At 39.9% G+C, this 274,469-nt stretch overlaps 1 protein-coding gene across 1 annotated transcript; it reads right to left on the bottom strand.

Moving 5' to 3' along the window:
- Nucleotides 1–58,290: 58,290 nt before the first annotated feature.
- Nucleotides 58,291–250,555, bottom strand: TAFA1 (TAFA chemokine like family member 1). The gene is made up of 5 exons (XM_088528312.1): nt 249,981–250,555; nt 247,866–247,986; nt 96,993–97,133; nt 62,221–62,345; nt 58,291–58,308 (listed from the first exon to the last, which is right to left on the bottom strand). Exons 2-5 carry the CDS (start codon nt 247,981–247,983, stop codon nt 58,291–58,293), a joined length of 402 nt encoding a protein of 133 aa, XP_088384438.1. The 5' UTR covers nt 247,984–247,986; nt 249,981–250,555.
- Nucleotides 250,556–274,469: the final 23,914 nt, after the last annotated feature.

The following is a 274,469-nucleotide window of genomic DNA, read 5'->3' as shown; positions in this document are numbered from 1 at the left end:
TGTATTCAACAATATCATTAGTGAAGTTCATTTTTGTTTTTTACTTTTGTAATGCTGACCCACATCTGATATCTATTCATTTATTTTGGTATGAAATGTACAAAGGCATAGTAAAACCCCTTTGCTGAGATGTTCTTATCTAGGCTGACAAAAAAATATAAATGATTTTAGAGAGAAGTTATCTTTTTCCTTTTTTTTTTTTTGAAAACAAGTATAAAGAAAATAAGCTATTTTGCCTGTGGCCACACACTGGAGTTGTGGCGGAGTTGAGAACCGAGGCAAAAATTTCTTAGATCTAATTAATTTTTTCCCACAGGTATTGTAAAAGTGGTACAGGATGTTACATGCCTTGCAGTAGCCATCTGGAAGGTACATTTGCAGTGTCAATTAGGAGAGGGGAAAGTACAACATAAGTCTGATAGCAGAGGATTATGAAATACAGCCCAAATGAATGACTTCCCTTCCTAGATCCTCAGCCCATGACAGTGATTTTATATTTCTAAAGAGCTTCATTTCAGAGGATCTCCAGTTGATTTACAGCCTTCCTAACTTATTGCACAAATGCTGTAATACATGACTGTCTCTGGAAGTTTGCCACTTTGTCTGTCATCTGACACCAGTATTGCTGTTCTGCTGAGCCGTGGCAATATTGAGAGCTATGCCAGCCGCTCGGTTAGGAGAGGAGATCAACATCCTGATTCTTGGTGTGTTCTCTGTGTAAATAGCTTAGTTCATGCACAGCTGCTTGCTCCAGAAGAGCAGGATTTTGGTAATCTCTTAAAAATCCAACTTTCTTCCCACTGTTAAGCTTCTATGCAACTGAAGCTCTTGGGTCATCATGTCCTGGCAGGATAGGACCTGCTACAATCCATAATAAGGATTCATAACGTGAACCTCTCTGTCTTAAGATTGCGATGCTTTGTCATACCATTTCTGACAGAAGAATCTTGGTGGGCACTCACTCTTCCAATGAAATATTATTGTGATTTCAAGGCTGAACTGGTTCATGTCCTGATTATACCTATCTCTTACTTCTTAACTTTGTTCTTTTCTCCCCTCATTAGTATGGCCCTGATGTATTTATAGAGAAAAGTCTTCCCTCACTCAGCTGACATTTCAGTAGGCAAAAAATAACCATGGCCTCTTCATCTCTTTTTTTCTTTACTTATCTGTGTAATGCTCTTTGCATCCATTGCAGCTTAGGTGAATCTTCCTTTGAACAACTATTGCCATACTTATGCACTTTGCTCAGCATAAGCTGTTGCCAGGTTTCTACAAAATCATTAGCACTTTCCCATCTCTTTGGAAATGCTTCATTTTCTACAGCCTGCATTGCTTTTGTCTTTTTCTTGAGTGTGTCATGCTAGCAATTCATAGTTGGCCAGCATTTGGCTAATATTCAAGGCTGGCTTCTTTTCAGCTCTTGCACTCCTTGTTTATAGCATATGCTCTTAGTAATCCTACCTCAGAGCATAGCCTTGAAGTTTGCTCTGCTGAATGTCACCCACTGTTACTGTCCCAGTCTGAGGTCATGAGATTCTGCTTCTCCTCTGTGCTGAGGTTTTCTCTCTGCTTCTGCAAGATGAGGAATGAATGACCCTGGGACTGTCAAGTGAGGAACTCCAGTCTCCGGTCTATTTCTTTTATAACATAAATTGCCGTTGTTCAGTCTTTAACTGGTTTCTTACCACTGTCCTTATCATCTCCAATTCAATAAGGATACTCTGTGGTATCAAAATAAATGTAGATCAAACAAGATTCTTTGCGTTTTCTTTATCTGGAAATTATCTTAATAGAAATACCTGCAAGGTTTTCTTTGCATCCTATAACTCCTTTAAATCCATGTTAGATTTTATTCCATTTTTAATTTACCGCTAAGTCTGTTATCTTCCAGGATTTGTATTACATTTTGGGCTAAATTCTTCCATCTGCAGAAATTTTTCTCAAATGGTTAGTGCATAACAAATGTGAAACAGTGGAAAAATTCCTTGAACAACTTTGAAGTTTGCTTGCAGACTGAGCAGTACTGAGTTATGAGAACAGTTGGAATTTCTGTCATAACAATGGACGCTTCTCTATTTATTTAAATATAGATGATCTTGTACGAAACTTTTAAGTATTTAGGGTAAATGAATGCCTATAAACTTTGGTAATCTCATTTAACAGGCAGTCTTTCACAGCAGGGTACCCCAAAGCACTGAATTGGGCAGTAATTCTGGGCAGACTCAGAATGCATCTGCTTACCTTGGAGTATGCTGGTTTTGTTGAGCTACTCTAAATTCATGAGGATGTTTTTTTTTAAGGTTATGGTTGTGGGGATTTTCATTGCATGGATGTTAAACTCCTGTACCTGAAAGTGTATGGTATGTAGTGGCTTTAATTATGCTAGTACTTAAGTCATAAACTAACACCCTTTGCAAAAGCAGAATTCTTTAGAAAATGATAAATGATGGGATCTTGCAAAATGACGATTTTGCCTTGATGACTAAACAGCACATCTCCCATTGGTTTTGTGTCTTTTGCTTGTTAAACATTTTTTTAAGGCCTAGACAGTATTTTCAGCCGGTCATTTAGAATCTTGCACATGTATGTACCAGCTATCAGCTTTTAGGCATTTGAATGGAAATTTACAAAGTTAATGGTTTAGAATAACAGTGTCTACCAACCTTCAAGAGACCTTTTGCTTTTTATAAATCACCATAGCTTTATTATTGTCATGAGGGCAAAGTCACCCACAAGGAGAAATTAATATTACAGTTAGAACACTTCAGGGCCCATTCTAGCCTCCTATGTGTGTGTGTGACATTCCCATTAATACTAATAGAAATTATATGCACTCAAAAGAAGAGCAGCTTTGGTAGTACAGATAAAAAGATTGCTCATTACAGTCATTTGCACAAAATGATAGTGAAATTTTGCCAGAGAAATCGCTACAAGCTATGCTGAGCCTTGAGGCTCACCTCTGTGAAATGTCACTGCTGCATTTTATTCAGCGCAGGATGAGTCCTGGAAGTGAACATGGCTTTCTGGGCCTTTGAAATATAATGTACTAGATCCCTGTAAAAGGTATAAACATGAGGGGGACTGGGTGGAAAGTCTTCAATTCCTACTTACCTCTTCTTGCCCAACCCATAGAGTGAAGAAGGGAGAACTGCATGTACAGTTTTGTGTAGCTTCCTAGGGCTGATGTTCAGAACTCGTGAACCTGTTTAGCCAATATAAGTTTTACATTTTGGAAGGTATCTAAAGGCACAGTCAAATCACCAATGATGAAGCAGTACATCTTATAAAGATGCTGTTACTCAGGTAAAATGCAGCTGATATGCGTCCTTGTGGTCTATAGTGGTTTGAAGGTCTATAGCTTAAACTACTATCATGGTTGCAATTGGTAGGCAGTAACTTTTAAAAACACACTAGCTCTCTCATTCATAGTTGTCTGCCTCAGCCCTGGCCTGTAATGTATGTACCAGTAGTTGTTTATTTAGGGACTTTGGATGATTTAGCACTAGCAATGCTTCTGTATTCAGGGTATAAAAGGGTTTTATCTTTGTAAGGGAGATTTTGCAGATCTAGCTCTTTCTGTTGAGGCCTTGGTACTTAGTCATTGATGATTTCAGCAGAGGAATAGAAACACAATTTTGTGTCTATTAGCTGGAGTTTTGTTTCATTTGTTTCATGGATTAATTTACATATAAACTTACCTATTGTAGGAATCTGGTATCCCTTCTGCTTTTGATGTAAGCACTGGTTAAAGGTTTTTTAATCTCGCTAATATGGCTCTTTGCTATACAGGCCTTACATGTGTTCTCTATAATTTAAGGTTGTGGGTGGATGTACTTTCTTTATACCCTTTTTTTTTCTTTCCTTTAAACCTTCAGAAATATTTTTCATATAAATGCCTTCTAGACAGAAAAATTCTTGTTCAGTCTTTTATCTGAGAAAAGGGAGAATTTGATTCCAGCATGAAAGGAAAGCTAAGAGGGACCAGCTTCATCCTATTGTACAAATAGTCCTTATATGGAACCATAAGGTAAAAAGGTAATATTGGTAAGTTGTTTACCTCAAGACACTCCGTATTATTTGTGTAGAAGTACTTTAATAGGCTTTTCAAGGACAGTTGATTACATGTAACCATCATATGCTTGAAACTGGAGAGAATAATTGGAAAAATAATTATCATGCACATTTCATCTACAATGCCATCCATCAGCCACCATGAGAAAGACAACATTGCAACAGTGGCAAAGTAACCAAAAAGAAAATATAAAAATAGGTACTGAATCTGTTTGTTTGCTTTATAGTAGTATAAGATCCATCCAAGTTCAAGCACTGAATGATTTTCCAATTTATAGAAACAAGATTTTTTTTTTCTTAAAAGCATTTTTTGATATATGGCTGATTGCTCAAAATTTGCCAGAACAAGTGATTTGCAAGCAAAACAGTCAGCTGGTTGCTTACCCTTTAAATTAAGTGGCCCTCAGAGTAATCTACTAGAGTGGTAAAATCAATGTGAAATGCATTTCTCTTAGTCCCTACAAAATAAAACAGGTGTTTTGTGAAACAACATTGGCATTCACAGGACTACATTTGGCCCTCACTTAGATTCATATGAACCTCCTGGAGTCGATGAGTTTGCACAAGTCCAAATGAATGCACAATGATATTCTGTAGCCTGTCCTTTGCAGATGTGCCCTCAGACAGTGTGATGCATTAGCAATTCTTTGGAGAATATTGCAAGAAAAGTAGAGGAATGGTGCTGCTCCTTCCAACACTTCACACGGGTTTTGGAAAGTAATCGAAAAACTACCCCTCTCTATTTTAGACCACTGCTGTGGCGAGTGGATTAGGCCCTCCCTGTGCAGAGAGCATGAGTCTGATGACTGTGGTTAGCAGTGAGCAGATAACTTGCTGGACCTGGTTAGCAAACATATATTTGACAGATTTTGAGTTGTAATGTGACACTCTGAGTGTCTAAATACATGTTTTAGGTCCTGCAAAGAAGAGGCCCTGAGGGTACTCTGTACCGTTAGCATATCAGATTGACAGCTATCTGTATGTGTGGAGGAACACTGCTATATTTTTGCATAGTGCTGTGTCCCAAAACATTTTCTCCATAAACGTGCTACGGATTCATTCTAATCTTATGACAGTAATAAAATACAAACAGTTGCAAATGGGATGTTAATTCTTGCATCAAGGTCTTAAAAGAACATTTTTTGTCACTTAAAGCAAAGCAGACAAGGTAGCATATCCCACAAGACATTAATGAGCCACCTGATAGCACCGAGTGTACACCCGACCTTTTGACATATGAAGCAAAGATGACAGATGTACTGTCAAAATACAAATCCATCAACTTCATCATGTTAATCTACCCACAGATGCTTTACAGTGCAGATCTGAGGGGAAACAAACATTTTAACTTATGGAGTAACCTTGTAAACAGGAACCTTTTACAAAAGACTTATCTTAATAATTTATGAATTGTAACAGTATCATGAGGAAAGGAAAGCATTGATTTTGGCAGTGAATGACAACCAAGCCAGTCTCTCAGTTTCCACAGTAATGATACACTTTCTAATGTAATGTTGGGATGTATTGGGATTCATAGGACATTTCCATAAAACTGCATCTCATCTTTCATGTTATTCATTCTGTGCTTTTCATCCCCTTCCCAACTGTGTTGCGTTATTCCCTTAAGCATGCAGACTTATTCCACAGGTGAAAAACATCTTGGAGTCACTTCAGGATACTGATTTTTGCTCTTTAAGTGGGATTGCACAGAGTTTTGTTCTTAGAGCAGGGTTTTTGTTTTGTTTTGTTTTTGACATGTGTACAAGCAATGTGGTATGGCCTCTCCAAATGATAGAAGTTACACTGTGTGAAGAGAGTTAATTTTCCAAGATGTGACAAGTGTAGTTTTTAATTAGATTAGGGGTAATCAAATCAAAAAAGAACTGCTCTTTTGTGAAGCACATAAATATTTGCATTCTCTTAGCAAAAACGTTTTTCATAATTTAAAATTAAGTGCAGCAATGTAAGCATTCTGGGGTGGTGCTGAAGTTTATACATGCAGAAAAATTTTGAGCTATTTGTAATATCTTTCACGGTTCTGTTTACAGATGTGCATTTGTGGTATGATATGTTTGATCTATAGTGAATGCCTCAGTGTTTTCACTTTCATTTTAAAAAGGTGCTATCCAAAAATATTTGGAGAGAAACTCTCAAAATGTGCATTGAGTGTAACTGATTGTCACTGTTGTGTCTTTCTTCTGTCCTGCCCTGGCCCCTTCTCCATTTACTCACCCATCAGTGGCCCTTTCCATCATAAGAGCTTGTCTTCCCTGAAGGTCATAAATGGTAAAAAGTGTTTTCTACCCTGAGCCCCTTTCCTGACAAGTAGTGGCGAAGCATGGAGAAAAGTGAATAAGCTTTACTCCTGCCCTTCACCTACCAGGCACATCACATATTGACAAGGGGAGAGGGGAGAATGGCAGAAATGTTTGGAAGAACAGGGAGGCAAAGGAGAAGCTGCAGAAATTGCTATGCTTGAACTGGGTGAAAACGGAAAGGTAGAGCTGCTGGTCTTGACTCAAGAAAGAGGCTTGGCTACATGAAAACTATGTCTACCACATCAGATGGGGGGCTTAGGTGATGTACGAAGTTCAGGCCATCTTTGACAACCTCCCTTTGGAAAAGGCCCTGATGGTCATGAATTAGCAGGTTGACCGGGGAGGGTGGGGTGTTGTGTTGACATCATTTCATGAATTAAATCTTGGTTTATCCATTCAAGAATCCCATTGGACTTCTACAGTCACGGTGTGTAAAAAAAGTAGGGCTTTTCAACACATCCAGGACCCCTGTAAGTGTCTTTGAGGAGGTTTTAATTAATAGCAATGATGAGGTTATTTCAGTATGTCAAACCGAATGAGACTTTGTTTCTTTTTTAGAGAGATGTTCATTTGTAGACTTATTGTTTAATGGACTGATGGTTATTTTAGAGATGATACAGTCTGTTGAATTGCTGCAGGTGCATTGATGGGTTAGACCCTATGGGCCTATTCGAAGCCGTTATGTCCACTGTGTCAAAAATATTTCAAGGCAGTTTTGTTCATAGGTCATTGATCTGGTGATCCACAGGTATTTAGGAAGCTATTCTGTCAGACAAACTCTGAAACTGAGGCAAGAAAATTATCAGTACTTTCCAACAAGCTTTTCCCCTTAGAGATTCTCAGTTCAAGGAGTGCTGTGGAGACTCCAGAAGGTTTTCTTGAAGAAATGTCAACCGTGATGTACAGAACATCACTGAGCCATCCAAAGATGTTCTCCATGCTGGATAGAAGCCAAATAAATGTATAAGTAGCATCTTAAATGGTAAACTAAATTCTTTCCTGTTTTAACTTCTTTCGGCCATAGCATATTTATGTTCTGGGGTGTGATCCATTATATCCTCAAATCTAGAAAAAAAAATCAATACTAAAAGAAAAAGACAAACACTCTATGGCTTTCTTTTTGATTTTTTTTAAGCCTCTCAAGTCCATGAATGTCCTGATATGTATTATGGAGAAATTGTTTATTAAATTTTCATCTTTATCATAAGCCACCCAAAGAAAATGGTCCAGATGCACTGACTTGCAGTGTATAAGCAGTGCTCTACTTTCAAACATAGAGACTTTCGAATTGATGGAATTCCTTTCTCATCACAATTTTGGAAAGCCCTATCTGAAAAAAGCTAATTTATAGTAAACCATTCCCCCTGCCTCACACACCCCAGCAAAATCAACTTATTTCCAAATCTTAAACTGTAACATGTAACTTCTATTTTAATAGTTCTTAATTGTTTATGGGGATTGGAATGCTGGAGGAGATGAACACTGGGTTTGGTTGTGCAGTTAACCAGAGTCCTGCATTTTAGTCTGATTTTGAGATCCATTTTTAGGCTATTATTGCTGTTATTTATGTTACAGCTTTCTGAGAATGACAAAATAAATAAGTGAAGGTAGTCTTTTAAATCCTATCGTTGTCTTAGTGTGCATGTTTATCACATAGAACTTTTTCATGGATGTTGGAGCCGATGGTTTTTCAATCAATATTTGAATGCAATTAGATCTCTCTCTCTGCTTTATTGCTGATGTCAGCAAGGGTTAAGGATCCTGTGCTGTCTTCATTCTGTCCCTGGAGCACAAGCTCAAGAGAAAAGCTAGGCTCTAATGTGTGGGTAGTTTGGATTCCTGTAGCCCGGCTGCCCCCGGCTCCCACTCTGCCTTGCGGTAGGTAGGTAATGTCAGATTTAAGAAGCCTCACTAATTCATCTATAAAATATTGCCATGTGAAACTACCATGAGGTATTATGGGATATGCCACGGAGGACTAAGGTGAGTGGTAAAAGCTATGTCTCTGCTCAGTCTACCTATGTTGTATTTCCTCCTTTCTCTGCAGTACTGCTGTTGCATGGAAGGTGTCAGGTAAGAACACTCTAGAGCTTCCTTCCAAAACAGCATCTCTTCAAGATGTTCTTCAAGAATGTAAATGTTCTAGAATGCAAATGTTCTTTAAGAACATTTACTGTATTGTAGAGTGGAGGGCAGCTCCTCATAACAGCCCTCAGTTCTTAGCGACAGGAGCTGCAGCATGAAGCACTGTTATCCATAAAGCATTGCCTGAAGTTTTGCCAACTGCTCAGCAGCTGCAGCCAGCTGCCATGCTGACAAACAGAGCTATCCTCAGAGCACATGGGAAGGAGCTGTTAGCTTGCTGATGCTGCTCTTGCTTATCTGTGATGGTAGAGATCTCATCAAAATATTGCATCCCTTAAAGGATTTCCTCTTACAAAGCTGAAAAGGCTTTTGTATTCTAATGTTGCAATGTGGTGGCACTTGCATTATCTGTTCTGCTGTTAGCCCTGGTCTAGTCCCTCCTGGGGAGAGACCTGGCCATGTGGTAAATGGATGCTGAAAGCAAACAGATTAACATTTAATGGTGAGCATGGTGTCGGAGGAGACAGATGGAAATTTACTGGTGAAAGAATGATTTGTCATTGACTTTTATCAATCTCTACCAGTGGCTTATCCAGTTGGATGTTGCAAAGGGATAAGGGTGTCCCATAGATATGCTTGTACTTTACTCATTTGCCTGTCAGGGAAGTATGGAATACACAATCTCATTCTTGTTTCCTTCCCTATCAACTCCCACTGCTGTATTTCTGAATTAGCTAGATCTTCAATGGTAAAGTACTATTAACTGAAGGCAAAATGTAACACATTGTTATGTATTCTGATGTCACAACCCTTTTATTTTCTTTCTTTTTTTTTTTTTTAGTAAATACAACGTGTTAGAATTGCAAGGGTATTACTTTAAGACATATTAGGGAAAAATCTGAAATTTTGATTTCAAAGGCCTACATGAACTTTGTTGTTGTTGTTGTTGCTGCAGCCCAAGGAGACTTTCCTCTATGGTCCTACAGATGGCTCTTCAAATCTTAATAAATCCTCAAACTTGAGTTAATGTCTTATGTATATTAGTCACGTGTGAATTTAATCACCATTATGAGAGCTTAGCATGGGTCATGGTCGCAAAAACCATTTCCCTTGCAAATAATTACCCTCAGCTGCAGTATGATGTGTTAATAGAATTGCTTTAAAGCAGGATAGCGGCCCTATTAACACTTGTCACTGCTCTGTGTATTTTCAGTCTGTCTTTCTCTTCTATTGTGTACCATTAGAATGGAAATGGCTGGGGTGCAGTAAATAGTCTGGTATGTACTGGCAGCTGTGAGTGATGAGCTCACAAGTGATTCCTTCCAAAGGAGACATCTAACACTCCAAAGACATACCTGGACTGGCACAGGGTCTAGCGCTGCATCTCCTCTGCTGACAATAAGCAGGTGAAGAGGTCTGTTTAACTGCTCTTTTCCTGGCTGATATTTCATGCTTGTAAGAGCTGCACATGCCAATAATGGTCTATACTGGATTTTTCTTAGTTAAAATGCCCTCTGGAAGCAGGAAATGGAGCAGAAATGTGAGTATACAACTGCAGCCCGCAGGGGAGTGTACAGATGTTTCTGTGTCTTATTTCTGCTCATGAGGACAGAGACATCTTCCCCAGAAATGTGGAACTGCTTCAGCTGTTTGGAGTGAGGATGTCCTTCCTATACCTGTACCAGGTGGCAAAGGCATGCAGTGAAAACTTTGTGTTTTTCTTCAGTTGGAAAGTCAACTGGCCAAGCAATGAGCAGCAGAGGTGAGAGAGGTGTAAGCAAAGAAAAGAATTTGAAAATCAGTAGGCTGTGTGATAGTTACACTCAGAAATACTGTTTGCTGTTGTTTGTTTGTTTTCATGCAGCATCAGCAATCTTCCTTCATAAAAATTTCTATTCATTACATTAAATTCAAAGCAATTGCAGAAAATATTGGACTATCCTTCAATACATTTTTGCGATTGTTTTGTTTTTGCAATTAACTTGTTGACATAAAAGTCATTATTGGATGACATCTGGAAATGAAAAAGAATACATTGTCTTGAGCAAGGGAACGCTGCCCATCTTGGAAGCAGCCATTAAGACAAACACTGTTTGGTTTCATGAGAACAACCCGATCATGGTTGGCATCCTCATAGTGCCTTGAATTCCATCCTAACTCCAAAGGTGGATAAGTAATAAATGCTCAAGTCAAACATGACCTAACACAAACCTCTCAGAGCTTGCAAAAAACCTCACAATATTTCAGCCACAGCAGGTGCTTTCTGTAATCCTTTATTAAAACCTCTTGCCACACACACCCCCAACACGGAATGGGGCCTTACACAGATTAAACCTGACATGCTATGAAATCCCTACAACCTTTCCCTCCTCCTAATTAAAGGAAAGGACGCCAAAAAAATAAGGATGAAGTACCTCTAAACAGCAATGTGAGGCAGGTGGGCAGAAATGATTTCGTTGTGTTTGGCAGTCTCTAGGCCTGAAGTTTACAAGATGGGGAAGGTGCCTGACCTACTGTTCTTGCTGTGTGTGTGTTTAAATTAAATCATAGGCTTTCTGTGAAAGGTAACTGACATTGTTTAATTAAAAGCCTCTCCTCTGCTCTACCTGGACTTCTAATTCCAGTGCAATGTGTGGGCACATGGTGCTTTGTCTTCTCAGGGTATAATTAGACTTGGTAATGCAGCTGTCCTGTTTACAGTGTAAATCCTTGTAATGATGAATGGAGTAGAGAATAGAGTAGGGAATAGAGAAGCCCTGACGGTACTTCAGACTGGGAGACTGGATGATCTTTGCAAATAGCTGGTGGGTAGAAAGTAAATCATTATCTGCTAATAAGCCACTGATTGCTGGGTGTTTTATATTGTAAAAGATTAGAAGACTTGACTTTGCTTTGTATTAGTCCTAGCTGCAGAGTTAGAGCATGAACAGGGAGCAAATTGTTTATGGGCAAGATTCTGACCTTGCTTCTTGGATATCTCTTTGACAGCTTGTACTATATCAGAACATTGTCAGGGGTGCTTTGCTGGTGACAAAAAAAAAAGTGTTTTAGAAATGGCTATTCACAGGAGATACAGGAAAATAGCATTAGTTATGTGTATTTTGAGAGCACCCATTTTCCCGAGTCAGATGTAAGGGCTCTGTAGCTGGAGAGCAGATCTCTGTGTCCTAATAAATTTAGAGCATCAGGAGAGGCAGTAGATCAAGGCTGGCAATGAGAACATGTTATTACCCTTGTTCGCAGGCATGGATTTGGGACATTAAAGGAATGAGATAGAGATGGGTCAGAATTCTGCTAAAGCCTGAAAACTGAACTGATTAAGCATGAGATCAGGAGTCTGTGAAGTAACTGGCCCTGGTTCCTGAGGAGAGCAGAGCATGTTGACTGCTCGTTGACTTCTGGTGAGGCAGAACAGGGGCTAAGGAGGAGAGGGAGGTCATTTCAGCTGTCATGTTTTAGATACCAAGGACTGCTCAACAGGGAAGACATAAGGAACATATGGCGTAGTGGGAGGAGGTGGCAGCAGTACAGAAGAGCAGGAACTATAATGAGAAGCAAACTTTTGGTAGGGTATGAAGTTAGGAAATGTTGTGGGAGAGGGCAGGAACTGCTGAGAGTGTGGCTGTATGGAAAGGAGAAATCAAATCGCATACTAATGGGAGCTGTGAAAATGGAAAAGCCTTGGGAGGGAAATTTGAGTGTTGAAATTAGCTTTCATATGCATGTATGTATATTTTTTGTGGTGTTAGTCAGCCTGGAAGCCAGTGAAATTATGATGTGAATTAGATCATGATTTTGAAAGGCAGATGATCTAACAGCACTCTTCTGTGAATTTATGCCAATATTTTACAATTATGATGGAATTATGTTAAACACAAGTCTTTTTTGGTAATGAAAATAATTTCAAAGTATTACAGAGAGGGAAATGCATATAGAGTTGCAAATTCACCAAAAGAAAAGAAAAGGAAAGGTGCACTGTAAGTAAAGCCATGCTCCACTTTCAGGTTTGGGTTGGTAATAAATTGAACATAGAGCATTACAGAGACAGTGTCAGATATAAAATATATTTATCTTGTCAGAGAGTATACTAACGTTCCTAGATTTATGATCAGGTGCAGGTAAGTGCTGGTCTTCTCATTAATCTTGATTTACAAACAGAAGCCTTCAGAACAAGGGGTCAGAAAAGGAAAAAGAATCATTGATGTGTCACTTGGATAACTCGCCTTACCAAGCTGCTCTCTACCTTTCAATGACACCTTTCTATAATTACTGAAAGGTCTTTAATTTTGTCTGTGTAAGGGCAGAATATGATGAATGAGAGGTGTTGCCTATGCCATTCCAATTGTGTTTTGAACAACTGATGCCGTGAACATTGAGAACAGCAAGATAATCCCTGCTACCATTGGCAGGACTTGATGCTGAGAAAGGACAGCAGGAGAGGGATGTTCTAGAAGGGGGAAAAACAGGAAGAGAATGTCTGAGGCCAGACACCTCCAAGGAATCCAAAATTTGGATTTGCCTCATCTCCACTAGAAAATTTTTCCACACCCACTGACAAAGAGGACTTTTATTATTGTTGTTCATAGCTCTCCTACATGCTTTGTTCTGAGTTTTAAGATCTCTCAAAGGAGCATAGCTGCCAGGAGAATTTGCAATTGAAAATTCAGTCTTTAGTGTAGCGGGGTCTTGAGACATTAATTGCTTTGAAAAAGAGGACAAGGGCCTTAAGTTGGCATCAGATGCTCACTGGGAGCTATGGGGAAGGCTTGAGCACAAACCAGTCATGCCCTTGGCAACCTGAACCATAGAAGAGGTAATTGTTCCCCATTCCCTACCAGCTGGAACTAGTGTATATTTCCCTCACTGAGTTCAGAACACATTGAGTTATTATAATCCAGCCCAGAGGTGACAAATTCATGGATTACTGATGCCACCTAAGCAGCCAGATTTAGCAAGGTGTCAGACCCAAGACACCGCTTTGACAACTGCGGGCAGCGTGTTTTTCCGCAGAGGGGGAAACGATGTCTCCATGAGCTGTTTAAAGAAATCTTTCCTCTCAACCTGCATGTTTGCTCTGCTAGGATTCATTCACTTCAGCCTTGCTTGGATTCAGTTCAAGCCATCTGCTCCTCTCCAAGAGCTAATTTCCTGGAGGTGTCCTGGCATGCTGTTAGTGTCAGTGGTTGTATCCGTGGAGAACGCGGATGCTGACTGCCTTCCGCAGACTGTTGGCAGCCAAGCCTGCAGCACCTCTCCGTCTCTCCCAATCATTTTGCATAATTAACGAAGAGAAGGAAGGATTATGTGAATGCCTATGGGCTGTTCCAAGTGAGGGAGAGCAGAGCCTGTCTCCTCTCTTAGATCTGCTGGACAGCAGTCATAGGAACTGTGTTAAGGCTCTGTGTTAAGTCTACTTCTATTGCATATGGGAAGGTGTATAAATTAGTAGTTTCTTATATCTTATGTCAAGGACTGCAAACTGGTTCAGCAGGGTAAGTATGGTGGTGGCCATGAAGACATTTTTTAGTGTCAGCAGAGCTTGTTTGTATTGTTTTATGGGCTATATCCTTTCTGTCGGATACCCAAGACTTCAGCTCACATGATGTTGTTAGTGGGTTGTAGGAAGGTGGTGAGAGGAGAATGAGTACAAGAATCTTTCAGGTTTAGGCTTAGCTTTTGAAGAGCCTGAGCAAACTTTATAGTTGAAAGATGTCCTGTTGAAAGAAAACTTGCTTTTTTTGAATGTTTATTTTGAACTTTTCTTCTTTTTTTTTTTTTTGAAAAGCAAAGATATAGTTTATTTTTGTTTAAAATGTGGCATTTTTGAATGACATCAATCTCTTTCATGTATAATGACTCTAATTTTTATTTATTTTTTAGAACTTCAAATGATGTGGCATTTGTGATGAGCTGAACTTGGCTATAGCAGAGAAACATAAAATTCAGTTTGGTCATAGATGACTTTTTTTTCCCTTCCCCCCCCAGGAATACCCATGTATATGTGGAAGTAAACTTGCAGTTCTCCACGGCTTTTGCTGATGGTTTTATTAATTTACCAACACATACAGTTTTTTGCCTATGACAATCTGAGACATCTTTGCAGGGAAAAACAGTTCTAACCATTCCCACCTTTGGTGGTATATAGATTAACCTCTGATCTCTGTTTTCAGTAGTTGGTAATTATTGCAATAGTGTCCACATGGAATCTGGAGGAGAACAGCTAATCTCTCCTCTTCATCTTTCTGGTAACTACTAATATGTATGCAGATGGTGAATTAAGACTTGTTGAGGAGAAAAAGAAAGGGTTTAAAGTATTATTTCTTCTAGAGTTGAAAGTATCATTGAACTATTTCTCAATGATGCAGTCAAGATTAAACACAACACCCAAACTGAAATCCTGGCTAGTTGACTGGTTTTATTGGCATATGGTTTTGCAGTCAGACTTTTAGACTTTATTTCCCTTCTCTTTTGTTTAATGGTGTTGCAGAATGAGCAACTGGCTGCAGAACTGATTAAACATATGGTGTATTTGGAAAATATCTTCTCTACAGATTTAGAAGGTCTCAGGCAATGCTGTTCTAGGAACTTCATCCTTCTGGTTTCCAGGTCATGAGCCCTGCAGGGTCTGGTTTGTCTCTTCCTTAATTTGCTCTGTATTAGGAGATTTGTATAATGTTTCTTAGCTGGACACAACTGGTTTAATGCATTGAAGGATATTTCAAAGTGCTGGATGCTTTTGTAAGGTAGCAGAGCCAAATACCTTAAGATCTTCCTCCTGCTGACATCATGGAGGCCAGAGCTGTGGTTTGGAAGGACGTGATCTTCTGTGGTTTAGAAAAAACTTATTCAGTGAAGCACCATCCCACGCTAGACTAGCAAACATTCATGATAAATTCAGATGCATCATCCTTGGTGCTTCAATTCATCAGTGCTTCTGTGTGTTGCAAGAGTGACACTTGTGACAAGATACAACAGCCTGTTTTCAAGTTGCGAGATTACTGTTCTTTTAAATATGTAAAGGATAATTTAACACATATAATGAAAAACAGTTTTTTTTTAAAAAAAAATCTCTGGGAGCCTCTGCACAGAATGTTTCTTTGTTTCATCATACTGGGAAGGTATCAAATTATTTTATTCATAATTTTCTCCATAGGATATTTTCCAAATTCATGTACAGTTTTCATTGTATATTCCAAAGTCTTTTTCAGAGCAGAAGACGCCATATGGATTCTCTTCATAGTGTGCAAAGACCAAACAAGGAAAATAAGAAAAACTCATGTCTAAATATGAGTGCAGCAGAATTCAATCCTGGAGATTCTCAGGATAGATTAAACAAATTCTTTCAGGAATAGTGTAAGTAGATATGGCCCTCTGTTGGGACTGGGGGGATAGGCTGGGTAATCCCTTTTAGTCCCCTTATGGCTCTGTCTTCTGTAATTCTATATTCTACTGCTTTAATATATTTCCAAATAAGGAAGGATTGTATTTATATAAAAAGCTTAGTACATTAAGGCTTACTTGGTTAGAGCAGCATAACGGCAGGATAAAAAGAAATAACTCTAGTACCAGAGGTTTCTTACAAGTTTCAGCAAGACTTGGGCTAAACTCAATATGGAGACAGAGCAATGGGATATGAAGTCTTAGCTGGATTTACAGGCACAGTTATATGATAGTAGGTTTGCCTCTCAAGGTCAACCTATAAAAAGTGTGTGTGTGTTATAGGGGTATTGTAGAGAAATAAGCTATAAGACTATAAAATGTACAGCAGACAGAGTGGATGTCAGGTGGATTATTACTTAGACAGACTCATGAGACCAAAGCACAGATGCAGTCTAACAGCATCCGATAAAATAAATGCTGACTGCTAACGAGGGCTCCCAAAGTGTAAAACTGGTAATACTCCAAGGAGACCACTCCTTGGGTAGGAGTGCTTGCTCCTTGCTACCTTCCAAAGCTAAGAATAGACTAAGACGCTTCTAAAGGGCAGATAATCCAGAAACTATGGACTCTTTCTATTCTTGCAAAGCTGTGCAATTTTTACTGGCACTACCTAGTCTCCAGTATGGATGAGCATATATTGTATAACACGGGAAAGTGCTGAGGTTCACATCCATACCATGGCAGTCTTGGTGATTCCTAATCACCAGTGAAAAAGAGAGTGTGGGAAATCCAGTGTTCCTGTGGCAGAAAGTGAAATCAGGAGAGGAGCAGGTGCAGTAGGTTTTCCATATGTTTCTATTCGTAAAGAAAATAAGTGAGCATAGAGAAGTCTCACCAAATGTTTGTGCACCTGAAAGTGGACTGGAGGAAGTAAAGCATTATTCTTTATTTGCGTGCCTAGTTAATATTTTGTCTTTTGATTTTATTTATTTATTTATTCATTTATTCCCGAGCAAGTTGTTCCTTCCCCTTGAAGGAAATAGTTGAGTTTGACAAATAGAAAATATTACACTGGGAGATGGCTTTATTTTCTTCGATAATTCCTCAGTATAGGTTTTACTGGCAGTGAAGGCACTGTGTACCTTGCTGCCTAATTTGATAGAATGAGCTTTGCAAAAACAGATTAAACTATTTTCCTTTCACCTAAGGAAGGGATAATTAGCTTGGAACAGAGCACACAGGAACAGGTCAGAAATACTGCTCTTTCAGGCATTGCCTTTGATTGCATTACTCCAAGGTCTGGTGTCATAAATTAGGGTGCTCTATATGTGGTGGATGGGGCTTCACACATATTGTACTCAGAACGGCATTTTTTCTTGATTTTTCTCTTCAAATGCTCTTTAAAACTGTGCCTGCTGCAGTGCTTTGCAGGCTATTCTGCACTCAAAGACACTGTGTTGTCTTCAAAAGGGCTTCATAGAGGAAAAAGGCACCTCTCCCAGTCTGCAGCAGCCCAAGATTTGCCTTCATTGAATTTAAAATTCAAAAGCTCGTCCTTTTTTTTTGTGCCTAATAGGAGTTATTTACTCAGAGCAAAAACCAGTTATTTAAGCGTCTGTATGCTGAGGCCTATCACTTTTCTATATATCAAATGTCTCTTCTAAATGGGTATGTGGCTAGTAAATATATGATAAAAATGTAAAACATAATCATGCTTAGCAAATTCAGCCCAGTTACCGTAACTGTGAATAGTGGGCTGCAGCTAGGAGTCCCGGTGGACCCCTGGGCCAGACAGATTTACAGGTGAATCTTGCATGTTTTGGTCACCCTCAAGTCCTTGTTCTGTGAGATCAGAGAATTCTCTGTTTCTGTCTCCTTCTGCTGTGTCTGGGGGTCCCTGCTCTCTCTGGAGAAGAAAGGTTTCTGCTCCTAGAGGAAGGTCCTCATGACAAAAGCGTTATGTCCAATAGAGAATAAAAAAAAAAAAAATCAAACTCCTTGTGTGTAAAGACAAATAGGAGGAAAGTGAATAATACGCTCTGGGTCTGCCTTATCCTAATGCTTTCCAATTCTGAAGGAAACACCTTTAAATGCCAGGATGGAGGAAAAAAACACCCCTGTTAAGTCACAGTCTGCAAGGCCAGGCAGTTCCTCTCTCATAGTCTCTTGCAAGTGAAAAATGTGATGTCTTGGTTCCCTGGTGAGGAACCTGGAGGCAATGAAGCAGTTTTCTTTGCAAAATCTCAAGGAAAACACAGTGGGGCTATTGCAAGGTGAAAAGCCCTACAGCCTTTGAGAAAACTCTCAAATAAATTATTCAAAAGCAAATTTCAAAGGAAATCAGACAGGGGGCCTTCAAATATCAAGAGGAGATATTGGAGAATCCTTGTAATGTAATCCCTGGAACTGCAGTCTGGTGAATGGAAAGCTTCCCTTTTGGACCTAGAGCAGAGAGTTCCTGACTGAGAAAACACCACTGTTGAGTTCAGCTCATGCTGGGGCCATTTTTGTTTCAGTTTTGGATGTCCTGTCTCGGTACTGGGAAGGTCAGCCGGGATGGTGACCATCATCCTTCCTGCAGAAACAAATGGACCTAGCAGAGAGAGTGAACGTGCCCCTAGCATTGATCGTTTCTATAGCCAGGTCCCACCTCACTTGTGGATATTTCCAAAAATGTTAATTTAATTCAAAATATAGGATACTTTATGTACAAAAACTCTAGATCCATTTCTATAAAACTGGAGCACTTAGGACTCAGTAACATAAAAATATCCCCTTTAGATAGAGGTTTAATAGAGGAAAGGAAGCCGCATTGTTATTCATGGAATTTTTTATTTTGTATTACTGATGGAAAACAAGGAAGGTTTCACTGAAATGGTAGTGAGATACTGGTGAAAGGGGATTTTGCTGAGGAAGGCTGTGTTCTATCTGGTGGGAATGAGAGAGACGTAGGTTGCAGCAGCAGGTATGGTGTGTGCAGCAGCTGTGGGTTGTTCATCGGTTGTGTCCATGGGGGAAGGAAGGAGCAGTGTGGCAGCTGTTGTTTGTCTTCTGAGCACAAATCCCAGTGCTCAGTGTCCAAGCTCTGTGCTAATAATACTGAAAGTCACTGATGCCCTCTGTATGCAAGACTTTTCACAATAATGTACACTTTCCCATATTATACCTGGCCTGTCTTATCTTTTATGATGGTACTTCTGTTGTTGCCAAACCTCCTAAAGGGAACAGGGCTAATGGGGAAGGAGGTTGACTTTGCACCATTTCCAATGCTTTGTGCCTCATTTCAATGACAAAGATTATATTAGAAGCCAAGCAGCTCATAAATTCTGAAAGTTATAGCTGTAGGCGGTACATAAAGGGGAAATTGGGACTGGGTAGGATTTGAAATTTGCATATATGCCCCACCCACTGCTATTTAATTTACATTTGATTTGCATACATCATAGTTAAAAAATATTCATGCGGCACTTCTAGGGGGTGGATATTGTATCAGTTTGTCTATGATTTATATCAGTTTTGCTTTAAGTGTAATTTTACGGAGTAGTTTGCAGAGCAAGCTTAAATTTAATTTTACTAAAATGATCAAATAACTTTTATCGGCCATAAATATCCAGTATTCTCTGAAAACAAATGTTGTGCTCATAAAGATGCTACATTAACAACATTGCAAGCTGAAATCTGCTGTTTATCAATTGAGGAATCACAGTACAATACAGGCAATTATGAATTTTCCCACACGTTGCAGGAGTAGTGACATCTGCCCTGAACCAAGAGGGTATTCAGAACTCATGCCTGTACAGAGACACCTTCTCTGGTAGGGATCGTGAGTTTGTGTTGTGGTTTAAGGGATGTTTCTTCCTTGCTAGCTGTGCTTCAATGGTCTTTGCAGATTGTGCACAGGAGCAGAGTAATGGTATCTGTCCATCCCAGGATGGCAAATGACTGTAATGTAATTCTTAGATCATTGCTGCTCCGGTCTCATGTGTGGAGAGAGAGATGACTGGTATTTCAAGATGTTTTTCATATATTTTTTCTTTTTTTTTTTTTTTAGTGGTACTTATGATGAATTCAGATTTGGAAAGTAAAATAACCTGCTATTGTTTGTTTTGTGACTGCTCTGACAGTTCAGAAATTGTAGCATTCTTATTTTTTGTTTATTTCTTAACTGTTATTTAGCACAAAGACCATTTCTACAAAGGCATTTCTACTTCTTTATTATGCAAGTAGGTGCACAATTTCCAAATGCACTGAAGCCACAGCAGTGCTGAGTTCCTGTCATTGCATTTTTCTTGCCTGGGAGAACTTGGAAATTCCACTGAGCACAACACAGAAAAAGCCATTTTTGTGCTTTCCTCCATAAGGATCTTGGTCCACATCATTTTTTGGCATTTTTAGTCTTCAAAACACCTTTTAGCCCTAAGCATACCTTTGGTCCTACATTAAAACACTTGGAGTACTAGGTAATACTGTCTCTTCCTCCTCTTCTCATACCTGGAAATCTCACATTGGAATGAAGGGAAGTAAACGTAGCCCTCCTCTGGCAGCACAGCAATAAATCTTGGTGCTAGGGAATATTTTTAAACAGTAAAGCAAAGACATCCTCATGCATTCCTTCAGGGAAAGCACGCTACAACTGTACAGTGTTCTCAGCTCTTGCTGGGCATAAAAATGAGCACCTGACATTGCTGTGTGTTGTGCTACCTGTAGGCTGCTGGGCCAGACAACTGCAAAGATGCCTTAAATGATCTCTGGGCTAACAAATAATAACATGTCACTCTGCGATACCTGAGCCTAAATTGGTTTGAGTCGGGAGGAAATGCTCTTGCTTTCACTCTAGCCTCTCTATACTCAAAATAACTCTGTTCTGAACGCGCAGATGGCAATAGCCATAAGCCTTCAAGCACATGTAAAACCACCTCTTAACCTGGCTGCCCTTTGCCCATGCGATAGGTATCAAGAAGGTCTGCTCTATTCTGATCAGTTTTGGAGTGCTTGGGGGTGTATCTGTAATCAGTGCCTCAGTGCTTCAGGAAAGCTTCAGAAATTGGTTGGTGATGTCTCACCTGTTATTTTCAATTCATAGGCGTTTGAAAAAACACTATCTGGAAGAGAAACTGAAGGACTATATTCCTATTTAAAATGTTTGCAGATACTGTAATTAGGAGAATGGGCCAAGAGTTGCCTTGTGTGCTTGAGATCCAAGAGTTTTTTTTTAAGAACTCTTTTTTGTTGCTTTTTAGCATTCAAAAGGAATTTCTTTTTAAAGTCCTAAGTATTAATTTGCCTCTGGTGGGCTGTTATCTTCTGATTCTTCTAAGAGTTCTCTAGTTTTGCTTCATTTCTGTGCTTATGAGTAGCATCAAAAATAGTGTGCTTGCAGTTTTCCTTTGTCTAAGTTGCTCAGACAGCCTCCAGCTCCCCTTTTAGGTTAGAAAGGGATGTCAGTCTTTTCTGCTTGCTTTTCGTGGTGGGGAAATAGGTATGCTCATGTAAGCTCAGAATCAAGCTCTTGAAATCTGTTTCCTGGTGATCCAGGTTTGCACTTGAATGGTTTCTATTAAATTCAAAACATGACTGAACAAAGATGTGGAAGCGTCGTAGTGTGGGTCTATCTGGCAGACTGCTGAGCAGGATTTCTGAATAAGCCTTAGTGATTTAGGAGCCCAAAAGCGTCTTTAAAGATCTGAGTCCTTAGAAACGACCGTGTGAAATATGCTGCAAACAGCGGCACAGCAATCCCTTGAATGCATCGCCCTGAGATTTTCTGCATTGCTGCAAAAGGCAATGCCAAAGCGGCCCATGAGGCTGGATGATGAACCAAGCAGCAGAGAGGCAGGTGCCCAACCTCTGCCTCGTCCTGCCCAATGTGCTGTGCTGGAGGGGCTGAGCGATGCAGACTGGACACCAGGGAACAGTGTGTGCCTGCAGTAGCTTGTGGCTTCCGTCAGAAGCAAGTGGGCTGTGTCCTGAGGGAGGATCTTCAGAAGTGAATTAAAATTTATGGCCAGGCCACTGCCGAAATATTCACCTTCTTTCCCTGCTCCTTTGGGTTATGCTAGGAGAGAACTGAAATAGGATGGGCTGTGTGTCCTCCCATAGCCCTGATCTGGCAGCACTCATGGATGCCGCTTGCTGGTCGGGGTGATCCTGAGCTTGCTCAAGCTACAGAGTGTTGCTACAACCTTAAAATTGCCCTGTTTACCTGCAAGAGTCCTTGCTGTCATCAGCTGCTGTTGAGTGCCCTGATGTGCTCGTGGGTCCACAGCGATGGGGCTCAGTTGCTCTCTGCCTGCACCTGCCCTAGCACATGTTTGAGCCTCTGGTTGCATATGGATGTGAGCGTGTGTGAATCTTGGAAACAATCTGAAAGAAAGCCAGTCACTGAGCGCTTGCAAAGCACCAGGGATGTGGTATAAACAAGTACCCTTCCAAGATTTGAATAAAATAGAGAAAGATACCAGGTCAAGCAAGAGACATGTTTAGAGAAAGAGGATGTGGGAAAGAAATCCATAAATATGCAATGAAGGAAGTGCGAAAACACATTCTGATTACAACTCTGGCTCTAATGTATGCAAATGTAATAGTTTCCTCCCCTACTAAGGAATCATGTACTACATACATTACATGATGTACTACTGTGTAGCAACATAGTTTATGACTCCTAGGAGAAGAAAATCATAATTCACAGCCATTAACAAAAATAATAGTGCCTTTACCCAGAGGAGCTTTCCTTAGAAAGCCTATTCAGAGTCTATCTAACCTAATTTAAGCAATGTCATGAGTTGGAACAGATCACTATCAAGTCTGTCATGCTTGTCATAACATGGCACTTGAATAGAAGACATCCCTTCCCAGGAGGAATTCCTGCTACAGAACTGTATTATTTAATGGAGTTTAAGATTTCTTTTAAATTTCAGAGCTTGTTTATTCGAAAATTGTTCTGGTAAAAAGCAACCATTAGCCAGGTTTCATTTAGGGAGAAATGAGTTTTCATGTACTTGATTATAGACTGCATTCTTCAAAGTTATAATTAGCCAGTGACTGCAAAGGGGCAAGTCACTGCAGAAGAACAGAGCACATATCAAATGTTTTGCACCTGGCCTATATTTTCTCAGTGAAGAGAATTTTGGAGCATGCGAATGGATATTTATGTAAAGAAACATTCCCCCATGACAATCACCTGTCTCTGTCACAGCTTCACTCATCTTTCTTCCATTTCATGCGAGCAACTGATTAACTTACAGCTTTTAGTGCATAGCTAAGTACATAGCCTAAGAAGGAAATGAATGACTTAATGGTTTCTCCCACCAAACTATATGGTGTCAGCTGGCATTTTAGGTGAACATGTTTATTCACACCCTTGGATGCTTTCAGGCTCACCCCAGTTGCTGATTTACCTTTGGGTTTAAAGTAGCATAATGACTGTCACAAGATTTAGAAGTTCATATTAGTTAACCTTCACATGAGACCGAGAACTGTTCCCTTTGCCAGAAATTTTCATATGCCATTTGTTCATTTATTTTTGGAGCCCCTTGCATGGGTGATATGAGAGCCAGATTGTGGGCTCTCTGCACTGTGTTTGATTCATTAGAAGCACGTGTGGGCTGTCCTCATTTATTGTGGCTGCTCAGGAACCTCCTGTTTGCAGAAACTTTGGCAGCTTGTCACAGCATGTCAAGATCTGCTCATCTCTGGATAGCATAGCTGATGCATAATGTAATAAACAGAGATGGGGAAATTGCATTACTTACATGAAGTTGATTTCAGAATATGTGAAACTGGAGTTAAACTAATGCCTTTCTGTCAAACTATAAAAACAGTTAATTGTATTTTTTGGTCATTTTCCTCAATCCCCTCATTTTTATTTGTTTGTTTTCACAAAATCTTTGGATTTTTTTTTCTTTCCATTAAGAAGGAGTTGATAAGCTTTCTCTTTCAGATCAGGAGGTGTCAGAAAATGCCTGAATAAGAAACATAATGAAAGCAATGCTCACAGAGGTATTTAAAAAGTGAAAATGGGAGTGGTGTGAGTCTTTATAATTCCTTCCTTGTCTCTCACCTATTTGCAGACATATGTGAAGGGACCACACTGGGATCTTTAAAAATTTGAGTTTTCTGCTAGCTCTGACAGTGCTTTCAAAGGAAGCTTTGCCCTGTCCTGTGACAGTACCATACAGCTGATCAAAAGCCAGCTGAAGTCAAAGGAAGGACTTCACTAAAGTCAATGGGCTTTGTCTCAGATGCTGAAGGCATTATGATCACTCTCTGACTGATCCTCTTGATACCAGTTCTTTCATCAGACCCTCTGACAGAAAAAGAGAGAAAATCCAGTCCCTTCTGGCTAAAATAGCAGCTAAACACAGAGTTTTGACAGACTAGGACTATGGAAAATCAGAGTTTTCTAACATGGAGGAATGGTAAACACACACTCCTCAAAAATCCCTTGTTCTTCAAAGTGGGCTGGACATCCTGATGTCCCCAACACAGTGTCTTTTGTAGCAAGGAGCCGTGGTAGAGTGGAAGGAGTATGTCCTGCATCTCAGCTGGACCATGGTAGGATCCTGAGGAGGATGGGCTTTCTCTTGGGTAGCTCTGAAGAGAGCTTGGTGCCATGCCATGGTCAGGGGACAGAGCTGTGAGGGGTACGTGGAATGTGGGGCAATAAAGAGAGAAATGAGGGCATCAGCTGGAGACTTATGATAGGAGTAGTGAAGAAAGATAGCTTGCAAGTGGCAAGGAAGCTGGGTTCCTAGCCTGAAAGAGATATTTAATGAATATTCAAGACAAAAATTGTATGAAGTTGCTTTTGCTTTTATTTCCATCTCTGGCATCTTGATACCAAAAATCTGTAGCAGAGACAACATGCATCCTGAGCTGTGTGTGTGTGTTTTTTTTTTTTTTCTCCTCCCTTTCTCTCCATTTTAACTGCAAATTCGCAATTCACAGATTCAGTCACTGGTAATCAAGAGCCAACGAGCTGGTGATAGATACAGGGCCATAAAGCCCAGCTAGAAATTTTAAGCCGCTTCTAACTTAAACAAGAACAGAGAGCTAAACAAATCCCTCTTGATTCAATCAAATACCTCTTCCCAGCCAGCGAGAGAGCCAGGCTTTGGGTGTTAGATGGCTGGCCTGAGTGGATTAATATCTTGCTTTATATTATCAGCTGAGTTTCATCTAGGAATAAATCCTGTCTGATCTCTGTGAACATGACACAAGATTATTCCAGCGAGTGTGGAGGCTGAGATTTTGGCATCGCAGCTGTGCGCTGAGCCAGGGCTGTGGAGCAGGCGGTGGAGAGGGGTCTGCACTCGCTCAGGGCTGGGGGACAGCGATGCTGGGTGCCAGGGCGCTTGCTGCTCCTGACCTGGGAGCCTAAGCCCAGCACGTACCCCTGGAACCAGCTGCCCTGTGGCTGCTGGCAGCCCTTTAATTGATGCCCATGTTTAGCCCCTGTTCATTCAGGGTAAATTTACTGTGGAGAGAAGTAATTCGTTCATATTTTTCCCCATCATGTGATTCCAGATTGCCTTTTAGTGGATTAAATCACTTCCTGTGCTTGCAGCCTTGCTTGGTGAAGTCCTTCACTTGGCTTGTTTGGGTTTCTGCTCTGGAATGGGCAGAGAGGTGGACGCTAAGTACAAAAAAGCGGGTGTGGGAAAGGACAGGGGAAAGAAATATGAGAGGGAATTTGTTCTCAGGTGAAGTGGTTACATCCTATTCCTCTCTGACTGAAGCCACAGGGCTCAATCTATTCTGCCAATTTCCACGATTCCTCCCATGGGAAATGCTGCACAGTGCTTTAATTAGCCATAGAAAGACATTTGCAAAAGCTCAAGGCTTTTTACTCCTTCCCTGTGCTTTACTCATCTAGTACATGCACCTCCCTTAGCCTTTCTTTCTTGGTCTGCTTCTGAAGTTTCTCCTGGTTAGAAAAAAAGAAATGTGAAGTGATATAAGCTTTGGTCAAGGAAAAGCATTGTAGTTTTCAGCTGATTTTTATGTTAACTATTCTTTGTATTTATGCTGTAATGGTGTCTAATTCTAGATGTTATGCTCTGTGTGATCCAAAGACAGAGCTTATTTGGAGCCTGCAGTGAAGGTAGATTGAGCCTATGCTCATCCTGTAGCCGTTCCTGGGATTTTGGAGGGCACTCGCTGGGCATCAGCAACAGCAGTTAGTGTGCAGGGCTGCAAGCTGGGACTGCATGAAACTACTTGTTTCCAGAGCTGAGGTGAATTATATGATTTTTTTTAACCTCTCCTCTACATACTCAAATCAATACTACACAAAAACACATAGAAATGTTGTCCTTTTTTCTTAAATCTAAAATTATTAATTATTACTATTAATTATAAAATTATTAAAAATCATTTTTTCCATGCTGAAACACTTTGGCCTCCCATAGCTATGAGTTGATCTCTCATTTGAAAGTGCTTTTGCAGCCATCAGTTAAGTAAACATTAGAGGTTTTTGATGCGATATGTGTCCTCTGGAAGATGCCCATGTTTATTTTTAAGCTGTCTCTCACCTTGTTCCCTTTTGTCTTGTTTTGTCTAGCCCTCCTGTGGAAGCGGGTTGAAAACTCTGCCTCTTGTTCTTTCATCTCATCTTGCTTGATGGTGTTTTTGGCCAGCAGAGCTTTGCCTCCAAACCCACCTCTCCTTGGCAGGTCTCAGAGCTAAATGTGAAGCCAGCAACGCTCTGATCCAGCTTCCTCCCTCCTCACAAAAGCGAGGAGGAGTAAAAGACCTTTGAAATCAGGGTGAAAGTGGAAGCAATCACTAATAACATTGTGAGAAAGAAGAAGGAAAGGGAGGGTGCTAAGGATGGGCAAGATAAAATGGAAAGGAAAAATAAATGGGTGACCCAGTCCAGCTCCACTGGGGTTGAACAGGTTATGGGAAGCACCTAGCCAGCCTTGGATAGGGCCTGTGGGCTCTTCACCAAGAGAAAAACACATCCCAAGGAGAAAGATATTAGTGCAAATGGCACTTGCAAACAGAACTCGGTAAGGTCTCCCAATAATGGGGATCCTCAGGCTGGCAAAACATCAATCTTTCCTAAATTTGTCTGGCAATCCTGATCAGGATTAAAAAACTGGTTATTATATTTTTCCCTTTCTTTCCAGATGGAAAAAAATATCATTTTCTCTCTGTCCAAAAGGAATGAGTCGTTTTCTTGCCAGTCTTTAAATTGGCCTCCTTGGGATCATGCTCTGAGATGGTGATGTCTCCATTACAGAATAGAGACAACTCTCACCTTGCCAAAAAGGAGAAGAAAGGAAACTGGTGGTTAATGTAATAAAAACTGTTCAGAGGACGTTTGTATAAAAAAAAAAATCCTACAGACAGATTGCTCTCAGACTGTGCCTTGTCTTAGGGTCTCAGCTATGGCTTCTTCAGGGATTCCTGAGCCCAGTTGAACCCTTAGGGCCCTAGGGAAATTTTTATATATGTATGTGTGTGTATATAAACATATATGCATACATTTGTATATATATATATAACACATTAGCCTATAAAAAAGCCCATAAGAATCTTTCTATTGACTTCAAAGGCCTTTCAATCCACTGTAGTAATACAACTATATATTTGTGGCTGATTTGAGGATTTAGGGAATCTCTCTTTGAAAAACTTATGGAGACTGCTTGAGATGATAGCATTACTCTAGGTAGCTCTATTAAATTACAAACCTTGGTCTGATAGCAGTTTTAGTCTGTGTTGCAGTTTTTTTATTTCTGACTTGGAATGAAAGCCCCAGACATAGTGATGGAAGATTAATAATGGATCATTCTGCTCCTGGAGGAAGACTTGTTTACTGCCCAAAGGAGTAAAGGTTGGGAAGTGACAGGTCATTTTGGGGGGAAGTAGCTTAAAGGCCATGCACTGAGGCTCATCACTTGTTCAAGGGAGCGGGAAGGTAACTGAATGTCTTGAGGATCATTTCTGACAGCAGAAAAGTGACGAGGCAGAGTATTGCAGGGGGAGATGTTTCTGCAGACGTGCAGAAGTGGCTTCCCCAGCCTGTGCTCAAGCAGCTGGAGAATCGGGGAGAGCTGTAGGACATCACCACATTCATTCAATTCCTTATATTTTAATTCTGCAAGTGAGCGCTGCAAAGACAATCTACCTGAACTTGTGCCTGGATTGTACCTTATCTTGTGTCACTGAGGCCAGCATAAGTTTTCCCTGAGCGGGGCCAGCTGCACTGTGTTCAAGGCATCCAAGGACCATGCCATATGATTGTGCCTTATTTGAAATGCAGGCTACAATTCTGAAACATCCCATATGCATCTGACCCTCATCAAACTAGCTGCAATACATAATAAATTTTCAAGCTGGGGAGAAGGTAATAGGAAAAGATGTATTAACTCATATTTTGAGTCTGCTGTAAATTGCACTCTATGAGGGAGAAGGAATAAAGGAGATTAGTGGAGCTACTTTGCTCGATGGTATGTGTGGGCAGATCTATGTTTGAAGGGTCTATTCGTGAGCCACGAATTTTAATAAAAACATTTCTAAGTACAGGATGGATATTAGCCGGTAGAAAGGGGTATGATGGAGCAATCAGAGGGTAGAAGAGAGGATGTGCTGTATGTAGTACCTTAGCAAGTGGTTGGCCTTGGCTGTATGTTAGTGGATTTTAAGACTAGTGAAGAGGATCTTCCAGGAAAAAAAGAAAAGCTCCAAGTCTCTAAGATAGCCCCTTCAGAGCACTATTTATTGGGCACTAACATGACCTTAAGGATCTGGGTCAGGATATTGAGTCTGGCCAAAAATAAGCCTGAAGGCAAGGAGTTTGTACATTTGCAGTAGCAGTATTTCTACCTTCAAAGTATAATGTCAATGCAACATTTGACATTCAAGGAAGATTGAAGTGTGATGATGCAGAAACCAGGAATTTGAATGGAATGGCCACAGCTAGTCAGGATCTTAAAAAAAAAAATAAAAAGCTTTTTCTCACTTATTTTCCCAAGTTCAATTAAAGCTTTGAGCTATTTAGCTGTGTAACAGCATGGTAGAGATAACAGGTAATTGAACAGCATCTAAAAACTTGGAACCAGTTCTGTGCTGGCACATATCCATGAAAGGTAGTGGCATCTCCTACCGTCCCATGCTATGCTGGAGGCAGATAACTGATGCTACAATGGCAGAATAGAAATGAACCCTGCGTTTATTTGTGCAAGTCTGAAGTTGCATCCATGTTTGTCCTATAAGCCATTGCTTTTTTCCATCAGTGAAAATATTAATAAGAGTTTGCTGGTATTAATGGTTCTGCCTTAGCATCTGTAAAATAGGCTCCAGAGGATGAAGGTAAGTTGACTCAAGGAATCATTAGGCTGGAAGGATGCACAGCAAAGTCTGGATCACCATTGCCCTGTTGTTCGGCAGGAAGGTTGCCCTATCTGTCTTTCTGAGCTTTATTTTAAATAGATTTTATAAAAGAGAGCAGGATCCTGAGCCTTTTTCAATCTCACCAAATTAGATTTTGAAGTATTGCTGAATCCTGTTATGCAATCGCAAGCAAAATAAAACCAAACAAAAAATGAATTTAAAACTAATGCAAAACAAACAAACAAAAACCAACCAAATAAACCAAACCAAAACCTTCCAGGGATTTCACCCACCTCCTTTGCTTCCAGAGTGCACATTGTGCTGTGGGGAGCTGGTACCAGCCCTTGTGCCACTGGAGACAGGGTGGTTAATGGAAGAAGGAATTCTTGTCTCGGAATGGCCAACCTAGGTGCTGACTGCTCATAGCCTAGAGAATACATCAAACCCAAATGACTAGAACTTGTTTTCTGTGGGATATTTTTTCCGTTCTACTGAGCCCTTATTTTTTTCCCCACTCCATTAGCTGATTTATGCCTCTCATCCTGAACTATATCAAAGCCAGCATTTAGTGCTGTTTATTTACTTTGGTGTGCATGTAATTTGCAGGTGCTATACTATATTTTTATGTACTTAATTTGTTCATTTCCATGTATAATGCATCCATGAACTTCCTGACTTCTGAGCTGAAAATATGATAAGTGGGTTATATTATGCAGTAAAGGGGTTTTAATACAAAAACACTTTGATATAATCAATTATGTACTAGCTTAATACAAAATGATATTAATGCATGAATCAATAAGGGAAGCAGTATAATAGGATCCTCATGAGAACATAAAGCTGGTATTTATTAAAGACGTAAGTTTTTCGTTAAGAAGAAATACTTTGTTTTATTCATTTATTTGATAAGCAGCTCAGCTACGCTGAATGGAACGATTTCATTGTATATTCACAAGGAACTCTCACATGTATTTCTCTCTGAGTCCAGAATTTTATTAAGTAATATAGATATCATAAAAAAACAATTGGCTTATGGTCAACAGCATAGTTTCCTTTGAGCAAAGAGGAACACAGAGACTTTGGAAATACACTTTTATATTAATTGGGCTCCACTTGTTGATACAGACTGGTGAATCTGGGTGAGATTATGCCCAGTTTCCACACAACAGGATCCAAGCAGCCCTCAGGATTATTTTTGTCAGATTGCTTTTGCAGTTTATTTCTTCTCTATGCCAAACTGTAAATGTTCAGCTCACTCCAAAATTGTTTGTTAAAGCAGGTAAAAAATCAGCCAGAGAGGACTTGGAGGTAACAGTGTCCTTGAAGGTGCATGTGGTGTACCTGGGTTGGGTGGTTAGGAGCCAGCTGTGGTGTTTTGTGGTGACAAAGTGGTGCCTCTCCTTTTCTACTTCAGTTTAGATAGGAGCCCAGATCAAACCTAAAACTGGATTCTGAACTTGGAGGAAAATATGGCCGTGATATTGGCTGGTTGTGGGGGGACACTAGCCTATGTTTAGCTTGAGCTGAGCTGCCCAACTGCATTGCCCAGCTTGGCCAGTGTTGGAGCCAGGAGTGCTATGAGCATCATCGCCGGAGCTGTCCTAAGGACAGTCCTCACATGGATGTGCAGAGCAGCTGAGCTGGTAAGAAATCTCACTTGTTTGTGCATTACTCTGAATTTCTTGTCCCCAGCACATCACAGTATGATGGATAACCACCCAAACCATAGAAAAACCTGAGACATGGGAGCCCTGCTATCACTAATGAAGACACATGGTCACTGGGCTTGATTCAAAGACCATTAAAGCTTGCGATTGGTTCCGGTGGGAAATGGAACAACTCTTTTCTTGAAGAAGTAGAGACATACATTAAACCGTAATTGGGAACAGCCTCCGCAAGGATTTTCCCTCTGAGGAGAAGGCACTTTTGCAGATATAATTGTTTTGGAGGGATTAATTATTGCTTGCAAGTTTCCCAGTGTGAATGATAGGGCTTTTTTCTTCCTCTCTCCGAGTGGAAGAGCTCTAACAGTCTTATCAAAGGGCTGGTGGCTTTACCTGGCATGCACTGGATAGGCTGCTGCTTTAACTTCAGGAAGAAGTTTTGTGCTGTTAGGCTGAATATTTCTCTATTATTCTTTACCCTGCAGCACAGCACAGTTTGCCGCAATTGATTGACTTAGCTGGACAGTGAGATAAAAAATTACAAATACAGCCAGTTGGAAGCTGCTCTTTTGCTGTGATTAGATTTAAAACAGCCACAACCACAGCCATGTCTTGCCTGCGGTCAGATTAACAGACCACAGATTTGGGGCTTTTTACATGTTAATTTTTACTCAATTTCAGGAGGGTTGGAAATCATCATCCCAAAAAACGCCTCAAGGGATGGAGCATGGGCGACAGTGTGAGCTACCGGATAATCATTTCCCCCCCCCTAATTGGGAAGACATTGCAGAGAGATGATGTGCAGGAGAGGGGAGCAAAGATAGGGAAGAAGAAGTGACATTAACCTGGGATGGGGCAGAAGGACACATAGCAGGGAGAATAGATCCCTGGAAAGAGAACCACCAGCTACAAGTGCCTTGGTGCTCCTCCTTGCTGTTCCAAGTAGCACGTGCAAATTTTGTGCAGCATGTGAAAACCAAGTTTTCTTTCAGCATTTTCCTCTTTTCTACTCAGGCCACCCTCTTTGTGTCATCAAATCGCAGCAGAGAGATTTGCACTGAATGGGAAGCTGCTGTTTAGTAACTGTGGCTCCATTAGTATAATAAAGCAATCTTAGTGCAATGAATTTTAAAGGCTATTTTGTCTGCCTGGAGAAATGTTGATTTATAACTTGAATTCATCAAGCTTTTTGCAATTAGCAGGACATTGTCTAAAAGTTATAGAGCATCTTAAGCAGAAATAAACAATCATCTGTTTTTCAAGTTATTTTGCTAAAACATCTCCTTTTATTTGCTTAGCCAATTAAATATTCTCGGTTAATAAAGAAGCTTCTGCAATCAGGCTAGGCAAATTTAACTATATATTTCTAGAGAGTTGATAGCATTGTCAAGAGCTGCTTCGTGGAAAAAATTATATACGTGGGTGAATGGGTTGGTTGGTTTGTGTTATCTGTACTATCTGTTTGGGCAAATTTATAATCTCATCCTAGAGCCTCGAGAAATTCAGTTGTATTACTTACTAATATAAGAACTACAAGAAAATAAAAAAAGGACTGTTGAACGCTATATTAGCATAATTCTGAATACTTATCTATATCACAAGGCATTATCAGATATGCTGTCAGAGAATGAGATTAGGTCGAGTGCCATACAATTCATTAAGCAAAATCATTTTTAACTCAAGGCATTCAAACCTGACACATTCCTTTTAATGAAACTCTGATTTTTTTTTAATAAAATTGCTTAGCAAAAATAGAATTCCAATCATGAATCTGATAATGTATTCAAACAGATATCAATTAAAATTTTCATTATATAGGACACTTTTTTCAATTTTTCATGAGATATTCAATTTTTAATCAGTAATTTCTGGGGAAAAAAGATATTTGGGGGAAAATAACTTAGAAAAGTTTAGGCAAAAGCTTTGCATAGACCCTGTTGCATGATAAAGAAAACCTGTTTATAAGATTTTTTGTAACCTAAATGGCACATGGTTAGACATATCTTTTTACCTGCCTTTTCCACATAATGAAAAGGTCACTTGTATCTTTTTTTTTTCTTTTTTCTTTTTAATGGAAGGGAGAAGAGTTGACCATTTAGCATAAATTGATAATGTAATGTTTTGAGAGCTTTTGTCTTCTTCTGGGTATGTGTGGATGTGTCCATCTGAACTTTGTGCTCCAGATGAAACACCTGGTCTTGCAGTTGATCAGCATCAAGCCTGAAGGACTTGCTGGCTGATTCCCTGGAAATACAATGTGGGTAATCACAGACACTGCCCCAGAATAGAGAGAAACTCCCATAAAACAGTGCAGTCCAAACTGAACTGTGAAAACCATGTGTCCTCTGTGCATTGGAGAAATGTAACCAGGCCAGGGATGCTACATTTGAGGAGACACAAAACGCCACCTCCCAGGAGGAGATGTGGCAGCTCGCGTGGGTATTGAACCAGCCTACTGTATTTTCTTCTGGACAAAATGTTGAAACTTTTTCCTCAAAAATTCAGTTTTTGAAGACCTCTTCCATTCATGGATAGCAAAGACAACAAAGTCTTGTTATTTCCCCAAGGACAGAAATTCTGAATTAGTATTGAGTTTTACTGAATGCCATAAAAAGAGAAAACCAAGGCTGCAACAGGCACTTGATATATTGTGAGCAAGCTGTACATTTACTGCTATCTACCAGAATCATTTAGCTCTGAATAAGGCTCTGTTCCTGTTACAGGCAAGTTTTCCTGTATTTGCTATTAAAACACTCCATTAGTGCTTCTTGCTTGCAATACAAGCAGATGCTACTGGAATTCAAGAGAGATTTAGATTGAAATACTAAGCAATGAAGAGGATGTTTGCCTCAAATGTAACCTTTGACAAATGGTGAGTATGGAGTAAGTGGGTCAGCTTTGGAAGGCTAATGCAAGCACCAAGTCATTTGCTTGTGCTCCATCTTAGTGTCAATTATTGCGGATGCATTTAAGAAAAAACTTCTGAGCCTCTTAAAGTCATAGAATGGAAATACTCCCCCATTATGGTATTTGAAATAACACATGATACTTTGCTTTCCTATATGGATTCACAGTTATTTATTATAGGAATCATTCATAGTTATTATAATAGTTTTTCTCCTTGCCACGTCCTCATTGGCTAAAATACCTTTTGGTTTACTATTAATGCACACTGCTGCAGTGAACAATTTTATAAGTTAGGAATAAATAAAAGCCTCGCGTTACACTAGTAACTGCATTCAAAAACATTTGGTTTATCAGGCCCCTGCAGTGCCTGCTATGTGCAGATCTTGCTGTAGGCAAGTGTAAAATGTGCAACATGCAAGTCTTAATGATGGTTTTGGCTCACTATTCACCATATTTATAGCAGCAAAAGGATTCCATTTTAAAAGCAAAATATGACCTCAGGAAATGCAAGGTTTAGATTCCTGCCAATTCCTATTGCACTTTCCCAGGGAGGTGTTAAACCCATCATCAGTCATCACGGATGAAATCAGTGCTTCTACCTTTCAATGTTGTTTGACTGAATGTGTGTAGTGAATGACAAGCTTGAAGTAAAATAAGGGTACTGTGCACTCCTGTCCATATGCACATGGACCCCATTGGGATGAAAGGCTCGACCAAAACTCCACATATTATTAATCATGCAGAATTGCTCATAAAACTGAATTTCCTTTGCTTCTCTGAAAGCCTCCAGTTGTGGCTTCTGCTCTTTTTTGCTGTGTCTTTAGTGCACCTAGAGAAAGACAAATTATGATGTTGAAAAGTGATAATTTACTGACTTTACCAACAATTGTGTGACAGGAATAAGCCAGCAAAATGTCAGAATCAAATATGGCTAGAGCAGGTAGCTATGGAGCAAGATCTCTAAGCATATCCAGATTACACATCCAGATTTTATCCTTCGGCCATTCTAATGATTCGGATTGCCCTCATCCTATTGTTTTTGTACAAATAGAACATTAGGCAGTAGATTGTTTTATTCTCTGTCAGAAAGAATTCACTGTTATGTTCAATTTCTAAACACCGATCTAATCAGGAGGTTATTTGAAATAAAACTTCAAGAGACTGGTGGTTTTCTAGCACAAGATACATTGTAGGATACAAGATACAGCAGGAGGCTGGTGCAGACTCTCTCTTACCACCTAGAGCACGTGTGGGTTGGGATAGGGGAAGTGTTTGCAGGGCCTAAAGAAGTCAGATGGTCGCCAGCATGACGGTCTGTTGGGACGCGGAGCTGATGAGCACGCACGTTGGTTTGCAGCAGAGTTCAGTGAGAGCATCCTTTGAGCACCGGCATTAAAGCATCTCCTCCAGGGAAGCGAAAGCCTGGAGGAGGCGTTGGTTGATAACACCAATCCATTGCTCTTTGAGGTAGGTAAGAAACATCCTGTTACCACCTGATATGCGGAGACATCGAAGTGCACTTACACACGCACTTTAAAGACTCTCTGCGAGCCAGAATGATACAAAGAAGTCTGAACATCAGAGAACTAAGCCCTGAGGCGCAAAGGCCATATCGGTGCTTGAAAAGACTCCTTTGTGCTGCTGTGCTGGCAAACCTTCCTAGGAGGAGCGGAGTGTGTGTAATACCATACAGTAAGAATATGGAGAGATACATACAGGTATGTCCAGGTTTGTTCACTTCTTGGGACTCCTGTAGGTAATAAAGAAATGTCACAAAAGACATTGCAGTCACTGAATAACCTGTCTACACAGGCAAAAAAGTTTGGAGTGGCTTCACAGCAGCAGGTCTGAGCCTGCACTGAGGAGGAGCATGAGGTTCTTATGAGGTTCTTATTCTTGCAGACGTGACCAGAAGACACTATTTTTTATATTCTCACCAGAGATACGAATCTTCTTGAGTCCTTTGCTGAACCTAAAGTTTTCCTCTGTTTTTTTTTTTTTTTCCTCCTGTTTACTCTTTCTTCTTTTATGTTCCAAGTGGCTGTCCTTTAGTCTTTTCCTACTAGGGTCAATTTTAAGTCTTTCCAATATTTAAAGCGATACCTCACATTAGTCTGCACAGGGGGTTGCTCATGCCTCCCTTTTCTCCTTGTGTAGTGGGAGCACTGAACAATTCTTGAGAAGAAAGTGGCTGGAAGGGTAGATTATTTTGATGAGAGCAAGGTGACTATGGCTACCTACTTTTGAATATTCATGCAAGTCTCTCTTTAGAACCATGAATCGCAGAGGCAAAGGGGAAGCCTGGCTGGTGACAAATGCAGTGTATGGCTGCTCATTTTATACAGAGCTCAGAGCTTTTGGCTCAAGTCACAGCATTTTAGAAAAGGTGATTTCTGAGACCAGTCCAAAGCTAATTGGTGCTGTTACTGATCTGCTTTAAAAGCCATGATTAAAAACAAGAACGGTCACAGTTCCTGCCAGCTGTGGGATGCTTTGTGAGTGCCTTGTCCAAATTACATATCATTCCCAGAAAAGATTATCATTTCCAGAGCCCTATGACTGTGTTGTGTCTTTTAAGTTCCTGATGAAGTTACCTTGTGTTTCAGGTTTCCCTGTTTCTTTTATTTTCCAGGAAATGGGAGAAGAAACAGCTGTTATAAATCCTGTAAACCCAAAGGTGCTAGTGTAAAACAGCGAGTAGTTTATTGACTTCTTCTTACCTGGAATTTCTTACAACTTCTCAGGTGCAATGACGATCAGCGCTGACTTCCTACCCAACAGGTCAGTAGAGGCTTCAGACTCTGATTCAGATGCTGGATGAGTCATCCATGAAACATCCATTAGGACACAGACCTCAGGTATGAAAAAGGACAACAAACAACTGCAGAGACTTTCTGGAGTAAAAGTAACTTAAGGCACAACCAACTGCTCGCTCAGAAATAGGTGGTGATATTGGTGGTATGACTTCTTTTTTGATGGCCTGTCTATTTGTTTCAGCAAGATGCAGCCTTGCAACATCTATTGCAACCATTCTGTGATTCAATATGATTAAATGAAGGAGGTAATGGCCCTGAATGGCCTGCTGTGCTATGTGCTATGGACCACGGAGGTTCAGAGTAACCGTGGAGTAAGATAACACCATACTGGGAAATCACTTTGCCTTCTGTCATATTTGCCTATTGTTTAAATCATCTATTATGTTTTTTGAACGTGATCTTTAGAATCCAGGCACAAAAGGGAGTAGGTTCTCCAGTGGTGTTTTGTGCAGAGGTATTTGAGGGTTTCAGTAAAGTAACTCTTTCTGGTTCTTTGTGAAAACCTCTGCTCCTATAATAAATCTTTCCAACTCTCTGGAAAATAATCTAATTATAGTTAACACTATTATGTTCTTTGGTGCTTTGAATAGAGCTGTGGGTAATATTATGATTACTCCAAAGCGAATAGCTGTGTGGTGCGATCTGACATTTCATATTGATAAAAGCATAAACATTTTATTAAAAACAACGGATAAAGGAAATTATTCATTTTCTAGGTAATATAACGAGAGAGAGGAAAATGCCTTTGTTTTCTGAACAATGGGAGAAATATGCTTTGCCAGACTCTGTTCTATAAATACATTTAATTAAAACATTGTATTCCTCTTCTCATGATGAACTCAAAGAGAAAGCAGTGGAAATCTAGCTTTCTCTTTCCTGAAATCTTCCCATATAACATCCAAAACAAATGAATACCTTCAGTGTAAGACATTCCAATCACTTGAAGGCTTATAACCACACCTGAAAAAAAGAATAAGATTAAACATCAAGGAATGGTATAAAGTCTGAAAATGTGCATTTAAATCTTCTAGTTTAATCTCAAACAGACAGTCCGCTTTTTTTTTTCCTCTCTCCTTTTTTTTTCCTTAATAAAATCCCAACTGGAAGCCAATCAAATTGAAAATGTATTGGCTTTGCTTCACTTCTGGTGTAATTAGTCACATACTGTTGGATGCTGACTTTAGATGGCACAACAGCCACCACCAGCCTCTCCACAAGAATGGAAATGCAATTGAAATTTGCTGCAGTCCCCTAAGCTGCTTCGGGTGAATCTGCTTTATTTTCACAGCAGTCCTGCTGCTAGATGCTCTTAGACCAGGAAGGTTCCTGCTGCAGGGGTAATTCAGGCCCATGCAGGCACAGTCAGTCTCTCTGAAGCTTCAAGTGATCAGCCAATGTCTTGGGTGGCTGTGATATAAGATGCACTGGGACTGGTGATATAAGATGGGCTAGGAATGGTCCAAGAGCAGCAGTAAGGGATGCTCTCTAGCAATCACCTCTTTTCCCTGTGGGACACAACACTGGAGCCCCTGTTTTAGTTGCAGCCCTTCCTGGTCAAACAGCACCACTAGCACCAGGCAGGTCTGCAAAGGGCTTTTTGGAGACGTCCCGACAGAGCCCAGGCTCACAAACCATGCAATGCGGAGCAGAATAAATCCAGGCTTTCCTGAAAACGTGTGTGAGCTGAAGAAAGTGCATCCGATATTTGACTAGATGACTGACACATTATATCTCCCCCCAGAGAAAGCAAATATTTTTTCTGTCAAAACGTCTGTAATACAAACCATTCCCACTCCTTCCTCAATGTGGAAGCAATAGCTTCTGATTTTAATCAGTGCTGGGTTTTGTGCTCCCACTAGTATTAGAAATCCAAGAACACACAACGCTGTACTCTGGAGGCAACCGGAGCTATTCTTTTTAAGGTCACAGCAAATGCAATAATGCCAGCAGCTCATAGCACTCTTCATTAGGCCGTGTAACTTCCCAGCACATCAATCACTCAGTGGAGGGTGTTTACTTACTTTTTTTTTTTCTTTATATAATTTTTATATATAGCAGTTTGACAGGGTTTTCTCTGTTTTTGTTGGTAACCTATTTTGAATTCTCATATTCAGATTCATCTGACCCAATCATTACTGGGGGTTCAGTGATGAGGAACACAAAGGTCGTGGTGAGATCTCACTACCTCGAGGAGATGCTGAACCTGTTCAAGATCTCCAAAGGTGGCCAGAAAGCTGCTCATCCCTGCATCCCAGCAGTCCACCACAACGCTTAGCCCTGTCCTGGCTGAGAATTTAATAGCTGGGATTCGCGCTAGGAAATGTCTTCTCTTCTTTCTGCAAGTCAGCCCTATACTGAGCCTCTGCCACCTCCCTAGAGTCCCCAAAACTTCGAAAAGGTGATTTTTGGTCCATCGTAATCCCAGCTAAGACATTGAGGTTAACTCAATTCCTGACACTGTAACATCAGCATAAGCAAAGCCAATTAGCAAGCCTAAATCACTACTCACTTGGCCTATTTTGCAGTCCCAGAGATTAAAAAAAAAATGCTGCAATGAAAAATGCCAGGATGCATTTGGCTGTTGTCTCTGAAGGCCATAGCTCAGGTGCTGGTCCAGCTCCTCCTGGCTATAGCTCTGGTCGCAGGTCTGGCTCCCCATGGCCATAGCTCAGGTGCCAGGTTTGGTTCCTCACGTCTATTTTACAGTGGTGGACAGAGCCTCAGGCCCTCCCTGCCTTTTGGAGGTTGCAGAGAGCAGCAGGGAGCCTTTAGCAAGGGCAAGGGCAGATGTTGGTTGTTGCCCCAGGCTCCATCATCCCCTCATGCAAAGCTCTCCTGGATTTGACTCTCTTCTCCTGCAGCCCCAGAGTACTAGAGACCTGTTCTGCCCTGAGACACCTTTCCTGCAGACCAGGAGAACTGAGGACATCACCTGAAAGCTCCTGAGCTCCAGCTCCAGGCTGTGGTGTTGCAGGATGGTGATGCAGGGGTGCAGTCACCATCCTCCTCACAGAGCATCCCTGCACAGATGCTCTGCCCACCTTCCAGTTGCATGCAGCCGCTTACACAGCAGGCCCTTTAGGGTTAATCGGGAATTTGGGCTCGGTTGGGTTGTTTTGGTTTTCCTTGCCCTTGTTTTATTAGTCCTGGCTCCTGGGAGCTTGTGCAGACAGCGGTGCTGACAGCTCTGGGGCTCAGTGCGGCAGCCAGTGCATCCCACTTACTGTTTCAGTAATTGCAGACGGCGTGAGGACAGAGCTTGGTTCACACTTCTCGGGAGCTCTCATGCTCAGGGAGCTATGCATGAGAAGAAGGCAAATCCAGTGGGCACCTGCCTGCAGTTTGGCTTCTTATCCCCAGCCTCCACATAGGAACTGGAGGAGATGTAAATGTGCTCTAGGAGAGTGCGCTGGGAGAGCCGGCAGCTCCCCGGCGCAGGGAGTAGGTATTAATACATCATCTGCTTTGGGTTACACAAAACACACATGCCGAGCAATAGAAAGGTTGTGGAAAACAGCAGTATCGAGCCCTTGGACATGCAGGAGCAGCGTGAGGGGAAGGAAGGTGCACACGCAGGAGATGCTCCTTTGCACCAGAGCTCTGCTCTTCGGGCTGGAAGCCCCTGTGGTCATAAGCAAATGCTTTAAGAGATGCTCTGCTATTGCTACAGCATGTTGCACTCTTACGTGGGCTCTCTGGGTGATTTAGCTCCCTCTAAGCAAGGGGAGAGCACAGCCAGCTGGTGCTAATGTTTCCAGAGCAGCTTTGTCTGGGTGGAAGCTGTCCAGTGCACGCGGCAAAATGTTCTCACGATATTCTCATCTGTTTCAGATAGATGGAGTGTCAGGAGAGTGTCCCATGGGCTATCACAGAGAGAGACCCAAAAGATGGATGGGCAGGACTGGGGTGTCCCCTTGGCCATGGCAGGGAGCGGTTATCCTCTGTAGTACTGGGGCTGGGAAGTTAATGCCTCCCTTCTCCTGCTTTGCACATCGCTGCTCACAGAGGAGAGAGAAAGGGGAGACTAAAAAGGCCATTAACAATAAAGAGAAGCTAAATGACTTGCTGGATGACATCTCTAGCAAAGCTCAAGAGATTTGCCCTGCCCCGTCCTGACTCACCCAACCCTCTGTCTCCTTTAGAGGCACCTCGGAGAGCTCACACGCCAGCCCAGGAATGCTCTCCCAGGAGCGCTGACCCTGTCTGTCCATCTCTCCATCCTCACATTCCTTGCTGCTCCAGGTTAGTGTCAGGTGGCACAGAATGGTTAAGATCCTCCAAACGCCAAGCATCAGTCCTAGACACCAGGGCTCCCATGGTTTATGGGTGAGCATACAGACAAGGGCACCAGGGGCCGGTGTAGATGCTGCTCTGCCTGCAGCAGCAACCTGTGCAAAATGGGGAAAAAGCAGGAATTTCCTGCACAAAAATAAGACCTCCCCGCATTGACACGCAGCCCCAGGGCAGCACGACCGCTCCAGACACTCAAGTGTAGAGCGGAGGGATTAGCCCCAACACCTCCAAAGGTTTGTGATCAGAGAAGCAGCAGTATTTCTGGCAGGGCTCGTCAAGCATCTCTTTGTGGCAGAAATCTTCTTTTGGGGAAGATTATGGCTGCTGGATCCCGGAGGGCAGCCTGGCGATCAGAGCCTCCTGCCTGCGCTGCCTGCTGTAAGCCCCTCGCTGCTCGCACAATTTCTGCTGCAAAATTCACGTCCCTCTCCTAAAACTGTTTGCTATTGGGAATTTGGCTCAGTACTTGCTGTTAATCAATTAAATAGTTTAGCAGTTTTTGTTGTTGTTGTTAAAAGCCTTTACAGCAAAGACTCATCAGGGAATATGAAGATAATTGTCTTAAAGACAAACCCAAAGAAACCTGGCTGTACCTCTCCAAAGAGGTCACCTGCTGGGTAGCATCCCCAAAAGTTGGATAGGTGCCTCCAAGATACCCTACAGGGTATTTATGGCTTTGCAGTTCAAATAAGAGAATCACTATGGGTGGCTGTGGGATCTTCATGTATGTGCCATGTTTTTCTTAAACCTATAGAGGAATAAGACAGAATATTTAGAATCAAGTAATTACAAGGGTTAAGGCTTAATAGGGAATTTATTTTGCAGTTCATGGATATGAGACTGAGTAATTTCATACTGGGACATAGTAATAAAAGGACTCATTGAGCAGGTAGGTGTAATGCTGCCTATAAATAATCAGTAAATGTCTATGGGAAAAAGGAAAGAAAGAAGATGTGCTTGAGCTGTATTTTATGACTACATCTAAACTACAGAGAAGGATGCTCAAAAATGTGTCTGCCTTGTTGGCAGCATGCTTTCAGGCCAGTAGAGCAAAAAAAAAAAAGTGATGGGGTGAAGGTTCCCTTTCCAAACCAGAGCAAGATTTTCCTTGAGTCTTTTAAATGGATTAGGGAAAAAAACATGTAGTTGAGAAAGTAACACATGCTTTAATGAAAAGGATTAAACGTTAGCAAAGCGCTTTCCTGAGGAAAGAGTATCAACTCTAAGGATGAGAACTGTCTTGCTAGAGCCGGGCATGAAACATGACTGAGTTGAAAAAGCAAATGGGATATTGCTTAAGCTCAGCTACAGCCGCAAAATAGAAAAAAACACATAGAACTCATGCTGTGCTCTCACTCTGCCATGGCCAATTTTAGGAGACCTTCTGCAAAGGTGTAACTGCTCTTTCAGACCTTCAGGTCAGTGCAAGGTGTTTTAGAGTAATAGTAAACATTTCTGCCAGCGCTGACCCGCAGGGCTGCATATTTGTGCCCTTTCCTTGAAACCCTGCTGAATGATTTTGCTCAAAACCCAGAGACAGGTGGTGTTCATTTCCCATTTAAATTCAAGGCTATTATGTTGATAAATGCAATCCTGGAAGTGGGAAGATGTCTTATAATCTGACTGGGACACCATCCTTGGGCTCTCTGTTATTCTTTCTGTAGGAAACCCACACTTCTAAGTCCTTTTAACTGTCAGCTGTGAAGAACACATCTAATTTATCTTTCAGAAAGCTGCAGTGGACCTGTTTGGGAAGAGAAAGCAGTATCTGGCAGTTAGGTCTTGCACTGAGATGTGCACAGCCTGGGTTCGGTTGCTATCTCTATTACAGGTGTCTTGCCATAGGGGCAAGAATCAAACCCAGGATTTAATTGTCAAGCTGAGAGTCCCTCCATTTTCCATGTCAGTCTGCAGAATAAGGAGAAAGGAGATTGTGGAGCTGAGAAAGCAAATTAATGGGTCAGGAAAAGGGAACAAGCAAGCTGATGGCAAGCTGAACATTCAGACCTTGTGATGGGACAGCCAGGACACACTTCCAATGGGAGAACTATAAACCATGGAGCTACAGTGCAAGGCAGCTCCATCTCCGGTCCCCATGGCTTCAGAAGCCATGTGTGCCAGCCAGGATCACTCCTGAGATATGCCTAATCCTGGGTACCTCCCAAACAGCTGGACCATTTGGTTGAACGTCAGCTCGGGCTGAAGTGGTCTGGGTTTCTCTCAGGGAGGTAAGAACCCCAGATGTAGTACCTGGACCCTGAAAATAACCATTATGCTGAAGGGAAAGTGTCATCTAACCAGAGTCATTTCTGGAACCCCCTCAACCCTGATAGACAATGACAGAACCACAAGGGCAATTTATGAAGTGACCCTGTAAACTACTGAGGATCCCTAAAACAGAAACCTCAACTGTATTAGTGGTAAAATGAGGAATCTTTATTAGAAACTGTCCATGAATTAGCAGGTCTGTTCTCTGGACAACCAAATCATCCTATTCTCTACTCTTACTCCTTTTGTCAGACTGAATACTTCAGCACTCAAGTAAATAAATATAATGAGAAAATAACACTGACATGCTCATTTATCTATCCTGTCAAGACTGATCTGTGTTTTTGAGGTTATCCTGAGATGAATGGCTGTGAGAAGCCCCTGATCTTGTTATGAAAAGCACAGGCTGTCCTTTTAAGCAAGATGATAGATTTATCTGAAGGTCTAGCATCCCTTGAGTATTAATTGCTAAAAACAGATATATAACTATGAGAGTCATTTCTGGCTACTTCATTGTGTCTCTACAAAGAGAAGATATATCTAGATTTCAGCAAGCTATCCCCTCGTTTTACATGTAATGCACTCCATGAGAGGTTTATATAGATGTCTTGGCACACAGCCTGAAAGAGAGAAGCTACATGGCCAAAGATCTGCATTTTGTTTGTTCTAGCCCTTTTTGGTCCTATAAATTGGCTTTAATACTGCTCTAAGGCTTCCCGGTATGGCTGCAATGTGAGCAGCACCTCTATGCACACGCAGATGCAGCACAGATGCATACACATACATGGGACATGGTCTGATGCAGCATGGACAGCTGTAGGTAGCCTGTGCACAGCTGTAGGTGGCCCACAAACAGCCATACGTTGGCTACAGACCAGTCCATTATGTGCGTTCAGCTTTTGAGAGTCTCATCTACTCACCATGTGTTGCAGCAGCTCAAAACCCCCTTTCAACACAGCCAAATTAAAATATTTCTCAAGCCCAGGCTCTGATTTTATTTTGTTTTATTTTATTTTTTTTCAGTTCTGTATGGAGAAACCAGTGGGCCTAGATGGGAATTAGAAAGGCAAAAATCTGAGTTTATGTTGCTGTGAATGGAGTGGAATTGGGTGTTTAGTACTTACTATGGCAATAGCATGTAACTCTGCCAGGCTTGGAATATGCACCAAGAGCAGTCACTCCTGTCCCTCATTTCCTTCCTTCTTTGACTAACTCTGGTGAGTATTAATCATTAGGCAATTATGTTCTTTAAGATAAATCACCACAAATTTCTCCTCTGTAAACAGACAAACAGCTTTTCTTTGTAACGATTGATTTAGTTGCCCTGCAATTTCCTGTTTAATTAAACAGGATCAGTCAGACAAATGCAGGTTTTTAAGCACTTTGTTTCTGGCTTTGTTTCCTTCTCCTAGGAATGTACTAGGAATGATCTTATTTTTAATGGCACTGAGAGGTTAGCTGGGTTAATACCAGTCACTTTGCCCTTGGGCATTGATTAATATCAGCTCTGTCAGATAATCTCATATAAGGGAACTGTCAGCACAATTCTCCACTGTCCTTTATAGCCCTTGGCTTGTACCAACAGTGTGTCAGGCCATCCCAAATCACAACATGTGTTTTGCCCCGATACGGGGCAACTTTGCTCACCTTTCTCCTCAGCTGCGCTGCGCCCTGCTCAAAGGGGCAGAAAGTCTCTTGGTCCCAGGCATAGAGCTACACGTGGGGAACATGCAGGGAGAAGATCAACGGCGGCATCTTCCTCAGGGAGGAAAGGGAAATCTGTGAGCCCAGAATGAGGACCATCCTCAGGCAAGCTTCATACCAATAGCCTAAAATAGATATATCCCAGGCATGGCACCAAAAGGGAGATCCAGGCTGAGGACCCTTGTTTTGTGTGTCTTTGTGATCATGGTGAGAGACAGCACACCGAATGACAGCAACTTGGGTCTGACCTGTAGGGCAATTTTGTATGATCTTCCTAAACTTCTCCAGAAGACCATCAGTCTCCAAAGTCGTGTTCTGACTCTGTGTGAGCTGCAGTGTGATGCAGATTGCTAATGCTTCAATGTGGGATGTGGTGGGTACCATATGCTTTAGCTGAGGGAGCTGCACCACAAATCAAGGGGAAGATGAGCGGGGCAGAAATGTCTGCAGAGACCATTTACTGTAATAGCAGTGCTGTTCTCCACACGCTGCAAAGGAGGATTCCCCTGCCACATAGATTATTGTCTTATCTCAAAATAGCCATCAAGATGAAGTCAAATTGCCTGGGACAACAGTTGACTGTCACATTTTTATTGGCTTTCAGATAAATGTTCCCTGATACTGGAACTGGCTGCAGATTCAGTCCTGCCACTTCTTTTATCCCTGTTTTTGTTTAAGCAATTTCTTAAAATGACAAATCCAAGGGATCGTTTATCTTCTTTCAATCTCTTCCTTTGTATCTGCCTGGGAATATCACTGATCATCTGATAAACAATTAGCACTCAAGCTCCTGCTGTACTTAATACAGCAATTGCATGACAGGCAAAATTCAGGTTCCTGCTGCTTGTGCTTGCAAATGGCAGCAAGAGCAGTTTTTTTTTTCCTAGCCGAGTTTTGTTTTAACTATTCTCTTTGGGGTCTTAAAATGATCTTACTTATCAGTTGTGACCTGAGCTAGCCCTAAATCAAGTTAAAAGCTGCTTGTCTTTTGTTATTCGTTCTCTCTAAGTATAAAGAGATTTAAATGCCCCACTGCTTTATCTTAATCCTGTTTGATGCTTGGCCTCTGGTTGTAAGGACCCCTGGAATACTTCCTGATGCACAGGCACATAAAGGATGTTTGGGGGCTCATCAGGAAAAGGTAGAAAAGTTTCTTGCAGAGGTGTAAGATGCACTCGTCCAGCTGCATCTCTTGCCCTTTTGCTGTGCAATGGTGAAAGACAAAATACATATGAATGTTCTTCAACCATATAGCAAAAGGGCTTCATCCAGACTGATGTGTATGTCCCACACCTGGAATTCCCACTTACCTTAGAGCATGCACAGCCATGGTTAAACACATGCCCATCAATTAAATACTGAGGTCTGATACCACTGTGTGTCCTCACTACACAAATAGCTAGAGCTCTTCACCTGCCTTCCACATTTAGACATTTTGATGTGTCTTGGGGATCTCTCGTGCAGCAGTCATATTCATCTGCATGAGGAAAATAGTTATAACCAGCAGACTAAAAAAGAGAGTGAAAGCACAGACAGAATAAGAATTTTGCTGTGTATATGCTCAGTCCACCACTGCACACTGTATGTGGACAGGAATTGAGTTCACTGGTGGCCCTAGGGAACAGGATGTGCTCTTTATTTTAGCTAAGTACATTCCTCTCTCAGTATTTGCTAGGTGCTAGCAGAATTCATATAAAACATGGTAAAAGACATCCATGAGTGACGATCCATGATGAACTGATGTAACTAATGCAAATAAGTTTTGTGCTGACAACAAAATACACTGCAATGTTTGTCCCTGGTTACTGTGATGTGTTATGTGAAGCACTGTGTGTAGAGTAGGCCTCTAGAGCACTATCGTGGGCTTGAGGCCAGGGTGGTGGCTTTGAGCTAGTGCTACTTGCCTTGGAGCCCTGTCTTTGGTTTCAAGAAGAGTCTTTAGAGACATTGCAGCCAGATGATTGAGCCTGGGAACATTTTCAAGCTTGAGGATAACAATATATTAAGGACGGACGTGATTCAGGTTCATGGGTGAATTTGTGCCCAGATGGGGAACACCTAGGCCTCCTAGTTTGACCTGTCTAGTTCCATTCCGGTAGTTAATAAAGAGCTGGACCTTCGACATCCACACCAGTTGACCCTGCTCAGCTTGGATGCTTGATAAGTAACAGCAGCAGGATGGGTACTGATGTTGACTAGCACTTCTGTGGAGTGGCTACCTCCCAGACACAGCTCTAGCGGGGCAAGATGTTATCATCCCAACAGTTTTTATGCCATCCCTTCACTTCTTACAAGGATCTTATCCCTACCAACATGTGAATACTCCCTAATTTGCTTCAGACAAAATAAGCCAGAGGGAAAGCCAGCGCGCTAGGGAGGCTGATGGTCTTTGACAGGGCGGGGGTGAAAAGCTCCCTGTATGGTGACATCTCCAGGCACAGCGAGATATTGAAGATGTCCATCCATAGAGTAATACTGACAAAAGCGACGCATCTCTTCCCAAGAGTTCAATCGGTCTGCAGGAGCACGAAGGTGAGGAGGTGCCGCAGCGGGAGCTATCGGATGTGCAGGGAATGTAGCGGGCTGTAGCCTTCACCGTTGAGCAGCTGGAGCTGGAAGGGAGCGTCCCCGTCCCTTTGAGGCTGTCCTCGCTGCTTACCCTGCTGAAACATCTTCTCCCTCAGGCTAAGTGGTTCATGGCTCTTGGCTCATTGCTGTTACAAGACATTTATGTTTCACGGCAGATGGCCTATTGCACAATTTGCTTTAAAAAAAAAAAAAAAATAGAGGTAGATCAGCAAGCAGTGGCTCAGTCTCAGGCAACTTTGGGTTGAAATTTTAGCATTTCTTTAAAGCAAATGAAACAACAACAAAAAAAGCTGTGTGGGAAGGAGAAAATATTATTATAGTCAGATTTTTAACTGGGTTTTATAAGATATGTGGTTTGTATTTTGTAAAGACCAAAACATAATGTCACAAGTACCGTTATAATATCTAGCTTTTTTCCTTCAAAATACAAAATAATGAGTGAAAATATCCACAAAACCGTCCTCTGCAGCTGAACACACGTGAGTGCACTGCCTTACACAGCTAAGCCACACAGACTTTAACCTTGGCAACAAGGCTGTGTTTCCTACACCTGATTTCTGATCCGTGCCTTTTCATACGATTCGTAGATTTAATTTACAATATATATCCATATACACAGGAAAAGTATTATGACTTTATCTGCCCATGGAGTCCCAGCAGTCTTGGCTCACCAGATGTTCCCTACTCATTTAAACTGTGCGTTGAGCTTTGTTCAATATGATAATTTTAAAATGTGAAGAGGATGGGGACGCATAAGGAAGTGCTGGAAGTAGTGGCTGTACTGATAACATGTTGTAGGAGAAGATCTATTGCAGCATGTCCAGCTGCATTACCATAACTGTGGGTAATAATTGCTGTGCAAAAACCTAATGGTCATTCTGAGCCACAAGCTGTGTTTTGATTTCTTAACTCCTGCCACCTGCCCGATAACCTTCATTTAAAAAGAGGACCTCGCTGCAAGTAATTATTTAGTTATTTTGACCTGAAGGCCAGTGATTACCAGGTCAGTTTTGCAGCAGCTGTGACCGTGGCTGGCTCCCTGCTGCTGCAGGTGCCCTGGATGTGCAGCACGGGGCTTGCATTGCTCCCTGGCACGTGCTGGCCAGGGCATGGTCAGATGCTGCTGTCCTCTGGCCAGACTGCATGGGCACAGGCTAGACCCAAAAAGGGATGGGTGGCAAAAAAGCCTTGCATGGCTTTCTTGAAAAAGGATAAGCAGAGTGTGGAAAAAAAATCCATTTTCACCAAGTCCACAAGTGAAAAATTCTGCTTTTTCACTGATTTAAAGGCAAACCCAGAGCTTCTGTTTCCTAAGTAAATTGAAATCTAAGAACTTTACATAGTAATATGAATATGTTCCCTTAAAGCAACGTTGCAAATCTTTATTGGAACGCAAGTTTAATATACATTAAATATGTTCCCCACCCCACTGATAATTTGCTAAAATAATAATAAAAAAACCCTCAGACTTAGTCAAATTTGCAGTAAATCTGTTTTGCTACATATTTACAGTGAGGTCATTTTTTTCTCCATGAAATTTCTTGCATATAATTCATTTGAATGGAGTGGCTTCTATGTCACCTTTAATCTTCTGAATGCATCTTAATCCAGACTATAAATCCTGGAAAGGAGTAACCTATAATGAGTGCTTAGCCACAACTTTATGGCTGAACAAATGCACTTCTCTAATATGTAAACTGTTAAATGTTTTCTTATCGTACTGTAACTGTGAATTAAATTATAATATGATGAAAAAGTAGCAGTTTGCAGTAATTCCAAATGTGGCAAATCTTCAGTAGTGCATAAAATTATTCACTGAACTGTGGAAAACATCAGAGCAATTCTAGCCTTAAAGCTTTTCTTCCAACAACCAAAAAGTGCCAAAAACAAGCAAGCATAGCTAAGCATTTCATCTTGGAAGCAGCTTATTGAATTAATAAGACAAGTCAATTAATGTAATGCTCTGTTGCTTCAGGATAAAACATGAAAAGGAAAAATATGGAGCTGTTTACTATAGTGAGATCAAGCAACCATGAAGTCTGTAAGTTAAAGTTGCTCATTTCTCTAAATATTCAGGAAATGGTCAGCAGAGCCTACATAGAGCATTGTATATACTTTTTATATATATATATATGCAAGTCATCTGTGTGGTATAGATCTTCAACTTCCCAGCTCAACATTGAGTTAAATACCCATTTATTCCTGAGGCTGTTTTACCTTAACATTTGTATTTTTTTCATAAACCTGAAGCTGAATAGCTAGTAGCATTCACACCTGTGGATGTCAGGGTGTCTGACACTATCACTTGTGCCTGAGTCAGGACCTCCGAGAGCTCCAGGTGAGTGAAGTTATCAGTGATGGGAGAAGGTATTTTAGGTGGGTAGCGGCTTGTTATTTGGTTGGCTTGTCTGGTGTAGATCAGTGGAGAAAGCTGAAGGCTGCAACTTCTGTATTTCAACATCAGGGTTGGTGTTTCAGTCATGGAAACTGGTAAACTGGAAATTAAGGTTAGTGATTTTTGCTTTCTGGACAGTTCTTCAATTTTCATTTAACTTAATGTTAAGCTTGGGTGTGTTCAGAAATCCTGATTCTGCTTCTCTGTGAAAAAGCATTTGAGAGGCATGTAGTTAATTAGCGTTGAGCAACTGATTTTCCTTGATAATAGACTTTATTTTCTTAGAAACGTTCATTATTCAACTTTGGTTTTTGCCTTGCAATAATAATAATAATAATCCCAATCAATAACTTTACCTGTTGTAAGCTTTAGTTTTTAAATTCTTAACTTCTATCCCAAATCACTGCCTTTGCTGGGGGCTAATCAAATCAGCTTAAATGGGACTGAAGTGGGTTAATAAGGACTGTAGCAAGCAACAGGCTGTTAGTGGAGATGAGCACCTTGATTATTCAGGCATAAAATGACTTTTGTGTCTTGCAGCAATGTGTGGAGATGAATTTACTATGGCTTTGGCTGAACTCTGTTGAGTGTGAGTGTGTGAAGATGGCCACAGAAAAGTTTTGAAGTTTCAAGGCTGCAGATGGTAGCAAAACAGACTGTGGCTATAGGAGGTGTTCAGATGTGTTGGTATTAAGGGACATTAAGGGACCACTTAGACTAGAAATCAGTGTGAACTCTGTGCCTTGTTGTTTGTAAAGCTCTGGGCCACTAACCCCTTGCCTGACCTCAGCTTTTGACTGCAAGAAGCTGTGCTGATGCCCTGTGGGCCTGCATAATTTTGCACTTTTCTTGAAACCTCTCTGAATGGTTTTCCTCAAAATGTCCATTTCTTGTTTAAGTTCAAGGGGATTAATTTGATAAATGCGATCCTGGATGAAGGGAGCTTCCTTATCTGACTGGGACACCATGGTAGTATCTGCAAGTCTGTAAAGAAAGAATTTGAAAATTAATTATGCTTTAGAAAATGTGTCAGTATAGAATGAGACTAATTCTCCCTCAGTCCCAACTCACCAGTTGTACCTCTGGATGTAATCAGAAAAGGATGTGGCAGTTTCCAGGCAATCCCTAGAGATTGCCCAGACAAACAGCCCATGTCTTTAAGTCTGCTCCTGTCTCCATCGCTCTTTGAAATTTGCTTGGCCCTGGGGAATTTTGATGTGTCCTTTAAGGTCAGGGACTAAAAGATAGATACGCCAAATATGAAACTGTTCAATCTGTCTTTAATTTGTAAAATTGGTAAATGCCTGTACTATGAAATCAGAGTTGGCTATTTCAGTCTCTAGTGCCTAAGGACAGGGTGGTAGTAACAAGACACTGCATAGAAGAGCATTGCTAGGCAGTAACCTCAGGTAATATCAGTAGCCACAATATCTACAGGAAGAAATGGTAGGATTAGGCCTGCCATTTTGATGTCTCCCATTCTATTCAGATTAGAGAATTAGGAAATACATACAGGAGCTAGGGTTTAGAGTTGTCTGACTTTAAGAAGTAAAAGGTGGGCTATAAAGCAGTGCTTTTTCAGTTACAGAGAGAAAGGGATACTGTTTATAATTCCATGATAAAGCAAGTGATGAGATTAGCTTTGCTGAACGAGCCCAATGTGCTCTTATTGTCTGCCTTTCTTTGTGTCCAGAGTTGAAGAAAAGGCTTTTGTGCAAGTAGGACATCGCTTAGGCTGCCTGTGACAAAGGCAGGGTGGAGAGGGGCTGAAAAGTAGAATAGGTTATAAAAACATTCAGGAAATGGCTACTGAGAGAATAGAAAAGCTAAACAAGAACATGACACACATAATAAACCTATTTTGCCATAGCTAGACAGGAAAGGCCACTTCAGGCTTGTAGCAGTTTTACGGCTTTGGATGCTTGCTGGACTTGATGTAAAAATGTAAATTTAAGAAAATGTCTTTGCTGCTTTTACTTCATTCTGCCCTGATACTTCTTAGGTTGACCAAAGCCTGGGATACTCAGCTAGTTGGGTAGGAACTGGAAAGAGAAAGGAATTCCTTTGCTTGGTCTTCACTTACATTCATTACTGAAACTTTAATGGGTCTCAGAGTGACACAATAGTTACTATTCCAGTAGAAAAACTAATGAAAGGTCTGACTTAAGGGCTTGAGTTCATAGGGGGCCAAGTGTACTTTGCCTTTAAGGATTTATAGTTGATCTTTACCATTAATTCAGTATTGATGGTCTTCAAGTTGCAGGACACTTTGAAAGTTTGTACTTTCTCTCATTATACTATAAGTTGTTTTTTTTTAAGCAGGGATAAGGCAGACTGTCTTCATCCTGTAACATTTCCAGACTGTTGCTCTGGTTTACATCAGTATATTTCAGGTGCTAACAGGGCTTTAGGGACTTGGTTCCTGTAGCACTCTGCACTGTCTCAGATGAGGTACTGTGTTCTCTATCAATTTGGCTAGCAGAGTCCTTCAGGGAAAAACGTAGCTTGAAGAACAGCAGCAGCAATCCCCTCAAAATACTGACATCTTTGCTCAGATCCCAGGTTATGCACTGAATAGTGATTTGACCTGTTCTTCATTCTGGTTAAAGTCTAGAAAAATGTTATCAAACAATTAGTCCTACATCATCTCTCATAAAGGTAAAAGATAATGGCAATTTCATGCTAATCAGTGTACAGGGTTTTTGCCTTTCTTCAAGACATGCAGGATTGCAGGAGATGCAAAAAAAGAGGGACAGGTTCAGGGGAAGTGAGGAGACAACAGCCAAATTCTTTGCTGCAAATCAAGCACCAGCAGCTGAGATAAATCCAGATAAACCGCATGGCCCTGGGCTGGGGATTGCTGGTGTGCACAGCAGAAGTACTGGGAGCTGCGGGCACAGCAGCTGCGGCAAGGTCAGGGTCTGGCCTTCTGGAGCAGGCAGAAAAAATAAAAGAATATCACATAAATCACTGCCTTTGGGGGGAGCTGCTCCCTGATTTGGGTTTTGACAGCACAGCTGCTTTTTCTTAGTCTATGGGTCAGCAGTGGTGATAAAGGACTAATAGAGATGGATGAAAATAATTACAGGGTGTGAAAGTGGGGATGAGACAATGAGAATGAAATGAAAGAAAAAAAAATGAAGAGGAATGGCAGGTGGGACAAAAATCTCATATTCCACTGAGCAATATTTTAGGCTATGGATGTTCTGCTTTAGCTCTACTTGAGCCTGTAGCCCAGGTTTCAGATGTGAATCAAGGACAACAGTTTTGAAAAGGAGCAGATTATTGTGTGCAAGAAATAGAAGGAAGAAGGTCAACAACCTGATGCTCAAATATATATTTGTTTTCGCTACTATGAAGTTGAGTGAATTGCAGCATAGTAGGAAAACAAAAAAAATCTGATAAGTAGTATTGGATGAAAATGTCATTTATAGGCTTGACATGGGAAAGGCTTCTGTACACTTCTGAGCTATACTCAAGAGCTAAAGGTACTTGTGAAGGAACAATAACATTTTACCAGCCAGACAGATGTGCCCACAAACTAATACTTGTCTAAAATGATGATTTATTTAATATCTGCAGTGGTGTCCACATTTTTCAGTCAGGTATAAGCTTTGTGCTTCTTGCTGCCTGCCTCTGGTGCAAGCGAATGTCCTATCTTTGCTCACATTAAACTTTACATAAAGCCCCCTTCTACTGGACGGGCATCTATAGGATATTACGACCTCCAAAAATAGCACTCTTGGCTGCAGCGTTTCTCAGCACTTTAAGTTTGGCAGAGTCAACCAAAGCCAATTCTGCATTTTTCCTGTCTGTTCTGATCCAAGAGCCTCAAAGCAGCCTCTGCCCAGGAGTTGTAGAGCTGAAATGGTGCAGGATTGCAGGCTCTGTGGTGGTCTTCCATGAGTCAGTGTCTTCCAATTCCAGCTGCAGGAGGTGAGTCAGCTCTGAGCAGCTGGTGCTTGCCCAGGACTGTCCACCTTGACCACAGCATCCTAATCGTGCTCCATGTTGAATTAAGGCCAAGTGGAAGTCTGCTGGTAATGAAACCTCATGGATGTGAGCTGCAGCTGAACCATCTGTGATGCTGGCCACACAGCCAGTTGGTCTCTGCCTTTGCCACTGCTGCTAGTGAAACCTGAAGTCTTCAGAGTCAGTTTTCCTACCTGTGAGACAGAGCAGTCCATTTCTTTGCCTCTGAGTGATGTTTTTTATAAAATATAAGTATTAGTGGTGTTAAGTGTTTTGACTGTGCAAGTATTGCATAGAAGGACCTATAAATGTCAGGTCTATGACCTGAGTTCAAACCAGTGAACTAGAAAGTGTTGACAGCCTTAAGCCAGCTTTTGTGTGCTCATTTCCCCTTCTGTCCATCTGAAAGATTACTTGTGCAATATTTTTATTTTTATCTGACAAAAGTAGCGGAATGTCAAGCAAAGAAGCATGACCCATTTCTTAGGCAAGATCTAAAACCTGCTCACCGGGCTGCTACTAAGGTATTGATATCAGGGAAGCTCATATTATGCCACGGTATTTATCCTGCCACCAAAAATGAAACAGGCTGCCACCTTCAGACAAAATGGATGTACTTTACAAGCCAATGCATGTCAATGTCCAGCACAACTTTTCTATCACCTCTATTTGTATTTGGACCATACAATGAAGCAGAAACATACTGTTCTCTTTCAAAGTGACCATGAGAAATGCAGCATCAGTGGCAAATGATGCAAGTTAGGAATCCAACTTATCATTTTGTAATAGGAAATTATATAAGCAAGACACCATCAAAGTATCTGTAATATCTGCTAATGGTCAAACAATACTTTTATAAGAGCATCACTCATCATAAACCACTTTTTGACAGGATTTTGTGTAATGCTAGATTTGGTGTGCACATCACGCTGTTCATGGTTGCTGGTCATAACATTAGCTTCTCCATGGATTTTTTTTTTTTTTTTTTTCAAATGTAGCAAACTCAAAGCAATTTCAAATTATACCACAGTTCTTTATTACTAGAGAGCTTTTGGACAAAGTACATAATCTAGGCTTTCTGAATCAATAGGCAGGTGGTAGCTACTGCATTCTCTTGTGCCACTTGTGCACTTTAAATTTACATAACTTTCACAGACCTGAAGAAACTTGGACATGAATCTAAGTTTCTTTAAATTTTTTACAAATATTTATTTTTTCCACTTTTTTTTTTTTTTTTTTTTTTTTCCTATCCTGCTCTCCCTTTGGAATCCAGTAGGATCTGGGCCTTGAACTTCCTCTTATGTTGATGTGAATGCTCATTTTGATGTTACGCAGAGAACAGCATGACTTGCACCCATGATGTGGGACCCACCATATTCATCATTGAAACACACTAGGGTTTCATTGACTCAGGTGAAAAACAACTGCGATCTTTACAGCATGGTGTGTTGGTGAACACATCACTGAAATACATGATCCTTGTGACTCCAGGCTGGTTGAATGTTTTTATTATTATTTTCAGTCTGGTGCACTGAAACAAGGAAGGTTAGCTGCATCAGGCTCTTAATTTGACTTCAAGTTTTATTAGTCATTATTTTTGCGAAGGCCTTAATTCCCCTCTAAAACATTTTAATTAAAACAGCAATTTCTCAGTGCCGCAATTCATGAGCAGATTTTGCAATAACTTCAAAGAGACACAGATGTTTACTGAATTTGGTGCCATGATATTTGAAACTGCCTACTGGCAACGAAAAATTCATAAACACCTCAAACTTTGCTGCAGTAATGACAACATTTCCTCTTTCTTATATTTTAGCAAGTCTAATATTTTCCCGTTTCAATAGACCCATTTCAGAGAGGTGTATAGAAGTGCATTTGAGCCATGTCTGATACACAGATACGGGGTAAATAGATCCTGTTGGAACACCTTTCAGCAAAGGGCACACAAAGCCATTAATCTGTGCACGAGACCTTGCAGAACCTCCCCAGATGTGAATGTGGAAACAGAGGTTCAGTATTGGCTGCCTTTGCACCACTCCACAGTGACTTTGAGTGGCTACGCAGCTCTGTATTTCTCAGTTCCTACCAGCAAAGGGTTGGAATGATGATGCTTCCTGGCTTTTGATCCCTTCATCTCTTGGCAGCAGGGCTGATCTCTTAGTTTGAGATGGTCATGGAGTTTTTAGAACGGCTAGTTTGTGTAAAATGAGAAATGTTAGAGATTTACTTGGGAGGAATTTCTCACTGTTGCTGGATGAGCCTGGAGCAGATCCAATGAGCTTGTTCTGGGAAGATTCTCCAAATGGAGATGGGGCTATGGACAAATCTTAAGTGCAACCCAGGGTCCAGATGCCTTTTGCAGTCTAGGCTGACACCCACTGCAAAATAGAAAATACACAACCCAGCCAGCTGATCCATGCTCTTGGCACAGTTGTCCTCAGCTCCAGCAGTGGGGCTCTTCTCCAAGCAGTGGGACCTGCAACTGATAGTAGGACTTATACTCCTCCCCTCCTTCTGTGCACAGAGGAGAAACAACTTTAAGACACTTTTCAGTCTAATAACTATTAAAAAAGACACAGTAGCACTACTTCTTGGAAGCAGTATATCCATTTTAGCTGTTGAGAATCAGGCAGGGACCAGCATAGAAAGCCTGCATGGAATATGGTGTGACATGTCATGTAGCTGCCTTAATATACAATGTAATTACAGTGACAAATTTCTACTTCCTGAAACATCAGGTGCTAAGTGGCTGCCCTGGAGGACAGAGAAAGTTAGCAGGAGAATTTTGACTGATTCTGGGTTGGCAACTGCAGTGCTTGCTCTGCACTGGATTAAAACTGATTAGCATGGCCAAAGGGGTCCTGTGAGATGGGAAAGTAGGATGAAAGGAAATTGGAAATATTAAAGAAATGAAGCTGGGCTGGTTACAAAAAAGTTCTACACTTCCATACTTCTTTCTAATGTGGCAGCATGAGGCATATTGAAGACTAGACTAAGCAGATCTTGTGTGACATCAAGACATTTTTCTGCATGAAGAAATGGGGCTGCTCCCAAGGGGGCTTGGGAGGTGGGCTGGGTTTGAGTGCTTGAGCCTGCAGATTCAGTATTCCTTCAGCAGTGAAAGGACTCAGCTGCGTGGGAAGATGGGGGAGCAAAGTACTCATGGGGAGCAGCTACGTGTCCCTGGGACATGTCCTAGCCCAGGAGCATCTCAGTTCAACTCACCTTAGTGAGTTAAACCAGAAGGAAACACTATCGACATAAAAGCAAGGCTCAGGCACAACTCAGATCAGGTTTGTGCGTTTGCTGTGCCATGAAGGTGTCTGCACTGTAGGAGGGTTGAATGTAGCTTGCTGTCATACACTTGCACATGGTCAGGCCAGTGCCCCCACAGCATGTGCCAACCAATGCTTGCACTGTGCACACAGACATTTATTAAACTTAAATGCTTGCTCACCAACTGCAAATAGGCTCATTAAGGAGAAAAACAAAACAAAAAAAACCTACCCAAACCATATGTATAGCCCATCCTGTGCAATGGAACAAAAAGGTATAGCTTTGTTTCAAAGAATTAGTGAGTGAACAATGCAAAGATTTGGAGTTGGTTACTGGGTTTTTACTATGGTCTCTAACAGCTATACAAAGTCTGAAGACATTGTATGTACAGTACATCATTAATAAGAAGGGAGCTCAGAGTCTACCAAACTCTGCCAAAGAAACTTTTAATACATACTGCACTTCACTCAGTAGTTGTCCTTCTCTTCTCCATGGAAATTCTAATAGCTCTAAAAATATTCTCTTGGAAGAGGATAGAATTATCATTTTTAGATATCAATTAAGTATCAAGTATGGTTACGTAAGCAAAGCCAGCATGCTAGTATTGCACAAGGGGAAAAGCCTCCAGGACAAGAGAAAGTGGAACAGCAAAATTCCCTTGATAACTCTGCCAAAGGGACTGGGAAATGTGGATGCTGTGGCAGTTTGGTTCACGTAGCTCTCGGCATCCTCAGAAGGCAGCAGGTTTGCTTTGCCTCTTCGCTGCCTGTTTGCTCTCTGAAGCAGGTAGGGATCTTCCAGACCATTACAAAAAAAAAAAAGAAAGTTACAGCAGCTGCAGCAAAGTGTTGTTGGATTCAATTTCTTGAAGAGTGAGGCTTTTATTTCAAAATATCATATATTAATATATATTAATATATATACTTTAAATGATATAAAGTAAATTGTAGATCCAAACTTAATACTGCTGATTGAATCTTGGAAACTTTACCAAAGAACCATTTTTCTTCGCTTTTCAGACGTCAAAAATCAGGGGCGTTATTTCCACAGAACACTCTTTTCACACAGTAAAGCCACTGTTGTTATCTAGTCACCAGCCAGAGTGCAAATAAGAAATCCATTTGGCTTGGAGATGCTGCGAGGCTTTCCCACCTCCGCTTCCATGTCCGCGTGTGCCAGCCAGGCTCTCGCCATATCCACGCAGGCATCTGTTAGGTTCTTGGGTGGATCTGCAGGAGGGAAAGTCAATTATGTAAAATATTTTATATGGAGAAAGACAGACCTGGGTATTCTGTGCAGTTACATTGTTGATTGTGTATCTAGCTGGAGTTCTCATCACCATCCCCTCCTCGGGCAGGTGGTAGTAGCCCAAGTAGTAGGACATACAAGTGGAACCACTTTCAGGTTAATTTGGGCTTCCTCCTCCAAAGCTCTTATATGAAGAGGGGTGTGAGAGACCTTATGATAAACCAGAAAGTCTGACCCATTTTTATTTATTCACCTTGGGTGAGATGATTCAGTCTGTGTAGCACAACAGCCTGTAAACCCTTAGCTCTTTCTGACAAACACCAGGATTGATCCAAGTGAGCATGCTAATGGCTTTAGGAGGAAGCACTGCTGCTGAGGAGGGTTTTAAGGATGCTCAAATAAGAATTGACCTAATGGGAGCCAAAACAGCTCTCCTGAGCAGAGCCTTTTGTTTCCTCTCCATGCCGATACAGGCAGATGAATGGTGTTGAGAGGGTCTAGCCCTTGGCCAGACAATTAAGTCAGCAAGGAAACTCAAGCTGACTTGAATGTGAGCAGGCTCAGGCTTTAAATTAGGACTACAAATTATTAGCTAAGCACTTGGTGATATGATGAAATGCAGCAATAACTCGTAGCAAGAGATATTTATTGCCTTGTGCTCTACTACTTCCAGCTGACCTCATGGTTTGCAGAGACTGTTATCACAAAAATGGGGCTTTTTCTTGCTGCTCCAGAGGAAAATTTTTACTGAAAACCATTTGACTTATTAACCTGGCCAGACAGTCAATAAATAAATAAAACTTGGGGCTCTTTTACTGTTTTCCTCCCTCCCCCAGCTGCTTTTTTCTGCTCTCCTGGTTTGCTGTTGACAAATGATGCTGCTGGGTCTTGTCTACTGGAAAGGGCAGGCAACCCTTCCTTTTGGATGTGCTGCTGTGGGTCTTCCCATGGGCCTTGAAGCAGCGGTGAGGAATGTGGGGCCATAGTACCATGGTCACTTTGGGGCTTCTTGCTCTCGTATGAGATATGTAGTGGCTGCTAAGAAATGCATGCTTTTCCCTCGAGGACAGCATAAAAGAAGAAAGAGCCTGTGCTTTTAAAGAAAAGCTTTGAGACTTGTGCTTTTTATAAGGGAGATGAAAACAAGTTTCAAACTGGACCAAAAATTGAATTGTCAATTATTCCTTCCCACTCTTTCAGTCACCTACTATGAGTATCAAGAGCAAACAAATAAATTCAGATGCTGTGAGCTTTACATCTTTGGTTTTAACAACTTCATTAGTGATCTATATTAAAGGGCAAAACCCAGGAATAAATTCATAAAAGGTAGGAAAGCAGGTCCTGCTGGCAAAGCATCTCCATCATCCCTGGATCTGATGTCCATCTACTGCTAATCAGTATTAATTCCTCTGGAGAACCACTGCAAGATTGCATGCCATGTGTATGCATTCATATTTATATACACATACATGCATGTGTGCTTGTGTATAATATATTGGGAGCTTGAAGGACAGATAAATATATATATCAAAAGGGATTTTAATCCTGTGATCTCTAAATGGATGCTTTCCTGGTCAGGGCAGCAGCTGTTCAACATAAATGTATTTTGTGGAAGAAAAAGCCTCTGTTAAAACTGCTTACAGCCTACGGTGATTTGCTCTAGTTTCTTGGCTAATCACCATAGATATATCTTGGATGTTGACTGATTTGTGTTGCTACTTCTGCTTTCTTAACTATATAAATTAAACACACATGGCCCAGTCTTGCAGCCTGGATTGAGGGCAGTACAGATTACAGTGTAATCTTTCCCTGATGCTATCTGAAATGACAAAACAAAGGGGAAAAAAATGCCCATTTCAGGATCTGATTGCCTGTATTACTTTATTTATGTTTCTAGGTTTGACACAGTAGTAGGGATTCAAGCAAAGTTTTGGGGATTATGAAGTAGGATTTTTACTTAGAAAATGCGAGAGACAGTTGCTAAGCACATCATGTCATGTTGCTTTTGCCAGTTGTGGTCTGTAATGATATTTTGAAGCAACAAAGCAAAATTCTACTGGAAGCAGCACCATAAGGTACTCCCTTCTCAAGCTAATTAAAATAACTCCTGTGGGTAAATGACAGAAACATTTTTCAGTTATGAGCACTCACTTCTGTAAGTATTTAATTTAAATGAAGTACAATTGTGCATACTGAATAGGTTGGACTATACATCTGAATATTAATGAAGCTATTAAATTTCCAGCAATCACCTCTAGATGTAGAAATGTTTTGGCTACTGCTGAAAACCAACTTACATGATCAGGGTTGGGAGGATTAAGTGCAATACAAGTTCACAGAAGAACATTCCTAAAGTATATAACCACAAGACTGACTTCAGGAATGCTGCATTAGTATTACTGGTTTTGTGCTACACTTATAATATACATGGTAAAAGTGGAGTGTACTTCTGCATGTTGCTTATCAGTTTTAAAGATGGCTTTATTCTTTTTCTTTTTTAATCCTAATTTGTTCAGAAAATAAGTTGCTAAACGGAACAGGACATGCATTTTTTTTTTCTCCTTTGCAGTAAGGAACACACAGGACAATCTTTGAAGGCTGTTTCAGCTCAGTGGAAAGCTGCTGAAGGCAGGGACCAATTTGCAGTTACAACATTGGTATTTTAAGTTAGTGAGGTACCTAGATGAGCTGTCCTGAGGAGAGCATTTGAGAATTGGAGCTAGTTTGCACTACAAATCATTCCTTCCAATTCAAAGTATTCTTGGCTTGGGATAAAATTATATTTGGGTGAGGACAAACATTCAGCAGTATTGGGAATCACCTGGGCTAAAATCTCCTTCTGCAACAAAAGGCTTAGGAGATTAAAAAAATTTTTTAAAAAATGCAGTTGGGAACATAAGAAAGAGAAGTAGGGAAATTGTAACATTAAATGACATTTCTGTGCATTTTTAGCCAGGTACCTGTGTGTAGAACTTGTTAATAAGCAGGAAAAAAAAAGTTTCTTGAACATCTTGCTTTTTTCTATTAGCAGATTTCAAAAGATATTCTCTGTTTTGCTGAAGATCAAAATCTTATTCGGCCATAAAAAACATGTTCTGAATTGAATTGTAATTTTCTTGAGGAGGAAATCAATCATGTAGCATGTAAACAATTTAATTAAAATGTCTGAATTCAGGTAAAAGTAGCAGTTCCACAAAGATGTCTGTGAAACATTTGCAGAACGTAGAAACAAAGCTAGAATCTGTTTTTGAAAGACTTTTTTTTTTTTTTTTTTTCCTCCTTCCCCAAGAAAATTTTGTGGTAGGAAAATTTTGGCCATTGCAACCTGTTGGTCCATGTTACCTGACATCTCCAAGGCATGTCCACAGGGTGAGGAAGGGGAATGGCAGGGTGGAATTTTAAATCCTGGTGGACAGTTGTGCATTTGCATTTTTGACTTTTTAGTTTGGCTCAGGGTGGAACCAAACTAAATGGTTCCCAGTTAGATCTGGGATCAAGTGGATCTCCCAGTTCTCCTTATTTGCTATGCTTTGAATCATGCTGTGGAGTACTACAGAATGGGAAAATTTGGGTCTTTCCAGGTGAAAGCCGAGTGGAAGTTGTAATGTGGGAAGGAGCTGAATGTCTTTTCCAGGGTAATTTAGCAGGACTGTGCTCAGGGCTGGAGCTAGCCTGAAGTAACACCCAGAATGCAAGTAATGGGTTGAGTTTCAGCTCAGCTGCAAAACACCAGTAAAGCTACTAATGTGGAGGCAGCTTGGAATAACTGTGCCAGCATGCAATGATTGAGATGGTAACTGCAAGAATGATACTGGAAAAGATACAGATCAGCTGGTGATAGTGATTCCTTTTCCTATGAGCACATACTGGGTACAGGCGGAAAGAGGACTTACTCTGGTAGTCTTGATTTTATTGCCAGTTGCACACATCCATCCAGAATTATCAGGCAATGTTTTGCATTCCTCTCCCTCTAGGCAAGGCTCCATCTCGCACCACCATTTCCCAATCACTATTGAAGCTAGATGAGGAAAGATAATGTTTACAGTGTAAAAATGAAAAATTTGATTAAATAACATGTCAAAGTGCTGACATTGTATTGAAGAGGCAGAGTGTCCATTCTAAACCCTCCATGTGAAACTAGCTGAGAGGGGTCAGTCTTGGATCTTTATGGATGTGTATGAGGTATCTCAAATCTAAAATTGTATTACCTTGGAGCATTCCCCAAGGCTTCCATGACTTGTGGCTGCCAGAACTCCCAGAATCAATTTTTGGTCCCCTTTTATACCTCCAAATGACTTTTTTACAGATGCCTGCATAATATTTTAACCCATGTAGGTTTTCAGCTTCCCCAATATCCCACGTTAAGGAGTTTCATAATGAGAAATAGAAAGTAAAGCTGAATAGCAGAAGTTCAGACTGTTAGTTGAAACACATCATCAATTTTATATCAAGCACATTGTGTCTATTAGTTACTTTTACTTTCCAAATGTTTAACATTATTAATAAATTACCATGTTTGACTCTTGCTGTTGGAATTTCATTCGCATATATGTTTACCATCTTGAGTGTATCTTCATGGAGCTTTTTTCCTTGGGAAATGGTATCTGTCTGTAACCTTAAATATATCTTAATGGCATTTTTGTCTGGAGATTTTGATAAACTTCTACTGACCTTGGAAATTGCAACCAGTGAGTGCATGAGCAGCTCTATCTGGTTTGTTTTCCCTGGTAAGAATTAATTTCATGGTTGCATTCATAAACCTTAACTGTCAAAGTTTCTCATGTGCCATAGAAAAAATTAACCCTTTTATGGTCTTGAAGCAGATATGCAGAGAGTTACAAGTTATATTTGAAGCATCAGTCAACCTTGTAGCATGGATTTCAGTCCTGGAAAAGAGCCTGTTGTGCATGCATTGACTTCAAAGGGCATTTCAGCCATGCTTAAGGTCTTGATTCATTTCTTATCTGGTTGCAATCTGTTTATGCCTAGAGACACCCAAAGACCCAGGTTGCTGCTGGTGACTGTATCTTGGCTGTTGTCCATCTTGCTGCCCTGCTAGACTCATTGTCTCACCTGAACTACTGAATGTGCTGCTCTAATCGTAACTGCTAGGAACGGTTCCCCTTTGATCTTAGCTCTGAAAAGAAAATTGCCTTTTTTTTCCCAGGAGTGTTCCAATTTAGTGTTTTGTCATTTTTTTTTTTTTCCAGTGGGGTGCATGAAAAATGCACTAGAGCCAGTGGGGTCAACCTTCAGCAGTTTTAGCCACTTCTGGTGGCTGCCCCTAATTCCCTCTCCTCCCAAATGCTTTCTTGGCCCCTTATCCAGCTTGCTTTGCTGCACGCTAATAAATAACACACCCCTGGACAAGATGCATGCCTGATATTATATATTCTATAAAGTGGAGGCATATACACCTAAGCTAAGCCAAAATACTACTTTTAGGTAGGAATATAGCGGAAGGGAAAGACATGTCCTGAAAATAATTGAGATTGATTAAACAAACACAATATTATGTCATGTGCCCAGTAAAGATGCTAATTTTTTGTATAAAGATGCTAGTGAGCTCTAAGAAATAATGATTAATTTAGACTGCAAAATCTTGCAAAAGAGGTCAACATATGCAGTCATTATATTCACTTCTCTTTAAAGTCTCTTTGACACTTCCTCTTAAGGTGATATAATGGTTCCTAAAACAAGCTGGCCAAATGATACCCTGCCCCCTTGTTGAGAAACGTGGTTGATCCAAATGGTATATGGCCAATACATTTGGTGGATGTGTTTAAGTATAGCACAAGCTAGTGCAAATTAGCACATGCTGGGGGAATGGTGTGAATATTCACACTAATAATACATTGTGCAGTGGGGAAACAGAAAAACCAAACCCTGTTAAAAACTGGCCTCCCTGTTAAAAACTGGCCTTCATAACAGTGAAGCATCTTCAGAGCATGATAGAGAACCCAAGATTTGGAATTGGAAAGCGATGGTCACAATCATTTATTAATAGCAGTGCTGTAGCATTAAATAACCATTGAAAAGCATCCTACAGTGCTTGGTGCTAAAAACACTAAACTAAATGCTCTGGCACAGGGGTTTTAAAATGCGAGACAGTAGATGAGCACAGACTGCCAGGGCAGTCTGGGGAAGCAATGCTGCTTATTGTGTTCAAAATGATGCAAGTATTTAAGGCTGTTCCTAAATGCAGCCCAAGTATTTGGTTGTTGACCTTGAAATAAAATCAAATGCAAAGTGACCACTAAACCTTAATGCCAACTGATTTGCCTCGTAGTGTTGAGCTTTTAGTTCTGTGTATATATTAACTCATGATCACAGCATAGTTCTAGTCACTGAGGCAGGCCAGCAAAGGCATTTGCATTTTTCTGATAGAGCAGTCACTAATTTTGCTACCAACAGAAACCAAGCTGGGCTTGCTGATACCTGCCTGATCTACCATGTGAATAAGCATGAGCCACCTTTACACATTAGTCTGGTTAGTACTATATGCACAAACACATCTCAGCAAGCCCTGACGTTATATCAGTTATCAGAACAGAGCTCATCCCTGCAAAATCTTCCACCAACTCAGATAGGAAAGATGCTGCCTAATCACTGGTCCTGCAGTAGCTTTCTGTGGGACCACGTACCCTGTAAGATATGACCAATTTAATATCAACCTCAACACTCTGCTTGGAAACAGTTTAGGGATGCAAAGTTAAATGGGAGAATCTGAAAACTCAGGTTGCTTATTTCTGTTTGTAAATTTGAATTGCTACAGAGCTTACTATGATTTAGTCCTTGGCACAGTGCTGTGACAAGGAGTGCCAAAACTGGATGAAAATTATTTTGAGTGTTGTTTGTGATTTTCCACTTCTAAGAAGAGCCCTTCAGTCTTTAGGACCAGTTGCCTTGCTTAGGCACTGCTGATCCTTGGGAGTCCACTTGCTTTCAAAGTTTTATGCCTCTAACTCTGTTTAGAGATGCAGGAAAAGGCCTTAAAATGAATCATGGTTTTGCGTGTTTGAGATTAGGTATCCCTGAAGAGAGAGAAGAAAAGCTTCCCTGGAGAATATGATTTAGTTTCACTCTCTCTAGGCTACCTGGTTCAAATGCTCTAACACAGTCATGTGAGAGCAAGGAGTGTTAAAAATTAAGACACTTTCCCTTGGGCATGGCTCCATCCCAGGTCTCCTGGACCTGAGGAACCTGAGTGGCTTTGCTACCCAAACTGCTAATTTTAGGGGAGAATTACAGGATCCTGTTAGGCAGCAGGCATCCCAGGCTGTGAATGCTCACATCGTGCTGAGTTAGATGCTCCTAATGCTTTGGAGTATTTTTTTTTTTTTTTTTATTGTGCTCTTTTTCACTATCTGGGGAATACATGAAGAGTTTTCTCATGAAAGGCTGGTTTTATGGAGGCAGATACCCTTGGCTATGTGCAGAGGAAAAGGATATGATATGAAAGGCTTGACTATTTTTTTTTAATCCCTTTTTTCTCCCAGCCCTTGCTAGTTTAAACAAGGGATTGGTTATATCACAGTTCTTCTCAAGGAAATGCATCTTTTATGGGAATATTAAACTCTAAGCATCCAGCAAATGGAGCTTTCTTCAAAAAAAAAGAGACTTTTAGCCCAATTCAGACTGGATATTTTCACCTTGCAAAACAATAGAAAAATAATTTCTGATTAGAATATTTAACTTAATGCATTTACACACACATGCACAAAGCATCTGGTTGAAATGATACTTTTTAGTCTTGTGTACCAAATAGAGAAATAGACATAGGAGACCTGGTGATCAAATATAGGGATGCATATAGGGCACAAGAAGAGCTTTTTTTGCTAGTGTTTATGAATCTATTGCATTTTAAGATGAAAGCATTTCCATACATACTTCCCAAAGCCTTAGATAGCTGCAGGGAACTTTCAAGCTGGGCTGAATTCAACTAGCTTCAGCCTGCAAAGTCCTTGAGTCTCTCATAAGGATTGCATAAAAGTTGAGGTTAGATTTTGGCTTGGTCTTGCATGTCACCTGGAGTTCAAGGGTCCGGTGCATGATGGTAGGTAGGGCAATTTCCCTTCGAATTTCAGGGGGAAATATTTCTATTACAGAGCTGCAGTAAAAATGTTCCAAGCATCCACACCTAACCTGAGATAAAATCAACATGAAAATATTAACAATTTATCTTTTCCCCCTGAATTAAGCAATATTTGGAGAAAAGCTGATGTGTGATTTATCTGATTAAAACTTTCCTGCTTGTTAATACTCCCAAATTTGTTGAGTTTCACATTTTTCATTCTTCTAAGTCTTGCATTAAACTGTAGCTACTCAGTTCTTCAGAAGAGTCCCTAACTGTCCTCTGATCTACGATTAACGGGAGATGGAAGAGGGAGGTCTGGGGGAGAAAATGTGCAAAGGCAGCCCAGAAAAGTATAGACTCTTGAATTGCATCATGTTTGCTACTCTAGCATGGATTAAAAAATGCAAACACTTTTTTTTTTTTTTTTTTTGCAGATGCACTTCTCCAACATCTCTGCATCTGTACTTAGGGACTTACTTTAACGACAGGACAAGCTACATATGACTATAAATAGAAATATACTGTATGTAACAAGGTAACAGTCTGATATTACTTAGAGTATAATATAATATACAATGTCATGTTTATGGAACACCCTCAGATATGAAGAGGTGCAAAGTACCATTGTTCTTCATGGTTTTGAGGGGAAACCTGCTATATCTTAAAAAGTTGCAAGATTGCTTCTGGATTTGCCATTATAAAGTTGTAGCTGCTCTCTGCCTATGAGCAAGTACACACCACAAATAGGATGCAACGAGATGGAGCTATTAGATCATGCTTCTCCCTAATCTTCCTAATCACAGGTATCACGTTAATCTATAGAATAACAGGGAGAGTTTTCCCACAAAAATGGTAGGACACTTGCTGCAGAATGGGCGAGTTTTTATGGTAAGTTGCAAGGCAGTCCATTTTAATCTAGTTCCCACCACAGAAGATTGATATAAATAAAATCTAAGTAGAGAACACATTTCACAGATGCCAGCAGTGAAAAGGACTTTGTCAGCCTAATGAAAAGATATCAATTTTCTCTACTTTATTCAATAAATTGTGAGTCATTTTCTAAATGGATTAGATTAAAGGAAAGTTCAAACTCCCTGTGAGTGACTAGTGCTGATGGAGGCTTTAGGCAATGGAAATAGCACAGAGGTAGGTAAAACCTTTTAGGTGGTTTTGTTTTTTGAAAAGACCAATCCAAAGTAGAATCAGAATAACTCTGTGCTCACCTATTCCTTTAGAAATGCAGTCATGGGTTGAATGAGGACTGTAGTTTCTCCTATTTTATTTGAATGCCATGGGGTGCAGAATGAATTCCGGGAGTGGGATCACACTTTGAGGAGGATAAAACGGCAGGGGAAGAGCATGTCATCCGCAGGATTATGTGTTTCATAAACAGACCAAGATATCACTTACTCTGGGAGTTGTAAAACAATAGCCTGATAAAGTTAAAGAATATAAACCTGAAACAAAAGATTTCAGATTGAATAATGTTGCCTCGGAGAAATACAGGATGTTTTCTACTGGGAGTCCATCAGGATATCTCCTTTAATTCAATCTTCTTCAATTTTAGAAGCATCAATCTAATGTTCACCTGGTGTGATACTTTGCAGACTTTGATAACAGACTTCTCAAAATGCTGGAAAAAACAAAATTTCTTTGTGTTTAAAATATGAGCATAGTGTAGTCATTCTGGAAAGTGATTTTTTGCATCTGCAAATTGCCTCAGATCCAGTTTTGCTGTGTGGATTTCATTTTTCATTGTAGTACGCATTTAAAGAGATATCATGTTGATATTTTTCTTCTAGAAGTTTTTTTATTAATTCACTGCTGCAGAGACTTTAATGAGAATTTAGAAGTTTTTCCCCCATCCAGAGTTCTTGCTCTTTCAGTAGTCAGGGTAGGATCTTTTTTGAAAGTGTAGCAAGTGTCTGGAAAAACTAGGGGCTGCATTAAAATACACATGTAAAATAGGAAAGGGCAAATTAGGTGCAAAGAATTTCTGAACAATTTCTTTTTAAGATTTGTATGAAAAGGCAAAAATGATGCTAATTCAACAGCATGAAAAGACTTGCTGGTGAAAAAAGCAGTTGCATTGCCATTTTCTAGCAGTTGGCATACTGCTAGGTAAATTGGAAAAATGACAGAAGCAAATTGTATACTTCTCTCCTAATAACATGCCTAATAAAGACAGTGTTGGCCTGAGAATCAAGCTCCTGAAGTTTGCTTAATCCTGCCTCAGCTTGTGACTTTCTCAAAGTAAATCCCCCTGTTGCTGTCCTGATTTTCCATCTGTAATTTTATTTATTGACTTGCTGATTATTTTTTCTACATTATATTGCAGAGGTTTGAGACTGACTTTTTTTGCTTATATGTTTGTGCAACAGCTAGAAGAATCATCTTACACTGGGCATCCTAGGTGCTATGATAATAAATAATGGGATCAAGATTTGCTACTCGTAAGTAACTGGAAAAGTGCAAAGGCCAAGAAGATTAATGTAGGGAAAAAAGCTGGCCTACAGCTCAACCTGTGAGTTCTTAAAAACCTCAGATTTTACGGTGATAAAAAGCGAAGGCACCAGATGTTGCAGGCTTGGAGGTAAGTGGGTTGTGTTGCTCCTTCCTGGAGACCTTCCCAGAGCCCAGCTCACCTGGAGCGTGTTTGACAGCTTGCTTGTGGCCCCTGTGTTTATTGATCCCTGATACTGTGATCAAACAGCATTTGTGGCTTTCAAAATTGCTCTGCAGTCTGCTGATCTCAAATGTGACCAGTGGTTGACACGTTTCTCAGATAGTTACAGATCTTATTTGTTATTTTAACCGATTCTTTGCCACATATATTTGTAAACTTGATTTGTATGGTAAAAGGCAGAGGATGCCTTGAAAATGTGTGGTGTTTTTTTTTTTTTTTTGAAAGACATGGAATTATAGAAAATAGTGTATATACTTGTCTCCACAGAGGTCACAGGGCTTTGTTGTGACTGTTGGTCACAGTCCTGGGACAGAGCCTTAACATAACATTTTGTAAATTCTTGAAGTAATGCACAACAGCAGGGAGCTGGGCCTCCTGCCTTTATTTAGAGTTTTCATACATGTGGGTTTGGTGGTTGATGTAATCTCTGCAAAGAGAATAGTTATTTGAAAGCAACCTGCCAGCACTAATGAGCATTAATGAGACTAATGTGAACCCAAAATGCTCACAAGCATGATGTTAATGTGAAAGCAGGTGACTTAAAACTCCTCTCCCAACCTATATGGGGAAAAATGATCTTTTGTAGGTCTAGGAGACTGCTTGCTGCTCTTCACTGACTGAAGTTTTGAAGTGAATCTGTCCCTCCCTGAAGAAAGCTGAGAGCAGGCTGATAAAATATTTGTGCACTTTAGCAGTGTTGTTTACCCCCATTTGAACTGCTGCTAGCCCAGTGAACACTTAATCTCATTGTTATATTTTAATGAAATGCCAAAGAGCTGCAGCATAATTATATGTTTTTGGAAAGGCAATAGAAAACTACTTATGAATATTCACATACATGTTTCAGGCCAGGTCTGAGGACTGGCAAGCCATCAAAGATGATGCCTCTACACAGCGCTAATTTTTTATTAATAATAATTCATAATAAAGTGAAGGGCTGAGGAAGCAGAGAGCAAGAACAGCCCAGCTGCAGGAAGGGGGTGAGGTTTGGGGCTGGCCTTGTAGCAATGCTCCTCTGGCTGCTGCAGGGAGCATCATTCAGAAATCTCTGGTAAGTTGTTGTGCTGATGCTGCTGTGGAATTGTTTGCACCACCACCTACATGGGAAGCAACTGTTGAAGCAAAGATGCAATTCCTTGTGAGGACAAAGCACCCATGAGGGACAACTGTTGCTCACTTATTCATTATAAACCAATGGGCTATGTTTAGGGTCTGATCCAACAATTAATGAAGAAAAGGGGGGAAAAATCCTATTGTGGGCTTAGGGCCAGATCTGGCATCTGTAACACTTGTCCTTTGCTCAAGCATGAGCACCTTGTGCCTCATAAGAGTGGCTGCAGTGAGGCAGGAGGGAAAAGCTGCAAGGAGGGCTCTGAAGTGGGAGTCTCTTAGGAAATTTTGCCTGAATTAAGTGCCAGAAGCCTAGCCTAGTAGCACAATGCTCTGTGAGACAAAACTGAAAATGAATAAATTATATAAATGTAATGCCTTCATAAGGCATAACAAAGCATGCATAATATATTGGGTAGTTATCAGTTCTGAAATTATGATGCCGCTTGTCTACAAATCCTGTAGCATTTGTTTCCAGTCCAATGAATATCCCTGTAAACAAATAAGGAAAATATTTCCTTTGAGACTGTTAAAATTTATACACAAAAATATTAGGTGTTATTAATCAATGAAAAGCACCTTTTTTTTAATTTTGTGCATGTTTTCCTATGGGAAAATGATTCCTAACATGCAAATTTTTGTATGATCCTTGTTTTTCCTGTAAAAAAAATGGAAGTCCTTTATGCTTTAAAGACTTAAAGCTGAACACTGTGATTTGAATTCCAAAGCTCTGAAAGTGCTGAAATTTGTGGCTGAGGATCCAGGGCTTTACCCAGAATAGTTAAAGGCAGTTAAGCGAGGTGCCTGCTGCTGAGGAAATTGTTGTGGGAAGGTGAGACAAGTGACAAAAAGCCTGAAAGCAGAAATGTCAAAGATCAATGTGAGCAGTAAAAGGGGCAAGGCTTGTCCTAAAACCTGAATTTCAAGGAATTTTGGAGAACAATGCAGAAGACGTGTGAAGTTCATTAAGCCACTTGCTATCTCCTTTTAAAAAGGATGGGAAGGATAACGAGTGCTAGAAAACTTTTCCAAGTCATAATTTGGAAGTTGTTACAATAACCTAGTGGCTTTAAAAGGACGTGAGTATCATAGTATCATTCTTGAACTGGCTTGACCAGTTTTGGCAAGTTTAGCACTAGCAATGTGTCCAGGGGCCTGCTTCTTTCCTGTGGGATTAAATACCCATTTATGGATGCTGGTGCTGGTCCATCAGGGCTATACTTAGCACACTCAGCGCACATGTGGCTTTTACTTTCTTAACAGGAGCTGAGCTGGTCCCCTGTTAGCGATTAAAATATTGCTCATGTTGCTGAATTCATTTTCGCTTGACCTAAGACCTCATAATGCATCCATGGTCTGTACTCTTTCCCCAAAATATCCTGCCTCTTGTGTCCTGTGGCCTAACAAAAAGGCACAAAGCTGGTGTTAGCCATGGACACTCATGCAGAGTGGTTGTCACTTGTATCCCAGGGATGCACTGCAGTTGGATTTGTGAGGCAGAGGGGTGTTCAGGTCAAAGTCCCCCCAATTTCACCCCAGGGATGGCCCAAGATGCCCTATGGAGGGACGGGAGCAGACCTTTGTGCCTGCCTTGTTGCTCTGGCTATTCATGATCCGTAATAACCAAAGGTAGGTTTATAATGCCCTGGGTTAGAGCTATTGGAGTGTTGTTTAACTCTAGCCCATGAGCTTGCATTGCAAATGTGGGTCAGACGCTCCAGGCTCTCCCACTCACAACTGAGAAACTATGAGAGACTTTCTGGTCCCAAGGATGGTGTTGCATGAAGAGTGCAACTTCATGCATGGCTCCATCCAAAAGGCAGAGCCTGCAGATATCATCAGGAGCTTTTATTTGTCTATCTATAACTTTACTTATTTGTAACTATATCTGTTCAGAAGAGAAGCAAAGGTCTACGCTCTCCATGCATGGGAGTTTGCTTCTGGGCCCTATAGCGTAAATAACACATAACTTAAACCTCCACAGTATCACAGAAAGACACTCTTTACAAGTCTTTTTGGAGGGAGCTGTTTTCGAAGGTTATATTAAACAAGCCAACTGCATCTCCACCAGGGAATTACTGATTTATTAGAAGTGTTATTTTCATTCCAATCTTTTTGTTCAGTAATGTAAGACAAGTTTATTTTTTTAAAGATTCAAGAATATTTTTTGGTAAACAAATCCCTAGCTATTACTATAAATTCCAGCATGCATAATCTTGACATGATAAATTAGGTGATATTCCAGTACAGTTATGCTAGTATAGTTGTATCCAGAACTGCAAGATTGAGCAAAAATTGATGAATTGAATATACAATGCTTTGTATTACATATCATAGCTTAATTACTGATTCAATATGCTTGGAATAATAGAAGTAGGCAAATACTAAATTATAAAAGCTTATCACCCAAACTTAAAAACAGTGTGACTCATGAGTGGATATTAAAATGACCTTAGCTGGTAAACTTTTCTTTGAAATTGTTTTCCTTCAGTGCTCATGATATTTATTTACTCTAAAGCATTTTACAGAGCTAGGAATTCTCTTAATGGGTATTTGAAATTTCATGGCAGCATTGGTACTGGCACAGGTCATTCCTTTCTGCCTCCATCCGATTTAACTCAGAGTTAAATTATTTTAAAAGTTGAAAATTCACTATCATTTACAGTGACTTTTTTTTTTTTTATCTCAGAAGAATCTTTGGATTGTACTTCTAAATCTTTACTACAAATAAATTATCTGATGATCTTACTCTGTGTTCTTCAAAGTGAATAATCCTGAATTTATATAACAAACAATATTTCTTATGTTTGTCATTCATAAGATGTGCTTTCCAGGAAAAAAAGATATTTCAGGAGTCTCCTGTGTTCTGTGGTTGGCTGATTCTTAGGGGTGAAGCTGCGCACACAGCCTCATCACTACAAGTAGTAGTTTAGCATTCGTTTTTTTGCAAACATCTGTCCTGTTCTACCTGATCTTATTAATGTTCATACAAAATGAATGTAAATGGAGCCCATGCATGCCCAGTGCAAATTCTTATCCAAATCTGTGCATGTAATTAGTGTAAAATGTTTTGTAGGTGTTCAGCTCTGCCAGTTGCAGGATGCATGCCAGTCGGAGCCCTCTGAAGATGCCTGTCTACATGAAGGTGCTGCAAATTGTTCTAGTAACTAACACACAGAACAGGAAGCTGTTTTAGATGGACTCTTATAATGCTTTTTGTTCATCTTTTTTTAAAGCACTTTACAAGCAGCTGCAAGGTTGAAATAGCTTTCTCACTGACTTTCACAGATGTTTCAAAGTTCAGAAGTAGATAAAACTGGAAAGATTATTGCCTGGATCCTACCTATTGCCTAGGTGTTGCCTTACCTAAACCTGGGTATTATGGAGCAGTCCTCAGGCTAGTAAATCCAACTTTCTGCTTTAGTAGTATTCACCAGCAGAAGAGAAGATGGATGGAGAAGAGAAACTGGGCACAGTGCAAATACTCTACAGGCTGAGTACATGGAGCTGGTCCTCCTGGAGGTGAATCTCTATAACCATTTTTTTTCCTCTCTCAGCATCTGGAGTTCAGTCTGAGGCTTTGTAGCATGGGTATTTTTCTGGACCACTCTGTATGACCATGAATTAACTTTACAAAGTGCTCAAGAAATCCCAGTGTGTACATCAAGATGCTCCTGTAGCACAGGGCTATAAAGAAGCCCATGGTGAAGAGGACATACATTGCATTTGCCATGTATGCATCTTTCTCTTGGATCAGCTTAATATTCCATTACGTGGACTTCACAGAGCTAACCCTGCTCCTGACTGGCATCTGCCATTTATGATGGGTAATACTGTGACAGCCCAATGTGATCATGTGCACCAAGACTAGCACTCAAAGGAAGGAAATATCTACCAAGTGAGTTTTAACCCATAACCTCACTACACAACTTTGCAAAGCCAGAGCTCCAGAGGTTTTGTTTCATGTAGAAAAGAATTTCACTGTTTTGGGCGGGGAACTTTTTGCTTTTTTTCCTGTCCTCTCAGATAACAAATCTCCTTGCTCTGTTCAGGTTTATCTGCCATAGAGTTGCAGGATTGATGTTCATCCCAGTACCACTTACAGTGTCTGACTTCTCATTCAATCAATCGATCTGTGTGAGTGATTTCTTGTTTCGCTTGCTACAGGCTTCTCTCCAATAACTTTATCTCCCCCTACTCCTCTGTAACTCTCTCCCCACCACTGTGAACCCAAAGCCAAGGCTGGAAACTTGTGACTCCTTCCACAAGGTAATGAGCAGGCATAATTATACCCACATCTAGACACCCTCCTAGAATAATGTCCTTGTCCTGGCCGTGGCAGGCAGCAGCCACGTTTTTGGTACACAAGGTATCTTCAGACTTCATAACTTTCAATAAAGATAGAATATGATAATTTATTATGAATGCTTTTTGCATGGGCTTACTCAAATATTTATAACCTCATTTAAATAATTTATTTTGCAGACTTAATAAACTGTTTATATTCACAAAAAGAATGTAATTTCCAGAGAATGCTCTTGAGGTACGAGGCACCACAGGTAGACCACATGAATTAAAAATAGTATATTGCACCTAAGGTTTATATGACCTTTTTTGAAGTTGCCTAAGGCTGTCCTCTTGGTGGGAAAATAAGAATTTCCACTGAACTAGTTGAGCTATGCACTGTGCAGAGACTTTTAGGAAGGAAAAGGAAATGGCCCTCTATTAGCCTGGGGATTGTCAAGAGTGTGATTTATCCAAAGAAACAAAATACATTGTATTAATTAAATATGTCAACATAAGCCCTTTTTGATTTTTTTTGAGCAATTGCAGCTTCTTGCTATTCTCGGGAAAGGGAAAACAAGATTTTCATTCACTGAGACAAGTTTTGCATTTATTACCACAGCAGGTCATTATTTATTCATACACAAGCTATCTAAGTGAGCCTGTGACCATCTTAATATGGTTAGTAACAATCAAATCCTATTAACAAATGCAATTATTCCATAGGAATCAAGCCAGACAGGGCTTTCCACAAGTCCTTTAATTTCCCTGCACAGTCCCACTGATTTCCTTCTCTGCCTGCTGAAGTTGGATCAAGCACGTGATTTTTGGAGGAGATCTGGAAAGGTATCGCATTCAGGCTACTGTGGAGCAAAGGGCAGTATCTTCTTTCAATGTCTCCTATGTCTTTGTGTGTCCCTTGCATATTTTGGAGGAAACCAAGACTTCTACTTGCTGGTTGGTATCATCTGTTATGTGTGGGGTGGAAGAGGGATTTAAGTTGCATGATGGTCAAACTCACTTTAACAGGCATGTTGTTTGCTTTTTTCCCCCCAGCAATATCATCAATCTGTGTCATGTTAAAAGCTCAGTTCTCCTACCTGCATCCTATATTGCTGCTGGCTTTTGGCATGAGCACTGCAAGAAAGGGGAGGTGGATTTGCTACTCTGAGCTGTATCAGCTGCAGGGCAACTCCCTCTGCAACACTTGTTTTGTGTTCTCTAGTCTTCAGAAACTGGCACAGACATACTTAACTTATACTCAGGTACATATAGCACTCAAGAAAGTATTTCCTGCCATCTTCTAGTCAATAAGTAGTAGCTATTGCTGGCTCAAGGCCTCAAAATGTGCATGAGACTTTCCACTGGTATCATTCATCCTCTTTGAGATTAACCTTAAACTTCCCAAGCCTCACCTTGGGGCAAGCAGGTGAGCACAGCTCTATCCAAAGGAGAATCACTAGGCAGGGTGAACTCGGTCATATCCAAAAGCCAAACTTCTTAACGCAGGAAGTGGAAAGAAGACAGATTCCCTTCGCATCCCATCACATTTTGCACAAACAAAATCCATCACATGTAGCATGGCGATTGTAGACATTTTAAATATCAAAAAAAGCTCTTATCTTATTAACTTGATCTGCTGTATTAGAACTCCAGGGTACCCTGCCCTGCATGCACCTTCTTTGCTGCGCCAGCATAACCCTCTGGCTATCACCAGCTTCAACCCTGGGGAGTGCTTAAGTGAGCAACCAGGGCTGATAGGGAAAGAATGGAAAAGCGACTGTGTGCAAATTTAACTAATTTTTAACTTAATTTTTTTATAGCACATGCTATAATTACTAATTCATAGCAGAACAGGTCACGCTTACCCCATGTAATTCAGTCACAGCAGTATTTGTTTTACTTTTAATTTTAATAGAATAATTACCTTTCTAAAGAAAAAAATAAACTATCCTTAGAGGGTCAGATCCTCAGGTGGTGATGCTATGGTGATTTATGCTGCTTTGACACATTTTGGAAGTTTCCTTTTTGTTCCCTTTGAGAAGGGATTCAGCAACTGGCTCATTGCTAGACATACCTCTGTACTTCATGTTAAATTAAGCAAAGAGAGGGAGCAAAGAAATGTAGAGTGGATGGTAGAATCCATGCATGTCTACTGTGTATGTATATGAGTAGGTGCACACACACGCATGCAAGTTCCTACCACTGCCTTCACCACCAGTGCCCAGTTTCTTCCGTAGCCTGTCTGGTGACAGTGATAGTCCCCATAGGGATGCACATTTCTGAATTTATACTGTTGTTTGGTTTCAGCTCCGCAAAATGGCAAGGAGTTTGGGATTCTGGTAAAATTCCATGCTGAGTAATAACTGAGAGCGTGCTTTAAACCATGAGTTATTTAAACAACCTACAAAATAAGGAACAGGCATACTGTATTACCATCTCAGGAAAACAGAAGGATATGTAAGCCACTCAAATTTTGCTCTTGGCCAACTTGGAATGTTTGACAGGCCTCATCACCTGCAGCTCTTGTGTTTCAGGTCTATCTGAGAATAAGCTCAGACCTTAAATGGCAGGTATGCTGCCCTCATGCCTGTTCTGCCTTGCTGCTGCTTTATTTTTTTAATGATGCTTTTTCCATTCTTCCATTTTCAGGCCTGGAAGAGCATCTGCAGCAGATCTACCTGATTGCCAGACTTAGGGTCATAGAGGGGGAGAAAGGACTGAAGGAAAGTCAAGAGCAGCTCCTAGGACCTGCTGGGCAACTGCTGGTACCTCCTCTTTTTTTCCTTGGCCTACAGGAACAGCACTGAAGGTCAGATGAGTTTTTTCCTTTTTCCTGGCTATGCTATTCTGTGAAGCAGGCAAAGATGGATTTGGGGCATCTACTGATGATTTTCCATCCAGTTAAGCAAAAAATCCCCAGCAGGGTACACATCTTCTTTCCTGAGGCTGAGAGTAACTCCAGTCACATGTGATACGTGGTTGTACAATTCTGGGGGAAATTTACATGAATCTAGTGCATGGATGTAATTAAGAAAGTCCTGAAGACTAGGGGATCTCTTCTTGAGATCCCAAGCACTCCAGAAGTTTCAAGCTCTTGAAGGGCCTCACTCAGCTCAACACCCAGTTCATGGCAGGTTTAGTGGTGTGCTAAGCTGCTAATAGTGGTCCAAAGTGAGGGTATAACAGCCACCAAAAGCCTCCTCTGCCATGATGTCTGTTAGTGTGCAGATGTGGGCCTGGGCTTCCAGCTGTTGTAATTCAGATGTGTCAAGATCCTGCTTTACATTAAATTCAATTACATAAGAAATTGCTGCTGTGATTAAATGAGTTTGTGGCCTTATCCGCATCTGTACCCTCTTTTTGTGTTTAAGATAATCTATCGCTAAAAAGCATAAGTTAAAACACACATCAGTGTTGTGAGTGCGTGGTGCTGCCATTGGAGTTTTTACTTCTCAAAAAAAATTTCAAGATAATTGTTTCTTTTATCTCTGTAAGGTTTCATATTCAACTATTTTATTTCAGAGTTCTTTTTAAATTGAAAACACTATAGCAATATATGCAAAGAGAAATCAATCTCAGAGGGGGAAAAAAGAAGTACCAAATATAGATTAAAAACCTGCCTCTCCAAAGATTTTGAAATATGAGAGGTCTGGCTCTGCATGTAAGATTAATGACAGCTACGTGTGTGATGAATAGTTCAGCTCAAATCAGGGGAAAGTTTCACTCTAAGTATCTGCTGTTCCCAGCATTGAAACTCTAATATCATCTAGTCATACAGCAGGTGCTCACAGTTTTCTTATTCTCCCAAACTGCACAATGAAATGAACAACAATGAGAAATAATATGTATATTATAATCAACCCGCATCACTTTATGACAGAAAGGTAATTTCTCTCTCTGGATATCTTTTTTCATTATTTTTTTTATATGGAAACACACGAGCTTTGTTCATTTCTTATTAAGAAATGTAGATATGGCACCTGTGACAGACTTGTCTCACGTAGAGACCAATGGATCTATTCTTGCACTTCAAATTGTAATTCCTCTTTTTTTGAAGAATGGACAAAATGAGTATTCAGCCTCTCTGCATTCACGGCTCAATCCATGACCACAGAGTGCTCAAAGGCTTTGATTTTTGCATTGGGACCTCGTGGGGAGACTCTTCAGCTCTTCATAGGAACAACAGTCTGGCCCAGGGAAGTGCAGAATCAAGCCAAAATGTCTTCTCTAGCAGCTGATGAGGTCCAAGATTTTGTATTTTAATAAAAATGAATTATTTAAACAGTATCATCTTTTTTTTTTTTCCATTAAAAGCAGGTAGAAAGAGTTGAATTAGGGCAGATTTTGGTCTCCAAAGGCGTTGGCAGGAAGCGGGAGGCTTTTGCTACAGCAAGGTCAGTGCATCTTTACCCAGCACTTTCCTGTGGCTTTTTAGCACCTCCTCTGCAAGGATCTCAGAGCAGTCTCCAAGCTCTGCCTTTACACAGTAAAGTCCTGCCAACATCGAAGGGAAAGCTGCTCCAAAGGACAAGGGCAGGCAGGATACAAATATGCTCTATCCTTTGGGGGAAAAAATAGGATATGTTTGTGTCACCTCTTATAGAAAGTGAGATTAGTGGCAAGTTCTCTTCCTCTTTCTGTGCATACAGGAATAAAAAGTACTCAATTTTTTTTAGAAATTACTGTGGTTTTTTTATACAGCTATAAAAAGAAGGTTTTTCTAATACTAAAAGAAATTGATCTGAGAGAATTCTAAATATATACTTTGGGTCTGGATAGAAATTCTTTGCAAGCTAAAGAGTTGCATAGACTTTTTAAAGCCATTGTATTCTCTACTGCTTTCACATGGAGTGAGCTGGAGAAAATGAAGTGTAACATCATTAATATTTTTGTTTTAAATTTCAACCCTTAATTTAGAAAATTGAGGGCAACTCATTTAAGTGGCCAAATATGGGATGCAGATGACTCATGTGAAGCACTCCCTGTTTGAAAGTAAGGTCCTAAATAGTTTGAGCCAAAAAGAGAGGGAGGAGCAGGCTTTGGCTGCATCTTCATCAGTGCAATCTAGTATGTCATGTACTCCAGGGATCCCTTCTGTAGACCACAACCCCTTAATGCATTACATTGCAAGCAGCACCTCTATCTATACCAGAGGGAAATGGGAGAAAAAAAAGTGTGCATGTGCACACACACAAAAACCCACACAATGTCTAGGAATGGCTGTGAAATGGCTTTTTCTTATTATTCTTTTTTTTCTTTTTCAGTGTTATTTTTTAATCTGGCTTAGCGCATTGAAAGAGATGGGTAATAGGCACATACCTGTGCAGTATCATCTCCTCAGCTAGAGAATGCTGGTTAATTCCCAGAGAGTTCTTAGTAAACCCTTGCTAAATTCTTGTGATATGAAGGGGAGTGGAGTCAAATCAGCTCTACTAAGCTAATGTAAGTAATGCAGCACTCCTAATGGGCTGTCCAGGACTGATCTTTTAGTGATGCATGCTGCGTTACGTTTTTGTTCTGCAAGGATAGAGGAACAAATGGGACTATGGAATAAAGGGCCACAGGTGCATCTTCTGTCATTTTTAAGAAAACCAGTTTCGTAGGAAGTCATCCATACTGTATGCAAAAGATAATGTCCTGGGATAAGATTGAAGGCTTGACATTTAAATTGCAAGGCTGAAATTTTTATGCATTTTTGCGTGCACGTTGTTATGACTATGTGGGAAGATGAAGGATGGCAACAGTGAAGTGGAGAAGTATTTGTGTTCTGATGATAGCTTACAAAAGTGAGAAGTTGATCTTTATATGGCTGTTGAGCTTTATAAAATGCATCTGCTTATCACTCAGGACAAAGAGATGGTTATCTCCTGAGTTAGCTGCAAATATTGGAAGATGTGTGCATATAGATTGAGGAGCTTCACATTCGTATTGTATTTCTAGGAACACCATGAAAACAATTTTCCATTTGCAGGTAGAACTTGTGGGTTCTACTCGCCATGAAATGAAAGGCAAAACTTCAGCTGTAGTTCAGTGTTTTAGCTGATATGGCCTGTCCTGCAAGCAGCAACATTTTGAGGAGCTCCCGCAGGGCACTACTAGGAAACTCTTCAGAATGAATAACAAGAGTTGAAAACATTTGTGTATTGTGTCAACAAATTGAGGTTGAACAATTATGCAAAGAACAGATTGCCTTTATCTGAAATGTCCATAACTGAGGTTCAAAGCTCTCAAAGAGTGTTTTTTTTGTTTGTTTTTGTTTTTGTTTTTGTTTTCTGTTTGGTTGGGTTATTTTATTTTTTGGCGGGGGGGCACTTAAAATTAATATGAGTGCCTGGTCTAATTTCACATATATGCATATACTCACACAGAACTGAGCTTTTCATACAGCTTGTCTGGCCATTTGTCAAGAAAGCAGAGGGTGACTTTCTAAGGATAGTTGGTGCAAATAAAGTTCTGGATTTGTGTAGTATGAGAAAAAACTTATGGCTCCAACCCTGAATCTTCCATAAACACAACCGCTTATACAGAATACAGCAAAAATTGTAGTTTCCAGCCTAACAGCAATGTGAATGTTGTACATTGCAATAGATGAACTTCTGCCTAATGCTATAACCTACAATTAAGTTTTTTTAAATAAATAAAGTAAAAACCTCATTTCCCTGATTCAGCTAGAAGGTGATGATTACAAATATGCTTTCAATGTGCATGACAAATAAAGGTAGAACTGAACATTAAATCTACCAGCATTTCATAATACAGGGCTTCTAACCAGAAATGCAATCTGTTATCTCTCTAATTTTGATTCTGTCTCTTTCTATCTTCTTCTATTTTGTGCTGACTAGTTTTGATTGAGAATTAGTTTGCTCCATTTAATACTAATTCATATGTGTGTCTGAGACCTTCTACCTTATTTCCCTTTCCGATGTATTTGCATATAATGCATAATCTATAGTTCAAAAGGTTTTTATGGTGACAGCAAACCAGGGAAGGCACTTCAAGTGTGCTACACTGAGCTTGTCAACAGTTTTAGCATTAATTCTATCTTAGCATATACATCTCACTTTAAAACACTGGGGAAGCAGTGCAAACATATCTAACAAAAAAAAAAAAAAAAAAAAAAGGGAGTTTATGTTTTCCTTGCTGTTACTCTTAATACATTGATATAGCTTAGCCCTGCAACTTCCCTGTTTAATATTTGATGGAAGGGTACCCATCCTGTCCTCCTCTACCCCAAGGAACCAGGTCAGCTGCTTAAAGCATGTCTTAAAATGAATCTTTGCTTGCTCAGTGAGTGATACGTGCCACTTTGTACCAGTCAGTCATGAAAGAAGACACTCAGATATGTTCTTGTCTAAACACATGTAAGTCATACTGTAGACAGACTAATCTGGTGCCTTGGCAACAATGGACTTCATTTGGATTAAAAAGGTGATTCTCCTCCACAGTTCAGAGAAAAAGCTGTTTTCATCCTTTTGTAGACAGAAGAGTGAAGCACGCTGTCGCTTACCTTGTGACAATGGTGAATACTCTTATAATTGCTGGCAGTGTCCTTGTCAGAGATAAAGGGAGATGGTTGTTGTGAGAATACCTGGGGTGTCTTCCCCAGGTCTTTAGGTGTCTTCTTGACCATTGGCTCCCTGTGTCCACAGGGGCTTTCAGCAACTTCACAATTTACTTCCCTAAATATACCATGGGCACAATACCAATTCTTTTTCCCTTCTGCTTAAAAGATGAGGATGGGTAGCCCATGGGCAGCAGTGTAACAACTAGAATGACCATCCAAGGAAACCCTGATGAGTTCACTAGGCAGTTGGTAGTTACAGCCCCTTGCTGTACATGGTACAGCTTCAGCACCCCCAATCTGCCTTCCTGCCTTCCCTTGGAAAAGCAATTAATTCCTTAAGAGCATTCAAGAGCCTTTCCTACCTTCTATCTTTTCTTTTTCTTTCTCTTTTTCCCTCTTCCCTGTGATGAATTGCCTGTTAACCAAGATAATGTGATATGGAATAATTGTCAGAGGTACATTCTTATCAGCTCTTTTGATGATTTGGAAGTTTTAAAATTTGTACAGGCAGCTTTTTATTTTCCAAAGATACTGACCTTAGAAATCAAATGTTCTTTTGGCATAGTACCTGCTAGCCGCACCTAGTAATGGAGAGAATCATGAACAGATATAGGTCAAGATTTCAGAGAAAGGCTTGCTAGATTTGTTGACATGATTCTGAGGGGAATAACTTGACTTTCAGAGGGAGTATAGGTCAGCTCTCTTAGAAAATGAGACTTCTATGAAAGCCTGTCCACTTGGTGCTCCATCATTACTCACCACTTTATAAAATCTCAAGCAGACTCTACGCTATATTCTATTTTTGCTATAAAACTGTGCAAAAGGGGGTATACTCATTTCTCACCACAAATCAGAATTAACACTCCTGGAAAACTCCCATTAGCTTGAAAGTAAATTGCCTCATGCCAATATAATGCTATAAATATGGAATAGGACCACTGGCGCAGAACTGACATTATTGTAAAATATGAGGCATGCTTATCTTGGCCCATTTTATTCTGTGTGCTGCTTCAGTAATTCAGCTTCCAAATCCCACCAAAGTTTACAATAATCTCCTAATTTGCATCAGATGTCTAGCTCACATTCAATGGCTTTTTAATGTCCTTGTGATTACAAAGCATAGTGATACTGAGCACACAGCTTTGGCAAGAGTCCACCTGAAACACTTCTTTCTCTTTGCAGTAGTCTATGAGGAAAAGACTACAGGTAATGAGTGTTCAAAGATATGTAGAAATAATAAAAGCAGTGATATATCGGTTTATGAGGAACTTGATTTTCATTTAAAATTCTACAGCAGGTTAAAAAAAGTATTTTAGATTAGTAATGCACAGGAGTACATGAGAAACTAAGAGCTACAGATGTTGGCTGGAGGTGAGAACAAGGTATCTCATCAGCAAGAAGGTGGAGTGCTAGAAGTGCCATCTAACACATCAACTTGATCTTAGAGAAGGCAATTATGCTGTGTGTTTTGCAGGCAGAGAAAATTTTGGAAGAGCTGCATGACTTGTCCAAAGAAGGTAGTAGAAAACTGAAGGCCAGAAGTCAAGAACAAGTCTAGGGTCTTCATTTCTAAGCCCTGTGCCCCCTCCATTGACTGACTGTAACATTGGGCTTCATTGGGAAAAAAAAATAGTAATAAAATATACTGTCCTGAGCATATCACCCCAAAGAAACTCCATGTGTGAATGGGTGGAAACAAGAGCACAAACTGGTGAGATCCTGAAGGGGAAAACATTGCTGCAACTCTTGTGCAAGTACAAAGACCAAAGCTAAGCCAAAATAGATTGCACCACTAAATCACACTTCTTTTTGGCAGGGAAAAAGATTAATCAAGACAGAACTGAAAGTGAGTCTTTGATAAAATGCTTAAGTGGCCACATTTGAGCTGCAAATTATTTGCATCAACTAGAGGATGAAACAGTAGTTTTCCATTATGCTGCAGGAAATAGAGGCTTGCTAAATAAGTCTTTTAACTTTCCTCTGGCACTTATTGATTATATCCAATAGAAATTAAGAGAAGAAGGCAATTAAGTTCAAAATTTAATGGTGTGCTGCTCCTGTTAATTTACTGCCTGACCTGATCAATACATTACACTGGATAACAATCTATTCGAGCAAGTCTTAGTACCTTGACTGCCCCTTTCATTAAAATTACAATGACAAACAACTATTTTTAAACAAACAAATAAAAAAAAATTAATTTTTGGATTATTCACTGTACTAGTGAAAAAAAGCAACACTGACTTTTACAACACAGAGCTTGAACTTTGTCAAAATATTAGCTAAGCTACCTCAAACTCACAGAGCCCTCAGCAAATCAAAATCACAAGCACATTTTAAACAGCTCACATATATACACAACAGTCCAAAGGGAGAAAAAAAAAAAAAAAAAAGCCCTTAATCTAGAGGGCAAAACTGAAGTGTGAAATGGTAATGAAAGTAACTATGCTGTGCTATAGTTGCTTTGTACATGTTAGTTGAGGTCCTGGGTGAAGCAAGGCAGCAGAGACTTAACATTTAATGTGTTCTAGCACGATTTAAGTGAAGGTCTGAGGTGATTAGCGTTGGGGTGAGGTCATATTTTGGATTACTACAAGACCCCGTACACCCCAGGTGGCCTTGATGGCCCTTGGGATGCTCTTGCCATCCTGTCCCTGTGGAAACAATCCTTTTGGAGGGCAACAGCGGTGCAGATAACGCGCACCCTGCGATGCAGCCAGCAAGTCAGCCTTTCCCTGGAAGGCATCGCCATCCAGAGTGGGACTCATCGAGCAGCTCTATGTGCATGTCTCCATGCACACATGGAGCTGGCTGAATTTCATCACCTTTTTTCTTTTTCTTTTTGTCTTCTTTTTCTTTTTCTTTTTCTTTTTCTTTTTTTTCTTTTTTCAAAAATTCAGCATGTCAGCAGAGAGTCAAAACAAAATACGATGCTTTTTCCTGAAAAATACCTTCTTTCTTGATGTGCTGTATCCCTACCAGCATTCGTTGTGTAACCAGCACACCATTAATCATAATGAAACATTTTCATTTATTTTGACACCAAAGAGAGATTAAACTGGAAGGAAGAATATTTTGGACTGGACTGAAAAACAGCCCATCAGAAGCTCTTCTATTGAGAATTATCCCCCGAAATGGCTGTAACACAAGACCCTCTCCCTGAACTGGTCTCTACTGCCCCAGCCGCTCTATATATTTTTAGCTCATCCTTCATGGATTCAGTAATGGATGCAGCAATAGAGAGCAAAACATTGTATGGGCTATTTCTTTTTAATCTACTTAGCTTCTCTGTTGTATTCTTGACAACCAAAAGAAAATACCAAACAAACAAAAAAAAATAATCTCTGATAATAATTACAAGGAAGTGCCAGCAACCCTCGTCTTAGCTGAAAATGTTGTGGGAAGCAGCCAGCATCTGCGCTCTTTGATGAATTGTCATACACCAAGAAGCTACATGTGAAGGTAGCCAGAGCCAAGCTATATTGTAAAAGTACATCTGATTTGTATTCTAGAGAAAGCCACATTTAGAAACACCTAATATTTCAGAAGAAGCTTGCAGAACAAGCTCCTGAGCTTCCTCCTGAGCACACGGATGCTGCAGGAAGCTGTGCTCGTAATTCTGCCTAAATCCTGCTGACTCAGCAGTGGCAGAAAGGACTCTGGCTGGTCCTGCTGCTTTTGCACCGCTAATGATCCTGGCCACACATTTTCCTTCATGTCCATGACTGCTGGCCGTATTTGCGATGAGACAGGTTAAAAAAAATGAAGATCCACAGGATAACAATCCTAAAAATCACTTATGATGGCCCCAAAACCAGAGCTGGCATCCACAGAATGACAATGATGAAGTGCAACAGGTCCTCATCATCCAGTAGGTTTTTATAGGGTTTTCACTAAGAATATGCTGTTGATCTCTCTCTGTTATATTTGCTTCTTATCTCATCCTACATAAAGCAAAGCCCTGCAAATGCTTCACAGTTAGCAATTTGTTTGATTTAGGAATATATTTTCCGGCCATGAACAATCTGCTTAGAGTGTGTTGATTGCAATTTAGTTATTTAGAATTACTGTGAGAGGAAAAAAAAAAAAAAAGAAATTAAAAGGCACAATTTACTCTTCAGCCACTGTGGTAACTTTTCAGGCATATGCTGCTGGGAGTTTATTAGCTGGGCTGAACCACAACAAATTTCTTCTTGTAATGTTACTTCCTTACTTACCATCTGTATGGAGTAGAGCTAAGACCTGAAGGTGTTTAAAAGCACAAATTGCTATTGCTGATGTCTCAGATAGGGTAGATGATTAATACTAATCTAAAAATAAATAATAATAATCCCCCCCTTCCTTTTTTTCTAAACTGTTAGTTTTTTATAAATATAGATAAAGAAGGGAGGGGGAAAAAAAAAAAAAAAAAAAAACAGAGTAAAGGTTAACTCAGCAGGTCAGAAATTTCTTAGAGAATTTAATACATAAAAGAGCTCATTTTTTCCATAGTCCGTATTTTTCATTTTTATAACTAGGCTGCAATATCATGGTGTTTCCATTGCAGGTGGCTCTGCGCTTTACGGAGCTGGCTTCCTTGGAGGAACAGCAATTCCTGCCTGGCTCCTGAGGGCTCCTTCAGCTGCCCAGGACCTGCTGAAACAGTCCAGGGGGATCCCAGATGCCAGCAGCACTCTAAGGACCAGGTCCATGAAGTTGTGCAATCCCAAACTGGAGGCTGCCTCCGAGGTTTGTTTGCCCCTGCTAATAGCTACTGATTTTGGAACCTCATAGGCAGCAGCGGGAGGCTGCCAATGCTAACTTCCTAAAGGTTAATACTTATAACTACATTTTGGCTGGTATTTTAAAAGCTGCCTAAAGGGAATAGATGCCCAGTCCCCATTAATTTTAATAGGAGCTGAGCTGGCACAGGGCCTTCTGAGGGTCTGCATCTTGCAGCCCATCACTGCTGGTGACATAAGGTTTGCTGCTGCCATGCAAGGAGTTAATGCAGCTCCTGTGCTTCGGCAAGGAAACTGAATATGCAAAATGCATGAAGAATATGGTTATGCTTATCATAAATAATGAGTTCACTGATCAATCATGCACTGATTCAATACAGGGCACGCTCGCTGTTGGTTTTCATTAAATGCCTTCACATAAGGAGCACTACATTCAGAGTGGAAGCTTCCAATGTAGTTTGACAATGTATTCCCTTTATTAAGGCAATGTATCGGATTTCAAAATGTGTTCATTGCTAAGCAACAGTATAACACAGATTTGGGTGGTATGTAATTGCTTTTCAATTTTACTATTTTAAAAACCTCCCCACATTCATTTTATTTAGCAATCCTGAGTACCTGCAATGAGTTTAGAATATGGTCATTGTAAGCATGGATCATTTCTGAATAGTTTTTATCCTGTCTTGTGCTGATGAGCAAAATCCTTGGGGAACTTTGCAAACTTGAATTAATACATTTTGATAGGGTCCCTATTTATGAGCACCAGTCATCACTTGAAGAACACAAGGCAAGTAGCAAGCCTGTTAATTTAACTAATGCATGTGTGGAAGCGCATTTTTTTTTTTTTTTTTTTTTCAATGGGCACCCACAACTTCTAAGCAACGTTTCAGAGGATTAGGAAAAATGGATACAGCAATACTCCCTCGTTACTGCTCATACAGGGAGGTACAGAACTGCCAGCTCTGACAGATTGAATAGATTAAAAAAACTCTAAGTCAATACTTACAATGGCAAATTAATCATCTCATTCACTGTTAAGACCGAATTATCAGAATGCTAGAGCAAGTATATAGATCAAAAAAGAGAGATCAGTGTTCGCTGACTGAACAATAAGATATTTCTGTATAAAATTAAGTCAAATTGTAATTAAAGATTCAAAACCAGGACAGACAGGATGCCATCTGCTTGGCAATTTTGCTCCTCTCACCCTTTCTATTGCTAAACTAGAATGATGACAAAACAAGATCTTGGGTTTTTAAATTGCACTTTAAAGACCATAGACTCCCCTGAACTGCACCATTTAGCTGGCCCAAAGCACAGCTGCCTGAAAACTAACTCATGGATTTCTTACAAGGCTTGTTTTTGCCAGAATGAATCAGTTCTTATTATATTAAAGACAAAAACGTATATATATGCAGTTGATTCCCCCTCTAAAACAAAGATGAGTTCTTATGATTTTTCTCTACAGCTCTTTTTCCTGACTTTTACCCAGCTGTGGCACATCCGTTGCTCACCAGCACGGTGAGTAGCTATTTTGTCAAACAATACCTATTCCTCTGATTTCACTTGTAGGGCAAAAGACTGTGTACGTCTGCAAAACTATCCAGTATTCCTGCTGGGAAGATGTTGCCAACCCTCCTCTAATGAGTAGGACTTTTCTTCTAGTATCTAACCCCTAGTTATTGATAGTGTACAGCTATTTAATTCTCCACGGCTTTTGCAGCCTGTCTCACGCTGGCAGATTCATATTCCCCCACCCTCTCCTTTGCTGGCCTGAGGCACTACAAGTGTTTTCTCTCAATAGAAGTCCTTATTCCTCCGAGCACCCGGGTCCTGGTGTTAATTCACCGGGCCAGGGCAGCACATCCCTCCCAGAAAGGGCCCCGGCACAGCAGGCAGAGATGCATTGAGCTCCCCGCCAGAATGGACCGAATCCATCACAATCTACAGCCAAGCAAGAGGAATGAACAGCAGCCAGGCAACAACAAAGCCAGGACTCTTCTACCAAGCGGAATCCCTTAGGAAACACAACCTGTCAAAAACCTCAGAGATTTTTTTTTTTTTTTTTCCTCCTTTAACACTTCTGTTTTGGTTCAAAGCAGCAGACACTCTCCTTTCCCTGGGTCTACTCCAAGCAACAGGTAGCTGTATCTCTGCATAATGATCTCGCTAATGTGAAATGCATTTTCATTATTCTAATGAGCCTTCTTTTTATTTTATTTAATATAGGAGTGCTTGTTTTAGACTGTGTTCATCCACTTGGCAATTTTCAAGAGGAGGAAAGGAAATGTCCAAAGGATATAGAGTTCATTTTGTATTTGCATAACTGTATTACATACAGGCACATTTGATGGTATTTCAGAGAAGGGTGTGAAGAAAAAAGGAGAGGGCATTTTGTAATAATAAAACCAATACAGAGATTTGTATTCTATTCCCATTTGAGTTAATGGGAGATTTGTCATTGTTGTCAGATAGGACAGTGTCATTTGCTTCTCAGTTTCCTCTGTGAGCAATGATTTGTGCTGATAGTTCACTGGTTACTGAGTTCTGACCACACTGGCAAGATAAAAACAAAACAAAAAAACCAACAACAACAAAGTGTAGTGACCAGGTACATGCATCTTGAAAACTCCGATGTACACTTACTGCCTAGGAGTAGTAATCAAGAGGGAATGATTACACGAGGACACATATTAAAAACAATCTATCTGCCTGCAGAACGGCTTTTCTTTGTTAACGATGCAGGGCAGACTGCTTGGATCCAAAGCCCCCGTCTCATTTGCACTCTTTTGCCTTTCACCTGTCAGACCCAAATGGGAGAGGCAGCACTTTCTAAATATTATCGAATTTTGCCATACTACAGCAGCACTTGTGCTTCTTTAACCTTGAGCAGTTACTGCACTGAATGGTCTAGAGTAACACTTGGCTTCCAAGGCAGAATAATGCTTAATTTGAGACACTGGATGAGCAAACCTCTTTCTGATTTGTAGGCATGGAGAGGTTTCAAAATCTGTGGATTGTGTGCTGGATAGCACATAGACACAGCACGAGACTTGAAATAAATCCCTTACTTGCAACGCACCTGGCTTCTAAATGCAAGGCAAGGTCAGCGCAGACCGCCCGGGGCTACCCCGCTGCATTGGCAAGGGATGAACGGGATGTGTATGCCATCGATTTTATGGGTAATCAATTCTCTGAAATCACTTAGACCGTGTTGGCTTGTCTGCCTCAAGCAGCAGCTGCCAGCTGAATTCTTGCAGCTCCACACTCAGACAACCTCAGAGTTAGTGAATCTCACCCAAGCTCGGTGCATCAATGAGAAGAATTAACAAAGCGCTCTCTTCTCGCAAACATGGATGTGTGGTCTCCTCGACATTGAGGTGCTTGATAACTTCACTTTCTTGTCTCTTCACCGAAAGAGAGGGCATGCTGGAGTGGCGTCTTACATTTTGACTTAATCACCCACTTCTTTTGTGCTTCAGTCCTCATCCTGCACCGCACTAGCTCCTTGCTTACAGACAAAAGGCAGCTGTGAGAAATAAAAGGCTTAATGCTCTGTAATACCCTGACTGTGTGTTTTCTTACAGATTCTAGAGAAACCTCTGGATGCTCCTGCATATGAGCAGCAGTTGTCTGCCTTGGTGCTCTGGAAAGATAGCCCCAGGTGCAGGAAACTCAAAATCTGTTTAGGGGCTGGTGAGAAGGGTTAAATCTGTTGTTAGGAGCTACCCCACACCCTGTTTTGCATGGATTTAGTAAATGGTAATAAAGCTCTTTTTCTCTAGCTGCCCTGCTGCTGCTGCACGTCAGCTGTGGGCTTGGATTCATACATAGAATAAAATTCACCCTGGATGCTAGAACATCAAAGGTCTTGCCACAAATCCCTCCTAGGGAGCAATATCGAACTCGGAGTTACCCCTCGTCCCAGAGCAAGGCTTTGGGGCTCTGATATGCTGCTGCTAACCCCAGGCCTTTGATCTCTTCTTCGATGGGCTTTTTTTGCATCTAGTTCCTCACATTTGGAAATCTCTCCCTCAGCATTGCTGGATGATTGCTGGGTCTGAGAAGCCTCCCTCTGCATTGCTGAAACAAAATCTGCCATCTGTAAATTTGCAGATATGTTCCTGGGGACTTCTACTTCAGGCTGGCCCAGGTAGATGTACATATTCAAAAGATAAAAAAGATGCAAAAGAAAACACTTCTCTCCATCATTCTCTAGGCTTGACGAGGCAGCAGGATCCATCTTGATGCTACATGAAATTGGAGGAACGGTCTTTTGTGTGGCTTTGACCCTGTAGGTGTGTTTTCTCTAATTTGGGCTCTTTTTCCCACCCTGCTTGTGCTGCTATTCCCCGCAGAGCCTGGCACATTGGTGTGGCTGGAGCCCTCCTTCCCCACACCTGCCTGCCTTCAACACCCCTTGCGAAGCACTTTGCAGGGCTGTGATTAACACTTAATGCTACCTATAAGGGGAGAAAACTCCCACTGTTTTCCCATTTAGCCTCTAGCTGGCTTATGACAAGGATTGCAGAGAAAGGTTATTTTCCTCTGTATGGAGGTGAAATAATTATACGTTCCTCCATGTCTTCACACTGCTACGTGGGCCTGCAGTTCTCTAATTCCAGCGGAGCTCTGCTGCTTGGGTATCGTGCCCGGCTTTGAGGGCTCCCTTCCCTCCGTGCCGGTGCTGAAGCCTAGCAGCTGGAGGGTGGAAAAAAGACCGCACATGGAGACAGTGCTGGGGCTTGGGTTTGTCTTTTCCTCAAAAAAAAAAAAAAAAAAAAAAAAAAAAAAAAAAAAAAAAAAAAAAGTGTAATTCCCCACAATTTCCCACAGGAAGAATTGCTGGGGTTTAAGTCCTCTGCCCCTTGCCAGCACTGGATTAGTTGGTTCTTCTATGGAATTGCTCTTAAAAAGCGGGGGTTGCAGGAGCACAGGTAAGTGTGTCCACATATACATCTATAGGATAAGTGCATGGGTGTCTATGCAAGGGATGCTCAGGGTGAAACTGCTCTCAACAGGTTGCCTTGGGTCTAGCACATACCTGCCCTCCACTGCAATCTCAGAGTGGTTGCAAGGGCATTTCAAGAAGAGTTTCTCTGGGCAAACACACGGCCTTAAAATATTCCAGTACACAGTGAGCCTTCTCCCCCCTTAATTTTTTTTATCAAGTGCACATGATATGGTGTGAATTTTCTGAGCTTGCTAAATGGGTATCAGTTGGGAACAGGATACATTTTTCCACTCTTTACAAATTAAGTTATCTGAATTCACCAAATCAGAAAAACACAAGTTTCCTGCTTGGTTCCAGTGGTGCAGTGGAAGGACAGGCTATAGATTTTCCCGGGAGTGTGAAATAATTCACCCAGCCTGCTCGTTATTCATACAGACAGTGCATTAATAACACGGGACCCTGCGATCTCTTCTTATCTAGGCCGAAGCACAGCTAGAGGGATGAGCAGCTGACTCCTTGGATTTTAAAAAACATTTTTTTCCCCCTGTTTTTTCAAGAAATAAGAATTGATTGAAAGTATTTTCAGACAGTGATGGGAAAAAAAGCTTTCTAGTGATACCGCCTAAAGTACACATTAGATAAATAGAAAACTAATGGCTTTGTGTCTGTGAGCCATTTTCGTTTGATCTAAGCGCTGATAGATACAGGATGATATCTAACAAAGTCTTTACCAAGGACCTGACCCAAAGTCAAGAGGAGTCTCTGGGTTGGCTCAGCAGAGCCTGGAGGTCACAGGCATTCAGGAGAGCCTTGTGCTGGGGCGAGCGGGGACAGCACAGGGACCGATGCCAACAGGGGGTCCAACCGCACGGTAGGGGATATTCTGCACCATTAGGTATTGCAGGGGCACAGTGCCCAGGGAGAGCAAGAATGCGACATTAAGATCAGGACGTTGAGAGCCAGGGCACTCACAAGAGTCTTCCTGGCTTGCGTTCAGTGTGCTAGTGCTCTGCTGTCAAAGCCTGGTGTAAACTCAGGGGCTAGTGATGGATAATCCTCAAACCAAATGGCATCTGAAGTGTGCACATGCATGTGGATGATTCATAGATTATGGAATGACTTGAAGCTTGATGTGATCCAAAGACAGTCTGTGAGAATGGGCTATAATGGATTCATTTCATTTTATAGTTCTGCATCATCAAGTGATTTGTCTTTCAGCTGGTATAAAACAGGGCAAGAACAGGCCACAGGAGAGCAACAACACTACTGATTGAGAGCTAATTGTTCAAATCCTGTCCTGCAAATATCAGGGAACTGAATGGTCTTATCCCTCTGCAGAGACTTTTCTTATGGGAAGAATTCAGGGGGAGAGATAGTGCAAAGAAACTGGGAACAGTTTTAATAATACTGTTCTTTTAATAATACCTTCATTTAGCCAATGTTAAAACACTAATTTATCAGCGCATTTGCGAAGTTGTAAATTCCTGTCAGAAAGTCCCTTTTCATCCGCTGTCAATAGCCAAACACAGCCCCTGCACACACGCCTTTTTGTGATACAATAACACCATGTTCACTTACACAGCATATATGGAAAATGCTTCTGGAAAAATGTAAAAAGACTAGCAGAAGATTGAATAGAAAGGAACAAAAATTCAACCACAACAGCAAAGTGTATCTGAGAGAATCATTAACCCTCACGGAAGGAAACTTCCATAGAGATGAACAAATTATGCATTATTCAAAGGCCTTGAAGGATACAGAGACATAACCAGCTACTGACTGTAGAGAATGGGTCAGCACCCTTGTAACAAGAGTACCAGGCACATTATTCACAGCAAAATAATGACAGTATGAAAATTACAAATAGCTGTTAGTGTTATTTAATGTCTATAGCTTATGAAGTATTAGAGCTCGGAGAATATTACTAGAGTTTTTTTTTTTTCTGTTAATATCTGCTTAGCAACCCCATGGGTTCACTTGGCCCCCATATCACTTTGTGGCGGGTGGTAAGGGGACGTGCTCCAGGCATTTGTGCCAATGTCTTGGTGCCCTAACTTGAGAAAGACAAGCTGCTTGTCAACATAGGGAAGAGGGAAGATGTGAATTCAGAAGATCCTATGCGGTCTGGAGGCAGAGGACATGGGAGCTTCTGGATATGCCCAGTGCTGCTTTTCCAGAAGAAGGGATGCTCTCAGGTTGCTGCAACACAGGCTAAACAAACAAACCCATTTTGGACTTGCTGTGGAGAGGAATGTGGGCAAATGGAGAGAACAACAAGAGACATGACAGAGAGCTCAACAGACTAATGCCCATGGAATGAGCTACAGCCAAGTGACACCCAAGATAAATTGTACAGAGAGAAGGGGAGCAGTCAAAATATTTTTTCAAAAAGAAAGGGACCTTGAAGTAGTGAAGGGAATCATGAAAGCAAACGTGCAACAGAGGAGCCAAAGGACTCTCTTCTCTGTTTCATGATAAGATTTGGCTTTAGTTTCGTTCTTGCTGTGGCTACTACATAATTCATTGGTGATGGAGGCAGGTTTTAGGACCATGTCTGCAGAATGAGTGGCAAGGAATAATTTATAACTTCAGAGGCTGCCAGTCTGGCCTCACTAGACTTTTTAAGATGAAGCCTCAAAGAAAAGAGTTTTTGTTGGACTTGGCAGGAAGTGAGCCTTAGGAATGTATGGCAACTTCCTACCCTGCACAGTGCAAAAAACCCTATATTTAACTTGAATTTCAGCTCATTCAGAAGAGGGTCTGCATATACGTGTCTTATGTACTACAGTGGTGTGTTACCCACAAGGAGATTGCAGGACTAGATGATAGAAGAACCATTTATCACCCCTATACCCCAAATACTTACTAAAAAAGGTTAAGATAATCCTTACTCTATTCTCTGTTAAACAAAAGTAAGCTCTCCACACAGTCCCACCTACAGAGCAGTTTTGTCCTGGAGCCAGGGCTGCTAGGTGTGGAGGAGAATGCAATCCCTCCTCTGCAACAGCAACTCAAGCTGTCAAAGCACCAACCTTGATGAAGTGCTTTCTGATGCAATTGGACTGAGACCCAACAAAAGCTTGGTTCTGATCCCATTATATCAGAGTTTGGCCACTGGGATAAATAAGGCAAGACTGAAGTTCAGCTTCTTTTTTTACATACAGCTAAAGAGCCATCAGGTGAGATGGCTTGAGGCAATTATCAACCATAGCTGGGAGTAAAAATACCCAACAAGGACTCCTGAGGTCCTTGTCACCTCTCAAAAGCTGGGTGGATCTTTTAGCTATGAATGTACTGCTGTACACGAACATCCATGGTATACTCTTTTAAAGAACGCTCAGTATGAGATTAAAAAACTCTTAAACATTTCAGTAGGGTAGGCAAAGAAGGAAAAACGTTTTATATGATCTTTTGAAATGTCCTCATCTACAAAAGAAATAGCAATTCCCAAACCCTTATGTGAATTAAACCCTTCCTGATGTCAGTGGGACCCCCCAGACATTGGAATTTTGGGGAGTTTTGCCTTAACAAGGTCAGAGACACTAAATAGGTGAAAATTTCCAAAGCAAAGCATGGGGAATGAAACATAGGCCAAGAAAAATGCCCCTTCTATTAATTTTTACAAGTGGCCTATTGGGCTTTTGAATCTTTCACCAGCCATCCTCAAAAGAAGCAATGGTCTGACTACAACAGCTAAACTTGAAAGGAGAAGACGTCCCTTTGTTCTGGCTTGCTGGCTTTGAAGTCACTGGGAGTCTTACCGGTGACTTCAATGGGACTAGCTTTGGACTTTCATATTCGCCATTGTTTTATCCTTGCTCCTTTCAAAATTCCAGATCATAACGTTTCTTTTTGTTGTAATCCTGACAGAGCAATTAAGCTCCTGTCCACAGCTGCACCCGACTTTTTTTCTTAACACAGCATTCTTTGAGCTCCTGTTCTCTGAGCAGTATTATGAGATCTGAGTTAATGGTATCCCTCTGCTCTGTCTAGTGGCTCTGTGTTTTTCATGACCTACTGAAGAACGCCAGATTCTTCAAGGCATGCGCACCTGAGCTTTGGTTAAGAACAGCTGCAGGTCTCACCTATGGTTTTATGTGTGTGCTTAACAGAAAAAGGCTCCTCTTTTAATCAGAATAATTAAGCAATAAATAGAATGAAGAATGCGAATTAAAGTGTAATTATTTGCAGGTGCATTCACTGTGCATTTTTAGACATGAGTCTAGAGGCTAAAAGGCATTTTCAGTGTAACAAGCTAAATTACTGCCCTAAATTTTAAAAATTTTAAGGTATTTTAGAGACTATAAAACATTTTATTTCTTAAATATATAAACCAGATCTATAGGCAACAGATATATAAATATAAATCAGATTTATAAATATATAAACCAGACCTACAGGCAACCAGCAAACAACTGGGAGAAGTTAGATTCTCATCAGACCAAGGCTTCCCCAAACTCCCATCTATTTAATGTTCAATGTGAAATCCTTGGAACCTTATCTACAAGGTCCTCTAGTCACCAATATCCACAGGTTCTCCTGTCTAAGCTTGAGTCAAAACTGGAGCAGACCCTGCTACCTTGCCTAGTGCTTTTGCAGAATGTGATTGAGGAAGTTAACTGGAAAAAAAACATTTTTTTCCAACGTTTGCTTGTACTGCACCCTTTCACCCAAATTTAGGTGGAAGCTGGATGTCAAAGTATACACCCAAAGAGCAAAAGCTGGGTGCTCCTGAAATCTGCAGCTATGCTGCCACCCCTCGAAGTTGAGCCACTGGAAGGACACAGCAGGGTGTCCACCTCGATCCCAGCTGACACGAACACCAGCAAGGCTGAACAGGTCTTCAGATTGCATGGTAGGAAAACCATTGGCACTAGATATTTATAGGAGCAGCTATAAAATATTCTATATGACAAAGGCGGAGCACAAAAGTGCTTTCTGACTATGTGATGCTGAGCGTTTTGTTTGAGAAGGGTAACCGAAGGGATTAGCTACACTTGCTCCAGATCTCCTTAAATGATTTACATTTACCTAAGCACTTCTAAGCCCTAGTGTGTCTCTCTGCTGCAAGATGTGGCAGTGGCATGACCCATGTGTGTAGAATCATGCACTGAAATAGCAGGGAAAGTAACATAGGGGTATGCATATAGCTATCCTGTTTCATTAAACAGAACACAAACAAAATTCCCATGTATAATGTGTAGACTTCGGGATATTTACCAGATTGCACACATACAGAGACACATATATGGGAGGAGCTACTTGCCATCAACACAGGAAGGTCTGTTTCTTGTAGTCCCAGCCACTTTCCCGGGTAGACAGGAGCATTTTACTGTTTGTGATCTTTCCTCAATTCGATTCTTATTACAGCATCTGTGTGCTGCTATAACTTCACACGTTCCTCCTTCTGACAAAAAGAGAAAAAAAAAAAAAAAAAAAAAGACAGAATATTGACACTCCGATTAGGAAGAGCAGCACTGGCTAATCAAAACACCAGGCATGCTACTCTCTGCATCTCTGTGTGGCATCTCTATAGGCAGGATGACAACATTATTTCTCCCATTACATATGATCCTGTCTAAGGCAGGTGCTGGTACACTTAAGTTTTAATAGGAAATGAATATAAATGTCCCTCTAGAGTAGAAACCGTGTTTGTCTTATACTAGAAGCTTCTCCATCATTAGTGGGAGATTTTGGCCTAAAAAATCTATGTCACCATCTGGCCTGAAGAAATGTAGATAACATGCTATAGGAAATCTGCAGTAACCATTGGCTGGCTTTATGCTTGCAATAGTGTAGGTCCCCTCCCTTATTGTGCTTGTACCCTTGTACAAGCACAGAGGCTAAGAGAATCCATCTAGACTTTTTTTTTTGATTCTATTGCTGGTGCTCAGGTCTTGTGCAATCACTGTCAGCCTGTCCAAATTACAGCATAATCCACTAGCACTTCTCTCTGCTGCCTCACTGAATTGGTAGTTTTAAGGCAGGCAACATTCCCATTGTGAGGAAGACCATGAGGCTCCATTTGTTCTTTCCCAAATTGTGCTATATGAACATTTGCAATACTTTGATTAGGTGGAGAACACAAAGCAGTGATAGACATATAAATGGTGGCTTTGGGTTTGTGAATGTTTGGTGTTTGTCGCATATGCTCTGCACTGATATAAATTTCAAGTGCCTTATTCCCATTCACTTTAACAGTGCAGTGCAAAGAGGCGGGATATCACGGTGGGCTAATGCACTGCCCAGTAATTTCTCGATCCCTGAGTTAAAATAATATTTATCTCATGGTCGCCAAGCATTTAATAGTGCCAGTCTGTTCCCCACAGATATTTGGCTACTTTATGAAATTGTCGCATAAATTTGGCAGGGTTTGTTTAAACTTTGTACAAAACATTATGCACAGTGTATTGAAGAAGGGGGTGTGTAAAACGGCTTGCTGGGTTTGCTAGAAAAGCAACATTACTTTTATTCTACTGTGAAATGCTGAGTGTACTTTGCTTTACTATGGCCATAAGAACAATATTTCTACCTTTTGATTTCACTCGTCCCTTTGAAATAACTTTGTGAGCTCCTGAACACTACAGAAATACAGAGGAATTGGGAAAAAAAATAAGAGGAATTGGGATAATCGTCTCAGTTAAGAATCAGGCCCAAAATGCTTATATTATTCTAAGAAATAATTCCCCACCCAAATCATAATAAAAGCAATGAAAAGATTCCCATTGATTTGATTCTTTTTATGGTCATGCCCAAAGAGAAAAGAGATTTGTTATTTTATCGACTGCAAACTCTACAATAAAGACAATGTATGTAGTAATAGGCATTTCTAATTTTAGGCTATATATACTCTGTGGTATATATTTGTGAATAAGTTAAATGATTCGTTTTCCCTATTAATTTCTTGTATGAGTACTAATAACCACTTTAACTAGTCTTGCTCATTTAAATATCTATTCAAAATAATGGGTTGTGCTTGACGAGCTTTATAGCACCTTTAATTGTTATGTGTAGCTCAAGCTACAGCAATAAGAAATTTAACTCAAAGTGCGTAGTTGTTTAGTGGCAAAACATACTGAGACTAAAAAAGCAATGAAAAAAAACCACTTTGGTTCCATTATCTAAGTTAAGAATGTTAACAGAGACTTCTTTTGCTGGCATAGAGTATAACTGTAACGCAAACAATAACACAACAACAATAAAGAAGGATCCTTGTCAATGCTGACATAGAAGAAAAAAACCATCTCACACCAAGAAATTTCTGAATGTTACAGACCCTGTTTTCCTGGCAAAAGAAAATTGTTACGTGAGATCTTTTTTTTTTTTTTTTTCATTAAAACACATTAACCTAATTAAACATCATCAGATTGAATCACATGCAGTGGTCGTTGCTGGTATATACATTTTTTCAACCATGCATTCACATGCCAGACTTTTGGAAAGCCACATGCAAATTGGGAATAGACAGTAGTACCCAGACAAACGGACACAGTGAGACTAAGGAAAAAAAATATCTATTGAAAGAGCACATTGACTATATTGTTTACATACATATATACCACAAATATGTTGAAGATGAGGCTTGACTTATATCTCAGTACCAGCTGTTTAAATGAGGCAAAAAGGGAAGAAAGAGGAACATGAATCAGTCTTCAGTTTCCATTGGAAAAAAGTTAACATATTCACTCGTACATTACCTTTTCATTCTCTGAATTTTAAAATCCATTTCATATTTTCAAGTTGGTGCTGGGGGAGGGAGCAGTGAAGGAAGGGGCGGGCTGCCAAGAAACGTTCTAACACCAGAATTTGAGGACTTCTCCAAAACCAGAGTTGTCAGTTATTCTTCTAAATTTTGGAAAGATTTAATGAAATGTTCAAGTGCTGGCAGTCCTCAGATGGGAATAAGATAGTTACACTGGAAGCTTAATACATAAGTAAGATATCATTGGTATTTTAATACCAATGCGAAGGATAATTTTACAGAATCATGTCAGGGAGATTTGATATGAAGCTTTAAAAAATTATGCCATGTCTTAATGTTGGAAAGTATCAGTATATATTGTTAAGTTTGCTTTTATTCTGTAACCCCCCACAAAATGCCTAGAATTTGAAAATATATCCATATATTCAAATGCTATTGCTAATATGTAGATTTATGATGATATATCTGCTATGATGTTTTCTCCTAAGTTTCTGCTTCTCAAATGGACACACAAGCAGAACTATAGCTGGAAAAATTCTTGCTCGGCAAAAGAAAACAGAAATATTTTCCCTTTACTCCCATTTGTCTAGTAGCCTGAGCTTCTCAGGTTAAATGCCAGAGATTAACTCCACTGAAAGTAGTCCAGAGGAGACACAATACAGAAGTAGCAACCTTACACATTGCCAAAAGGCAAACTGTTAATAAAACTGTCTTAGTCACTAACAGTAGGCAGGGAATGTTTTGGACCCCCTTGATGCAGAGCATGAAGAGTATGGTTCAAGCAGTGCTGGTATACTGTGACATTTGTTCTTTCCTGATGTCGTTTGCTATTTTGGCGTTGAAATTGTGTGTGTCAACTTTTAGTTAAAAGAAAAATAAGAAAGAACTTGTTCACAGGAAGCACTATATTTGGATAATCTGTACAGCTGTTTACCTGTCTAGAACTTGAAATTGCTTACTAAAGATTTACTGGCCTGAGAGGCAAATTCCATTGAGATAATCCTACCAAAAAAGACACAGACAATCCTGCCAGATAGATATAGATTTCAGGCTTCAAAACAGCATTTGAGATTTGGAATATCTCCCCTGTTAGCTACCATTATCCTTATGGAAGTGAGAACAGGTAATGTCATCAGCAGATATATGACAAATCACAGAAGCGTGGGATAGGTTGAATTATCATAATGCATATAATAACTGCATTTCATAGATATAATAACTTCTAAAAAAAAAGAGAAAGTTACAGATAAGATATTTTGTAGGGTTTATCATGAATGGTAGATCAAAATACACATGTTGTATAAATGTATTCTCAAATTTATGGACTTTTAAGAAACATAGATTATTGACTTCAGGCTGTAGCAGCTCCTCAGAATTCATCCTATCTGCCATAAATGCATATTTAGTGCATATTTAGGGATTGTATAAAAATGTGGATTATTGACGGGATAGGCTGTGAGTGCAGCAAATGTTTAAATCATCATCACTAGAACAGGAAAGGCTTTTTTTTTTTTTTTTTTTTGAACAGTTGAACAGTTTATGGTCTGCTGAGCCATTGTAGCTGTTGGCTTTGTTTCCACAATAACATCCTCATCCAACTCACTGAAGTCAATAGGGGATTTGCCATTCAAATTTAAAAACAGAGAAAAGGGCCCTAAAACCCTCTAAAGTAGAGAGTCTTCTGAATACTTTGTTGACAGTTATGCCTCAGAAAGTGGCAACTTTACCTGCCTGGCAGGAAAAATAGCTCAGCTTTTATAATTTCCATCCAAAATAGAAAACAGAAAAAGATTAGAAAAGGATCAGGACCCTGAAAATTGGCAATGATTTTGTTCTGGCTCCAAGATGCTTCAGTGCTAAATGAAAACGTCCTAACATAGCTTATCTCATTTTCACACCAAACATTAGGAGGATTTGAAGATAGGGAGGGCCAACTTTTGGAGGGCTCATTTCACAGGATGTCTAGAACTTTATGTGAAGGAAATTCATTGTCTACCAAAGCAAGAGGGACAAAATTGGCTTCCAGGAAGGCTCCTGCATTATTAAAGATGGCATCTATTACTTTAGGATTCTCCTCACATTTTCTAGCTTTCCAGAAGTCTTGAAGGCTTTCCAGAAGGCTTGAAATATTGAAGTGTAGAAATTATCCAAGCTTCTTATCATAAAATATGGGGAAAACACCCCACATTTGTGGGCTGTTGCAAATAGAATAATTCTAATTGTAGAACACCAGATTCCTGAAAGCATTTTCAGTTTTATTCCTGTTATAAAGACACCTTTTGTTTACACACCACAGAATGAAACATTTTATCATAACTATGAACCTACTGTGGGTGGTTGTGATTTAAAATAACTCATCAGACACAGGGCCTGGTACATGCCTGTCAGAAGCCAAAAAGCCATCTTCTAGTCATCTCCATTTTTTATATCTCTAGCTGAGAGGTAATAATAAAACTGTATTTTGCACTTCAAAATTATAACTTGCCTCTGTATTCTAGTAGAGCCTGAACTTATCAGTAAACAAACATAAAAAAAAACAGGCAAACAGCAATACTGATTTGTGTTATACATTGTGGAAGTCATTAACTATGACTCAGGTAGCAAAACTTTTATATTCTCTCTTTGACAGTGATGACAATTTAATAGTATTTGACTCTGCTGAGTTACATAGAGCATCCTGCAGCAATGAGAGAGGTTGTTTATCAAAATGATAAACATGTTTTCATTTCCTCCTTGGCTGCATGTATGTGATCAGAAGTCTAAGGCCATCAAGAATTCACTTATTCTGGCCACCAGGCAGACATTAAGCTATTCAGGACCATCTGTGCTTGAAATGAGTTCCACTTAATGGACCTTCCTAGGGCAGGTCACTCATAATGAATGTGTGCGTGCATGAATGCATGATGCATGAGCAAAGCTGCACATAGGGGAGATGTCTTGGGTTGTTTGGTGGAGGCACGGACACTTGATAGATAAGATACGCCTTTCTTTTTGGGGTCATACATCCCAGTGATTTTAGAATTCAGGTCCTCTATTGCATTCGTTTCTATCTCATTTCCAATGCACCACGCAACCTAATCCGGGTGAAGGTTGTTGTAAGAACTTGTTCATGTTACTTGGAAAAAAAAACAGTAATATCCCAACTCTATGGGCTTTGATGGTCAAATTCTGCCTTCTGATACACTATAAGCAATCCACTGTGGGAATATGAGTGAAAGAAATAAGATGGGCCAAGTCCTGTAAATGTTTCCAGACACTTTAAGAACTGTTGATCATTTTAATAGCTTTACTTGTTTACAGTCTCAGCTAGACACTCCCTGTTCCAGTGCTCGCATCCTATTAATGAGATGTTATTCTGCTAAAGGCTTATGTACATGCAGATGTTGCTAGACCTAGAAGATTACAGAAAAGAAAAAAATATACAGGATTAAATGTCTTTAGACTTCTAACAAATGTCTGATAACATGACTGTCAAAACTTTTCAGTCATTTGGAGACTTTCTGAAAAAGAGCATACAGAAACGAATAGGCAATTTTGCATACCTGCTCTTGTATGAATATCCTAAAGAAAGCAAAGGCTACCCTTTGAAAGCCATTTTTAGAATTGCTAAAAAAGAGAATTCAGATTTAGGGGCTGCAGTGTGAAGAGTTTTAGTTTGATTAAGCTTTGGAAACGCCCCAGGTGTAATTAATACACTCATAAGGTTTAATCTAAATGTTTATGCCAGCTAATATGCCAGAACTACAGATTACACTGGGCTCAGGGGAAAATACTTTACTTTTTATTCTAGGAAATAATAAGCCACTACTACATTACTTACAGAATAGGTTCTTGCTTCTGATGGGGAATATGTAGTAGATGGAAACACAAAGTCCCATGCTACTCCATGAACCAATCCATAAGTTAACAAATAAAAGACTCATCATAGCCACAGTACACTTATATTGCAGTTTTTATTCTACATATAATCCCCTGGCACTCCATATCTGCTCCAGAAAGAAAAGAGTAAACTTTGCAGAATGCATTTTGCAAACAGCAGCAACTTTAGAGAGTAAGAATGAGTATAGAATAATAAGACAGAGTTACCTTTTTTTTTTTTTTTAACCCTTTTCTCTTGGCTCAAAGGTAACTACAGCTTGACTACTGTTGTACCATCAACTGACCACCAACAAAACAATCTAATTTGGCCAATAAATTTTAAATTCAAAAAAGTATCAAAAATGGGCCAAAGTATGCATATTTAGTATTAAGCCAGAATTCTAACTTCTGATTCATACTTAATTCTTCCCCATTGCGATAACTGATATAAATAGAACCAGGGGCTACTCATTACATATGGAGTTATGGTAACCATGGGAATTTCCAACATACTACACATGCTCTGCAAGCCTCCTGGCTATGCACTGCATCATTTTTGCCCAGCGGATCAGAATATTGCTGTGGTCTGTTGCCTAAATATATATTTATATTTTCATTAATATTCATTATATTCGTTGTTCATTATGTGGGATATATATTATTTTCAGTGTGGAAAGACTCTGGGCAACAGCAGCAACAGAAATGACTCCCACTGAGGGTCATTAAGCTTTAGATTGGCAAATTATATTGTTGAATGCAGTTGCTATGAGTTCTGGAACCCAGGCCATCTCCTCAAAAAAAAAAAAAAAAAAAAAAAAAAGGCAGTTCCATGAGGAGTGTGACCAGCAAAACTTGATTTTCTCCACATTTTCATCTCACATTCATTTCAAGTTTCTATTGGAGCTTCTTTCCACATCTAAGATCTAAGTTACTAAAAAGAGCCCCTGTGGTCTTCTGGAGCCTAAAAATACAAGCTGAGGATGCAGGTCAAGTAGACATGACCAATCCTTATTTCTGTAAAACACCTGGGACTTTAGTTATCTGAGAATTTTCTACTCCACTTCTCCACTGGGGCTGAAATACAGAGGTACAATCTACAGTTAGTCGGAAGAAATGACCATGCCATTACATACCCCTTCCTTAGAATGACAAGTGAAAAAAAGAAGAGAGAGAACATTTAAATGATTATTTTTGTAAGTTAGCTCATTTCACACACATCGTCTTGGTCTGGAGAATAACTACCAGCCAAATTAGCTACAGCTTTTCCAGCTACACCTGGAAATGCCACAAATGCAAAAGTTTGGCTAGATTCAAGGGTCAGAAATCAAAACATAAGACAGGCCATGGACACTCAGCACAAGCATTTCTGATTGCTATAATCAATAAAATGATTTTGTCAAAAAAAGGTTCTTTCCATGAAACCAAAGGAAAATAGTATTTTTAAAAAAAATTGTCCAGGGAAATGTTGGTATTTCATTTGAATAGTAAACTCTTTTTTTTCCTCTTTTCATTTGTATTTTATTTTCCATTTCGTATAATAGGGAAATCAGGGATACGCAAAGCTCTAATTAGCACACGGATTTGTAGTCTTTTGCAACTTTCTACTAATGCTGTCTGCCATCAGCCACAGGAGGCTTTTTATCTAGGAGATTTACAGATTCTTGTACTTGCACTCAGAGTAGACACTGATCCTCAGAAAACACTTTATACATAGAAATTAAAAATAAGTATTTTCTTAAAAAAAAAGAAAAGAAAGAGGAATAGTATGGATTCTACTCTTGAATTCACAAAGAGAACCCGGAGCACACTAGTGCATAAGATGTAGGTGGATCTAGGGCAGGCTTACAGATTTCCATATCAAACCAGTATACACACCAGAGAATAGGTCTTTCTACTAAAGAGCCTTGCAAATTGATCTCCTGAGAAATTTGCACAAGACCTTATTCTTACGCATATTAAAAAAAAAAGAAAAGATAAGAAAAAAAAATGAAACATGAATCAAAGGGAAAAAACAGTACCCAGAAAAACAAGGCAGGCTTCTGGCAGCTCCTGCCTCTGGCACATCACATTTCAAATGGCAGCGCAATAACTGGCCACGTCTGATGGATTCAAGAGGACAACGGGGCAATGATGGCAGAAGAAGAATGCTGATGAGGAAATTTGCTGCTGGCTGTTCTCCGCGTTGAGTTATCAATAGCCTTAATTACAATTTTGCATACATGTGTACAGCATACACATTCAGAAAACTGCAATGTTTATAAGAAAATCCCACGTATGGCGCACGCTTGCTGTCCCTGATAGGCAGCGGGTGAAGCAATGAGGCAGGGCTGCCCGCCGAGGTTCTATACACACACCCCGCACGTCTGATTGCTTTTGTGTCACAGGGAGCGACAAGAAGTGAATTGTAATAGGTACTATTAGCATGCTGGTATTGATGAGCTATAAAAACGAAATATGTAACCCACAAGGCAGCCAGGAATCCAACATTCTCTTAGTGGAGATCTTCAGTCTTTTAATGAGATTTTTTTACTTCAAAAGGAGACCAGCTTAGAGCAACTTTGAGAAATAGAGGCCTGAAAAGATTAGAAGTTTTGGTGGGGTTTACAGCGCTAGAATTCCATGAAAAAATGCATATGAAGAGGTAGGACTTTGACAGAAAGAACATTATTTCTGAGAAATAACTTAAGTTCCATATTCAAAAGTAATAAGCATTATGACTCTAAATTTCATTGATTTTCACTGAGTTATTACCTTCCTAAATAACTAAATCACTTCTAAATGGGATTGCTTCATCTAAATGATGGAGACCTGGAAAGGCCGTGCAAAAAAAATTTTGACATATATTTTTTTTTAATTTTGCCCTCAGTCACTTAGGTGATTTTGAAAATTTAATATTTAATTTGTCAGAGAGGATACGAAAAAAAAATCTAGGACAAAATAGATCTAATATACCTGCCCCTTCTGTAGCCTAAACTGCAGGCAGCAGTATAAACTGGAGATTAAAAAGACCTGTTCCAACCACCACTTTGCAGCTGCAAAATTCCTTTCCAGAATATATTTCCTACATAGAAAAGCCATGGAGAAACTAATGGCTCTGCCTTTGAGAACTCCAGAGCCTTGCTAGAGCACAGTGAAAGCCCATAATGGAATTAGAACTAGGAACATATCCTTACCAGAAAGCTTGGGTGAATCACAAAATATTGTTCTTGGAGACTCAAAATTTTGTTCTGTTAAATGCTACCAGTGGAAGACAACCAAAAATGATATTAAATTCCATGGATGTTAAATTTCCAGGTCTCTTAAGCAGAATCATCTTTAATTCAATGCCTATATCATCAGCATATGCTCCAAACTCAAAAACTATACTCCTTTTTCTATCAGCTTCAAAAGAGAGTCAAAATCACACCCACCCATCTTATATGTTTCCTATGATATCTGAAAAATCTCATGCTTTTAGGAACTTTGTTAAATATTCATAAAAAACAACTGACTACAACTTTATAACTTTCAAATGCATGTGAAGGTAATGCTTGAACTAGACTCAGTGGAAACAAAAGAATAAAGAAATTTTAAACTTTGGTGGAGAAGCAGAATAACGTGTCCCTCTACAGTTTGCCTCTTGACTGCCACAGATAAATTCATACCCAGATAATTTTATCCACTACGGTGATTAGCCTATGGAGACTGTATGATGTGTTTACTGAGGAGAGTAACATTGTTTATGGTAATGCTCTTGTCATACTTTATAAATGTGTGAAGTGGTTTTTATGAAGTGGTTAGATAAGGGGTGGTGAAAGTAATGTGATCCATAAAGAATGTACAGTGATGAAGAGCCAGGATCACAGAGATATTGTAGACAGGCTGATACGGAGAATTATTACCAGAGCAGAAGCTGCATTAATCTTCCAAAGAATGGCAATAAATAAAGTAGGGAGGAGGAGCAGGGTACAAGGAGTTGGCCAGTGTATAAAACTGGTATGTTATGGTGGGATCACTGTGTAGATGCTTTAAATGGGATCTCCTGGAGATGGGTAGTCTTGCTCTAATGGTAGTAACATTTGTGACAGTGGGGTTGACCATGTGCTACAAAACCCACAATAAGGAAAACAAAGAACCGTAAGTTATAGTGTGTATAATGAAAATGTCACTGTCCTGGTGCTGTGCTCCATGAGCATCAGCAGTAAATTCTGCACTCTCTTGCAGCTAAGCAATGTCAAGGAACCATTTCTCAGGCATTTTTCAGTGGACAAGGGTGCACATTATCCCATCCCATATTTTCCTCAGTCATTCACACCATGACCATTAGCAGCTGGCACTAAATTTGAGCAGCTTTTCCAGGAAGTGACTATATAATAGTACAGAAAAATCTTAAGGATGGACCTTAAGGAACAGAAGCAATACATTAGTTTTGCATGAAAAGTATTTTACATAGCATATGTTATGTATTGCACATGAACCTGGTACTCTTTCACTTAGGAATTTATAGCAAACCTGTTACTGAACCTTATTTAACATCCAGCAAAGTCAGATACTTAAATAAATGTTACAGATAAGGTATATTTACAGCAGCATTTTAATCAGTAGACTATTATATTCTGGTTATCAATTGATGATTAAAAAAAAAAAAAGCTTTTTCAAAATGTTCTGTTTAATTCTGATCTAAGCATGATATTATATTTTTTTCTCCTGGCCAGGTCTAAACTGTGTCTGGTGGAGAGGAAGAGAAACAGAGGATTGCCAGGGTCTTCTTCTATGAAGAACCTTAGTGGAAGGGTGGTTGTCCCCTACTCACCAAAATTGCAAGGAGGGGGCAATAAACAATATTTATCTCAGAGCATTGTTTGCTTCCTCGTGCATTCTTCTTTTAATTTTATTCTGATGTCATTAATCTCAAAACAAAACAAGTCTGATTGATTTTCTCTTCTCTCAGATCCTTTAATCATTCTCAAGATCATCTTCCTCCTGTATTTTTCCTGAAAGCCACCACCCTCAACTCTCTTTTGCACAAGAGTCCATGTTTTGATATCTCTCTTCTCCCTGTTGCTATTGATGAACAATATTTTATTTCCTGTCACCTTGATTTGCTCTGTCTTTCCGCTCCAGTTCTCAGCATACAATACTACCCATGATTTATTCTGGTTTCTCTCTCTCTATTTACCTTTTTTTTTTTTGGAAATGCACTGAATGTTTCTCTCTGTGACAATTTCTTTCTCATCTCCCTTGAAGCTCCTGGTGAACAACACAATACAATACTACCCTCTGATAATTGATCATCTGGCTTCTGTTCAGATTTGCACTGCTTCCTTGAATACATGTGCAATTCAGTTCCTTTACAATATGAATAAAACTCGGCTCCTCTACAATATGAATAAAAAAGGGCTGCATACTTAAGTGGAAATAGAGTAGAGTGAGCAAACAATTTCCTACTTTGAGAGCTACATGTGAGGCATTACAGGATTGGCTTGAAATTCGTATTAATTTATTTTTCATTAGTTAAATACAAGCACTGAGCTGGGAGCTCTGCAGTTAGCAGATCTAAAGGAGGCTAGGCAGAAAACATGCATATTTTCCTCTCTCCTGTTTACCCTTGGTAATCAGTATTCATCTAAATACTATCTCTGAGAATTTGGGGTAGGCTTTTTTTTCTTTTATATTAGAAGCTTTTTTTTAAAACAATTTTCTCTTTTTTTCAAGTAAATGGTTGTTCTGGTGAAAAATACTGGTACTGGCAAATCTTTGCATTGGCACACATCAATAAATTTCAATTGAAGAGAAAATCGTCATGTCTCATGGGGGCTATAATTCATTTACCTTGTCTACCTCAAGGCTAATGATTTCTAGCTCCCTGACTCCAGAGGATTATGGCTAAGAAACCTCATGAAATACTCCGGGGCACAGATAGGTAATAGGAAGCTCTGAAGACCTTGGCTGTATGGTGGAGCACTGAGTCCAAACACCCCTACCCTGGTCCTCCTGCCTGCACAGCTTCATCACATTGACCACCTTGGGTTAGATCAGCTGGAGGTTTCAAAACACCAGGGGTCCAAGAACCTCTTTGAATTCATTCAGCTTCTTCTTCCTGTTTCTGCTGAATATCCAATCTTGAAAGTTATGGATCATATGGAATTTAAGCTGTGCTCCAATAAAACAGCAAGAAATGCCTACAAATTAGAAACGGCATCTCTTTCTAAAAGTGTCAGAAATTATAAGCAGAAGAGGTCATTTTGCCCAGTCCTTTCCCAGTATCAAAATGGTTCCCTCTGCACATCCATGAGCATCTTGCTAAACTTATTTTCACATTATTTAAGCAATAGGGCTTCTGCTACTGCAACAGGGGATCCTCTGAAGATCTTTCTAATGTTTAATGTGATCTGCTATTTGTTTGAAGAGCAAAAAAAAAAAAGTCTCTGTTTTGTTCGTTAATTCTAATTGTAATACTATGATCAATGGAACACTACTACTCCCTATTCTATGTTTAGAGACGTCAGCTATATTTTGGATGGTCATCACATCCACCATCATCATTATCATCACTCAGCCAAGCTGTGCATTTACTATTTATCTTCACAAGCCTCCATTGCCTTAAATACTTCTATAGCTCTTTCTTCCACTATTGACATCACTTGTACTGATTTTTTTAGGATTCTATGATATAAAAATAACATTAACAGTGATAAACTCTCCCTGCTCATAAATTGATGAGTATTATTATCTCCACTGAAGATGGGAAATCTGCCCTCTTTTCCCAATCCAGCATTTATTGCTAGTCTGCTCTTCAGTACAATGTTGTTAACTAAAACAGGGACAACCAGTGTGAGATAATAAAGTTTGGAAAATATCTGAGCATCATTATATAAGCTATAGGACACACTGACATTTACCTTTTACTAATCAGGTAGGTACTCAAGACTTACAGAGGTGGCTAAGAAATGAAAAACAGGAGAGAGAGAGAGACAGAGAGAAAAGGAGACAGATGCTATTTAATAGAAAAACTAGTCGGAGGAGTGGAAGAGGAAAGTCATGGCTAACTGAAATGACATTCAGAACTACTAGGGCAGCAGGAGTCCAAAACAACACAAAAAGAGACTTCGATCTCTTGCTCCTTCAAAAAATGCCATCATATTCTTATTTATTTAAATATCAATTAAAACAGTAGGTGTTTTCCAGTAATAATACCTGGACATTTTTTCCCCTAAATACATTAAGTTACATTTTTCTAGTTCTACTCTACTTCCAGGTGAAATTTTTCATTTTTTTTTCTGATCCTTTTTATTAGGGTGCCAGGACTTCAGTGACATCTGCCATAACACATGTTTTAGTATCACTGGCAAATGGATAGGGGTCCTGCTTTCCTGCACGACACAATCTGGGTACAGCAGTCCCCAAATGCTTACTCTTAAACTCTTATGTTTGAAAGTTCATTTTGTTTGTCAAAGAGCCCACAGCCCTTGCAGTACTTCTGTGGGCCAGTAACATAGAACTGGGAATGGGGTCTTAAGCCTAACTGTCTAAGATAACCAATATTGTAAAGGTGTGGGTTGCTGTCTTTTTCTTTTGCCCAAACACCATTAAGGCAGGCTTCATTGACAAACAGGTGTTCTTTCCGTAGGACAGTTTTTGTATTGATCTGGGTTAACCTCTTGCAGAAGTGAACAATCTCCTTGCCATGTCAAAGGCTAACCATCTGTGAACAAGTGATGCAGCCAGAAAATCCATGTTGCTGCTATAATAGCTTTAGGACGTGGGTCTTGTTTCAATCAATCGCAAAAAGAAACTCACAGAAAAGATGGAAAAAATATCTGGCTCTGCTATATTAGAGTATGCAGGAAAAATCTTCTGCTTATAAAAATAATCTTCTAAATAAAGTAAAATAATTTACACTTCCTATGAAACCTAGTAAGCTACCGAAAACATTAGGAAGTTCATTTACACCATTTTCTTCTTAGACATTACAATCATCTCCTCACAGTCTCATGCACCTTAGCTCTCTTCCTATTTAAAAAGCAAATTCTCTCTGTGGGACACGTCATCTCCTCAATATCAGGATATTAATGTTTGCACTTTGAGGATCAGATATTTTTTGTTCAGGTCAATAACTAGCATTCAGTCACACCAGAACTGGAATTTTAAAGACCATTCTGGGGGAAGGATATGCAAGCATGGAGTCACACTGAGAGGTAGTCCAAAGAATTAATGATGCTGATTAGAAGTCAAATGACAGGAGGTGCTCAGGCCAGGAGACTGCCTTTCTTTTGAGAAATTTTCTTCCTCTGAGGGTTAGTTTTAAGTCTTAAATAATAGGCTTCTTGAAAGATGCTGAGACTACAGGCCACTGCTTTTGAGTGAGGGTTTTAATATCCTGACTGCTTAGAAAAGAGCATTGACCAGGAATTTCTTTATATCAAGGTCATGAATTATTATGCTTATATACATTTGGGAAATCACTGGGCAAAGTCCTGCCAGCATCTGAGGGCTATCTGTATAGTTTTATCTTTGATAAACCCAAGAGCCTTGCTAAATATGGGACCATTAAACTGTGGCCACTTGCTCTCTGGCTGTGCAGGGGGTACATTACAACTGTGGTTGTAATATTTGAGTTTCATGTCCTGAGTTCCAAGAGAAGCAGAGTCAGGGAGGGACTCTCTCCCCCTGAGACCTTTCAGCTCAGTGCACAACACAAGGGAAAGGTGGGCTGGGAGGAGGCAAAGTGGGACACAGCTGCCCAAAATCTCCCATGCTGCTTTCTTGCTTTGTTCATTCTAGTTTTCACCGCAGCAATCAAAAGCCTATCATTGCTAGCCAATGTGGGCAAGATATTTGTGAGGTCTATTCAATCTGTGCATAAATATTCCAGGGCATGCTGCCTTCCAAATAGATTAAATCTCCTAGGGCATTTGTGATCCCCTCCCCACTCTCAGCCAAAAATTTTCACAGTCCTGGCACATTGATTCCAATTCTTTTAAAACTAGTCTGGATAAAGAAGGTATTGTAGAGATTGACAATAGAAAACCTACTGCAGGGAACTACAATATAAAATAGAAAATACAGCATGGTCAATAATACAGCAAATTCATAGTTCTCTCTTCTTGCGCTCTTTCAGTCCAAAATCTCAAAACAAACCAATTGGCACATCTTGATATATATTTGCATACTTGTTTACTTTTCAAAGTAATTAGCTTTTAAAGTATTACCAGGGAGCTGAACAAATGTACTGCATAGTCCCCAAAACAATACAAGAGAAACTGTTTGCATTTGAATGAATTTGTTTTGCTGGTACCATGAATGCATCAACTGAGTGAACACTTAATGTTGAACATTAATTATACAAACAAAAGAAATGGCACAAAGCTGTTGTCTGTGTTAGTTTTCTTCCAAGATTAATCCTTGTTTATGTTAGAGGTTCTGTGTCCTCAATAAATTACTGTAACTGCTTCCAAAAGGATATTTCAGATGATTGAAAATAAGCAGTGATCAATGCTCTTTGCACTGACAAACACCCTCTTTGCTGCTGCTGCTGACCCTCACTCAGCAAGAAATCTCTTTAGCCAAACTGAATTTTATCAGACCACGATGGACTGATGATAGCTCCACTCCCTTCTGGCTAGTTACCTAACATAAAGGCTTTCCAGTCAACCCCTGCTCATTTTATGATTTTTCTCCTTCTCCAGAGATAGAAAGTAAACCAGTTTGGGTATCTAAACAAACAAGCAAACAAAAGATATCTGTAGAACTGCACTGCAATGTCATGATGAAATGTACATTTTGTTACAGTGAATTTTTATGCTAAATTCCACAATACTTTTGGCTGTTGATTAAAAAAGAAAAAAAGAGAGAAAAGCAATCTTCAAAAGACTAAAAGATGATATTGAATTTGTCTGTGTTGCTCAAATTTCCAATGCTCTGGGAATTTGCTCAAATATATAGGAATGATGTAGAGTCCAAAGAAAACTCTGTTGTTTCATACATGACCTCAACAAGACTATTTTCCAGGAAGCACCATCAACTTTTCTTTGCTCTGGCCCCACAAGACAGCAAGATCTAGCTGCAGGTTGTTATCTTGTAGATTTTTGAAAGTCCTCCACAAAATTAATCTTTGCTAACTCAGGTGTACTTCATCATGGCATCACCACACCATTCTGTGATAGCCTCACTCATCTCCTCTTGTGATGATACCAGCTTTAAAATGAAGAATCACAGCGACTGGAATCCAATCCAATTTGGAGTTTCCATGAGCTTACAAAGCAGTTGGCAAGCAAGTCTTTCAAGGTTATTAAAGTTAAGGCAGCTCAGGACAACCCTGAGTCATGAATTTCTGAAAACTGAAAAAGTCTACGGGAACCTTAGCTTAGCATATTATTGTACCCTGTCTTAGCATTGCTGTTGCATGTTATTGGAGACAAGATACCAGATTCCTGATCTGGTTGCTCTTGTATTCCCAAAGACAGAAGGGAGAGGTTCCCAACGTCCCGGGTGTCATCCGAAAATGTAACTCACTGTAACCCACTGAAGTGATGCACTGCTTTGGACATACATTTCCGTAAATCACATATTGGCAATTTCATAACCCTTGGCAGGGCAGGCTTTTCCATTATTTCTGTGCTTATCCAGAGAAAATCTCCTTCATTCTTCCAGCTCTCACATTCTCTCTGTACTCTACATCAATTTTGACATGCTCTATTACAAGAAGACTTGTCCATGAAATGCCATCAGAAGTATCCCCTCAAAGTTTTACTTATTACTCATATGACAGCCTGCCTTGCGGAACCTTGTCCAGTAACACTGCTACTGGACAGAATGAGTAAGAAAACGTCAAAGTTGTCAGGCACGTTCTCCAAACCACCCCAGTCCTTTGACTTCTGATGCTAACCACAGCTCCAAAACGTCTTTCTGCCTAGTCTTCAAGCTAGGGAGGAATCTCCCTTGCACTTAAGAAATCCTCAGAGATTCCCACGTTCCCTGCTAAATGGCCCTTAAACATTTACAAACCTGGACACAGATACTGTCAAAAAAGATCAGCATGACTGTCTATCTTCTGTTCTGCCCTCTTTCTGCCATATGAAATACCAAAGTCTTCAAAGGAACATTAAAGAAGTCCACAAATGGGACCATTACAGTATGCAATTGTTTATAGACTTATGATTCTGGAAAACAAGAGCTCTTATTCCAACTAAAATATTTCTAATCTTATCCAAAGTGACAAAGGGTTTAAATGATCCAGTGAAATATCCATATTATTTTATGCTCCACGCACCACTGATGCCCTATTTCAAATATATTATACACTATGCAAATAAACAAAGTAAAGCTTAATCCCACTACCAGTTTCATAAATTTCTTGAGTGTCTGCACTCATTCATTAGGAGATCTGTAAATTGTAACTGTTATTCTACAGTTCCATTTCGTGTTTCTTCATGCATTTATCTCTACTGTATGCGATCACAATCATGACAATTTTTTGCTCACACAAACCTGTTTCCATGTCTCTCAAATCTGTTTTATGGTCTCTTAATTTTCACAAGTATATCAAATTTTTTTCATTCCTTTACTGATACTACAGAATTCAGTAGTCACTCCAATATTTCCTAACCCATTTTTTATTCTGGTGTGCTGGAACAATTATTTCAGGAGTTGCCAGTTTGGGGACACCTATTAGTCTTTGGCACAGTTTTTTTTTTTTTTTTTTCCCCCCTCAATAACCAATTATTTCATAATAAATCACCCTTTGCAGTTCTACCAGATGAGCAATTTTTCTCTTACCAATACAAGGGCAAGACAGTGAACCTAAATGACTCACCCTAAGCTCTGCTTTCAAATAATTCTTGGTCTCTTTCTATATTTTTTATATTTTTCACTTATGATCCTTCACAGATCCAATATTCAATATCCGAGCACAGTGTTTCTAACTACATCACACCTCTCACCATCTTATTTTAACCACAGTGCACAGTGAGAAAATGCTCTGTTCAGGAGATGGTCCAGGGTTTTGAATTGAGAAGTTAGGATTTAATTAGAGACCAGTACAGTGAGGAACATCCACAAGGACTAACTTTAATCCAGAGATGATCATTTAAATGGCGCTTTAATTCCCTATTTCTATCCATTGAGTACAAAAGGAGAATAATGATCATATGCTAAAATTAGCCTCTGTGAATTTCCTCCTATGTACACTTTTTCCCCTATTTTGCTGCATTTATGCATACAGAAAACCATCTGCCCTTACTCTACCTACTCACCTAGTTTTCTTATTCCCTGCAGAACTCTCCATCATGTTCTCCATCACCCAGGACTGTCAGCTCGATCATTTTTTTAAAGTCAAGTCTCTCCCTGAATTTCAGAAGACAAAGTTGTCCTGCCCTGCCTTTGCAGACTCACTGGATCATTGCCTAGACCTCCGGTACACCTGACAACAAATCTCTTAGTGCTAATTAATGGACATTCATAATCAAATACAACTGCAATAAATATTTATACATACATCTGGAAATATTTAAAAAGCTGGATTAACAAACTAAAGGCAGTACTGAAAATAGTTTTGTAATAACAGAATAGGCATACACAGACACAACCCACGTGTATGCACATACAAACAGACACAGAGTTAAATAAGCGTGTTTTCATTTTCTATTGGTAATGTGAAATAAGGTAGTTTTGATTTCAGGATTGGCCTGCATGCTGCATGAAAGAACACCCTAACAGAGAAGGAAACACACCAAGACCCACCGATTTCAGTGGAGTTTGGGCACGTCAGCCTGAGACAACTCTGGATGTGCACGCACAGGTTGGGCAATTGTGCAAATCAGAGTCCATCCAGGTTTGCAGTCATGGGCACTGAGCACGCCCGACTGTGGGCTCTCTGCTCATGCTCTAGTTTTCCATGTTATACGCAGAGGGCTTATTATGAAAAAATTGTGTTCCTTAGGGATCAACAGTACATTTTCCCTGTATTTTTCAGAGTAGTAAAGTATTCCCTTAAAAATATTTTTCGTTCAGTTCATTAAATACACACACACATCCATACATAATTCCACCAGGTTGCTTTTACAGCATTGTTACGCAATATTAAACATTGTGTACTACACAACTTGTGTTCTGCTGTTACCACTTTGAGCTTCCCAAATTTAATCACTTGAGAAACAATATTTCAGGGAGAGTGGTGAATTGAGGCCCTTGTTGGAAGGCTATGTATTACATCCGAAGTGTCAGAGTGTGAATATTTGACATCAGGTTTTTGTGGGAAAGCTTTCGATTTTTATTCATGGAAAACCTGTTCAACTGAATACCATCCATGCCTACAAGGTATTGTGTGTCACTAAGGGATATGTCAAGTCCTTTCTATCACACTGCTTGATTCTTGATGCCAATCAACAAAGAGCAAGTGGAGGGAAGGTAAAATGCTATTACCCTTGTATGTGTTTTTTAAAACATGCTTTAGACTGTGGATAAGGGTTGTTGATTCCCTTTCCAAACTATGCCAACAGGTTAATGCCCTTATGCCCAGGCCTTTTCCCAAACTAGCTTCTGTCCTCTTTTATTTTTCTTTTGAATGCAGTGGGCTACCTGCACTTCAGTTTAAAAGAGTAGCAACACTGATGAACGTCTGTGGCACTCAGCTCAACTTCGATTTCTAAATCCAAGGCTGGGTGTAATACATATGGAAATGGAGTGAGGAGATGTTCCTTCATTCCTACATCTACTATTCTCAAACTAACTATTGAGCATGTTAACTCAGTTCATATCTAAAACAAAAAGAACAACTTCATTTATGATTACAAAGTAGAGTCAATAGAGATGATTAGGTAATCAGAGGGTAATGACATCCAGAAAAAATGGAAAGGAGAATGAAAGAAAGAGAAAAATCGTGAAAGCTGAAATTCAAAGTTAATAGCATCAGAATTTCTAACAATATAGACATTTCAGTGTCTGTTCAGCTCTCCATCACTTTGAATTTCCTCAGCTATTCCTGGTATATGAAATAAAATCCACCAAAGTACCTTTCTAAGACACATCTTAGGAATTAATGTACTTGAAAAGAAACCTAACTCATCAAGACAGCTCATAGTGGTAAAGCTGACAGGGCAATTGGTCTCTGTACGCCACACAAGATCTCACCGTGAAATCCGGGTCCCACTGAAGAAAGTGGCAAAGGTGGACAGGACTCTGCTCTATCTGCTTAATAACGTAAACTGGAAACTGCCTTATTTGGGGAATGAGGATTGCATGGAATCAATCTGCCCTCATTTTATCTGTGCAGCCTTTTTTCAGCCTCTGACAAAGGATTCCAACCTCTAAATGCAGGAGGTTAAGTGGAATTTTAAAGCTCATTTTGTAGAATTGTTCCTTTCTCCCCTCTTCCGAGCTACAGATGATTCAATTACTACAAAGTCATCATCAAAATGTCTCTGAAGCTCTGAAGCTTGTCCATTGCACTCCTAGGAGTGTGGGCCACTCCTTAATTATTATTTTATCTTGTAAGAAACTTTCATGAGAAATCTTTCCATATACATCATCCTTCTAAATTGGAGGGGCTTACTCTTTTCATTTTTCTAGCAAAATAGTTCAAGGAAAAGAAAGAAAGGATGAAATAGAAAGTTCAAAGGAATATGCAACACCAGATCAATGCATCTGGCTGCTAGAGCTGAAGGGATCCAGCTGAAAAGTCTATTCCAATAAGGCTAGTGCTGAATCCCTTTACTGCTTCAAAAGCAAACTCCAAAACTGATGTTTTGCAGTAAACCCACACTTCTCTTATGTTCTTTGCATAGGTCTCCCCTTTAATATCAAAAATGTTATCTGTAATATAAAATATCATTTGAATTATGCCCTGACAGGTTTTTCTTCAGTAAAACAGACAACAAGGCTTTGCTACTAGTTATACTAACGTTTAATTTGGAGGAAAATTAGTGCCTACTTTAAGACTGGGTAAAATGAATAAAGCCATGATATATTGCCAGTAAGGAATGTCTCCATCTACAGCTTATGCATTTCCTGTATGTGAAGAACTTCTACTCTTCACTGCACATGCAGGAAACCCATAGTGACTGCTTTCACAAACTCCCAATATTCTGATTTCAAAAGAATAACGTTGGTATTGCCCAAACCCATAGGAATGATAAAGCAGAGTTGTTTTAATTGAAGTATAATAAAACTTTTTCTTCCTCTTGAATTATTCTGTCCATATACAAATATACAGTGGTTTCTTGCCCAGCATAAAATGGTAAGATTTCAGTTTTTTTAACATCTTAGTGTCTTAGCGTGATGCCGAATTGTGAATTTAAATAGCGGATATGCCATATTTATTTGTATAGAATACATTTCAAATGACCAACTACAACAATATTAGTAATATAAATTGAAAAATTCTCAAGCTGCTGAGTGAACTGTTGTGATAAAAATTCTATTTAACAGCATCTCTATTGATGAACTAATGAAGTAGGTTTTGCCTCACTTCTATAGACCCTTTGTCAGCATTTATTAGGTGGCAAAACAATTTGGCACCTTGTTATTGAAAGAAGTTTGGAATTAGCTATGACAATAATAGCACTACAACCCAATAGCTAATAAATCCTGTCACTTAAAGCTGGAACAAAGTGAAAATCAGAAGTCAACCAGGTAAGATTCAGCTGAGTACCTGACCACTTAAATACTACTGGAAGAGGCATTTTGAGCATTCACTTGGCTTTTCAATATGTTGTGATGTCTATGGAATAGCTTAAACACTATGGGCAATTCTGCACAAAACACAGTAAAATAGTGTCCTGTTTGTGTCCAAATAACATCCAAACTCCTTCACAGCCATGATTCCCAGACTTTTTGGAGGAACACACTGGCATCCAGGACACTTTCTCACAGACCCTTATCATCTCACTTTTCATTTAAAATAATACAAGAATCCCACGGTTCTGAAATATAATACTCATATGAGAATAATGCTCATCCCCGTGAAAAGGGCTCTGCAGAATCTCTAACAGCTGCAAGTGGCGATCGTTGCTAGTGAACCACATTTTTAGCAGGGCATGTCCCTCATTAACTCAGGCCATCCGACTGCCTTACAAAAACCTTTATGTCCTCTTCCAAGTGATCTACTATGGCCATCATAGCTTAAAATACCTCCTTTTCTATGTTTAAAGTCGTTGTAGCTGCTGTTCTGCTGGCTGAACAGAGTTTTCTACCTGAATGAGTTAATAAAGTAACAGTGCATTTATTTATCCTAGAAAGGTTACTGTCACAGCAAGAATGACTCCAAACTGCTTCACCATTACATTTTGGAAAGAAAACAGAGTTTCTGAAAGGAAATGATTTGGGGATTCCTGTGCTAAGGTTGTTCTTTACAGTTTGTATGTCTGAGATGTTGCCTTTTTGAAGGCAAAAGTTGGATGGTCATATAAAACCTTAAGGAAGTGAGTTTTTTTCAGCTTGGTTCACTGTTTTTTAGCCCCACCAACTGAGTAGTAATGCTGATTTTGCACAATGCCCCCAAAACGAAGTTTTTAAAGTATTCTCAAACAAGAGAAAGAGGTACCCTGACAATAGCTTGTATGAGCTCCCCTCATCTATTATTTCAAGTTCAAAGAAAGAATCCTCTCTCACTTAAGCTCACCTAAACTCTGCATCTCCTGCAAAGTTTCATCCCACCTGCAAACCTCACCTCAGGACTCGTGATGGCACATTCTTGAATCCTCTCTGCTTACCAACATGGGAACATCAAAACACACCTTTGTGTTCGTGGATTTTTTTTTTGGCAGAAACTTTGAGATGGAGCACAAGACATTTATGTCTGGTCATCATTCTTTCCATCGCATGTGGCAATACCATTTTCAAAGTTTCTGTGTCTCCTATTATTTATCTGTTGCTTTCTTGTTGTTCCTCTAATTATTTTTCAGTATTCAGACTATTCTACCGTTGTTCCTGCATCCTGATGTCTCCTAGAGCCTTTCTTCCGTGAAAAGCCAGATGATACAGCAAGTAGTTGCTATAAACCTCAAATAATGTATTTAACCACATAATCTTCTGACAAACACCAGCTCTATTAAAGCAAGAGAAACCTATTTCAAGTCAGCAAATTGAAATTATTGTTACATTTTTCATGCTACAGTAGGCCTCATTATGTCTGTTCAAAGGACCAAGCAAGGGGAAATAATAAAAGGGTCACCAATTAATGCTAAATGGTATTATCTATTTTCAACTATAAAATCAGTGTCTGCACATGATTCCATTTCTACGCTAGTCTTTTAAAAAAGCAAATAATGAAATAAATGTTATGCATTGACTTTGAATCAGGAGATATTTTTTGCTTAAATAGAGATTATAATGCCATTTAAGTATGTATTTGCAGATCCTCAAAGTGAGCATTTTTAAAATTTGTGCACATATGTATAAATACATACTCATTTTTAGACATATACATGCATAAAGGTTCAGATAGCTTAGAATGTATTAATCCCAGATAAATCCACGTAAAACCTGTGTTTTTATTATGCATTCCTCAGGAATCGCTGACTATCTTGAAAGATATGTGCAGTTAGCAGATAGCCTGAGGTACATCAGAACAACTGCTCTCTCTTTACCTGCTGTTATTATCAGAAAACAAGAGGAAACTGAGTTATGTCTTCTACTCTCCATCTAAAATCACCACAGGCTCTAGTAAGTGTTTGAAACCATCTTTGCTTGAATAACCCTCTTAAAGTCATCTGGCATGTTCTGACACTTACTAGATATTTGCAAGTCAGGGAAGAAATTGAATATACAGATCATTTTTCCATAATGAAATGATGAATTTTGGTCATAGTCCTAGTTCATCTCATGAATATTAACTTCACATGCATCTAGTACATTTTTTTTTGCACCAGCATGATAGTAGAAATGATCAACTGCTATATGCATTAACTTTATCAGATTGAGCAACTCAGTGGATTATTTTTCTGTTTACTACTGATTGAAAAATAACAAAATCGGAACCTTGAAACACAGGCGTAGTTAACATGAATTGTTATAGCTATTCTTGCTTAATATAAATATATTAAGCTGCATACTACTATACGTAGCTTCATTTAGTTATAATCTGGCCCACAGTGCTAACACTGCCATGGACTGGATGAAGCATCTCTTTCAGAATGATCCCCTTTTCTAATGCAATTTGGCATTTCTCTTTCTTAGACACTTGTAAGTGTCTTTTAGGCCTTAGTTTCGTCATGTCAATAGGTGTAATGTCTTGTTGCCTTATCATACATTATTTCTAACTTCGTTACCACTGCCTGGTAGCAGTATTCCACATATTAGACTATGTGGGCCTTTCAAAGAGAAGGGGATATTTGACCCCAGGTATAACCATCTGTATAAACATCTGCGTTTTAGGCGTTCAAATTGAGGTGAAATTAAAAACAGAAACAACAACTTTCAGCACTGCAGAGACTTTGTCTACTCCCATGTTTCAGTTTAATCTTTGATCCTGCTGCTCCAGGTTTATACTATTACACAGTTATCACCCATGTGTCCCTGAATTCTCATGCATTTATTCCACTCCTTACTCCTTCATTCCTGCAAACGCTTATTTCCACAAGCTCTTTCTACAGATGTAGTAACTGTTTTGTGCAACTGCGGTAAGCAATCTTCTCTGCCATCTCACTCTGTGTTTAGAAATGATCAGTAATAGAGAAATTGTAACTGTCTTCTATTTCCCTGGTTCTGGCTAATGCACACACACACAGACACACTACTTATAGCCTTACAGACCTCATTATGCATAATTACAAAGCATATTCCTGTGTATTACAATAAATACTGCAAGCAATCCATATTCATGTTGTTATGATATCAGGCAGGACGTATAAAATCCTGCAGCCCCACTGAGGTGATAAAGTCAATGGGATTTCTACTCGGTAAGAACCGAAAAAAAACATCAGGACTTTGTCGGGTATCATTAAGGGGTCCTTCCTGTATTACAAGTAGGGCACATTATCATACCCACTGTTTTCAATTGCAGAATATCTTACAGTTTGTCATATTACGCTGCATGCTGTTTTGAAGTTCTTATGTAGCAGCTCTTATAACTTTTGGATGGAAGCAGTTGAATAGAGACAGATCCCATGAAAATCTTTGAGCTGTTATTGAGGAGATACAGAATTCGAGGGGTTATTGGCAAAAATGAATTTGATGCCTTTGCTTACCACACGAGTAAATGCTTACTTTTGCTCCCATTTCTAGAGGCAGAGCTTCAAAATGCATGAACTACGTATGAGTCAGCTATTATTTATCACATTTTTTGAATATATTAAAACAGCAAAATCACAGCGATGCCAGAGGATATTCTTGCACATCCATGCACAGAGAAGTACACAGCTGCACACACATACATGCACACTGCTCTTAAAACTCTTCAGTCAGCGGGACTATCCTTCATCTCTAAATAACACCCGAAATTTGATTCAGATTCAGTTTTCAGATAAATATTTTACAGTGCATCTTAAAGGCTCTACACTACAAGAAGTAAAATAATTGTTATTAAATTCTCAGCAGATTACAACGCATCTGCAGAATATAGTGCAAAGGAGAGCCTGCGCCTTTGTGCTGCGTGACTAGGGAAGCACTAGGGAAGTGGATTTTGCTTTTTGAAGGATATTTGCCTCCAGCATAATACCAATAATGGAAATAATATCAGAACATATAAAGTTGAAGCTTTTATTCTCCACAGAACTAAGGAATGATGAGAGAAGTACTCTGGGAATTTTCCCCTTTAGATTAAATATTTGAGTCATGAACGTCAGAGACAATCAGTTTCGGTTCTGAAATTACCTTGCTATCTCAGGCATGGGAAGAATAAAAACCATTTTCTGTATTACAATTAAGACATGCAAAATCTTATTTTCAACAGGATTTTATGCCTATCATAAGAGAAATATTTTCCTTAAACTGCACCTAGCTCTGTCTCCTGTCCTTCCAGCACTGGCTGATCTTCAGCCTATGCAAGGAAAGAATATATGGGTTTTATGCTGGCCCATTGCAGCCAGTTCGAAAGCACAGTGCAGCAGGACATCTGAAAGCCATTTTGGAGGCCTGTCACTGGATCGCTATTCACCACATGCCCCCGGTCTTTGTGAGGCTGTTTCAGCTCATCAACACAAATATCACTCCTTTACCACACCTGCTCACCGTGGCAGCTACCTATATTTTGAGGACAAGCTGCTACAGGCAGAAATGTAGCCGGGTAGCAGCGATAACCTTTGGGGTACATCACTCGCACCAGATGCCTCCCAAATGTACCTTCTATCAGGTAATATAGTGGAATGATAATGCTTGCAAAACATATGGTGCCTATTTATTTAATGGACATAATAGTTTGCAAGGTTTTAAGCTTTTTCAAGGTTCTGAACCTGTACTGAAGCCTTCCCAAGGTAGAAAACTTATTGCAAATGAGAGTTTTATCAGCAGTTTCTACATGGATAGGTTAAGGGTCTACATTTCCTTTTTTTTTTTTTTTTCCTAAGCACAAGCGATACATTTTGCAATGCAGCTGATGCTTTGCATTTTTCAAGTTACCTATCATTCATTCTGCATTAGAACCAAAATCTATAAAAATCCACAGGAGAACAAACGTGGGGTACTGGCCATGGGAAGGTCTATTTTGTTTCTGCTCTGATTTCAGAAGGGGCTTCTCAGCTGTCTTCCAATCCGAAAAGGGGGCTGAAGGGGGGTCCTAACTATTTCCCTGACCATGATGCACTCACAAGGTCAGCCTATTTATACCAGGTTCAAAGGCCTTCTGGTGTTCTTGGGAAGAGTTACATTTGAAGGTGGTTATGTGGACATCTACAGTGTTTTGGGAACAAATCATGGGATTTTCAGATGTGCTCAGAGGTGGGTGACCTCAACTCTCAGGTCACAAGGACAGTGATGCCCCAGTGTGGAGCACCTTTTATTCTCACAGCACTATTTATTCTCACAGGGACTTTACCAAGTAGAGATGGTGGAGTGAGACTAGTGTGAGCCTTAAGAGGAATACATCTTATTTATTTGCCTTACCATAAAGAACGTGCTGGATGCTATCTTCATATACATAAAGTTTTAAAAAATGATTGGCATTTTGACTGGAGCTGGAGAGCACAGTGGGGATTTTGCCAGTTCAAGAGAGAGCTCAGTTCATTTCTCCAGTTCATTGACTTCTGCCTCAGTAAATATGCTTATTCAACACAGTTTACTAGGCTCTGCACTGACACAGCTGGCTGAAATCCTGTGACCTATATTATGCAGGGAATAGAATACATAATCCCAGTGACACTTTCTGACCTCAAAAATCTTTGAGTCAATGGAATAATTATGTTAAAAAAGAAAAGAGAATTTCCACACATCTTTGAAATGCTGTGCCCAAGAACCTTGAAAGTATTAATTCTAGTTACTTCCTTTTTCAGCTCTTTTTTTTATAGTTGTTCTGATGTTAGAGATGTTCAGATATGAGGGAGATCAAGTGTAGAATTTGACATAATTATGTCTCTGCTCAACTCACCGGGGTTAATATATTAATACAATGAAAAACTTCAAAACATCATAAGTTACACTCAGTGAAATTATAAAGCAGAGGCTGTTTAATATGAAAAAGATAAAACTGTGAAAATTTTGGCAGTAGTGGAGAAAAAGCACATCTGCACAGTCACACCTGAGTTACATGAAATATGAAATATTTCACTGAAACAACAGAGCTACATACTAGTGCTGAAGGGAAGATGCTTTCATTGATCAGATCTTTGCTACCACAGCAACGTGAGTTAGTTCCTCTTGACCTAACCCAGGATGCTGAAACACCTAAACAGTGACTGTAGGTTGCTATTGGCAAATTCCTGATTTTGAAGATGTCACCAGGATGTAGTTTTTATCCTATTGGGCAATGCACTCTCTTAAAGCGCATAAGCTGAGAAATGCTTGGTACCTCGGACTCCTTGCGTCCTTGTCCTTGCTGGGTGCCTTTCTTGTGTCCTTACACACCAAGGCTTTTCTGCCAAACTCTGTCCCTGAATGAATGTCTCTGGTCTATCAACTTCTCTACCTGCTTGAAGGATGAGATGCCAAATAGCAGAGCTAAGCTGAGGGGCAGCGGTTCCTCCAAACCACTTGTGTGAAAATAAAGTTTGAAGGAGGAGAGAGAAAAGGAACAAGGGAAGGAAGGAAGAGCTACTACATGGCTCTTATGGATGATAGGAGAGCAAACTTCAAAGTACACCAATGGCCTTCACAGCTACAAGGGGATGTTGCCTCAGGATGTCGAAGGCACACTTGCACATGGAGCAACCGAGCTGCTTTCTTTAATGTCATAGGGAAAGATGTATGATACAAAGAAAGTACAGATGAATAAATGAGAATGTCATTTGTATGAATTTTTCTGCTTAAGAAGAACTGTCTGCTTAATAACAGAGGCACATGTATGTTGGACAAAGAAAGAGAAGGGGTAGCGAAAAAAAGCTGAGATCGAAGATGTGGAGTTTTCTCCAAAGACTCTGTAAAAGAGAAAGAAATACCATTGATACAATTAAGTGAACTTTAAGGAAGAGAACTTTAAATTGAGTGGCATCTGAAGAGAGACTAATATAGTTTGACAGAAAACTCCTAAGTGACTCGAAGACTAACCTAGTGTTCTATAGAGACATAAGGATTGGGAGGAAGACCAAAGATCTTAATGCTACATTTTTCTTCCTATTATTATTAGACCAGAATTATGTAAATAAAGTACATGCTGATTTATACATGAATCATGAATCCTGAATAAATAACTAAACCGGACCAACTGAAGTAAAGTAAATGAAGTAAAATAAGCTTTCTACCTTTAATGAAAACACCTCTTCTTTTAATAGAAAGCAAGCTGTAGGCAATAATCTTTCCACTGCTAGAGTTCAGCATACGGTTAAATTATTTCCAGAGTTGGAGTACAATCGAAGTTGGATTTTGGGTAATTAGTTTTGTACCAAGGGAGTAACTGCAAACTCTGAACTAGATCTGTACTTTCAGGTGCTGCCAGGACTTTTAAGCAATCCCTGCTTTGAAGTTCTGTCATTCTGCTAATAATAGCTAGCTAGTAAGGACTATATATTTTTTTTTTGTTGCTGGTGAGTAATAAATACATACATATTCAAAATTTTCATAGAAGAAGCAATGCTGTTTCTAGAACAGGACAAGTAGTGGTGGCACAAAGGCAGAATATTACACAGATCTTTCAGCCTTTTCCACCTACTCTGTGAACTTTCTTTCTTCATACATTAATTACTCAGGAATTTACTTGCACAGCTTTGAGCTTAAAGCTCCTGGTACCTCACAGATCTGTCACTTACTATGCTGTGTTTTATCAATTCTTTTACTGGTCTTATATGAATAAGGCTACTGTTCAATACTATTCCAAATCCCTTCTCCTGGACTACCCTTACTCCTATCTACTCCTAGTTATGCTCTTCAGGTATGGTTAAAAGAACAAAGAGACAAGAGTAGCAGGGCTTTTGGTTTGTTTAATGTTTAATTATATTTCCAAATTGGATGGAAAGTAGGGAAATGATTCATACTTTTTTCACATATTTTCCTTCTAGTTCTAGGACCTCATCTTCTCAAAGGCATGTCACAGGCAAGATGCAAGAGGCTCTCCTTTAATTAACAGCTGTGCTAATAACTTAGAGATGATAACAAACAAAACTTAAAGATTTGTAACATTAGCAAAGCTACGGGTATCTGAGTTACCTCACTGGGGGCAATTCTTGCTTATCCAGGATGAAACAGATTGGTTCTATGACAGTAGGAAGTGCTGCAATTAGCAGGCAAATAGAGGCGAGTATATGCATAATATATGAAAAGAGTCAAAATTTCACATCTAATTTTGCATATGAAAAGCTTAACTGAAATCTTCAGTACAAATTTAGAGAAAAAAAAAAACAACAAAAAAAACAAAACTCCCAAGCAAAATATCACACAAGCAATGACTGTAAGATCTGATCTTCCATCTGCCAATGGGAGACACAATGGACAAAAACAATATAAAATAGCTGCACAGAAGGTCCTTGACAAACAGAGGAAAATTGTTAACTTTCCATGCACCAAATGTCTGCAGCTACGCTGAAGAGATTCACTTTCCCCTGCTAAAGCTACCCATTTTTGGAAGCAAGGATCAAACAACCCAAATACAACCTTCATAGCATCATGTCAACCATTTTAGCAGCCCTTGATTTATCTAATTTATCTATGTAATTGGGGTAACTGTATGTTAATGCATAAGGATAACCATTTGTGATGTATGTATGACAGCTTCTTGAATATTTATCTTTTGTCTGGATACAGATAATTGTAGCTTAATGTTGAGCCAATTATTCACAAAAACACTGGGGAATCATATTAAAAATTAGCTATCTTTTAAGTTCTCAGGTGAAAGTAAAAGATGCATTTCAGCTGTTTGTCTACAAATATTCAGCAATTATACAGATATGAAGATATTCAATAACACTCAGTAGTCATGGCAACCTGCTTTCACTTTATTTGAAATGGAAATTTAAAGAGCTATTTGACTGGGGTAAAGTGTACCATTTTTAATTCTTTATTGATTTAGGAACAAAATTTTCAACTTCTGTTCTATGTTGTGAACGTGTCATTATGAATATTATATCCCAGCTGTGCTGTTGCCTACTTTTCTATTTTCAATTTTCTATTTATAAGTAATTTACATTTTTACTCACTTTCTCTGTTCTACTTTAGATCTGATGGAACTATCACACTATTGAAATGAGCCCTTCCACCTGACATACGTTAGCTTTCCCTCCACGTACCCAGACTTTCACTCCTTTTCCCCATCCACATACGATGGCTTGCATTAAACTTTTAGATGTAAAGAAGATGGCAACTGATAGCTTTGTGCCGTTCTTATGAAATTATACTCCTGTTTTCAGATGTAATAAAATGCAGCTAATTTCAAGCTGACTTACACTGTTTTTATTTCAAAGTCACAGAAACACTGTGGATACAGCTTCTTTCCTGCAGAAATGCTTCCATGCACGAAGGGTTGTTGGCAGCCCAGGCAGCAGTAAATAGGTACCAGGTCAGACAGACCAAAGAGACATGTAATGTATTAACTACTACAAGCTTTTGTGCCAGTGAGTTATTAAATCTGTTTTTTGTTTGTTTTCTAGCCACATCAGACTCAGGTGATTTGAGCTACCACACAGCGCACATCCTTGCTTTTAATTATTCACACAATGATTTTATACCCTAATATTTCATCTTTTCATTTCAGAATAGAAAAGCAGCCTTTGGAGGTAAAAAAAACACGTGAATATGAATCTGATGGCAGCATTATAATGCCAGGGGCTTGAGAAAAACACCAGCTTGTATTAAGCTGGGTTAGAACAAACTCTGTGCCAAAATTATCCTGAACATGGCAAATCATTGGTCAATATTGTATGGATTTCTGGACTCAAACCCACTCATCTCAACCAAAAATAATCATACTTTTTTGGTTTCAATTTTAAAAAGCAAGCAGCTGCCCAGGTAAAATTTGAAGGCTTTCTTCTATTTTTCCCTGAAGAATAGTGAAGGTCCAGAGATGCTGAGCAAATCCTACACTCTTCTTCAGGGCAGCTGAGGTTTTCTTGCTGGCTTCACCCAGGTACCTCTTCCTCAGCAAGGTGCCAAGGGCCCCCAGCTCCAAGATGTCACCTTTCCTCTGCCTACCACACCCGCAGTGCACCAGAAGCAAGAGCTTTTCAGTCTCAGTGGAGGATATCTGGATGCAACTAAAATAATATCGCTCAAGAGCAAAATAGAGGGAATAATCTTGCGTACCCTTCAATTTTCTGCAGGTACCAAGCAATGCAGGAGGATTGAGGCTCACAAGGCTGACGTTTCTGCTCACGGGAAGAACATAGCACCCAGTGACTGAAATGATGCAGTTGCATAAGCTTGCAAGGCCATAAACCAGAGAGAACATCTTTTCCAGGCAATGTTCTATTCCCACTGGAGGTTTTTATTGATTAGCAGCTATTTTTGCTTCCAAAGAGCTATAGAGTTGAAGGGCGGGAGGGAAGCAACCCTCTCTTTAGCAAATCCTCCTCAAAGTGCATCAGAAGCTTTCCTTTTGCAACTCACACAAACCACTGAGGACCTTCTGATTAAGCTGTAAATTCACTCATTCTTTTATTTCCTCTATCTTCCTTCAGTTTGTTCTTATATTTTTTTGTTTTCTCTTGCTTGAGGAATCCACACGAGCTCCGCTGTAGTCAAATACCCTAATTCTGCTACTTGTAGCAGTCGGGAGCTACAGAACCGTCATTGGTTGGAGAGCATTTCCCTCCCTGCGGCCTTGCTGGAGCAACTGGTGCTCTGGGCACAGTGGGACTTTGGCCAATGAGTCCTACCATGGCCAACACCTGCATTCCCTGCTGACTTTGGACTGAAATAACACTTCCCAAGCCCCTCTCTTCCCTGGGAGGCTGCATACTGTTAACAGTCAGAGCTGCTTTCTCAGGTAAACGTGCCCCTGGTGTTTGTAATCCCAAGTCTTTTCCAGAACCCAAAAAAGAAATTATGAAGGGAAAACCTTAAAACTACAAGAGATAATCTAACAAATTTTTAAATGCTTTTTCTTTTTTAAAAAATGTTTATCTTACTCTCTTGCTTACAACAAAGTCCATTAAACTTTACTGCATGACTTACATGTTTGCCTTCTACGGGTGTCATCTTCAAAAGAAGAAAGAGAGGATATATATATATTTATATACACCTTTTTATGATTTTTACTCCCCTATTTATAATAAAGAGGTGGGCTGTTTATTTGTAGTCTCCATGTCTTTGCTGTTACCATCTATCTACTGTCTATCTCCAGAACAGGATTGTCTCTGTGAAACAAATATATGCTTGGCTTTAACCACAGCTAAACGCAGATCTTTATGAATGCAGGTTACTATAGTGACACTGGCTTTGTGGGTAGTTCTTTCATTGTAAGTGCCACATGTTTGTATATAAACAGCTGAGCTGCATTTTTTGACTTTAATCTAAGAAGCCCCAGGGACTACTTTGATTTAAAATTTTGCTGATCAAGCCTGCAACATTGGAAGTGTGAGACTGGGGTGAAATCGGCATAATTCACTATATATATACATATACACACACACTATATATATATATTCATATATATGTATATGTATATATATATTCATATATATATATTCACATATTTATATATATATATATAAACAAAAAATAAACAAACAAAAAATGCTTCAGAAACCTGAAAAATACTAGAATGATGTACATGAGTGAGTCACAATGCATAATGACTGACGAAGTGCTTAACCATTTTCACAGATTTAGAGGAAATTCATATTTTAATGCCAAATGATATGTTTCTGTTAAGCAGAGCATGAATAAAAGACGTTATTGTATGCTAGCACTTCTATGATACAATCTGATTCATTAGAAAGGAAATGCTCCCATTAAGACACAATTTAAGTCAAACCTTATTTTTTTGGATGACCAATTGCCTCAATAAAATACTCCATATTTCAATATGGTTAAAAATAGCCAATAGCCAATGAGTATTTTTATCTAATTAAATATCAAAGAGAAACGGAACAGCCAACATAATTTCTGGATTATTTCTTTTGGTAAGAACACTCAATTCATTATGCAAAACTGCGGCAGTCACCCTAATTTCAAAAGAGATAATCCAAGGATGTGAAGAAGAGGAAGCCAATGCATCTGTCCTAGCAAAAGCCTTTGGAGCCGCTCAGCTGCACCTGACCTGCTGCTGTCAGGTGGGAGAGCAGCAGCTTGGGGCTCCCAAGAACCACCATACAAATCAGCACGACAACTTGAAAGAGATGAAAACATAATTTATACACCCTCCCTGTATTTAATCAACAATTCAGGACCTTACCAGAAACCCATGTTGCTGCTAATAGAGCAACTAAATTCACTGACCGCCTGTATGCAAGAATTTATGTGCATCTGTGTGGGTCATCTTCAAAACCAAGGAAATGTGATAAAAATAAAGAAGAATTTTAGAGCCCTCTGTCTTCCAGTGGTGGCTGTCCCTAGTAATTCTGTTCTTTGCATCTTACACATTGTAATTCAAATCTCATGCAATCATCTCATGCATTTTTTTTCTTTTAATTTGATAGTTTTACTCCCTATTCGGTCATTTGCATTTAATTCCTCTAACTTTACTCATGCCAGGTAGGATTGCTTATTTAAAATAACACATTTTTAATATGTGCATTAGTGCTATTTTAGGAACAAAATAGTCTTTACTTGGCCAGATTAGTATATCTCTCATTTAATTACAACTCAAAAGGTTAGAAAGTTTTATCACGCACAGATATTCTCTGGGAATTATCTGACTCTAAAATATAATTAATCATCCTCTGTCATGCTTTTATTATACCCACTGCTCTCTGGAGTCATTCCTTTATTTCTTCTTCATTCATATTCCTCTGACCTTCCTCTTCATTCTGTTACTGAGACCTCAGGTGAATTTTAGCCGACTGCTCAGAAATGAGTGGATATTGTTAAACCCATTTGTCAACCACATTATCAACCCACAACCACGAGACCGTCGCGTATGTTTAGCATTTTCCATATACAGCAGTCCAAGTATTAACATGGATGGCATCTGTCAATGTTGACCAAAATTAAATTTTGAAACTACTGTAAATAATAAAGCAGTCATATAAAGATTATTTCTCTGGAGCATAAGCTACCAGTAAACATGATTTGCATATTGTGCTTACAGCTGTTTCAACATGAACTGTTTGCTGTGGTTCATTAAAATTATTTGATTTGTCAGATTCCAGGACAGTTCCAAGTCTACATATACCAGCCTGGATGAATGTGGTGACAATTTGGATTTTCAGAACTACGCACATGTGTACTGGATTAGGGAGCTGAATCAAATAATAGAGCTTAAAAAGAGATCATTAATCAATGTTTCTGGCGAGGGAAATGAACGTGTGAGTACCTCTGAGAGACGTTTCTGAGAAACAAAGAGTACAAATAGCAAAGCTGTGTCCCCTGTGAAAAGAAAACCTCTTTTATAGACCCACATCCTACTTCCATTGAGCACACTGCAATCTTCTTCTATTGACTTAGTTAAAGTTAAACCGGGACTTGGGCATAGAACTTGAATGATATTTCCATATAATGCTCTTTTGCTATACAATAACATTCACACACCCAGGAAATGTTTTATTCTAACTTGGTGTAAATCTGTAATTTTTTTTCCTCATGAAGACTTTTCTCTGTTTGCTTCTCCCATAACACTACAAGAATCTAGATTTTCTCTCTCTTTGCCCCACCACACATCCACAAAACCACAGCAGAGGAGGAAAGAACAGACAAAAAAACGGGTTCATTCATGGAGACGTCTCTTCTCCCAAAAAGAAAAACAGTAAGATAAAACTGAATCAAAAAAAAAAAAAAAAAAGCCCAAAACAAAACAAAACAGTAGGAAGGATGCCAAGGGTGGCTGGAGAAAGGGAACCATGCTGGGGGGCACAGCCGCCTGCTTCCCTTCTGCCCACAACCATTGCAAGAAGAGGGTGAGGACAGGGGTGCTGGATGGGCGCTGCTTTTTCTTCCTGACCTTATAGTCTTGCAGCATGATGCAAGTCACGGCAAGCGGAACAGAAGGCAGGCGCTGCCCGTCTTCTCACTCCTTTACAGAGTAAGCAATAGATGTGCAACACCCACTTAAACAGCTGTGTCCTGAGCAAAAATATTTCATTTTTGCCTCTGCTGCCTGTGCAGCAAATTGCTCTTCACATTCCTCAAGAAGTTTTCAACATCGCTGAGAGAGATGTGGGTAGAGAGGGCGGCACTAAAATTTTACAGCTTTCCGAAAGCAGTGAAAGTGTCGGTGCAGCCTTTAGGGTGTGTTTTTCCAGACAGGAGCCAACTTAGCTGAAAAAAAGCAATGGTTGAGATTACAGGGGTTCTGCAGGAACCCTGATTAACTGCAGCTAACTCACAAGCCTTGGTGGCTTTGGTGCTAGCAAAGGTTCACCACTTGCCTCTAAATCCTGTGCCATCCCAAGGAACTGCATGTGCTGCCACTACTTATAGAACAATACCAGAATCTAAAGCCTACATTTACTGCAAGAAACAGAGCTTTGACAAAAACATATTTGAAATAACTGTGTATCGGATGGAATCTGCACAGTAGTTTTGCGCAACACGGTTTTCTTCATGTTCTGCCTCAAAAAGAACCTAAGCACAAAATGTTTCTGCAGAAAAAATTCTCTCATTGGTCACAGACAGATGGATTTGCTTCCAGGAAAGCCAGTCCACTCTCACAAAAGCCCTGTAGGAAATGCAATGCTGCAAGAATGCTGCAATAGAGAGGGAGGGTGGAAAACAGCCTCTTCCTAGATCCAGCAGGAAATCAGCTTAGGTCAAGATGCATAGGCTTTTTCAGCCACTAATACTCCACATTTAGCCCAGGTATGCTCTGAAACACCCAACAGAAATATTTCATTTTGATTCTGTTTGTTCAATTTCCCAATGAAAGACTGTTTTCTTTTTAGTGTTTAGAGTGTTTTTAAACCAAAAATATAGATTTAAAATGAAAAGCTAAGAAGTTGTATGGTTAAAGTGTTGAAATGAAACATTCCAACATTTCCCATGAAGTGGCTTTAACTTATGCTCCTATATTTTTCATTGCAAACTATTTATAGTATTTGACCCAAATTCTTTTCTTCCGAGCTAGCTCCTCTTTTTCAGCTAATTTATTAGTTGTCCAGTAAAGTGCCCAGATCTAAAGTTAGCAACGGTTTAGTTATCCGAGGAAAGTAATAACAAGTTGTTTTACATTTCAGAAAAGGAGAACAACAGGAATAACAGTCTTTCACTACTGTATTTCTATTCTTCACAATTTCTGTTCTTCAAACTGCAAGGGGTTCCCTGCAGTAGACCAACTCTCTCTTCAAAATGCCACCTCTCTCATTGATAAGATGCCCCTTGCCCTCTGCCTTCTGGCATTTTTGATTTCTCATATATACATTGAAGCTCCTGCTCTGTAGACCAGCTGCTAAGATGCTGTGCATGCCTTAAGAGAAAACTGCAAGCTGTGTGTCTTCCTACATGACACACGTACAACCAATTCCCAGTTTTCAACATGAAGGGATTTATTGGAGCCAAACCTACCCCAGTTACTGTCACCAAAAACCTCCGGAGCTCGGCACAGAGGCTGTTCATCATAGAATCATAATAGTTGGAAAAGACCTTTAAGATTATCAAGTCCAACCATAAACCCTTCAATACCATTCCTGCTAAACCATGTCCCTAAGTGCCTCATCTACACGTTTCTTGAATACTGCCAGGGACAGTGACTGCACCACTTCCCTAGGCAGCTTGTTCCAGTGCATAGAATTTATAGATAATTCCTAAACTAGGAGAATTTGCTTCTTTCATTTTAGCAAATAGACAAGTTTTGACACAGTTCAAAATGCATAGCCACCTTTTCTTCTAGGAGGAGAAACACAGAACCTTATTGAAGTCAATATCAAAATTGCCATTTTCTTAAAAGGGCCCAAAAGTAAAAAAATAAAACTTCAGTAGCTTAAAAAGGAGAACCGTAAAAGAGCTATCCCATTCATTTACTGGATCCATCCGAAGAGTCTGGTCTGACTTGCTTTCTTTTAACTTCCAGTTCTTTGAGAAAATTGAAGAAAAGAAAACGACTGCAAAGATGGAGAGGAAATGGATGACTTTTTCAACTCTGAGGGAAGTGGGGGAAGAAAAGCATCTTACTTTTAGGCGCAATTTATGAAAAATCATTGTGTTTTATAGTCACTCTGTCCTTAACTTTCATTAGCAAATTCTGCCGTCTGCGCCAGATTAATAATGATGGCTTTATAATGGCTTCTGCAAACCCAAAAACACCAAACGCCTTACGCAGATTGTTTTGAGAATTGCAGGGTGCAGCCATTACCTTGCACAGCAATTGCAAATCTGATTAAATAATACAAACTGCCTGCAGATCAATGGGTTTTAAACAAGTATTTGTTTACATACTGAAGTCATCAATTTTACACGAAATAGCAAAAGTAAAAAAGTAAAAGGGAATGAGCACTTGCAAATTCATAAACAGAAATTTGCACTGTCAGTCAAGTCGATTGCAGTGAGGAGAGAGAATAAGGAAAAGCATGTATTACCCCACCGCAGGATAATATACATGGGCTCTTGATAGCGCATTAGCTGCTGCAGACAGACAGCAACAAATATTGGGTATCTGAAACCCCATCACAAATCAGTCTGGCAGCAGCATATGAGCAGGCTTGCAGTGACCTCAGCACCACCGTGCACTCTCTTATCTGCTAAATTGCTTTGCGGCAACCTCACTGCATGTCCTTGGCGACACTTTTAACAGGTTTTGTCTCTTTTTTCCAAAGAGCTGACAATCCCACTTTGGGATATTTAAATATCAGAGGGATTTTTGTTGGTTTTGTTTGTTTGTTTTTCAATATTGTTAACCATTCTTCTTGCCTTCTTTTTTTCTTTTAAATGAACATTTTTCTGGCAGTTTTGCATACCTTCTTCTTATGATTGATAGAGGACTACAGCACTAAACAAACTTTGGAATATGATATTTGCTTGTCACATGAACAGCTACAGCTTTGATTAGAAAGTGGTCACCAGCCAATGGACGAATGACATACAGCTACAGGCAAAATGAAACAACTAGAAAAGCTGCTGTAATCTTTCTAGAATTTTCTAGGATGGAAGGAATTGACTCAGATATTTGTCTCCATGTATTCATTTTTTTTCCTTCTCTGTCCATGTTATTCCCCCTTCCCTCTTTTTCTACTTATATTAAACTTTCTGAGGCAGAGGCTTTCTCCTGTTCTGTCTGTACCATGTCTCAAACCCCAGTATCCCATCAGTGCTTGGTCTGTTGGCACAACAGTAATAGACTTGATAATTATTATTGGTCCACGCTATTAAAGTTACATCAGTGACATGAACGTGCAGAAACATCAAGCTGCTGGGAAGCGTATCTGTAAATATCTTAGCAGATGTCATGTGTGTGTGAAGAGCTGAGGTAAAGAGCTAAGCAAGTACAAATTTATCTAGGAAACACTGAAATGATCCTTTCCATCAGAAAGGAGAGAATTACTTGGCACAGCAGAAAGCAGAGGTGTTGTGATACTAGGTACTTACTTCATCTATCCCTCTTTTATATCATGGGTCATACACCATTACCTTTTGCTCCAAGCTCCAAATCAAATTTGATTAGGGACTAATCTGATTACACATAATGAGAATACTATTTAGGATGCATGCTTTAAATGTGGCTTTTTGTCTACAGTTTGTTAGGTTAATGAATTTAACAATTGGGATGATTTGTACGTTCCATGGGTGATTTGGCATGGAAGATATTTATAAAATGTGCAAAACTGGCTAAAAATGGCATTTCAAGTAAAACAAGCAAATACTTATGGCCGAGGCTACAACTTTTCAGTTGTCAGGAAAGGCTATTTCCTCTCTTGAGGCCTCTGTGAAGGTGAAGGCCCTGGATCTTGGTCCCTGCTTCTAGAAGTCCTGACACAGTTGATCCAATCACTCCTGCCACATTGATAAATCAAAATATTTAGGTATCTCCAGAACTGGGTAGTTGACTGAGCTTTCTGAGATGCAATTTCAGACACAGGTACCTGATTTTTGCCCAAGCTTTGCCATGATCCTTAAATCCTTTATTAGATTTGTCTTACACATTCCTACTCCAGGACCTGAGAGCCAATTGCTTGTCAGAGACCTAGAAGCAGAGTTGTGGGAGGGTAAAGAAATGCTAAAAGCACTACAAATCAATAATGACTTTTCTTATATTACAGGCCTGCTGCAGCACAAAGCCTATAGTCAGATGCTGTATATATCAGTGTTCTCTTCCAGATCTGGAGGCACTAGGAATCTATCAGAACATTACAGTGCAGTGTTCAAGCATTGGGAGATTCAGTGCTAAGCTAGCTGTTCAAGAAGAAAGCAAGCTACATTTCCCTGGGAACCACCCAGCTTCTGAGGGCAGAAACTACGAAACATCCTAAAAAAGGGAGAACCAAACAAAGCACATACTCCTCCCAAGTTCTCACTCCTGAGCACTCACAGTGCTGAGCAAGGCACCCATGGGAACCTGCCTTTCTTACAACCTCTTCACCTTCACTATAGCCCAAGCATCCTTTGCAATGACCCAAGAGGTCAGGCCAGTCCTGAGTGGGTTTTTGTGCTGTTTTGAGCACAAAATCCTTACTCTGCCAGAGCAAGAGGAGCTACCCCACTGCACCCCACCGGGCTGCACCGCTTTCCTGTCCGGTCTGTGAGAAAATACAAATATAAGCCATCAAAGGGCACACAGAAGCTCAAAATTATGCTGTTCTGAAGCATCTTTGTGCCATTCCATTTGCAGGGAGAAGTATCACTCCAGCTTTGCTCTCCTAGAGAAGGGATGTTAAGTGTGCAGGGTGTATCACAGAACTTGCCTTAGGCAGAAACCATAGTGACTGTATTTCCCAGCTAAAGAATCTGAGAAGACATTGAACAACAAAAAGCATCAACAATGCTTTTAAAGTATCAGTCAACTTGATCACTCTCATTCGAACCCTATATGAGAATACAAAAATTAAGGTCTGCTCTCTAATTTACTGAGCTATAATTAGCAGGCATGATCTGCTTCAGGTCTCCTGCTGACAGCCCAGGATCTGTGATTTCTGAAGGAGCACTTCAAGCACCTGATGCCCTCCTAGATACCTTATACAAAGTATATTTATTATGTAGTATCTCCTAAAACACAGAAATTTCCTCAGCTGCTTTTTGCCAGCTGAAAATCCTGCTTGGAATGATGACAGCAGGCCAGACTGAAAGAATCTAATGAGAAATAAACAGTTGGTACAAGTTCTGCTGTTGACTTGAAGTGCCTCAATTGAGTTAAATGGTGATTATTTACAGAAGAGTGTGCAATAACATTTGTAAAGTGGAAGGGCAAGTGAGCAGAAGACAGGGAGAGAAGGGGTTATGCGTTTATTTCCCAGAACACATTAAAGAAACTAAAGAAACTAAGGCATCAGTTCTTTTTTTTTTTTTCCCCCCTACTCTTTCCTTTGCATTCGTGCATTCATCTCATGATACTAGGGAGCTGAATAGTCCAACACTTACAGAAACAAGCTGGCAGGATTATCCTAATATTAGCCTTTAGGAGAATTCATCTGGTTGAGTTAACTTTGGGCACATACATTCTGTTGAGAAGGTGCACAAGGGACCTTCCACAGAAATAAAAATTGCCACAAGCACGACACCGAAAGTGAGCCCTGGTGACTGCCGGATGCTGACCAAGTTAGAATCCTAACTTTGGGCGGATATTTAAAAATATCTGTGGCTTATGTATTCTTCATGGTTTGCTTAGCACTGACCTTCTGATTTCCACTATCCATAATGACCAGAAGTAATTTGCCAAACGTAACAACAGTAATAAGTAACGACTGTACTTAGGCTAAGCTCCCATACTGCCACAGTAATATAACCGTATTAGCGTCTGATGGCAGGGAAGATTTCAAGTCCCAGCACAGTGAGGTAAATGTTACTAAATGTTAGCCTACTGTGAAAGATTCAGCAAAACATAATTACCATGATTATAGGATATAAAAGTAACATTACAAAAGAGCTCACTTAATAGAAAAGAGAAGAACAACGAAAAATTGATTTCTATCTAGGGGTCCCTTTTACACAATGCTAGCACATTTCCGAAGTCAATAAAAAAAGCCAGGTTTCTTTGCTTCATCCAGAAAAGCAGAGAAAACTGGAATTTTCATGAAACCAGCTATCCCTCCTCACCTCCCTTCCACCATCTAGTTTTATTGGCATTGTTCTGGTAAGAACTGTTTTGCCAGAACATGGATAATGTATCATCCCAGACAAAATATCATTTTCATAAGGCATTTCACATGGCCCCCAGGCACATGTAGAACGATAGTGTCTTTGAAAGGGTCCAAAACAAACAAAAAAAATAGAGAAAAGCCCACACAAACCTAACTTTCTGTTACAGACTGTGCAGAAAGCCTCATTCTTTTGGGAAAGGTAGAGATGACCTTCACCAGCTTTTCTGCAAACTGGCCAGTTGACCAACCCATGCATATATTGTACACACGATGCTCCACGTTAGAGTAAGGGGAATTCAAAATCAATGCGTCTGCCTGCTACATTACGTTGCTGTATTCAGTCATTCTTTCGGAAAAGCAAACACACAATTATATTCTTCACTGGTAATGCAGTTTGAAAAAAAAAATATATATATATATATAAATGACAAAATTGCATACAGCCCCAATGTTACTTTGCCTCCTGTCAATTATTTTTTTTTAATCACAGCTACAGCTTCATGTTTCAGTCAGCCCAGACTGTTGTGGACAGAATTAAAACATGACCCAGAAAATCCTTACAGGGGAAAAATGACTGCCAAATAGTTAAAGTTTTAAATAATGATTGTCTGGCATAAGTTCACTATAGGTCATCATCTCTGTCTGGTCAACTTGTTATTTTTCTGCTGTGTGGAGAGTTCTCTTGGCTAGATTGGTAATTTTCTGCCCTAACATTCTGAGTAACTGAAGAATGGAAAAAATTCATTTTAAAAGGTACTTGAGCACATTTTGTGTGCTTCAGAAAACTTGAATTTCTTATGTGCACTGTAAGAGCACAGATCTGCTGTGCCATTCACCCGTAAAATGCAAATAGGTTGAACACAACGTTTGTATATTAAAAGACGTACACGGCAACATGTACGTATACGGCAACGTGTACAGTATTGATGCAGGGAGAAGATTCACATAAACATACTGGGTCTATTTTCTGCATCCTGAAAGGCAGAGAAACAGGACAAAGCTTTAAAGTCACCAAGACAACTCAAGGGACAGCCAGGATGCCTGGGCTCATTTGAGACGCTGTTCTCTCTGGAACCTTGATGGGATCTAGGCACCCAGAGATGCTCTCAGAGCTTGTTCACATCTTTAGGCACTTAGATAACCTAGCTAATCTAAGTCATCATCATAATCATCATCACCATTGGATTTACATGCAGCGAAGATAATGTTTTTATTAAGTTCATGCCAGGTATAGAAAAAAAAGCAGAAAAGCAAAAATAAAAACAACATTTACTGTCTTTGCTCAGACTACAGCAGACACTGACATCGCTCTCGGAGGGGTATTTATACTGCATGATGAATTTCCCAAAGAACAGGCTCATTAGTGGTCTCCCACCTCCTTTGACTGCAATTTCAGGAACAACTTCAATCATGACATGATCACAAAGTGCCAAAGCACACCAAGCCAGAAGCTGTTAAGAAACCCATGGCATATTCATTAATAGCCATGGCAAAGACGTATGTTTCTCCAGCAGCTTTCAGGCAGACACATATATTGATCACTGCAAGCTGCCTCCTTCAACTCAGCATTGTGTGCAGCTCTGCTGACACATCTTCCAGCTCTCCCGACTCTTCGGGAAGCGGTCATACTCCCTTAGAGCAGGACATTGTTTTTTATTACTCTTCCACCTTCAAGTCCCTATAGGAGTCACTTTTTTTGTCTATGCTAAAGATTCAGCCACTCAGCCACAGCAACTTCTATATCACCTTTCCACTTCTAAACTGGCCCGTCACCAGGGACTCTGCCTTCCAAATTCCCCCCCAAACTGTAGCCACCAACATGAAAATCAAAGAGATGGTGACAAGCATCAGGCCAGGGCAACAAGTATTGTTGGGAGGCAGTGGGGAGAAAGGTTCAGTGGGATTTGGGCAGCAAAACCAAAAACAACTCTGCAGCTCAGGGAGCAAACCACTAATGAGCTGCTGTATAATCACCGTGGCCTTATAGACCAGAGAGGGCACATCCTCCTGGAGAGGGTCTTGGCCCTTCTGCTGCCCTTCAGGCGATGGGCTTGGTTGGGTCGTGATTCTGCCAACTTTTGCTCAAGGCCTAATTATTTATGACTTTGCAACTCAACCACAGGTGCCAGAGCATGGCACAGTGGGAAATTTTTAGGTGTACACAAGCATTACACTTCAGCTTTGCTCAAGACAATACAAACCACTTAACGCGACTAATGAGCAAGGCCAAGGTAAAAGTTTCCTGGTGAAAGTGTTAAAAATCAATGAGAAGCCTTTACAGTCATTCCAATTATTTTCCAAATTTGGTTCATAGGTTAAAAATTAATGCTTAAGCATATTGGGGGAATATGTGCCCTTTACTTAAACAGCAATATAGATATCAATTAAAGGACAAATTAGTTATACCTTTTGACTTATGTGCAAAGAAGAGAACTGCTACAGTATTAAAGAGTTTTTAACTAGTGGGTAGTCTGATAATTAGAGAGCTGTCAGAGCTTGTTATGTTATCTTGCAGCAGTTGGTGTTTAAAATACTTGTTGCCACTCATGATCTGAGTGGGATGTTGTTAATATGCAGCTACTGTCTATACGAGTTCAAAGGGTAGAATTTAATTACGATTCTGTAAATTCTTAATTTTCAATTACTGTGACACTGGGGATCTGCCCTTGAGAAAGGGCAGATAAAAGACATTTTGGCATTTACAAATGTATGAATAAATAGGACAGCAAAGAAAAACAATATTTGCGGGGCTGCTACATTTGCAAGATCCACAGTTGTTTTTTAATTTATTTTTGCTGTGCTTGATTACAAAACAATTTTCTTCTGTTAACAGTGTACAATGTATCATTTGCAGATATTATCTCACTCCAGATAGCAGTTTTCAGGCCATCAAAAAGAATATTTTTAACTTGTAGGGTATGATAAACTCCTGCACAGCTGAGGGCCCCAAGAGATATGTACAGAAAGAAATATCTTATTCCATGAACAGCTTTTCTTTCGAATCAAAAGCCCCACTTTCTCAGTTGCGAGCATATTGAGGAGCAGGGTCTCTATGCCGGTGCGCCGAAGACGTTTACTTGGGGTTAAACACAACTTATAGAGCTTCCAGCCAAAGCCCTTTATTTGGGGTTAAACACAACTTATAGAGCTCCCAGCCAAAGCCCTTTATTTGGGGTTAAGCACAACTTTTAGAGCTCCCGAACCAAACACCTTTATTTGGTTTTTTCGGAGCTCCCGAGCACGGAGCGGCCCCCGCCCTGCCCGCGCCGCACGCGGAGCCCAGCAACAAACCAGCCAATCAGCGAGCTGACCCCGCGCGAGGCCATCCAATGAGCTGCTTGGTCACGAGCGCGCCATGTGGCTGCCGTTCCCGCCTCTCCCGCTCAGGCCCCCGCGCCTGCTGAGGAGACGCTGCGCGGCCCCGGGCTGAGCCCAGCACTCACTTGTATCTGCTTTGTTTTTGTCTTTGTTGAATTCACGAGATCACCTCAGCCAGTGGTTCCCAATCTTTGGGTCACCTTACTGCCAAACTCGATGGGAAATACTACAGAAACAACTGGTTCCACCACCAGCTGAATTCCTTCTGAAGGCTCTGGAGCACAATGGAAGAGATGGATCACGGTATCATCTTCCTAGCCAGTGCTGTCTTACCAGCCAAGCTGACTAAATATACCCATCCACGGGGCTGCAGAAGACTCTAGCATGACACACAGACTCTATATTTGTTCAACAGGATACAAGGCGTTCTTCTGAAGTCACCATTACTATGGAAAGCAGAAAAGCAGAGGGAGAAAGAATGCCTAGATAAACCTAGATAAAGTTATGCAAAGCAAATAAAATCTACTCCAGGAGCAGCATTTGAGTCCTCTTCTGGAAGAAGGATGATGAACACAACCCTGCGTGGCTTCTCTGAAGGAACCAGGTAGTCCCGGCACTATATTTAGCAGCACAGCTCAGTATCCATCACCTACAGGGACACCAAGCATGTTTTGCCAACCTAGTTTTTGCTCTGCCGTGTTCACAGACGCCAACACAAAACGCTCAGCCAGAGGGCAGGGTTGCTCAATCCTGACAGAACAGAAAGCTAACTGCTGTTAACAGAAGTTAACAGAAAGTTAAATAGAAGTTGTGGGCTTGAGCCCATGGTGAGGCCAGGAGCCATCTTCATCTGCAGCAGGACGCTCTGTAGCTTCTGTCCTGCACAGGGGCCTCCTGGACAGCTCTGAGATGGTCCTCAGCCAAAGGAGAGCAAGCAAGTCTCTCATATACAAGGGAAAGGGCTTTGAAAGTGCCAATGATCCTCGTTTACCACTGTCTTTATACCGAGTTTCACAAGCAGGCACTGCTGGAAGGACCGCAGCAGCAATCGCGTTTGTGGGCGTTCCCCACCGAACATACGAAATAAGAAGGCTCCAAGGGCCAAAGATCTAAAGAAATCTTCTATTCAAGCTGAATAAACAGCTATAATTGAATCCTGTGAAAGAGCTGGTCTTTCGTGGGGAAAGGGATAAGTAGCATAATCAAAAGTTTATGTAGCATGAGGCTCCGCAGTAGGAAATGGTGCTATTAAAGTATTTTTTCTGATGTATTTTTAAAACATTTATAATTTATATAAAACCACCAGGAGGTACCTTTAAAGTTATTTAGCATGAAAGTCCAATAAAAAGCTCCTTAGGTTTTAACAGCGTGATACAATAGCTCTCACAGTATGTATAGTTAGCCAATTCTTATAGTCAGTATTGCAGGGAACAAAAGCAACAATACTCTGTCAAATCCCGAAAAAGTCATTTTGCCACTTAATGGTGATTTACATGCACGGCAAGTCAGCCCAAAATGCAGGTGCCTCATCCAAGAAGGGAGGGGAAGCGCAAAAGGTCAGCAGCACCGCAACAAGCTTGAGGTAGAAAGCAGCGCAATTGGGTTTTTGCAGATGTGTGATGCTGAAGGAAATCCCAGCTGAAGCCTGTCCTTCAAGCAACACGCGTGTAGCAATATTCTAATTTGCTCTGCTATAGAGCAGCAGCAATTGTATCAGCTTGTTAATAGGCAATCAGCATGAAGGATGCCAACTCAAAGCACAAGGAAAACAGCCTGCTTTCAAGTTCTAGGCGCACAGAAATAATTTATTTGGGGTCCTTAATTCCCATTTCCGAGCTCCTGCTAGCTCCTTGCTTTGTTTTTGCTTTTGTTTTTTTTTGCAGAATGTAAAAGCTGAGGCAAACCTCTAGCCTCAGGTCGTGTTGTAGCATCTCTCACTACAAGTCAGTGGGAGGTGTAAATGCAACCGAGGGCAGGTTTCCTCTCTGTGCATGATTACTGATTTGAAGAATTAAAAAGAGCAAAGCAAAGAAAAACAGCAACAAAACTTACTCTATGTAGGACACCTGCTTTACCATGCTCTGAGGCACTCAGTGCTGTGGCTGTTCCAGCTCTACCAGAGGTACTCAACTGAGTATGAACTCAGCAGGACTGTTCATGGCAAAGGGTATTTTGGCTACAAAGAAAGTGGCCCGATTGTAATGACTGAGGATGAGAGGGTGTTTTAGACTCTGAAAGTCAGTTCTTTTTAGGACTTCAAAAAATGTAATTCATAACTGCTTCAAGGTATTCTTTCCATGACCTGAATAGATTATTTAATTTTCACATGCTGCCTATGTTGTGTACATATGCTTAAGAGAAAATTAAGAGTTGTGCAAGGCAATGCCTTCACTTCACTTAGCATGGTCAGAGCTTGACCACAATAATAATAGTAAAGCAATTTCAGTTGTCTTCAAATATCTTAACTGTCGCCAAGGCGTTGTATCACAGAGCGAGTACTGCCATAAAACCAGCTACTTGGATCTACTGAGAGCGCTTGTCCCAACAGGCTGAAATTGCTCGAAACAGCCTTCACAGTTCGTGGCCTGGGCCAGGATCTTCCTGCAGCCTAGGCAGGAAAGTCCATTGCTCACCCCTGTGAATAATCCTCTGGGTGCAAGTGAGCAAAGCGCAGAGCATAAAACTGAGGACATGCAGCAAACCAGTGTCTGACAAAGGGAGGTTGCCAAGACTGTATTTTCTAACACTCTTCTGCACTTGTGCTGACTCAAAAGCTAAGAAAAGGGTTCACCGTGACTTTGTAAGTAGATGTGTTCAAAGAATAAATAGGGGGTTGTTTAATTTTCAATCCCCATACTGCACCTCCACGTCAGAGGCAATGCCAGAAGAGCTAAGTGCATCGTATTGCAAATACACTGAAATGAAAATAACGCTTCTCTGTAATGGAATAGCTCGTTGTCAAGGCCACATTCTTCATTGATTTACATTCCACATAACCTCAGGAATACTGTATAGGCTGTAAATCAGGGAGGAATAGCGTCCTTTGATTGTAAATCTTCCCAGCCATTCAGAAGTCATGCTAATATGTTGCTACAGTTGCGCTGAACGCAAAGTCGCTGTTGGTCAGGGCTGTTCCAATCAATGGTATTGAAAGAAGGCTGTGGCTAATTGCAGTATTGATCATGTTAAAAGAGCGATAAACGACTGCAGCTATCAGCCCTGTATCATTGCACAGGGCACTAAATGAAAAATTCAAATGTCTTTAAGGTAGCCTGTTTTTTTTTTTTTTTTTTTAAATCCGTGATTACAGCTTTGTTCAAATTATTGAGTTTTATCTAATCAGTTTTTCAACTCTCCCTAAATGATAAAAGCACGAGGCCCTGGAGGATGAACATATTCTTTAAATCAATGAGGTGAAGTTGCACTGAGAGAAGTGGCTGTAAAAAATTGCCCAGCCACATCACAAATTTTCTGTGTCTTAGTAGCTTTTATGTCATGTTGGAGCTAGCGACTGAGCAGAGTTGGTTTTGCTTTAGCCAATGGCACTGTAGATTCAAGCTCACATCAGGTGCAGGCTGAGTGATAGAGGAGCAGAAATACAGCTCCAGAGACTTGGGAAACTGAAACCTGCACTGACTCGATAAAGCCGGGTCTGGAACAGAAACCAGTTCAGTCCCATGGATGTGCTTGATATGCACCGCAGCCAGCAGCTTCAAAGTTCTTTCTAAGAGAAACAAACACAGTCTCAAGTATCTACAGGAAACAGCAATTCTAAACGACGTGCACTGTTGTCTTGCGGACACTCTTTCGATGCTAATTTATACTCTTGAGCACCTAGGAATTTCTCTGTTTTACCAAAAAAACAGATTAAATCCACTTCAGCGTGGAGATGGGAAATCAATGTGTATTTGTGCCAGTGTAGGATACATATTGACATATACGAAGAAAGAGCAGGAGAATTTTCTATGCTATTTCTATGCTATGTGCTATTTCAACAACCCTGTGAAACTGCACAGCCCCAATACAACAGTGTGGTTGTGTCCTAAATGGTTAAAGGAATAGTTGTGCAGGACTCAGCTTTCCTGCCTCCTGAGCTGATGTTCATCTGCACTTGCAGGATGTGTCCTCCAGAAGCTCCAGCTACATTTCCCACTACATGTTGTAAGCCAGAACTACAGAATCATTCATTTTTTCAACATAATACTAGCAGCTAAAGGAGTTACCTGGGTGAAGGGACTGTCAGAAGCACTCAAGGTGACAAACCTAGGAATAGAAATGGGAGATGCTCCACCTGAAAACAGCTCTCCCAGCACCAGCAGCGACTTGTGGGTGTGCTCAAATCCTCCACAAATATTTGTTCTGGACTTAAAGCTCATCCACAAGGCAGACTCTCACCTGATGACCTTGAGGACAAAAAAAATGGCCTGTGCTGCAAAACACTTTAACCTAAATTTTCAGATCTCATTGCTTTTCATGCAAAGCTTAGGTCAGTCAGGCACAGACCTTTTTAATGCTTTGCAAACAAAGTCGAGGACGAGCAGCCAGTGAATTTTTTCGGATCTGCCACCAGTAAAGGCTGCCTGTTCTTTCAGTAATCTTTGGGTGTCCTGGGCAAAAGCATCTCTGTGCAAGCGTTCTTCCCAAGTCTTAAAGAAGGTGCTTCTGCATCAGTACTGCCTGGCAGTGATTCATTGGAGCTACCGCCGGCGGGGTATGGCTGAAGGGGAAAAGAGTGGGGTTTGTCAAAATAAGATTCCTTTCTTCCATAGTAATAACAGTGCTGCTGATTACATAAAGAAACAAGAATTAGGCCTCTTAAGTTCCTGCGTTTAAAAGCGGCTGCATAGCAGACGTATTTGCCCATCAGGGGGTAAGCGCTGTGTGGGAGCCTTGTGCACAAATCTTATTAAATAACTGGTGGGATGCACGCCAGAAACCCGTGCACCTCTTCAAATAAACGTAGCATGAACATTCATTTGCCATTTTCATTTTCAGTATCAATCAGCTTTTTTTTTAAAAAAAAAAAAAAAAAAAGACTAAGCCCTTGTTTTCCATATTAATGCCTTGGTACAGGAAAACTGAACTATTAGGTTACAGTCTCCAGCATCTTTCCATGCAATTTTTGATAAAATTTTCCAGATTATCTAGTTGCAGAGATTTTGGGGTCTAGCCATATATGAATCAAATGCCAAGGTTGATGAGAAAAAAAGAAGAAAAACCTTCCAAAATCCCTCAATACTGCAGTGTGCAAACAAGCAAGTAGAAGGCGGTACCAACCCAAACAAAAACAACCCCTAAACCATTTTGGAGGGCAGACTGATTTTCATAAACTCATTAAAACAATTCCCAATTAAGCATAAAATAAAAAATCAGCATTCATATTATGAAGGAAGAAACAGAGTCGCTGGCCCCATGGCAGATTGATGCTGTGATTTGTCTGAGCTTTAAAAATAAAATTCCCCACCATCCTCCCCACCCCCTTGCCCCCATTTTAAAATATTGCTTTCCGAAGCAATCAAGAATACCTCCTGGAAGAGCCAAATCAAACTATATCTTGTCCTTGAGGATATTAGCTGAGAAATGATTTTTGCAAGCTACACTGTAAGGCATACATTGATCTGATGACAGCTTTTGAATCTTTAGATAGAGTTGAACTTTGGCCTTTTCTTTATAATACCGACACTCCCGCCTCTGCAAAAGGCCTCAGAGTTGCATTTTTTTTCCCCAAACACAGAGAAATAAATCTATGAATAATTCTCTTGCCATTCCATTTCACTATCTCCATTTCTCATACAAGTTTGTGGTCCTGATCGTGTATTTTCTGCTCACACATGACTTTAAAGAAAGAGAAAAAGAGACAAAAGTAATTAGTAATACTGTTTCTTAGATTTTTTGAAATTTTTGAAAGGAAAATACTCATTTTCTTATGTTTTATTTTCTTAGTACAATTGCCAGCATTTTCCTCATGATTCAGTATGGGCAAGTAGATTCTTTTCTGCTACATGAAGAAATGAAGAAGTGGAGAATGTGTTGTGTAATAAACAATTACTTAACCTCCTAAATAATGAAGGGTGAGATACTTAGGAGAGGAAAAGTATAGGAATTATTTAAGGGTTGAACGTGGAAACTTGTCATCGTCCTGCCATCTGAGAGAGCAAAATCCTCTGTTACCACCCACTTCCATAGACTATGTCCTACGAAGAAGAGCTTCTCCATCACTCCCTTATGGTTCTCAGCAGCTTTTACTAGCTGGGATTTTAGTATCCAATGAAATACAACATTACTAAAACTAATAATTTTCCACTGGAAAAGGAATTTAATACCAGCATGAAAGATAAAATATTTTTAAAATGTGCAGCTAATTCCAAAAAAAGAAAAGTTCAGTGCGCAGCCCCTCCATCAAAGCCTGCTGAGGTCGTTTAGAAGATTCCCCTTGGCTTCAGATGAAGTCTGTAACTAGGCATGTAGCGCAAGCTCAGAGAGAATGGTGAAGATGGCTGAAAACTACTTTTTCTCTTGTTCTCTGTCACCTCTTTAGTCAGGCACCAAGATCAAACATAGCTATGCTACGAAGTTTAAAGGGCTGCCAAAAAGAAGGCATTTTCTGTCTTGAACCTCACTGGCAGATTGCATAGGACTTCACGGGTGAAATTCAGAAAAGATATATCTAGAATCCATACAGCATTGAGCAGTTTAAGTAAAAGGGTATCTATGGCACAATTAGTATTAAACACATCTTACATCTGTCAAACGCACCCTGCAGTCAATATTCCTATGACGGCAGCTACAAGTTTCTCAAGAAATGCTGCAGCTCTCGTTTAAACCGATATCAGCCAGATATAATGGGATATTGGAATTAACGTTAGCTCGGTCAGGCATGACAGCTCGCCGTAATGACAAAGTGTCATCCACTTTGAAAGTTTACATCTCTCTTAATTACTGTGATTACCCAACAGACTGTTTCTCTGCTAAAATGCCTACTGAAAGCTAGGAAGGAGGAAGGAAACTTAAGAGCTGCGTGGATCAGCAAGGGTTTACACTGAATTGTAAGGATCAAATGTTGACCCTTATCAAGCTGCTGCCCCCATCCTGCTAAGGGGTACACTGCATAAAGCCATACCACTTCATGGGGACATATGGTATTTTTACTCTCTCACTCAATGTACTGATGTTTCTAGGCAGGCATAATCACGGAAACTAGGCAGGTCAAGAAACTTTCTTAATACAAAGCCTTTCCTGTGCCCCACCAAGCCCAGGACTGTTGATCTCCTAGACCCTTTACTAGCCTTTACAGCCGCTTTTGGGCATGGCATCCAAGTGTCCTCTGCCTGAATACATTTCTGAAGCAAGTACCCAAGAGCTGTGAGGAGATGCTTCCATAATGAAGATAATTATCACTGCATCCTAATGCACTGCAGTACCGAGCCATGGTTCAGTAGTGTTAGTTTAGAGCAAGTGCTGTAACAGAGAGGTATAGATCCATCATGAAATACATCTGTAACTAACCTCAGGTGCTGCAGGCCAGGGTTTTCTCACACTAAACACTAATGAGGTGTGCTCCTACCTTCCTGCCACAAGTGGCTGAGGCTCTTCTAATGAGTCTATAGCTACAAAAAGAAAAAAGGAGAAAAAAAGAAATGACTACCAAGTCACTTTGGCCCCTTTTTATATGCAGTGCCTTCTAATAACTCTAATTGTGACAGAACATTGCTGCCTAGAGATTGATGTCACTTCACTCAAAAAAATCAAATCAGAGTGCAGCAAAGGGCAGGGGAGCTCAAAGAAAAATAAGATTAGCCATAGATACAGCCAACTATCCAAAGCCTAATAGTGTTATAAATCCCATTACTTCCAATATACCTGACACAAGATACACAGGTAGAAAGTAACAGTGAAGTACCATGTTCAGGTTCATTATTTTCCTTGGCACATAGCACTCGTGGAGTGGTACAGGGAAGGGCAGGGAAGGAGATGTTGGAGGGATTGTGAAGGAATCACTGTGAAGGAAGATGCGCAACCCACTCCTCTTTTTCTTCTAAAAGAAAAATCACCATTTTAAGCATGCACAAAAACCTTCTTGTAGGTGAGGTGTAAACCACCTGTAACTCCCCTCAGTTACTTTCAACAGTCATCCCAAAGCCTCCAAGCTTTGCAAAGCCTTGAAAATCCTTCCCTGCTCCATCCGGGCTCGGGGAACAGCAGCTGAGCCTTGTTAGCAGATCAGCTGAGTAGGATGGGTAAACTTCAGCTATCCCCAAAAGCCAATTAAAGGAGGTACAAGGTGAGCGTGGCCAGTCAGAGGGAGGCGAGATTGGCAGCCCTGCCTGGAGAGGCAGGAGTTACTGTAGCCTACGGGGTAATTAGTGGGGCTGAGCAAGCACATGGTGCTGCTCAGGTTGCAGGCGAGCGCAGCACTGCGTGAGCCCCCGGCCGGTGATGCTGCTCATCTGAGACTCCAAATGGCGTGCATAAATCTGTGCATAAATGGTGGGGTATGGGGGTAGCGCAAGCATTCTGTACAGAAATGTTAATATTACTAATTTCTTAGAGAGTTCACATGGCAGCTGGGCCAGTGTTAAGCTCTTTTGAAATGCAGTAGTCATACCAGCCACACAGTTCCTAGCACCTATCCAGAATATCTATAATTAATTTATTGGGTGTGAGAGAGCAAATACTGCTTTTCCGTTGTGATACCACTCACAGTTTCTAGCACTGCCTTATTAAAAATTATGTCCCCCTGACTTAACACAGTATTCCAAAAGCAGCAATGTTTTGAGGCACATCATCCTCTTCCAGCAGAGAGAGCAGTTACAGGAGCCTTCTGTGGGCTTTTGGAAAATAACTGTGCAGCAGGTAGAAAGCAAATATGAAAAAGATCCACTTTTTCATTTATGTTTTCACCAGAATATCAGCCTGTGGATACTGATGGTAGAGAATATGCTACTCTTACTCCAAGCATCATTTGGTGATTAATTAATATATTTTGTAAATGCCCCTCATTTACTTCATGGAAGTTTAGAGGAGGGAGAGAAAAAGAACATTTTGATTTGTTTGGGTTCCTTTTTGCTAGTGTTCCTAATTGTGTGGACCTTGGAACAGGCTGCCCAGAGAGGTTGTGGAGTCTCCTTCTCCGGAGATCTTCAAAACCCGCTTGGACACAGTCCTGTGCCACGTGCTCTAGGTGACCCTGCGTGTGCAGGGGGTTGGACTAGATGATCTCTAGAGGTCCCTTCCAACCTTAACGATTCTGTGATTCTGTGATTCTTTTCAATCTGTGGGGGAACTCTTATCAAGAGACACTCGGTAGCCCCATCCAAAATGAACACTTTGACATTGGAGAGCACTGTTTCTTTAGAAGTTTCAACAGCAGCAAAGCGGCTGTTTGTGCACAGGGTGCTGGTGCGGGCAGACCCACCACAGCAGGCAGAGGCTCCCCGGTCACCTCCTTGCACCTTTCTCAAGTGTTCCCATCTTGATTTTATTTCATTAACCTCGATCAGAGTCCTGAATCTCCTCAGAAGTCACAAAACCGTAAACAACATTTGCAATCAAAGCGCCAAGCAGCACTACAGAAATGGCAGGTATCAGGCTCAAGGAGTTATTTTTCTCCCATCTGTAAAACTTTCCTCTTAAGCAGCCCAGGAGTATAATTTTAAAAGATTCTGAATCAATTCTCTTTAGTTTCGTGCTTGTCCTTGACACTTAGAGCAGGAAGATTTCCTTTCAGTAATTTTACAATTTCTCATCCCTGGCACAGCCTTCAGAGCTGCTCAAGTGCAGCTCCACTCCTGGCGAGGATCCTGCAGGGCTTAGGTGTCTCGAGCAGCCGTGAACCAGCTAGGAAGGGGCATCCAGGTGCCAGTTGATCTCACTGCAGCAAACACACCTGACTTGCTGTCTCTTTCTTAAGTTAACATGTTATTTGCATACACCAGCTGTATTTATAACTGTCCTGGGAATATGTTTTTACAAACTCCTCTTTTCCCTCTCCAACACTGGTATTTTGTCTCCCCAGCACCACAGCTCAAATGTTGTTAGAAATAGTTACAGCTGGACCTACGGCAAGGTCATCAATACATCAAAGCTCTCCATTTGGCCATGGGGTTATCCTGCTTCTCTACTTTTTATGAAGAAACCTTTTGTAATCAAATCCCAAGGATTTCCTGTATCATTTCTACTTTTTGGTACCATTCATAATTACTTCTTAGTAAGCAAGGCCATCTAGGGAGAAGGGCATCAACCCATCTCACATGGAGGCCCTTAGAGGACTCACAGACATTGCTGAGAGAAGATGGATACAACAGTGAAATAGGTGAAATACTCAAAGTGCCCTATTTTCTTCCTACAAATCCTAACCTCAAACATAGCACGTCTGCGCAGAATACGGCCCCAGATGGGGAAACATTCAGCTCTCCCAGGTCCAGAGACAGTTATTTGGGGTGGAAGTCTCCGTTTTCTCAGTTCCCAGCTGGCCTCGAGTCTCTAAGATCACAGAAAGACCAGCAAGTGGGAGCTGCCCCTGCAGATGCTCTAATTGAAACCTGGGCTGGAGCAGATGTGGTTTGCAAGTCAGAGACCCATAATTGGCTCCCTGGACCCTTCCTCTGCGCAGAGCAGATCTTGAATCTGGGCCAAAATACATTGTTCTTAGAAGGGTGCTTAAAGTAGCTTAATTAGGGAGCTGCATTACAATAGATGCTCCCATACAGAATAATTCATTTACTAGCATGAAGTATGGAAACAACTCAATTGTTTTCTAAATTTCCATGTCCACTGCACTCTGTAGAGCCGAGAAGCACACCTACAGCTTCTTAAATAAGAATGATGACAATGAAAATGGTGAAAAAAGGAACTCAAGGCACCCAAACCCCAGCAATTAGAACTACCTCTTATCATATTCATCCTTTCATGTATCAGAAGCTCCCAAACTGTTCTTGCTGCGTGTCGACATTCATTACAATGTGTAAAACTGCAAGTGATAGTCACGGTCTTAAGCTAAATTATCCCACATCAAAAAAATCACTCTCCGCACTTCTACTTCAATCTTGTCACACTCGTTGGCTCCCAAGTTGGCCACTTCTCTTGTTATAATCCTTTAATGCTGCTTTCCCTTCTCCCTCCCTCCACTTGGAAAGAGCTTTGTGCTACCAAGAATCTCAGGAGAAGAGGGAAAAACCTCCCATGCCCAAGCATCCTTTCAGAATCCCAAGGTGTCATGAACCCCCTGAGTTGAATTTTTCCTCCCATCTGTTTGTTAAAAAGTCCAGCCCTGAGGTGAACCCTTGGAGCTGCCGTGTCCCGGAGGCTGCTGCTGCAGCTTGGCTGCTTGTTAATTAGCAGGGAGGCCAGGGCAGAGCACCGAGCGTGCGGCAGGAGGGACACGAGCGCGAGGGGGAAGGCGGCAGGAGGGACACGAGCTCCCCACGGGTGCTCGGCCAGTGTCAGGGGCAGTGGAATCGCTCGTCTGCGGGATGCACTGGGAGGGTGAATGAGTAAAGGACTCACAGGGGCCGAAGTATCAGCACATTATGGTTGTACTCTCAGCACAGTAAAATCTGACATTTCCTTAGGGGAAAAATATCATTTCCTTTGGAATTAATAAAATCAATGTTAGAAACATCAGCACAGGTGTACAGAGATGTGGCAAAGTTTTAGTTACATGGCTGTCTTTCAATGCTATTCAGACAAGCTAAATAATCTTTAATCAAGTGGAAGTTTTACGCTTGCGTTTTTGTGAATCACTTAAAGATAAGAAAGACTTTGGGAACTAGGTGTATGTTGCTTTCAGTCCTATGAAGACCCTTTAAAGCTCAGAGCAATGACTAGGCATTTAAATATTGTACCACTGAGAAATGTTCATCAGATGAAAAATCAAAATAATCCTATAGGCATAGGAACATTACCTGGAAATGAAGATTAAGTACAAATGTTCATCCAGAATAATAAATATTAAGGAAAGATACAATTTAACACAGAGTTAAATATCATGACTAGAGTGGGATAAAAGCTATGTAATGATATTCCAAAAAGAATAAGTGGAGTTTCATGGCCTTGTATGGGCTGAGAACTTCCCCACTAAAGCCAATGGCAGATTTCAAGAGGGCAAACTCACATCAACAACAAGACTGCCTTTTCAAAAGCAGTGACTTTCCGACATTGTGAATATTTTCACTGCTGAGAATACATATTTTAAGCATTTGCTCATGCACCTATGTGATTCAGTGCGCTGGCACATCGGCCCTTTCCATGGAAAGAAAGAGGGCCTTCCTGAAGGTGGTTTTGCTCATTGGAGACTTGATTTCTCAAAGTGATGCTGGCAGAAATGATAATGTTATTAAAAAAAAAAAAACAGACAAACAAAAACAGCACAGAAGGAAAGAACCAGCTCTTCTTTTGCTACAGTTTTAGGGCAACAAGGCTTCTAACGTAGGGCATTCAAGCTGGGTCCCTGAAGTTCCCCAGTGAAGTTTCTCTTCCACGCTGTGTTTCCCTGTGCTAGCAGGGTGTGCTGACCTCTGTTAAAATAAACAGGAGTTTTCAGGAAGGGCAGTTAGCCCTCAAACAAGTATTTTGATAGGTTCTTAGCTGCAGTAAAAGAAGTGGCTTAAAACCTAATAGACATCATATAATTATACATAATGGATCAAGGGACTCTGTAGTTCTCTCAGGTTAACTGTGCTGCTGTATATGGCAAATTTGCACTCCAATAAAAAAAGCAAAGGTTTTCAATAGAGCCATGGAAAGCCTTTAAACCCGGTTGTGTGTGAAGGTTTGAAATGTGCCTGACACAGAGTACCAAAGGTATTTCAGGTCCCTCTTCATGTCACATCAAGTCATAATTTGTTTTTTATCGATGCATTACATTCCTGGGGTTGGAATGGCAGAAGTCACGGGGAGGTCTCTGAGGCACAGATCTGGGTAAAACAGAGTTGTGTCATGAGATATTTATCAAGTGATAATGTGAACGACGGCAAAAGAGATGAGGTGCGGGCACAGGCTCCTCTGTCTGGGAAGATATTGAACAGTTGGAGCCCTGGAATGGATTGTTTAGTGGCAGCTGGCTGTCCCTGGCTCCCTAAAAAATTAATCATTGCAGATAAATGCATAAAAAGTCAACACCTCGGGCTTGATTTGCTTCCCACTGAAAATGGTGGCAAAAATCTTTTTGCCAGTCTTTTCAGTCTTTTCCCCACACACCGTGAAAGCAGGAAGCAGCAAGCAGCTTGAAAATGCACCATGGCTTGGAAACAGTCACACTGAGAATGTTCGTACTCAAAAAAATGATTTTGCAGAAATGTCTTGCAGAAAAGTAACACCAGTGGAACGAGAATGGCCAAAGGAAACAAAAGTGTAAGTGAGATGGAGGGAATATTCTGAGGAGACACCGAGCAATTGAACTAATTCTAGATACAGTGTCTACAACTTTGGCGTTACACCAGGAAGGGAAAACTCCAAGGAAAGGAGGGTGGGAATGTGCAGTTTGTGTCGAGGTGCACCACAAGCAGGGCGCACAGCCACGTTGTATCCTCTCTCATTTTGGGGCAAGGAGGTAAATACACACTTAGCTATAATAGTGCAAGCAAGAAAAGCTAAAGGTTCAGGAGGAGTTGATTTGTAACTGAGCATCAAATGTAAAATTTAACAGAAAAAAGGAATTTGGGGAGGAAGGCGCATCCACCTTATCTTCTATACTAATAGGACCGAAATGGTAGAATTAAGTAAGTTTAAAAAATAACTAGTGTATTCGATTACCAGATGAAAAGCAGAGTTCACCAGGAAGAATTTTTCTTATTCCTATGTTTCCTGTATACATATAAACAGTAATAATGCAGTAGCTAGTGAAGCAAGGGAACTTTGGCATTGACTCCACAGGCCAGGAGTTCCCTCTGTGGATACAGCAGACCATAAACATTTCATAAATGATTGCAATCAAGTCAACGAAATATATTTAAGAGACCAATCTTCTTAAGATTGATTCTGAAGAAGCTCTATAAAAACATGTGCTTGTACATGTAAAATAAAGTTTAAAAAATGGGCTTTTTCCTTCATGTTTTAAATTACTGAATTCTCCGAGCTGGTGCTTTTGATTTTAATCTAAGAGGTTGAGTTTGCAGATTGCCTAAAGATAAATGAATACTCGTCATCTGTCCCACTAACATTTTTCTAATATATTGCTTCTCCTTTTGGCAAAGCTGCAAAGATTTACGCATAGTTTTTATCTCCTGTTGTAAAACTAAATTTGTTTTGAATGACAACTAATTCATTACAGTATTCTTTTTTTTTTTTTTTTTTTACCATTCCAGGCTCAAACCATCTCCTCGGTGGTTTTAGGGCATTGTTCTCTCCCCGGTATCAGACTGTCTCTCCTGTTTATTTCACTGTGCAGTTTTGTGCTTTGCCTTGGCAAGCGTCCAGCTGCATTAATTTGACATTCACTGATCAATCACCCGGGCTCATTACCACCTTCTGCCTGCCTTGTCATCTTGGTCCACTGTTGACAAGAGCAAGAAAAGCACCTCGGCAAGGTCACCTTCAGAAAATCTTTTATTTAATTGTAGCGGACCTACTGCTGTGCCCGGGGGTGATCTGAAGTTTTCTTGTACGTCTCTCTCTTTCTTTTACATGGGTAGTGGATTATTCCATGGCCGCTCATGCCGCACACAGGTGGAGAAACTCCAGCAGCGTTTTTAAGGAAGTGGCCTGAGTAATTACCCTGAGTGTTCGTAAATTGTTGGATTTTAAAAGCCACTGGAGTGACAAGCCAAGAGAATCATTCAGAGAAAAATAGTCGGAACGGGATACTGGGGGAAAGTGACAAAAGCCTCAGTGTGGGATTACTTATGTACATTATGCAACTATTCATGAGAAAGCCACTTTCCTCATTATATAGCAAATTATTCTAATTAATTGCCATTTACGTAGAGTGCCAATTGATATGGCAAAATGCTCCAAATAGACAGTAGCATTCCTCACAGAACACATATGCTCCTGGAGGATTTCTGGTTTGTATATCTACCCAAGTCTGGAGTAAATTGACATCTCAAGCAATTCTGATGAAATTTGGAGGGAATTTAAGCCTACACATCTTATGCAAAAGTAAGAGAATTTAGCAGGCAATAAGGAGCAGATACTCTGAGTTGGAAGGACAGGTCATCTTTGCATTCTGTATGATACTTCTTCATGGGACCACTCCAATTTCTGAACGAATGATTAGTGCTTGCAACAAGTTGTATTCCGGGAAAGGGGAATGAGTTCCTCTGCCTCCTCCCGAGACCAATACAGGGAAGCTTTGGTTATCTTTAGTTCTATATTTTGTGGTTACTGGCTTAGCAACCATCAGGATGACATATGAAACTGGTTTCTATACAGCATCAGACTTCCAAGGAAGCATGATTAAGCTAGAATATGGATCTGATTCTTTGGACTTTTTTATTTTCTGAAAATCAGGTCATATCGGTAAGACTTACGGTATGATTTGGACTTCTGTGGTGGAAAAGCAAGCATGAACTAACTAATGTGACTCACTTCTTGTTGGATAGCTTACCTTATTTTTCAGTTATTTTTCTTCCATTCCTCAGAGCTTTTGAAGAAGAAAATGCAACAAATTATACAAGCACTAATTTCTACTCAGCATATGAAGTCCTTTCCATTAATATAATTTCTAGGCATAGTTGTGCTCCTAGGCACATAGAGCAGCAAACACAGGAGTCCTATAGGACTGTAGGAGGCTACATTAATGACGTGATAGTTAAAGTAGCAGGAAACTCACTTCCACAAACTTGGTAAAACCACTTTATGTGAGAGAAGCTGCACAAAGGAGGAGCAGATGCTTCAGCCAGCCAAAGTCATACGACACCTTGGGACCAATTTACTAGGTACTTAGAAACTAAAGGGTATCATTATGTTTAAGAGGAAAGCTCACTTTGCAATAAAATACAAGCCATCAAATTGGTGATGGGAGAGTTAAAGGAGTTATTAAAGGATAGCAAGTAGGTTGGTAGGGAGCCTTTCAATATACCTCCTGATGGCAGAAGGGAATTCAGGCTTTGTCACTCCTGTCCCAGAGGAGAAGGCACTGACTTACAAAGAATTGGTATGAACATATGGTTAGGCCTACACAAGGTATAGCTGAAGCAGAATTAATAGTCTGTGAAGCTATGAGACCAGCAGAGACAAATCTGAAAGAATAGGGGGGGAAAAAGACCAAAAAAAAAAAAAAAAGAAAACCACAAAACGAAGAAAGATTATCATGCTAAGACTGCCCATATTCATAACAGGCAGGGAAACTGTTACGAGATACAGTAGCTGCACTTTGCTATACACAGAGACAGAGCTAAAACTGCAGTCACTGAACTCCAGCAAGTTAAAATGCTAAATATGCTTCACTTTGTGACTTTAGCAGAGGTCCTTACACATGGGTTTATCAGTGACTTACATGCATAGTTTGGCACCCAGGTGTATGCCTGTGGGCTGTGGATTACACAGGACCAGGTGACAGGGGCATATTTTCAGTCAAACTTCAGAAAAGCACATCAATGTGAAACATCTTATGATCCAGGGGACGTAAGCTCATCTTAGTCTTTTCACCAACAGCAAAGACATTGAATTAGGATATAGTCCTTCCTGTTTAGAAGAAGAGCAAAGGAAAGCTATTTCCATTATTTTCTCTTCTGGTGTTTTAGTTTCAGAGAGTTGAAAATGCTGTTTTACCAGTGTTGAAATCAGCAATTTTATGGAGCAGCACCCAAGCAATGTAGGCAGGACAAGGTGAGGTGATGTTTCCTGCTGGTGCAGGTGTCACACTCACTCACGGCAGTGTCTCAGCAGCTGCAGTCTGCCCCCGTCCCTGCCGACAGCACTCAAATCTTTCCTGAGCAGGTAACAAACATCAGTCGAGTATATATCACTTATATAAGTGACTCCAAAGAATGTTCATCACCGCCGCAGTGGCCAGCTTAGCCAAGCCCTTGGCCTGATGCTGGAGGTTGTCTGAGATGTGCACCAGAGCAGCACTTTTTCAGTCTGATGCTTCATGGTTTGCCCCAACCTCTTGATTTTTTACCTTATTGCACAATCTAACGCAAGCTCCCTGCCCTGATATTTGAAAATTTAGTAGCAGTTGCACGGGAGCTGAGCTTAGGTGAGCCAGTTAATCTGTAATATTACCATGGTCCAAGGGGTAAGTCTAGCCAAATAATATTCATGTCCCAGTTCACATAGGTGCCACCTCTCCAGTTCTTTCTGGAGGAGTTAAGGAATATTTAAACCACACTCACATGAAAGAGGGTTTGAGCATTTTCATGGTCAGAAAGCTTAACAAAGTGCTGCATTATTTTCATGGAACTAGTCTGAAACTTGGCAGCTTTGAGAAGCTGTTGCTGGTCTCATTTCATTTTTAAATTGCTGTTATTTTTGATGGGTTTTGTTGTGACATCTCCTAATTTTGAGTAGGAGGATAGGTGTCTAAGCAGGCATAATTAAGAAAAGAGAAAGAGCAAGAGAGATGTTACTTCAAAATATGATCCAGCATCTTGCTGTGACTCAACCTACAACTCCATGTAAAAATGCAGAAGACCTCCTCCTAGCTTTGATGCCCTGGAAGAGTATCCGTCTTCCAAATGAAATGTGTAGTGTTTGTGTAGCTGATGGGACATCACTGATCTGCTCCAGAGAAGTTTCGATCAATGCAAAGTGCTAATAACACTGTGGTGCACCTCCGTGTAACTTCACAATTGGTAGCCACCCCTTCAGTTTTTCTAATGTATTATTAGAGCCAATTGCGCCCCCTTTGTTTTTAGTTTACAAATACTTTTCAAAGGTGCATGGCTAGCAAACCCAGAGCATGGTATGGGAGATGAAGTCCTTCTGGAGAGCTAAACTTGCATGAATGCATCAAGGCAAACTAAGGCTTCCTAAACATTAAAGCAACACTTTGTTCATTCTAATATTTCTTCTGATGCTGGAATACCTCATCCTAAAATTTCTAGCTCCCTACCCTCCCCATATATCTTCTTCTCCTGTGGAAATAGAGAAAAATGTCTCATCAGTTGAAGAAAATTCTGATTTACCCAGAGGTGAAAGGAAGGAAAGTTGAGAAGCAAGTTCCTGGTTTCACGAAGAACTTGGGAGAAATCTGGTGACATCCAGAGTGGGCTGGTGGGGCGCAGGTGTCTTGCATCTGGTCTCTGACCACATGCAGATACTTCTTCCATGTTGTTGCCCTCACTGGATGCTGCTGTGTGGTCTGCCAAAAGCGCTCCAAAGAGTGGTTCCCCCTTGGCAAAGAAAAGCTTCTCCATCCCTGCATTGGAGGCTACAAGTCCCTGGCTCCCAGTCCTGCACCCACAGCACTAATCCAGGCCTTTCTCTCAAACTCATTAATTCCAGCAGAAGCGCAAGAGTATAATTATATCTTCACTGGATACCAGGAGAGATATTTGTTGACATCAAGGGAATGCTCCAGTGTTGTTTCCTACAGTTAAAGCTTTAATAAACTGAGAATCCTTTTATTTTCTTTCTTATTTATAGTGCTGAGTTACAAGACAGATGGTAGGAACTCATATAGCACAAAGAAAAGGGTACTTTTAATTGGCATTTCTGTTAAAAGGATTACTGTGTGGTAAAGGCTTGTATGTTCCTCTGATAAAGAGAGGAAATTAGATCCTTGATGGAGATTTAGGATTGTGACTGAATAAACTAGTATTTCATCCTTGGAAGGGGTGGTTTATTTACAGCTATTTGTATACCATTAGTTTATCAATTATCTCTCAAATATGATTTACCTATCTGGAGAAAATAACACTGTTGTTTTTATTAACTATAATAATTGGTTTCATAATTCTTGTTATCCCAGCAGCCATAAGATAGTTCTAGCGACAGAAGTTTCAGTGTGTTCTGGAAAAGTTTTATTATAGAAGACTTAGAGTCAGTACACTCCTCTCTAACTTTCATTTTGTGCAATAGTTCCTTTAGATTGCACTTGTATTAATAATGATGAGAGAAGATAAGCTGTACTGTGTTGTTAGACAAATCTATACATCTTTAAAAGCATATATTTATGTTAAAAAATATTGTAAGAGACTGTCCAGACCTTGCCCTTCTGTAATTGAAGACAATCTTTCATCTAAGTCTAGAAAAGAAAAATCTACAACGCACCCATGAGGCAAGCCATAGGACACATAGCACCTCCTATCCCAGCAGTAAAAGACCAGAAGCCACAGGAAGAAATGACAGGGGCTGGAGCATTCTGAGGAACAAGTTACCCAAGAACTCTGCGTGGTTCTGGAAGGCAGTCCATTTCCTAGGACCAAGGATTATATTAATCCATTGAATGATCAGCAAACTCCTTTCCAAGACCTGGAAATTCATGAAGACTGCTGGGATAATTCAAATTTGGAGGCTCAGATGCTAAATCTTGATGGAGGACTTATTCCAAAACAGATCTCAAACTGTTTCTCTCGCCTAATCTCTCCAATGATTGAGATATCTCACAGCAGCTATTGATCTTGCACAAATCTCACAAATTGGATGAAATCTTTCAATCACAAGACTCCAGAGGGAATCCAATCTGATACGGATTTACCATATTCCTATCCATTTATTTATCAGGCAGCTACGCCCAACGTGGCACAGTTTGAACGTTGTGGCTTTAGCCAGTCATGCTTATTGAGGGAAACAGTTTCCATCTAGCAATGTTAAATGAAAAGGGATTTAGTGATTCTCCTCCATTTTCACAGACAGGCAGCATCCTCATTTTCAGGAAGAGAAAGACCAACTCTTACCCTTTCTGGTTATATTTCAGTACCGTCTTCCTGTGGACCTTCAGAGAAGAAAATGGACTGTGACTATTCTAAACGGGCCTCAAAACACATGGATTCGGTGTGCTGGGGCCAGTGGTGCAACCCCTTCACCATAAAGGGCAGAGTGAGCACGATCTTGTTTTTGTCATTCATGACAAAGTCAAGCAGAGATGAATGTTGCCATGAGCTGAGTAGAAGCACAGGGCAAGCTTTTGCCTTTTTTATTTTTATCTTTTTGGTTTTGCAGGAGATAACATGTTGGCATAAAGTCAAGTGCCAATAAGATTCCCAAGAGCACGACCTTTTTAATAACCTTTTAAATACAGGTCTTTTTATCTGGAAATGCTTTCTACCATCTTCCCTATTTTGCTGCATACTGTCTGCTCAAATGTTGGTAAATTAAGCCCTTGACATGGCAAAGGTTGTAAGCATGTGATTAACATTAAAACAGCCTGTCAGCAGTCTCAAAGTGGATTTCATCATGGAACTACTGAGGTGCTTAATGTTCAGCATGAATTAAGTGCTCTGCCAGTTAGTAGGTCTGTTTGCCATGTTGTGCCTGTATTATAGCTCTAAGTTAAATTACCACAGTCTATAAAGCACCTTGTAGTCCATTTCTTCTGGATGAAAGGAGCTACGCTGAATAAATTGCAATTTCGGAAATACAAACACCCATCTGAAATGAGTATGGAAAAAAAAAATACAGGAAAATGGTTGTAGTTATATTTCCATTCCACTTAACTATCTCAGAAAGTGTTTCAGAAGTCAGTATTCCCTTTGTACTGGATTCCATTCCGCTAATTTTCAGGTCTTGCCAGCATGAACTGTATGCAAGAAAGGACTTCAAAGTAGAAGGAAGTCAAAAGCATTAAGGCTGTCATTTCTCTATCGTTGAGCAGTGTCTGGTTGTAAAAAAGATGTCAAAAATCAAGAGGAAAATACCTTTCAAATAAGCATATTCCAATTCCACAAGAAGTTCGCTTCACACTGATTTCTGTCTGCATTAGAAGCAGCAAAACAAGTACCTGTTTGCTAACAGTCTCCAATAACACATTCCAAGGGGCATGAGAGCATGTTAGACCCTTTCCATCTTTTTGACTGGCCTACAAGGAAACAGCATAAGGAAGTGGCATAAAATCATTGCATTTTGAACAGTAAGCTGATCCCTTGTTTTTAATTGTGTCAGACCTGAGAGCTCAAAGGGACAACTGGAAAAGATAGCGCCCTAGAGACTGATAGATCACACAGACTTTTCTATCAGTCACCTAGTCTTTGTGCTCAGGCGGACTGAACTCTAGAGCATGGCTTGAATTCGATTTGCTATCATAAATTTTTCTTCAGCATATGATACATCAACTATGTTTTCAAGCAAGAATTGAGAATTTCCCACTGATATGGTGAACTTGATAACTTTGGGTAACACACTATTCTTGGGATCACCCAAATTGCCTTAGAATTAAGCAGAAAAAATGACTTAGAGATTGCAAACATTACTGATGGGCTCTAAGGTGGCAGTGACCACTGTATACATCCCAAAATATATAGCAACTGCACTAAGAAATAAATGTGGGAATCCAACATGTGAATTAGGATCCATGGAAGTCCGGATGTGTTGTGCCAATAAGCACCACTCCTACAGCTTTTTGAAGAACTAAAGTCTAAGATACTTAGTGGCTATGATTACTCGACTTGGCATCTGAAAATATTTTAACATTCATGTCTGCTTGGTGCCACGTTGTAAGCAATTAAACTGACATCATTTCTAGGAGAATACTCAGAAATAGTTTTATTTGACAAGCTGGGAAAAATTACACTGTAAGATCTGCAATCTCTGATTCAAGATAACCAACGAGGTGGCTGAAAATGCAATTTTCTACAAATGTGTTTGGCAATGGAGGCTCGCAGCAATGCTGTAAGGGCCTTGAGTTTTCCCCTGGCCTGTCGGTGGAGTAAAGAGGAGCACGGGGAGGTCAGAGGGACTCTTTGCCTGGGTCCATGCCCCAGTAAGGGGCATGTACAGCATTCCCCACAGCCAGGTGCCTGGCTGCAGCAATGCACGGACAACATCCACGCGCGGCTGTAGATGGGAAGAGAAATTTGCGGTTGCCGGCAAGGAGAAGTTGCTATTTATGGCTGATATTTGAAAATAGATAGAGACTTCCTGGAGGGGAGCTCTGCAGGCAGCCTCTTCCAGATGGTCCAGAGCTGGAAATTCATCCCCCATCCACTAAGGGATTTGTATAGGAATGGAGATGAAATTTCTGATAAAATAAAGGGACAACTCCATGAGGGAGGTCAGGAAACCTTCATCTCCTGGGAACTTTTGTATAAAACTTTTTACAATTCATTCATTTGCACTACAAAGTTTCATCCATTACCATGACCATTGAACTAAAGAGACAGAAGATGAGATGGTATTTACACAGTAACATGCCTGATGAGGGGTAGGTGTGAATTTGTCATTAATTTCTAAATTAATTTATAAATATATATAGAAACATAAAAATCTTTGCACCTGGTCCGTGGGAGCATTGCAAACTTGAAAATATCATTTAGTGATATTTAATAAACCAGACAGAGTTTGACAAAAATAAACAGCACTAGGGTGGCAGAAAGCAAGTATATTCATTAAACATCTTCTGCAATCAGTTATATTTAACTTTGATAGAAAAGCAGTCCCTCCAGTAGCTTGGCACAGGAACTGCAGTATCTTGCCTAGCACAATATATGGATTACATCTTTTAGAGGGAAGAAAAATTGATGCCGTCCCAGGTAAAGATTTTTCAAAGCTGGACATCTCACCATAGACTTTGTCCTTTGTATAATGTTAAAAAAAAATTAAAGCATAGGGCTGTATCTTCAGTCTTTATATAGAAAAAGATCAGCATAGTTCCGTATTCATTTCTATATATAAAGCCACCAATAATCTGTTCTATATATTCAAAGCCTTAAAAAGCAGTGTATTACACACAAATTCACACAAACTCAAATTTGAGAGGCTTCCACAATTAATTTCCTAGAAATCTCGAGCAAAAGCAAATAGACAAAAACGATTCACCTTAATCGAGATACATCCAAGCATTAAGAGGGAGAAGTGTCCAAAGGAAGGAGCCAACTTTTGGTGAGATCTAGTAAGTGTCCCCCTCAGGTTCAAACAGTTCTAACTAGGCAGGGGACATAATCCCTTCTCTATTCCCTGTATTATTTCCACTATCAGTCTAGGAGTTGAGGAAAACAAGTTAAATTTCTACGGTAGGAAACTTGCATTTCATGCAGTCACTGGCCTGGTTAAGCTTTCCTTAGACTGCTCTTCTCCTGGAGGCGCCACGTGATCGTTGTTATGCTAAGGGAGTCCACTGAGGTTGCATGAATGATCTCCTATTTTTTTCATAAAATGTGTATAACAAAGAAGTAAATTTGATAATGATTGATAGCTGTCCAGAAATACCCAAGTGAACTCAACTACCAGATATTGCTGCTATTTACCTAGGTGCCATAAAAGCCCATTGCAGAAGCTGCTGTTTATGAAAGGGTTTTCTGAAGTAAGAACCTAGACAATTATTTTATCATTTCACTTACTTTTCCCTGGCTTCCACCTACAAGCCAAGTTGGTAAAGGCCATGTTGCTCTGATCAGAAATTTGTGGAAAGAAAATTTAATACTGGTGTAAAGCATTGGCTGATCTTCTTGAGTCAAACCTTCCTGCTATGCAGTAATTACTGGAGTTTTACATGTGAGCACTCAGCACTGAGCACCGTTCTCATGGCATGATCAGGCTTGTTGTCTTTTGAAAAACTCAAAAAGAGTTTGGACACAGTTCTATAAATATCTGTCAAGAATCAGTATTTCACTAGCAAAGCCCGTTGCGGCAGTAAATAATCTGCCATGAGTAAAGCATCACATTTTTTCCTCTTTGCAAATTATCCACAAGCAGGTTATGATGGACACAACTATATTTTCGTGCATAGTTATTTATCATATAATTTCTGTAAATAATTTGTGGTCATTAGTTTATTCAGAAATGATTAGCTGCAAGGGTGCCGTATGAGGCAGTGGAGTGGGGTATGGTTAGCGCATGCTTGGTGGCGCGTAGATATTGGTATCAGTTATGTGAATACTGCTTGTTTCCTTTTCCAAATTAAGTAATTTCCAAACTACCACCACATTCTGACACACTTTTTCATCTCCACAAATGCTCAGTCTCGTCCTTGGGACTGGAAAGGGTTGCGGTGTTTGCTACTTGCCTGCTCAGCCACAGTCCCCATCTGCGGCCTTGGGCAAATCCATCAGGAAATCACTTGCATATTTAGGTTCCTGACTACATTTAAAGCCTTGAGCCATAGGGCAAGTCTATGTCATACATAGCAACCAACACACCGATCCCCGTGCTGAGCCAGGAAAATGTCAAAAACTCCCCTCCAGTCCCCAGGATTCTGTCCCGAAAGGATGGGGAGATGATGGGATTTTCTGTGGCGCGAGGCTGCTGGGAGGTTGCAGTATGGTGCTCCAATTCCTGGTTAACAGAAAGCAAACACCACAGATTCTACTGTCTTTAGATTATTTATATGATTGATTATTCGATTCTTCTATCGCATTATGATATTATTAGGAATTTAATAGCCTATACAATAGATTAAAATAAGTACATATAAATCTGTATACAAAAGCACACAAGAGAATTTTTATGTAAAAACTTCAATTAACACATCCAAACTGTGCTGACATTCAACTAAAGTTAATCTTTTCTTCTTAAAAGGATCAGGATCTCAACTGACCAAAACAGGCATGGCTTTACTGCAATCAATGCAGGAATACGATTTACACCAGTTCAGCTTCTTCTTAACGATTTGGAGCTGTCGAACATGACACTCTCACACTCCCTACTTGTCAAAAGCTCTGATCCAGAAAATATTTTGAGGATAGAAAGCAGAGAAGGGACTCCCAGCCATTCTGGGGATTTGCCAAAACAAGCAGGAGAGATATGCAGCTGGAAGACTTTGCTTAAAAGACTTAGTATTTACTAGCTGCGTTTCAGACTTCCTAAGGAACAAATGGGCTAAAGATAATTTAAGTAAATATATTTTAGTGATGCCATAAAAAGTTGGAAGCATAATATCAGGAAAAAATAAATAAATGAACTAAAAAATAAAGATATGCCTTTCCTTATTTTTTCAGCTAAAAATATGTCAAGAATGGTTCAGTCATCACTTCATCCTTTTTTCCAGATTTGTACATACAAGTCTTTCTGCTATATCATAAGATAGCAGCTAGCAAACATGCTAAAAGACTCAATTTTGCATTTCATACTTAAAAGCTTCCATTGCAATTTAGCCATAGGAAGCCATCCAAACCCCCTTGGACTCCTGTTCTGGAAAGTGATGCCAAGGTCATTAGGTGCCAAAAGACACATTTACAGAAGGGCCAGCAGAGGTTGCCCTCCCAGGGAATTGAATGTCCATTCTAATTACAGGTTTTGAAAATTGCTATCTCTATCTTCAGATGCTTATATAACCTTGAAAATTTGGCCTTAAATTAGTCTTGAAAATGAGATTTAGAGACATAATGCGCTCTTGGCATTTTATCTAAGACCTCAGCACAGGAGAATGGGCACCTAAGTTTTGAAAAATTAAGGAAAAGCTATGAATGAATCAGAGGAGTTGTTCTTTTACCAGAAGAGGCAGCTCCTTCCAAAACCTGAGGCTGCCTTCAAATGAGCTTGTGTCCCGCTGAGCTAGAGCCACCCAAAACTGCACAAGATTGCCCAGCTGCTCCACCTCCTCCTGATCCCTTCAACCCACTCCCTTCGGCTGCTGCTCCCAGGATGGCAGCTCCTTAGCTTAGGCACAAGATGGGTTTTTGGCACGTCTGAGTTACCCACTGGATGAACTTATTTCTTCCTGCTACCCAGACAACTTAGTAGGATCAGTCTTATTGCAGTTGAGCCTGCCTCTAACTATCCAGTTGGCACTGGCCACCCTAGCATCACTCCTACTGAAGACTACTTACCTCACAACACATAAGACTAGCTAATATCTATTGCAGCTACAGCAGTATAGCCTTTGGCATAAATTTGGTTTCTAAAAAGCAAATTTGGCTGCTCAGCAGATAATTTTGGGTGGGCACATTAGCCTCCCCCAGGTGAAAGGAGCCACAGGAACTACTGTACCACAAGTGCTGGGGTCTGGCTGCCAGGCATTGTTCATGTCACCCTGACCTGAGCCACCTTGAGTCTGATGGCTCACCAGCAAAGACAAACAAAAAGGTCCTAGAGGAGGTGCCAAAATAGAAGCTTCTTCCTCCTCTCACCTGCAGGCTTGATAACTTGTGCCCATATCTAACTAATTAATTAAGGTGGGTTGAAGTGAAAGTCTGGAATCTGAGCAATTAAAGTGTTCAATCCTCTGCTAAAATGGACCACACATACGCATCAGGCTGCCAAGGTCAGTATTTGTGAAACTCGACCACAGAGGGATCTGCTGTGCACCTACCCCTCACTGGCATGCTCCAAAAACTGGCACCGGGCTGAGATGTCCCAGGGGTTTCAGAGGCAGCACAGAAGAGCAGAAAGAAGTACTGTTAACTTCGGTTTTAAGGATTACTTTTGCTGTCCTTATTGTGAACTTGAACATCTGGTATTTTGATTTTAAAGCCCAGCTCTTGGAAGTCAAGTGATTAGATACAATATCTTGCCTTTGACAAGAGAGCCTTGGTGGGTTCAAACATGAGTTTGAAAATGAAAGCTGATTAAAGCCCAAAGGGTCACAGCCAAGATGGAAATAAAAGTTACCTGACATCTGACATATACTTCTTTTAAAAAATCACACACTTTTAAGCCAATTGCACGATTTCTGACTGACATAATTCAGCAGTGCAAAAGCAGAACTTGTAGTTCATGGAGGGATAAGGGTGACGAGGGCTGGGGCAGGCAGGGGAGCAGGGGCTTTTTGATGGAAATATTTGGTGTGGAAAGCTCTCCCCTGCCCCATCCTCCAAGACGTTCATCACAACCTGGCCTACTATAAATATATAAACAGACAGATCACTTACGCTGTAAATAGCATAAAGGTACCAGCTGTGAGGATTGTACTCATCAGTTTAAAAATTAATAGCATTTTATTGAGAGCTTTTTTTTTTTTTTTTTTTTTTGCAAAACCTCTTCATACTCTACAAGCAAATGAATATGAGCTGGAGAACATCCTAAATACTGCTATAAACAGAAGAGCATGCAGCTCACGAACATCATATGGTCACAGCTTGACAAGGCCCTAAGCATTTGGATCTGGATGGATCATGCCAATTATTGCTTGGATTTTCTATCCTTTCCAAGAATTCCTGTAGCTTGTACTTGTTAACTGTGAGCCAGAAAGTTTTCAGAAGTCAGGCAGAAAAATATCTCTGGAAGAGCCACCCCCACTCCAAAGCGCTGAGAACTGTGAAGTGCAAAGTGTTTAGTGGCTAGAAAACCAGTTAGTGGTTGTACTCACAAGACTTCATTTGTATTAGCTACGTTTTAGACTTTCTAGGAGATAACAGATTACAGGTAATTTGAATAATTAGAGTTGATGTGAATTTAAGATAGCTCTGACAGTACATCCCCAGACATGCAATTTTAAGTAAACTTTTGTGGATAAGACAACAGGAGCACTTCTCTAAAAGATTTGTGTGACCCACTAACCTCTGCAGCATCATTCATTTCTTGTAGTTAAATCAATGTCCATCAGCCTACTGGATGGCTAACTCTTATTTACCAATAAATGCTTCTTATTGATGAGCAAAACGGACCGGTCTGTGCATAAAAGCTGCTTGCTCCATCGTTCACTCAGGCACTCTCTGTGGACATGCAGCAGGCTGTGGTTACAAATCCCATTGACTGCCCTTCCTCTAGGTCAGAAGATCATAGAAATTTTAAGTCATGAGACAGGAGACTGCCTGGAAAAGCCATTAGATAGAGTCTCATATACAGTTCATATTTCTGGCCACACCTACCCAGGTTTTATCCCTGGCTTGGGTTTGGCTCAATCTGTTTTGCCCAGAGAGAAATTTAGGGCAGAGCTTCAATTTTCTTTACCCTGCTGTGTGTGTCTGGGGCTCAAAAGCAGGAACTAACATATCTAATTCCTTCTTTACTCATCTTCTACATACAGGCAGAGAGGCCTTAATGCAGGAAGGCACTTGAGAGGTTGTTTGATTTACTTAGGTACATGGTTATAATCCTGAGGGAATTGCTGAGCAGAACTAGACTTAAGAATATGTTTACGTATAAGACCAGAATGAGTAAGCATGCAACTAAAGTGAAACATGGTGATGCCTTTTGAGCCTGTATGGCAGGTTCATGATAGCAAAACAGTAAACTGAAATGGTCAAGTTATGACCTACACAGATGGCTCTTCTAAGCTTTAAATTTGTTTTATTCTGATCCCCCCCAAAAATTAAAACACATTCCCAAGGAATCTTCTGGTTCACAATGCAAAATATACTGGAGAGGAATATAAATGTGCTGGCTGCCTCAATGACAATTTACGCTTCAGCTTTTTTTTTTTTTTTTTTTAAGATATAATGTGTGAAGCCATATTTCCCTAGTGATAAAAATCCCGTTAGTAATCCTGACAAAATCCTAAAGGGCTAAAAAGCAATGAAGAGGATTTCTAATGGCAAGTTATAAATCCTTTTAGAGACTAGCTTGCTTTAATAAAATTCAGAAATAAAAATAGAAGGAATCTTAGGAACAAAGTAGTGCTACTTAGAAAACCTTTGGTGAGATCAAGGACACTCAGAGGAGCTGCCACTTTCCAAGGTGAGGAGCAGCATTTCTTTCTGGCCGCTAGGCACCAGGTATCTGAGGCTGTGAGATGAGAAAAAAAAAAGACCATTTGTTCAGTGCTGTCTGTAATCCCATCTTCTGGGAGATATATTGAGTTTTCCCCATTTAGGTCAATAAGAAGGTAAGTCAAGATCATGAGAAAAAGTGATGTGTGCCAGTGCAGTAAATGGGGTCTTCAGAGCAAGCAGGGATGTTGAAACGGAAGCAAATAGCAGCGCACGGGACATTCGCCTGGATCCTCCTGTAACACCAATCCTTCCTTCGAGCAATTTGTCTTGCACCGCGGATGATTTCCACTGACTGCTCTACACAGCCTTCACGAGACTGATTTTCAGGCTCATTTTTCAACAGCCTTTTTGTGTCACATATATACCTCATTTGTAGCTTTAAAGAGTGCTTTGGAGTGCTCCTAATTTTGATCCTTAATTTGGGGGGAGTGAATGCATGTGCCCGTGCACAGCTTTAGCTCACGCTTGCTGAGTGTAATAGTTTTCTGCTGAGAAGCAGAAAACACATGTTAAAAGAAACAGAATAAAACTGAAATAATTTCATTAAGCCTCAGACACTGCAAATGCAGTTTGTTCTACAAACTAAATGACCAACCACATACCTAGTATTATTCTTCTGCTAGATTTATGATAGACCTGAATTTGGTGTGGATACTGCTTATTGAAAAGTAATGGGGGGAAAAATTAATTGGGGTCTTTGCACCTTATGTCACCAAAGGCAGAACAAGGACTGTGATTCATAATTCATTGCATTCAATTATTAATTTATCAGAGATGCTATATTCTTCAGTTACCTGGGTTTTAACAGGGATAAAATCAATTGGGTTTCTATAGAAATCAATAAACCTATTACATTTAAAAAAGTAATTATAAATCATCTTGAGATTTTTGGGCCCATTTACAGCTTTCTAGAGTCTATGTGTAACACTCACTATATTCTACAGGATGCAAAAAAGTGATTGCTGTTCTTTATCTGCAGCGACAGCGCTGCTCTTTACACAACAAGTAATTAGGAACCAGTGCCCACTTCTAACGCTGGCCTGTGACAAGAGGCTGGCAGAGGCGGGGAGCCCTGCTGGGGACAGGCTTAGAAAAATGCTCTGGATAAATAAGAGAAATGGCCTGAAATCAGGAAAGGGAAATTCACTGAAGACAAGAGCAAAACCCTGCAAGGCAGGAGGCAGATCCAGTGTGCAGACATGACTCGGGGAGCTGCTGGCAGGGGCAATGCAGACCCAGTGCAAGGGGAGAGGGTGGCAGGTTTTGGGACAGGACCCAAGGAGCTGCCATCAACCCAGCACACACGGGGACCCCCGAGTGACCTATGTGCAGCTCTAGCCCTTCTCTGTACCCCTACGTGTGCTAAAGCCTGAAGTTTGGTTCGTGTGCTCATAGTTCAAGTCCCTGATTAGATTTAGCCTGAAATGTTTTATTCAGCAAATTTGATTTTAAGCTCTCAGGGAGGAGTTTAGGGATAGCTTCAGCCACTGCAGGCACATACATGTGTGTGTGTGTGTGTGAGAGGGAGAATAGTTTAACCCCTGGAAAACCTAACCTGAAAGCTATTCCCAACCTGAACCACTCGCTGGATCAGTCAGAGAACCCTTCCAAATTGGAAAATTAAACCAAATGTACAAGGGGCAACTCATAACCCAAGAGGCCACCTAGCCCATAGCCAAACAGCATGGTCACAGCATGGTCATGATATGTTCTGCAACATCACAGGTGAAGAAACACGTATAAAAGAAGGGACTTTGATGCTAAATTTCCATTTATCTTCATTGCAAGAGTCGCAAATTTTTATCAGAACATTTCTCATTCCGCAAAATATGGCAGAATGTTATTTCAGAAATTGTTCTCAGTCACACCTTGACTAATTCAAAATGAGAATGTAATGGTATGGGACATTAATACTGCTTCTCTGCTGTGCCACATAAAACTTGTTTCATATTCATGTCGTAGCTTATTACTGATAGGATAAAATACTATGGACACTGAAAAGCCATTTGTTTCTACAGTACTTTGAACATTACACTTTATGGTTACCACTTTGACTACTAAAATGCACAGCAACACTTACAAAAATCTTGTATGGCACATTACAATCAGATGCTGGATAGATTGCATATTGAACAAAAATAACGTCCAGCAAAGCAGCCGAGCTCTTTGACGAAGCTGAAAGGCTTCCTAACTGCTTGAGAATAACACATACTGCAGAAAACTAATCAATCTCTTATTTAAACAGTGATTCAGGAGTTGTATATCTCAGAAGACATCCTAAGCAGGAAAAAATGTTTCTGCACATTGGTCTTTTCCACTTCATCTAGGGAAGCTTGTTCTGTCAGAAGCTCTGCCCCAAAGCAGTTCTGCCTAGAAGAAAGAACCTCAAAGAATCGTGAAGTTCAGTTTATGAAACATCTCAGTCACCTCATCTGAGCCGTCATCTGGCTCTGGATATTACGAGACTTTGGACCTGGACCATGTATGACCAAAGATGCAGTTTTCTAAGCTTTTGGTTGACCATTTACCTAGAGACAATATTTGGAGTAAAGAACAAAAGCTCTAGACTGCAGCACCACTGTTCAAATTCTGAAATCAAAAACTGGTTCATACAGAATTGATAATCCTCATATCTCTGCATAGCTGAAAGATCTATGCAGCTGTGGTTACTGAGACTGTCTTTATGTAGGTAAGCATAAGAAGGGACTGCTCCCTACTCAAATTTGATATCTGACCTTAAATCATACAGCTTATTAGTCTGACAGAATTCGACTAGAACATTTGTCTGTAAAGTGTAGCCTCTTTCAGTATATGAAAACAGGATGCATTAAGGTACTACACAAAAGGAGCTTGCATTAGAGGATGAGAGGGACTCGGGGTTGTTAGTTAATAAAGACTCAAGGGAAAATCATTCATAAATACAGAGCCTATTTCCAGCGTCACAAAACGCAGAGCCTGAGACATTTTAAAAACTTCGAAACCATTTTCAACTCTCAAGTTATGAAACAAATTGCTCCACATTGAGTCACTGCTGAGAGGAAACTACCTTTAATGTTAGTAGAAAGAGAAGTGCTTTGTAGAAATTCCTCACATCTGCAAAGTACCTCACTTAAATGATAATTATCTTCTATAAAGTGCTTTTACTCTTAGTCACTATTTGCTTTATCTGTTCTGAGTCATACTAAGCTCAGTGTTTCAGCTGCAGAGAATTTCATTATAACATTTGTTAAAGCATCTTTAATAGAGCAATTTCAGCATCTGTCTACTGTACCTTACTAAATGCCTTTTATTTGCTAAATGATACAGTTTAGATGAAACACACACCCCAATGAGGCATGTGGTTATACTACTAGAGATGCCTTCCTAGCAGCAAGCAGGCTGTCTTGGAGACCACCATGCTCGGTGAAAGCTTGTGATCAGGGAGCTCAGTTTTGAAGGCTTATATTGGTAATGCTCCTCCTAAATTGCTTGAAACTGGGACTGCAATTTGGCATTAAAACAGAATATGGTGGTTTATTCAAAAGAAATAGAAGCATTTCCTCAATGTTCTAATCTAGAGACTCTAATCTACCTACACAGATTAAAAGGTCAAATAAACACTTCAAGGGCTTTATTGGCTATTCAGTATCAGTCATGCTATTTGCTGTAATACTTTGTACATTAGTCAGAGAGAACAGAAAAATTACCTTATGCCATAAATAAAACAAACAACATAGAAAGCCTCATTAGTGCTGCTACTTAATTCTCAATAGGTCTCTCCTGCTGCTTTTCTGTAATCAAACTAACATACATTACATGCCCTTGTAGAAAAATCATTGAGTTCAATTCATATTGGAACATTTTTAGTCAGCTAACTTCATAGCTAAGCAATATAAGAACATAAGTAAAAACCAAAGCTTCAGCCCTGCCTCTTACAGTATTTCTTCAAACCTTTCTCATGGTTTAGGCTAGAGTTGATGGATCCATTACAGAGAGGACTCCAAACCCTTATGAACTGGCCCTTTTTGACACTGTGTTGATTTTGTGCATTGGGTCCTTACATCTATCTTCCCCTTCCACCAAGTCCTCTCTAAATACCCGATACATGCACATAACTAAAGGCAGGAATTCAATGCCCTTTCATTCCCTATCAGATGAATAAAAGATAAATACTACTTCAACTGACATCCCTGAATTGATGTTATTGGTTATGTCAAAGCCCAGAAAGGGTGTCTCTGCAGAGAGCAGCCAACAAGCAAAAACTTTCCTTGAATCCCAGAATAAATTCCAGGAGCTGAGTTTATGTAATCTGGCCAACTTGTTAATTTACAGTTTAATTCCTACGTTTGGCAATATGCATGCAAACATACATGAGGAGCAATTCAGGGAAGATTGAGATGCAGAAGTATGTCTGAATATTGCCTCCAGATCATCCCAGACATAGTCCTAGCATCATCACTAGACATTAAGTCCCCTAAGAGAAGGGGCCTTATAGAGAAGGGGCAAATACTGAAAATTTGTAGAGGAAAAAAAAAAAAAAAAAACACTTGTTGTCCCCCTAACCCTGTGTAGGTGGAGGTGCAAGTGCAGTTGGTTTGTAACTAACGTGGACATAACGGCCACCTCTCCCTGTTTGTCCCCTGCACTGAATTAAGTACGTGGGAGCCGGTCCAGGCTATTTCCATCAAGGATCACAGCACAGACATCCCACAGCGTTAGCTCAGCAGCAACCAGTGATGCAGTCCTATAAACAGCGCAGTCCTAGAAAGAAGCTGCCAAAGCAGCAGGCGAACTGTGAAGCAGATACCTCCAATTAACTTCCCAGTGGACTTTGGGTGGTTTGCTGCTCTCCCCATTAATTAATTCCCGCAGGTAATTATAAGGGGTATTAACTGTGTTCCCAGTCTTAAAAAGTCAGCAATTTTTTGTTGTTGTTAATATTTTAGTTCATTGCAGTTTTTGTAGCTGGTGGCCAAGGACTGACAGTTGCTTTTCAGAGAGTACACTGATTTACTGATATTTGATGCTGAGCTAAATTACTGGTTCTCGCTCTATCTTTGTACTGTTTTCTCCTGTATGCACTTTCTCTTTAATTAAAGTTGGAGGTCATTGCACATTGCTGAAAGCTCTCCAGGGAGAACAGTCTTCCTCTGGTTTTGTGCAGTTTAAGTCTGTGGCTCCTTTTCTCTCCTCCATCAGCTTGAAGTTTCTCTAAAGGCCAGAACCATAAAATGGGACTTAATTTGAAAAATAAGTGCAGTTTTTCCCAGGTATCTCTGCAAAAATAGCTTACCCTTTTTGTCACCCAAGCCAGCAAAGCACATAAGTGCATGCTTAACTTTAATAGTGCCATTGGAATCAATGAAACAACTCACACAACAGCAAGCTGCTGATCAGGGCTTTACTCCTGACCATCCAATGGCTATTTTACATCTTATGATTAAAAATAATTCCTCCTTGGGAGCTGGCAAAGTCTGTGTTTGAGCCTGCTGTTCACTGGTTTCTTCCATGAATGTCCTCTTGATTAGAGCTGTATAAGCACCACAATCTCCATATGAAATATTTGGGAGATACTCATTTTCTATGTATCCAAGTAGTGATTTCCTTTTAAATTGGATGTGAATGTCAAGGCTTCTTTCATACTCAAAGGCTCTGCTGCCACATGTCTCTAATGTTCTCTGGCAGGTCGCATGAGCTGCAGCAGTATGAAACACACCTGCTGTGGCTGTCTCCCTGTTTTCTTTTCAGGTTTTGTTGGTCTTGGAATGCATTTTCCTGATTATTGCCTAACATCCTTCAGTACATTTCATTTTATAGAACCAATGGGCTGGGTTTATAATGGCACAGTGCTCTTTTGCCGACAGTACAATCCAGAAATGCTTATGGTTCTCTCTATTTAGCTTCCGACTGTTTCAACGCCCTCTTCATCACATGCACCTCTTGCTCTCTTATGCCTACTTTTCAAGTAATGAGCTTAAAAAAAAAAGAAAAAAAAAGAAAAATGTGTTTTCTGGTGTAAGTGCAAAGGAAAGAGGCTCCAGTTATGCACCCTGTGCTCAAGACTCAACTTGGGAGTCAAGCTCGACTGTAGGGGCCCTTGGCACAGCTCCTTCCCACACGAAGGTTTGCTCCAAGGTTCTTAATACAAACCCAACTCATTTTAACTGCATTTTCTCAAACAGCAGTTCACATGTAGGGAAGCACAAAGAGAGAATCCATGTATGCACACTGGCTCCATGATAAGACTTTTCTCACATTTTTTTTGCTCCTCCAGAGCGATTCAACCTGCTGTAACTCCTCTAATAATGAAAGCAGGATATTCACTGCATTTTAAGAGAAGATGCAAAGCTTGATTCTATTCTTTGGCAGTGCTGGAGAGCAGGAGCTCAGTTGTGATTTGGTACAAATGTAGTTAGATAGTCTTTTATAAAATTGTGAAATGCAACCCCAAAGAACTCATCAGCCTGATCTAATCTAAGCTGCTCTACAGAAAACTCAAATAAGCTTGAATTCTTGGATTAGTCAATGTTTGCAGCCACTTGAATTACATTTCATATATACACAAAGTGAGCAGATGAATCTGAACAGTGAAGTACTCTGCTGTCAATTCCAATTTTTTTTTTCCCTTAAGTAAAACATATTTACACTCATCACTTTGAGAAGTAGTATCTGGCTGTGACCAGATACTGTCGAAGGAAAGAAAAGAAAGAACCATATTTGCATCCATAATCTGTTTTATCTTGGCACTGAGGGCTAATTGTCATATCAGTAAATGCAGAATGAAATATAGTATATGTGCCTGAAGGTAGCACATTTGCAAAATTGCTTAACAGCAGCTCCTGCTCACTGCCTTGACAAAGATATACTCTCTTGCTGTCTGATAGCACATTTCTGTAGGAGATAATTTGGAGTAGTCCCTGTCAAATAAAGTTTGATTTAATGCAGCCACAATGCTAGTAATAAAGGAAAAGCATTGACATTTTCTTCTTTATAATTAGATGTTGCCACCGATACCCAGAGTGGAGATGCTGCTGCCCTGAATAGTGAGCCAGATTACTCACTGTGCTTCCCGAAATCCACCCTGTGCCAGCGAGTCTGGCACATCCGTATTTCTGATTGAACTGTCATAAATCCATCAAATCTGAGCTCCATGGGGCGAACCCCACCTGAGCACACAGCAAACGCCTCTCACCACTGCAGGGTACATATATTATGTTATTATATCTCACAGTTTAAGGAGAACAGTCATGTGTTACATTCCAGGAAAGTGCTTTTTTAACACCTTAAAAATTAATAGAAGGGAGTTCTGAATTCATGCACAGTATACGCCTATTTTTTTCCTTGTAGCTGAACCAACTTATTAGTTGATGCACTGAAAATAGGACCTTCAGTCTCACTTTCTCCTCAAAGTCAGAAAGATGGAGCTGATATGCTCTAGCTGAGGGGAGGATATTGATGTTTAAGACCCTTTTGAGGCTTTTGAAAACAGTTATATTGGATGCAAACCAGGAGACCTGATGGTTCAGATCGTAGCAGGTAATGAATTTTCCTTCTCCTAATGCCTGGGAGTCCTCGAGAAAATTGCCAGTTTAGAAATGAAGGTGATCTGCTGCTGCCTGACAGTCATTTATTTATGGGGCATTTTCAAATGATCTGCCCTTTGCAATACCAGGAGAAACCAACACATTCCTCATGCACGCCAAACCAGAGGCACCTCTCCCAGCCACCCAGATGCTTGTACTATTTTGGGTTGAATTCGTTTTGTTTTTAGCAAAGGAGAACACATGCTGCTAAGAACTAGGTTTTAGTTTTGATTTTATCTTTCTTTTGGGCCACAGGTGAAACAAATGATATTAGGAATGAAGGTGGCTAATTTTTCTCCTAGCCAAAAAAAATCTGTGAAGATGAAAAAAGTCACAAAAAATGAATGACCCAAGGAATAATTAAAAAAAAAGTGAAGGTGTTTACACATAGAAAATTGCAGTTCTAGCATGAAGGTAATAAATACTTTTGATCAAAAAGGTCACTATTTTAAAAATACATATTTTAATTATTTTTTTCAAAATGTAAGTTTCTGATTTTTAACTTTCAAAATTTACTTTAGTTCTTCTAAAAATGCCCAAATAATTAAAATATATATATTTATTGAGAAATGAAAACAAATTTTAGAAGTTTAAAACATAATCTTTAGTCAAACAAAATATTTTAAGTAACCTAAAACCATATATATTCTAAGAAAATCACTTTGCTCCAGAATGACTAAAAAGTCCAAAAGAATTCAGCAAAACCAAACAAATTCAGCTAGCAAACTGACCTATCAAGTATTCAGACAGCTCTATAAAGAGCTTTTTGTGAGTTTTCCACTACAACATTTTTCATAGGATATGGTTTAAAGCAGCCACCTATAGTACTTCACTCCTATTCCAAGTAGGTGGACAAAGTGATTATATAAATTTTAAGAGTTAAATAGCCAGCAACATATCCTGATACAGAAACCATAAAATTCAAGAAGATTTTTTTTTTTCTCTTTTCTTTCCAGTTTTAGTTGCCCTTCCCAAAATGAAGGGCCACAGTCACCAGTCCAGGATCAGGTACAAAGAAGAATTGCCCTGATAGAAGTTACATGGCAGGAGCCTTGCCTTGCAATGTAATTCAATCCACAGTATAACATTCATCACATTTAAAAATGTATTTAGAATAGTTTGCAAAACTGAAACTTAACTGCATTAATACACATCACACTTTATATCTCCCTAGAGACAACCTAAACAACCATAACGGGTTATGAACCATCACAGTGCATGACAGAGCATGGCTTCCAATTCATTATATCCCAATCTTATGACATTGCTCTTCAAAACTGGGGTATAAGTAGGGACTCAAGGTACTGTATTACCCCATATTGAAGTCCAATTAAGAGCCATTAACTCTTGACCTCCCTTCACACATCTGATGGACATTAAGTATCTCTGGGAAAAAGTGAAAAGGTGAACCAGAAATGAGCTCGGTTCAACAGATGACATTTGGAGGAGTTAAAGATATCTCAGGCAATCATTTAAATCTGACGCATCAAGGCGTGCTGACATATTGTTTGATAAATGGAAATATTACATGAGATGGTCACGCTGGCTGGATATTTGCAGTGTTTTATGCTGAAATATTTGCTTTTTATCTGGGTACTATTGTTTTATGTTAACAATAAAATGCTGTAAATGTTACATTTGGTAATAAAATATGCACTAGATATGTGCTTTATTGGTTTTGAGTATGAATAAATACCACCACGTCTATGGCAAAAATGATGAGAAATAATATACCTAGGTTAGGCACAATGACAACTGCAGCTATCCTAAAGTTAAATTAATGCTGAAATCCAAGTATTAAAGTTTGACAAAACCAAGATTCTTGCAAGGAAGTTTGTCCTATTGCTGTACTTATGGAGAAATACATCAAAAAATATGATGTGCCAGACATGCTAAAGAAAAGCAGAAGAAAGACTAACATTAATATAAACAAGAATTTAAGAACAACGCTCAAATAATGCATGCCAATGCCTAGGTATAGTTTAGACTTTTGATGCTCCTTTGGGATGAATAAAGCCATCTCTGTATATTACATGCACTCATACATGCAGAGTTACTCCACTGCAATAGGAGACACAGCAACTTATCAATTAAAGAAATGTTCGCTAACTCCCAAGGATAACGATGCATTTCCAGAAAGCTCTAGAGCACAGGTAATTTTCACCTTGTGCTTATGGCATACTTTTCTCTCATTAAGTTACATGTTTTCCTTTTACTTTGTCCCAGTGAGGTACATTTTAATGCTTCCCAACGATTAGACCTTTTTCAGACTAGTGGCTAGTCTTCCTTCCAAACAGATGGATGACCTGGGGGTCCTCTGCACGCTGAAGCCACGAGCTCTAAGGAAGCTTGCCTGGAAGACTAAATACCTCTGCAGCCACAACCTACACACAGGCTGCATATGCACAGATGGCCTGATGCTCCTGGGAAACATCAGCTCTCCTGGACACGTACAGCAAAGACACTCTGCCCATGCACTTTGGTATGTGACTGACTTTTGAGCGTGCAAAGTAAATCCAAAACTTCCATGAAGTCCAGGACTTGCTTTGTGTTAGCAATGGGCATGTCGTTGCTATCGGCACATGTAGGGTTAGTCTGATGTGCTGCACACATTCAGTGCCCCTAATCCAGGGGTAGGCACCACGAAGATACTCAGAGATTCTGGATGAAAAGAATAGCCATGTAGTTGGAAGAATATTACACCTATAACCAAAATTCACTTGGAAAAAAACATATAAGATTGAAAAGATATATAAGCACAGAAAAACCCAGACATATTGTACTTGATATACAAGAGATGAGTAGTTAGTAGTGTTCTGTAATGTCATAAAGTCAGTGTTTCCAAGTTAGCAGCAAATTGTGATTATTTCCTGACAAAACTCCCAGTCTGAACTGCTTTGCCTCAGATAGATTAACTGGTTCCGGCATGGCCCAACGCTAATCATTTTTTCTTGAGCAGGGTAAAGGATCAGGATTCATGGAATAGGAAAAGCAGCGTAAGAAGGGAATTACTATGCAATTACTACATGGTGTTAGCTCCTAATATACTGAACATAAAGCTCCAGCTCTAATGCAGGCTGTCAGAGGAGCGTATATTATCACAGCATCAAACATCTGGGAGGACACTGCACTGTACAAAATTCAGCAGACTCTGCAGGGCAAAAAAGCACTGATACTGTAGGGTACCCCTATTTTGTTGACAAAAATAAATATTTTAGAGGAGACAGTAGATACACTTGGTGCTAAGTGGCTATTTCACATTGGTTCATTAGTGAAGGCTCTGGCCACCCTCTTAATCCAACCTTTTCCACCACTTCCCACTTGCAAATCAGAGTTACAGAAAGTCAGCAGTAACAGCGTGTGTTTTTATAGCCAGAGATCTCAACAGTTGTAGAGCATCGTGTAAAAGCCATTCCTCCAGTTCAGCAGTGAGTAAGCAACAACGATGGAGAAGATGAAGTGGGTACAATGACAATTCAAAATGGGCAGGATTAAAAATGTTCCCAAGTGCCTCAAAAGAATGGTGAAGAGAAGACCACCTAATTCCCAGGCAGTATTAGACAAGCCTCTTTGCATGGAAATTGAGGCCAGACACAGAAATGGTGGCACTCGAGCTGTATTCTTTTGTTATCCACAGAATACAGCCAAGATGTAAATTTGCAGGGGTGGTGGTGGAGATCACCGAGCACTTCGCAGATAACAATTACCCCACATGCACACAGACACACGTACATTTATCTCAGGCACACACAAACAAGCCTGCTGTCAAATATAATGTACTTTGCAAACACAGTTTGTTTTCACCCGATTATTCTTGAATAGATATGGAGCGTTCTGGGAATGCACAATGTGGCTCTGCCAAATTCCCCAGAAGTAGAAGCATTTTGGGGGCTAGCAGAAGTCTTCATACCATTTTCACCCCTATTTGCCACTACAGAATCCTAAACACCACCTAGTTTTGCTCAGAAAGTTGAAGCTTTTGTAGGCAAAGCCCCAGAATCAACTTTTTCTTTCACGTTTATTTTTGCAAGCAGCAGCACAAACCCCAGATGTTCTATATTCTGCATTAAAAAAAAATGCAGAAATTGTGCTAGGACATATTCAAAGCTGACAGAAATGCGAACCTGAGAACCAAACTGCACTAAAGCTGAAACAATTGCCCGCTTTGACAGCCTTGCACATCCTGTGTCTGCTATCAAGATATGGTGCCATGTATCTTCCTAATCACCTTTCCTTTCAGTGACGAATATGAGCAAGTTCAAGCTAAGGTCAGATGAAAGCACTGAACACCTTCCATGCATCAGGAAAGTTAGTCTAACTCAAAATACAGACCTCAGTATCTGGCAAAAGCTTGGCAAGCATGATCCTGGAAAGGATATTCGTTATCATTAGTATCTATAATTGCCTTTTAAAATGAAATGCAGGTGCAGTCCCACAGGAATTGAGACTTTTGCACCCACCCCTGGGGTTGCTGTGCCTTTGGCTGCCTCCTTTATGTCCAGGTCCTCCCCAGCACAGGGAGCAGACTTGGGATCAATCTTTAGGTTGCAGTTCACAGCAATGCCTGCAGGAGTCAAATACTCACACACAAATAAATTGGAGCTAGCTGACTAATTTCTCTTTTCTTTTGGAGAGAGCAAGACTTTAGAAAGCTTCCTCAAAGAGAGACGGGGAAAAAAAAAGCACAAAGTTAATTCCCTATCTGAGCATCTCAGTCAGTTGACAGAATCATTTTAACGTGGAGTGAGTGGGGTGGATGTAAAAAATTCTTCTACTACATCCAGGAAGCAAGAACAGGCACAGAGGTATCTGAATGAAAGTTTGAATCAGAATTTGTGCCAGGCGGAGCAGTCAGTAATTATTTATAGCTGCAGGCCAGGCTCCTGTGAGCATCAGAGGAGCGCTAAGCAAGCTGCCTTCCACCGTGAAAGAGGCTCTGGGAATATTTCAGAAGGAAGAATATCTGTTGAAGGGTCAGGGCTCAGGGCGGGAGGCTGCTCTGTACAGCATGAATTATATTATTTTATTTCACAACTCCAGACTGTTCTATTGCGTCTGTCACTGAGGGTGTCAGTCACTTCTGTAAGTACAGCCTGTATCTAAACATATTATTATACAAAGGAGAAATGGCCCTTTCTCCCTCCAAACAAACTCCTGGACTTACCGAACTTGCAACCTCAATCCTGAATTCTCACAGATGTAATAAAACTTAGCCAGAACAAGCTTAGAGTGACTCAAAGCTGCAAGGATCAGAGGCATCTTCTTCTGACCCTGTGCCAGGAGCACGTGGGCTGGGTTCTGGCAGTGAGCAGTACCACCCCTCTCCCACGCTTCCAGGTCTTGGTCAGCCTTTCAGCATTAGTTAGTGTTTAGTTAAGAATGAAAATTAGTCCCATTCTAATTTTATTCCTCTCATCAGAGAAAAAAAGGAAGGGCTCTTGTCTGAAAATTCCCGAATTGTTCTTTTGCTAAATCCCTACAGACAAATTTTCCCCAGCAAAGTCTATGCTTCACAGTGTCAAATGGAACTCAACCTGCTCTGAGAACATGCGCTGTTCACTAGGCTACTGGCAGCTCTCGAGATGGAAACAGAGCAGTTTGTTGCCCCAGCTCACACTGCTGATTCAGCACAGAAATGTGGTGCCTTGGCCTAAGGCCGGTGCTTCTGGCGAGGTGCTGGGGTATCTCGGCCTTCCAGCAGGCATCTTGCAAAGGTCCAAGCTTTAACGCGGCCCTGGCACAGCCACTCATGCCTACAACTGCCCCATGGAGACCACACCAGGTTTAGCATTGCCTACAGATACCTTTTCACCGCAAGCAGCCAAGAGCGAAGGCATCAGGCATCCAAGAGGTTTCATCCATGAAATATCCCTTTCCCCGGTTGCAAAGAAGGCCAGAAATACCCTGTTATATTCCAGGATAATATAAATGTTGTTTTTGGATGTTGGCGTTTCCGTGCCTATTTTCCAATTACATAGGGCTCAATTGTTCATAGGAGAATTCCTTGTTGATTAATTGGCAAAAACATATATACAGCTAAGTAGCATTCTGTGTCCTACTTTGATGAAATGTGCTACCATTCCATCCTAATTAGGAATGCTCATTTGCTCATTTAATTGCATACCTTTGCATATTTACAGCAATTAATACATTGTAAAAGTGGAACATACTAAGTCAGTCTAATATTTGCATTTCTATTAGTTAAGTCTGTTAAGGCATCACTTCCACATTAGGCCTTAATTGATATGAGGAATGTAAAACACCTGATGCCACACTAGAGCCCAGAGTCATTTTCTTTGGACTCCTCTACCTGATCACTGACCAAAACCGTGTTTTCCCCATAAAAATTGGCCAAAGATCTACTTCCCAAGGGATTAATTCTATAATTGCATGCATTTCTCTGAGTATTATGCCCTTGAAATACTGATACAATCTTAATTACAGAAGTATGCACAATGCCATTATCATGAACTGTATTCTATTTTATACCAATTACGCAACTAATAAACTGCATTCAGAAAAAATAACACCTTTTAGCTTAGTGCTAAGTCTTTCCTATATTTTGGCAAGTTTAAGACTGCTTATTTTTGCTGCCAGAAAATATCTTGCCACACTAAATACTCCAAAGTAAAATGAATACACATTTTATTTCTAAAACTTGCTCATTAAACAGGCTACTTTCTCGGTTGCCTCAGCTCTGTTTCATTACACCAGCTGGGATCTGGCTCACCTTATAACGTCACAGAGACTAAATGCACTCAATCTGGAAATTCAGAGGAGCTTTTCTCCCTTAAGAGTGCACTCACTGAACAGAAACAACTCCTTTATTTTAAAGCACTTGGTGTATACACACACACACATATACATATGCATGCTTATGTAGGTGTAAAACATCCATGCTGTTTTAAACTGTGATTCCAGTAGCAAACCAGATAGGAGTAAGGAGGCATTACATTCAGCTAGAAGAAAAGAAATAAGCCTTTTCTTTCTTTCTTCCTCCCACCCTCCCTTTTTTAATCTCTTGTTGCTTGTACATGCTTGCTGCTTTCTGAAAAATCTATCTACAACATTTATTCTCTCTGGACTCCAAACCAGACCACGGAGTACGACCGCGGAATAAAGGACCATTGAGCACACACATTAATTCTTAAATTTTGCAGGTAATATTTAAATCCCAACCCTAGATAGGGCAGAAAAAAGTCCTGTTCTCTCAAGCCTACCTCTGCCTGCTCAGATGCCTTTACAGCACCATACTTAAGCACGCAGTCCCTTTTGCAGGGATTTATTCATTCAAAAATGTAAGCCTGACATTTGTAAAAACACATACAGCAGGTGAACAAGAGAGTTCTCTCATTCTTCATAAGCAGAAATTATAGACTTCAGTGTCATGGGAAAAAAAACGTTTCTTCTCCCCCTGCCCCATAGGAAAAAAAGAAAAAAGGGAATTCAAACTAAACAAGCAAATTGTGTTTGCGCTGCAACTTGCTTTCTTATAAATTTCAGAAGACTTCAGAGGAAAAGGGGAGGAGAAGGCTGTGGGAAGATGAAAGGAAATTTTACCCCACCGGTGAGTGTTCAGAAGAGCCTGAGAGGTACAAACAAAACCCGATCAAAAGTGTGTTACCAGAAACTCGAGTGACTGTGGTGGTGATGGGGGAAAAGCAAAAAACTCTAAAGCGAAGAAATTGCAAGAATAATAGAAAATGATGCTGGATGTCCTCTGGGAGATGGAATGATTTCATCTAAGCCTGTGGAAAATTGCTATTAAAAATATATGTATATTTATATATGGCAGAACAATAGGTCATACCTTATGTGGAAACAAGGTAGGCTTTCACTGCATTATATTCAGACATAGCTTGTGTTCAGTTTGTGAATAAACTTCAGCAAATTAAATGACAGTCTTTCCGCTACAGACACAAATCCTCCTGACAGGACAGTGCAGGTATCTCTGTGCTTTCTAATGGCAAGTAGCCCATTTGAATGCAAAGTTTAATTTAAAATGATGCCCTACAGGAAAGTACATCGAACACTAGATTCTCTTGCTGTTTCAAATTTCTAAATATATCTTTAAAATATATATTTTTTATTCTCCAAGAGTAACATGATACAAAATGGACTTATACTATGGCAAATCTTACATTTCTAAACAAGCACATTAAGGTGCGCAGAGGTGCACAGCAGGAGGACAGGGCTGGGGAGAGCCTTGCAGGCTACAGAGGGATGATCTAGCACCCACCTGAGTTTTTTACATGGTTCACAAGAGACCGAGTTTGTTTTCACGAGGCTCTGCGCTTACCTGAACCCATGTGCAAACAGCTCCTCAGCTAATCCATTTCTCTCATGGCCTACCCAAAATCAGAGATGGGTTTTGGTGGGAAAAAGGACAGAGGAAAAATATGCAAAATAGGGGAGATGTAATAGATTATTAAAATAAATCTGCTTTTTTCCACCTAAAGTGTTTGATTTCCCTTTGACAGTACTCTGATCTGCTGGGCTTCCAGAAAAGGCAGACAAACCCTGCAAGTGTTTTTGGAGGCAGACAGAATGAACAGGGATGCCAAGGACAGAGGTAGCCAAGGTGCAAAGCGGCACTGGGTCTCCTCTAGTGCTGTGGCAGAGAGATGTACAGACTCTCACAATAAGGATAGGTAAAAAACATAACTGCAAAATTCTCTTCTTCGGGCTTACGCAACAAACTCAAAAATAAACATTACAGAAATCATTTTTCAAATTTTTTGGGGAAATTCTCTCTCTAAATAGGTTATTTTCTATTGATAAAGCATTCCTAACATAGTTGGAAAATGCTCTCAGTCATGGGACAAGTCTGTGATTGACTGCCAGGGCAGAAGTGAGTTATAATGTGATTCAGCACCTCCGAGTGGGGAGGACGGCAGCAGTTGTTGCATTTCTGGAGAGGTTATCCAACCTCAGAAGTGCTCTGCAGCATGTTTCAATCATTGGCACGAAAGTACAGCTATCTCTGCTCTGAAGAAGCTTTATCTATGGCTAGGATCCAAAAAGACCAAGTGTCCTCTGAATTCAAAGGCAGCCAATCTTCGTAGACTCGAGAAGAGATTATCTAGAGATTATGCTAGTAATTAACTGAGGAAATGGAAAGTTGGTCTAAACCCTGTGGATCTGTCTCAAAGTGACATTGCTTTTGCAGTGCATAAAGGATGTGCGTCAAGCTAGAGACACACTACAAGAGGAACACAACGCAACACGGGTAAAACAGCCTGGGGAGGAGGGATTCAGGTGTCTTAGCTACCCTGCTTCACATTTTACTGCAAAAGTAGGTGAAAACAGCTAGTTTCTATCATGAAACTCAAATTAAAACCAGAAATTATCCACCAATACCCATCACTTGTCAATACGAACAGAAATATTGCTGCTATTACTAGCATTTATTATAGCTAGTCTTTATTATACCACTAGTCTACCCGAAGTACTCCCCATCAGAAGAGACCGGGAAGACCAGCCTCTGTACCCACTAACACCCCAGTCAAACCCGTGATTATCTGAAGGACTCTGAGTTGCAACCCGTGAAACAGAGATTTACTGCTGCGTTTCTATAGAGAGCTTCTCCAAACCAACACTTTGTTCGTACATTTGAATTCTTCTCATTTGCATGGCAGTGACTTGCCATTTCCTCCAAATCTTCTCTTGTTCAGTAACTATTTTTTGCTTCTCAACCAGAAACAATATTAAGTGTAACAAGAGGGCTGGGTAATTACAGGCTGCAGTGACCCTGCCATGTACCACGTAGGCAGTGTGACCAAATGGGGCCTGATGGATCAGATAGGCCAAGTGGAGATGAACAGAGCTAGCCCAAACACCCCTTGTCACTGCATTCAGTGATCCTTGCCAAAAACATCATGCCACTGCAGACAGAGTGAACGTGCCTGCTTTCCCCACATCTGCCCTCATTGCTGTATCCCAAGCAATGGTTATTTCTCAGAATTCCAGTCACCCAGAGTGAAGAGCTGGGGACAGCTACAATGGGGGAAAAGGGTCTCATGAACAAAGCAGATTTCATGATGCAAGCCTGAGGTATGTAGAATAGACATGAACATTGCCATCCCACTATTTCTCTTAGCTCCAAATGATCGCCATCCTCCCAACCCCAAGCTTAGCTTCCTAATTGAGAATATTCAGGAATATCTGGGAAGTTTTGGAATCAGGGCTCCATTTTAAATGATCCTTTCACTCTTTCCCCACATGAATTTATTGTTATTTGCATTAGCAATCGCACTCTGTGCCAAATTTCCTACTGGCCTCTTTTCAAATTGCCCATCTGCAGCTGCATGAGGCTTTACATACACACAGTATATATGAATAGCTGCACACAATATTATCAAACCACAGAGGCGCTTATCCATCTTTTAGCATATTGCATCCACACGTTTGCCATTTCAGGTAGAAGCAGGAAAATTGGGAACAACAGGATGCCATCTGAGCAAACTGTGCACATAACCATGCCCAGATGCCTGGGCAGCAATAGCCACACCACAAGATGTAGCTCCCAACTTGAAAAGTCCTTCATCCTTTAACAAAAACATGGTGTCCTTCCATTATTTGCTTCTTAACAGCAAAATATTTAAGGGCTTTACTGCCTACTGCAGAGTATTAATTTTTAATGGGAGAAGCTACATACTGCCTGATTTCTTTAGCACAAGAAGCAGCCAACCAATTGTGCATCACCTATTACTCCAAAACAGCAGTTTCAGCAAGGAGTCTTTACAGCTCAGAGCATCCTTGAGGGCTAAAGATGTCAAGCAGTTTAAATGCCAATGAAATCAAGAAGACACCAGGCTCAGATATGTTAGGTGAAAAGGACAGAAAAACAGAGACCTCCACTGAGAACATAAAACTTTGCTCTGTATTAAGAAAAAAGGACCCGCTTAAGACAACTATAAAGCACTTGCCTGGTGAAATGAGGAGAGGAACAGGCTGCACACCTGAGAAATTTTATGAGTAGAAATGAGTGCAAAAGAGGCTAGAGGAACTGTAAGAGTTTCTCTTTCTCCTTCCACCCCAAGGCAGAATTAACTGTACCTGAAACATTACTGACACCTCTAGACTGTCCTGTTTTGAGGTCTGATGATGGAGACTCTACACTGACTCTAAGCAATTTGTTCCAAGGTATAGCAATTATTAAGATTTTCCTGTCTCCAGTTAGTGTCTGGAGCACTCAAACTCATTGCAGTTATGTCCACTGATAGTCTTGTAAATGCCCAGGCATTCACAGAATATGGGACTTCCCATGTCTCAAGAATGAAACTCCCTTGCAAAAATAGGTTTTCTTTCATTTTTTCCTCCCCCTCACCCCGTCCTGGAGGAGAAGAGGAGTTTCATCTCACTTTAAAACGATGCTGTTGCCTATAGGAAACAGGGAATGACAATTCAGATGAGAAGATCTCAAATTGCAAAAAATCTGTCTTACGATTGCATATGCTGAACATGCAGTGCACTTTGAAGGCAAGTGCCAACAAAACACATCTTAATGATAGTAACTGATGAGAAAGGACAGTCACACGTCCCTTTGCTACTCCTCACTCAATCTACCTACTATTATCCAAAGCACTGTCCAGTCTCCAGGATGCCCAAAAATAACACCATATGCCATTGGACACTAGTGGGCAGAAGCATTAGCCAGCATCTGTGTGCTAGCCCGGCTGTGCCAAGAAATATTCCTTGCAGAACAGTGGGTTTGGTCATTATTTCTTTTTAAACCATTCTGCTTGTTTTTTTGTGTGTGTGCTGAATCAAAATATACTTTGCTCTGCTGATTCAGTTGAGCTAAGGATATGTTAAGAGCTCCCTTTTATAACAGTTACTCAAACTGTTTTCTTCATCTTCTGTCTTTGCCCAAGCCTTTTTCAGATCAAACCTTCCCGACTGTAGGGAGAAGATGTAGTTATCTGAGAAAAGGCATCCGTCACTTTTAGTCCTCTCCAGCGTCACGCTATGAGCCACAGGAGAAGCACACACCGACTGCAGTGCAATATGCAACAGCTTCAGCCAAAGCTGCTTAATGGGAATGACAAATGCTATTGATTTCAGAAGATGGAGGTTGTGCCCTTCAACTCTGTGTCAAATCAGTTACTAAAGACTTGAGACTCCAGGGGAACTCTATGATATGTAAAAACTGGCTTGGGGTTTTTGCTAACACAATATACTCTACAAGCTCTTCTTTGGTAGGCTTTTGGAAAATATAGGAGGAGCCTGCAAGTGGCAAGCAAACATTTACAGGCAAAATGGCCACTATAAACCACTATGAGCAAAAGAAGCAGCAGGCTACCAAGAAACTGGGGTTGGCATTTGAAGTAACATTAAACTTATAACCAACTCAAAAAAAATCTGATTACTTCTTAGTTGCATTATTAGATATATAGTGATAAAAAATAACAGTTATTTTTCTTCTGATAACAGTAAAGTGCACTTAATGCGATTAAAATTAGTGCAAGAACTCCATTTTAAAAGAACTGTCTTCATCATTAATGGCTGTCATGATAGAAGAGATAAAAATATTTTTAAAAAGAATAAAATGTGGTTAAGAAGCTCTTCACTCTTTAGTGATACATTTGACATTTTGAATAAAGGGAGTATCCCATTTCATAGCAGAGCAACTTCTTCCCAAAGCAGTTCCTTAATACCCCATGTGTTTACAAGCAATACCAAGGATGAGGAATACAGAAGCTGTAGGAAATGTCTGTGCCCCTCTTCTCTCGCCACAAGCAACAGAAGCAGCATAATTAAAACCATTCTAAAGTCACTAGTCTGAACATATAATCAGGAAGGTCAGATAAAAAGCTTAGACGAATGACACTGAAAGAATAACTTATTTCATCCTTTAAAAAAAAAAAAAAAAAAAGCAACCGTCTTACACCCCTTAAGATAGTAACACTTTATTTTGTCCCCAGCTGTTAAGTTTAGAGAAATTAAAAGTCATGACTATTTGTCTTTTGCCAACATGAATTTAAAACTGCCTTTAAAAAAATCTCATTATCGTTGTTTTTTTTTTTCCCTGAGCAGATTCAATACAAAACAGATTACATCCTGCCTGCACTAGTAAAGTGCACATAAATTTTTCACAAACTAATTTATCTTAAAAATTTGTCTTTCCTCATCTTGATTCTGGACACAGTGCACAAAGAAAGGCACTTCAAGTATTTTTAGATCACATAATACCAGTGATGGTAAGGTATTAATATTTCTTTTTTTTGCTGTTTCATAGCGGCATTTCAAATCATTGTAGAGACACCTTTTATGAAGTGGAATGATATAATTTGAAATAATTTATTACCATAAAATTTTAGTCCAATGCTCAGCTTGAATGTTGAGATTAAAACTACAGGATTCATTCACAGGTAACAGAAGAATGGGGTGGAATTAATTTGCTCATCAAGAAAACCTGGAAATACCTGGTGAATGATCTCTAAGGGGTTCTCTGCAGAAGCATGTGGAAGTCTGAAATCTTGCAACACCAGCTGTGGGAGTAACACTGTGGAACTACTGGATCAAACATCAGATCAGGGCAAGCTACCATTTCTGAGATGCTGGAAGACAAGGGTTACCACAACATCACCAAGAGATTTAAGTAATGGAAGAGAAAACCTCCCGCTCCAGGAGAAACTCTTGGCCTGGAGAACAGTTCTTTCTCTGACATTGGCCTAGGCTACAGGGACAGGAAAGAGCCACATTACATAATGATGCTGGGGAAGTCAGGAGATGCAGGTAAACAAATAATTTCAACAGAAATAAAACACTACGCTTGGAGCCGTCAGTGATATTTATAGTTGGTTTTGTTTGGATGGCCATAATAGACAAGTTACTACTTTTGTTCTGCTGAAGAGATCCTAACAAAACCAAGGCAAGGACACTTGTGGAACAGGAAAATTTCCAGTGCTGTTTTATCATGCAGTGTTTTTCTCTCTCTGACACTGATGACTAAGCCTTTCCACAAGGACCACAGCTACTAAGTGACTAAGAGACCTAAGTGAGTATAATTGTGCACACCAGACTGGAATAAAAGGTACCTTTTAACTGAGTCACTTACTGCTAAGATATATCAAAAAAATACATCCCTTGTTTGCTTTCATTTCTGCTTAAGGAGAGTTTCTGAGTGCCCTTACGTATCACCTAATAAAATATTCTTTAGTAATATATTTACAAGTAACAGTATTGTTTCCTCCTCCATGGGATACAAACACTGACCGTCTAGGAACTGTTAATACCTAGGCCAGCTGCAGAGAAACAAGAAATGTCTTGAGTATTTGGGTAGATTCTAAATGCATCATCCTATCCTGCATATTTACCAGTCCTGGAGCACAAGGGGTCAGAAACACTGGAATAGCATTATCTTTTTTTAGAATCTCAGGAATCAGTTCTGTCTCAAGAATGAACTCTTATAAAAAGCAATAACCAGAGCTTGCTCATGGTGCAATGCTGGGTAAGTTAAAATGACAGTATTTTCTTTCACCTTTGAACATTTGCTCCTACCATAAGGAAAAAAGATTTGGAAATTCAAGAGAGACAGAATCACCTAGTAACACCCTCCGACAAAGCCATTGATCAAGCTTTGGCCAGTATGAGTAGTTGGAAAAAAACCAGATTCATTAAAAAAAGAAAAAAGATATTAATTAAATGAAATCAGCATAAGTCATGAAGAAACATAATTTCTTCTTATCCCCAATGGGAGTTTCCAGAAAAAGATAAAATCTCTGTTGGAGGATTGCTGAAATTACTACCCTGGGAAAAATATCTTGCACTCTCCCTTTCCTCCAGCAGACAGGCAATGACTTGAATGCAGTCCCCTTTGGGAAAGCATTCATGCATCCACCACTAAAACTTTGAATTGTTTTCCAAATTAACTTGCATGCAGCTGACATTCTTTCTGGCGGGGATTTTAGATTTGGCAATGAAAAGTTTCCTTCAGTATATTATTTTGCAAGAAAATTCTTACTGCCCATTTCAAATTTATCTTTAGCAGTGCTATCTCCTGAAATGGAGATGCGAGAATACATTTGTGCCATCTCTGCAGAGGCACAGTCTTTGCTGCTATTATATTCCTATATGTTGTAATGGATTGTCCAGAAAACAAACAAAATGGCTAAAAGAAATGGATATGAAATTCCAACTCCAGGATGCAAACTGGGAGCGAACGTCCCCCAAGGCACCCCAGGAGGCATCGTGACTCAGACGCCTCTCCGAATCACACTCACCCACAGCCCGGAGGAGGCAAGTGGTAGTGATTTATTGCTGGTCCAAAACAGGACCAAGCAGTTACCTCCTTGTGGGTGGGAGGGTTAAACCCAAGTTTTACCCAACACTTGAAGCTTCCTACCATTCCTCAGTCCACTCAGTGGCAGCAGGGATTTAAGGAATTCAGCTGCACCATGAAAGATGGTTCATTTCCCTCTTCCCGCCTAATATAGATAGATGAGGTTACAAAGCAATTAAACCGCAAAATATCCCACGCTTATTTTCAAATTAAAGCTGTGTTTGATACACAGCCATTGCATATTTCAAACTGTGAATTCTGCTCTGAGATGCTCTTAGAAAGCATCAATGGACAGCAGGAAGCTGAAAGCAGAAAGCACACTTCGTGCTATCCCGAAATTGCCAGTATTCTTAAGAGAGTGATTTTATTTTCCAGTCCTTGACCGTCTATCAATGCCAAAAGTAATAGCAGCTCTGTTCTTATTCAAGACAAACTAAGTTTAGGATAACTAACATTGATATGTATTGCAGGAAACAAAGCACTGAATTACCTGCACAGTATATTGAACAGTGCTGTGGTCTGAATAAGCCTACATCATTAAAGTATTTGAGTGGAGCTCAGTAATAACAGATCTGAGACATAAGAATATATGTTCGATGCAGCAAGAACCAATTATACAAGCAAGCATTAACGGTTAAGCTGAAGTTCATTAGCTCAGCGTACTTGTGAACCAACATCAAAAAGCAAATGACATGCAGTTATGGCAATCATGAGCATAAACAGCAGAGTTTTAAATACTAGCAAACTGCAGAAAAAGCTACCATTTTCTGAGATGCAAAAACTCAATTTCTACTTGACACAAAAGAGTCAATTAGACATGGCACCTCCTGGTCATCTTAGAGTTGGATACACCTCCTTCCTTCTAGCATCTTAGATTGCAGACAAACTAGTGATCAAAGCAAACCCAATAGTACACATTTGCAATGTTATCATACATCTATTAACTTCTGAAGTCTGTTGCTGTGGTTGGAAGTTTCTTTAAAAACAGAGATAGGTGACATCAAAAGTAGTGTCCATTACTGACAGCAGGGAAGGGAGAAAGAAATCAATAGGTTTACAAGTCCAAAACTAATTGAAACATTCTCTAATACAGTATGACTTGCAGCAAAACAAGGCACCCTTTAATGACTCAGGTAGTTAATCCCTGAGTATCTAGGTGGGGTCATCGGTCCAGTACCTGCCTTTCACTTGAGGTTCCTGTGTCCTTTTACAGCTCTTGCTGTTCTTACTATGCCACAATTCTTATCCTTGCTTGACATTTTCCTAGTTGAAAACTGGGTACGTGGAGCACTGTGAAATGGAGGTGTGATGTTTGGTAGTAGTTAATATCCTAGATAGGCTGAAGAAACATCACAGGGCAGTTAAACGGTGCCAAGCCCCAAAGTACATTACCCAGTTGATGGGATTCACCAATCTTGTGACAAATATTGCCATGTCAAAATCATCTATCACAGAACCTTACGGCCACCTTTCTTAGCATAATATTATCATACTTAGAAACACTCAAACCAGCGATGAAAATTATATACATTCCAGGATACGTCAAGATATACGAAAAGGATTTGTTCTATTTTTGACCAGGGGCCTACATTATTAGGTAGAACACCTTCCTTATATAAAAAAGAATAATATAATAGTGAGAGGCCAACATGAAGAGGAGAGCAGTGCTTCTCCAAGCTGATGGAAAGCACAGAGCTTCCCTAACCAGCATGCAGGTAACAGGTTCATCACTCATCTTCATGTGCACCTGTACAGACAGCAGCCACTGCCCCACATTCCCAGGAGCACAAGCAGGAATACAAGCTCTCTGTGCCACCTTTTCCATCTTTATCCTCCACAGCAACATTAGGGTCTATATGTCCATAGGTTCCCTGTGATGTTGAAGCCACAGGCTTCTGCCATAAGACTAGAATTTCTCCCCATAGGTAAATGAGGAAAATGGGTAAAATGAGACATGCTGAAAGAAGAGGGGGAGGGAAAATAATTCCAAAGATCTGTGTGATCTGAAACTCAGTGCTGTAGCTGCAAATTCTGCAAAATGCACCCAGGCAACAACTGGTTATACAGACCTGGTGCATATACATATTTCTTAATCAAAGTGATGGGAATGTCTGAAAACTAGAGACAGACCGTGCACATGAAATACAGATGAAGTACAGAATATGGCATGTTTGTTTTAAAAGTGTGTTCCCAAATCCAAATAAAACATTTCCTAACAGACTAGACTAAGACAGAGGTAGAGGCACTCTATCTGGGTAGAGCTGAGCACCAACATTGCTGGTCAAGCATGGAAACACAGAGTAAGGACTTCAGCAGCTCACAGCCCAGGAATCAGTTATCTAATGATCTGCCTTTGTCCCACGGTAGCAGCTGAAAAAATCAATTCTGCAGCTTTTCTCCAGTCTTCGACTTTGCACAGAAAAGCAATTATTTAAATCAATTAAGAAACTACTTTCAGGAACTTTAAAATACAGTGGCTAACTATAATTTCTGTTCTTTTCATGATCACTTTTCCTTTAAAATGATCATCTCAGACACACAGCTTTGATTAAACAAACAGTTGTAAGAAATGTCAATATAAATAGGCAACAATGAAATACAGCTTTTCACTTCATTAATTTCTGCATCTTAGGTGACTGCAGGTGCACCTTAATGAATTACATGACTAGCAAGATACAATTAAATGCAGCTGCATATGTTTACAAAACTACAGAACCAAATTACAGGTATCAGTAGCACCCATAATTCATCCATAATTGACAATTTTCATATTACCAGAATAAGGAATCAAGTCATGCAGATGATTACTGCATTTGCCTTTGAGCACTAGAGACCTAGGTTCATTTTCTATGCAGCGCCACAAATGAAACAAATTACATGCTTTTGGGTTAAGATAGACCTGAAAGCAAAAGTATCCCTGAATGACAGCCAAAATCAAATCATTCAGATTCTATTTAACTGTCAATAAAATTTGTGAATGACTGACAGTTTACAAGAATCATCATGTCTCAGGTGCTGACCCAAACAATCCAGTGGCATGAAGGTTTTCTGGCTCTAATGACATAATGGAGAACAAAATTTGTGCTAAAATTTTCTTTTCTGTGGTCTCTCTTTTTACATTTGAGATCCTGATGATCCCCTTTTTGGCAGAACTGTTTATATTCAAGTAACTACTGTCTACATTAAGGTCAATTTAATTTTCATACAAAGATCTCAGCTGGATTCCAGCAACTATCTCTTTAGCTTTAGAAATACTCCTAAAAAAGCATGGACCAGGAGGCTGACCTGAATGTCACAAATGTGTATTTCCAGAGCTCCCAAGTTCTTCCTGAACTGGGTGCAGGAGGACAAGGAATCAGCAAGCGACAAGTTAATTGAAGACTTTGCAGAAAAATAACCAATAAACAAGCAAACCTGTTAAATGAATAGATGTACTCTGCCTCAGCTTAGCTTAATCCTACCGCACGCACATGTAAGACAAACCCTCCTGACAAACACCTGATAAAGAAATAAGCCTTGGTAAAAGGACACCACTGATCCAGCTGTAAAACTAACCACAATTGCATCTGTTTTTAATAATGAATATCCATTGTACACTGAACTTTTGATGTATAAAACCCAAAAAATAGCAGCCTGCTATTGTTTTCATTTTGCTTTATGAGTGACAGTTGGTTCACATATTAAAGCAAAAAAATATTTACGGGAAATGAAGGTTGAATGAAAGAATAAAATGGGAGGAAATAAAAAAAAAAAAAGTAACACCCGAGATGTCAATAAGTTAATGCATTTAAGATAAGTCTACCAGGTAGGGCTATAAAAGATTTTTAAAAACTCTTGAGATTATGTATTTGCAAGACTTAAAAGCTGATTTATAGGTAGGGATTTTACTTAAAGGAAATGGAAGGACAATTCTGCAAATTTATACTGACAAGCAGCTGTTTGCACCACTTAGATTTTATAAATTGCCAAAATTTTGGTTTTGGTTGTTTTATGCATTTTATTACTCAAGGTAGCTAAGGCCAGTTTTCTATACAAGCAAGTGGGTATTCTTCTCTGTTTTGTAGGTGGGAAGTTTGAGATCATGAAATGTCAATTCCCAAAAAGGTGCTCAACACCTTTAGCTCTGTCATTACTTGTTAGAATTTAAAGAGATAAGGAATGACTTGGTAGAATTACGGGCTTAGAAGTCCGTTATTTTCACCAAGAGATAGCTGACGATCTTTCATAATGTAAAATTCAATCGTGCTCTTTCGGTATCTGAGTGTGCTCCACTGCTTCTCAACATAGTACAAGGATATTACAATGTTCTCAGCAGCAGCAAAAACTGTTTGTCAGTCTAAAGCTACTTTTTTTAATGCTTAGAGGGATGAAAAGAGTATTTTTCTAGTCCAAGACATCTCAAAATACTCATCCATCAACTGGATTGTCCATCTCAATTGGACAGTCACAACTGTGAAAACTGAAGGTTTCTGCTCTTAGCTCTGCAAAGTCTTCTGTAATTTTTCTTGTTGTCAAAACAAGAATTTGCACCACACCTCCCTGCACAGACATGCTATGTAACACTGCATGCCCTTAACATGTTCTTGTTGCATGCTCATGGCTGAGAAACTGTCCTTGGTTCAGTCAGGTGTCCCTCGTGGTATAATGGTCTTAGAAGTGCTCAAAGGCTGTTCATGATCAGGGACTTGCTACCAGCAATACTGTTCAAAGTTCAGCTGCTGTCTCCTGGGAAATTTGACAACATGCATTAAGCACATTTTGAAGATTAGGAGAAGAAATAAGTGGCAGGAAGGAAGAAACCCATCTCAATCCAAAATGCCCCCATCTTTAAAACGATATAATCTTGAGAGACACTGTCCTTTTTGAAGAGTCATTTCCCTAGAGGAAATAGGGGCCAAATAAGAGCCCATCACATATAGGATTCTTCTGAGTTTGGACTTAGAGCCCCCCAGATTTCTCCCTGACTTGCATGGACGGGTCAATTTGATCTACCCATAACAGATAACAACTCACCTCTGTCTCTACCAGGAACACCAAAGGAGGAGCTTTGTGTGGACCCTGCCCCAGAAGATCCACACCAGCATTTCCCAACTCAGCGAAGACAGGATTGGAAGCTATTGTGAGCCTCTGTCCACACAATCCTCCCACCCCTCTGCCACCAGAAGAAAGAAAGAGTCAAAATGCATCCCAGCCTTAGCAGGAACTACTTATATCCTGCAGTAGGAGGCTTTACCAGTTTCTCTTAGTTTCTAAGTGATATAACACAAATCTGTCACCACAGATGGTTTAGCTGATAGCATCTGTGGCTGAAGTGCCGAGAAAGGAAGCCATACTTCTTACCACTGTGTATAAAAAGAAAACTCTCCTGCAGTAATGTTTCACCACTGACAGCCTAGCATCTTGGTTAAAAAAAGAAATGCTCATGTATCCTAATATTCTGCCTTCCTAAATAATAAAATCAATCTCTACATTTGTAGTCTGTCTAGTCAATATTTCCCCTATAAAGCTAACTGCTATTCCATTTCTACCTCTAGGATAATGTTTAATGAGAGAATAATCAACACATTATAGAGTTCCTGATTTTCTTTATGTTACAGAGACTCTTCTGTCTTCATTAACTAAAAAAGAGGCAGCTTGCTTGACTATTTTTCAACTCTGACTTCATACCATACACTAGTTCTTCTCCTTTTGCTATTATTCTGTAAAGGTTTAACTGATCTGCATGCACAAATACATGTGGAATTTACTTCACAGATTTCTCCTCCATATCTATAATCATATCCATGTAATTTATTGCATACCCATGACTACATTACCTGCCTAATTTATTTCTCTGAGATTTATTTCAATACACCAACATATCCAGCCACATATCTGCATACCTCAGCAACCTCTAACAGTCATTTTTAGGAAAGAAGCCCCTAAATTTAACATTTTTTTTTAAAAAAAAATCTCATTTTCCACATTTATGTGGAATGCCTCTTGACAAATTAATCTAAGCTACAGGACTGTCTGGGCATGGCTCTTGGCCAATAGAAGCTGTTCCAGAAGTACAAGTGTCTCACTGTAAAAGTCCATTATCTCACGTTCCTTTAAAGATATAAGCGAGAGTACTCTCCCTCAGAAAACACTACACAAGTATAAAGTCAGCATGACCTGAAAATCCATCCCAGCTAGTCACATTTCCTTACTAGGCATTCCATATGCATGAGTTCACAAGATAAATGTCATGGATTCTTTTGCATTCTAATAGACACTTGAAAATTAGGATCAGGTTTAATTGCTTAGTAAATGACAATTTCACTTGTGTTACCTAAATCTGGGCATGGGATACAAATATAACAAAACATATGCAGGCAGCAGACCTTGCAGTTGCATTGTGATGGAGATTAAACAAACATGCCTTGAGAAAAACATGAAAACTCTAATCTGCTCATATATTTTCCACAGCCAGAAATATAATTTGACAGGAGCATGTGTTAGGCTTACTGCTTTTAACAGGCATTTTGAAGTTGAGAGAATATTAACACATAGAAAGCCCTCTTTACACTTTCATAAGTCTCAAAATTTTAAGACCCTTGATAAATTAATTTTTTCACATCTATTCTTGTGTTCTGGTGTCATTAATTTGTGTTAACTGCTAAGATGCTCTGATTTTAAGAGATCTAATATGTGTTTTGCTAGATGCTAATTATGATGGTAAGATGACATGGTATGGAGAGAAATACATTTCAATTTTTTTTTGCTAGCTGAACAACTGACAAACTTTCATTTGCCATTTTACAACATATAATATTACCTTTCAAGTAGCAGTATATTTAAATATGAACAGTTGGCTTTACAGGGAAAAGCAAAATTTACTTATAGAAAAAAAAATCAAGGTAGATATGATGACTTTTCCCCTTCTGGTGCCCCAGCAAAGTCAATTATGCCCCATTCTCCCATTGCATTGTTCCCTGAGTCTTGATTTGACACATAACACTTTTTAATCATCTGGAGAGTCACATCCTAGGAGTTGCTGGGGAATAAAATCCCAGAATATGGTAGGACACAAGACTGAGAGGGAATGGAAAAGTTTTGACTGCAAAGATTTGTATCAGGAAACCTGCTGGAAAGTCTCCAAAGATTTTCCACAACCATAAGGATTTTTCATAACCACCACCATTGTTCAAGAGCCACTGAGAAGAATGCTTAAGCTGCAAGTCAGGTCCTCAGAAAGTAGGATCCAATCTAGTGTCAGCTCTAATCCTACAACGCTACTGCCATGCATTACAGTATAAACCATATACTACTCCAATCCCCTTGTTATTCAGGACCATGAGCAAATCAGTATGTGAGGCGGGTGCCATTCAGTCAATGATGCAGACTGTACATTTATTCTTCCCCTCAGCATTCAGTGTGGTCCCTCTGCTTTGTTCTTTGTTCAGAATTCAAGGCCAGTGATAAATGAAATAGTAAGCTTGCTGAATTCTGCACAAAAGAATACTTTATTCACCTTCCTGCTTACATGAGCAAGAAGATGGGTGTTCTTAGGAAAATACAAGTACTGAACCTGCCTCAGAAGAGAAAAGGAAGTTCAGGAGACTCATGGAGATGATGTCACCATATCTGAAATCTGCATAGGGTAGATGACCAGGATAAATCAATACGTTAAGCCATAATTAATAAAAAAGCATCATTTTGTTACTGCTGTGAAAAATGTTTCTCTCATCACATGGGGAAACTGATCCTGATGAAAATGCATCACTCGTGGAAGCAATATGTTATCTCAGCAAAGCCTGTCAATGAACAACTGAACCACACACCAGTTCCCAAACCAGATTTCTCTGGCAATCCACAAGAGCTCTGTGGAAGACATCCACTTTATCCCACAAATCCATATTAAACCATAGGAAGCATAGGAGGCTTTTATTATTATTAAGAAAACTTTTTTTTTTTTAAGCTAAAGTTTCATGAATTGGTTGAATACTGCAGCAATATGTTAGCCAAAAGGCCTGTGCATGCAGTGATGAAGCCAAGTCACCTCCATTTCCCTCCATTAAACATGTATGCAGATGCAATAAGATGAAATTACTTGAAGAATTCAGATACTTCTCAATTAAATACAACGGTCCAAATTTCACAATAAAAATAAAATTATTGCTTATTTTTTATTATACTTGTAAAGTGACCTCATTTGCAGCAAGAAGCTGGGGCTATTTGTTTGTCAAGATAATGCTTTGGAATTAATTACTTTAGTGTTAGACTATATGACAAAACAGGTAGTGCAGAACTGAGGGTAAGAAAAAGATCTGTCTCTCAGCTTTTTAGTGTCAAATTATTCTAGGAACATGGCTGACACTATACTGCTTCATCACTATTTCAACTGAAGTATTAAAATAATCGAGTTTCATTCCTAACACCAACACCAGATAAATATAATCAGAGCTTTATCGTTTCATCCGGTTTAGATGTCAGTCAGAGCTTTTTCTATTGGATGGCACCATATCAAACAACTGATGCTCTCCAGCACCCAAAGTCCAGCCCAACTGACCACTACCTCTACGTCTAATGAGTCTGTGCACTTTTAGTGATGGTTAGAACTAGTAGAAGGGTAAACTCCCCACTGAAGTGTTAATTATTGAGCTGTTTCCCAAAACGTCAGAAGTAAGATTACATTTTCAAAATGGCTCTTAATGCTTTGGCTGAAAAATACCTCTTTAGCTTCATTAACTGCTCTCTCTACTTTGATTTGTTGTAGAGAAAGGCAAGGCTTTATAATGACCTGCAAACTTGTGTGTGCTGCCTGTTGAGTCTTCTTTTTGATCTCGAGCTTGGCGAAGAAAAGGAAAAGATGAAGCCTGGGCGCTGCAACTCAGGATACAGTGATAAATGGGGTTAAATAAGAAAGCTAGTTTACAACATCCACATTCCCCAGAAAATTCTTCCCACCTTCTGCCCCAGCTTTCTTCTTTGTTTTTCAGTTAAAACTTTGAGTCATAATATAGATGGGATCACTAAAAATGATGTGCACCACAGAGAAGATGAGAGCCTGAGAGCCACTTACAAGCAGAGAAGAGAGCAGCTACAGAAGTCAAGACTCAGCATTAGCGCCAGTCATCCTGAATTTGCTACAAATCAGCCGGTGCTTTAGCTTCTGAGCACAAGAAAGAGAAACAATTTTAAAATTAGACATAGCCTGCAAAAAAACTTCCAGAGGCATCCTTAAAGATGGCAAAGTAATGCTCTCATGGGACACCATCCTGCTGAAACCAATTAGGTAACATCCTTTGCATGCCACATTACCAGGGATTTCAGGTGAAGCGGAAAAGTAGCATAGCCTCATACATCAGTTTGAAAAAGCCATGTGTGAAAACCTGCCAGCAAAGCTGCCAGTGGGCAGTATTTCAAGAAACATGTCACGGGGACAGGTGAGCTCAGCTGCTGGACTTCTCATATCGAGGCATCCTTTGGAAAGGAGCAGGCCCTGCTTTACCCCACTGTTCTTTATAGCACCCTGTAGAGCCCAGCATAAGAGACTTGAGCCAAGGCAGCACATCCAAGAGGCAGCAAAAATCTTGCATTTCAAAACACATCAGGGAAAAAACACTTTCCAAAAGACTTCAATGGAGAGGCCGCATTTAAGAGTCTGGGACAATAAAAATCTATAAAGGATTTTGTAAAAAATATCTAAAATCTAAGATTTTTAGGCGAACAGTATGTAGAGGCATCACTGCTGATTAGCAAAATTAGTCTAACACGAGACTATGCAGAATTCAGTATCCTCAGAACACTTTCCTGCATACTCCCTCCTACCTTTTCTTTTTGAAAAATGAAGCAGCAAAACAAAGCACGAGGGTACCTAGCCCTCACCTTCAGCCAAGTCATCTAGTGGTGACAGAGCAGTGAGGATGGCAGAAGTAGGACAATTAATTGCCAGGCTGAAAGAAGACCGCGGCTCAGAAAAGCAGAACAAAGTTTGTTAGGAACTGTCAGGGTGGATGTGGCATGATTGATCAAGTCAGCATCATAATGTCTCAGAGGCTCAGAAAGGGGACACGGAAAGACACGGTAGTGAATTTATTTTTAACTGTATATGTTTTTTCTTCCTCCTAGGATAGAGGGAGGAATACGAAGGGAGAAAAGGACATCCTTATATAAACGCTGTACATTTTTGCTTGTGCTTGATCCTTCCCCTCTCTCTCTCTCTCTTTTAGGTTAAAAACCCTAAATATATGTATTTGTATGTATATTAGCATACTTCCTAATATGTCCTTTTTTAAAGATAAGTGAAGTTACAAGACTTATTTAAACAGTTGCCATGGAGAAGCTCTTCAACTGAAGAATAATTACTAGGGCAAAAATCACACACAATATGGGGATTGATCCTTCAGTTTTTACCCAGGCAAAACTCCCACTGAAGTCAACTTGTTATCACACATTTTTAGCAAGCCAGGAAAAGAAAAAGAACTCATACTTCACTCCCACTAAAAGAAAAAAATAATTTGTTTGTGTAACACTGCAAAGAAAATAAGCTATATCAGCAAAGGTCTCCTTTTTTAATTAGGCTTTGCAATCCACCTTGTAGCACAGGTGGGATGTTCTCACTCATAGGATCAAAGAAGCTAATTAATGAGAAGCAATATTTTTAAGTGCATAGTATGCTCTTTCCCATATTGACTATCATAAATATTGCAGAATGTGTGCTTAAAACAAAATGAGGTCCCTCTATTTAATCAAAAATAATAATTGCAAAGACAAAAAGAAACTTTTAGACATGTCCCAGCTGGCTGTTGACATAGACTGGCAGCAAGAGCCAGTATTTCTTTACCCTGAGCAAAACTGCACCTCCAAAATCAGAGTTTCTCTCTTCAAAATATAGTCATTGCAAAAATAAGACTTCTAATGCTTTTACCTGCAGCTTGCAGAGAACCTCCAGCAAATTAATTCCCCCCTCATCCACGCTGCTTGCTCTACCCTTTAACTTACACAGTCTTGGAGCAAAGCTCTGAATCTCATAATATGTTCTTCCCAGCCCTGAAGGGAATACTTGCCGAGCATCCTGCTTTTGTATTTCTCTGAAGTCTCCCGTGCCTCAGTTGTTCAATGACACACTAGACTATATCTTGGAAGGAGAGCTGCACTTCTTGGTACCCAAAGAGCCAAGCTCCTCGTAGCTTTCCCTGTTCCCTTATGCTGCAGAACAGCCCCAGAGTGACCACAGAGTTGACCAAAGCTCAGCCCTTGGCCACGTGGTCTCATCCAGTCCCCATCCCTCCCCAGCCTGACTGGGCACCAAGATACATCTCCATGAGGCCACGGGAAAGGCAGGGAACACGCGATGCCCTTTGTGGATGGCTTGGCAGGACCTGGCCCAGCACGAGCTCTCCAACCCAGGTGAGCACGGCCACCAGAGCTTGCTCCCTTTCAGCCACACTTCGTCACTGTGGAAGCAGTTTTAACCTGAAAAAAGTCACTCTCCTCCTGGAAATCGTGCAGTATTTACACTGGTACAATTATAGCTGTATAATTACACTGGTGTAATTAAGCCAGTAAATTTCCCCATGTGGAAGAGCTCCTAAGCCCCTTTACTCCAACCACTGCCAAGTATCTGCAGTTCCCAATGGTTTATTCCCCGAGCTGCAATTACAGTGCATGAAACTTTGTGGGAAAATAAGGACAACACTTATGACTGATCAGGAGATTTTAAAAATCATTCAAATGGATCTTTCTGCCATATTCTTTTCTATTAAACAGATTACATTAGTTTTGGCTTGTGGTACATTCCCTATAATCATAACACATGCAGTGGGCCTATTCCTCTTCCCCAGTATAGACTTCCCAGGAACAAAGAAGTCATTACAAACTGGGATTAGGTTTAAAGACCAATAATGCTCATCCTGCAGTCCTACACTAAAAGGAGTCCGGGGTTCCCAGGAGCAAAATGAAACCCAACACTGTAGAGCTGATGGATCTCATTAAAGGGTTACCTTAAATAAGTCGGACCCTAATCTGGCAGCATCACAAGCCATTTGCCCAGGGCTCTCAGCATTCTCCTGTGCTGCACACAGCAGCTGCTTTCCCACAGTCTGAGGCAGTTTAAATTACTAGTGTCATACTGAGAGACATCTTAAATAAACAAAAAAACCACCAATCTAGTAACTAGAACACAATTTTTTTCTCAAAGTACCCAATTTAAATCATTGGTTACTACCTAGTAACCAACAGCAAATGGACAGCACATTAGGAAATATAATTAAGCCAATGGCAGTGATACTTATTTTAAAACCCTCAGTACAGTTCTATTAGTAGACCAGCTCAGTGAAGCACTAAATATTTAGTACCAGTGGAGGCTCCAAGTCCATTCATCTGGCTACACAAGTAGATGGGGTGACCCCATTATCAGCAAAAGAGCAAGTGTCTTATAAGGTATCTATTCTGTATTCTTCTCACAGTCAGGTTTATAGACAAAAAAACAGTTACCTTGTGCATCAGAGATGTGATAAATAACCACTGCTGGCTTGAGCTAGGCAAGGCAAAGTCAACTGTAGGAGTACAAATGTATATTTATCTTTACAAATGAAGACGTTGCATCCCACTGATGGCAATAAGAATTTTCTAAATTGGATAGATTTATACAATGCTAGAGCATAAAAGGCATGGCTGCTGTCAGAGATGAGTATTCAGTAATACCCAGAAAGTCAGTAGGATGCTACTAGAGTTGCAATGGCCTGGTCAGATTAAAGAAAATTAGAGGTAGGATGTTATCTGAGCTGAAAACTAATACATAACAAGAGACAGAAATGAAATACAGGCTTAATGAGCCACATAAGAAATAAAGAATAATAGAGAAATATAGAACAGAAAACAATTCAGAATTAAGAAAAAAATGAGCAGTATTAAGGACCAGCTACCAGTGTGATTCACTATTATTATAAAAAGTAATGTTTGAAAAGACACTGAGGCAACCTTCCCAGTTTGAGTACACAGAGGTGAAAAAGACTTGGGAACAGAGATGCTGAGGAGGTCGACTTAATCATCATTCTCAAGGTCACTTTGCTGATAACTCCGTATTTTGGCTAAAAACAGAAAATCATGAGGAAATGAACCAGAAAAATCGCACCATGATATTTACAGATTCCATCCACTAAGAGGAAGAAGTGTCCAGATGGTGCCGACTTTCATTTGAGAGAGAGAAGGGAGAAAGCAAGAAGCAACCATGGCAGATGGTCAAGTTGGAAGGAAAGTGGTAGTTTTGACTGAAAACAAACTGGTGGCAGAAGTGGCAGGAGACAGAGGTGCTGTGACCTGCAGCACATCCCTCCCAGCCTACCCACGTCCTGCTACATCTGGCTGCTCAAAGGCTGAGGAGTCACTGGGGATCAACCAGCAAAATACCTTGGGTGGCTCCACTTCACTGTTAAATAAATAAATAAAATAATAATAAAGGCTCTTTTCTATGCTGTTTTCACCATGACATAGTACAAGGGATGCTTTGATGAAAACTGAAATAAACCACCATGAAGAGAAATAACAATGGCCACAAATCTGTTTCTTTTAATTTGGATAAACTGGTAAAAAAAAATCCCTTTTTGTCAGTCATTACCCTGAAAAGAAGCTGCAGTGCCCAAATGAGGAGGGGACGAGGGTGAGGGCAGGAGGATGCTAAGAATTGGGAAAGCAAGTGCCAGGAGGGAAGGGAAGATCTCATGTAGGTGCTTGCACATATGAGGACAGTAAGTGACAGGAACACCGGAAGGGAAAGAGACAAGGTGAGAAAGAAACGAAAAAAATCTGCGAGATGATGCTAAGAAGAGAAAGTAGAGCAAACTTTTCTGCAGAGTAAGCGAAATAAGAGAGGCAAAAAAAGATGGAGCCCAGCACCATTTGCCACAGCAGGAGGCAGAGCCATCTGTGGAGGCTCAAAAGATACGGAGGACCCCAGGATGCTCTCAGGAAGCCTCCATAGAAATTTCATGTGAAAAGGCTGATGCAGGCAATAGGCAGGGAGCAGCAGGCTGCAAATTTTTGGCAAAGCTGGTAGCAAATACGACCATTGACATAACTTCACAACCCCAACAAGATGACATTTAGGAAGGTATGTATGTTCATTACATAGCTTTTCAATGAATAACCCACAATGAAAACAAAGTACACATATGCATCTACTTTTGTGGAAACAAAATTATTAAGAAATAGGAGTGGAAATGAGCTGATAAGCTATACACAGTTAAAGATTTCCTGATTTGCATTCTCCCATTATTTTCTGCTGACAAATCCATAAAACTGATAGACAGAGACACACTTGAAATACAGCTGACAAATTCCCAGCAGCCCAAATAGCACATTTCTCAGAGCCGATATCCAGGTAGAGACAGACAGAAAAGCAATTAAATAAAATAATAAAATCAAGCTCATTCCTCTAATGACATATTTCTGACTTAAAAGGAACATCTTTATCTCCAACTCTACTGTCCTGTAACAGCTCCTACACACCAACATTACTCTCAGACTAGTGAGTCACAGGGGTTTTTTTCAACATCTGTCTTTTTTATTATTTTTGATTTTTTTTTAATCAAGAATTTCTTCAAGTGCTCCTGCCTATTAGCTATGCCATTAGAGCACAGCACAACTTTGGTTAATGTGCAACGACCATCTGGTTGGGGAGAAGCCCAGGACCCCATGTCTTGGTGTCTTGGCAGCACATGGACTCCCCACTTTAGCTGGGCAGAAAACATGACTGTGGCACTTGCTGTTTCTAACACACATAACAGCATAAGTTTTGGACTTATGCCACCCCTGAGGAACTTTAATATTCCTAAATAACTAACTGGAAGGACCTCTTGACATTATTTGCAGCAGGGATGTGTTCTGGACATCTGCCTTGGCCCTGTGGATGCTATGGGCGAGCAGTGGCACCTCTCCAGCTGGCAGGTGTGTGACAGGAGCTTTTCCATGCCTGCTTTCTGCTGCCATGAAGGATGGAGTCACCCACATTAGCTCTTAAAGTATATTTTTCAGATTCTGCCTGGAAACATGGCTAAAGACCCAGTGTTAGTAGATAAGGGAATTTTACCTTGCCACTAAGCATGGTGGGCATTTTGGGTGGGAATGCCAAGAGAGGGGCAACTGGGTACCAAGATAAATCGTGTTCCAGAAAGGATAAAATATAATGGGAAACTGATGCTTAAAGGCTCCCATTTAGATCAACCTTTTTCATCCTTACTACAGATGTCTTAGATGCTAATTACAGGGCAGAGAAGAAAAGGTGGTTAAATCCCAATTTTACTGTTCTGCCAGATAACACAATAAGAAAAATAACAATCCCGCTGTCAATCTTTGCACTTGCTCTATCTTACAATTCTTCTACAATTGTTCTATCTACAATGAATTTCTAAGAATTGGCATAAGCAATTTAGTGCCTAGTAAGCGCTAAAGAGAATTAGGATCCCAGTAACTACACCTGAAACACTCAACAGTGCCCTAAAAATCAATGGAAGTAGGGGAACAAATTGAAAGAGACACTGAATTATGTGCCTCAAAACTCTGCCCTCCCTTTTATTTTCTCTTTTGGGTTTAAAAGCCTGGTTTGTTAATTAGTTGTATACCCATGCTTTTAAAAATCAAACCTGACCCTGCCCTTGGCTTTCTCCCAAGCCTGGAATTTCTACTTTTTTTTTTTTTTTTTCTTTTTCTTTTAAATAGCCAGGGTAAGGACTTGTATAACAATCTTCTGGTTTACCTTGTTAACACCAAATAACTGGCCCAGATGTATCTTCTTATTTAGTATCATTTGGATAATGGAGGCCACTAGGAGCAGCCAAAATACTGCACTCCGCAGTCACATTTCTTTGGCGTTTCTCGGACTGCATTAGAATCTGCCGATAGCAGCAGCATCCACTGTAGTTGAAGCAGCATTTTTTGAGAGTTTATCAAATATTTAAGCATTAATATTGCCAATATATATCTCACTAAGACAATTAAAATTATGCTTTTTACTGAAAATCCTTTTTTACACCCTCCCCAGCTTTTTAATAATTTTTGCAGGGAGTCATGAGGTTAGAGACTTAATTCTGAATAGTCTTTCAAAGCATAGTATTCTGCCCCACAGCACTGTGATTACTTAGGTATGTTTATATATTTTTGATTTTATATATATACACATGCATATATAAATTTAATATGCTCTCTCCAATACAAATCTGGTGCTACAAAATGCACATACAACTATCCTGGGTAACAGAGTATTGTGTATATTTTTGCTTGGAAAATCAGATTCTGGGATTTACATAAGTATGGAAATTATCAGCAATATTTTTGCAATCTTTATCAGACTTTGTTGAATCCTGTTGTACTGGACACTAAGGAAAAGTCTTTAGTTTTCACTAGATAGCTGAAGGCAGGCCCTGCTCTACCATCTTCATGAAAGCAAATCTGCCTGCACAGGGAAACTCATCCTGTTAATGTGACATGATTGAACATTTGAGATACAAAAACCACATGGCATTCTTCTAGTTAAGGAAAATAAAAACAAATTAACTAATAAGTAATGATTGCATGAAACTCAAATGGAACTAGAGAAAGGCTTTCCAGAGCCCTGTTGTCCCTGAGGGTCTCTGATTTCCCACCCAGGCAATTTCAAGGAGCAGGGCCAGAGCGACAACCATCTCTGGTGCCCCAAAGAGCCTACAGAGAGTTGATGCTCACAGCACAGTTGCATTTACAATGTGCTTGGAAGCCTTTAAACAGCTCAAAAAAAAAGTATGAGAACACTTGAGGACCATCAAACCAGAGGATCTTTAGACCACAGTCCTAAACACTCCTTGCATTTTTTAAGAGAAAAAAAAAAAAAAGATAAAAACATACTTTTTAAATGGAAAAGCAAAGATCTAAAGGCCACCGTAGAGTTGCTGAGTGTCAGGAAGCCTGAGGTCATATGTTCCAAAGAGCAAAGCAGTAAGTGCTGCTTAAATTAAATATATGACCAGATTCTTGTCCTTATCAAAAGCTGCTTATTAAATTAAATAAACAGAAGCTGATTAATAGAGCACTTGCTGTTAAATGGTTAGCCTCCTGCTTGCTCCGCAATGTTCATTCTAGAACAATAAATGAAAAATCCTCATGCCTGAGCATGCGTAAGTCTGGGCCGCAAAGATTCCTAATATATTCCTGCAGTGAGGTAGGCTGAGTAAAGAATTACCGACATGAAAGAGTGCAGACAGAATATACTAATGGAAAACTTGAAGCACTATTGCAATTAACATGAGGCCTATTCAATGTTCAGCACAGAAATAATGAAATTTGTTAAAAGTTTTCCTTTGTGGACAAGATGAAATAGGATTCAAGGGTCATACTGTCTAGGGAAGAGTTTCACTGTGGTTATAAGACTGAAAAACACTCTAGAGTTCAAGCCTACAGTGCCTGCAGACACCAAGGTTCCTCTTGGTCATGGAGGGTGCAGCTCAGGGCTGGTTGTACCCGCCTGGATTTGCTCCTAGTGCAATAGGCCAGGACAGAAAATATGGGCAGACAAAAGCCAGCTAGATGTGAAAGCTGCAACAAGTCCCTTTAGACACCACACACTGCAAGCAAATCTGATTAATCTGGGTTTTTGTGTTAAATAGTCCCAGATGGATTCAAAGTCCTTTGTACAAAACCAGAATCAAAACCAAAACACCCAGGCACACTACAGCTCACACTCCTCTTCCCAGGGAGCAGGTGGGAAACAAAATACGCACTAGATGTTACCCAAATTGCATAGGACACACCAGAAAGTGTTCAGGTGCTATGAGGACATGTAGGAGAAACCCACAAAGAAAAGCAAGAATGATGCAGATGCAACCCATGCTGAATCTTCCTTCTTCAAAGATCATGTCTTTGCTTGGTGGTTAGTCAAGAGAAGAGATTCCAAGATCTTTAGCTCAAAAATAGGGCTTGCTTTCACAGGAAAAAATACCAAGAAGCAAATTATAAATTTAAAATGCTGTGTATACCTCATAATATCACTTATGAAGACATCCAGGGCACAGCAAGCATGAGGCAGATTACTGAATTCACACATATTGTAAAAAACAATGCCAGAAATTTAAATGATGTGAAGATTTTCCAGATAGACCAGCAGTCGTGGGAAAAAAAAGCCCTAAGATTCTGCAAAGTGGAATGCTTCTGTCAACATTAAATAATGAAGCTGTGGTAGTTAAATGGCCCAGTTAAAAATGAAAGGTTATTTAAATAGTCAGGTTTAAATAGTCAAATTTGTTGATTTCTCAGTAAGAAAAAAAGCACAAGGCAGAGATTGTATTAACCAACATTGTTCCACAGTTTGAATTGATACTTATCATGATCAGTTGAAAAAAATGGTTTTATAAAAACTGATTTTGAATCTAGTAGCCATTATTCCGTTGGTTAATATGACAAAATCCACCCATCCAACAGCACAACCTGATTTCTAAGAAAAAGCAACAATTAACTCTGAGATATTTGACAAACTTTATAACATGATTACAAGATTATTTTACCTGTCACTTAATGCAGCAGAAGACAGAAGGGGGCACCTCTTAAAATCTTGTACTTTGGCATTGAAGAACAAAACTATTAACTAGTTAAAACTATCAAGCAACTCCATGGTAAAATTTGATATAAGGATTTTCATACCCCTAAAGAGTGTCTATGGCTATAGAAGTACTTAAGCACCTTGTTTCATACTAGTGAAGTACCCTGAAACACAGGGTTGGTGCAATGTCTCACTACATCCTATTGACTGCATAGACTATGTACACAAGTACAGAGTTTTTTGTGTTGGTTCTGAGTTCAACAGCCAGAAAATATCTCTGCTCGATTATAACTGCCTGCCCTGGGGTATATTATTGCTCTTACAAAACTGCTTTTTCATTTTTCCCCAATAAATACAATGCAAAAAAAAAGTATCCTCTATTTTTAAAAGTAGCTCACATCCATTTAAAACCTGGTCCTCCAAGGGAGGCTTGGTTTGATATCACAGGCTTTACATCAAGAGGCCAAAGAACAACTTGTTCCCATTCCGCATGAGTCACCTCCTCTCAGCATTCATGTGCTTAGGCATTCCTCTAAAGAGGAAAAAACCCTATGCTAATTTCCAGGCATATGATCCTACTCTGGGGGGTTTTGCTCTGCTTAAGATTAAGCTTTTAGAGTTATAATGGATATTGCATCACTAGACTAGCTTTAATATGTAAAAAAAGACTAATTATAAGCTGTTTGGTGGTGGTAGTAAAAACATAAAAATCAAAGCTTTTTTCTTTATCTTATTTTCTCTTTGAATTCTCATGGTTCAAGGGAAGCACTGAGTTGACAGCCTTGGGCTATGAAGATATGCAGGATGAAGTTCACTCCTGTTAAAACTACAGGCACCAGGCTTGTGCACAACCTTCTTGGGGTTTATATAGCTCCATGTGTCTAAATTTCACCTCCTAAAGCAGACAGAAGATACAAGACAACATATCCTCGCACTGCCCTGGCTTTTCAATTAATGGAGTAGGTCAGTCCAGCTCATCCCACCACATTTTCCTTCGATGCAATCGTAGTACTTGGAGCAGTAGTGGCTCACGTTGGAAGGGTTTCCAATTCCCCATGTGCTCAGGCAGGGCATGATATGGAGCACATACCCTGGCTGCTGCTCACAAGAGTCTGGAAAGGGAATACGGGTGACAAGGCCCAGGGTCCACTTGGCATGAGCAGGCATGTGGCACCTCTTCCCAGCACTGGCTCCAATCCAGCCACCACACAGATGTGGGCTAGACAAGCTCTTGCAACCAAAGGAGCTGTGTGGTGAGGTCTAAGGGTTTGTGCCAACTGAGTAGAGGCCCTTCATTTCCCATTCCTTTTTGCATTCTCCTTATTTCCAAAGCAATTTTGTGAGCGTGCCAACAGCCCAGGGGGGTTATTTAGAGTGTTGAGGAATCAAACTGGGCAGACCACAGGAGTTCGGCACTGTGGGGAAACGCCTCTCGTCCCAGTGCCAATGTTTTCTAAACCAGAGCCAAGGGCAGAGCATTTCGCTGTGCATCCAGCACAGTTCCACAGTTCTCTCAAATTTCAGTTTTTCTACCCTAATTAAATTAACCAAATAGACTCCAACAGCTCTGATTTCTGCTGTAGTGGTTGCAGTTAGCTAAACCATCATAGATGGACTTTGGGATTGCCTCTCAATCCAACTTTGTGGCTGGTCATGCAGAGCTCATAGCTTCCAAGTACTCACTGCACCTCCTAAATGTACCGTATAATTGTACCATGTAGTTTATATATTATACAAATTGGGAGCAACTTCTAAGAAAAAGTGAGCTGAGGAAGATAACATGGGTCCATTACACACCAAAACATAACTATAAACTCACACCTCGGTAGCTGCAGCATTTTTTCTCCCCCCTGCATTTAATATGACAGGTAGGAAGAACTAAGGGAACAAAATAAAAAGTAAACCTTCTGTAAGCAGTATATATATAACGTACACAGTAGCTTTGGCACAGATTTCTATATTTAGTTTGAGCTTATTTTGTATATTGATTTTGAAATTCCCCTCCAATTCTTTATGCTAAAGCACACAACAAAAGTTACTTTTTAAAAGAGATTTAAATTAATGGAGTAGTTTGAGTACCTGTGTTACCACACAATTGAACAGCCAGTGCTTGCAAGCAAAGACAGGCTAATGGAGATGAGCTGCTTTCACTGCAACATAAAAAAAAATAGAGCACAGACAAAACCTCCTTTAGATCTCAGCTAAACTACTCCCACTGCAAACAAGTCCAGGCTACCAAGGAAGAAGACATAACCACACCAAACATCTTAAGTGCCTGCTCATGTAAAACGATAACACTCTGGAGCCGTTATAAACCTTTGCTCACCTGCTTCCCTGGCTCACCAGGGGATTCACTGAAGCAAATTCCAGCATGACCACTGCTAGCTCTGCCACAAGAGCGTGCCAGTTCAAATCAAGCTTTTAGGTGCATCTCACATCCTCCCGAAGCGCTGGTTCACCTCCATTCACTACGTTAAGGATTTATGCAGAATGAACCAAAAGCTCAGCTTATGAGCTGACAGGCAGGTTGAGCACTGGACTTCTCCATCACCAGTATTAAACTGATTGCCCACAGGAGTATTCCTGCAATTCTGCTTGCTCCAGGGATACTTACTTAGACAACAGGAAGCATTTTTGCCCCTTTCCTGGAGGACATACAGAAGAGAACATGCCTGGTAATTTTGTGGCCATTTTTAACAGATGTATATCCAAAATACATCACAGGAGCAGATCTGCTGAGCAAGGGCTAATTTTTCATGGTATTTTTTCCCAAAACTACTCCTTTTAGAGGAACAAAAGGTTGTAAACACAGATGTCTGGTGTCACATTTTTTAAAATTAAATATTACAAAAGTCTGTAAGCAGATTTAATTAACCACTACTTTTAGATAACACACTATTTAAGTAGCTGTATTGTTCATGTACATATGACTAATCAGAAGGCATTTGTGTGGTGTCATCTAAAGCAACTAAGACCATGAGTTATAGAGGGTTAATTATATAGCCGAAATGTGCTAAAATTAGAGTGAATGGATAAGACACAGATTTTATGCTCACCTCCAACAAGATCTTCAAGAAAAGAAATCTGCCCTTTATGCAAGGGAAACTTTCACTGCCATTACCTGTGCTATGAGATGAATTGGAATTTATCAGGCACCAAAGAGAATCACTGCAATGCAGCACATTGGCACCCTCTGTACACTACCTGCTTCAAAGCAGCCTCCACATTTGATATTCCTGCTCACGTCAAAGTCACAAGCAGATCATGCCAACATAGACCAGCATGAGGTCATCAAGCTCGTTTTCCATCTTCTCCATTGGTTAAGTCAAATCTGACTGTTATGCTGCCAAAGGTTTTCTAGGAACTAATTTGTGCTGGGCCAGAATACCATCTCTATGGAAATACATTGCACAACCTGGCAAGTAGGCGCTTCCAAATACAAAATAACATAAATTAAAATAAACAAGAGCTATATATGTTCTGGGAGATGATTTACACCATCAAGCATGAGTGCGTTGGAAGTCTAGTTTCATTCCAAGTTGAATGAATCAACAGGTTACCCTCAATTTTCCCTTTCAGCGTGCAGCAGTATCACTCCATTTACTGACATGCTTCCAGATATGTTCAGACATACCTGGGGGGCCAGAAATTCTTCCACGCCTGAGCTACAACTAGGATAATAAATGCAGGCATTTGTGCCCTGGCTTCCCATTTCAGGAGCTGGGGTTTGTCTTTTCCCTTCTCTTCCTCCCTTTTTCCAAAATTAGCACTGCTTTGTCTAGAAACACTTTTCTTTCTTTGACTAGGTAGAAGGGATATTCCATGTTTAATACTTTATAGCAACTTAATTTAATTTTACTTCTTGTATCCCTACCTCTAGGGTGCTATATGTTCTCTTTATTTCTCTATGTGCTCGATTGATTTGTTTAGCTTTTCCTTTCACTTTTTTTTTGGTCTCTCTCAGCCATATCTTCTCTCCTTTTACCAGTTTTCCTGGACCTCAACCTTGTCTACCTGTCTAAAGGCAAGCCTATCTGAGTAGTCTGGACAGACCTAAGCTCTCACACCGTGACTCAGATGCATAGCCAGAGGCAACATGACCTGCTTGTATGGAGAGGTTATTAAACCAAAGGCAGTGCAGTTTCAACAGAGCTGTATTTCCACATACACACCTGTATGTGGAAATGTCAGAAGATATGTGGGGTTTTTCTTTCCTACAGTATGAACACCTCAAATTATCTCAGGCATTTACCTTTACAGCATCTCATCACAACATAAATCAGAGGCTGTCCAACAAGGAACTCAGCAGGACATGCTCTGAGAACACCTGTGCCTGTACTGTTGAGTTTGTAAGGAGAGCTGGAACCCAGGCAAAATAGCTGGGAACCTCTGGGTTTGTCAAAATAAAAGGCAGGAAATAGATGAATTTGACAGTACTCACAAAAAAGTGTGAGGACTGGACCCATCCAACCTGAATAAGCAATGACAAATATATTTTCTAGTGCATTTTAATATTTGCTACTAGGCACATTCATTCGTCACTTATTTTGCTTTCTGTTGAACAATTTCAGTGTGCAGAATAGCCCAACACTTTGAAATGAATGTAGAAGAAACAAGTCATACAAAAGGAAAATACTTTGTATTCAATGCACTCGTGCCAATTATAGTGAGTTCATCTGAGGTTTGTTTGAAAATTTCCAAAGTGTTTAGTTTTGACAAGAGATATTTCAAAGAAGTTGTGTTTTATTAAGCTGTAGCCCGTAAGCACAGGAATCACTGCAACTTAAAAGAAACATCATTTCGACTACAAGCACTGGACTGTAAATTGCATCTAAGGCTGGATCCAAAGACAGAAGAAAGTCTGTAAGGACACATCATTAGCTTTAAAGTAAGCTCATTGCTGTCTTAACACAACTGGAGAAACACTGCTAGTACCTCACATTGTGTTTTACACTCTGACACCAAGTGTGAGTGAATGGCCTCAGTCTACGGGTAATTAGCAGATACCTTCATTATGACAACAACCTTAGAAGGTCTAATAGGTCATTTAAGTTATTAGCTTTATTAAGCAAAAGGTCAGTTGCCCTTTTTGAAAAGATATTTGGCCAGATTCCTATACGGGGTTTGTACAATGCAGTGAGATCTTCAGATGGGGCTTTTGGGTCTAATTACTTAAGAACAATAGTTGCCACATGTAGACACAGTGCTCACAATTAAAAATTTAACATTTCTCCAACAATTACTAGAATTATTTGAGATTCCACTTGTTTGTGCATATGTCTGAATTAGCAAATAACTGTGGTGAGAATGCGGCATCTGTAAACAAATTCTGAAATGTTAATGGTGACCGCTATGCATAGGCAATATTATGCTGCGGTATAAATATTTAATTTGCACTCATCTGGGATGCTTCCATTGGAGATTGCAAACTCCCAAGCAAGTTATGAAGGTCATCCTAAAGAAATGTTTGTGAACTCTTTAGAGTACCATAATCTGTATTGCTTCATGCCATATACTTATTAAAAAACTACTAGAGTTTTTAAAACTAAGTGTTGTAATTTTCCATTTCATCTGATTTGATACCATTTGCAAAGGAAAATAGTTCACCCACCTTCCTAAAAGTGATTTTACACTAGACTAGAAATCCACTATATTTTATAATATACTCCAACATCTTTGGTTTATTTTAAGGCATGTAACATATAACGCTGGGGTTTACTACAATGACTTAGAGAGAAGATTTTTTCCTTTGCTAAAACAGCAGAACTGTTGGTGGTTGCACCTGCGTCCTCTGATAGACCCAGGGCTGAATCCTGATCCAACCAATCTCACACCTCAGATCAAAACATATTCTATCCTGCTCCACACTTAAAGATCTATCAGAGACTTTTTCATGGCAGCTTATTTATAAAAACAGCAGCTAATTTAAAAGTGATGATACAGAGGTTGAGGCTACCCAGTATTATTCCAAGACAGACACACTGGTGGACAGACTAAGGGGAAAGGCGACCTAAAGATGTGCGCTCTAATACCATGTATTAAAAGATTTTGCAAATTATGCAGGCGCATTACTTTGCATATGCAGCTGATACCTACAGAAATATTTCTGCGTCAGATAAAGAGATATATCTGGATCTATCAAATTTGCACATACATCATTTGGTTTATATCTATACCTATGCATCATATTATCAACGTGTTACTATAATGAAACAAAGATTAGACTCACCAAGTAATATAAATGAAAATAAGTCTTTAGACAAATGCTTAAGAAAGCACTGGCAATATTTGCTTTCTCATTCTGAATAATGACTTTGAAGTCAGACAACTGTGGCTTTGTATCTAACAGGCATGAAGGGGACAGTTGCTAAATTGCTAGCACATAGAATTACAAAGGCATGCCATGACCACAATTTGAAAGCATATAAAGGCTTTCATAAGATTTTTAAAATCCAGATAGTAGACACTAAAAGCTGATATTATTAACCATTTGTCATTATTAAAGGTCTCTTCACCCCTGAATGAGCAAATAGCACTGACAGTTGTACATATCTATCAGGGAACAACAAGTCCTTCTATCTTGCAAGGCTCCAAAGAAAACATGAATTAGTAAAGAAAAATATTCAAAGTAGTTCAGAAGAAAAAGAAAAAAGACCACCAAGAACAGAGCTCAAATTAAACTCCAAATGCTACCACAAGAGGAGGCTATTCTAGTAAGTGCTTGAAAGGCTTAGAAAAGAGCCAAATCTCAAGGAGCAAAATAAAACATTTACCAATGAGACTTATTTATGAGATTTTGGTAGCATCTATCTTCGTTTTATGGTACCCACATCTTTTTCTTCAGAAGCTGCCTTGCCCCAACCTTCACAGAAACCAAGAAACTAAGCACTTGCTAGCGCAGAGTTGGAGTTTGTCAGCTCAGATTTTCAGTCCTTCTTCATGGGTCCTTGCCTCCAAAAAAAAAAAAAAAATTAAGTCACTGTACTTAATCACTGTTAGGGTCTGTCTTTTAAAGCACTAAAGGTAACCTGGGAGTTGCTCAGCATTTTCAATGCGCAGTGGAAAACAAAGGTAATAATATGAATTATGATTCATAAGAGAGATCGCTTGCACCTCTGCAGAGTGTGCTTCTTCATCAGCTACCCAACAACAACTCATCTCAGCTGGTCCTTTTGACCTGCTCCCTCCCCAGAATAGATCTAAGAACAAATAACATGCCAGCTGCACTTTTACTGTTCTCAGAAAAACACCCAGCCAAGTATTTGTATTTCTTCTGATACAACAGGTATAGACAAAGGCATATTTCCTCTGAAAATGGACAGGATTTCAAATCCCTATCAGCCTCAGACTAAAGGATATGATTCTTTGAGCAAAACAGGGTTGTTTCTGGGGCTAATTTTGCAGCCCAGAAGTAGCATCATTCTCATTCAAGTCCTGGACCACAATAGGTATCCAATAATAACAAGTGACAAGCCACAAGTGACAAACTGGAAAAAGTGTGCAAAACTCACAGGATTCCACCCTTAAGGACATAAATGCAGCCCTGGGATTCGGGGGGTAGGTATCCAGGCAGGGAGATCCTTCTCAGTCTGCAGATTCATGACCACCATCAAACAGGATAGTACTCAGTCATATTACATTTTAACCTCCACAGTTCTGAAATGCTCTTCCTTCTTGGTAATTTAGAAGAGGCTTTAAAGGGCAGCAGTGGTGTTAGCATCAACTGTTACTGCCCACACCACACCTCATTTTGGGTGGAGGGTGACAGAGATGCAGACTTTTAGAAAGAGCTGTTTCTTAACAGAATTGACCTCAGATTAAAATAGTATGAAAATATCAGTTATGCTTTAAGATTTCTGAGGACTTGAAGTCAGAACCATCAGTGTCACCATCATCTCTTGGAAGCGCAACCTAGTGGTATCATTTCTGTCATTCTTAAAGCTCCAAAAGGCAAGGGCATGAGTTTAAAAAAAGCCTAATGGGAAAGGTGGAAATCAGGCTGAAAAATCAATATAAATCGAGTTGAAAAGATTGGCTTGGATATCAGCAAATGCTGACAAATGCCATTCAGTATTTGTTTATGAACAGGTCTAATATGTTGTGTATACATCTACCGTGATAGCATTACACCATAAAAAGTTGCATATCTTGTAGAAAGGTTGGACATTGGATACACAGAGGAAAACAAGGCTAAGCAGAAGATTAATTTTTGTATTAGATAACGAGATGAATCTGCTCTAGAAAAGTTAAGCAAATTACAAACTAAACTCTTGAAGGTATTTGTCCATATAACAAAATATTCATTCAGCCCATGAGCTTCAATGGATATCTACCACCCTTTTCCATATATGAAGACCTGATTTTGTCTTAGATTTCAGATCTAATGAATGACCATCCCTTTCCTCCTTCCCACAACAGAAATGGATTGAGAAAGAGCTAGGAACGATAAAAGTGATGCTTGACTCAAGTCTCCTCACTTGCTGGTGGAGACCTGGCTGTCCAACAGTTGTTTTCTTCCCTACCGCTCCTGTATCTCATGTCTATAGCTTGATACAAATGACAGTCTTTGCCAAAAAGTAAATATTTCTACAAATTACACCAGCTTCAAAGCAAACTAATGTCAGAGATAGTGAAATGTGGTGTGTGCCAATTAGAAATTGTTTAAAAAAAATAGGGATGTTATTTTTGAGGTTGAGTATTAAAAATATTTTTGATAGTTTCTACCTTACCTGAATCTTACTTTTATAAGTACCACAAAATTCACAAATAGCATAAAAAATTGTGAAAACAGAACAGTTCCAAATCAAAAATTGACCTTGCTGGAGGTTGGCAGGCTGGAACTTGTTACAACAGCTGAAAACACAACACTAAAAACAGCGGTGGGAGCGAGCAAGAACATTTCACTCAGTGATGAGGTAGAACTGGAGCCATTTATCTAGTGCCTGCAAGCGACCTGAACTTTGCGGGCAGGAAGGAAAAGGATCCTGAACTGGAAAACAAAACAACATCCAATGCTTATTTTGGTTCTACCCTCTAGCTAGGTGTTATAGAAAATGGAATAAATCTGTAGGGGAAGAAATTAAAAAGCATGTTACCTGCACTGCAGGAAATGTAATATCAATAATTATTGAGCCACTGATAAACACAAGTCCCTACAACGATGACAAATTAGGTGAAGCTGCACATTTTGTCAAATGGGAGTATGCTAATCTCCAAGTCTGACAATACTAAAAGAGTAAAAGGCAGCTGGATAAATGTACTTCCTGCCCCATATGCCCTATGCCCGCGATGCTGCTCTGGAAAAGACAGATGTTTGCACCTTCTCTCTTAACAAGGAGCAGGCAAAGAGAGGAGATGTCCTGCAGAAAACCCCAGGAAGCCACAAAACACCCAGGAAATAACACAGGGACCCTTGTAGGCTTCAGAGTCTGCCTGAAGCGATTTAGTTTCCCAAGCCAACGATCTAACCAGGATTTGTGGTTTAAAAGAAGTATCAATTTTTTTGGCTAGCATATAAGTATCCGATTTGTTAAAATAAACAACAAGATGACTGCTGCAATCAAATCTCTTCTTGAGCATCCTGCAATATCAAATTACCAAAACAAAAGATTAAATAAAAAGCCACACGACCTATAGCAAAGACCCTCACAGAAGGAAATCAGGCTCGTCCTTCTGGCAGTCAAACTGCTCCTGTTAACTGGACTCATCTGTTCCCAAGAGGATGGACTTCTAGCTAGAAGGTTGCCTAATGCATTTTGTATTTACATTGCAATATCGGGGTGCACTTGCATTTCCATTCTCAGCCCACAGCACTGAAGCTTTGTTCTTGCTTTCGCATGGCCCCAAACTGCTTTGTAAATTACGGTCACCTCTTCTCTCAACTTCCAAAATTAATTATCTGATAAATAGACTTAATACACACGGCTGCTCTGCTGCAGTTGGTTTGACAGAACTCATGTTGTGGGCACCGCAGACAGCCTTGCCAAGACACAGACTCTATAAACATTTTGATTATATGACTGGATGACTCATGGAGGAGCGATCTCTCTGGGTTTGCTGCATGCTGATGGACTCTCTGACACTCATGCCATATTCACAGTGGGATAACCTCACATCCCCTAAAACAGAAGGAAAAATTGACAGTTCAGCTCTAAATGTAAATATCAGCTCCAGTGGCCAAAATGTTGCTTTCCAACATGAATATAGCTAAACACTATAGAAAAAATGTTAAATGAGTGCATCAGTGCACAGTCACTTCTGTTTCGTAGCAGCCTGGCATGCAGACAGCTGCTTCCACAAGTTCCAGATGCTTTGGATAAAAGACGACACAAAGAAGAGTTAGTCTAACATCAAGCCAACAAGGAGGTGTTTTTTTTTTTTTTTTTTTTTTTTCCTCCTTCCATCCTCAGCATTAAATGAGTATGTGGCAGGTGGGGAAAAAATCAGTCAAGGCAATAAGACAAGCTGCAGTGAAGGACAGAAAACATGCCCTGCCCTGGGTTTCCCCAGCATCCCAGCTCAGGAGGCCCCAGATAATTAATCCTGAAAAATACCCTTGGGTGGACTATTCCCACTGCAGAAGGGAAAGAAACAAGGAGAAAAAAATAAAGGTGAAATGACTTGGAGTAATAAAGGGTTTAAAGCTGGGAACAACCAAATTGAAGCACAGCCTCCATTGCCAGAAAGAAAACATATCCCATAATTAATCTGTGGCCAGTTTGCCAAAAAAGACAGTACATTAAAAAAATGTTACAATCAAACCATTCCACAACCGAGCGACTACTCCCACTCTGCTTCCACACACACACACAAGTGGCCACCTATAAGGATCAGTGTTTGATTCTCAATATCATGTAACCCAAAGAACAGCAATTTCAAGATGCATTATGGTCAACAGTCCACATTATGGTGGCCCTTAGAAAGTTAAAAGTAAAGAAGCAGAAAATGATACAAGCGCACAAGTGCTCTGTGTTTGGGGGATGTAAGACCACTGAAGACATGAAATTGCTCTTATTGTAAAACAGTCTGGAGTCTGCCTGGCATTTCTCAGTCCCCAGATCCTTGTGTAATGTCTAATATCTGCTGCATCTTAAACTGTGCACTTTCTGTGGTCGTTCAAAGATATTTGAGATAAGTTCTTTTAAATTCTTAAGGAAGTATCTTACAGAAGCGAGCTCCTGGGTGTCACTCCTTTGTGTGAGTCAGATGGCTTCGACTGCACAGGGCAACACAAGTCTGGATAAGTGTGAGCTTATCCAGAATGCAATACCCAAATATCGAACATCTCAGGCCTTGGAAATATCACCAATATCCACATCTGGAGCACCAAGAGTGTCCCAGAGATCGGGATGATAACTCATCTCAACAGCATCCTACCACACAGGCTGGTCCTTCAGAAATATTAAAACATTGTTTAATCTAACAACCCTGAAAATTCAGAACATTGCAAATTCAAGATAGAAATAGGAATCTTCAGAAGTTCAAAGAAATAGACATTAATTTGGCAGTAGTCTTCAAAAAAAAAAAAAAGGCAAGAAAATCTGTAGCTTCAGAGTAGTCCTGAAGATTATCTGAACTCAAGAGATTCAGTTTTTAATTCAAAAACATAGCATTATATTTTAAGCGCAAGTTCTGTACTAGAAATCCTCTATGGTTTATGAAGTTAACAGGGGGAAAAAAAAAAAAAAAAAGGTTGCAGAGGGGGGTTCTGGGTGCACTGAAAGGCTACCTCGTGATGAAGTGACTGACACTGAATTTTGTGCTATTACTTTCTCTTCTGGCTGTATGACAGTGGCAATGCCATGATGCCACCTGCATAAAGCAAACAGAAGTAACATGTTGCTGGGAATGAAAAGCCTTAAGGGAAGCCTTTTTCAGGGTCAAGTGGGTTTGAGTACCTAATGTAAAACAGAAAAATATAAACCAGCCCAAACTGTCAGCTTTATGAAAGGCTTTCCAAGCAGTTCTCAGGCTTGTGGACAACTGTGCCAGCATATAAACAAGCAAACAGGGAAAGAGAGTTAAACAGGAAAGGAGCTTCAAAGAGACTCTATCCTTCAGACTCTGTTGTAAAATATATATTACCATTGGCAGATCAATACTACCCATTTCTATCTGCAGTCCCATCTCCGGACAAAGGAAATTCTTCTTGCAGTTACCTTCGCAAGAAACTGAAAGATGCAGCCCTGATAATGCTCAGATCACAGTGATACTAAAGCCAAGAGGACTCCTGACACAGGAGGATTTAATCTCAGCTCTTCACTCACTCCCACTTCAAGCCCTGTTCCAAGAAGGCAGGGGGAGAATGATTGAGGTGGATTGAGATGCTCAACATTTCAACAGTTATTTGCTAATTAAGGGTCCCCAACCTGAACAAGCCTGATTCCCCATGGCCATGGTTCTGAAAAGTTCATTCCTAGCTTGAAAAAATTTGGATACATTGAATTGTTAAGAAATAAAGAACATTTTGACAACCTCCAGACAGATAGCAGAGACCCCGATATCTTCACTCTGTGTGAAGAATTAAAAAAAAAATTTCAGAATCAAGAATGAGTTGCATAAAACTATACCCATAAAGCTCAAATCTTATACATTCCTCATCTCATTCTAGTAATTTAGAGACCAGCTGACAGGAGGAAAAAAAAATCTGTGAAACAGATTTTTGGATACAAGTTGCTAGTTGCTGCATTGTGCCGACACACGAGCTGGTTGCCAGCAGCCATGGGCAACCAAATGGGGTTACGAGCTCCTTCCAAGAGGAGTTCACAAAGCCAGAGCCCCAAAGCCAACACAAAATGCTGGAGTTCACCTAGTGCTGAAAAAAACACAGACCTTGGGCCCTGCACACGATATTTCATACATCTCCTCATTTCCGAAAGCTTATAGGGAAATACCATATGTCAAGCAGGATTTATTACAGATCTTATATATGATTAAGTTCTTTCACAGCTTCAGGCAATGCTAAATTAATTTGACTTTAAAACAAAGCAAATGTTAGTCTAATATGTGCATGTTTTTTGCTCTCTCCTTGGAGAGCAGATGCTGTATTTTGCAAGCAGATGAGATTCCTACTGAAACCAATGGGCATTTTGACTGATTAATAGTTAAGGATTCATTGCTAAGTGAACACACGATGATACATTATCTAATAGAAAAGATGTGTCTGATGAACAGGAAATGAAGATAAGATTTATATTCCTACAAAAGGATGCCTATTACTTTAAACGGTATTTTTTGCACAGGAGTACAGGTGGAAGAAAGCAACCCTTTCATTTGTTCATTTTTAGTTTTTGTTTTTAAAGTTTACTTGAACTTGCCCGTGCAGCCTGAGATGTATCTTTATTCAAATTTTGGATAACTAGTGATTAGAAATATTTGTATTTGACACAACACAATAAGCATGGCCACTGCTTAATCACTTTAAGCCAAAAAATTCATTGGGTTCTAGTCATGCATTGATTATGCAGCTGCAATAAGAAGCTTGATTTGAAGTATTAGGTTCTTGATTATATGAGTTATCAGTTAATTATTATTTAAGAGTCAGTTACCCTTATCCTATACACTCACTGAAGTCTTCAGTCTCTCCTCCTTTTGTATTTGCAAGAAAATAATGTTTTTTCTCAGATGTTTTGTTTTTTTGAGAAGTGTCAGCTCTCCCAACAAGGAGAGTCTTAGCTGTGTCTTAAATGTATGATGAACTCCAGAGGTGGGACACGAACCACCATATCCTGAGCAGAGCCACCACAATTTCCTGATCTCCTGGGTTAAGTGGGGAATTGCAGAAGAATCCCACTCTCTCCAGATCCTGATTTGCCCATTAGATCGTGCCAGGACACATTGTTTTAAACAGGATCTGGGAAAAAAAAAAAAAAAAAAAAATCACAACACACCTGCAATCCTTTTTATCACACTAATTTCTCTAATAACAAATAATTTTAACAATAAAAATTATAAAATAGTCTTAACTGTAACAAAGCACTTCTCAGGCATAAAACTGTATTGGAATGAAGGGTTCTCTACAGCATTAATAGGATTTTTTGGACAAGCTATGTTTCAATGAAATATTAATTCCTGATCATTTGTCATGTGTTAATTAGCAGAATAAGCTGTAGGAAGTCTAGATTACCATGCAAATGTTAATTAGGTCATAATTTATGTTAAGCATTTCTAAGTATAGGAGCTCAGAATCTCATTTAGCAGCAGTTGAACTTTAGAAATAATTTGCATTTGCAACAGCTATTTTTCTATTTAAATTTGACAGTCACTACATTTTAATAAACACCAAAAGAACCTGTATTTAAATAATTATCATGTTCCAAAGGCTCTTCACCACCTCTTCTTATGATCACACTTGAGTTAGAGACTCCTTTCTTGGGATGCTGCTTAAGGTCCTGCATCCTGGACTCATCTTGGTGCCGTCCCAGCCGGAGGCACCGGAGACTCTGGTTTGGCAGCAATTAGATGCAGAACTACTGAAATAAACAGCTGCAGTGACACACTATTGTGGGATGAGGATAAATTTATTTTGCTATTTCCACACTCCCACAACTTTTACACCTCCCCACACAAATCTGCCCAAGCTGCTTCCACTCTGTTGGTATTATCCACAGAAGAAAAATAGCAATGCGGCTTGGAAGAAAATACCAGCAAAGTCCTCCCCTTTGAAGGACAACAGTAGTTATTTTAATTTTTTAATCAGGATTTTAACTGTTTACTGCTTTTTGTCCTCTGCCTCCCCGCCTTAAAAAAAAAAAGAAAAGAAAAAAGAAAAAACATTATATTATACAAGAGTTAACAAAACTGATGCAACTATTTCAAGCCCTAAGTCAGCTGCACCTTTTCCAAGATAGTGCTACAGCAAAGAACGTCAAGCTGGAAAAAATCATAGTTCAGCCATTATGTCAGGCAACTTGGGAGATTGCTAAACAATTTTTGAGTCACTATTTTTCTGACACAAGGTTAAATCACGCTAAGGAAAAAGGGCAAAACTTCAGACACCTATCAAAAAAATGACAAAGTGAGAATGAGAATGATAAATAAATAATAAAAGACCACCAGCAAAAGGTCTGAGAGGAACCAAGGACACTGAACAGGAAGACCTTCCAAAACTCCACTTTCAGGGGAAACAAAGCAGGAGGGCATGGAAAGACAAAGCAGCCCATTATTTACCATCCGTCATAATGAAATTAAAAAAAAAAAAAAAAAAAAGGAAAGTGAAAGCATAAAAGACACCACATGTCCCATTGATTTAAATGGGTAATATTTTAAGGTCGTATAATTACTATATGGGACATCTACTAGTATTTTACTCTAATAAATCTAGACCCCTTTTGTACACACTAATTGCTTTGTTGTAAGTCACTACATGAGCTTAAACTATGCTACTGAGAGGTATTTAAAAAAAAGGAAACAAAACAAAAAACACCACTGCCACAAAATCACAAGAGTTGCCAGCAGCAGCATCTCATATCCCTGTGCCACAAGGAATATTTGCTACGTGGCCTCCAAACCCCCCCAGCTGGCTCCTGGCCCGAGCCACAATTCCCACCAAATAGGTAGAGTTTACAGATTCTATCGAGTTGGGATTTTTTTTTTCTGCTTTAGTTGAGAGCTGTACTTGAATATTACTGATAGAACTATTTAGACCTCCTACCTCCACATCCTTCTCTGCTTCATTGTATTTATCTTTTTTTCTTTAAACAGACCTTAGTTATTAACAGCTATTATTTCTGTAGAGATGAAGTAGAGTGTCCTGCTCTTTTTGGAACATTATATCTAAATCACTTTTACAATGGCAATGTTGAGCTCACAACTCTGAGCCAGAACAGCTTTCTTTCACACCGCCTATACATTTTTCAGGATAGAGATACAATCAATACAAGCAAAGGAGCCTGAGGAATCCAAGAGGAACAGGAATAGGTTTAGCGGAGTTGATGTCGCCATGCATCCATTAGCCCCTTTGAGTAATTAGGAAATTAAAAGTGTCTGATTGCTCCCCTCTACTGAAGGTCACCCTTGAGGCCCTGACACGGGGTTTAGATGCTAATTAAGTGCTAGCTCTCTGCTACCAGCACATGGGCTACAAATGCCAGCACATCTCCTGTTCTACATCTCTGACTTACTATAAATGAGTGCAAATAATTATTTATAGAAGGTTTTTCAAGATGGTTCCAAGCCACAGTTCATCACCAGCTTGCATAGTAACAGTCTATGCATACTTCATTTTAAAACCACCTTCCTTGCCACAGAGCAGCATAATTTGGTTCAGATAAATAAGTCAGCAACAGTCCATATTGTGCACACTCACAGGCACAACCAATCCAATCAGTATAAAATTCTAGCCATGCATGCTGATCATTCTTGCTTTTATTTGTTAATTTGCTATCATAGTCTAAGAACCACTTGATGCATTCATATGTATAGCTGCAGGACAACCTTTCATACATTTTATAGTATTATATACTATTTTCACATGAACCTAAAGTAATGTCTATACTGAACATCAGAGCGAAAAAGTATTATGATCATATGCATAATGCAAAAGCAAAGCAGAAATGAGCCTAGCTATGGAAGCAGGATACGAAACAAACACAACAATTAAGCCAAGCTAATATGTCCTGATACAACTATGCTGGTCCTGGAGCTTATACAGGCTCCAGCTAGGACATCTGTTGTCCTTCATATGGTGTGGATGGGCCCAGGATCACCTTTTCATAACAAGGGAATATTCAGAGGAATAAAAACTATTTGAATGAAATCCTTGTAAAATTAATCTTTTAAGATAGGTGCCTATTAAAGTTATGGAGATGTTAACGGTAAGATAATAAACCTAAGAGTTTATATACTGAAAAATGTTTCTAAAGATGTTTTCAGCCATCTAAATCTCTAATCTGTTTTTCGAATTCTACCACACTATCAATCTGTGAGCAGAACAGTATAGTGCAAGGTGGTCTGTAGCTTTGACTTCCTCTTATTAAGAGGATTGCTGTCTCTTTCTTCCCCTTGTCACATGCCTTTTTGTGTTGTTTTTTTTGCCCTCTCCTTTTTCTTACCACCCAAACACTTCTTTACCACCTGCAAACCCAGTTATGTACCCTCAACTCTCTGTAGCACTAAAGAAAAGCAGGTCTCCTGGTCTAGACTTTCTACCCCAGCAGAAGAGGTTAGTTGTGCACTGGTTAAAACGAGCTGTCTCACTTCACCATTTATTCCTATTCTGTGATGAATCCTTTGGCCAATCCAATATACCTCACATTGGTGAAACGCAGTCAAAAGAGGGTCTAGGGATGCTTTTACATATAATTCCAGGAAGCAGCTGTCCACCGGCCCCAGCCTTTTGGATGAAGCTGCTAAAATGCCATTTGATGGAATCTTATCTTGCACCCACTTTCTACTGAGTAACACTAAGATGAAAACTCAACTGAGCACCAATTACCTGTTTTAGAAAGATTTCCTCCTCTGGAAGAGCAGCAATTTCTTTCAGATTTTCTTGCCAGTTTGGGAGTTGAGTTCCAATATTTATATCGCCTCTCACATCTCAATGAGCTTTTGGAAGTGCCATCCTCCTGTTTTCAGCTGCTTCTTCCACACGTTTCCCTGCAGCTGATCTTATCTGTTCAGAGCCAGCCCAGGATGCTTCAGACTGGCACTTTTGACCTGGCATCACTGCTGGACTCAAGAAGCATCCTTAGCACAGCCACACTGATGTGGGCTGCAGTATCACAAGGAAGGAAAAGCTCCCAGAAACACACATATTTACAATAATAAAATAGTACACAATGAGCAATCAAACCCACTAACGATGGCGAGAGAATCCCAAGAACTTTAGAGGTGGCAAGATTCAACCTCAAAAATTTTAAGTACACCAAAATAGCTAAGCAACTTCTCTATTTGAATTTTCAGCTAGTGTTTTTCCAGGTACACACTTTGCCTCAAATGAGTCTGAAGTGAACAGGCACAATTGCAGCCAAGTCTGACCTGACCCAAAAAAGTGTAGCTTTGTTTGCAGGTACTTTAATGCAATAGAATGCCTTAGATCCAGAGATAAAAAGCAAATTAATTGAACCAAGAAAACTTAAGGAAGAAACCTGAATCATCAGGTTTTAGTAATCAAATAAGATTAATGCAATTATATTCATGACCTCTACCCATAAGTCAAGAAAACTTCTCCCATCAAAAACTGAACAAATCATGAGAGTCTCATAAATGGTAATTAGCATCAATTTAGCTGATTGTACACTCAGATAAGCAGTACATAAAATGATTTCAGACTTTAGGGGAAACAACCAGCTACATACACCAATTACCAATTTTTAAGAGACCTGGAGATAAGTAATTAATTAGAGGCAATAAAGGGACTGCAGCTAACGAAGCCAGCAGCTCTGCAGCCAGGAGCTGAGCAAGCGTTTTGGAGAGGACATGGGACAGCAGGAGAGAGGAGCTGATCTCCCCTCCACACCTCCAGCTCAGAGGCTGCACAAGTTTGCAGATAATAATATTGTGATTAGTAATATTAACCATAGTGATGGCAGCTAATAGATGCGTCTTTCCCCTTTTCCATTCTCCATCTAAGTCTTCTTTCATTTTTTTTCAAGCAGATATTTTAAGGATTTTTTTAAACCAGTCAAGTCTAATTCTGAAGCATAACTATTGCAACTTTAAAAAAAAAATCACTTGCAACAATTACGTAGATAGGAAATGACCGAGTCAAACTGCAAGGGCAAACAAGTGATAGAGTTCTTTAAAAGAGGGTCTCCTCATGTCAGTGAATCAGTAATACTTCTTTATAATATGCATCTTTGCCCCTGATAAAGTTGCTTGGAATCTACCAGTCAAAAACAGTTTTAATTTCTATTCGGGTGGTCAAGAACCCATCCTGGCTGCAATTATGAACTGGTATCATAATGACATAAAAATGTAATGTTACACTTGTAACAAAAGTAAATTTAAGGGATTGCAGGGTTTTAATATTTCAATAAGGTTAACGCAGGATTGTTTAATTATTAAAGTTCTGGAATAAGATATAAGCACTAAGGCAATGCTGCATCCATACTCATGTATTTTTTCATGTGCAGAGGTGATATCTATGTGATAAAATGCAGGACTGTGAGGTAAATTAATTTACTATGCACTTTGATCCCAATTCCCTCTCCTGGCCTACCAAGCCATTTCCTGGTGGACTTGCTCTAACATCCAAAAAAAAAAAAAAAAAAAAAAATCACAGAACATTCTGCAAATCACAAAACTTGCACTGGTGCCATAAGATAAAAAATAAAGTAAAATAGAAAGTTATGGCCTTTTTTTCCTCCTCATAAGTGGAGAAGTTTCCTTCCTTGAAAAAAATAAAATCAAGTTACAGGAAACATGCTGATAAAAAACCTCTATCTCCCGTATTATATAATTGTATAAGAGACTGAAAAAGAAAGCATTCAAATTCTGAGAGCTGGACAAGATGTCGTATCTGCATGTTTCAGTGGTGGCAGGAAAGAATGAATCAATAGTAGATGTATAATCCTCCAACCATGATGATTTAATATTGCTAATAAAGAAAATATACATATGCCTACATATAATGCCTGGAAAAACACTAATAGTTAAGCCAAATCTACAAACATATGCACAGTTGGACTTTTCAAGATATAGACTATTACGTGATAAAAATGCTCATTAATATATTCATTCCTGACAGAAGAATTTCATGAAACCAAAATGTTTGGCATGCTTACTGTAAAGAAAACCTGTTACCACCTCAAATCTCCACTTGCTGCTAACTCCACATCTTTAAACCCATCTCCAGAGCAAACAGCAGCCAGGCAGGCAGCCACATGGCCATAGGCGCTGCAGTAGCAATAGCACATAATAGCAATATTATGAATAAAAATATATTATTTATAGATAAAAAGCATAGTAGCAACAGTTCCCCCTGTAGGAGGTCCTTGCCAGTAACTTGTCCATTCCTCATGTATTTAGGCTATAAAACCCAGGTGCATCAGGAGTAGAGTCTCCCAGATGGCAGCATATTTACCACTCGGCCCATCAGGCTGGCAAACACCTGTAAGTCTAAATTATGATGAAATCAGAAAGCTGAACAAACTATAAACTCTTATTCAGCATCTGATTACAGATTGATTTTACAGATTTGCAACACCTAGAACCAACCACACACACACGAGCGCGCAGACCCCAAAACCCTTGTGAAAGAGGTCCGGAGGAATCTAAGGGAACATGACAGGAAACGAGCTGGCTTATGGCAAACGTATAGATGCATTCTTATGTGGGCAAACTTTATAAAAACTTTCTTTTCTACCTTACTTTGGTTTACATTGCATTTCCTTGGATACTAAGCATTACCAGCAGAAACAACTTTGGGCATTTTGTCTATTTGAGTTGATTATGGCAAACAGCTCAAAATGTAGAACTAATAAGATATTTGTATCAAAGATAAGCAGGACAATTTATATTGTTGCTGGATTTCATACACTTATCCTTTCACAATTTTAAGTATTTCGCTCAGAAAGCATTATCAATGTAAGTACAGTGTAAGTACACAGGGTGCAAATGCAGACAGCAGAGCATAAATAGTTAAAAAGTATCATCTTTACATCTCAGAAAGGAAAAGATAAACCAAAAAAAACCAAAACAAACAAAAAAAAAATCAAAGAGCAAGGAATCTATTTGATAGATGTTTCCAACCTAAGGATTGAGATTTCTGAAGATTTCTACTGACCAAAAAAAAAAAAAAATTATCTGTTTAAAGTAAAAAGGTGTGAGATGCCCTCCAGGCTGGTGAGGAGACCTTTTCCTTCCCCAGTCTGGGCTCACACTACAGCAGTAGAGATGCACATAATGTCCCCCCACCACAACCCACTACCTATCAGAAGCTGCAAGCTGATGGCTTCACTATTTTCATGAGATGTTTTGCTACCTTCTTCAAGGAATAATGAGGGGAACATGCACAACATTACAATAACACCAATGAACAAAGACATTTGGTAGTAGAACAAAGCGTCCTTTCCTGACAGCATTTTCCTAATAGTTCTAGTGACAAAAGATGAAAATGCTTCAGACAGAAGAGGGTGTCCAAAGCTGCAGGAATTGTTTACTGAGAAATTGCTGTATTACAGGTTTATTTTCAGAATCTTTTCCCTGCTTGAGAGATGTCCAAATATTCAGACAAGCAGAGCATCATGGAAAGTTTTAACCTTTTTGATCTGTTAGGTGTGGATTTTTCTTCTTTTGACATTCAGATGCTATGATAAAAGCAGTGAAAAGTCACAGATAGGAAGATGGTGATAACTTTACTGTTGGTTAGTTTTTTTTTTGTTGTTGTTGTTGTTTTTTTTTTGGACAGTGTTAGAAGACAAAAAATTACCTCCTTTGTATTGTGTCTTAGGTCTGAAGATGTATCCTAAAGAGGTTAAGAAACATTTTAGTAGGATGACACCATTACCTTTTGCAGGAACAGTTCATGACTGCTTTTCTGAAAATTGCATTAAAAACAGTAAGTATATTCACAGTATCTAATAGAAATCACCATAATTTATGGGTCCCATGCTATGTAAATTGCACTGCAAAGAAGTGACGCATCTCAGGGGCTGTTTACTGCTTAATCTCAGTTTGTCTTTTCTCATCTTTTTTTGAATCATGGCACAGAAAGTCATTCATCTTGGTAAAAAAAAATTCTTGGGCATTCTTAGTTGTTTTCTAAGAAATATAAATATTCAGCTATGTGCTAGCTATACACTGAATCTAAATTTCCTACTCAACATGATGAAGTAGATTCAAAATAAAAATAAAACCCAGCAGTGTTTTCCTCCCTTTCAATTTCTGCTGGCAGAGAGTTGGGGCTCAGCAAGACTGGGGAGCTGCAGATTGCTCATTGGGCTGGGTAACACATGGACAGACATCACAGAGCTAGACCGGTGCTTTTACCAAATGATAAGGCTGAGTTGAGTAAAACCACACATTCCGCAGGATCAGACTCTCACCCCAGGAAAGGCTCAGACAAATTCAGTACTTCCATGGTAGTCTGAGATTCAAATTCCAGCTTCCAAGGGAGTTCCTACAACACTACGCTACTGACCACAGCTGTTGAAGGAGAGGTTGAGATTTTTTAATCTATTCTTTTACCAACATTTGACTCCTGATAAAGCTGGTGTGTTCCCACAGGAAGATATTTTCCTAACAAATCAATGCATTTCACTGAAGACCTCCTCTGGCACATAATTTCTAATCTATGGTAAGTACTCTTATTTAAAATCCAGTACAGCCACTTACTAAAATAAAACTGGCATGACTGAACAAGTCCTGCCATCGGACAAATAATCCTTTCAGGCTTTGTTAGATAACTTTTGAGAGTTGCAGCCACAGACAAGCATTATCTATGAACAGTCTAATTGGAAACATCAATGCTGAGTTCTTCCTTGCACAACTGCTTTTTAGTGTGCCTAACGCAGCCTTCACAACAGGGAGAAGAGTCTCCATCTCAAAAGAAATATCAGTAATAAGTGACTATATAGGAATGCCATCAAGAGCAACCAAATATATTTTTAAAAGTTTATGTCTTAGAAATGAGGTGTCTATTAAGTTTAGTGTGTGCATGACACTAAAACTACTGAAATAGCACACAACATCAGTCCCCCAAATACCTAAAACTTAAATATGGGAAGTTATCACATCCCCCATGGGTTTTGGTCTGCTAAAAATGTATTTGATAAATGGAGCTATGTGTTAAACCATAAATGGTTTAAGAAGCAATTGTTTACTATTTAAATGTTCCATATATTTTCACTCAGATAAAGTATCCTACCACAATGAACTGAATATATTTCAGCATCTTCCTCTCTCCTACCTGCTGGTGTCCTGGTCCACAAGCTGAGACCACCATGTCTACACACTCAGTGTTCCCTCTTGGAGGCAGCACGTTCACTAATCCTTCACTAAACCCCTTGAGACCATGTCACCCAAACTGACCCCTTTGGGCACTCAGCAGTTAGAAGCATCTCCCAAATCAAGAATAAAAGTTTGCATTCAGATGTTAAAAATAAATAAATAAAAAATAAAGACTGCCAAAGACTATTCAAACTGGAAACTTCCTCTAAACTTCCCTCCCCTTCCAAACAGCTTGTCATGCAAAAGACTAAAAACTAGATACATTTTAAATCATTGTTGGGGATTTATTAATATTAGTGTTCGCGCAGAGATCTTTATGCTGATAGTCTGCCTCTGCCATCCTCTTCGGAAGCGGAGCACAATGGGGCTTTGCAAAACACAGCCGAGTTTACATAAAAATGACAAAAGCAGATCCTATCACTTAGGAAAAGCAGCACATTTCTAATGTTAAGCTTCAGTCAAAAAAAATAGAAGCATTCTCTCAAAATAAGGTGAGATGTGCAAGTCTGCATTTCAAGGACAGTACAATAACTGCTGGAGGTGTTTATTCCTTAAAGGGGAATAGGTATTGGTTCTGGCACAGAGAGGTTTTATCACCTTGAACAGGAAAATTGCCTCATTAGAGAAGAGAATTTTGAAATGACTGAGATGAGCTAAAGACCTCAGTATCTTCACAAACATCAGTTTGTCAAAGTCTGGCTTCTCCACTCTCTGGGGCACTGACCTGTTTTCTGAACAGCCAAGACAGCAGCAGTGGAGGGATAGGATGGCGTGCAGACTTCCTCTCCTCCAAAATTATGGAGAAGTCATCTCAAAATCTGTCATTAAACACAGGAAAGGACAGAAACCCTACACACATAATGCACTGCATGGAGAGGTGGTAGCTTATGCCACAGCTTTTTTTTCTCCCCCTTCTTTGAACCCAAGCATCCAAATTAGGCTCTTCCCAAAGGATAAATTTTGCAGTACCATTTAAAAGATGTTCAGATGTGTGCTACAACCTCCTTTTCCTGCATCTAACTCATGGCAGACAAGCATAGTCTCGTCAGCCCCAGGGATGCTCCTCTCCTGGGACCAGCCCCAGCTCAGCAACAGCCTTGACTCCCTCTTTTAACAAGGAGGAAAAGAGAAATCTCTGCCCTTCCCCAGGCAGTGACACTACCAGTCCCTACTCAGTCCTATTCAGTCTTATGGAAAATAAGAATTTAGGAGATAGGCTTTTTTGGATCTACAAATTATTTCCCTTACCACCAATACCATTAGAGCATAGGCCTGTTGTGAAAGAGATGACAGGCCAGCCCCTATGGCAGAAAATAGAATAAAATTAGAATATCTTAAGCAGCTTCTCACTGGCCTCTTATTTACTTACTTTCTAAGCACCAAAAGACAAGTAAGCAAAGGCCCGATTAAATTAAAATGCTAGAGAAGGAAGTGCTGCTAAGAAATGGAACAAATTGTTTCAGGTTTTGTTTTCTTTTCCAGTTTAGCAGAAAAACAATTAAGTTGTTTTAAACTAATTTCAAAATGTAAATATTGTGCTGAAGCAACACTTGATATCTTGCTTCAGCTGTCAAACAAAAAAATTCAATTATTTACACCATAGTAGTCGCATGTTAGAAGAAATGCTGCAATGCAAAGTATATGGTGTTACCCTGTGCATCCCTCCAGCCTACAAAAGAAGAAAATGAACAAAAAAACAAATTGCCACAATAGAAAAAACTCAGTTACTATTCCTCTAGCACATAAAAGCACATAACCATGAGAGGTCAAAAGATCAATTTTTATGATAATTCAGCAGTACATATGGATCCATTGCCAAGATCCTCCATATCACCAGGTGGTCCATGACAGGAGCTAGAACACAGGATACTTCCATGACCATATGAAATCCTGACAGAAAACACAACAATATTGGTATTTGTGTTGCCAAATGAAAGGTAAATAATGCAGATCTTTTGCCAGACCTCCAGCACATCGGGTCTCCTAGGTCCCAGCAGCTGAGAAGCATGGCCTTACCAGGAGGCCCAAAAACCCAACTAACAGCCAAAAAGGGCTGTTAGGGTGCAGGACCCCACCAGTCTCAGCTCTATCAGCAGCAACCTCTTAAGCTGGGCCAAAGAAAACATCAAAGAGGATCTTCTCAGCAAAAAGCCCCCAGAGCACAGTCCTCTTTGGAGACCTATCTTGCAGGCCCAAAGCAATCCGTGTCCTTCAAAACTACCAGGAGATTACAGCTTTTTTCAACTGTAGCAAGTGAATCAGTTTGATTTTTTTTTCCCCTATTAAAAATATCTTGCTACAAGTTTTCATGCTGCTGTAGCTGGCCTGCAAGCATATTGAGATAACAGATTTGCAAGTCAGACCCATTACACAAATGTGCTCTTGAGTTATGCAGAATCTGTGTTATGCTGTCTGCGAAAGATTGGGAGCATCGCACAAAACTCTGGTGGGAAGTGTAGCTTTCAAGTGAGAAGCGTATTTAAAATGCAAGCTTTTTTGTCCAAAAAGAAAAAGCCTAACTTTCTCGAAGGAAGCAATTAAGTAAAAAGTCAAGAGTTCCAAATCTGAAACAAATGCTGTGCTGCCTGACTGCGTCTGCTGAGCTTCAGATTCAGATGAGCGTATGGTCACAGGAACAAAATTCACTACAAATTCACTCATTTGCCAACAAAGAAATAACACATGAATGTGAAGGCTCTTATCCTCCATAACAGGGGCAGTCTGATAGATTAGAGTTTAACCACTATGAAATTTTAAGCCTGCGTGAAGTTGGTTTATGCTAAAGTGCTTGATATTGTGAAAATGGTTAGCCAAAAGCCTCCATGGTTGGTGGCCCAGCTCGGTGATGCTTGCACATGCTGCCAAGCCACGTCCAGGATGGAGCCATGGGGACGTCCACCTTGAGCAGGTGGGAAAGGACACACTCTGCCAGCCATGGCCATTACTATCACTTAAAGCATCTACTTAAGGGACACGATATCTCAGTCATTCACCTCTCAATTGCCTTAACTATGCCCAAGCTGGAGATTGCTCAAGTGACCCATGCATCCTTAATGTATGTTGTATGCCCTGCATCTGTAGGATGCACCATCCCGCAGTTGGGCGTAAGGGGGAAAACAAAAACAAAACCAGACAGAAAACCACAAAATGGAAGGTTTTCTGGGCATCCTGTAAAACTATATGATTGTTACAGCGAATACTGATGATCCAGAGATTTATGTGCTGCTATTGGAATACTGATTAATTCCCTCTTGACAACGGCACAAATACATTTTGTATATGTCTTGAGTTGGTTCTGATAAAAAAAAAAAACTTGATGTTACAGCCCTTTTTAAAAATTATACAGAACACATACTAAGCACCTCCAAACCTTTAGGTACTAATACATTCAATGCACATGCATTATAGGGAGAAAGAGATTTTGCTACATTTACATTTGAAAGCAGGGTTGCATTTTAAACTCTATCTGGACTTCCTATAGCTGACTTAAATTCACAGGTGCTGTCAAGACTAAGGGATGATCTCTTCTGACCTTCTAAAGAGCACAAGCCCATCAGATGCAGACGGCAGCATACTAAAGACATACAAATCTTTATCAGAAAAACGACAGTATAAATTTCACACTACTTTGTGGTTGTTTCTATCTACACAGTTCCCATCTATCCCTTCTGTAGGATAGAAATTAAAAAAAGCAAATAACTCAAATTCCTTAAGAAAAAAGCAGCTGAACTGGACTTTTCCCCTATCCCTGGCAAGCACATGCTGTTACACTGAGGTCTGAGGCATCTTGCCTGCTGGAGGCATCTTGCTTGCTCTGTTTCTCAATTATTTTGTTTTGCCGTTTCAGATATTTTGAAAGATCTGCAGAACTAGCTGGATTAAAAAGGGCTTCTGGAGGTCATGGTCAAAGCAGACCATGTTTGGTCTAGTCAAGTTAGATCAGGCTCAATCCCTGTTCCGTTCCATATTGGGTCAGAACATGTTCCCAAGAACCTCAAAGTTGTTCACTAAACCAATAGTTTAGTAGAAAAAAATAGAAAAAAAAAATCAGAAAACGCCTCAGAATATGTACATATATAGGAAAAGATTTTTTTCAAGGGAAATTGAATTTGGCACACATGATTCAAGGGTGACTTACATTACACGAGTCTTGGAAGGAATGTACACCCAATTATCACAAAATGCCACACGACCATCTACTCAACACCAATTCACATACAGTCTAAAAATTCAGGAAACCATTTTGCTAAGGAAACTGCCAAACAATTCACACTGTGGAGACAGGCACAAAACAGAGTATATCCTGTTGGAAAATTTGGATTAAAAAGAAATATTTTTCTAAGAAAAGCTAATTCATGTTCCTCTCAGTTTCATATTAAGAAGGGTTTTTATCAAATTACAATGTCAATATAATAAAGTGAAACATGTATTTCAGCATGTCACACCTTTTGATCAAACTGGTCCATTTTGATTTTTCTAGACACCGATGTTTGACACTATTCATAAAAATGTGGATGTTATTGTATTGGGGTGAAATAAAGTAATATTTTGTTCCTCACAAACACTACACTGCTGTGCACTGGCCAAGAGAAGGAGGATTTAAGAGACTTTTAGGAAAGTGAATGCCATCAGACACAAGAGAGAATAAATTGATTCAAAGGGAAAAAGATTTAGAAGTTGAATAAACAGGAAGGTAGGGAGAAGAAAGATATAAATAGGATAAAATATGCATTAGGTAAAAAAGCAAGGTTAAAAAAAAAATCAGGTGATCTGGCTACATTGTGGATCTTCTAGTGAGTTACACTCTCTCTCTCTCTGTATATATATAAGCCACGCTACATATAACATAATGCACTAACGCACCCAGCATGTTTGATGTCCAGCAGCTCTTCCACAACTATACCCCAGCTCTTCACTGCACATTACCCTGAAGGCTTAGCCATCTTTTCCTCTGTATTTAAGTCTTGGGATAAAAGAGGAACAAGAACAGTGTTACCTTGCTTTTAGGGGCTGGATAAACTCATTTGGAGGCTGCTACCCGTGGTATTCTGGCCTCATTAATTTTTTTTCCTCCCAAACCTAGCACTCAGACCCTTGCAAGCTTTTGTCTACAGCTGCTATCAAGGCATTTGCATGCACTAATCTATGACAAATGGTTTCATTTGATGCACATCTGATTTCCTTGCCTGTCAGCTAGAATGAGAGAATAGAAATACCAAGAGAAAATAAATTAGAACAAAAGGGGGTCATCTGTTTGCTACAGAAAACTCAAGACAAGGTTAAGAAACACTACCAGGGCAACTGACTTCATGGAAAGCAATAAGTTTTCAGCCATGGAAAGCCAATTTGTAAATGACCTGGGAAAAGAAGCTGCATTTTACTCAAAATATGTTATTAGTACAGTATTATTTATACTACAGACAAGAGGTGGCTTGGACATAATCATTCTCTGTCTGATCTTGCCTTGGCGCTCTGAAACCAATTATAAACTCAAAGACCTCCAACAACTTCATCTTCTCTGTTGGGTTTTCATTTTAATGCATGGTAGCATCTTCTGGCTGACTGCACTACCCAAATTTTACAGCATCTTATGGAAGAAATGAAGAACTTTGAATTAAAGCTGTTCAAGACAGAGAACCACAATGCCAGTGTCACCCTGACAGCATGCAAACTTAAGCAAGGCAAGTTTTCTAGGTTAGGACAATACCTTTTATTACACTAACATAAAAGGAAACTTGGTTTTAGAAGGAAAATAAAAATGTCAACCCTCTGGCCACAGCAAACTTTTTTATTTATTTTTTATTTAAGTCCAATAGTACTGCTGTTCCCATTCAGAAGGATGACTACATGTTTCAGGTAGGTGCTTGAGTAACAGAAGTCTTATGCTGGTGAAAATGTTTATAAGAAAAGTAAAGGCAGAAACAAAGAATGCATAAAAATAACAAACTATGTATCTTTTTAAGAAATCAGACAACATGACAACTTTGGAAACTGATTCTTCCAGAAAGTGTTAGGGCTTCCAGAAAGTCCTGAAGTTTAGCAGCAGTAAGTGTAATAGACAAAGTCACTCTTCTGAAGAGTGAACTGATCCTAGATGCATTTTAAAAACAATTATTTACTTATATTCCATAGCATATTTTACTCTAACTTCCTTATCCAACCCACCCTTAGCCAAATTCAAAAAGAAGCTGAAAGAGTTGTATTCTTCTCCCAAATGCGTTTTTTAAAATACACCATGCTGAATACTACCTTATTGTTAGCATCCATTTTACTTGATCACATTGCATCTTTTTTTTTATTTAAACTCAGAATAATTCAGGATGTAAGCATTTAATTATTAGTTGGTTTATATATAAAAAAGTTAAAAGACTGGCTTTTTCATCCTTCAATCTGTAAAACAAAGGCACAACCATATTGCTTATTAAGTGACATGCGGGCAAAAGGTTGCTAAACAGTGAATTCCCTTCATTTATCTGGGTTCTTCTAAAAAATAAACATATAAATCAATGAAACTAGTTTTCCAAATAAACTATCCTTGCTTGCTCCCAACCACTTAATTAAACACAATTAACTCTAGCTTGTTTTGGCAACCAATTAATGTCATGATCAAATATAAATACACCCTGAAAGAAAAGATTATAATTAATAAATCCTTTACAATACAGTAAAATTATACTGAAGCTTTGGTTGCCAGAAATATTTAACTCCATTTTTGTGGAGCATTAATGAGGACACCAAAGACAATAAATTTTTGTCACAGTGTGAGCAGTCAAGGTTTGAGCCCAGACTCTAGCTCAGCTCTACAGCCTGTCGGCTACATGTTCTGTTTAGAAAATGGAGAACCACAACACCAAGTTCTCCACTTTCTAATAAGCTGACATGTATAATCAGAGACTATTTCATATCAAATTCTTCATTAACATAACTTTCGTTTACACGCAGGTTAGTTATGGATGGGATTTTTGCTCCTTTTGTTTAGTGGATTTGAAGGTTTTTCACACAGATTTTTCATCTACAGAAAACCAAATCACTAATCTTAAAAAAAAAAAAAAGTCTTTGGATTTTCATATTTTGGAGCTTGCATTTTATGACCCGGACCTTTGGCACTCCTAGTTGAGAAGCAAGGATCGTCCTTGAAGCTGCTCATTCAGTGAGTGGCAGAGTGCACAATACACAAATAAACCCTCACAGCTCATAAAATAAATATTCAGATACATTTTAAGGGGCAGCTTCCACTGAAACAGCAGCTGCCAAGCAAGTGTTTAGGACTGGGTTCTGAATCCTCATATTTATTAATATCGCTAAAAAAGAAAAAAAAAAATCCAACTCCAAAAGCTCCTCAATTTCTATAATCAATTCACTTTCAAAAGCTGCTTTTTCCCCCAACCCCAAGTAAAAGAACTGTAATTTAATACTACAATGCAAGTATTGATAGACAACAGTCAAAGGCCTAATCCTGAACTGCTGTCACTGAATGTAGATGGCTTTTGAGGAAAGCAGGACTGGTTTCTTACTCTGATGCCAAGGAAAAGGGGGAATTGCCGCTCTCAAAGGAGCTGAACCAGAGAGGGGGAAGTTGTCACATAACAATCTTCTAACCAGAGCACAAAAACATGAGTCACAGACATATACATGAGGCTTCATCACTTCATTCTGCTTAATTCACACCCCCAATTCCCTGCTGTGCATCACTGGCAATCCAATAAATTCAGATCCCAGCTGCGCTGCTGTCCTATCAGCCCCTGCCTTGAGACCAGTCAAACGAGAGCCCGGGCCCAGTCCAGGTTTTAAGCAAGGGGAGATGGAGACACCCACTGGGCACTGAGCATCAGAAAACAGCAGAAATGCTAAAATAAATCCTGCTCACAGAAAAGGGTGTTTCTCCAGCAGCATGGAAAAGAAAACTTTCAGAAGGAAAGGCCAAGATTAGAGGAGGGGAAGGATAAAATGATATGAAACTTAAAGGGAGAAACCCAGGCTATGCTACTGCAGGGCACTTTGGAGGCTGGACAAGGGCAGCAGTTTGCACTCAGGATAGAGTTTTTGCCAGGCACAGAAGTGATGCACCTTTATACACGAACTACCTCATCCTTGACCTGCTGCTGTCAACACTAAGAACAAACCCCCTATTTGATTAGCCTTCCAAATTTCAATTGCTCTGCAGAGTACAGAAGAAATTGCTTTGTCTACACATTTACTGATGGATTAGAGTCAGGCCAACATTCTTCCTAGATTGTCCTGAGCTGAAGAGCCCTGAATTTGGGCACAAGGAAACAGGACCTTTTGAAATGTGAAAGCACACTGTTTCCCCCAAGGCTAGAAAAATCAGTGGGAAGGCCAAGATCAGAAGAAAGAAGTTTTTTGCCCACAGCCACAGACTCAAGTTGCTGTAAGATGCTGTCTGGCTGCTAAGAAATACGCTCAGAGCACTTTTAGGTTGATGTCACTTGTTAGTTTGTACAGAATTTCTTTGATACCATTTTTTCTCTTCACAGCTTGGCTGGAGAGTCACTTCTGGAGAAGATTTTTAATTGGCACATGATTAACCACTACTAAAATAAAAGTAAATATTTAAAGCTTGGTATTTCACAGATGTGGGTTTGATTGCACCCTTGATTCTGTTCATGATTTCTTCCTCTAAGGAGGCCTATTTTTGAAACAGCAGAAATACAAAAGTCAGTGCTGCTATTGTAGGTATACAGTTAGGGTCATATCTGCCCCACATCTTCACAGCATACAGAAATCCCCAAAAATATCCTTAGCATTTAGCTGATAATTTTGCATGGACTTAAAGAGCACTCTATGTAACCATGTGCAACTAGTTTGTTTCCCCCTACAATACAGGGTACCTCACGGTCCTCTGTGTGCAGAACAAGTCTCATTTACAGAAAAGAACCATGAAAGATTTCCTAATTGTAAGATTGAGAGTTTTTTATTATTAGACTTGGACACTTTAAGACAGCACTCGGATTTATTAATATCTTACTGTCCTGCTGAATGCCAGCGTCTACTTCATGCCTCCAGGATGGAGTCAGTGCTGTCAATCAGATGATCAGTGGACTATCACCGGCACTTGCCTGGCTCTGCAAATCACAACCTGTCCACTCCAATCCTCAGGCCAATTCAACAGCTCTACAACTGTGCACATGCTAGAGCTTAAAATGGCCAACGTAGTATTCTGCTGTTTCTTACTAAATCATACAGGAAAGACATGATTGAGAGAAAAAAATAAAAGATTAGTAGATTTGTTCCCACACAAAGTTTTTTCCTGTGAATGCTTTCATGTGTCCTTTGCCTAACAATGTTCATGGAAATGAAATACATTCATATAAAGAATTGCAGAAAAGCACTTGTACCACCCAAGGAGAATTACACTGCAGCAGTGTTGCTGCCTTACACCAAAGCGAACAAGCTCTTCTCCTCTGGCCCTGACTCCAGGTGTAAAAATTCTACCCTGCCCACCTCACCTATTATATCCAAAAGAAACACTCACCAATACTTAAGGGTACTTAACAGCAGGAATTTAAACCTTTCATTATGTTAATGAGGCAAAAAAAATCATGAAAAGGTACAAATTAACATAGCACAATCCATTTTATAGTTAAGGAGTATTTACTATGCCCCTGCTATCTGTGCCCTTCTGCCAAGATTTCACAGAAAATAAACCTGCATTCACTTACAAATGCTGTCACACGAAGTGGTTTATTTTTTTTTTTAAGCTTTGTACCTTCTGCCAAGTTGTCTACCTGAATAAAGTAGTACTGAATTATAAAACCATATACTACATCAAAAGGAAGCTTTAAACTCATCTGTTTGCACATACAGTGTGTAAAAATCTATTTCAGCCCACTCAGACACTTATGCTTAAGAAATTTGCGGGGCCGGGGGGAAGGAAACTCAAAACTGCTTCGATGATAAACCAACCTTTTCATAGACTGCCCACAATTTCTACTATTTTAAAAATGGCTTAACTAGTACATGGGTCTATTCACTGCGTTAATTTGTTGAGTTCAGTTCAAGTTTATTATGCTAAATCCAATAAATCAGGATTTTTTTGTTTGCACCTATTTGTGCTTAATGACATTCTCACATTCATCAAGTACAAGCAGCACAAGACAGGTTGGAATCTGCCTTTTTAATTACCTTCTACAAAAGCAGAAACTCCTGTGCTGGAGCTGAACTGCTCCGAACCTCTCTGATTTCTGAGCATCTCATTATCTATGGAAGAACATGGACTGAAAGAAAAGGTATGCTGAGCATGCTATTGATTACAGCTATATTTGCCATGATTCAATAAGTTGAAATGTCATATACCAAATATTAAATTACTGAGATTATGCACTGGCTCATCTGCATCCATTTTTATTCACTTTTATTTGGCTGAACATTTTCATCTTACTTACACAGTGACTAACTAAAAGTAAATGACGCATTCCTAATATTATAAATATGAAAAATAGTGTGTGCTTGGGGACTGCAGTTGAATACATTAAAATCACTCAGTTTGCTAGTTAACATATTTCCATCCCTTTTATGTACAACCTTCTGCATTCGGTTGGCAGACTGCAAATTCATGGCCTTATGGAAAACACTCTTGATTTTCTGTTGTGACAGCAGAAATTGTCCAAAATATCTAACAGTTTCCCTAAAGGACACTCCCAAGCTGGCACTTCCCAGGTGCAACACGAGCTGAATCCGAGGTGAACATCACATCAAATTCCACTCATCTGTCAGTGCAGTGGATTATTTCTTGAGAGACTGAAATTGGCTGCCCAGGATCCGAACACCATCAATCTTATTCACGCGGCGCGCGCAGAAGCTGCTGGGAGAGGCTTGCAGGAGGCAAAGCCCTGCTCTAAGCAGGTGATGAGGCGGCTGTAAAACCTTCGCTCTATCTGCATCACATCGCAGAGTGAAAGATTTTGTCATTTTTCACATTTCCCCAACACTTGGTATGCATTCAGTGTCTAGCTCTTCTTGCTTAATAAAAGAGGTGATTTTTCAAGCTTAGGCAAATGTTGCAGAGCTCTGGATCTGCCCAGCTCTCATTTTTTCTCATAATGTCACTTGTTTCAACTGATTTTACAAAAGAAGATTACATTTTCCTTTTACCTATCTGTTTAGCTGGGCTGAGTTTTTTAATATTATTATTTCCTTCACTGACGGACAGCCTCAGGTTACCAGCAGCGTTCCTCACTATTGTATTGTGATAAACCTTTTCTTCCCTTCTTTGCAGGTCCCAAATATAAGCATCACTCAAACTTCAAATATTCTTAAACTTCCACTGCCAGCTACTAAAGATGTTCTTACTAGTTAGTCTAATGCAATAACTTAACTACCTAGAGTAATTTCATCAAAGATTTAAGTCTAGTGCTCTGTTATAGAACTTTTATTACAAACAAGCAAGAAGATGCCAGTATCTGCAACTTTAGGACAAAGAAAATAATGATTCAAAGTTTTCCCAGATAAGTTGTACAACATTTACTGTTCAATCACCATCCCACTTTGACGGTAATTCCAAAAATGTCAAGTATTAATTGCCACATATTAAATGATGCGCCATTACAGGTTAAGATTTTCCATCTTCATTTGTAAAGCTCTTCAGAGCTCTCCCTCCTTTCTCTGAATCAGCATTTATGAAGTGCCATGCTTGCCCTGTCTAATTTTAGCTAGATGATAACACTGTGTTAGACTATGCCAACTCCTCAATTTGTAACATGGCACATATGCTTCAAAATGTAATTAAGACTCAAAAGTTTTGCATGATCAATTGCTATTAAGAAAAGCCCAAGAGCACTAAAAAATACTAATGTGCTGCCTCTGTGGATCAGGATAGTCAAAATGAATTAAGTTCGCCATTGCAAACCCATGGGAATAATTCTGATCTTATATACATTTAATTCCACTGAAGCACAAGCCCAAACTCTCCTGCATATGACATTTTTTTTGCAACCTCATCACTTTTCAGAAGTAAACCTGAAAACCCCCAAATAATTCTATTGTGCATTTACACCAAGGTAAACACCTGACCTCAGATAAACACTAAAGACTGATTCAATAATAGTAATTTGGTTAATAGCAATTTTAAGGGACCAACCTGTGTCCAGTTGGGTTAGCAAAGTTACCCAAAACTAAGCTGTTAAAATGTTTTGCCAAACTCTACTTCCATTCATTACTGCAATGGAGAGGGAGAAGGGGAAGGTAGAAATAAAGGCAAAGAGACAAGGAAATTAATTTCTTTTTCCAAGTAGGATTCTCACACTGGAAAGTTGGTAGAAGACAATGTTAAAAGATGAATATTTCAAAATCAGACTGGCAAAACACAACACACATTAGGCTGACTGGAAAAGACACCCTGCAGTATCAAGGCAAACAACTCAAAGTTAAACAATAAAATGGATTCCATGATTATTCAATCATTTATCAAGACAGACAAAAGCATGGGCAGACAGCCTGCAGCCTCATGGCATTCCCCAGTCAATCTCAGTCCTACCTGGTCTGTGCAGGTGATGCTGCTGGAAAGTGTGATGGAGGGACCCCTGACAGAGCAGCATTGCACAGGCACTTATCCACAAATACAGGACCCAGGACATTGCAGAGACCACTGCCATTCTCTAAACAAAATATTAGACAGACATTATTATCCATCACCCCACAGCACACAGAATAGTCAGCTTCCATTACAACATTTTATTTCAAGAAAAAAAATCCTTTTTGTTAAACCTCTTTGTTTCCTGGTTTATTTTCCCCTCTGCAGGTTGCAATTGTCACACAGCAAAGGTCATGGCTAAAAAGGATGGTTGAGGTAACGGGATGTAAACACAAGAGCCTGCATAACTTTAATAATTTAGTGGCAAAAATATGAAACTATAATGATCCGAGGACTAGAGGAGAGAGAAAACAAAACAATTAAAAACAGAGGGCTGGGAAATACTCCCACATTGTTCTAGCACTGAACTTGCACGGGGCGATTCACAAGGCCAGCCAAAAACTGTGATCTTTGGGCAGAATCAGAGCTACTTTAAGTACATGACAGGTCAGCACACAGCGTTGAGATGTCCAAGGAGCTTTTCAGGCATGTTCCATGCCCCAACCTGGAAGGCCAACGCTGACCCAGTAGGTAAATTAGTGCTTTTGACTTCTGTGAGCATTAATTTTTAATCACAGAGCTATCTGCTAAACAAAGTAATTGTTTCTCAGAACTGCGTTCTAATCCCTCGATAAAAATCAGCTTGCTTTTATTTGACCTACCAGTGCACAAGAGCTCAAGTACGGCCCCACTGAATTTCATATGGATTAGATAGCAGGCTGTATCTTTCTACAGAGCAGATCAGAACAAGAGTTATTTTTCTTTCCACAAAGGAAAAGAGTCATTTGTTATTCTAATATTTTAATAGGTACTTTCATAATACTCTTTATCACACTAACTGGCTAAACTCTCCGAGTTTAAATTTCAACAGCTCTTTCTTGATGCTTGCAACGGGAGGTTTGCAAGGCTCAGCTACGCTACACATCGTCCAGTTCCTTTCACAACACCGTCTGCTGCATTTCCTATCACCAAATTAATCAAACTTCAGGCACTCGCTCTTCAGCCAATGACACGATGCCAGTTTCTAGCTAATAACCCAATCAGCTCAACATAGCTTGCACGGAGGAAGACAGACTTTGTAAGATCAAAGAATCGTGCATAGAAAAATTATGCTTTCACAGGAAAAACTAAAGGAAAAAGCAGTCAGTATGTGACCTATCAGCAGCAGGATTTCTGCAGTAGAAAAATTAGCAGCATTAAATAATAATGAAATCTAAATGTTAATAAAACACATATTTAGATTTTTTTCTTATTTTTAAAACTAGGCGGTCTCTGAGAATCTCCTTAGACAGTAACTGTCTGAAAAAAGACATAAACTTACAAATATAATTAATTGAAAACACTAAGAGAATATTTTTATTAGCTATGCCTTTCTCTCCAATTGGTATTTAATGCACTCCTTGGCACACAATTAGCTTAATTCCCTACAATTTACTTTACTGTATACAGTATACTTTTTCCTCCTCTGCTCTCAGAGGAAGTAATCTTGCAAAACAGAGCTCCCGGGGGCTTCCTGCATCCTCAGGAATTACTGTCATTTTGGGTGCTCCCATGCTTTTTGCAAAACATGAGAAAGGGGAAAGGTGACTCTTGCACATTTTCAGGATTTTCAGGCTCTTATTTAAACTGAACTTTATAAGTCCTAGACAAAGTGAAGCAAAGCCAAACTTCGATACAGGAACATTTAGCAGACTGTTTCTTCAGACATCCTATTCTTAATCACATGGAAAGAAGACTTGCTTAATCCATCTCCTATTTTGATTATTAGCTCTCCATTTTTTTGTTTCATTTTTTAAATACTTTTTCAAACAATGCTATTTCAAACTACTTTTGCTCAATCCCAAGCATTTCTCACAATCATTTCTTCATGTACTTGACTGTTAGCAAACTGTTATCTCACACACCCAGTTTTATGCAGAGAGCATCTTATTACTACTAAGAAACACAGCAAGTCTCCTCCAGTTATTATCTCAGTTCAAAATCTACTTTTGAATCTTAAATCCTAAAGAAGCTCCTTACCTGAGTAATCCAACCAAGAGGAGAACACTCTATTAGAGTTCATTGGAAAGATCTAACACTTTTTTAAATCCATCTGTACCACAATAAGGGATTTTTAACAGCTTTCCAATAATCTTCTTTATCAGGATTAAAAAAAAAAAAAAAAAAAAAGTCTTTTCCGTTACAAATCCTATTCCCAGAGTAAAGAAGACATCTGAGCACTCAGACTCTGCCGTCAGAAAAGTGGCCAAGGTTTGAGGGGTGGAAACCTTTTCATTTTCACCTTTAAATCATCTCCTAGCAGCACCTTCTGCTTGACGAGCCCTCTGAAGTGATCTTGAGATAATTTGCAGCTCCCACTCTACTTAAGGACGAGGCTCGGCGTCCGTTCAGCGACAGAGCAGCTCTGCTCCGGCGCGGGCAGTGCCGAGCGAGCGGCTGCCGCGCGTTCCTACGCTGCTATAGGATGCTGTAAGTACTGTCGCCTATTTCAATACATCCCCTCTCGGGAAGCATCGCATGCCTTAAAGCGACACAGCCCCGCACGAGCCCCGGCGAGCCCAGAGCATCACTTAAATAGCAGCACAGGATGCAGAAAAGCATCCGCTCTCCTCCGCCAGCGGAGATAGGCAGAGGCAGGTGGAAGAGCCGGCGGTGGAAAGACACAGTTGTAATGGCAAAGGACTCGTCGTGGCCAATGACAAAACCGAGACACGCTTAAATTATGCCAGCAGCAGCTCTATTCCCGTGGCGTGGCTCCCTCGTGCTTATTTGCAAGAGGCAAGCGAAACTTAAGGAAGCCTAGCCTGGTTTATGGTGCAAGGAAAGCGCATAACGGCACAAGGGAGAGACAGAAAAGAAACGGCAGGAATAACCCTGTCCATTCCATGGGTTTCCCAGCTCTCTGCCGCACCTGGGAATCAAACCCTTCCCTTACAGCTCGCAGACAAACCCTTCCCAATGCATCGTGGCAGACAAAGGGAAGAGAGCTCAGACCCACCAAATCATTACAGTTATTTATTGCCCACATCTTAAGTGGCCATTTACAGGAACAGATTGGCTTCCTCCTCCTCTCTGTATTATACGCAATTATTTTTTCTTAAAGAGCAATTGTAGGTATGTAACACATGACCAAAATCCCATTTACCTCTGCCTGCAATAGGAAAAACGCTGAGGGATAAAAACAGAAACTTCCATTTTAAGATTCCATGGTGCCCTCCAAGCTGACAGGACCCTCACAACAGCTCTATATCACAATAAGTATCTATACGTATCCATCTCAGAGCAGTTGGAGATGACCAAGGGATGGTTCCCATGCTGGCTTTGCTATGAGCCCCCTGCTCCTGGCGGAGCCCAGAGTGGCCACAGGGAGAAGGTAGCTCAGGACAAGCCTGGTTGTGCCCAAAGATGTTTTCAAAAGCTCAGTGTTTATTTGGGTGTTTTGTATGAAAATTCATGGGAGTGGCACACAGTTATTTAATAATAGCACCCTTAAATATGCACCCTCGAGAACATGTGAGGAGCAAAAGAGGGAAAGGATTGGGGAGCAGCAAGGCAGGAGGAAGATGAAGAACAGGGGAGTGGGGGAGATGGTACAACTAAAACCTTCCAGGAAACAGAAGGGCCTTGTGGAGAGGGGGAGGCCTGAGACAGGTTGTGACCACACACCTGAGCAGAGCAAGCAGAGACAGATTTACACAAGACCCAGATTTGTGTTATTGCAGCAGAGCTGTCACTCCGCCAAGGGCTGCTGCCCACCCGCTCCATGAGGCTAATGCCACCATAACCCCTAGCAGATGCTGCTTCTGCACAGGACAAGCTCCACAGAGGCATAGGACGTGTTGCTGCCACAGGAGAAGGGGGAAGATCAGAGCAATGGAGGAGAATATTAAACAGGCTGCGCTTCCAGCCTCCCTCTGCCCCGGCTCTCAGCATCTGACAGGAGCAGCAGAGTCCTTGGCAAGTCCTGCAGCAGCTCCCTCACACCTGCTTTGGTGTCTTTGCTGCCAATTTTAACTTCCAGTGGACCAACAAGATACAAAACAACTCTTCTTTCCCTGCTTTCAGCTGGGCATGGTGTCATCCTCACCTGACGCTTTGGGGTTTTGCTTTTCCCTTTCCAGCTCAGATGTCAATGCCTCCCAACAGGGAAAGCAACTTTCCCTCCTTATGCCCAAACTCACACGTTGAACAGGGGGGCTAACTGACAGGATTGGAAAATGAACATAGGAATCATAGAATGTTTCAGGTTAAAAGGGACCTCTAGAGATCATCTAGTCCAACTCCTCTGCACACACAGGGTCACCTAGAGCACATGGCACAGGACTGCGTCCAAGTGGGTTTGGAAGATCTCCAGAGAAGGAGACTCCACAACCTCTCTGGGCAGCCTGTCCCAGTGCTCCGTCACCCTCACTGTCAAGAAATTTTTCCCTAAGTTCCTGTGGAACTTTTGACGCTTCAGTTTCTGGTCATTTCCTCTAGTTCTGTCAGTGGCCACTGTGCTGAAAAGAGGCCAGCACCATCCTCCTCACTGCCTCCCCTGAGGTACTTATATACACTGATTAGATCCCCTCTCAGCCTTCTCTTCTCCAGGCTGAACAGGCCCAGCTCCCTCAGCCTCTCCTCATAGGGCAGATGTTCCAGGTCCCTGATCTTCCTTGTGGCCCTGCGCTGGACTCTCTCCAGCAGCTCCACATCCCTCTTGTACCATGGATCCCAGAACTGGACACAGTACTCCAGATGTGGCCTCACCAGGGCTGAGTAGAGGGGCAGGATCACCTCCCTCGACCTGCTGGAGACGCTCTTCTTAATGCACCCCAGGATCCTATTGGCCTTCTTGGCCACGAGGGCACACACATGGTCAACTTGTCATCCAAGCTAACATTAAGTGACAGTGAACAGGCTGCACGCTATGGAACTCTTGGAAAATTTTGTCAGGAAGCGGTAAGGCAGAGTAATTTCTCTGAAGGAAATAGGGTAAAGCCTTATGCAAACCTTTATGTGCAGTAGCAGTGCTGTTTAGTGCTGAAACAGGAAGGACCCTGGCTCTGGAAGGGGACAAAAGAGCCTTTGGGCTGCATGGTCTGAGAAAACGGGAAAAGTAGCCAAAAAAGCAGATACAGCCCAGGGAGACCTGCACCCAGTGTAGTCACCTCATGAACACATCAAAATCTGTCTGAAGAAGCATCTTGGGAAGGTGCAAACAGGACTGCAGTCCTTTGCAGAAGCAGAGCACTCAAGAACGAGGTCTGGTCCCTCAACTCCCTCCCATTGCGTAGCAGCAGCCATGGAATGGATAAACCTGAAGTCTACCCATTTTTAGGAGCAAGACTCAAACATACAGAAAAGGCAATAGGAAATGATGGTATTAGGTAAGGGATAAGTTTGTAACTCAACCAATTAGCACTCACATACATGCCTCAGGTCTAGTCTTCTCATCTCTCCCATTTCTTATATGGTCCTCTACTCTGATGACAAACAATAAAGGAGACAGACCAGGGGTGCTGAGTGATACTAGTGAGGTGAGAGCACAGAAGTCTTGTTCACAACTTTCTTGACTGGAGGAGGGATGAGGGATGACTTTCTGGGGTTGCCAAAAGCAAGTCCATTGCAGAAGCACACATTTCCAAGGTGGAAGCAGGCTGCAAGCAGTCAGCAGACATCAAGTTGCCTTTGAGATAGGCTCCTTTGCACATATTGACTGTGCTCTTCACACTACTATTTATCTAGAAATGTCAAGTGAATGATAAAAATAAGCAAACAAAAATAACACTCCTTGCCTGGACCTCTATTTATCACAAGTTTTAGTGGCACTCAATAATGGGGCATATGCACATTGGACCCATGCAGACAGTAGATTGGGAGCTGCACCTGAATAAGAGCCTCTGGCCTCTATTTTTAATTGTTGCCTCCTGTGTTTCTTCCTTTCACCTCCCACTCCTATTGCCACACACATCTTTTACCATGTAAAGATTTAATATGACAAATCCTAGACATATATTTTACAGGGTCTGAAATAGGCTCACCACCTTTGAAATGCAAAACGCATTAGTTCTAGTGCTCCTGGGACAATGCAGCTTTGCTTTTTACAGATCTGTATTCCCTGTTCCTCCAAGCTGCATCCTCCCATCCTACAAGGGTTTCACACATGCACAGATCTGCCTTTGGCCACTCTATGGGCATATACATTTCAGTCCAATAGTATAAATCTTCCTAACCCAGGTAAGCCACAGACAGATGCCTAGAGAAGCTTGTCTTGATGTGGTTGGCACCCATAAACCTGCTGGCTCCTTCCCACCTAGAGAAGGTACTTCCTAGGGTCCATTTTCACACGGCATCCTTGTAACACCTCCCTCCTTGTTGTCACCATCTCTCCAGCCTTGCTTAGTTTGATCAGACATTCCAAAGGCACAGGAAAGATCAGAAAGATGGCATAACCTAGACCCATTAAAAAAGCAAGCTAAATCGCCATAAATACCATGAACTGAAATGAACAGTTAAACAACCAACCTGAATATCAAATGAAGTGGAGAAGGGTAGGAGAGCACAGCACAAATGGAAAGACTTCTACTGTATTATTTCCAGCCTACCTTAAAGGTGCTCTTCTGCCTTGTTAAAAGAAGATCCAGCCTTCACAATTCCAGCATTTGTGAGGCTAAGATTCTGCTTCTCACAAATTTTCCATGCCTAAGTGGGAGGGGGGAAGAAGAAAAAAAGAAGAAGAAAAAAAAAAAAAGAGACAGAACACATCTATATTTGTCAAGGAAGTTTATATCAAAAAGTTTGTCCTAGTTATTTTTCAAGTATGTAGGACAGTGCACCAAAAAAAAAAAAATGACCCTTATCTATAACTTGCTATTAACCAGCAAGAGAGACCATCAGTACTTGCTAAAGAGTAGCAAGAGGCATTACATGTACAGTACATTATCATCAAGGAACAAAATTGTAATATCACCCAGTCTATTCAAAATATAACTGTGAAAGTGTCACTGTGCTCATCATGACAGGTAAACATAGCCTTCATATAATGGAGAGGAATTGTTTATTTAGTTTCAATTTAGAGACACCAGCAAAGCAAAGGCATCTAAGTTAAAACAGCCCTGGAGTGATGCCAGTCCTGGTGTTATTGTCAAGTAATAATACTGTTATCCTTTACCAGCTGTACATTAGCTGTAGAGATCATTCCACTTTTAAAATACTGAATCTCTTCTCATTGATTCTCAGCTTCTGCCTGTCACAAATCTGCAAGTTCTCAGCCCAGGTATTCTTACATTGCCCAGCTGAACTCATTAAAAAAAAAGTCTATTGAAATATTCCTAGTATCATAACAATCCATTACTAGTGTCAGTCTGCATCTGCTCTTCCAAACCAGCTACAACCACATCCAAAAAATTAATCAATTGTAGTATGCCAAACATCAATCCCCAAGGGTAGGGGGTGGTGAGTGCATGGTGAAAATAGACTTTTTTTTAGGGACAAAAGATGAAGGGAACAGATATGTTTGTAATATTCACAATGTAAGTAAATAAATCAGAGACAAAGCAGTTAAGATTTACTGGGCAGCAAATTCACTACGGCCAGTCTAGGGTCAGTCACAGGGCTGTCCTTGCTACTTTTAATTTCACCACAGTACTAGCTCTAGAAAAATCTAAACAAGCAATAGGTCTCCATTAGCTGAAAGCAACGGGAGAAGAGATGCTTTATTAGCAGGAGAAACAAGCCTCTTGTGTCAGGGTTCATGCAGTGCAAATATCAACATAGAAAGGAGGCTACTTGGAGACAAGTTTCCTCACTGGAACACTGCAACTAATCCTTCCAAGCTCCAGGGCACTGCAGCAGGTGCTTCCCAGTCAACCTAGCTTCCCACATAGAGTAAATCCCAGGAAAACCAGCCAGAAACCCCAGCAGAGACACCCACACTCACCAATACCCCAATCCCTTCCTGCAGGAGGGGAGGGCTCCTCCAAGACACCAATAAAGCCCTATGTAAGGGTCTGGGACACAACAGGGACCTTATTCCTCCAGCTCCAAACACTTACCTCCCAAACATCAATACTGGAAAACCAAGCTCCCCAGAAGGCTTAGCCCTTCTCCCAAATGTCCCTCCAATCTTTCTAAGCTCCAAAGGTTTATATAACCTTTTGGCTACTTTTCCACCGCTTTTAACTGGTGAGAGATCTCCAGAGGACTCTTTTGCAAGCAGAAGCTCTACTAGGACCACAGACTTCCTCTAGAAACATCCAGGTGCACAGGTGTGCTTGGGTGCTTAAATACTCATCCCAGCAAATTGCCCTCACCTGTGCTCACCAGCACCTTGCTTAATAACAACATTTGGCTGGCACCTTTGCAAAGAGAATATGTTAGGAGCCTGTTCAGTTCTGTGGTGTTGCACTTCTGATGTTTATAGCACCCTGAAAATAGCACTTTAAAGTCATCTAAGTCTGTGCTGGGCCCAGCTGCAGGGGAATTTCAGCTCTTACATTTTACCAGGGCATTGGCCAAATAGCCTATTTGCAAATGTGTGTATTTGCCTGCACTTATCACAAGGAAAGCCAATGGTGGAAAAGCAGTAATAAATGAAGAGGTTTCTTTGCTACCTTCTCCCTGTAGCTGTGAAGTTTTATAATGGATTCACTATGTGATCTTAAAATATTTTGCAGTTTGTTATGGGTAAAATGCCCTGTATTTTGCAGAGGAACAGCAAGGCTCCCACTTGCTGGAATAGACTCCCAGATTCCATGTGCTTTATATGGTGATTTTGATTACTGATGGATTAAATTAATGTTCTGAAGATTCTAAGGGAACCCTTGAAAAGATGATATTGCAGGCAAACTACAAAGGACAATTTCTGATTTCAGTAATGCTCCTGAAAAGAATACCATGGAAAAGCAGCACATATAAAGGACTCCCTTAAAGAAGAGGAAGAAACAAGAGCTGGGGAAAGTTCTTCCATGCAAAATAAGTGAAAATTCAGCCAGTACATCCCTGATGATATTATTTTGAAAGCAAGATGAAAACTATTTAGATACTTTGGACTAAGTCACTGTTTGTGTAACTAAGAGACATTATAAGACAGTAAGACTTAAACCCATAAGACTTAAGACTTTATTCCATGCCACAGCTATGGGTTTTGTCATTATTTAAGAGAAACATAGCAAGTGCTCCTTTCCAAATCTCATCTACTTGTTTTCTGAGCTGAGCAGAGCGCCATGGCATAGATCTGTGTGCTGTGCCCGTGTAGTAAAAAGGTTGCTTTGCCAGTAAAGAATTAGTGCATGAAATGAGCATGGAAAAAATCATATATCGTGCTGTCTTTGCTTCAAGACAGGTTGGTTGACTGGCAGGAAACCTATATAATCATTCCTTCCAGGCAGATGGCAGGATCACGATTTGATCTTCACTTGCGATTCTCTGCTGCCTCTCATAAGCCACCCAGCTGTAGGATCTACCAATAACTGGGCTGTTTTATGTAAGTTGTGAAACACTCAAATCAAAACATATGGATTAATATTGTGACTAGTTCTCATGTTCCATTTTGTAAAAATTTGCCTTGAATTTGCCTCTAACATTTCATAGCTGATCATATGCAGATAATAGCTTCAGAAATCTACACAAAAGCAACTTGTAAATTTGTACACCGCCCCTGACAGACAATACTCTCTTGAACGTTTGTGTAGGCGTTGAAAATCTTGCCATACATTGCTAACTCTCTCGGCACATATTGTTTTTAGACTGCCATCTGCTAATGCACAGTTCTACCCTAAGAGCGGTGCAGGAGTGCTGCAGTCTCCTATCTGCTCTGTTTCCAGATTTACTATTTTATTTCTTTCAATTCCCACCACTCAGATTGTGCCATTCTTAACCCTACTGTACTAACAAAGTCCAAGAGACCCATTCACTTCACTGCCAATTTTCAGTGATAAAGAACATGTATTGAGCAGGTATCTGGGCATTCGTTTAAATGGACCGAAGTAACACTTTGCACAGTGATCTTCTTGGAAGTAAAATCACTTGTCTCAGTGTATTTTGCTATGCATGTCCTAGAGAGATCCTAGGCCAAACAGGAAGATTGGAAGCACACATTTGCAGTGAATATATATTAAAAACATGTTTTAAGCTGGTGGCAAATAAAGAGCAAATCTCCCGAAGGAAGATTTCTTTCTTGAACAAAGCACAGCTATGCACAGCACACAGTGCAGAATGTAGGGCTCTAGTTACCATAATTAATAAGGAGTGATGAACAGTATATCTGACAGATTTTGCTCCTCCCTAAAAATGTCAGTAGCACTCTTAGACTTGCTGCTGATTTTTCTTTGCTATTTGTAAAATTTATATGATATTTAATTCTGCTTTCTTCCTCCTCACCCATCCCACTTTGGAAACAAATTTACAAGGGATAATTTAGGTTAAGTTTGCAATGCAGGATCTATCACTAAAATATATTGGAAGCCACAAATTTATCTTCAGGAAACTAAGGAGTGTGTTATCACTTGGCAGCTGAAATTTATGTGCTTTATCTTCTCCCACACATCGCTTTTACTACCCCACCTTCTTCTCAGGTTTTCAAAGGTGTTGTTGTCATTTGCTGCTGAATAAAATACTAGGTTTTGTTGGCATTGGTAGCTCAGTACATCAAATTGTTGTTGATGTCCCATTCAGAAATCTGCGTGCCAAGCACAGAAGTCAGAATACATGATGGTACACAAATTGCACAGAAATCCTTCCCATATTGCTTGCAAAAGATAAAAGTGAATAGAAAGGACCAAGACAAGAAAATAGAGATTTGAAAATGAGAATATACAGGGGCATATGTTTAAAGGAGGCTCAACTAGTGATTTTGCTTTTTATTCTGGTTTGTACAGCAATCCTCCTTCATTCCCTAAATTGTACGAAAGTAGTATAGTAGACTTCAAGTGATATGTTGTTCTTGCTTTCAGTAATCAAGGTAAACTGGAATAATCTCTTTCATTGAAAAAAAAATCTTTTTACATCTAAGCAACAATGTGGTTCTTGTTATTCTGTCTGTGCTCTAACAGAAGATTGCAATTGCCTTTTTTACAAGGTTTTACTTGCTAAAGATATAAACTGTCTCTCCTGAGTATGACAGATGAATTCTCATGCAATGAAATATGATACTTTCCTCAGAGCCTGAAAGCAATTCTAATAGATTTTCAGGGAAATGGTGAAAATTAGCTTAATGTTGCATAAATAAAGAAATTTATGCAACCTGGAGTGAAAGCCCACCACGAGCAGAAGGCTAGGCCCTACTTATGACATTAAAGCTTTCTCCTGACAGCTTTTGTGAGGCTTTAATGGCCATGGGGTCATTTACTGGCCTTCTGAAATTCACCTGATACAGTTATCACAGCTAAATTTTAAATATGAATTATTTTACAAGCAGCACAACATCCAGTTGGCTCCTCCTTCCATTTCCCCACAGTGGGCTGAAAAATGTTAAACTGTTCTCTTCACAATTAAACTCATGAAACACTTAAATTCTATGGCAGCCAGACACCAAGGAACAGGAAAATCATTTCATCTCATAATGTTTTAGAGCCCCTAGGCAAATGTAAACAGTGTATGCTGTGATAGACTAAGGATTTATTGATGCTGTTGAACAGAGAATCTGATGATTTATTTTTAATTCCAGTAGATTTTTTTAGGGTAATTTATAATTATTTATTACAGAATTTTGGTGGAACTATTACTTAGGAAGTTTGAACATACCAGACCCATTTATGTGGAAATGTATTTTAAACGAAAAGACACTAAAACCAAATCAATCTGTATTGAGCTAACACTGGCTTGTAATAGTGAATCATTATTACACTCACTCTATTGCCAGAGCATAAAAGGGATTTTAAGAGATCTTGCATAATGCAGCTTCTAAAGGCCAAGGAGTGTTTTATAGGCTACCACTGGAGGTGCTGCTGAGACCAGTCCTTGGGGTTAGGCGTCTAGGTCCCTTTCATACTCTTGCAGATATTTTACCCACAACTGGCTTAATAGATTTTGCTGATAAAAATATAACTAAACTGTGTAATAGCCAGCTGCTGTTTTAGCTATTAACTCATATTTAACTCAGAATGACAAGAAGTAACCATTTCAAGTACATACAACTCTCTTAATATATCAAATTGCTAGAAACATAAGTAAATACATGTCTTTATGTCTTGTCACTTACTTTTACAGTATTGCACTTAGCTTTCCTGGAGTGCACTCTTGTGCTTCAGCTATATTCTACTGCCTTGGGAACCATGTGGAAACCTAATGGAGAGTAAATCGACTTTCATGGCAGGAGGTAAGGCACAGGCCTTCAACAGGGGGTAGCAACTGATGCTTGCTCATAGGAACAGCCATCCTGAATGACACTAAAGGTCCATCTTGGTCACCAAAGGTCTATCTCAGTAGATATCTAGATCCAAGATCTGTTATCTTCTGTCTCTCATCTTTTTGTCATGTCCACCGGTTGGCTCATATTGCAATCTGTGGGTTAGCACCTTAGGTAGAAACCACCTCTGTTTTATCTGTGCATATGATTTTACAGTGAAATGGGAAAAAAGGATAAAGTTCCTAATGAGCATGAAATCAGAGAGTGTTGATAGTTTCTTAATTTGATAAGATATAGTCAAAAACGGAGAACCTACAGTCTTACAAGAGAGGCACTGCAGAAAACATTGATGGTCTTGGTGACAGTGAGTGTTTTATCATTGTTCATGGACAGACTTTCACCTTAATAACAGCCTCTCCACTTCACTGTACATTTTTATTAGGATAAGAGTCTCTCAGCTACAGTTTGCCTACTTGTCTTTATTTTTCTCAATCTGTAACATCCCTAATAATAAATAAATAAGTAAATATAACAGCCCTTGAAGAAAATTCATGCCTAAAACAAGGACATTAGAAAGATACATGTGGAAAGAGTTATAGCAGTTTCATCTGAGGTATTATAGGAATGTAATTTTAATAAATAGATCAGTGTTCCCTGAGAACATTAAAATGTTATCAACTGAGAAACAATACATTCTGCCTCAGCCTCCAAACAGACCAGTAGATGCATCTTACTGCATTCAGAAGGCAAAATACTAATTATGCCCGCAGAAAATCACAATTATGAGGACATATTAAAATGGAATAGACAAGGTGGAAAGGATGACAGAAAAAAATATTGTAACACCTATAAGTGTCCTGCATCTTGCTAGTTGCTAATGCTCCAAGGGAATCAGAATATTAAAAAGCCTCCCCTTTACCAACTGTTGTCAGGCTGTTTCTGGGAGTAGCTGATGAGAAGAATGAGAAAATACTTTTCTCTACAATGCTCTGAATGTATGAACTTGTAAAACACTTCTTTGAAGCCAGAGTGACTGCAAATAGGAGAGGGAAAGTCATGCAAACAGTATTAAACTTGTGTCTTGGGGAGGTTTTATTCCCAGCTAACCTGCTCCTGCAGCTCATCCAGACAGCTGATTTGCCAGGAGCTTTCTCCAATTTGCAACAAGCCATCAGCATCTCACAAACAGAAAACAAAGAGAAATGACAACAAGCTATCAAATGTAAGCTCGTCTGGATGCAACTGTTCAGGAGGGAAAGGGCTATGCAGCAAACAAAATAATAGGCAGGCTGGTGAAAACTTCTGAATTTTTTGGTTTCAGAGATATGAGAGTAGGACTGGAAAAATTTTACCCTTGCTCTGTGAAAATGCATGAGCAATTATGGGCAAAAATGCCAATAACAGTAACAGTAGTCATAACAATAAATGTGACAGGAACTGCCTGAAAAAAATAATTCACAAAGTTAGAGCTTTTCCAAACTCCTACCCAAGGAACCTTTGTTTCTTGCAGAATGACAGAACATCCTTTAGGGTAGAGTTAACCAGAACTTAGGCATACACCCTTTTGTGTGTTACCCCTGCAAGGCAACATATCAAGGCTCCGTATTTCTGAGAATATGAGAGAAAGTATAAGCTGCATCCATGGGAAAACATAGTATGTCCCTTTTCCTTGAGATTTCTTTCACTTTTTTTTTTTTCCTAATCTTATCAGAAACAATATCATATAGTGCAAATAAGATTTCAGGAATCCTGACTTCATGCATGCAAAGTCTTATGACATCGGCAAACAAGCCTAGAAGTCTTCGGTCAATGAAAAGACCTAAGTTTATACGCCAAAACTGCCCAAAACCCAATTTACAGAATAACATCTCAATACACCAGCTGCACTTCTGGCTGCCAGACAGTCCTGCTGTACATTCCCTACGTGCTGCAACATGCACCTTAAATGGTTCCCTATGATTTAAGACAATATATGTAGACACTACGGCCATCATGCCTGGACCTCAACATCTGGATGTCCTCTCCATTGCCTGTGCCTGCAAGGTGAGATAGTGATGGTGCAAATGCAAGAAAAGAAGTGTTTCTGCATGGCCAAAAGAGGGACAAAAAGTAGGGGGCCCATCACTGAGTTCCCCAGCATGGCTTAGCAGTGGTCATTACACCACTGCTGAGGTTTAAAATATATGCCACATTTTTGGCACAGAAGAGATTTGAAAAGCTGATTCGCTCTCCCTGAAAGCAGCGGCAAAGCTCCCATTGCTTTAGAAGAGCTAGAACTATATCACTGCACTGTAGATCTCACCCTGTCTTCCTCAGCCTGGAAAACAGTAAGTTGTACTCATCAGTTGGAAGGAAGGGTCTAGAAAAGGGTAGCAGAATTTGGCCCCAAGAGAGAGGATATTTTTTTCTGCATAAGTTTCACACATATCAGTAACATATGGAGGTTTGCTGTAGTTAAGAAAGAAATCTAATTCAAAGTCATTTGACTATAAGGATAATTTAACCATTCTGGTATTACTGAATGATTATGTGTATTTGGAAAAGAAGAAAGCAAATACCCACAGGCCACTTGTTTATGATGTTGCAATTTCACGAAGTTGTTATATAGCAGAATGGGGTGCTGATAACACAAGAGATAATCCAGTGTGATGAGGCTATCAGCACCTGAGGAGTAATAACTGATCGACTTCATATTTACCAAATGTTCCAGGCGTGCTGTATTATGTTTACCTAATGATTAAAAAGAGCAGTAAATGGAATGACTTTCTTTTAATCAGTACGAGCAGTATAATGAAATTAGTCACAGGGTGAATAGAGGCCCATCAGCCAGAAGGGGCATTTCACTGTGACTTACTTTTGAAACTTGTGACTTTGTTGGTTCCATAGCAGGTCATTGCAGGATGCTGGGGTCTGCATACAAGTACAGTATGTCAAAAATTAAAGCTAATGCTCTGTTTTCCAGAATTTTATTCTAACTACCTTTCCCTACCTTGTAATTCACCGAAGTCTCATCTCATAATTATTTTTCCTTTAAGACACATTTATTAATCATTTGAGTCTACCCGATTGCAGATGGACAGTATCTGACAGTTTATCCCTGTTATTATTAACTACTAATAGCTGTATTGTTACAATCAAGCTTTGCTGCATCAACTCATAAACTCACTTGTATTCAACTAATTTTTCACTAAATTATGAAATTCAGAATCCTCCTCTTACAGGCAAGCTGCTTACTTGAAAGGGCACATAGCCACACATCTAATTGCTATTTGAAATGAGATAGGTTAAAATATTTAGCTACTCTCATTGAGATGTGTGCCATATCAGGCTCCTGCTTTAATGTTAAAATATAAAGTATTGTCACACAATGTAAGTTACACAAAATTTTAAACACAACCCAAATCAAAAAAGCGATGTTTTCTCAATGCTGAAAAGATAATTTTGTCCAATTTAATATAGGAGTTTATTAGAGTTTCATTTTAATTTATCTTACTGGCCTTTTCCAGTAATTTGTATGGTATCTGTTCAGAGAAGAATGTCGTCATGCAACTTAAACTCTAAAATCTGTAGGGCAATAAGCACTTATTTACCTTATATTTTGGTGAGTATTTGATGACAGAGTGTATGTGTCTGCTCCAGTGAAATCTCCTATAGCAAGAAAACTAGAATTTTTAAAAAGATTAAATACTCAGTTCTATCCAGATTACGGAATCACAGTTATCAGAGAATAAGAGTAGAATTTGGAAGTCCACATGTAGCATTATCATATATAATACCCACCTTTCATTTATAAAACATATTATCCTATATTGAGACATTATGTGTTTCCATACAGCATAACGATTCTATCATAGAATCATAGAATCATAGAATGCTTAGGGTTGGAAGGGACCTCTAGAGATCATCTAGTCCAACCCCCCTGCACACGCAGGGACACCTAGAGCACGTGGCACAGGGCTGCGTCCAAGCGGGTTTTGAAGATCTCCAGAGAAGGAGACTCCACAACCTCTCTGGGCAGCCTGTTCCAGTGCTCTGTCACCCTCACAGCTTGAATGAAATAGGATGTAAGAAGCTGATGGGTGGAGGACACATTTCACCCAACGCAGCATCTTGACATTAGAGGGCTCCATAATACACAGAGAATGGTGAAAGAGAGGCGCATTTTGAGGTCAATGGCACTCAGGAGACCATTACAGACTCCTCTTGGAGCTATGATTTGTTGATACATTAAATTAATACTCTGGAGTCCTACTGCTATGTCAAAAAGCTGCTCTATCGCACAGTGCAAAGAGCTGATTCTTTATAAAGTTATTCTAGTAGTGCATATTTGTTTTAGAAAGATTTGAGTGGGGCTTGATACTAGAAGACTTTAACGGAGATCAGTGATCATGAACCTACCTCTCCATAGTGTTATGGCAGACCTGATGTTACGCTGGTATCATCTGTCTTCCCAGAGCTCAAAAAACCCCAAGTTCTCTATCATGTGATCCTGTTCATGAGGCTGAACGCAGTGGGTGTCCATGCTTGAGCACTGACCAAATCGGAAGCTCAGCTTGGCTATGACAACTGCAGAGACACATCTGGAAGTCATGCTTGTCATCTACCACTGTCAGGGCCCTAGAAGAAGGCATCACCTCAGGCTGCTACAACACTCGCCATACAGTTGGCTGGGCTACCACAGGTAACTGTCACTCATCGTTTTCTTACAGAAATTGTCAGAGTTCCCAGAAAACACTCTGTTATCTCCTCTCATGATGAAGAAAACAAATTCTGTGACTATCATAGAATAGCATGGAGCAGAGTTAGAAGAGCCTTCAATAGGCCTCTAACTTTGCATAGAGCCAAACATAGCTATAAAGAATCACTTGCAGAAAATTTGCATCGTGAACACAAGGGCTTTTCCTTGGCATAGAAAATTTAATACTGTAATCACTGCGGAACAAGAAAAAATATTTGAATGTCATTAGCTCATTTTTATGGCTTACTTTATTAACAAAAATACTTTTACAAACATTTAAATGGGCAAACTTTACGAAGTGCCTTTTAAATACAGTCATAGCTTTTAGGAAAATGTAACTTGTCTTCCTCACACTTCAAAGAGTCTAATCCTAAGAATATCTTACTAAAGCATAAATATACTCATGAGTACAATGAGTCCCATTCTATGGAAGATAAAAGAGCTTTTCCAAGTAGTGCTTGCACAGTTCTGAGGTGGTGGAAGTGAACTGCCTTAGCAGCCGCTTATACAGGTGCTTCAGTCAAGCCATGTGCCCACACATAAACTTTGCCCCCATCAGCCTTTCCTTCCTACATCATCTACTTCCTGAATAAGTGGCCAACACAGAGGCAACTAGATGCACTGACTTGTGGTAGGCTACAAAACAAATCCAGTTCTTAGACCTCATCCTGACAGAAACCACTTTTTTTCTCAAATACTGCTGTCATAATTTGGCTCCATATTTCTGGAAAACTTCTGTATAAATTCATTTTCTAGTCAACAACAAAGGAAGCAAAGGAGAAGCAAACAACTATTCAGAGTATGGTCACCAGTTAAGCATAGAAAATCTCTACATCTTTTCAAAGCTATAGACCTAGATACTTCAACATCAGCACTTGCAACGTGCATGACCAAGATACCCAGGGAAATTCCCACCGTGAAAAGCAATGGCAGCTTTTGAAGCAATGTGTGAAATCTACACCAGCTGAAGATTGGGGACTTGCTGTTGAATTTATTAAGCTTGAACCAAATCCCACTGTAACTAATAGAGGAAAAAAAATCCTTCACTTCAGTGCCTTACAGAACAGGCTCACTCTTTGTGGACCCCTTTGGGCCATGTGACACGGACATCAGCAGCTTTCAAACCATGACCATCTGATTAGCACAAGGATACTGACTCATTCTGGGTTTGCTGAAAAATCCCGTAAGTAATATGTGCCATGTATTTGGTCACCAAACAGCTATGAAAAGCTTATAGATTTATATTTCTGAAAACAAGTACTCTGAAAAATTCAAGGGTGAGAGGGAGTAAATTATCTCTCTCAGACCCACACCCATAGCATATTGAGCTTGGTCCCCAAATCACAGATCAGTGACATTCTGGCAAGAGGATTCCTCATTGTGCCTCATTTAGAGATAAATTCATGTAACACAGGGAGGCAGTCACAGGGGAAAGCAAAAAAAAAAAAAAAAAAAAAAATTCCTTATGGCAGTTAAAGTTTTTGCTGAAATTCTAAATTCTTTTTTTATCCACATTTGATGGGTCACTGATTTAAATAAATTAAAGACATAAATCATATAGAAAATGTAATTGAGGGGGTATTTTTAAACTTATTGTTCATAAAGTATACCAATTTTACTGTGTTTTTTGACCTCAGCTGTTGTTATATTTAGATAGTTTCTTCATTGGTATTACTCTCTGCCTGTTTCCCAAAATCCTAAAATACCCATACCAGAAGATCACAGGATGCTTTCTAGGATCTAGCCGGCTTTCCTGCCCAAATTCCTCCATATTCCAATATTCCCAAAACACCTCCACTGAACAAATTGCTCCCTTCCCTCCAATAATTTGGACATCCCAGAGGCTGCAGACTCCCATGGACCTGCTTTGGGCCGCCAGTCTCAAGGCAGAGCAAGACTGGGACAATAACCAAAGTTGTGCAGCACTTAAGGATGCTACTATGCTATGTAAAACACTGAAAACAAACAAACAAACAAACAAACAAAAATACTGGGATAAATGTCATGGATAAAGGCTTCAGAGACTATTTGTCTCTGGAAAAATGAGCCACAAAGATACCTGAGTGGCCAGGAGTCAGCTCTGAGCTTGCAGTAGCTTTCTGGATCCACTGCATCACTACGGCTTGTTGGCACTGGCCACTACAGCTGACTGGAGAGCGACAGACGGGATGAAGATGGCACAGAATTAAATATTCTAAAAATGCGGATGTGACTAACATCCTTCAGCTTGCCACGGAGCCCCGGGAAGAAAGGAAGCTGTCAGTGGCACATCTGCTTGCAATTTTTCCATTTATTAAATTTGAAACCAAATTTTGACAGTGATAAAACAGAAGGAACAGTTGTGTGTTTGTATTAAAACATCATTTGGATAAGCAATAACCAGTGATTGGTGTAAAAGAACATCTGTGATATTATCCTGCTATTTTTATCTGAAGCATGTCACATTGAGAAAGGCAAAGAAAGAAGAAAAAAAATGAAATTATCACGTATGATTGTTCAAATTTAACTCTGTTAAAGACATACTCCTCCTCCAGTGCAATTCTCATAGAGTTAACAGCTGTCTTTTCTAAGGAATCAAATAAACATTCTGGTATTTTGATTTGACCATGAATCATGCTTCTAAAACACTTTTGGTGATTAATTTTTAATCCCAAATTGATAAATTCCTGCTCACACAATACTGTTAACATTAAGATCCATGTCTTTGCAAGCTATAATCTGAATCTCTCTTGTTAGTACTAATGGGGTTTATTTCGTCTGTGAGAAAAATAATTAACGACAGCAGAAAACAATGTTGAGATGAAAAGGACAATAGGAAAGATACGATATTTTAAACCTAAAGCATGTTAGTCTTTTGTTAGGTAATAACAAAGCCACTTTGCTTATTAGGATCCACTGTAAAAATACTGAGGAAATTTAGTCTAGCCACAGAAAAAGCATTTCCACTGTTGTATAAAAGCAAATGTTTTCTTTGTGTGTATAAAGCAGTGGGGGGCAGGGAGGAGGGGGGTTTAAGAGCATTTATAGAACTTTCAGCTCATCATGGTTTATATCAGGCAAGAAAGTGATAAAAGATGTTGATTTTATTAATAATTTATATAGGAGAAATATTTACAGCCCACTCAGCAGGTGGTAAATTGAAGGTCCACAGTAATAAACAACAGAAATACCAAACATTAGGATTATTGTTCAGAAAACTGCTCACAGCTCTACACAATCATTAAACCTTTTTGCAGAAGTATATGTGCATTTAAACACATACCTCTTCCTCTCGGAAAGAGCATTCATTTGCTTGGCATCTCCCTGCTCCCTTATTCCCATTACTGAAGGGTTCTCACAGCTGGCGGCAGCGGTCCCTGAGGAACTGTGGAAAGCTGCTGGTGTGTGATCTCAAATGTGTTCATGCTTGACCCTGGCACTTCACTGTTTAGATGCTACTTCATGCAAAGATGCTTCCTTGGAAAAAAAAAATCAATTGTTTATTATGAAACTGAGAAACCCTCTATTTAGCAAACCCTAATTGAGGTTAATAGGGAAGGAGTATTGGCTCTACAGTTTTGATCTTATTTATCAGTTAATAATAAAACCTTTTTAAACAAAAAGTGAACTAATAGCAATATTCCTCAGCATTCAAAGTTTCTTAAAGAAAGAGACTTTGGTCAATTAAATAAAAACAAAGACTAGTCTTCCTTTTAAACAGTTAGTTTCTGTGCAGCACTGACAGGTTATGAGACGCATTGGCAGGACATTGCAACCTTCTTTGTCTAATGCTTTGGGCTGGAGCGTTTTCTCTGCTTTTTCTGGGGATTTTTGAGCTGTTAAGACATTTTTGCAGGACTTAGGACCCAGCGTCAGCATCTACATAGTCACATTTTTCCAATGAAAAATCATTCAAACTGCTTTATCTTAAGTATCCGGGGAAATTTCCTCAGTTGGAAAGCAATGCATGAAGATACTGTCTCCAACATGATAAATTTTTTAAACAATCAGACAGTAAAGTGATGTCAGACTGTTACTTAAATTGAAGGCGAAGTCATTAATTTAAGGCCTAATCCAGTAATACTTGCATTGATCAAATTCCTACTACTGCTTGCATTAAAGAACACCTTGATTTTGCACATAGATGATTATTATTAAAAGGCCGCCTTTAAAAAACCCTCTCTGTACACGTTAGATCAATAACCTGTCCAAGAATCAGGGAGCTGTGAAAATGAGTTATAGAGGGAACTGTGAAGATAGATTATAGGGAGTAATTAAATAAAAAAGCATCATTTATGATTGACTGGGAGAAGACATTTTTGTGAATATCTAGTCAAGATTTTAATGCATTTTTTCATTCTTAAAAGCTACTGAAAAATTCTAAGTTAGGCCTTTCTGTTGTTGTGGTTTTAGTACCATTCTTAATCAAGCCTAGTCTCAAAAGAAGGGTCTGTTTATGATTCTAGATGTAGGACTTTGTATAGAGAAGACCAAAAAAAAAAAGTAAAGATGTGGGAAAATACTGGTACATCATGTACTCTTGGTGCAAAAGAAGTAGAAAAAGATGTGCTAAGAACTTATGAAGGAATCAGAGCAAGTGGTAGAGGCAAGAGGAGAAACGGATCAAGGCCATGAACCTGAGCCCACCACTCAGCAGCTCCTAGCCCTGACGCTGACATGCTAATCCGGCTGCTTTAGTAATTTTACTTGACAATTATCCAGATTATTCATCAAAGGCAAAACAAAAAAACATTTAAAATATCAATTTATCCTGTCAGTTAGACTTATCAGTCTTCTACCCCAAATGTCTTTGAGAAAATCCTTTGGAACATTAAAGTAATGCTACCACAACTGTAAATTGGTATGGTCATAACTGTACTATTTCGACACTAAATGGCCTAGAACACTGGGCATGGTGCATGTCTCAGTTTGCTTTCTTGAGAAGGCAATTGGAAATATAAGAGAACCTGGTATATGTTTTTTTTATCCATTTATGAGAAGTTCAAAGTGATGAAACCACACAATCTGAGTTTCATAGGCACAATATCGTATTTATTTAGCGTGCCCTATTTATGACAGATTTTTAAAAGCTGTAATCCAAACGAATGCCATCCTACTAGAAAATGAGAAATTGTTTCCTGCTACCAGTTTCTGTATTGGGGAATAAAATGCTGTGCTAAAGATGAAATGTGGACAGTGTAAGTGGACATGCCTAATTCTTATTATATTCATAGTATGAATGAATTTATAATAGAGCAAAGGATAATGGAATAATGTGTGTTTCGTATGTAGCACATATGTATACATAATATGTTCATATAAGTATGTTTAGTAAATTAAAGGGTTTTATTAATTCTGCAATTACAATGACAGTAAAAACGACAAAGAGGTTTCTTTAACTCCTCAGTTGTTTAATAGAAATTACAAGAAGATTAGACATGGGAGAAGAATGAAGCATCACTGAGAACATTTCCCTTGGAAAAAAAAAAAACTCAATAAACACCTATAGCTGTAAATCTAACCACTTTTCTTGGCAAAATAGCATTGAAAAACTGTTACAGATTATAAAATGCTGTAAAGTGACCTTTTTAGGATTGAACAAGAAATCTCTACTTTTCTGTTAAAGAAAGATGGTTGCTCACAAATCAGTTTTTCCTTTGCATTTCCCATCTCAGTTTGTAGAAACAACATGCTTGTAACAGTACCTACTTCTACTACTAAACTTTAGTTTTATCATAAATCACACAATATTTTCCCCAGAGTCTGAAAAAACCACTGAGCCTCTGGCTGCAGTAGGGTAGGCTCCAATATTTAACAATGTGCTTGGGATTACTTAGAGGGAGCAAAGCTGAGTGGAGAGGTACTGTATGCTTATATTAGGGGGTGCACTATTTCCAGAAGATGAGGTCTGCTATGCAGGCTCCTAATACAGTCTTCCATCAATGCCCAGTCTGCTAAAACACTGAATGGAAGTGACTGATCTACAATTTGCATTCTCTTCTCAGTCCATCAACAGAACATTATTAAAACCATTGAGCCAAAGCCCATTAGAACAGCACTCACGTATGAAACAATGCACAGGTCTGCTTGTTCCCATTTTTATGCACTGCTATAGGACTATAAATATTCATCGTAATGTAACTGAAAATTATTGAAGTGAGAAAAAAGAGAAACAGGGAAGCCATTTGCTTCAATTCATAAACAGCATCTGTTGGGAAGTTATTCATAGATTGCTTCAGGGCCTGCTGAGCAGTAAGCCCATGGAAAAGGATGCCATTGCAAGCAAATTGGCCAAAACTGCAATGGAGATGCTATTAAATACGATTCACTGACAGCCAGGGAGAATGATCAGGCGCTGGGTTGTTTTATGTCTTCTTTTATCACTGGGACACAGAAGTAGCCTCCAGCCAAAGTTTCACGCAGTTCAAATTAGTAGAGCAACCTTCTAAGTACATAAAGGCCTAACTAGTGGCAAGAGAAGGTTGCATGAAGTGATATTATAGTGAATACAGTTGCTTGTTTGTCCCTACCTGAGGCATACGCAAAATTCCCTTGCAGAACAGGGCAGCAACAACCTTTTCTACTATAATATATATTTGGTCAAAAGATGCCTAAGTGTCTCTCTACAAGAAGGTGAAAATGCAGCCCACTAGGTGAGCATAAAGTAATTAATAATCAGCTAAGCATATTTTAGCTACTCATTTAAACCTTAAAATACATTATGGCTGAAAAGTGACGTAATGTCAAAGCAAATTGGATTGAGTAACACGATGTGGAAACCCACATATGAGAGTAGGTACAAACATTTTCAAATATAGAATATTATTGAGAATAAAATAGTGAGCTGTCAAATTTTGTGTGCTGATTTGCAGAGCAAAGCTCCTGGTGAAGCAAAGCAGTTCAGCCCTGTAAATTCAATGCAAATGGTGCTGACTTTTCAGCTAACGATCTGGCCCAAATTTTTAAACTGCCTGTGGGATTTATCACATCATGGGGAATTTGAAAAATGCACTTGCAATCAATACGTGGACAAATAATTTTCCCAGCCTCATTCCTCCTCTTGTTGCAAATTATTTATACTTTTAATTAACTCCAGCAATTCAGTGACTGTAAGTAACTAAAACTGCAGCGCCCTTAGCAAGCTTCTGGGGGTTTATTTGTGCAATGTGTGTCAAGCCAGGACCCTGCACCAGTCCAGAGTTCATGAATGAGTGGTTTTTCTTACATATTTGCCCTCTTTTTCTGTATTATAACTAATATAACCTACATGAAGCAGAACTAATCAAAAGCTCTTTATTTTGCTTGTGTCTATACCTGCTACTTTTGTCTGTTTTCAAATACAGCCATAGATTTTTTTCTCTTCTCACAAAAAATTGCATACAGTTGGAGACTTCTAGATGACTTGTAGGCTTTAAAGCAGACCCCAAAAGAGAACTAAATTTGCAAGCAAAGATATTTTCCTATAATTTCCCAAACTTTCATGATTTCCCATGCAGCATGTACAATTCTGGGGTTTTGTGGAAAAGGCTGAGAGCCTGCAGTCACTGCAGGTGAGTGAAGACCTTTTGCATACAACAAGCAGTATTTTGTTTGCATGCACTTTCTGAGGGCTACTTATTACTAACAAATGCATTTCCATAAATTAGAACTGCTTTAAGAAAATGTATTTGCCAAGTGCCCCAGATTGTGCTAACTAGCAGACATTAATTACTTCTATTTATTAGACTGCTTCTTAGGAAAGCTAAGTGAGATTCATAAATCAAATTATTCATTTTACAGTTTGCATACTCTCCAGGAACAGTAAAAGTTTTGGTGAGTGTGATATATTTGACAGGTGACAAATGGTCAAGCACAGAGAAATGTCCATTTTGCATTGAAATGGAAAACATTTAAAGAAGTTTAGCAATTCTTCACCCAAATTTTCCTTTCTATTAAGTTTTGACATTATATGTCTCTTTAGATTTAATTTGCATGAACTGGTTTTGCAACGGGGATTTTGCCAATAGGCAATATTACGGAGAGAATATTTTTTGGCAATAACTATCTACCTGAACAGATACAGGACATATAAATACCACAATTTCAGCAGTAGCCCATTCAGGATGAAGAAAAATACGACATGATTAAGTGCTCATAATTAAGCTACACACCCTGAACATTTCAGTGCAGTCAATGGGCACGCTATTCAAATGTGCACAGTACTATTAACTATTAGTAAGGCTAAATGAAAAAATCAATGTTTTACAAGAAAAACTAGATCTTAGCTTCATAGGGTAATTATTCACTGCATATAACATGCTCTTTCTTTCATCTCTCTGAACCCAAGTTGAGTAACCCTGTTATTTCCTTATACACTCTAGTTCTGAATCCCTGGGGAGGTGGCCCAGTAGCTCCCAAAGGAAGCCAAAATGGATTAGAAAACCCATCAAAATCAGGGGTACCCTGTATGGAGGCTAGTTTGGGTTAGACATCCACAGAGTCAGAACTGGCTTGAAAGTAGTTCAGCCATGGTAAGTAAATCCCACTTCTGTCCTTCCTCTGTCTAGCCCATTAATAAAATTAAGGGATCACCTTCTTGCAGATTTAAGCTCCGTGTTCTTCAGGGGACTGCATTTTTGCATATCTGTCTTCTTACACTTCCAGTGCAAAATGGCAGAGAGCATTTTAAGAGAACAATCATACACATAACTTCCCTGCTCCCTTAAATGAAGCTTTAGGGAGAGCTCAACAGAAATTGGCAGAGATTTGGAAAATGTAAAGTCATTTTGACCATGATCAAAACATAAAATTCTTGTTTAAGGAAAAATAAAACTAATTTTTCAGAAACATGACTGCGTAAGTTAGAGCAGTTAGAAGCAGCTCTAATTTGTGCTCACACAGTTTGTGGAGGTTTTCGTTCCTTTATTTATACCTTAATTAAATAAATGGAGATGCCATAGCAACCTCTGTCCCACACAGTCATTCATGTATTGATTCTGCATTATTCAATCTGTGTAGATTTTATTGGGGCCATTGTCTCACATTATGCTGCAGACTCTCCAAAGATGAGCCCAAATCAAAACCATTCATCCTAATCCTCCTGCATTTAGAGGCTATGAAGACATTGGGACGGAGATGTAACCACACTCAGGAGTTGGCCCGGGTCCAATAAAACCTTGCTTGTGCAGACTTGCTCCAAATCCTTTTGTCTCAACTCCTATTTTGCAGTACCTCCACTCAAAATACCAATCAGCCCAAAGTCCAGTCATTCATCTGAATGAATCACACTTATAGTGAGGGGAAAAACAAAAATAATATGCGAGTCAAATTTTGCTCACATAGATATCCGCTTCCCAGACAGGTAAAGATGAAAGAAAAGAGAATGGAAGAAAAAGGGAAGAGCTTTACTGTAAAAGCTGTCCTTGCAGCAAACTTACTGACAAGCTTCATCTTAACACTTCTCACTAAACAAGTTGCAAGTAAA

This window comes from Tinamus guttatus, unplaced genomic scaffold (genome assembly GCF_059628265.1).
Source record: "Tinamus guttatus ecotype Peru unplaced genomic scaffold, ASM5962826v1 Tinamus_guttatus_pri_ptg000307l, whole genome shotgun sequence".
Taxonomy (NCBI): Eukaryota; Metazoa; Chordata; class Aves; order Tinamiformes; family Tinamidae; genus Tinamus; species Tinamus guttatus.
The sequence above is the reverse complement of the archived record's forward strand: the minus strand, read 5'-3'. Positions and strand labels throughout refer to the sequence as shown.

Coding starts and splice junctions, on each gene's coding strand:
- TAFA1 (XM_088528312.1), bottom strand. CDS start 247,983: ATGGCAGTGGTCTCTGCAATGTCCTGGGTCCTGTATTTGTGGATAAGT. Junction 97,134..247,865: donor GCATCACCTGCACAGACCAG/GTAGGACTGAGA, acceptor TCTTTTTGTCAG/AAGGAGGAACGTGTGAAGTT. Junction 62,346..96,992: donor CAGACCTTCCTGTGTTGATG/GCAAGTAGCTCC, acceptor TTCCTCATCTAG/CTTCAATAGTGATTGGGAAA.